This window comes from Nyctereutes procyonoides, unplaced genomic scaffold (genome assembly GCF_905146905.1).
Source record: "Nyctereutes procyonoides isolate TBG_1078 unplaced genomic scaffold, NYPRO_anot_genome, whole genome shotgun sequence".
In the NCBI taxonomy this organism is placed as follows: Eukaryota; Metazoa; Chordata; class Mammalia; order Carnivora; family Canidae; genus Nyctereutes; species Nyctereutes procyonoides.
Window position 1 is genome coordinate 20,580,703 of NW_026575036.1, and position 288,358 is coordinate 20,869,060.

Below are 288,358 nucleotides of genomic sequence, written 5' to 3' on the forward strand. Positions count from 1 at the left end.
AAAGGCCTCCGAGGGGGAGGGGCCCCGCGAGGAGCCGGGCTGAGGCCGGGGCGAGTGTCCCCAGGACAGGAGAGCCCCGTCCCGGAGGAGCAGGAGCTGCACCAACCTTCCCGGGCGGGGAAAGGGGCTCGCAGGGAGTTGGAGCAGGACCCAGGAGGGCGGGGATGCCCTCGGGCTCCCGGGGACACTAACAGACACCTGCGCCCCGGGAGAGTGCGCCGAGCTCCCTAAGGGCTGCAGCGCGCACGGCGGGGACCGACGGAGCAGCTCGGAGGGGCTCGGGCGGCGGCTCCGCGGAGGGGGCTGCGGGGCGGGAGCGCGAATCCCACAGCGCAGGCCCCGGAGCACAGGGCGCCGGGACACAGCCCAGGATCCGGCCTCCCCCGGGACAGGCAGAGGCCGGGAGGGCCCAGGACAGCGAGGACGCTCCTGCCCCGAGCTGAGCAGATCAGCGGCCCCGCCCCGGAGCCTCCAGGCCCTGCGGACAGAGAACCGAGAGCCCCGAGCCCCGTAGTTCCTGCGGAGGCTGAATCCAGGCTTCCAGAGTTGCCATAGCAACTGCAGCTGTTCCTCCTGGGGCCCAACGGGGTAAACAACCCCCGCTGAGCCCTGCAGCAGGCAGGGGCAGAGCAGCTCCCCCAAGTGCTAACACCTGAAAATCAGCACAACAGGCCCCTCCCCCAGAAGACCAGCTGGACGGACCAGTTCCAGGGGAAGTCAAGGGACTTAAAGTGTACAGATTCAGAAGATACTCCGCCGTGGTTTTTGTTTTTTTTTCTTTTTGATTTGTTTGCTTCCCCCATCCCCCCTTTTTCCCCTTTCTTTCTTTTTCTTTCTCTCTCTCTTCTTTTTTCTTTTTTTCTTTCTTTTTTCTTTTTCTCCCTTCTTTCCTTCTTTCTCTCCTCTCTTTTTCTCCTTTTCCCAATACAACTTGTTTTTGGCCACTCTGCACTGAGCAAAATGACTAGAAGGAAAACCTCACCTCAAAGAATCAGCAACAGCCCTCTCTCCCACAGAGTTACAAAATCTGGATTACAATTCAATGTCAGAAAGCCAATTCAGAAGCACTATTATACAGCTACTGGTGGCTCTAGAAAAAAGCATTAAGGACTCACAAGACTTCATGACTGCAGAATTTAGATCCAATCAGGCAGAAATTAAAGATCAATTGAATGAGATACAATCCAAACTAGAAGTCCTAACGACGAGGTGGAAGAACGAGTGAGTGACATAGAAGACAAGTTGATGGCAAAGAGGGAAACTGAGGAAAAAAGAGACAAACAATTAAAAGACCATGAATATAGATTAAGGGAAATAAACGACAGCCTGAGGAAGAAAAACCTATGTTTAATTGGGGTTCCCGAGGGTGCCGAAAGGGACAGAGGGCCAGAATATGTATTTGAACAAATCCTAGCTGAAAACTTTCCTAATCTGGGAAGGGAAACAGGCATTCAGCTCCAGGAAATGGAGAGATCCCCCCCTAAAATCAATAAAAACCGTTCAACACCTCGACATCTAATAGTTAAGTTTGCAAATTCCAAAGATAAAGAGAAGATCCTTAAAGCAGCAAGAGACAAGAAGTCCCTGACTTTCATGGGGAGGAATATTAGGGTAACAGCAGACCTCTCCACAGAGACGTGGCAGGCCAGAAAGGGCTGGCAGGATATATTCAGGGTCCTAAATGAGAAGAACATGCAACCAAGAATACTTTATCCAGCAAGGCTCTCATTCAAAATGGAAGGAGAGATAAAGAGCTTCCAAGACAGGCAGGAACTGAAAGAACATGTGACCTCCAAACCAGCTCTGCAAGAAATTTTAAGGGGACTCTTAAAACTCCCCTTTAAGAAGAAGTTCAGTGGAACAATCCACAAAAACAAGGACTGAATAGATATCATGATGACACTAAACTCATATCTGTCAATAGTAACTCTGAACGTGAACGGGCTTAATGACCCCATCAAAAGGCGCAGGGTTTCAGACTGGATAAAAAAGCAGGACCCATCTATTTGCTGTCTACAAGAGACTCATTTTAGACAGAAGGACACCTACAACCTGAAAATAAAAGGTTGGAGAACCATTTACCATTCAAATGGTCCTCAAAAGAAAGCAGGGGTAGCCATCCTTATATCAGATAAACTAAAATTTACCCCGAAGACTGTAGTGAGATATGAAGAGGGACACTATATCATACTTAAAGGATCTATCCAACAAGAGGACTTAACAATCCTCAATATATATGCCCCGAATGTGGGAGCTGCCAAATATATCAATTAATAACCAAAGTGAAGAAATACTTAGATGATAATACGCTTATACGTGGTGACTTCAATCTAGCTCTTTCTACCCTCGATAGGTCTTCTAAGCACAACATCTCCAAAGAAACGAGAGCTTTAAATGATACACTGGACCAGATGGATTTCACAGATATCTACAGAACTTTACATCCAAACTCAACTGAATACACATTCTTCTCAAGTGCACATGGAACTTTCTCCAGAACAGACCAAATACTGGGTCACAAATTGGGTCTGAACCGATAGCAAAAGATTGGGATTGTCCCCTGCATATTCTCAGACCATAATGCCTTGAAATTAGAACTAAATCACAACAAGAAGTTTGGAAGGACCTCAAACACGTGGAGGTTAAGGACCATCCTGCTAAAAGATGAAAGGGTCAACCAGGAAATTAAGGAAGAGTTAAAAAGATTCATGGAAACTAATGAGAATGAAGATACAACCGTTCAAAATCTTTGGGATGCAGCAAAAGCAGTCCTAAGGGGAAATACATCGCAATACAAGCATCCATTCAAAAACTGGAAAGAACTCAAATACAAAAGCTAACCTTACACATAAAGGAGCTAGAGAAAAAAACAGCAAATAGACCCTACAGACAGCAGAAGAAGAGAGTTAATAAAGATTCAAGCAGAACTCAACAAAATCGAGACCAGAAGAACTGTGGAACAGATTAACAAAACCAGGAGTTGGTTCTTTGAAAGAATTAATAAGACAGATAAACCATTAGCCAGCCTTATTAAAAAGGAGAGAGAAGACTCAAATTAATAAAATCATGAATGAGAAAGGAGAGATCACTACCAACACCAAGGAAATACAAACGATTTTAAAAACATATTATGAACAGTTATATGCCAATAAATTAGGCAATCTAGAAGAAATGGATGCATTCCTGGAAAGCCACAAACTACCAAAACTGGAACAGGAAGAAATAGAAAACCTGAATAGACCAATAACCAGGGAGGAAATTGAAGCAGTCATCAAAAACCTCCCAAGACACAAAAGTCCAGGGCCAGATGGCTTCCCAGGGGAATTCTATCAAACGTTTAAAGAAGAAATCTTACCTATTCTACTAAAGCTGTTTGGAAAGATAGAAAGAGATGGAGTACTTCCAAATTCGTTCTATGAGGCCCGCATCACCTTTATTCCAAAACCAGACAAAGACCCCACCAAAAAGGAGAATTACAGACCAATATCCCTGATGAACATGGATGCAAAAATTCTCAACAAGATACTAGCCAATAGGATCCAACAATACATTAAGAAAATTATTCACCATGACCAAGTAGGATTTATCCCCGGGACACAAGGCTGGTTCAACACTCGTAAAACAATCAATGTGATTCATCATATCAGCAAGAGAAAAACCAAGAACCATATGATCCTCTCATTAGATGCAGAGAAAGCATTTGACAAAATACAGCATCCATTCCTGATCAAAACTCTTCAGAGTGTAGAGATAGAGGGAACTTTCCTCGACATCTTAAAAGCCATCTACGAAAAGCCCACAGCAAATATCATTCTCAATGGGGAAGCACTGGGAGCCTTTCCCCTAAGATCAGGAACAAGACAGGGATGTCCACTCTCACCACTGCTATTCAACATAGTACTGGAAGTCCTAGCCTCAGCAATCAGACAACAAAAAGACATTAAAGGCATTCAAATTGGCAAAGAAGTCAAACTCTCCCTCTTCGCCGATGACATGATACTCTACATAGAAAACCCAAAAGCCTCCACCCCAAGATTGCTAGAACTCATACAGCAATTTGGTAGCGTGGCAGGATACAAAATCAATGCCCAGAAATCAGTGGCATTTCTATACACTAACAATGAGACTGAAGAAAGAGAAATTAAGGAGTCAATCCCATTTACAACTGCACCCAAAAGCATAAGATACCTAGGAATAAACCTAACCAAAGAGGTAAAGGATCTATACCCTAAAAACTATAGAACACTTCTGAAAGAAATTGAGGAAGACACAAAGAGATGGAAAAATATTCCATGCTCATGGATTGGCAGAATTAATATTGTGAAAATGTCAATGTTACCCAGGGCAATTTACATGTTTAATGCAATCCCTATCAAAATACCCTGGACTTTCTTCAGAGACTTAGAACAAATTATTTTAAGATTTGTGTGGAATCAGAAAAGACCCCGAATAGCCAGGGGAATTTTAAAAAAGAAAACCATATCTGGGGGCATCACAATGCCAGATTTCAGGTTGTACTACAAAGCTGTGGTCATCAAGACAGTGTGGTACTGGCACAAATACAGACACATAGATCAATGGAACAGACTTAGAACAAATTATTTTAAGATTTGTGTGGAATCAGAAAAGACCCCAAATAGCCAGGGGAATTTTAAAAAAGAAAACCATATCTGGGGGCATCACAATGCCAGATTTCAGGTTGTACTACAAAGCTGTGGTCATCAAGACAGTGTGGTACTGGCACAAATACAGACACATAGATCAATGGAACAGAATAGAGAACCCAGAACTGGACCCTGAACTTTATGGTCAACTAATATTCGATAAAGGAGGAAAGACTATCCTTTGGAAGAAAGACAGTCTCTTCAATAAATGGTGCTGGGAAAATTGGACATCCACATGCAGAAGAATGAAACTAGACCACTCTCTTGCACCATACACAAAGATAAACTCAAAATGGATGAAAGATCTAAATGTGAGACAAGATTCCATCAAAATCCTAGAGGAGAACACAGGCAATACCCTTTTTGAACTTGGCCACAGTAACTTCTTGCAAGATACATCCACGAAAGCAAAAGAAACAAAAGCAAAAATGAACTATTGGGACTTCATCAAGATAAGAAGCTTTTGCACAGCAAAGGATACAGTCAACAAAACTAAAAGACAACCTACAGAATGGGAGAAGATATTTGCAAATAACATATCAGATAAAGGGCTAGTTTCCAAGATCTATAAAGAACTTATTAAACTCAACACCAAAGAGACAAACAATCCAATCATGAAATGGGCAAAAGACATGAAGAGAAATCTCACAGAGGAAGACATAGACATGGCCAACATGCACATGAGAAAATGCTCTGCATCACTTGCCATCAGGGAAATACAAACCAAAACCACAATGAGATACCACCTCACACCAATGAGAATGGGGAAAATTAACAAGGCAGGAAACCACAAATGTTGGAGAGGATGCGGAGAAAAGGGAACCCTCTTGCACTGTTGGTGGGAATGTGAACTGGTGCAGCCACTCTGGAAAACTGTGTGGAGGTTCCTCAAAGAGTTAAAAATAGACCTGCCCTACGACCCAGCAATTGCACTGTTGGGGATTTACCCCAAAGATTCAGATGCAATGAAACGCCGGGACACCTGCACCCCGATGTTTCTAGCAGCCATGTCCACAATAGCCAAACTGTGGAAGGAGCCTCGGTGTCCATCGAAAGATGAATGGATAAAGAAGATGTGGTTTATGTATACAATGGAATATTACTCAGCCATTAGAAACGACAAATACCCACCATTTGCTTCAACGTGGATGGAACTGGAGGGTATTATGCTGAGTGAAGTAAGTCAATCGGAGAAGGACAAACATTATATGTTCTCATTCATTCGGGGAATATAAAAAATAGTGAAAGGGAATATAAGGGAAGGGAGAAGAAATGTGTGGGAAATATCAGAAAGGGACACAGAACATAAAGACTCCTAACTCTGGGAAACGAACTAGGGGTGGTGGAAGGGGAGGAGGGTGGGGGGGTGGGGGTGAATGGGTGACGAGCACTGGGGGCGGGTGCACTTGACTGGATGAGCACTGGGTGTTATTCTGTATGTTGGTAAATTGAACACCAATAAAAAATAAATTTATTAAAAAAAAAAGAAACACCTGTATTTGACTAGAACCCTTAGATAAAATAGAGTATAAAATCTGGTTTAAACAATGGAACATATTTAATACTTATTGTTAAGCTACCCTTCAGCAATTAGCCAGTTTACACTACTACAGGTATTGTCCTCTTCATCACCACTGTTTTTTTATAAGTAGGTAAAAAATGTTTTGCTAGTTGTGACAGATTCTTTAGTAATATTAAAGAATATTTCCATTTAGTTTTTATTTTCTACATATTGTTTATGTCACTAGCCCACTTTCTGTTGTTTTAAGGTATTCATAATAAACTTAACCTATATTTTGTTGTGAACTTACCCCCTATTTTTTCTTTCTTTTAAAATTTGATGAATTAATGAGTAGAACAAAAAGTAGAGTCCAGCATTCAATTGTTTAATCTGGTTTCCTCACTGAACTCACTGCCTTTGTAGTTTTCAAAGGGGAAATATTTTTATTGCTTTTAGTAATTAAAAAACATTCAAACAACATAGAAATATACAAAGTAGAAAATTAAAGGCTCTATAATCCCATTCCCATATAACCATCTGCAGAAGATATAGAAAATCATAAGTAGAAATATAATAAAGGAAAAAATGAGGCAATTCTTAACTCTACAAAAATGCAATCTCAGCACATTCATTGACTCAGAGGTAGGCAGTATTTACATGGTCATAAAAGAAAAACAATAAATATGGATTTAACCAAAAATTTTAACATAGCCATATTGAGAAGATGGAGGAGGGTAGGGGGTAGGAGAGTGAAAAATCTCCCACTTCCCCTTTATGAATTAAGTGGCAGAAATAGATGTTTTTCCTATAGCAATATATATGTACATATGAAAAGAAACAGCTAAAAACGTTACTAACTTCTGGTGACTGGAACTTGGTGCCAAAGTTGCACCAGACGAATGATCGATGTTTGGTTATAAGCCTTTGAAAGCTACTTTACTTTATATTTCATGGGTAATTATGATGTATCCAGGTTGCGATAAAGCTAAAAGAAATAAGATGGCAAAACACCCACATTTAAAAACAAAATTCTCTTGAAAATTTTATTAACATTTAACAACAATAAATCAGTTAGCATTTTTCAGTCTTCATGAAGTTTTTGTCCTAAAGATGAAATTTATTTCAAATGTCTTCATGTAAACCAATCAGACACGAATAAACTTTTATAATGAGCTTCTCAAACATATCTTTTTAATATCTTTTATCTTGGGATGACAACAGCAATGCTATCATAGTATTAAGATTTCTTTTTAATTCAAGTGAACTGGTTTTAAGATTAACGGTTACTAGCAAATCTTGATCTTTATTACTCTGCTCAGGCAAGATAGAAACATGATACTTTTAAATTATTTTCAATTTCCTATGAACCTACTTTATAGTAAAAAAATTATTTGGTACTAAGTGTTCTTTATGCTCAAATTCTAAAATTAGTCTTTAGTCCCAACTGAACTTCGAACTCTAAGGTTTAAAAAAAAAAATGTTTAATGATATTTACATATTAAATATAATTTTAATCACTCAGTTCTTCCTCATCACTGAAATATGTGCTTTTCTTTATCCTTGGGCGTCTTGAATCATCTGATGTTGAGGGACCCCCTGAACTGGGTTTCCATTTTTTTTGTTCTTCTTCAATTTTGGCTTGCTGTAATATGATTCAGAAAACAAACAAAACCAGGAATCTGTTTAATATTATTTACAGTGCGTTGATTCAAAACATGGCAAAAACACACCATAAATGCCAATACATCCCCCTCCAGCCCATACAGACAATTTTCTACTTCATCAGGACACTCCTCTTAATCCCTCACCACCACCCCCCCAAGTTGTGTCCCAGTTTCACTGTTACTCAACATTACTCTAGCTAGGCAACATCTACTAATTAACAGGTACAAGAAATGATGCCAACTTGCCATTTATGTTGGAAGTGGGAATGTTATATAAAATACGTTAGTTAAATAAAAGGAAAAGGAAGTTAATGTATGTATTTGTACTTTATCGACCAGAAACATTAACTTTATAGAAAATTAGGAGATTACATGGCCTTTTTCAAAAATCTTTCATATACTTGTATTAGGATCTTTAATGGCCAAAAATAGGATTTTGGCTTTGTTTTAAAGTGAAGTTTCAGTTAGAACATATCTTTTGATTCAATAAGATCTCTGTTTGGCTAAATTCACTTTAATCAAATATTTCTGTTCAATTCCATAATGAAATCAATTTAACATATTAAAAATGTTGTAGGGCTCTTAAACTTAGAAAGAGACAATGGGATTTTTCTATTACACTGCTCTAAAGACCTTAGAGAAACAGCCTGTCTCCTAAAGAGGTAAACAGGAGAGACCAAGATTAACATGAGATGATCAATAAAGTAATAAGCAAGAAATAGAAGACGACTAACCCAAAGCAACTATGGCATTATTAAAAGAACTGTTTAATACCTGGAAAGCTATTGCCTGACTAAGACTGTCAAGAGCAGGATCTTCCCCTTCATCTTCACTTTCTTCTACTTCTTCACTAAATTATTAAAAAAAAAAATCAGAATGTACTTGAGCAATAGGGAAAAGGCACAAACAATACAATAATCTATTTACTAAGAGTAGATATACATACATTTCTTCTTCTGGCTCAGGAATTTTCTTTTTTTTCTTTTTCTCTTTTTTCTTTGGAGGTTCTCGTTCTCCAAGCATATTTTTAGGACAGGCATAACTTAAGTGTCCACTTTCCTTTGGTTTCATGTTAAAAAAGGAAAGGAAAAAAGCTGTGTTTGTTGTGTTATTAACAGAGACTTGCCTGGTACCCTAAGGCTGAAGGTTTTAGAACTTAAAAAAAAGAATACTGTCACAGTGGGAATATACATGAAGAAAAAATTAACAAAACCTATTACTTTGATATTTAAAAGAAAGAGATTATGATATTATAACCCCCAATAAGCTACCTTAACAATAGGGAAAATTTCTGTAGTTTCACTAAGAACAAAAGTATTCTTCCTTCAAACATTTTATGTATTTTTATATATATATATTTTTTATTGAAGTTCGATTTGCCAACATATAGTGTAACACCCAGTGCCTTCAAACATTTTAAATCTCAAGATTCCAGTATAAAACAATTCTAAATTTAAATGGACCACCCATGTTAAACGTAAACATTTTAAGTTATTATTTGACAAGATAGGGACAAAACTTTCCTGTTAACTTTTAAGATGTTACTATTTATTTATTTTTAAAGATTTTATTTGTTTATTTATGAGAGACACAGGCAGAGGGAAAAAGCAGGCTCCATGCAGGGAGCCCAACACGGGACTTGATTTGGGGACTCCAGGATCAGAGGTGGCGCTAACCCGCTGAGCCACCCAGGCTGCCCTATGATGTTGCTTAACATCATTTTAAAAACAAATGGACTCTCTCCCTCTCAAATACATTTTTTTTTTTTTAAGAAAAAAAGGAAGGTGCTTGGGTGGCACAGTTGGTTAAGCAACTAACTCTTGGTTTTGGCTCAGGTTATATCTCAGGGTCGTAAGATCAAGCCCCATGTTGGGCTCCATGCTCAGCACAGAGTCTGCTTAAGACACACTCTCCCTTCCTTCCTACCCCCCTTTTCTCTCTCAAATAAATAGATCTTTTTTAAAAAAGTAAAATTTAGAGTCTTCCTCACTTTTCCTATTAATTTCATTTTCTTCCTTTCATATCTAGATTATACCTGCACTGTCCATTTATGGTAGCCACTAACTGTAATTCTCTTGTGACTACTGAGAAATTGTCTGAATTGATATGCACTGTAAGGGTGAAATACATCCTGGATTTTGAAGACAAGAAGAAAAAAAATGTAAAATACCTTAATTTTTGAAAATATTAATTACATGTTCAAATTATAATACTTTGGATATATACTGGGTTATGATAACAAAAGATATTATTAATTTTTGCCCATTTCTTTTTTTTTTAATTTGGCTACTAGACTAATTAGAATTATATTTATGGCTGGACTAGTCATAAATTATAATGAGCCATAACACGGTTCAGTTGTAAAAGATGAGACAATGAACTATAATCTGAACATTAGCTCATTAAATACATTGAAGAATAATATGTAAGAGTAAGGGTGTGGGGAGAGACTGAACTAGGATTAGACAATAGTAGAGAAAAATAATCACGCTTTTCAAGTATATTTTAGAAAGTATCAGACTGTGATACTGGGGACATGGTTGAACCTAAGAGATGTTAATGTTAATGAACTGCTAAGCGAATGCACTTACACAGCATTTTCCAAACTGCTTTTGGAATAATGTCAACATATTTCATATATAAAAATAGTTTTACAATGAAGTAACTTAAGGGAAAACCAGGCTAAATAAATGCAAACATATTTTGGGGATGGTAGGAATTTAAACATATAAAAATGTATAAAGTAAAACAAATTTATGGATCCATAAACTAAAACTGCAGATTAATAGATACATCCAAGATTTCTTAGATAATGTTATTTACTGTGAATATGAGGATACATACTAATCTATCTGACCATTACTACTCCTCCATTCCCCCCCTTTTTTAAAAAAATATTTTATTTATTCATGAGAGACAGAGAAGAGAGAGAGAGAGAGAGAGAGAGAGAGAGGCAGAGACACAGGCAGAGGGAGAAGCAGGCTCCATGCAGGGAGCCCGAAGCGGGACTCGACTGCGGGTCTCCAGGATCACGCCCTGGGCCAAAGGTGGTGCTAAACCGCTGAGCCACCCAGGGATCCCCTCCTTTATTTTTTTTTTTTAAAACAAAACTTAGAACTCTGGAACACAGTTTCTAAACTGTTATCTTAAGGAGTGTTAGAATCACAGGAATTGACAGAATGCACCATCCATCTACCCGTCTGTTTATATAGATCTTTTCAGGGAGTAAGAGGTAGAGGGTGGCAGTGAAGGAAATGACCCCATTTCTTTGTATCTTCTATTTGATTTTGTAGCCAGTAAAATGTCTCTTAGAATCCTCTCCCCAGCTCCCCTTAATACCTTTTGACCCTGTTTTTTAAGTACTTTATAGAGGCATGCTGGAAACTGACAAAAGCGAGTCTCAGACTGATGGTTCTTTTGATACCATAATGATTAAGGGCCTTGTGCAAAACTGTTCAGTGGCTATATATTTTTCCTAATCACCAAAAGTTTAAACTGGTAATGATAAAGTATAAGAACCAGGTTAAGAAAATTTGGGGATAGTTCAGTTACAAACATTAGTAGTATTAACAGAAAAAAAGATAGCTTTTAAAACACATTATCCTAAGCAGGATAGATCGATCATAGGATGTTTATGTTGAACTGTGATGCTTAAACATCGGCAGACTGTTACAGGCATGAGCAATATCCCATTAACCCGAAAATTTATGGGTCACTAAATCTTCCAAGATAATAATTAATTAGTCTAGTCCTTTTTAGGTTAATCGTTTTCAAAGATTTAGAAACTGGAGACAACACCACTCTATATTAGCTAACTCAGGTTATCTTTACATATTACATTTCAATGGCGTTTACTTAGAGGAGTTGAGAGTCCCAAAGTAAAGCAACTTTTATAATCTGGTTTTAGCCAGCCAGAAGTTTTAGAGAGCACAAATAAAACGCTGATGTGAAAAATTATTTAGTTTCCAAATAAACGATGGAAAATTACATTAAGTTTTAGGTATACTTACCCCACATTCATAACACTTAGATTTATCAAAGTAGTTTCGTCTTCGGATAAACTCAGCCGCTCTTCCATTGTCAATAGCAATGCTTGCTTTTATCACTCTACCAAATAACTAAACCAGAGAAAAATGTATAAATGCAGAAGGATGTATTTCATTGAAACAAAACTACAGTTAACTAGATTCCATTTCCTTAAACTTTCAATTTCATTTTATTTTAGATTACTTTAGCAATTGCCTAGTCAGGTAGGACAAATCACACCCTGTAGAATAGATTCTTATTCCTGAGGTTCTGTCAGTGTTTTGGGAACCAATATAGTTTTGATCTCTTTTAAGTTAAGTACTCTCAAAGTCTACTGATATCCACGACTTGATAATCCACTGCATCCCCACATTTTTGGCCTGGATAAGCACAAAGGCTTTTGGATTAAAAATCTTGTTGGGAATGAATATCTTACCTGTTTGTTGTTTATTGCCCTGGTACAGTTTAGTGCAGAGTCTTTATCCAAAAATAAAATAAATGCAACCCCTTTACTCTTCCTGGTATCTTTATCTTTCATTATAGTAACCCTTAAAGCATAAACAAATAGCCAGTTAAAAATGAGGCAGGAATAAATAAAACAGATGTTAATAAATACTTGGAAAATTCAAGTGTTCCCAAAAAAGGTTAGCAAAACATTTATAGAATAAGAGAAATAAGAGAAATCAATACAGTCGACAAATCAACTATTTCTTCAAAGTCATGGGATATCAAGAAGAATGGAAATGAGAAAATGTGATACTAATTTAACAAAAGTGAGCACAGCTATGATAGGAGTACGTGAAAAATCAAACATTAATCAGAGGTTGAAGGATGAAGTAAAGAGATTACAAAGACAACAAAATCTTGAAGAGTAAATATAATTCTTCTTTTCCACTAATGTCCTCACTCTGCAGAAAAAAAACAAAACTGAGGTATTCTTTTCTACACAAAAGGTAAAATGATTTACTTTTTTCTCTAGACTTTAGAATCTAAATATATTCTTAATATTCTCTTTGTAAAGTTTTAACTTAAATTCCAGTTAGTTAACATACAGTGTAGTATTAGTTTCAGGTGTACAATATAGTGATTCAGCAGTTTCATACAATACCTGGTGTTCATCACAGCAAGTGCACTCCTTAATCCTTATTGCCTATAAGAATCTCTAGTTCTGTGTTTCTTAGTCATATCATCCAAGGTACCTAAGTGATAGGGATGATGATAATAGCACAGAGACTATTCTTTCTCTTCACCCCTTATACATCCCTTCTCCTTGTGACGCTTGCTCATCATACGTCATTAAATGTAGTTTAAAAATCAGTGTCTGACAGGGCTCATCAGAGAAATGGTTGATTCCAAGGCTGGGATAGGGTAGGTACGTGATTAACTTGGAACATCTTTAAAAAATGTACTTTAAAAAAATGATGGCGTATGGCACAGGAGTACAGAAGCCAGCTTAAAGAAGTTCTCATTGGCCAAATCTAGGACAATTTGAGAACCAAAATAATTAAGTACAATAATGTATTAAAACCACAGAAAAAAGTAGGAATTTATAAGTCCTTATTATTAATAAATAAATGGGGTAAAGGGGTCGTTTTTGCTTACAAAAGAATGTCAAGGGAAGTGCTAGAGTTGGAAAATCACCATTTGCAAACAATCATAGTAAAACTGGATCAGGCAAGAAGATGATTTGTTGATGGACAAATACTACATCTAAAATGAAATCTTTGGGCGCCTGGGTGACTTAGTTGGTTAAGTGTCTGACTCTTGATTTTGGCTCAGGTCATGATCTCAGGGCTGTCAGATGACCCTGCACTGGGCTCTGCACTGGGTGTGGAGCCTGCTTAAGATTCTCTCTCTTCCTCTTCCCTGCTCCCTTCTCCCTCTGCTCTCACTCTAAAAATAAATAAGTAAATCTTTTAAATAAAATGAAAATTTTTTTGTATAAAATGAAATTCTTATGTGAAATAAGATATTTACATTGTCTTAAAAGTGTTTCTCACCATTTATTACTTTTAAAGGGGAAAAAGTATATAGCAGAGAAATTGGTCAACACGTTGACTGGTAATGAAGGAAACGTGGACACTGTATGAATCCAGACGTGAAACCCTCAGAATACAACATCACCAAATACAGTCACCAGCCAAGAGTACATAAAACCCCAATGTAATCATGAGGCAATATTAAGAAAACACAAAATGGGGGGGGGGGAAGGAGAGCTACATTCTTTATAAGGGTTCCAGATTAAAGGGGGCTAAAAAGATAGGATATTTAAAATCAATACCTAACTCTAGACTGTACTAGAGGGGAAAAATTCTATATGGGACATTATTAGGTCAGCTGACAAAACTGGAACATGAATGACTGATTCAATAAAAGTATTTTATCAATATAAATTTATGAATTTGATAACCCCACCGTGATTATGTAATACACAACCCTATTTTTAGGAAATACATACTAAAGTATTGCCTATTGAAGGGCAATGATGTTTGTAACTTACCCTCAAATAATTCACAAAAACAAACTGTGTGTGTGTGCACACACACACATACGTGTGTATACAAATACATATACACGTGTATACACACACACAAACACGCATGAGGAGAGGGCACATGATAAAGTAAATGGGGTAAAATGTTACCAACAGGTGAATCTGGGTAAAGGATATTTTGATGTTCTTTACCATTTCTGCAACTTTTTCTAAATTTGCAGTTATTTTCAAATAGTAAAAAAAAAAAAAAAAAAGACAACATTCAAGACAAAGCATAATAATTTTCTAGAACCTGAATTAACAGGAAAACAGACAAGAGGACACAAGTAAACAGATATTTTAACATATTTCACATTAAAATTTATCTTAATTGGAGTTAGGTATAGGTACTTAAATAATCACTGTAATTAAACTGGTAAAAAGATGCTACTATATTAAGAAAAGGGATAACTTTTCTCATTCAAAAAGGAAACATAAGTTGAAATAATTTATGGGAAAATGGGCAACATAGTTTAGTTTCTTAGAAGACTGAACCTGTTTATTCATTGGGCTTAGTTCCAAGAAGGAAGCACTTGACAAACTTGTTTAGAGTCAGCACAGTTGAGGATAAGAAGGAAAGTTTTCAACCAATTTTCAAAGAAATGTGAATCATTACTTTAACTTTTTGAATTTTCGTGATATTTGTGAAGGTCAGTAAAAGTCATTAATCATTTTATTTCTAAAGTACTATTTCAGAAGTGTTAGCTTTCTAAACTCATTCTCAATTAATGATGTCTCTTATCTTTTTTTCATTACCACAGCTTTTCTTGTCCACAATGGCACTGTTGTTCCAACAGTGTATTCTTACTTGTTCCCCTGATGTTAATGCTCTCATGCTACTGAGAGAGTCTCTACTTATGGAGTAAATAAAATCATGTCACTCTTCTGCTCAAAAATCTTTGGTTCTTCAGTTTGCCTATTCTTTGGTCTTGAACCAATATCCTTTAGGACTTGGGTCCCTCTTCCCTCATCTTTCAGTACTTCTCACTCTCAAACTCTGAGGTCTAGCAACAACAAACTACTCAATGTTCATGATGCATGGTCTGTACTTCTCCAAATTGGTGCCTCCATTCACATGGCCTCTATCTTCTTTCAAGTAGGCTCTATGGCCAATATGGGGCTCAAACTCATGACCCCGAGATCAAGAGTTGCATGCTCTACCAACTGAGCCATCCAGGTGCTCCCTCTATCTTCTTTCAATTCTTAATCTTTGCCCATCAAAACTTTACCCATTCTTCAGAGCTCAGAACATGTCAGTTTTCTAACATCTTCAACTGGAAATAATTTCTCTTCTTTTCTGCTAGTTTCTACTGAAATCTGTTTATGTATAAATAATACCTCATCTGACCCATTTTAATATAAATTCCTTTAAGGTTGCCTCTGTAATCTCTATTATGCCTGGCTCAGTATGTTAAAATAAAGAGACAGATACAGATGGGAAACTGGCTTTTCAAAAAAGTGAATCTATTTGTTTGTTTATGTAATCAGTCACTCCATTAGCCTCAAGCCCAGGCACTAAGCACTGATAATTAAAGTTTTTACCTTTTTTTTTTTTTTTTTTTTTTTACCTGCAGAAAAAAGCTTAGAGTGTAGAGATAAAGAGACCTATAAACCAATGACAATACACGACTTTGATAGAAACATCTTCTATGGTAACAGAAAACATAATTACACCAGAGATTTGTAAGTACAAATCTAGGATGACTCCCAAGTCTCTGGTAGGGGATGTACTCATTTAAAGACATAATCTGAAACAGACACTATTCTGGGAAACCTGAGTGTCATACAGAACACCCCTTTCTCATTCACACAACCCTTACATACAAAGTACATCATTAAGTATTACCCATTTTAAAGCCTACTGGTCATCTGACCATCTCTCCAATCTGTCCTGGGTCTACTTCTCTACCTATACCATCTTCTTAGTGTACATTTCGCCCCAGGCTATGATGATAGCTTTTTGACTGGTCTGCCAGCATCTACTCTTGTTTGCCTCTAATCTAATCTCTACATTGAAACCAGAAAAAGCTTCTAAAAATTCAAGTCATGTTCTTCCCTCATTTAAAATTCTATAGCAGTAAATTCCCGGTATTCTTAGGATGAAAATCAAATATCTTGTAACATGGCCAAACAGCAAGATTAGGAAACCGCTTCTGTTTCTAGACCCATTTTGTGCTTTCTTTCTCTTGTTTATTCATCTCTAGTTATACTTCTGTTTCTTGATTTCACTTTATTTTCTCTTGCCCCAGGGACTTTGCACAAGCTATCCCCTCTACCTAAAATGTTCTTCCCATTGTTTTTACCTACTTAACTCTTACTTAGCCTTTAGGTTTCAATTCAGAGGATACTGATTTAGGTAAGCCTATTCTGACTATCCAGACTAGATCATGTCTTCCCTGTTTAAAGGTGCTTACTGTTGGCCTGGGGGATCAAAAAAGATTGGGAGGCACCAACAAAATGGCGGCAGACCCTCCATCTTGTCACCCTCGCCTCGGGACTTTCCTGCCACTAGCAGAGGCCACCCAAGGACACATCATCATGGGAAAACAGGGCCTATGCAGGAAACAGAAACCGAACCTTACCTAGCCCCATACCATATACAGACATAAGCAGCTATCACCCTATACTGGTGCCACCCTATCCTTCCCTATAAAAACCTTCCTGTATTATCCCCACCGACGACCTCCCCAGTCTTACTCCCTTGGGGGCCTTGCAACCTGGCTCCGAGAGCACTTCCATTAAAAAGCTTGCCTCAACCCACCTTTGCCTTGGCCTATTTCATTTCACTATCAACCAGATCAAACCTGACACAATCTTGTCTTTCACTTTATAGCATTCTTGTGATTTATACTTATATGTTTGTATGGAAATTAATTCAGAGATTCTGACAGATGAGAAAAACCAAGAAAGGGTAATGGTATGATTATGGGAGCAGGCTCTGAAATCAAACTGTTGGATTTCAAATCTTGTCACCACTAACTGCAATATATTTAAGTTTATTGTGTGCTTTAGTTTTGCTATTTATAATATTAGGATAATAATAGTATTTTACCTTAAAAGGTAGTTGTGAGAAGTTAATGAAGTAATACATGTAAGATTAGAATGACACCTAGCATATTTATGTGCCTATTGTTACATATCATTATTAGTGCTTTGATGGGTAATAATGACTGTTCAAAATTCTGATGACCCAAAAATTTACCTAGAAGCATTTTTGGTGATTTTCTTACCATTTATCCAAAGCTAGAAAAAATCCTGACTGGCCAAGATAAATATGCTCTAAATTCTTAGGATTATAAATACAATTTCAAACTTATACCAGAATATATATTGGTTTTAAGATAGTTAGAAAGGCAATAATACCTTGCTTTTACTTCTTTGCCCCATAATATAGGTCCATGATTGATTTAAAATAGCAAATTAAATATAAGAAGTTCCTTTTATCCTTTCGTAACTCTCAGCCCCAAATGATACCATCCCTACCATTTCTGTATGTTTCCAGTCTTTCCAATGATCTCTAAATCTTCTATGAAAGCAGAGAATGTTTTCTATTTATCAGCACTTTGCATAAGCACTTTGCATGTTATATGCATCATAACATTTGTTTTTTTTTTTTTTTTTTTACATTCTCTTTACCTGACAAATGTAATCCACTTATGGTATACTTGATAACACACCTTCTAATAACCAAAGTATGTATCTAATCAGAACCTTTAATTTATGTTTTATATTGGATAGCAGTCGGTTTTAGTTCTTAGTAATATGGTAAGAATTTATTTAAATAAATTATGGTATATAAAGGCATATCATGAAATTAGATATGAGGATGTATCTTTCAAGTACATGGTGTTTATGGTATAATGTCAGTTTAAAAAAAAGACAAAATTGCATGTATAGAATTGAGTCTTTAAAAAAAATTGTCTATACATGTTTATATATTCAGAAAAATGACCGACAAAAACGTTAACAGTAGTATTTTTCTTTGTTATATCAAATATCTGTTTTATTGAAAAATAATAAAATCTTTGAAAGAATGGAAAAGTAAATTCAGATAAACTTTTAAATGAGGTTTCAAAACTTGATGTGAATACTTACTTTACAACTTTGCCATATTTGGAAAATATCTGAAACAAAAGATCACATAATAATTTACAATTTAATTTTAAATCCTAAGAAACATTAAATTTTCAGGTTGTATAAACTGACCACATTCTTTGTTAAAGCTTGTGAAAAATTTTAGCCTTTATTCCTTAAAGCAGGCCCTAGAAGATTATATATATTTTTAGTGACTAGAATATTCATATCTTTGCTATTGGAGTCATAGGTATCTGCCCCAATTTCTAAATTTCTAACAAAAGAATGTAAACAGAGGGAAAAAATCCCACTCCTTAAGTGTGGTAGATTGAAGGCATATACACTGTATAGTTGCTGTTCCTGTGGTATATCCGTGGCAATTATTAACCCCACCACGGCCCCAGAGAAACCACATGCTTCAAGTATCAGTATTGTGGAATGTCATTATTCCTAGCCAACTCCATCAAGTGATCACTGTTTCAGAAGACAGATCCTTAGACCACTTATAAAACAAAACATAAAAAAAGCTTCTGTAATAAAATCCATTCCCATCAGTCTCCCTTCTTCTGTCTACCCTTAATACATTGGTGGTTCTTTATAGCTGGCCCTATCTTCCCTTTTACTTCTAAATCTTCAACCTAAGTAATCTCATCTATTTCTGTTTCCAGCCACTACCTATATGCTAATTGTTTATGTCTTAGGAAGGTCATTCAGAAATATTAATATACATAATAAAAAATTGAGTTTTATGATTAGGTAGTGTAATGCTGGAATGTAGTATAACTCGACAGCAATGTTAGCAACACTGAATCTTGAACCCCAAGAGTCTTTTGCGTAACACCTTCTAATGGCTTCTCATTCAGATTCTTTACTATCTATCTTTGTAGGCCCCACAAGGCACCTGTGTGTAGGCCTGCCTCCCTCTGACTGCCCTTCCTCTTCTCTCCACTTGATTTACTCTGTGTCTGACATGCTTTTCCCCCAGACATCTACAGAGCTATCTCTTACTTCCTTTAGGTCTTTATTCAAAAGTTGCCTTCTCAATAAGGGCTTTAGACAGCTCATGTAAAATTTTACCTCCATTCCCAACCTGACACTTAATAACCTCCTTTATTTTTTTCTCCTTAGCATAGCATCTTAGCGTTAATATTCAAAAAAGCTGACTTTTTTATATTTCACATTGTTTTATCTTGCTATGTGATGAATGCCAAGATGGATTTTCATCTTTTTGTTCACTGATGTGTTCCTAGTACCTCTAAGAGTGCTCAGCGTATGCTAAGTGTTCAATAAATACAGACATCTCTATTTTGATACGAAGAAAGAAGCTAAAGTTCATTTTCTCTGGTTCTTCTGTGAGACTCAGGCTATCTCAATTAAGTAATTAATCAAATACTATGTGTCACCTATGCAGCATCTCTGAATTTGACATCTACCCAAAGAAGCAGAGAGAAGGGGGCACACTTGGAAGGAAGGATTCATGTCATTCCTTCCAGTTCCTTTCAACCACTCATCTGCAGGACAGGGACAGCAGGGAATTTTGTTCTCTGTAAGGTAAAAGGGTGAAAGATGTTGGATTGCCCCCCTCCCCCTTATCCCTATCCTGAATTGAAAACATTAAACGTTAAGTTTCTGCCATATGTATAAATTAAAATATTCTTTCAGAATTTGAGGGTTACTTAGTAAAGGGATTTGTTTGCTTTTATCAGCCCTTTCCTCGAAAACCCCTACCCTACCAGTTTAAAAAAAAAATCAAGCAAGCAGGAAAAATCAGCCCATCACAAGTTTTTCTTCGTATGACTTCATTATGCTAGCTGTGTCTTCTGTTTTTATAAAGAATTTGTTATTTTCTATGAAAGCACTGTAAACTCTTTTTGGATATTACAAAACTGTCTTTTTCTTTTTTAACTTATGTTTGCAATAGAGGTTTGTTGTTGTTGTTGTTTTTTTTAAAGATTTTATTTATTTATTCATGAGAAACAGAGAGAGAGAGGCAGAGATACAGGAGGAGGGAGAAGCAGGCTCCATGCAGGGAGCTGGACTGTGGGACTTGATCCCAGATCTCCAAGATCATTCCCTGGGCCGAAGGCGGCGCTAAACCGCTGAGCCACCCAGGCTACTCACAATGGAGGTTTTTGCTATCGATGGCTCAGTTAAGAATTTTGCCAGAGAACTGTTTGCTTAAGATACATCTGTACCTCAAATAGAGAATTCAGTAGACAACTGTACTAAAAGCTACTTACCCGGTATAAGTCATTGTTGGTCAGGGAAAAGGGCAAGTTGGATACATACACTGTGCTTTTACTTGGGGCCAATCCACCACTCATTTCTAAAAAGGAAAACAAACCCAGAAGCAATTTAAACGAGATATATTTCATTCCAAGCAAAACCAATGTAGACAATCCTTAACTTAAATATGCCAGATTTAATACACCAAAGTCCTCACATTTTAGGATTAAAAACAATTACTCCAGCCGGGTGAATTAAGAAATTTCTTTCCCCCAGATATCACTTTAAAAAAGAGCTTTCTGGTCCTTCTTTCAAGTTGTCCTTAACCATTACAGTGCTGGATGACGGTGTGAAGGCACAATTAGTTTTACTTATTTTATTTTTTATTTTTTAGAATTAGTTTTAAACAGATGAATAAAAAATTCTGAGGCCTTGCTTAACTTTCCCTCAGGCTGGGAGCAAAAAAGTCCTTTTGAAAACTTTTCATACCTTGCCTACCACATTAGGGAGAGCCTGCTAGCTCAGAAAGAACCTTAACCGCTCACTTTCACTCATGCTTTGGTTTGGGGTACTTTTGGGGTTGTTTTAATATTTTTTTCTTTGCAGTAGTGTTAAGAGAAAGTTCTAGCCTCACTTTTTTTTTTTAAGTGATGCAAAGTTCTTTCAAATCACCGATTTTGCATATTATTGGTAAATAACCAAGAGACATTCTACTACATGAATAGGATTCCTTCCATGCCTTGAAAGATACTGACCTGTGTGTGCCTTTTCGGTTCACAAACGTATAGTTTATAATTAATTTTTACAGCGTGTTTTTACAAGGCAGGTTATCCGTGAAGGTTCTAGCGTACTCGACAAGGTTCACATTTCCATTTAAAAAGCTTGTGTGTGTGTGTGGGAATCCCTGAGTGGCGCAGCGGTTTAGCGCCGCCTTCATTCAGCCCAGGGCGTGACCCTGGGGACCTGGGATCGAGTCCCGCGTCGGGCTCCCTGCGTGGAGCCTGCTTCTCCCTCTGCCTGTGTGTGTCTCTGCTTCTCTCTGTGTGTGTCTCTCACGAATAAAATCTTGAAAATAAATAAACAAACAAACAAACAAAAAAGCTTGTGTGGTGTGTATTTGAGGCGGGGGGTATGGGCCATCACGAATGGCAAGGTCTTGACTGAAAGACGTGCCGATCCGCGGAGTAACCGGGAAACAGCTTGGGATGTTTCACGGGAATTTTTCACAGAACTTGAGGACCTCAGCGCCTTAAAGGTCTCCCATTTGGGACTCTGCGTTAGCCCCGTGCGGGCGAGAACCGCGAGGGCGGGCAGCGTGACACGGCCCGGAACAGAAAGGGGGGCGGGGGCGGGGGCAGGGGCGGGGGGCAAACCGTTTTCGCGGCCTCTCAGGGGGTCTGAGAGGAAGGCCGCAGCTGAGGAGGCGTTTACCTTTAGGTGGGGCGGGCCCGGGAGACTAGAGCGCGAGCCCTCGACCTCAGCTGGGGCTCAACCCGGACTCTTCCTCGTCCCCCGCCGGGGCCTCGGCATCACGGGTCCTGGGAGGGGTCAGCCGCGGGGGGACTAGAAGGCAGCGACGGCAACGCCTCTTCCCGGCGGCTGCTCGACTCCGGCGGCGGAGGCGGGCCGAGGGCGGGCGCCTCTGCTGACGTCATCAGCGCGCGCCGGAAGTGCCCGCTCGGGAGCGAGGCGGCGAGCGGACGAGCGCACTCGCGGGGTCTCCCGGCGGCCCGGAGTCGGTGAGCGCGGTTTACCTTTCCTCCAGGTGCACGGGGCCGGCCGCGCGCGGGCTGCTGCGCCCGAGGGGAGCGGGCGGGCGGGCGGGCGGGGGGCGTTTTCCGTGGCGGGACCCGGGGTCTCCCTTTGCGTTCGAATCGTGCAGTCCTCCTGCTCTTGCGGCGCAGGCTGTAGGGACGCCGCGGAGTTTTGGAATAAAGGAAACTGTTGAGTCTGAGACGCGCGGGTTTGCTTCTCTGTGGCGCCTTTTGCAGAAGGAAGACCGAACTGGGGTTAACTTCAGAGGCCCCAGATCACTTAGGAAGTCAGTACATTGCAAGCATGGGTCCGATGTACCAAGTTCAGCAGTAGGCACTTGGAGCGCTACCAAAAAAAAAAAAAAAAGTGTGAAGCAGGTTTTTTCTTTTTCTTTCTTTCCCTTTTTTCTTTTATCGGGCGGATATCTCAGTCTAGTCGGGGGAGACCAGGTCACCTTGGATTCCCAGAAGGACCCCTCTTGACTTGGTGCGGACAGATGTCGGAGCAGCAGTTCGGCCCCTCTTCCCGTCCTGTAAACCTGTAATGGGCACACTCTGCTTTTTTTTTTTTTTTTCCCTCTTAAGAGGAGGTAAACGGGCCCAGTGATTCCCACAGAAAAATGAGAGACTCGTGCCGAGGTGGTTTATACGCGCGGGCCCACCAGCACAACCCACGGAGCAGGCCTCTCATCCGAGCCTGGGAGCCTGGGAGCCGGAGCCCCTCCCGCAGCCTGCACGAGCGCTGCAGGTGGAAGCCGACGTCTTCTAGAGAGAAGGAAGCGCAGCCAGGACGCGGCTGAGCTTTGAGAGGCCCGAGTGCCCCCACATGCACCGGGGAACCTAGAGGCCCGCCCCCAAAACTACCACGCTTCACCTCCTCGTTAATTTGGGGTTATTACCGCCCAAGATGTAAGCCCCTTTGGTCTTCTGTGCTAAACCCTCATCCCCCTGGCTGCTTCATAGTCCCTCTCCTTTGATTTAGGCTATCACCGCTTCTCCCTCCTTTTTTTTTTTTTTTTTTTAATTTAAAGATTTTATTTACTCATTCATCACACACACACACACACGGAGACGCAGGTTCCTTGCATGAAGCCCGATGTGGGATTCGATCCCCGGTCTCCAGGATCACGCCCTGAGCTGAAGGTGATGCTAAACCGCCGAGCCACCCAGGCGGCCCTCTCCCTCCTTTTCTTACACGTTTCACCCCTCAGCGCAACAGCTGAGTCTCTGAAGTCTCCAATCCCCTGCTTAACAAACTCTGACATAGGCTACCGCTGTAATGGAAATTCTTTCATCTCCTGACCATAACTAACACTTGGCTTTTGCCTCTTGCCCTTCCCCCTGACGCTTTTCTCGGACACCTGCACTTCAGGCTAAGCGATGGCTCTACCTGTATTGAACTGATTTCACTTCTTCAAGAATATTTTTCCTCTCCCAGGATCTTTGTGGTGGTTCTTTTCTCTCTTTCTGGCATTGGATTGCTCTGACCTTTCTTCTCCCTCTATGTGGATCATTCCCACCCCTATTAAGGGTCCCACTTTCCCTCTAACTTTCTGCGAGGGGCACTTTGTAAATTCCCCCAGAGTGAGTTAGGTAACCCTTGCTATGTATGTTCTGAGTGCCCTCTATTTTCCTCCTCTTAGCACTTACCACGCAGTATGCTAATTGATTGCTGGTCTTTGCCTTTTGCACTAAGCGAGGCTGGGTGGGGGGACTGGGCGCACAGGCTATGATTTGTCTTGTTTATTTTTGTAATTCCAGTGACCAGTAGGCAGTCAGGTATTTTTTTGGTTGCAACCGCTGCAGGTACAGTCTCCGACCAAGCTGGGCAGTTGACATCATCTGACCTTAAAATGTAGGAACCTTTGGAAGGTGGTCAGCTGCTGCTTAGCTTCTGCTGATTGTGGCTGTGTGAGAGTATGATTCCAGTCTTGCCGGAGCAGGTAGTTTTTTTTTTCAATAACAGTTGGAAATACTGTTTTGGAAAGTGCTATCTCGCAGTTTTTAAGTGTTGTCAGTAGAATAACATCTTATTACCCCAAACAAAACAAACAAAAATCTAAAGAACCCTGGGCCACGTGTCAGAGGTTTGGAATCTGTTTTAGTGTGGCAAGGCTTAGAATTGGGCTTTGTTGAGAATACTGGATTTTGAGCTTGGTCTTCATGGATGGTTTGAAGTTGGAAGAGCGAATAAAAAGAGGTCCTCTAGTTTTGGAGATGCATCAAACAACTTTAGAGTGGTGTGTGTTACTTTGTGGCACGGTGAGGAGGTCCACACGCATGATCTTTCTGGAGAGAATAGGAGTTTGGGTGAGAGGATAGAATAGGTTGTACAGAGGGCAGAGGAGTTTGGATTTGTTACAGTTCATTGGTGTGAAACAATTTGGATTCTTGATCAGGGAAACCTCAGATATGGATGATGTATTAGCAAAGTTAACTGAGTATCCTTTTTTTAAAGGTGGAATGGAGAGGAGAGCTGAGACTGGAAGGCTGAGCAGTTAAGATTGTGACCTTTATCCAGATGTGAAGTAAGGTTTCGATTTGTAAACATATATATAGGTGAATATCTGGTATTTTTGTCTACTTTTATGATTTCAGTTAATTGATCACTTCCATTGAACAATCAAGAATCCCCTAAGTATTTTTAATACAGTACAGTGGGGCTTATATTAGAGGTATTGTTAAAGCACTGAAAAGTCATTTATGAAACTAGTAGAGAATATAGTACTGTAAGTTAGTGATTATGAAGCAATCAGTTGTCTCCTTTCCCTTAAGCGTCTTTCTCCTTTAATCCATTTTGTATCTGCCAGGTAAATCTGGAGTGACCTTTTCCCCCCACACCTTATTTCTAGACTTAAAAGTCTGCAGTGAGCTTCTCCTCTAGTTGCTTGCCTTTTTGTTGTTGTTGTTAGCATTTAATGCCTTTAAATGTGTTCTATATTTGCCTGTTAAGTTTGTGAAGCAATGTGATATGATGGAAACGGCTTAGGATTTAAAGTCATGCAGAACCTGAATGGTTTCAGGCTTTGGCTCTGAGTTTTTCAGAGCCTCTGTGCTTTATCTGGAATAAGAGAGACAATATCTACCAAAGGGGAGGAAATGAAAACTTGTTGAATTCCTGTGCAGGCTAACTTTCCATTCCTCTGCAATGCAACTCTTCTGATCAGTTCCATCTTTCTCAGGCACATCTTCCATAATTCTTTTACCTTTCTTTGGATTCCACTATCATTCATCCACATTTAAATAATTTCTCAAGTCTCTATTTAAATTTTCTTGGCTTTCTTAACTACCATATCCTACATTTATCTCACTGAGCATGGAATGGTGATTAATTTTAATAGATATTTTGCTTTATTTTGACCATTTTAATTGGCATCAGTTTTTTCATAGATCTTCAGGAGTTCTAGACTTCATTTTTAATTTAGTTGTCTGGAATTTTAAACATATTCCAATAAAGAATACTATTATCTAGTTTCTAGGTTGAAGTCAGTCCTTAAAAGCTTCTTGCTTCAATTTAGGATGTCTGTAATATGTTTACCTTGCTTTAAGGTCAGTGGATCTCATACTGAGCACAAGGAGATGAGTTTAAGATTTATTTATTTATTTGAGTTTAAGATTTTTTTAAAAAATATTTTATTTATTCATGAGAGACACACACAGAGAGAGAGAGGCAGAGACACAGGCAGAGGGAGAAGCAGGCTCCATGCAGGGAGCCTGATGTGGGACTCGATCCCGGGACCCCAGGATCACACCCTGGGCCGAAGGCAGGCGCTAAACCGCTGAGCCACCCAGGCGTCCCAGTTTAAGATTTAAAAAAAAAAAAAAGATTTTGAGAAAGAGAGAATGAGAGAGCATGAGCAGGGGAAGGGACAGAGGGAAAAGCAGGCTGAACAGGGAACCCGCCTTGGGGCTCCATCCCAGGACCTGGGATCATGATTTGAGCTGAAGGCAGACACTTAACTGACTGAGCTACCCAGGTGCCCAAGTTTAAGATTTTTAAAAAAGCATTCCACCCCAGGCCAATTATACAGGGGCTTTAGAGAATGAGGCCCAAGCATTTGTATTTTTAAAGCTCTTCAGATGATTCTAAAGTGCAACCGAAACACTGCTTTAGGGGATAGAGCTAAAGGATTCTCATTGATAACCTTCTCAAAAATGAAGTGGCATTAATGTCATGAGAAATGTGGTAGGAGCCATAATCTTTTTTTTTTTTTTTAATTTTACTTTTTTTAAAGTAATCTCTGCATGCAATGTGGGGCTCAGACTCATAACCCTGAGATCAAGAATCCCATGCTCCACAGAGTGAGCCATCTAGGAGCCACAGGAGCTATAAGTTAGTAGTGCTTATTACAAGTTTTTTGAATACAGATTGGCCCAACTCTCCATAAGCTTTCATAAGCTGAATGGCATTAACGAAAGAGTCAATTAACACTCTGTAAAAGCAAAAATCTTTGGATTTCTTTTGGTTGGTGAAAACAGGTACTGAAATAGTTCTTTCATAAAAGTGAAGTAGCATAAGGTGAATTTTCAGGTAGTGAGGGGAGACCTATAATTAAAAGGTACAAATCAATATTTAGGTTCCCCAGAATGGCTCATGTGGTGGTCATATGAATAGGTCTATTTGGCCAATATTTAATAAGCACCTTTAACTTGTTAAGCAATGGGAGTAAGAGAGGTACACAGTCATTGCCTTTGTGGTGGTGTTTAGTTTGGGAGGAGTAGAAAAAAAGTAAATTGCATGTGATGTTATTTATATAGTACTATTGTAGCAGGGTGCTTTAAGAAACCCAGAGAAAGAACAACTTTGTTCTTTGTAGAGAATATAAGAAAAGCTGATATTTAAGTTGGATCCTGAAGGAAGAGTAGAGGGTGAAAGGCAGATAAGAAGATATAGTAGTCAGAGGAAAAGTATGCTACACTGTTGGGGAAATGGTGTGGGTGAAGCTGGAAAGGCAAAAGCAAGGTCATAAGCCTTTATAAGGTTAAGGATGAATCTTCATTCTTCAGTATTTGAGGAACCACTGAGATTTTTAAATCAGGTGTCTTATCAGAGTGAACATTCTGGCTACAATTTGTAGGGTGAGAAGCAGGGAGACCAGGTGTTTTACTACTGAGGAGTCCAATAGCTAGACGAGGAGCATCTGATATTTACATAGTGAGGTGATAGAAATAACTGGATTTAATAAATAGATAGGAAAAGTTTTGAGTCTTTGTATGATTCAGGCTTCTGATTTGGGCTGTTGGGTACCTGGTGGTGTCATTGACTAAAGTGGGGAAGACAGGAGATGAAACAGGCTTCTGAGAAATATGAAGAACTTTTGGCATGTTGAGTTGCAGATGTCTCTGAGCTGTCCTCTTGAACAGTCAGGATAGAAGTAGAGAGGTGGCAGTCATTTATCTAAAGGAACATATTACCAGCATTAATAAACTGACTCTATGAACTTTGAGCACGGAGTGTTCAAGTTGTGCAAATTGTCCTAGGTGCTTATTAATCAATGAAGAACATAGAGATCCCTGTTTTCATATAGTTCATATACTTAGTGCGGGACCAATAATACGCATCAAATACAAGTTTTATAGTATCTTAGATGATTAGTGCTATGAAAAGAATAGCGAAGTTTAGGGGGATCTTGTAGATAGGTTACATCAAGAAGGTAGTATTGAAGGACAAAGAAGTTAACCGTGCAGATTCCTGGAGAAAAGTATTCTAGGTGGGGAATTGCCAATGCAAATAAATGCCTAATGCTCATTCAGAGTATGACGTCATATGTGACTTTGCTATTCACTAACCTTGGTTCATTATCAGAATAGTTACTGATGAAAATAGTGAAAGGAATGGGTTTGGAGAGGAGGAAAAGCTATTTTATTCTGCTTTGTTGTTGTTTTTCTTTCTTTTTTTATTTTTATTTTTATTATTATTACTTTTTAATGTTTATTTATGATAGTAACACACAGAGAGAGAGGCAGAGACACAGGCAGAGGGAGAAGCAGGCTCCATGCACCGGGAGCCCGACGTGGGATTCGATCCGGGGTCTCCAGGATCGCGCCCTGGGCCAAAGGCAGGCGCCAAACCGCTGCGCCACCCAGGGATCCCTTCTTTCTTTTTTTTAAAGATGTTATGTATTTATTCATGAGAGACACACAGAGAGGCAAAGACACAGGCAGAAGGAGAAGCAGGCTCCATGCAGGAGCCTGCATGTGGGACTGATGCAGTCCTGATGTGGGACTTGATTCCTGGTCTCCAGGATCAGGCCCTGGGCTGAAAGCAGCGCTAAACCGCTGAGCCACCCGGGCTGCCCAGTTTTGTTGTTGTTTTTAAAAAGATTTTATTTTATTTGAGAGACAGCAGGTGAGCACAAGTGGGAGGAGGAGCAGAGGGAGAAGCAGACTTCCTGCCAAGCAGGGAGCCTGATGTGGGGCCTGATCCTAGGACCTGATCATGACTTGAGCTGAAGGCAGTTGCTTAACTGACTGAGCCACCCAGGCTCCCTGTTGTGTGTGTGTGTGTTTTATCCTGAGTGTATTTACTACTGGAAGCTGAAAAGAGAGCAGTGTGCAGTTAGTTATTCTTCAGTCTAAGCTGCTACTATAACCAGTTTGGGTAAGGTAAAAAAAATATATCTATTGCCTTGCCTGTGGATTCCAAATGTGAATGGTTTGACAGAAGGATATTGCCTGCGACTTTCTGTTTTCTCAATTTCTAGGCTACTCTCACTGAGAATACCAGCCCTCCCTATTCTCTTAGCCGGCAGCTAAGTCAACATAATAATGGTTGGCTCTCTGGAGTGCTCAAAGAAAGGCTTACTTCTTTATGGATTTAATATACCATGGTGGTATATTAAACATATTCTCTAATGAATATGGCATAAGAGAATGCAAGTTAATTTTATGATCTTCAACTAGTCATTAGCAAACTTCTAAATGAAGCCTACATTCTTTTTTTTTAAAAGATTTTATTTATTTATTCATGAGAAACAGAGGGAGAGAGAGAGGCAGAGACACAGGCAGAGGGAGAAGCAGGCTCCATGCAGGGAGCCTGACGTGGGACTCGATCCCGGGTCTCCAGGATCACACCATGGGCTGAAGGCGGCACTAAACCGCTGAGCCACCGGAGCTGCCCTGAAGCCTACATTCTGTATAGTGAATTCTGATTCTGTTCTCTCCCTAATTGTAGTGTAGAGGGCCCTTCCATTTTTCAGTTCTGTTCTTCAGTTTTCATATCGTTTTGGATCAGAACACTTTACTGGAGTACTACTGAGACTCCACTAATGAGAGATTAGTGATTACCTGGTAAGTAACACAATCACTTTAGTGAGAGAGCATCTTTGCTTAAGTTTTGCTGATTGGCGCTAGTTGTGGGATGGGTCAGTTTCTGAAGTCTGGATGTCATAACCAACATGTGCTGCTAATCAGAAGGTTGCTGAAAAGATTATCTTTTCCCATTTCTCTTGTCTTAATTCAAGATCCAGTTTAAGACTTACCTTCTTTATAGTCCAATATTCTTTCTTTTCGTTTGTATGTAATCCTCAAACTGTGTCTTCTGTTTTGTTTTACTAACAGTACAAGGTTGCATATGGAATATTCTATTTATACTCCTGTTTCCCTAAGTATATAGATTTCTTAAGGATGAAAGATGTTTAATAATTTGACATGGACCTTACTGGTACGGTTTGATATTTGAAAAAAAATTTTTTTGGTGGATGCTAATTATTTGCTCCACCAAGTTCTATTTAGTCTTATTAAAATGTCAATATCTTTTTGAGTTTTTTTGTTTTGTTTTGTTTTTTGGTTTTGTTTTTGTGGGCAGGGGGATGGGCTAAAGGGTGATAGGTATTAAGGAAGGCACTTGCTATGATGAGCACCAGGTGTCATATGTAGGTGATGAATCGCAAAATCCTACACATGAAACCAACATTACACTATATGTTAACTAACTGGAATTTAAATAAAAATTCGGATTAAAAAGAATAATCAAGAAAAAAGAAAGAGTGCCCTATCAGTGAGCAATACCACTATTATATATTTTTTAGTCTTAAATTGTGTTTACTATTTTTATATTCTTTATTCTGAAAATATGTAGTAATTTATTTTTTTAATTTTGTTTTTAAAGAGAGAGAGCACATATATGCATGGGCACAGAGTTAGGGGAGGATCAGAGGGAGAGGGAGAGAATCCAAGCAGGCTCTCTGGCAGGGAACCCAACTCTCCATCCTAGGACCTTGAGATCATGACTTGAGCTAAAATCAAAAGTTGGACACTCAACCGGCTGACTCACACAGGCACCCCTTAAGAGTAATTTAGTTAACAATAAAGCATTTTATTCTGATACTGCCGTTTTGTAAAAAGAATAGAGGTATGGTAAAAGTACATTAAAAACTAGATACCTGTAGATTGTGTAAAGATATTGATGGCCATAATGCCAGGATTGTAATTCCATCAGAGAAGAGAGAAAATAAGAGCAATCATAACTTTTTTTAAGATTTTATTTATTTATTCATTAGAGAGAGAGAGAGAGGTGTAGAGACACAGGCAGAGGAGAAGCAGACTCCACGTAGGGAGCCTGATGTGGGACTCGATCCAGGGACTCCAGGATCAAGCCCTGGGCTGAAGGCAGGCGCTAAACCGCTGAGCCACTCAGAGATCCCCAAATAAGAGCAATCATAAAATGTACCAGTCATGTGTAAAGTTTAAAACAAAATCTGTATTTTGTGTTTTCATGCCCCAGAGTTAACCACATATAGATGAGGGACAAAAGTCTGTATTTTAATTAAAATGTTCTGATAAGTTATACTTTTAAGTATTGTACATGTATTTTAGTAGCTAGATATTTCATTTTAAATGTGTACACATTTTCTAGAAATGTAAAGTTTTGCAGTGATCAACCTTATCTGACTCTGGTACACAGATCCTGTAACAGTATATACTCAGTGGTGGTATTTCTTAGTCATAGGGTGCTCATTTTTTTTCTTGATTCTTTTTTTAAAATTATTGTTATTATTTTTTTAGAACAGGAGAGGGGGTGAGGGGGGTGATGGCCAGAGGGGAAGGGAGACTGACTCTTAAGTAGGCTCCTTGCCCAGTGGGGAACCTGATGGTGTTGCTTATGACCTGAGCTGAAATCAAGAGTCAGATATTTAACGAACTGAGCTCCCCAGGCACCCCTTGATGATGATTCTTTTTTTAAAAATTTTATCCAAGTTTTAACTAAAACTTCAGGTTAGTTATACAGTATAAAGTTGGTTTCACACGTGGGATTTTGTGATGCATCACTTAGATACAGCACTTGGGGGTCATCACAGCAAGTGCCCTCCTCAGTACCCATTACCCATTTAGCTCATCCCCCTGCTCACAAAAAACTCCCAAACCCCAGTAAGATACTGATACTTTAGTTGACTCACCAGGAAGAGGTAACTTTAAAAAATGAAATTCTTTTTACAGGAGATTATAGTCTAATGTGTATATTTAATCATTGTATTACAGACACTTAAGCAATTAAACTATTGTCTTTTGTAAAAGAAACTAATTTTCTTTTCTTTTTTTTAAAGATTTTATTTATTTACTTGACACAGAGAAAGAGCACAGGCAGGGGGAGTGGCAGGCAGAGGGAGAGAGAGAGAGAACTAGGCTCCGTACTGCACAAGGAGCCTGATGTGGGGCTCCATTCCAGGACCTTGGGGTCATGGTGTAAGCTGAAGGCAGCCGCTTAATTGAGTGAGCCATCCAGGAGCCCTGCAAACTAATTTTCTTTTATAAAATTATTCACCAGGTGTACAGGAATTGAAATTTTATTATTTATTTATATATGAATGAGAGTGCACTCAGGAGCGTGTGCACATGCACATGTGAGTGAGCCGTGTGAGGTGCAGAGGAGGAGAGAGAATACCAACTGGGTTCCATGCCCAGTATGGAGCCCAATGTAGGGCATGGTCTCACGACCCCAGAATCAAGAGTCAGATGCTTAAACCAACTGAGTCACCCAGGTGCCCCTGTTTCACATTTTTATTTAAATTTCAGTTAGGTAACATACTGTAATACTGATTTCAGGAATAGAATTTAGTAATTCATCACTTACATAAAACACCAGTAATTTAAATTAGGATCTTTAAAATTTATCAACTTTTTAAGGTAAAGAGAAGTTATTTATTTACTAAACATTTTTACATTTAACTGATTTCTGTAGCTCCCACTAAGGTGAATACTCCCCTGGGGCATCATCAAATATGGAGTCAAACATGCAAAACTGTTATAGGACTAACTGTAGGAATTAAAATTGTAACAGTAATGCAATGTGTAGCTATTTCATGGATGCTTTTTGTTTTTAGTAGAAATTAAGTTCAGTATACAGATCGATACACTACAGAAGTGATAGTTACATTCAGCAAAATCAGTTGGCAGTTTGCCAGATAAATTCATGCTTTTTTATTTTTTAGTGTGTTAAAATATACATAAAATTTACCATTTTAACCATTAAGTATACAATTCAAGGTACCTTCACATTTATAGTACAACCATCACTACTATCCAACATTTTTCATCTTCCCGAACTGACCAATACACCCACTAAATAACTTTCCATCAGATAAATGTACATTTGTTTAGGTGTTTTTCTGTTTCCATTTGTTGAGGTATCTCCAGATTTTAGCTCTTTGATTCATTTGTTCATATTTAGCTCCTTCACAATTGAATTGATCTCTTGTTTCTTGATAATGTGTATTTTAGATGTCCTATTGAATTTTTATGTTTTTACTTTTTGCCTTGTTCTAGCCACTTTGTTTCCAATTGCTAGGTTTTCATCAAAGTTATATACTTTGACTTTCTTTGCGACTTTTTTTAAGCTTCTGTAAATCATAGGTTGATTAAAGTAGATCTATTTTCAGGTAATAACAGTAATATTCTGTTAGTTGTCTTGCACACTACCAGGCAGAAAAAGACAACTAGATCAGGAGCTTTATTTTCGCACTTGGCTAGTAAGCACAAAATCTCTGTGTAGCCATTAGGTGAGCTTAATCTTTCTAGGAGAGCCACTCCTATCCTTTGAATTTCATATAAAATGGCAGACAGAGAATCAATCTACTCAAGCCTATAGCTCTCTTTTTTTTTTAAGATTTTACTTATTTATTCATGAGAGACACAGAGAGAGGCAGAAACATAGGCAGAGGGAGAAGCAGGCACCCCTGAGGGGAGCTTGATGCAGGATTCCATCCCAGGATGCCAGGATGATGACCTGTCCCAAAGGCAGACATTCAACCACTGAGCCACCCAGGTGCTCTCTCTCTTTTTTTTTTTTTTTTAAAGATAATTTTCACAGTATAGATTCTTTACCTCTTTGATTAGGTCTGTTCCTAAGTATCTTAAGGTTTTTGTTGCAGTTGTAAGTGGGATCGATTTCTTAATTTCTCTTTCTTCTGCCTCATTGTTAGCGTGTAGAAATGCAACTGATTTCTGTGCATTGATTTTATGTCCTTTGACTTTGCTGAATTCTATATCAGGTCTAGCAATTTTTGGGGGGGAGTGTTTTGGGTTTTCTACATAGAGTATCATGTCATCTGTGAAGAGTGAAAGTTTGACTACTTGCCAATTTGGATGCCTTTTATTTCTTTTTGTTGTCCGATTGCTGAGGCTAGGACTCAGTACTAGTGTTGAACAGCAATGGTGAGAGTGAACATCCCTGTTGTGTTCTTGACCTTACGGAAAAGGTGGTCAGTTTTTCCCCATTGAGGAGGATATTCGCTGTGAGTGAGATATGTTTCTTCTATCCCTGCAGACTAGTTCATAGATTTGCAGTGTTCGTCATGCTTTGCACATTGCTTATTTTGTTATTGTCTTCATTTTACCTAAGCTTGCTCAGTGTACTTTCATTCTTTTGGGGAAAAGTTTTAATACCTTTTTTCCCTTAAGTTTGTTTATTTATTTATTTGAGAGAGCACGAGAGAATGAGCAAGATATCACAAGTGGTAGGAGGAGTAGCAGAGGGAGAGGGGGAAGCAGGCTTCCTGCTGAGCAGGGAGCCTGACGCAGGGCCTCAGTCCCAGGACTGCAGGATCGCCTACTTGAGCTGAGGGCAGACCCTTAACTGAGCTACTCAGGTGTCCCTTGAGGGAAAGTTTTTAAAAGTTCTCTGTTGTGGGAGATACAAGCTTTGAGTTCTAGAATGTAGTCACAGGAGGAAAAAGCATAGAGAATATAGTCAATGGTATTTTTGTAATAGCGATACAATGGTGACAGATGGTAGCTACGCTTGTGAGCATAGCATAATGTATAATTGTTGTACATTTGAAACTACTGTAATGTTGGTTATCAGTGATATTCAAAAAAATCGGAAAAAAAGTTCTCCATCAAATTTTTACCTAGTGAGTTTAGTATTCTTTGATGAGTTGATGATTCTCAGTTTGATTTTGGGATGACTTGAACATGGGACTGTTTATTGCCAATATAAACTGTAGGGATTTCCAGACTAAGGATGCTAGAATTTTTTTTAACATATGAGATATTTTAAAGCCAGTGTTCTTAATATTCTAGATAAAAATTACCTTACACACTAAATGTAATTCTTTTAGAGATAAGGTTAAGAAGAGACATGCCCTATGCCCTGCCTAGCTCTCAGCTTTTGGGCAAAGTTAGGATTAGAATTCTTTTTTTTTTTCTTTTTAAAGATTTTATTTATTTATTCATGAGAGACAGAGAGAGAGGCAGAGACACAGAGGGAGAAGCAGGCTCCATGCAGGGAGCCCGACGCAGGAATTGATCCCGGGACTCCAGGATCACGCCCCAGGCCAAAGGCAGCTGCTCAACCACTGAGCCACCCAAGGATCCCTAGAATTCTTTTAATATAACTCAGTTGTTGTTATGAAACTTGGGTGGCCTCTGGTGGTCAAAATAATATCTCCTGTTTTTAAAGATGTGTTTGAAGGGAGTTTGGCTTATTAATGGTGATTATTTTTTATTTTGAGAGTTTTATTTATGCAAATAATGAAGAGTTAATTATTTTTCTCCATTGATTGGTTTATACAGACAGAAATCCTTATGTCTGTACTTTTCCCCCCTCCTACAGGAGATTGTTGAAAACTTTAAATTTGATTCCTGAAAGGACTCAAGTAAGTAGTATAGTAGTTATTCTTACTTTTTTTTTTTTTGTGGGAAACTAGTAACTTTAATATTGTAGTATTATATCTAGTTAAACTATATATTATTTCCTTAGAACTCTTGTATTTTTTTAAATTAATTCCATCTTATTTTTACTTGTTTTCCTTTAGTTCATTAATTTATATTCATAACTATTGCTATCACTTGAGATGTTATTTTTCTTTTAATTAAAAATTTTTTTTTAAAGTATCACTTATTTACGTAATCTCTACACCCCACGTGGGACTTGAAATAGAAATCTTGAGATCAGGAGTCACATGTTCCTCCGACTGAGCCTGCCAGGTGCTCTGACACATTATACTTCGTGAATGATTTCCAGGATCTTTAAAAATAGTAACTTATTTTTATTATAGATGATAGAAAGTATAACACATAACGCAGTATAAATATTCACCTTCCTGTACCCAGCCACCCATTTCTTCCCAGTGTCAGGCACTGTTACATAATCTGTACATATGGATATGTATTCATACCCTATTTTTTTTATTTTCCCTAAGTGGCAGTGTATTCAACATATTAATCAACCTTTTTTTAAAAAAATATTTTATTTATTTATTCATGAGAGATAGAGGCAGAGACACAGGCAGAGGGAGAAGCAGCTCCATGTAGGGAGCCCGATGTGAGACTCAATCCCGGGACCCCAGGATCACACCCTGGGCTGAAGGCAGGCGTTAAACTGCTGAGCCACCCAGGGATCCCCCACCCCCCTTTTTTTTTAACCTAGCAGTGTATCTTGGCATTCCTTCTATATTATATATGGGTTACTTTTCTCTGAAATGGCTTGCATAATATTCCTTTATATATGAATATACAGCATTTTATTTAATCTCTACCCTCCTGACCAACATTCTAGGTTGCTTTCAGTCTTTGCTGTGTACCTGTGCAGAGTATACATAGAAATAGAATTTCCAGGTCAAAGCATATGTTCATTTAACATTTAATAGATTTTGCTCATTTTTTCCCAATCTGCACCAAATTAAAATTATACTCATTTCATTAATTATGAGAGTGTTGGCTTTTCTTACTCTAGTCGAAAGAGTTTGATTTTCTTTGCAGAGCTTTGGGTGCAAATTGGTATAACTCCATTATAGTTTTAGTTTTCATCTTCCTTATTTTGAAGAAAGTTGAGCATCTTTTCAAAAGATTAAGTCATTTTTTTTTTTGTGAACTCTCTTCATATCATTTGTACATTTTTCTTTTGGGTTCATTTTTTCCCCTGTGATTTGATTTCAGTTGGTTGCTATTATTTCTCTATTGTTTCTCAAGTAGGATAAAACTGACTTGTTTTTTAGACTGAAACCTTTGGTGGGTTCAGTAAAGGAGGAGAAATTTTGGTAATTTTTTTTTTCAAGTTTCCATCAATTCTTAAAAGACTGATTACTTTGAAATAACATTCTCCCTCTTTTTTAAGATTTTATTTATTTATCTGAGAGAGAGCATGCAGGGCAGGGGGTGGGAGCAGAGGAAGAGGGAATCCTGAGTTCATGGCCGAAGTTGAAGGCAGATGCTTAACTGACTGAGCCATTCAGGTGCTCCTGAAATAACATTCATGATGATGTGTGATTATGGACTTGGAATTCAGTTTGATTTATGTATAATGTTAAAAGCTAATTTGTAACTTAAATTAAGATTTTTCTAGGCATCTTTGAGTTCATTTTATTGGGTCTATTTGTATCAGAAAATATTGTAGATTTGTTTTTATAGAGAAAATTAAGATTGTTTATACTGTGGATAGTATCAAAAAATACTACCCTTATTTTTCAGCCTTTTTTGCTTAGCCTGAACCGTTAGAATTTTATGCTGCCAAAATAGAATGTCATTTCTTTTTTTCCCCCCTCTTATTGTTATTACCTCATAAAGGACCACCAAAAATCTTTTGACATGTATTTTTCTGAAATATTTTCCTACTCCACAAATCTACAGATTATGTGTCTGGACTTGTTGCCCAATTTTTTTGTATTACAAAGATCCTGACTTAGTACTTGTCCCATTTTTCACTTTTCGCTCATGATTATCCTTCTATATATCAGGATAGTTCATAGTTCTTGGGTTAGAACCTGCATCGTGTTCTCTTGGTTCTGCTTTGTTAACCATTTCTCATCTACTCTGGTGGTTAATGAGCTGCTGCCTACAAAAACAGCCTTCCTGTTTTTGTAAATAAAAATTTTTTGGAATATGACCACACCCCTACGTTTATTATGTATTGCTTATGGCTGCTTTCATTTTATAACAGTAGAATTGAGTGGTTGTGACAGAGACCTGTGACGTACCTGCAAGGCTGAAAATAAAAGTCTGGTCCTTTATAAAGTTTTCCAACCCCATATAAGTGACCTTTAGGGTATTTTCTGCACCCTGTGCTCATCATCTCTCTTACTTGTCTTGCTTACCTTCTTCTCCTTGTTCACACTTGTTTTCTTTTTTTTTTTTTTTAAGATTTTATTTATTCATGAGACACACACACACACACACGCAGAGAGGCAGAGACAGGCAGAGGGAGAAGCAGGCTCCACACAGGGAGCGAGCCTGATGTGGGACTCGATCCCGGGTCTCCAGGATCACGCCCTGGGCTGAAGCCAGGTGCTAAACCGCAGAGCCACCCGGGCTGTCCTCACACTTGTTTTCATCTGGACTCCGTAATGTACTGCATTAGTGCTTTACCCAGAACATGGCAGCTCTCAAAGTAGGAAGCCTCTCTCTGCATCCCAAACATGAAAAATGCTGACAGAACTTTTAATTTTGAATTTTATGAAAGTGCCTTTGCATTAAAATAAACTTATAGCATTAAAAGCAAAATTGAGAGTGATTTAATTCAGTTTGTTGATTGTGTTTTTATAGGATTGTTTATTTAAACTTTTAAGTTAAAACCATTTCATTGAACATATATAAGAGATAAGCTCTAGGAATGTAGCAAAACTAAAAATGTTATAAAAGTGTTATAGAAACCATCCACCGGGAAATAGGAATAGCATTGCTGATCACCGTTGCAAATTATTCATGAAAATGAATCTTTCTAATTTTTACTATGAGAAAAAAAATTTTTACTATGAGAATGAAGAAATATTTGTGGTCTTCTGGATCTTTTTACCGTGATGGGAACAAACTCTTTGAAGCTTTAAATAGTCTTTGAAACGGAATGTGGGGCTTTCTATTACATTTTTTTAAAAAAGAACATTTCAGAATTGTTTGGAAGAAGAATTGCCTTAATCATTCTTTTTTCCTTTTGGTCAGTAACATTTTTTTCTTAAGTATCTCTGGAAAATATTTGTGTTGAAATGTAACTATTTACTCTTGTAAAAATCTTCTCTATTGCTTCCTAATTACATAAAAAGCCATAACTTTTTGGTTCCTTTTTGTTTAGTGGCTTACAGAAGAGATGAAATGTGGTCTGAGGGACGATATGACTATGAAAGACTTCCAAGAGAACGAATACCTCCTCGAAGTCACCCCAGTGTAAGTTGCTACTGCTGTAGAATAATTGAAAATCTAGAATCTAAGTGAATTTGGTACACCAAAGCTAAGCCTCCTAATAAAATCTTTAAGTGCCAAAAACTTAACAGTCTGGGTTAACATATAGGCAGATTAAGCTTATCTTTTAAAAGTTAAAAGTTTGAAAATAAAGGGCAACATTTTATTTATGTAGATAATCTATATTTCACATTGTTTATTTAAATTTCTAAAATGGAGGATTTTTATACTGAATTGAATTTGTGAAGAAAATTTGAGTTTTTATAAAGATTGTTAATTAATGGAGTATTTGAGCACCTGCTCCTACTATTGGATGTCCCCTATTTTCTCAATTCCTAAAAATGTTTGCAAATTGGATATGTGAAATTATGAAGTAGGGGCAGGCAGGCAGCTTTTAGTATATTGCCCTACTGCTTATCTCTGTTGCTTTGAGAATTAGGAATTTTAATTAGGCCTTTTTTCAGGGAGCTTGCTATTTTTCTTATTAATGTATTCTCAGCACCATCTAGTGTGTGGCACATAGTAGGAGTTCAGTGTTTATTGGGTGACTATATACACTCTCTCCCCAAAATATTCTGCAGTGACCTAAGGAAGAGTTTGGGGAGGGTTAAGAAGCTGTCAATCTTAAACTTTTGCACAGGCCCTTTCTAAGTACCAGGGGATTTGGGTTGTGGTGATACTATGTGGATATATTATGGATTCATTATACACTATCAAAGGCACAAATATTGGTTTATACGTTTTTACTTCTAAGTAAGTCCCACAACACGCTTAGATGGGTGATACTACTTTCAGCATTATCATTTGGCCTGGGTTACAGCTTCGGCTGCAATTGATCTAAAATGATAAAAGATGAGCTTTTTGGTTTTTGGTTTGAAGGAGACAAAGGTACAACTGTTTTTGGTAGTCCTAACTTTGGGTTCATCCTGACACTAGCTGCCTCTACCATGCCACCTAAGTTGAGATCCCAACCCCAATAAGATCAAAGTTATGTACCTGAGGTGCACTCATGGGGAAGTGAGTGCTTTGTCTGCCCTGGTCCCCAAGATTGGCCTTCTGAGTCCCATCTCCGATAGAGGTTGCTGATGACCTTGCCAAGGCCACTGATGATTGTAAGTGTCTAAGGATGACAGTGTAACTGACCAGAACAGACAAGCCTAGTTGAAGTGGTATTTTCTGCCTCTGCCCTGATTGTCAGAGTGCTCAAGGAACCCCCACGAGACTGGAAGAAGCAGAAAAACATTAAGCACAGTGGGAATATCAGTTTTGATGAGATTGTCAACATTGCCCAACAAATGCGTTACTGGGCTTTAGCTAAGGCAACTAATGATTGGAAGGGTCTGATCTTTAGCGAGAGAATTCTGGTAATCTAGAATTACCAATGTTTAGCTAGAGATTCTCTGGAACTATTAAAGAGATCCTGGGGACTCTTAAATAATCTGTGGGCTGCAATGTTGATGACCACCATCCTCATGACATTAATAGTGCTGCAGTGGAATGTCCAGCTAGTTAAGAACTACTACAAAGGAAAATATTTCCATAAAGAATCGTTTGACGACAACAACAATAAAAACAGAATTAAAACTGGAACAAAGAGGCCTACCATTTTTCAGAATGGGTAAACTTAATTATTACTATATGTCATTTCATTCCAGATTTTATAGACTGTGTTTCTAATTAAATTTTCAATTAAATTCTTTTAATTTGATAAAATACTTTATAGTTTACTTAGGAAAACAAAGTGACATAGATGATGTGGGAGTAATGCAAAGATGGGAAAGGGATCACTTTAGGAAAAAAATTTTTAGAACCCCTACCTTTCCAAGGATATATCCCTTTAGGAATTTGTATTTCAAGGATACTTAAGAGAATTTTCTGTGTGGTTATGCCAACTGGGTATATAGTTGGATTTGTTTTAGTTTGTTTTCAATTTCCAGGAATTTCCTTTTTTTTTTTTTTAGATTTTATTTATTCATGAGAGACACGGAGAGAAAGAGGAAGAGAACCAGGCAGAGGGAGAAGCAGGCTCCATGCAGGGAGCCCGATGTGGGACTCGATCCTGGGTCTCCAGGATCACACCCTGAGCCTAAGGCAGACGCTCAACTGCTGAGCCACTCAGGCGTCCCAGCCTTTTTTTTTTTTTTTCTAATTTTTGTTTTTAATGTAACACATGACTCCAAATTATAAAATAAGATACATTTAGGGACTCCTGGGTGGTTTAGCAGCTCAGTGGTTGAGCGTCTGTCTGCCTTTGGCTCTAGAGTGTCATCCTGGAGTCCCAGGATTGAGTCCCACACCAGGCTCCCTATGGGGAGCCTGCTTCTCCCTCTGCCTATGTCTCTGCCTCTCTTTGTTTCATGAATAAACTAATAAAATCTTTTATTCTTTAAAAAAAAGGTACATTTAGGGAAGGGAAGACTTTTAAATGGTCACTTACTATAATTACATATTTAACTAGTTTCTGCTTACTGTGAGGGGTTTTATATTATAACCTTCTTAATCTTCAAAACAATTCTGAGTGTTGAATGGTATATTTATAGAACTCTGTAGAGTGTTGTAGAAGCCATAAAATGTAGACAGGAATTTATTTATTTAAAAGATTTTTAAAAATTTATTCATGTGAGGCAGAGATGTATGTAGGCAGAGGGAGAATCAGGCTCCCTTCGGGGAGCCTGATGCAGCTTTCAGACTCAGGACCCCAGGATCATGCCCTGAGCCGAAGGTAGATGCTCAACCACTAAGGCACCCAGGCATCCCTGTAGACAGGGATTTATATACAGAAACATAATTTCAGACAACAGTGGGAAATGTTCACAATCAAATCATGGAAAAAGTTAGATGTTATATCATATATTACACCATTCTGATTATGCATGCATGCTCTGTTGTATCATAGAAAACACTACAGTCAAGTTGGCTTCCAGAGATAAAACTGGAGGTCAAGGGATCTTCTAGGAGGCTGTCAGCTATTGCTAGGGAGGGATTCTAGTTAAGAAAGCTGGGGAGGGGTCAGTTTTAAGGTGGGAGTAATCAGTTTATCAGTGTCCTAAAGACAGAAGGGCCCTTCAGATCTCTAAGTTACCGTGTAAGAATGGGTTAGAGAAAGTTCCTCCTAATAAATAGCCTTTGTTTTTTCTGAAGGGATAGCAATCATCCCCTGAAAGGCAGGAGGTAGAGGGCAACTTGAGTCCCGTGTGTTGAATTTGGAGTAACCATTGTTGATATCTCCTCACCAGAAATGTTTAAAAAGACTGTTGCTAAGGGGCAGTGAGCTTGTGCACTGTAAAGATAGGGGTACCAGTCTACAGGAATGTGTGTTTCATTACCTAAGTAGCCCGGTTTAGGAGTGGAGAAGGCAAGGTGTTATGAGTGGTGGACTCAGGAAGATAAGGATATTGAAAGTTCTGACTCAGAGAATGACTGAGGTAATATATTATGTGTTACGGGCTAATTCAGAAAGGAAGTAAGGCTGTGAGAGGGACAGTGGATTGAAAGAAATGAGGGGTTGAGGGACAGGAAAGGCTTGGTGAGACTGAAGACCAGAGTGTGGCAGAAAGACAGGTATTTTGAAATGTAGTTTCCAAGAGAAGGACAGTCCTGGGTGATTAAAGTTCAGTGGATAGTGGTAGAGATAGAGAGTGGGCGAAGGTTATTGGACTTGAGGAAGGGAAAACTTGGAGGCTAGATTTTGGATCAGTGATTTAGATTAGAGGCTCTCATTCCTTGCTGTATAGTAAAGTCCTCCAGAGAGCTCTTATATACCAAAATCTGGGCCCCATCCAGGTAATTAAGTCATAATCCTTGCAGCTAGGATCTCAACATCAGTGTTGTAAAAGTTTGTCAGGTTAAAAAAAAAAAAGTTTGTCAGGTGACTCTTATGCAGATTTAAGAAATAGAGATCGTAGATGAATAATGAACTTGCTGATGATAACAGTTAATAGTTAAGTTAAAATGACAGGTGATGTAAGTTCTCAGTGGGTGATGATATTGTAATAAAATCTAAACAAACCCAATCATTTTTATTTTTATATCATTTCTGTGTTTGTAAATGTGAAACATGCTTCTTTATAAAATAATTTCATCAGGAAGCATATAGATACCTTTTGTACCACAAGTGCATTTAAAATCAGACTAGAAGTACTTAACTGTCTCTAAGTTCCCAAAGGTAAATCTGACTCTCCTAAATTCTCTGGCTACTTGGTTTCTCCGAGATGGGAAGGAGCCTAGATTGCATTTCTCCTTCTAAGAGCACAGAACCTGCCCAGACCTTGTACAGCTTCATTCTTCTCCTTTTTTAAAAAAAAAAATTTTTTTTTAATTCAATTAGATTGGTCCCTTCATCCCCCTAGTCAGCCTCTCCTAGTTGATAAATCCTTCTGTATTCCCATATCCCCTTCCTCAAGACTCTTATTGGTGAACTTGGCCTTATTTTGATTGAAAATTTAAAGCCTTCCCCTCCTCTCAATTATGCACCTTTGATGGCTCTTGGAAATTATTCCTTTGCCTTCTATGTTACACCTGCATTTTAGTTAAATAAAGCAAAGTATCTTAAACTTTTTGTTGCCATGGATCCCTGTTCAGAGTAGGGTTTTTTAAACTATAAAATATACAGAATTAAAGGAGACTACTTATATTTGAGTATAGTTATCAATATTAAAAACAAGTTTGTGGGGATCCCTGGGTGGCTCAGCGGTTCAGCGCCTGCCTTTGGCCCAGGGCGTGATCCTGGAGTCCCGGGATCGAGTCCCGCATCGGGCTCCCTGCATGGAGCCTGCTTCCCCCTCTGCCTGTGTCTCTGCCTCTCTCTTTCTCTCTTTCTCTCTTTCTCTCTCTCTCTCTATCATGAATAAATAAATAAAATCTTAAATAAAAAAATAAAAACAAATTTGCGATGTAATATGTACTTCTTGAGTAGGTCATTAAATATTATGAACTAATGATGGGATTTTCATTACTATATTTTCAAAGTAATGAGAATAAATCATGTTTCTACATACTGCACGGCTATAACATGATATGAAAATATCTATGATTTCTGTTAGTGATGAAGCCACAGATACTGCTGCTGTTATTCTGTTGTTTGTTGCTGCATTTGGGTGAAAAAAGTAACTTTTATTCACATCTGATTTTAAGGACCTACTGAATCCTTAAGCTAGAAAACTGATAAATGACACTAGAACTAGAAATATAAATCAATAAAGTTATAATTCTTGACTTTGGAGCCAATAAAAATATTATTTCTTTAAAGTTTAAAGAACTTAAAAAACAAATCATCTAATGTTATTTTAAAAAACATATTTGTATATCATATTGACTTGTATAGGATGCTCACAAGCAGCATTATTCATCACAGCTCCAAACTGGCAACAATCCAAATGTGTAACAATAAATTAATTATACAATTTACAAGCGATTAGAATGAATGGACCTGAATAGGCTATTGAACCTCATACTGAAAGAAGCCAAATACAAGATTATATCCTGTATTTCCTGTGTATTATATAAAGCTTCAGAATAGGCAAAACTCACCAGGAAAGTGGTTACTTTTAGAAGAGAGGAGTAGTGACTAGGAGAGAGCATAGGAAGGCTTTTGCTGAACTAGGGATATTCAGTTTTTTGATCTGGGTGGTAGTTACACAGTGTAATTACCTTGTGAAAAGTAATTTAGGGGTACATTTGTGATTTTTACATTTTTTTGTAAGTATGTCATACTTCAATAAAAACTTAAAAGGTTTTAAAAAGCAAATTATTTTTTTCTAAATATGAAAGTAGTTAATCCTTAAAAACTGGGCACTTACTATCATCAGTGCTGGGGATAGAGGAAGGTACTACTCTATTTTGTATATTTGGATTCTGTTCTCTAACAGAAGAGCAGTTTTACTGCATTTTTTTTTTCTTATTACTCCCATTTACTCACTACTTATAATAACATTTTATGAAAACTTTATCATGTATTTATCCATCTATCTGCCCTTAATCCATCCATTTTAATCCATCTAATTTTTTGGTGTATTTCAGAGTAAACCGGACAACAGTATGCTTTTCATTAACAATATGCTTTTCATAGGTATACATATCATAAAAGTGCATTGTTTTTTACAGCTTTTTTTCTAAATGTAAAAATTACATACATGATATGCAAATCTTAAGTGTTCATCTGCTGAGTTTTGATTTAGTAATGTTCCTTTGTGTAGAGCTGCCCTGGGAGGTGTTTTACCTTCTTGGCTGACAGAATTACAAAAACTTAACTTTTTTTTTGTTGTCATTATTTCCAGAGAGGAGTGATCAGTTCTTGGCTACATTTGTAACAGTATGTCCTGATTTTCTGGGGCAGTTCCAGTTTTAGATATTTGACCCATTATTCTCCAAAGCCATTGAAATGCAAAACACTAGTATTTGAAAATTCAGCGAGTGAATTAAATGAATAAATGCTATTACATAGAAATGCATGTCACAAACTGAGGAATCAGAGTAAGGGAACCTTAAGCTTCCGAAAGCAAAAGTCCACCAGCCTGTGTAGTAGAATTTTTTAGTTATGTGTAGTTTGGTACTTTTCTAATAAAAAGCATGTGATGCCAAAAGTAACATAATATTGATACAGCAAAGCAGAATGTGTGTTATGTATGTAGTGCTTACTGTGTGCCAAGTGCTGTCCCAGGTGCTGGGAATAGAGCAGTGAATTAAGACCAAGGTTTCTGTGCCCATGAAGCTTGCATTCATACTAAGATGATTGTTTTAGGGAGTAATGGCATTAACTATTGACATGTACTATCATACTCAGTTAATTTGCTGGTAGATTAGTGTGCTTTAGTTGTTTTTGACTTTTTATAAGGACAAAAAAAAGATATAAGAGACAAAATAGCAAAATGAACTCATGGACAGATCATCCAAATGGCAATTATTAACTCATGGTCCATCTTGTTTTGTCTATGCCTCCACTAGTTTCTTGTCTCCCAGGTTATTTTGAAGTAAATTCAAGATGCACTATTTCAAATGCAAATAAATATTTCAAAATATGTCTCTAAATGATAAAGATGCTTAGGAGGAGGCACTTATGTTAAAATTTTTCCTTTAAAATGCTTTTGCGTTAGAATTTGTGCCAAGTATGTCTTAATGACATTGAATAAGTGTATGGGTTAGTTATGTTAGTAATGAGACTAAACATTAGTGTGGAAAATTTGACATTTATATATCGAATGGAACAAAACTTGGTGCTTTTAATGAAATGAAAGTATTTTCTCATAAGAGGTAGTTCTACTAAATTGGAATTTATATCAAATTAAGAAATAATTGCTTATTTTGTGACAAAATGTGAACACCATTTCAGATTTAAAAATTACAAAACTAATTTGATACGTATCTTAACCTGATCAGATTTCCATTAGCACAAGTGAACTGTGAACAGTCTTTATTTCAGAAACGCAGAGAGCCTAATGGTAGGAATTGTTTCACCCCTGAGTTAGTGACCTATATGTGAAAGTGTAAATTTCATTGACTATAATTCTCAACAAAAGTATTTAAATTTACATGCGACTTCTTGCTTTCTATGTTCTGCCAGGATAGAGCAATGATTAACTAAAATAGGCTTAAATATATTTTTTAATGAGTTCTATATACTTTTTTACTTTGGTCTGACTGTTCATAACATTAATACTAATTTTAATTTTGCTAATCTGATAGATTTTATGCATTTTTTTAAGAAATTCTAGTAACAGCCATGGAAAATTGATACGTAGTATAAATATGAAACAGTTGTATTAAGTTGATATAGTCTGATCGTAATGAGATACTGTACATATTTTTTTCATAAGGAACAGAAGCAATGAAAATTTATTTCATTGAGGGAATTCAGATTTTATGTCCAAATTCAAGATTTGATATATCTGCATTTTAAATAATAGAAAAGTTTTGATTCTGTTGAGTTTATTTTTAAATTAATTGAAAATGACCTTGTTACCTGCAATCTTTAAAGATATTCTTTAGAAGTCTTAGTTTTTATTTCTGATTTGTACATAATGGTGCCATTGTTTCCCAAGATATTTCTAAAATGAAGACTCCAACCATATCTGTACCTGAAGCCCTGTATACTTCTGTTAGCTTATACAAAGAAAAATTACATGTTTATAGTTCAATATATATTTGTACAAGAATTTCAAACACTGATGGTGTTTCTAATCAGGTCTGGCATTGCTGGTAATATAAAATACTGTTTGAACTTTCTTTGTAGAAAAAATTTTTTTTTGAAAAAAATTGTAATCTTTGCCTCCCATCATGGATTTTATTGGAAATAAAATCCTTGAATGGTATACTTGGATCAGATAGGAACTTTCTGATAATATAGTCTTGCTTTGTCATAAACTCCTATTCTCTTCATTTCCTTAAATCTTTTCGTATAACTAGGGAGTTTTCTTTAAGAATAGACCCCTATAAAGGTGAGATAGTATAATATATTTAAACACTCTAAAAACATGTCAGTTTGATCTTCATTGCTAGATACAGAGTTGCCATTAGGAGTGTTTTCTGTTGCTGATTAACAACTTTGGGATGTTTTCATGTATTATTATTTGGAAAAAACACTGTTGAATCTGTGACTAAATGTGATTTGGGTATTTGAAAGTTTTGCCATACGCGTTTCATAATCCTCAAATTTTTAACAAAGGCAAGAGTTGTTTTGTAAAGTAATAAGCTCTCTATTCATAAAAATGTTTAGACATGCATACTTACCCCACTATCCCTCCAAATAAATATATACAAACAAACAAGGATATTATAGAATGGAATTTTATGGCTTCTTGGAATTGGAGAAATCAGTGATTCTAATTTTATGAATAACGAATTTTGATTTAGAAAATAATTATAAGGTTGCTTATTTTTGGCTTAATGTTGAAAATTTTTAGAAGCTCAATGTTTGCTTAGATTTAATTGAAATCTCTATTGAAGGACAGTTTTTACAAGACACAGCCAGTGGGTTCATTTATATTTTATGTAAACATATAAAATATGTGTACAATTTAATGTCTCACATACTAAAGAAGGAAACCACCTTGTATCTCCAGCTGAATAAATTAGGTAGATCCTTTTAGCTCTCAGACATAGCTATTGGTTTTATTTTTTCTCGACACATTAACAAATTTCCTATCCATTGGGAAATTTGAATAGGACACAGTAACTTAATAATTGGATAGTTTTAGTTATTAATGCTAAGAAGTAATTTAAGGAAATAGACACTTGGTGGAATTGTGTTGTACCTAGATATGAAAAAGGTAATCAAAATCGCGAACATTTTTGAGCACTTAGTGTGCCCTATACATTGTACTAAATGCTTTACAGTGTGTTTTTCATTTAGTCTTCACAACAACTCCTTGAGGTAGGTATTAGTATTAATCTATTGGACAGATAATGAAACTGAGACCTAAAGATGGTGTAATAATGCCCTGAATGTTGGGCTTTATTTTTTTAATTTGTCAGATCAGTTAACTTAAATTGATTATGTCTTATACTTTGATAGCTTTCTAATTTCATTCACATATACTTTATCTGATGTTGGTAGAAAGACATACCATTAATGCTCAAGCCCAGATTATTTACAAATAATGTATTCTGTGGCTCTTTAGTTCTTACTGTTTATAACCGTCTTTTCACTTATTTCACAGAAGCTACTAACCTAAAAGTTGTTCTTCTCCATCCATCTCCCTCCATCCAATCTCTCAACCCCTGCAAAAAACCATTTAATTTCTAAAACTTTAAAACATTAACAACATACTACTTTGAAAATTAGTTCAAATTTTATATAAGGTTTTATTTTGCTTCCAGACCTGTGAAGTCAAAGGCTTTCTTCTCTCCAGGGCTTCTGGAGAAATAGCAGAATGTTTCCTCTTGATGATTCTAGCTCAATATTACCTCCCTGTTTGCTGCTGTTTGTGTGTGAAGATTTTGTATTTCTTCTAAACAGTATTCTTCGAACACAGTAGACTAAAGATGGGTGCTATCTTAAATGGTTTTGTTTCTAAACTCCTTAGGCAATTAGGATTAGAGCTACTGTAACATTCTTTCCATAGTTTACTTTTTATTGAAACAGTAACATTGTATTTTTTCTTTTATTTATGATTCCTTTGTAGTATTGCTGCTTGTTTTAAACACCTGGCTTTCTTCATTGAACAATTTTGTTTCCTTTAATCCATGTGAAAACCTTACTGTTAGTTATATTCATGTTATTTCATTAATGCATTTTTGTTTGTTTATACATTTACTCTATTTGATTAAGGATAAGAACTCCTGTACTTTTTAAAAACCTTTCCAAAACCAAATAGAGAAATTAGTGATTTTTATATATTTCTTTTTGTCTGTTTTAGGATGGCTACCATAGAGTAGTTAATATTGTGCCAAAGAAACCACCACTGCTAGACAGACCTGGTGAAGGAAACTACAATAGATATTACAGTCATGTTGATTACCGAGAATATGACGAGGGCCGCAGTTTTTCTCATGATCGAAGAAGTGGTCCACCTCACAGAGGAGTATGTAAATTTCCCCCGTGTACTAATTGTTATTTATTATAAGTTAAAAATCATGTAATTTTTGAAATTTATGTGACTGGCCATGAAGGTAGTTGAATAAACACTTCCTGCTTGATGCTCTGTTGAATTGCCTGCTAGAGCTGTCAAATGGGAACTGGTAGTGGAAAATCTTGGGACAAAGTGGGTAAGCCACTCTGGGTAGCTCTATCTAAATGACACTAATTCCAACTAGCCTGTGTTTTTAACCCCTATATTGGCAAGGATTTGCAGAAGCAGATAAAGGTAATCTTTATTGCTTTGGTTCTCAGTAAGTGATGAACAGGTAGTTGCCATCTCTTATTGGATGTACCCACTTATAATTACTTTGATTATTTTCGTCATGATGAAATGCTGTGGGCGAGGTCGGTTTACAGTTGAACCTCAGTCTCATTTTTGTTATACTTATGAAAGTCTACCTAGTAACTCAAATTAGCTCTCAAAATACTGTCCTATATAATTAGCACATTTTAAATGTTAGCTTCTATTATTACCATTATTGTTGCTATTGTATTTTGTTTCTCTTAATCATCTTTAATAATCTAGAAGTATGTATTTAATGTTGCAATAATCTATCACTGAACTTGATTGCAACTATTCCTTGATGCCATTCCTTGGACTTAGCTTGTGTGTTTACATCACTCCTCTGCTAGACTGTTTTCCTATATTTTCTCTTTTCTCCCTCCCCTACTATATAATATTATAATTAATAGTAGATATTCAAACATTGTTTATATTAAAATTTGACCTCACATTGGCTGTTGGAATTACTTTCCATACTTTACCCTCAAAGAAACAGAGGTAAGGTGATTTACCCAAAGTTGGGTATGTATGGAAGTCCAGTTCTCTTACTACTGCATCATGGTGACCTTTGACAATTCTAAAGTAGTAATGAGACTATTCAGGATTTTCTTGTCATTTTGAAGTGTGGGATGCATAGTTTCCTTCTTCTAGAAATGATTTTTGTTTTGTTAAATTTTTAAATGTCATGCTGTTCCTTTAAAGAAGAGGGATTTAGTGTTGAAAAGTTAACATTATATATTATCTCTAACCTAGAAATACTAGATTTTGCCTTTGGAGCCATTATTCCAGGTAGTCTGATGAAGAAAAAATTTGGCCTTTGCGTAAAGTTGTTTTCCCTCTTAGAAAAATCAAATATGGCCTTTTAAAATAGGTAGGGAATTTTAGATTCATTAGACCAATTTGTATTTGAATCCCTATGAATATGATTTCTTTCCCTAAAACCTTGTAGCATAACAGTGCCTCAGCAATAGTTTTTTGTTACAAATTATGTTTATTCATACTTTATAGAACGTTTTCTCTTTATATGCTCCTCAAACAAAAATAAGTCCATTTGAGATCCTTAAGGCTCTTGTGATGTGAATTTATCTTGAGTTCAGTTATATAAAATAAACTACTTATTTAATCTCATATCTTATAGCTGTTGAGTTTTTTCTTTTGTTTATATTTACTGTTGAGAAGGAAAATGATGAATGCATTACTCTTATATGAGAGAGGATATGCTAAAGAGGAAGATGAAGGTAGCATTTATTTTATCTGAATTAATATTTCTGATTGTAAATAATTCACGTTATATTGTTATATACGTAATTTTCAAGTAATTGGGCATGAGTTACTATGTTTTTTTGAATGTAGCTTTTCAAATATATCTGTTTTAGAGGACAAAATATACTTTTTTGATTAATTTTAAACTTAGCACCACATCTTGCTCTAACATAGCTTATCAGTAGGTGATAGCTTATTGTATTATTTTTAATTATAGATTTTAATGAAAATCAAGATGAGAAAAGGAAACTTGAACAAGAAAAATGGGAAAGTAAATTCTTCATTGGGCTTGAATTTGAAAATTGGTGAGGGAACTTAACAGAAGGAAAATAAAATGAAAGGTCAAGAAATGTGTGCTTGATTAAATTGAACCTTTGTTCTTGTAATGGTCCTTAGCTGTTGTGATGTTGGCATATGTTTTTGGCAATAAGACTGTTAAGGGCCTACCAAAGAAATGCCTTAAGCATTTCATAAAGCTCCATCTACTAAATTACTTGTTGAAATGGATGACTTGCTCTATCTTTTTTTCCTTTTTTATGCTTATGAAGCTCAGAGTAATTCAGAAAGGTGTTTAGGTCCTCATATTATTTTGATCTTAGAGACTAGTTTTCAGTAGTATTGTTAGATATATCCTACTTGGCCAAAATAATGTAAGCAAATATCTAAATAGCTTTTTTTTATTTTGCAGGATGAATCTGGCTATAGGTGGACAAGAGATGATCATTCTGCAAGCCGACAGCCTGAGTACAGGTAAAAAGATGAACTTAGTATCATAACTACTTTGATACTTGATTCACTAAGATGTCTGGTATTGAAATCTAATCTCAAGGCTCATAGATGAAATATTTTTTATTAGGATTTATAATTTTGAGAGCAACAGTTTTGAGACTGTAATGTAATAGTACTAATAGAATTCTGTATCTATGGGTGTTTTGAAAACTGATAATGAAAAATAATGTTTGAATTATTGATATATTCTCATCAAATAAATTATTAAGTTATTCCTAATGTGTAATATGGATTATAAGGGTTCTGTTTAATTAGAAGATTAAGGCTTTTTTTGTCCCTCCAGAAGATTTGAGTCATTACAGAGTGTCTTTTATTAACACATTTTAGAATAACTTCAGTCATTGTTAGCCTTAGTTACTTACAGAGGCATCTGATAGAATAGTTAGGAAAAAAAGAGATGGATAGATATAATCAAGTTGTATTTTTACTTTTTTAGATTATTTGAGAGAAATGAGCAGAGGGGAGAGGCAGAAGGAGGAGGAGAAGCAGACTTCATGTTGAGCAGGGAGCTCAACGTGGGCTTGATCCCATCATGACCTGAGCTACCCAGTCACCTCTAAAGTTTGTATGATTTGTTTGTTTGTTTTTAATGACTTCACTACAAAGGAAGTAGTAGAAGTTATAAAAGGAGCTTTTTAAAGATGAGGACACCTGGGTGGCTCGGTCAGTTAAGCACTCAACGCTTTATTTTGGCTCAGGTCATGATCTCAATATCAATCTCAGGGTCATGAGATTGAGCCATGTGGAGATCAGCCTCCATGCTCAGCAGGGAGTCTGCTTGGGATTCATTTTCTCTCGTCCTCCCTCTTCTCTGGCCCTTCTCCCCTCAAAAAAATAAATCTTAAAAAAAATATATCTCTTATGAACTGTTAGAGAATAACCTATAGACAAGGGAAAGTAGTCAAATGCTACAACTCTCTAGGTGCCAGAAGTAGACAGTAGGATTCAGTGGATCAGAGCAAGGCAGTTTGTTACTCATAGCACCTCAGTCATCAGGGGCATCGATGTCCCTTATGTGATGGGCAGAGATGGTGGCTCTGCATACAGTGACATGCATTGCAGCTGAGGAACACAGGGTCAAGAGCTTGCTACTTTTTTGTAGGAAGCAGGAAGCAAGCAAGCCAGTATTTCACTCACTCAGAGTGAGCAGTCACATGTTATGCTGTGGTCACCTTGACCTATTTAATTGTCTGTATGACCAGCTACAGAAACTGTTCAGTGTCAGTGGATGGTAAGGTCTTGCAATTTAGAGTACACAGCAGGGATGTGCAGGGATGGACTCATGGTGGACTGCCTTTCCCAATAGAAGTAATAGAGAAAATAGATTCTGAAAAATACTTTAATTAAATTCAATTACTGTTAAACATAACACAGTAAGTTTTAGCCAGCTAGGAATGGAAGAGAATTTCCTTTATCTTATAAATGTGATTTGCTATACTGAATGGTAGAGTTAGAAGCATTAGCTTTAAAACCAGGATGGAGCAAAGATGCCACTTGTTATTGCTTCTATTCATCATGGTAAGGTCTCAGCCTCCACAGTAAGATAAGAAACATACAGTTGTAAGGGTTAGAGTGAAGGAAAACTATTTACAGATGTTAAATTATCTATGTAGAAGATCCAAGAGAGTCTATAGACTATCAGAACTGTAAGGAAATTAGCAAAGTTCAGTATAATCAACTGATAGCGTAAGTTAGAAAATGTAATTTAAAAATATTTTCTATAAAATAAAAACTGTAAGGAGTAATGAGAATATAACAAAACTGTGTGAAATCTATGTAGATGAAATTGCAAGTCATTTCTAAGGGACATTTAAAAAGACGTGAGTAAAAGGATATATGTGACATCCTTGACTGAGAAGAGACAGTATCATGAAGATATCAGTTCTCAAATTCAGGTGTTCATTCAGTTTGGTTCCAGTGTAAATTTTGGATTTTTCCCCATGGAAGTTGGTAAGCTGTTTCTAAAGTTACTATGAAGGAATAAAGGACCAAATGGCAAAAATAGCCTTGAAAAAGATGTGAAGACTCAATATACTATCAAAATTTATCAAGCTCTAGTAATGTAAACAGTCAAACAAGACAGAGAGTTTAGAAAGAAACCTAGATATATCCAGGAGTTGGGGATATAGCAACAGCGGCACTACAAATCAAATGGGGAAAAGAATGAACTTTTCAGTAACTAGTGTTGGGACAAATGGCCATCCATTAGGGGGAAAAAAAAATGAAATTGGAAGCCTAGCATATCAAAATGTCTGGTATAACAAAGACTAAATGTGTAAAGCAAAAGTGTAAGAAAAACTGTTGATTAGATTAGCTGATGGTTTGTATTTATTCCAAAGAAACAGTTCTCAAGTTGATTTAGTTGATTTTAGTTTTTAAAATAATAGTTTGTTTCTATCTTTATTCTCTCTTCCTTTTTTAGCACTTTATTATTTTCTTTATGTGTGTATATAATTTTACATAAATAAAATCATATGTGGGGCTCCTTGTTTCCTATAGTCATGTTGACACTGTGTGTTCTATATTTTTCTCTATATTCATAAACATTTCAAGTATTGTTAATGAGATCATATTCGTACTTTTCTGTACAAAGCATTGTCTAATAAATCTGAGTATATAATGTCACTATGAAACAGTACTTCAGTTTTTATGGCATGGATTGCCAAAAGTGGAATTTCTGGGTCACAGGATGTACATATTTTACATTTTAATAGATATTTTCAGGTTGTCTTCTAAAAGTCTGTAACACTTATGTTTGATTTTTTTTTTTTTTTATGATAGTCACAGAGAGAGAGAGAGAGAGAGAGGCAGAGACACAGGCAGAGGGAGAAGCAGGCTCCATGCACCGGGAGCCTGATGTGGGATTCGATCCTGGGTCTCCAGGATCGCGCCCTGGGCCAAAGGCAGGCGCCAAACCGCTGCGCCACCCAGGGATCCCTTATGTTTGAATTTTTGAAAAAAAATCTAACATTTTATTTTGGATATTTTTCTTTCCATCTTATTTATGAGTATAAGTAGAGTTTCGAAATTTCTTTTAAGAATTGCTATAACTGTATCCCATAGATTCTTATTTTTTAAATTTTTTTTAAGTAGACTTAACACTAAGTGTGGAACCCACCGTGGGGATTGAACTTACGACCCTGAGATCAAGACCTGAGCTGAGATCAAGAGTCAGACCAACTGAATCACCCAGGCGCCCCTGACAGATGGCAATTTTATACTGATTCAAACATAGTATATTCTAGTTACTCTGTAATCAGTGTTGCCTATACTTGTACTCTGTTGTTTGAAATTTTTTGGTATAGTGTTCATTATATATGGTATATTCATTTGATAAATATTTATTGGGTGGCTGGTATATGTCAGATATTCTTCTACCCTCTGGGGATAAAAAGATTGTGTTCTCATTAGCCTACTTTTTAGTATGAATTATAGATAGTAAACATATAAAACAACATTTTTATGAAGGCAAATGAAATGTTAGTGGCATAGAAAGGGCTTCTTTCACATATTCTGTAGCTTTACCTGATGTCTGGGTGTCCTCAGTGACGCTTCAAATATCAGGCTATCACAGGAGCTATTACTTTTACAGGCTAGCATCTTTCTGGCTGTCTGTAGGTTGTTCCCTATTAGGTGATATCATCGAAGACTTTGTGAATGGCTGTTTTAGGGAGAAAAAAGATCACTGCATTGTAAACGATGCAGAGAGTAGTTGTGTATATTGGTTAAGAGAATTAACGTTCTGAGTATTTAGGAAAACCATGCTAACTAGTGTTTTTGTTTTTGTTGGGTTGTACACAATAATTATTTGTGGAAAGAAAATGTTAGACTATTTAAAATATTCTATTTGATACAGTGTTTTAAATTTATAGAAAAGTTGTGAGAATAAATCAGAAACTGCTAAATTTTCACCAGAAATCAACCCCAGTAATGTCTCCCACAATGCCCCAGTAATGTGTTTTATAGCAAAAGATCTAAAGGTCATATTTTTGTAGACTTCTTTAATCCGGAACAGTTCTTCAGTCTTTTCCTTGATTTTGTTTTTGTTTTTGTGGCTCACTGTTTTGGGCAAGATGAACACAGAGCAGACATTTTGTAGACTGTTTCTCAAATTTAGGTTTGTCTAATGTTTATGGTTAGATTTCAGTTATACATTTTTGCCAGGACAGTCCCTGAAGTGATGCTATTTTCTTTTTATTGCATCCCATTAGATTACACATGTTGTTGATTTGTTCCCTTATCGATGGTGTTGACTTTTATCAGTTGATTAAGATGGAATCTGCAAAATTTCTTCACTATGAAGTTAGCTTCCTTCCCTGTCATTAGTGTGTGTGTGTGTGTGTGTGTGTGTGTGTGTGTTTAAGATTTTATTTATTCATTCATGAGTGACACAAAGAGGCAGAGACATAGGTAGAGGGAGAAGCAAGCTCCTCACAGGGAGCCTGATGCGGGACTTGATTCCCGGACTTGGCATCACGCCCTGAACCGAAGATAGACCACTTAACTACCCAGGCATCCCAACATTAGTGTTTTTTTGGGGAAATACTTTGGAACTATGCGAATATGCCATTCTTCATCTCATTTTCAACCACTAGTCTAGCATTCATTGGTGTTTCTTGCCTGAATTATCAATATAATTGTTTGTAATGGTAATTTTGTAATTAGACTGATCTTTTTGTTACCTGTTATCAGTTTGTGAGGAAGTGCTTTCTCTTCTCTCCACCACCCACTTTAAGAAAAAACACAGAACTTTGTTTTATATCCGCATAGACTCGTGGATTCCTATCTTATTCAGTATGTTATAATCTGTTACTAACATCATTACGATGTTCAAATTTGGTCCGTGAGAATCCCTTCAAGGTAGCTCCTGTGTTTTTTCAAAAAATATGTTGTTTTAGGGGCATATGTTTAACGTAAAATATGCCATTTTAACCATTTTTAGTACACAGTTCACTGGCATTAATTATATTTACAATGTCAGGTAAAGTGGTTACACCAAAAAACACTATTTTTAAAACTTTTTTCCATCATAATGAAAACTATACCTGTGAAGCAATAACTGCTCATGCCTCCTTATGCCTAGCCCAGGGCAGCCACCTTTCTACTCTGTGCCTTTAAAAATTTGCCTATTCAGGATCTCTGGGTGGCGCAGCGGTTTGGCGCCTGCCTTTGGCCCAGGACGCGATCCTGGAGACCCGGGATCGAATCCCACGTCGGGCTCCCGGTGCATGGAGCCTGCTTCTCCCTCTGCCTGTGTCTCTGCCCCCCCCCCCGTGACTATCATAAATAAAAAAATAAAAAAAAATTGCCTATTCTTGGTATTTCATATATGTGGAATCATACAATATTTGTCCTCTTGTGTTTGACTTTTTTCATTTAGCATGATGTTTCCAACATCATGGTATAATGTCAGAATGCCATTTTTATTGGTGAATAATATTCCATTTTATGTATTTACCCACATTTTGTTTATCCATTTGTCTTCTATTGGATATTTGGATTGTTTCTACCTTTTGGCTATTGTGAATAATGCTGCAGTGACCATTGACTCCTAAGTATCTATTTTGAGTCTCTGCTTTCAGTTCTGGGTACTTACCTAGGAGTAGAATTGCTGGGTCATATGGTAATTCTATGTTTAGCTTTTTGAGGAACCAGCAAACTACTTTCTGTAGTGGCTGTACCATTTTACATTCTCACAGTGTACAAGGTTCCCAGTTTCTTACATACTCACCACCACTTATTATATTACTTTTATTATTGTCTGTGTATATGCACATGGGGGCATTCTGTTAAGTGATTTTAAAAATTAAAACCTAGATCACAATTATTTCAGGTTCTAGTTATTTTGTAAATATAGTTATAGCAAGCTATGGCCTAAAATGTCCACAGGCACTATCTGTGTAATGAAATGATTGATTCATTTATTTCCTGTGTAGTTTTTAAACTACTACATGGTGGTGTGAGCATGAAAATGAATAAGAGCTTCCAGAAGGAGGTTTTGTTCTTTGTGGTCAGGAAAAAATACTTTGAAATAACGACAAGTAACAAAGCAGAATGGGATGGGTTGTACTTCCTAGGGTAGATTCTGACACTGAAGGAATTCAGAAGAATGATAATAAGTAAGATGATGAGGAAAAACTGAGGGGGGAGGGATCATTTGAGTTGAACTCTGAAGACTAGTTATCATTTCTGTCAGAAGAGATGGATAGAGCTAGAGGAAGACTAAGTGGCTGCGACATAGCAAGCAAGTACATAGTATGTACATGATGGGGACGTTTTGGCTGAAGCACAGATGCTAGTGGACATCTGGGTTGCTGGAATCTGGCAGACAGAGAGTGGGAATAAAATTGCATAGAAGTCAGGTTTGGAGATGAATTTGGGGGAATCCTTGGTATAAAAGTCATCTTTGAATTGGGCTTTGGGTGCTTGTGCCTGGCAGCGTTTTACAGGCAGGAGGGAATGGCACATTTCAGGAATAACATCAGCTGGCATAGAATACATAGAGAAAAGGTAAGATGCAGCCGGAGGGTTGGTGTGGCACAGCTTTTGTAGGTTTCCTCTTTAAAACCTAAGGTGAAGGGAGGGCAGGTGGAGAATTTGGGATGATGGTTGGATGAATAATGGAAGGGGGTCAATTTGCAGAGGGTCTTCCCTAGAAGCTCAGGCATCTTGGAAGCTCAGTGCTAAACTGCAGCTCAGTGAAATCTTGTTGAAGCTTATATTCCTTTAAGATTTTTTTTTAAATAGGAGTGTGAGCTAATTTTAGCTAAATCTAATATGTGTGTATGAAAATGAATGCTGCTTTTGAAATTTAGTGCATGCAGTGTCTGTTTTCATTTAAAATACTTCCTATATTCTTTTTGAAATGATTTTATGAATGGGATACCTAGATGGCTCAGTGGTTGAGTGTCTGCCTTTGGCTCAGGTTGTGATCCCAGCGCCCTGGGATTGAGTCCAGCACTGGGCTCCCTGCAGGGAGCCTGCTTCTCCCTCTGTCTGTGTCCCTGCCTCTCTGTGTCTCTCATGAATAAATAAATAAATCTTAAAAAATAAAATAAAATAAATGCTTTTATGAAGATTTTCAGTGGAGCCCTGTACATACTAACAATTCCAGCATTTCCTATGATCTTTTCCACCATTAATTTCTCTCATGTAAAGAACTTGCAAAACAACAGAAAAGATGTTCCGATGTCCCTCCTACATCTGTGGTCCCCTGGGCTCCCCTCACACCCTCACTGGCTTCAGGCTGGTCCTGGCTCCCCGCCCATGGGGAACAAGTACCCCTGTATTTCTAAAGCAACTATTTATTTTAGAAAAAAAAAAGAAATCAAAAACACTCTGTTCATCTTGGTTCTGTATCTCATGTGATAGGTATAAATCACATTGTATCATCTACTTGACTCTGGAGCATTTGTTCATTTGTGGCAATTAATTTACTGTACTTTGATAAATCATTAATACGGGGATGTTTTATAACATTTAGAGGTTTTTCTGGAGGCTTCGTGTGGACTTCTTTTCTTTTTGAGGTATAATTGATGACATATTGTCCTTACAGTTTTTATTGTTTTGTTGTTTCCTTTATGTAGATTCTTTTTTTTTTTTTTGAGGTATAATTGACATATGACATTATAGTATCCCTATCCTTTCTCTTGTTGTTATTATTGCCATCTTGGTAAGTGTAAATTTGTATCTCACTGTGGTTTTCATTTACATTTCCCTAACAAGTTAGTGATGAGCAACGTTTCATGTGCCTATTGGTCATTTGTATCTTCTTTGAAGAATTATCTACTCATTTTTTGACCCATTTTATTATTTATTTATTTTTAAAAAGATTTTATTTATTTATTCATGACAGAGAGAGAGAGAGAGGCAGACACTGGCAGAGGGAGAAGCAGGCTCCATGCAGGGAACCTGACGTGGGACTCGTTCCCACGTCTCCAGGATCACACCCCGGACCCAAGGAGGTGCTAAACCACTGAGCCACCGGGGCTGCCCTTGACCCATTTTAAAATTAGATTGTTTGCCTTTTTGCTGTTGAGGGTTTTTGTTGTTGTTGTTGAGTTTTAGAAGAGTTCTTTATATATTCTGGATATTAAATCCTTAACAGGTATATGGCTTGCATATATTCTGTTCTTTTGGTAATGTCCTTCAACATTCAAAATTCTAATTCTAATGAAGTCTTATATCTCTATTTTTTCTTTTGTTGCTAATGTTTTTAGTGTCATATCTAAGAATTGATTGCTAAATCAGTGTTGTTTTGTTATGACTTGTCCACATCATTCTTTGATCAGTTCCTTACCTGTGGATGTAGGATGTTCCAGGTTATTTTATGCTTTCTCTGCCCCAGGCCTAAAGTCTAAGTTATTTCTCTAAGGAGAATAGGTTCTCTTTAGTGGAAAGTCCAAGATCTGGACACTAGTGTGCGTGGATGTGTGTATACACATACACATACACACATGTACATTTTTTTTGCACATACTCTTTCTGTGGTTTTTTTTTTATACATTATTTACATATATTGAAGATCATGGGTTTGTGGCAGTATTCTTTCCTCTTTTCTATACCATATTTTACCCCTTTCCATCAGTGAAAAACCTGGCTCCCAGTTTTTGGAAGAAACCGTTCTCTGTGAGTCTCTTGCATTCCTACACATTTTGCCAAGATATGCCAAGAATGCAAGGCCTGATCACTTTTACCCATGCTATTTCTCAGAGTTGAATTTGTAGTGAACATTCTTGAAAGATAAGGTAGTTCTCCCTCTGTATCAAAGAGTAGACTTACTTATTGCTGTGTAAAAATAGTGGCTTCCCCATGTTTAAGTATTCCTTAGTTGTGAACCAAACTTACTATATGTGCAGCATCGATCTTGGCTTATATTACATCATTCCTGTGGGACTTGGAACCAGGCTTTCACAAATAAGCCAATGCTATGTTGCTTGCTGTGCTGAGAAAAATAAAATCCTTTTTGTCTCAGGAGTCTTGTGTCGTCTACCAATATCCATGAAGCAGTAATTTTCTAACTTATTAGCTTGTAAGTAGGATAAAATCTGATCCCAGACCTGAAACCAGTATCTCAGTAGTTCTGCTCACATTCTTTGTGTAGTTAGTCTTCTGACCCCTGGCTCTTCCTTCTTGCACTCTCCAGCACTTTACTTTTGGAGGTTGCCGTCACTGGCTGCTACTAGGCCACCTGGCTTCACACCATCTTCCACAGGTCCATTACTGGCTGTGGAACTTCCAGTTTATAATTTATCTAGTCTTTTTCACTTACTATTTTATGTGTTTCATACTATAGCACATTATATACTTTATAAATTATATATATATATGGTTCATACCAAATAAGCATGGAGTCATTGGAAGCAGCTGGATTAAATAACAGATAACAGGAAAAATGATGTATTGTTTTCTGTCATCCTCCCACACTCCCACCCTCACTCTAAAAGTTATCACTTTTTTCTTTAATAGAGCCATGTACCTGATAATTTATCCACATTTCAAGCATATCATCATCTATTCATCTTGGTTGTGTATATATAGTGATTTTTGTTATCTCTGTTCAAAACACACTTGAAGTAGATAAAGTTCAGAATATATTAGGATCCACTTCATTTCATATTCAAGAAACATGTCCTACTTTACCAAGGGTTGTTAATTTAGCCTGAATGAGGTGGTTCTTAACATCATTTCTCCCCACTCCCCCCCCCCCCGCCCCATAGTTATGAGGTCTTAGAATAAACTTTAGGATGGAACTGATATAAAGTATTAAATAGTATTTAGAAGTATAGAACACGAGTGTCACCACATGGCCAGCATATTTTATTTTAAATACTGAAGGGGTTGTTTTTTTTTTTCTGTATTTACATATGGAAAATTTTGATAAAGTAGTTTAGTATTTTTATACTTAATTTTTTTAAAGCAAAGGTTCATTTCTTAATTTTTCTTTTAAAGATTTTATTCATTTATTAACACACTAGAGAGAGCATGAGCAGGGGAAGGGGCAGTAGGAGAAGCAGACTTCCTCCCCAGCAGGGAGCTGGATGCAGGCCTCGATCCCAGGACCAAGGACCACGACTTGAGCCAAAGGCAGACGCTTAACCAATTGAGCCACCCAGGTGCCCCTAAAGCAAAGGTTTAATTTTAAATTTTATTAAAGTGATTTTATCTTCTTAGTTGATATACTATTTGACAAAAATACTACAAAAATCTTTGGCTTATTAGTGGTACAAATGTTTATTGAGTGTTTACTTTGTGTAGGCTACTGTGTTTATATCACTAGCTTAGAGTCCAGTAAGTAAATAGATGCATAAGGAGACAGCCTAATATGATACATGCTGAAGTTGCATAAAATGCTGTAGGAAGACAAGCATTTACCCTGTTCTGGTGTTTTATTGAAGATTTCCTGTAGGAGCAGATAACATGAACAAACATGGAGAACAAGTAAGAGTTAACCAGAAGAAGAATGGGGAACATGTTCCTGCAAAATGAGGAGCATGAGTAAAGCTGTATAAAGCATGATGTGTAGAGGTATTAATGGATACATATATGTGACCTAGGGAATTGTGAATTAAAGTATAACTAAGAAGTCTGAATAAATAGTTTTATTTATTTTTAATTTTTTAAAAATATTTTATTTATTCATGAGAGACAGAGAGAGAGAGGGAGAGAGAGAGAGAGGCAGAGACATAGGCAGAGGGAGAAGCAGGCTCCATGCAGGGAGCCTGATGCAGGACTCGACCCCAGGACCACGTCCCAGGCCGAAGGCAGGCACCAAACCACTGAGCCACCCAGGGAATCCCTGAATAGTTTTAAAAATACAGTTTTATTCTGTTGGCAGTGGGGAGCTCCTGAAAAATTTTTACCTGATAGACAGGCTGACCCAATAGGAATGTAGTTTCCTTTGTTTTCAGTGTAGAGGGTGATTTTTAATAAATAATAATAAATTTAATTATTTTTATTAAAATAATTAAATTTATTAAAATTAAATTTATTAAAATTAAATTTATTTTAATTTATTAAATTTATTAAAATTAAAATTATTAAAAATAATAAATAAAGATTTATTCATTTATTTTTAGAGGGAGAGTTGGTGAAGGGGTAAGAGAGGGAGAGAGAGAATCCCATGCAAATTTCCTCCCTGAGCACGGAGTGCAGTGCAACACAGGGCTTGATATCTCCTGACCTTGGCATCGTGAACTGAGCTTAAATCAAGAGTGGAATGCTTAGCTGACTGAGCTACCAAGTACCCCTGAAGCATGATTTTTTTTAAGGTGGCCCTGGAGTTAGAACAAGAAATCATAAATATGTGAGTTAGAGAAGGGAGGTTGAAATGGAGAAAAGGTGAAATTTGATAAATGCTTATGAAGCGAAAAATTAGCAAGATGTGGTTGTTGAATGTTGGAATAAAGATGAAGGAATTATCTGGGCTTTTGGCATTATCTGAGATTGGCATATAGGAGGAATTGTTTGAAGGGAAGAACTGCATTCAGAATTGATATTGTCCAAGGAGAGGATATAATTAGACAAGAGCAGTGAACTGAGGTCAGAACCGTTGGCCTTTATGGAAGTGATGGAAAATAAAACTTTTTAAACGATATTTGGGGTCAACAATGTCTGATGTAACTGAGTACTCCTGTAACATAAAGATTAAAATATCCTTTGGGTTTGGCTGTGTCAGGATGAATGAGATGTAAGGTAGTAGATTCAACCTAAGTGGATATATTTTTTAAAAATATGTAACTAAGATGGGAAACAGGGAATGCCATATGTTGAAAATATAGGAGACTTGCAGGTATCCATGAGGTGAAGATTGAGGACACTAGCTAAAGGAAGATCATCTAAAACTTTTTTTTTAAAGATGATCAGTGACTTGACCATATTTATAGGTTTTATAGGTTGAAGGGAAAAGAGTAATGTTGAAGGTACAAGGCAGAAAAGGGAAAACTGAACAAGTTAGATGAGGACCAGGATGAAGATCATTGTTTGAGGGGCTAACTTTTAACGGGGAAAAATCATATACCAAGAAAGAAAGGGTGAAATTAGGGATGGGACAGATGAAGACAGATGGGGAAAATGGATTTGGGCTGGCAGTTGAGGTAGTTCTTGCCTGAAAATTGCTATATTTTGGGGGAAGTGAGGTAACTCATTGAGAAGGAAAGTTTTGGTGCTAGGTTAGAGGACTTTGGGAGGATTATCTGGATATTAGAATAGCTGCTAAGGTGAATGGTAGATTGAGCTCACTAAATGATAAGTAAAAATATTACTGGAGGAATTGAAGGCACAGTGGAAATTAGAGACCGTGTATCCATAGTGGCTCCAATCTATAGGTTTGTTACAATCAACTGTACTAGTGAAGAAATCAAACGTTTTGGAATTAATTCAGATTTGGGGTTGGCTAAGCCAATGTATCAGAATTGCCAGGATGGGAAGTTGTTGGTATTTACAGTGCTTCAAATACTATAATTGAGGGTGGAAAGGCAGTGAGTGAGGCTGGGATGGGATTCGTGGCTTGCTAGAAAACACAGGAGGCTTACAGATATCTATGAGGTGGAATTACTGTAGGAGTGAAAAAACTAAAGGATAAGACATGATAAGAATGCAGTATTGGATTCCAAAGATGAGCACTCTGGGTAATAAGTGACAACGTTTAGGATTTAAGTGTGTGGCTAAGGTATTGTGAAGAGGTAGGAGGTAGTTCACGACTTGCTACACCATTGCACAGGTGATGCAAGTGAATTTTGAGTCACCCATGATGTGGGTAGGATGTGTTACAGTACAGAGTGTATCTATGAATTTAGGAAATTTGGGAAAGTTATCAGAAGGTTGGTAATATGGGTGATGTGGGGTTATGGTGGGATAGCTTAGACTTAAATCAATAGCTTATTGAGCTCTTTTTCCCTTTTCTTAGAAGATGGAGAATTTAGAACATAATCCTATGCATCTTATACTTCAAGAACTTGAGGCAGTTATCAGTGTGTGCTTAGTACTCAAGAGTTTTAGGGGAGGTATTTGTGTTCAAATACCAAGTTTCAATTAAAGAAGTTGGAAAGATTGGCTTATAAAGAGACTGAGGATATAAAAGCATTTACAAGATCAACTCAGATTACTGTATTGTATTGTTTATGTATACACTAATACAACATTAAGCATAAAGTACTTGTAACACTTATAGGAAAGCAGTTAACATACTCATTTATGTGTGGTAGTAATAATGCCCCTCTCTCTTAGTGGAAATAACTCATGTATCCTACAGTAGAATGTCAAATGCTGAAGGTTGGATTAGAGCAGCTGCTTCTTGGTGCAAAGCTAATGTTTGCTATTTGGGAATATAAACATACTATCGCCTGCTTCAAAAGAAATAAGAAATCCAGGATTTTAAAATGTTAAATCTGTTGAGTTTTTAGTGCTTACAAGTAAGTAAAATCAGAGTTTACAGTCTCTGGAGTAAGGCAGTAATCTGGGACTCTGAAATGAAGAGCATATAATAGCAACTTGTCTAATATGGTGGTTTCCAATCCCGACTGTACTGTGAATTAGTAGAGAGGTTTTTTAAAAAAACACTAGTTCCTAGTCCTCACATTTGGAGATCTGATTTAATTGGCCTGTGCATCAGTATTTTTTAAAAGCTCACCAGATGTTCTAATGTGAAGCTAAACTTGAGAACCACTGGTCTAATAGGTAGTATGGAGTGACAGCAGTCCCAAAACCATAGGTTCATGTTAACAATGACTTCTCGGTACCTCTTCTCATTTATGGTAATTTCATCTGTCTTTATCCTTGACAACAGTTACTTCCTTTGCTTGTGTTTTTAAAACTTGTGTTCATAAGAATCACTTAGAAACTCATTAAAAATGAAAATTTCTAGGCTTCTTCTCAAGAGATTCTGATTCAGAAAGTGGAGATGTGGAATCTGTATTTTCACAAGCCTCTTGGATGATTGTGATGCAGGAAGGCCTGGAGATTGAAGTTTGAAAAATACTGCCCTGTACCATCTGCTGCTGGTGACATATAAATCTGTATCTAAAGCCTTGGCTTCTTTCCTGAGCTCTGTATTTCTATATTCTACTGTCTGTTAGACACATCTTCATTTGGGAACCTCAGACTTTTCACTGAAATGAAATACATCAGTCTTGAGACGACTTCTACCTGTTGTCCACACATCTTAGATACAGGTGGACTACATTTCCTGATCTTCTTCCTGCTAGTTGTGACCATATGGCTAATTTATCTCCAATATAATGTGAATAGGAGTTCTACATGTATTCTTCTGCACACATTTACCTTTTCCCATCTTGCAGGATGGGCCCTGGAATGGGATAACAGCAGATATTTGACCTTGGAAGCCACATGTTGAACTAGAGTGGTCAAGCCTGGGTTCTAGGGTGATTGTGTGGAGTAGAATCTTTCACCCTGGAATGCCTACCCTAGACTGTTTTGTACAGATAAACTTCTTTTGTATAATGACTCAAGATGACATTTTTTTGGTATTTATGTTATAGCATTTTAGGCATATCTTAGCCTCTATAAGACTCGTCGCGCTTGTAGGTATTAGAGATAAAACTGAATAATACAGGTAAAATTACAGGTAATAATACAGGTAAGATATATTCTGACTAAAAGATCTTAGTCCATATCTCATGCCTAAAATGCTTTGGATATAAATATGTAGTTTTGTGAAAAGAGCTCTGGACTTGGGTCAACAAACTTTTCAACTCTGCTGCAAGATAATTGTTTGATTTTGGGTAGTATAGTGTAGCAAATCCATTACCTTAAGGCACGGTGCCCCTGATATTTCTGCATTTAAGAAAAAACACTTGAGGTCTGTGCTTAACTTCTCTTTAAGTTTGTACTATAAGTTATGAAGCCATTTTGTCAAAATGATTCTTGAAATCTTAATTCCTTTTTTAAAGTTCCTATTGACTAGAAATGAAGTAACTGATATTTTGTGTGGAATATTTGTGCATGTTGGATGTGGGAAGGAAAGAAAAATGAGGTCCTGAATAAGTAAAATGCCTTCATTCTCCTCCCACCCCCACTTTGTCCCACTCTGCTATCCTTCCTTCCTTCCTACTTTACTGAATTTTACTCTTAACCAGTAAATATTTTTGTGGAAACTGAAGAATCCATCACAATTTGTCTGGTTTGATTGGTGTGAGGGGCAGGAATTACCTGGGGGATGTGTATAAATAAAGGAGAATCAAGAGCTTCATGAATCTTTTGAAACCAGCATCCAAGGTAATTATAATATAGATGGTCCAAGGAACACATTTTGAGAAACGGTACTTTACAGGGCATTAATTCTTTCCATCTTTCATTTTTCTGGTGACTCTGCCTTCTGTACATGCCCAGCACTATGGCTGAAATATTTGAAATGTTTGTGATATAGTCGAAGACACTATCTTAACTCTCAAGTACCTTTGGTAATAAAAACATTAGTTAAATATGTGGGTTTTGTTTTTGCTTTTTTGAGTCTTCATGGGAAGTATTCTAGTTGTACTGTTGTATTTGTTCAAAGGCTCTTTTTGATTTGCCTTATAATTTATTGTATTGAATTCATTATATGTATTGATTTCTTTATTTTCAACCTAGCTAGAAACCCTGTATGTAGTTTTGAAGGTTTTTGATGTTAAGTTTTCTTTGTATGGTAAATAGGACTTCATCTTAATTACAGTGCAAAGTTTTTACCATGTGATTTATGGAATGACATTAAAAAACACACCCAAGTTTCCAGTATCCTGTTGCTCTATTCAGCATGCTTTAGGGCCATTGTTAAAACGAAAACCAAAATTCTTTAAAATCAAGATGATTACTTGCACAAAGAAAATTATACTAGATGATATCATTTGAATTTAATAATTAATTATAAGTGTTAGAACTAATACATGTTTAAAGAAAAATAGTATGACTAAACTTGTGATATTTCTATCATTCAGTTTTTCCCTTTTAATTTTTTTGAGTAAACTAATGATAATCTAGAGATTCATGTTTTGCATTTTAAGTACTCAATGATGATTTCGTAAATAGCTTTGTTCTAATTTGTACAGTTCTTCAGGAAACAATACTATATTTTAATGTCTAGCTTAAATTTATTTTGCCTCTGTAATTTTAAATACATAGATTTTCTTGTTAAAATAGATTTTACATTTGAAGTAATTTTAACGAATCTTAACTAATGGTCAAGAAAACAGAAACCTCCAAGTATGTCAGAGGGTTTGAGTCATTAGCAATCTAGGGTCACTTTAAAGAATTTAGGTCATACAAAACCAGGCTAGTTCATTTCCAGTTTACCCTGCTGTTATTGTGTAGCCCTTTGAGCTTTCAACCTTCTTCTTTGGTAAGATCTGGATTCTGTTTTTCTATCTTAATGCTGTGATACCATCAAAATTATTTCTCAGTTTTTCATCCTCTGAGATGCTGCTTCTGAAATTGGCAGGTATATTTAGAAAAGCAGCTCAATAAAGATGGATCTAGATCTCTGAGCTTCCTACTTGTCTTGCATATCGGTTTCATAGTTCTTTATTACATTTTTAGCTCTCTGATGACTCTCAGCAGTTTGCTTAAAGAAAGAAAAAAAAGCCCAGTTCTCCTGGATTTTCTCTTGCAGTTGTGATAAATGGAATCACGAAATTCCCAGGTTTTGGATGTAAAAGTAGTTTTTGAATGTGGTAGTGGTGTTTTGTTGCAGTAGCAAAAATTGAGGTGAATCTTGAATTAAAGATATCTTTGTCTTGAACTCTGTGAAATAGAAATATTTTTAAATGGTATGCCAAAGATTTTATTAGTAGAAAATGTCTATTAAATACGTAGTATAGAATTAAAACCATGAGTGAATGCACAGAAATACAAGCTGTTAAACTAAGGGCAACAGAACACTTAAAATTTTTCTATTTATAATTATTTTGTGTTTATTAATCATTTGATAGCATTTAGTTGCAATATGTAGCAGAAGGCACCGAGATTTAGGAAAAACAATGGCAGGAAGAAAATCTTTAACCTTTTATTTTATATAAAGGGCTATTTTTAAAAATTTTTTATTTATGAAAGCTTTTCTTTGAATCTGTTCACTGACTTCCTGCAGATTGGGTAAAGAGAATCATGATATTTGGAAATGACATTGAATGTTAAGAATTGCTGTGTTAGGGACGCCTGACTGGCTCAGTGGTTGAGGGGGTGTGATCCCAGGGTCCCAGGGATTGAGTCCCCCCATCGGGCTCCCTTCAGGGAGCCTGCTTCTCCCTCTGCCTATCTCTCTGCCTCTCTCTGCCTATCATGAATAAATAAATAAAATCTTAAAAAAAATTGCTGCATTAAGGTATAGCACTTTTCTGAATAAAGGAAAAGTAAATAGGAACAAAACTAAATGACAACAAAATAGAAGTTGCAGAGAGAATATCCTGAGGTGGAGCATCCTAATCACCTGACACTGATTTCTCATTGATCCTGGGAAGATGACCTGAGACCATGTTAGTAGATGACCGCTATGGTGATCAAAAGAAATCATTAAAGTGTATTAATGATTTTCAGACAATAGGTGGTCTTATGCTTTTCCTTAAAGTAAATATTAAAAATGAAAATTCTCTTCTTAAAAGTTCCGTTTACATTCTTTTTTTTAAATTTTTTTTTTAATTTATTTTATGATAGTCACAGAGAGAGAGAGAAAGAGGCAGAGACATAGGCAGAGGGAGAAGCAGGCTCCATGCACCGGGAGCCCGACGTGGGATCCAATCCGGGGTCTCCAGATCCTGGGCCAAAGGCAGGCGCCAAACCGCTGCGCCACCCAGGATCCCAAAAGTTCCGTTTACATTCTTAAAAATTCCTATCAGATCATGTTAAATCACAAGGAACTGTATTTTTATCACATTTTCATAAGCATATATACTTACTAGAACATATAATGTAAAATACACAGTTCCGGGTAGGTGTACTGCTCAGTGAATTACCATAACTAAACTATAATCTAGGTTGAGAAATAAAATATAACTTGCATTCAGAAGCTTCCTCTTGCCCCTACTCAAATTTCTTTTTCTTCTCCAAAGGTAATCATCAGTCTGACTTAAAGGAACCTTAATAGTAAATGGGAAAAATTACAGTTGTGACTTAAAATTTGTCAAACCATTAATCTTTCTTGTCAATTAGAAATGTCTAGGGAAATGAAGTGGTAAAACTAATACTCATTTAGTATACTGTAATTTAAAACCTTAGAAACATTGAGAGAGTTTTTATTTGTAAAAAAGTTATCAAGAGTAATCTGAACGGTGTTTGCCTTCCTGTTGTGTAACTTAAGATATGGAGCCAGCATCTTTTTTATGTCTTGATGAGTTATCATATTCCATTCTAAGTTTGAATCAGTTTCTAACATTTTATCCTTTGCATTTTCATTGTGAAATTTCTGAGAGTTCTTTATTTTTTAATTTAATTTTATTATTATTTTTAAAGATTTTATTTATTCATTAATGAGAGACAGAGAGAGAAGGGCAGAAATACAGGTAGAGGGAGAAGCAGGCTCCCTACAGAGAGCCTGATGTGGGACTCTATCCCAGGACCCCAGGACCCAAACCCAAAAGATGCTCAACCACTGAGCCACCCAGGTGCCCCTCTGAGAGTTCCTTTAATATGAAGTATTTTGTTAGCCTCACATCTTTGGGGCATCATCATTTGTGTGTGTATGTGTGTGTGTCACAACAACTTTTGTCATTTATGTAAGTAAGTTTGCCTTCACTAACTTCCTCTGGCTGCATATCTCATGTTTCTTGAAAGACAGCATTGTCAACATTGCCATGGTTAGCTATTTCTTCTATAACTCCATTTATATTTAGTTTTGACTTTCACTTCTACCATCTAACACTGTTTTGTTTCTTGGCTGAACTTAGTATTCATTGGCCAGTTCTCTTTCAGTTATCTGTTCTTGGTAAATGTCACATAGGTTTATCAGCGGAGACAAGAGGTAGCAATACTACATTTTTGTTGTCTGTATATGCACTGAACAACAGATATACAGTGACCAGTCCAAAAGACCTTGAAAAATGTAATGTGATTGATCACTACACTAACTCATGTAGTGATTTGTGGACTGAGAGCTGGCAGCTTTATACTCATTTATATTTCCATCATCAAGGTATATAAATTCCAGTTGTTTCATGTCCTTGTCAACACTTGGTATTGTCAGTGTATTTCTTTTCTTTTTAAAATTTGAGTTAATGGGTTAATATGTAAAGTACTTAACTTGTGTTGTAGGCATCATCCCTCTTAATCCATCATTCCCATTTTGCAAATGAAACAGGCACAGACAAGTTAAATAACTGTCACACCTTTCCTACAGTAAACAAATGATGGAGCCGGGATTTGAATTCTGGCAGACTTGCCTCAGACCCTATGTTCTTAAGTTTTGGACTATATATAAATTAAAAGGTTGAAAATAGAGTAGAAAATACTGTTTGCTTATGTAATTTGAATGTTTAGGAGGTTTGAAGAAATTTTAATACTTGATGTTACATGTTATAAAGAAACACATTAAAATGGGCAAGTAATTCCAAGAAAGCTGTAGAATGTTTCTATGTATTTCTCAAACTGATAGATTAAATTTATGACTGTATACGTGTGTATATGTGTGCCTCAGGATTTCTGAACTTTGGCTCTGTTGGCATTTTGGGCTGGATAGTTCTTCATTGTGGGGGACTGTCCTATATGTTACAGGATGTGTAGCAACATCCCTCATCTCTTACCCACTAGAATCTAATAGTACTCCCCAAGTTGGTGTGACAGGCAAAGATGTCATCTCTGGACATTGCCACATGTCCACTAGGGAGCAAAATCACCCTTCTTTGAGAACCAATACTATAATAAGGATTCTCATTAATAGACTCCTTTTTTATTCTTAGATATATTTTAAATATTTTTCATTTTTATAATTTGGAAAAGCCAGGTGTTTACATTTACAGTATCAAAATCTCAGAGCAGTAATGATAGCTATACTAATCATGTGAGTACAGTTAAGCATGAGTGAGCTGTTTCTGTTGGTTTGCTTGAAACCAAATGCAAACTACCCTAAACAGGTATTATGCCAAGAAAATGAAAGAAATCAAAATATTCTGTAGCATTTTGTGACGTTAGATTGAGAAAAAGCCAAATTTGTACAGACAATTAGAGAAGGAGACAAAAAGGAAACTTGTTAATGAAGATAAGAAAGGCGTTCTGACAGCAATGTATTCCAGCTCTATTTAGTATTTGCTCTCTGTGTGGACCTTGGAAGTTTAACTCTGTTTTGTGAATTAGAGTACTGTTTTCCATTTTTGGGACCATTGAATCTGTAGCAATTTCAAACCCAACCCAAATTGTTTGTTCATACGGAAGCTAATGTGTCTGTTTACCCTTATTTTCACTACTGGATGGTATCATTTTCCTATTTGGTTGAGAAAACTTAAAAGAACAGGTTATCTTAAGTACATATTTAGTGATGTGATACCTGGTTTGGTTTTGTTTTCCATCGATCTTCATATCCTTCACCATTTTTTATTGGTATGTTCATCTTATTCAGCAGTGTCGTTAGCATGTATTAAATTATGAAACATTAATATTTAAGACTTTGCCATTTGTATTAGAATTTTCTGCCTAATTGGAAATTTGCTTTAAATCCAATTATAATTTTTAACTTTAGAGCCCTTTTTAGCATGTAGTTTAAAACTTGGTATTTTGATACAAAACAGGCTTATAATTGTCTAGTATTTTTTTTCTCTTGAGGGGTTTTTCCCAATTGTCCCTTCCTTCCAAACATTTAGCTTTTTATTCAGCCCGAACTTATCATATTTATTATAAGAAGGGAATTGATTATACTTTTCCCTAAATTATCTCAGAGTTAGGTAAAATGTTTAAAACACGAGGATCTGGAATACGTGGATGGCTCAGCAATTGAGCATCTGCCTTGGGCTCAGGTGTGATCCCAGGGTCCATAATTGAGTCCCGCATCAGACTCCGTTTGAGGAACCTGCTTCTCCCTCTGCCTGTGTCTGTGCCTCTCGCTCGCTCTCTCATGAATAAATAAATAAAATCTTAAAATAAATAAATAAAATTCAAGGATCCATGTGTTTGGGAGAAGGTTAAAATGAAATCATGGACAACAAAATTACAAAAACCTAAATGATAGAATACCATTCATTGCCAAGTTGCTGTGTTCAAAGAAGTTAGGAAAATGAAAGGTCAAGAAGTTGAGTAAAATTAAGATGAAAAGGCCATATACATATATGCAGATAACTTTTGAATCCATATCTGTAGGGAATGCTCTTGGAAGTGCCACTGTAAAAAAAAAAAAAAAGAAGTGCCACTGTAAATAAATATGTTTAATTTTATTAAACTCAGTGTTTCCCAAGGTTATATATCCATAGAACCCCTCTTCGGATTTTATGGTGAAACGAAAAATACCGACATCTTGTGGATTAGTATTTTTTGGAACATACTTTGAGAATGGGCTTTTACTATGAAGTCAGGTCTCTGGTAAAAAACGAAGGTATAAATCAGCTAAAACATACTCCTTTATCTTTATGTAATGGCTTTCTAAAATTTAGCTTCTAAAATGCAAAATTTTAAGATATTGGCAAAGGATGGGGTGAAAAAAAAACTCCATCCATTTTTTTTGTATTCTGTGAGAAATATGAATCTGTAAGTAACCTATTTATTCTTCATTGAATTGTTTGAGAATTTTTGAGAGGTATGTAATTGTTTAGACCAGGGGTTGGCAAACTAGAGTTCTTGGGTCAAATCCAACCAGCTGTCTATTTTAGTAAGTTTTATTGGAACACAGCCAGGTACATTTGTTTACATACGGTCTATGGCTGCTGTTGTGCTATGGTGGAATGTTGAGGAGTTGTGATAGAGACCACATAGCTCACAGAATCTAAAGTATTATTTGACTCTTTACAGCAAATGTTTGTTGACCCCCAGGTTAGTGGGGGGGGGGTGGAGTCTTTCTGCCTTGTTTTCACTTTAAATGTGCTTCATCTCTGTGTACTCTGAACTTCCATACCTGAAGTTCTTGAAATTATCTGCATTTCATCTTCTGTAAAGAAAATTCCTTGGGAAGTTAAGTTGAAGTGTGTTCTAGAGGTTTTATTATCATGAGCAGGTTTTAAACTCTACTAATACACAGAATTCCATAGTTTTGCTTTTCTTTAGGATTAAACTGTCAAGCAGTTATGCTGTCATACTTAGCTATTTCTTGCTGCAAACCTTTATCAATTTGATGGAACTCATAGTAGAGTAATACAGTCAATAGAACTAGCTAACCATCTGTTGAGTGTTGTGTACCAGGCCCTGTTCTAAGCACTTTACGTATATGATCTCATTTACTCCTTGCAACAACTCTGTGAAGTAGGTAGTATTATCCCCACTGTATAGATGAGGAGATTAAAGCATAGGGAGGTTAAGTAATTTGCTTAAGGTCCTAAAGATAATACTTTAGAAGGGTCTTTCAGTGGTTAGGTGGCTAGTTCATGAGGACCTTAACATGCCCTAACCCCGTTTCTTTCCTCTAGTAGATTATACTTCTGTCAAGCCCTATACTCGGAGCTAGTATGTTAAACTTTGGTGCTCTATCATTCTGAACTCTAAGAAGGCCTTCTGGTTCATCATTATGTCCTACCCATCAACATATGATACTTTCACAAGGCAGTTAGTTTGATCACTATAAACATACATCAGATCTCTTCACAACCTTGTTCTTTGTGAGGTTCCATTTCTTTTACTGTATCTCTGCTCAGTCATCTTCTCAGAAATGTCCTCGCTGACCGTTTTATCTAAAATAGTCTCCTTCACATCCACCTTACTTTCTATTACTTGTCACTCAGAAGTATTTTATTTATAGGCTCCTTTCCCCCATTAGAATATAAGCCTGGTACAAGGACTTTATCTTTTCACTTCAAAATAGAGTAGGTATATTTTCTACAATTCTTGGCATCCCTTTTCCATAACTGGAACCTAACTGCCCTCCCAACACACTTGCCTCCTCATTCCTTGATTGATCAGATGAGTTCTGGGCATACTTCTTGCTACCTCTGACATGCCACTCTTCCATTGTCATCTTTGAATGTTCCCATTTATTCCATTCTGTCCTCATCTTTGTACTCTTAGATAAAATTCCCAAGGCCCCATTTTTTCTTCCTTGATGATTATAATTTCTGGTTCTCAGTCGTCTCTCTCCCTCTCCCTTCTGATTTGGTGATAGGTTTGTTTGTTTTTTTTTTAAGATTTTATTTATTTGAGAGAGTGCACAGGAGCACACAAGCAGGGAGAGGAGCAGAGGGAGAAGCAGACTCCCCACTGAGCAAGGAGCTGGAGCCCTTCCCTGGGATCATGGCCTGAGCCGAAGGCAGACACCCCCAACTGAACCACCCACGTGGCCCTTGATGATACTTTTTTCTTTTTTTTTTTTTAAGATTTTATTTATTTGTTCATGAGACACACACACACAGAGGCAGAGACACAGGCAGAGGGAGAAGCAGGCTCCATGCAAGGAGCCCCGTGCGGGACTAGATCCCAGGGCTCCAGATTCAGGCCCTGGGCCAAAGGCAGGCACTCAACCGCTGAGCCACCCAGGCGTCCCGATGATACTTTTTAATAGCAGTTCTTTCTTTTGCTTTTCAGCTCTTATCTTTAGGTATCCACAGGTATGGTCAGACCCTAGAGTCATCACTGGGACTGGTTGTGCCTTTATCGTGAGCTCTGAATTTCTGCTTTTGACGTAGGGATAAGGTGTCTATATATGTTAGTGAGGTTCTGTAATTCAGTCTTTCTCAAAGTCTTATATGCATCAGGATCACCTGGAGAGCCTTGTTAAATCCTGAATACTGGGTCATACCCTTAGTTGTGGTTTGATGCCCCTGAATTTGCATTTCTGTCATATTCATAGATAATGCTGAGGCAGGTCTAGGAACCTACATTTTGAGGAACACTGCTCTAATTAATAGTCCTCCCTCCCCCGTCAAGACCAATACCAAAAATTTCTACTCTGCTTCAAGCTTCATTCACATTCTTGCTTTCTTTACTTTCTATTAATGATTTCTAGCATTACTTTCCTCCAGTAAAGGCCTTCTAAAGAGATATTTCTCACATTTTCTCTTCTTGAAATGAGAGTTTTTCTCTTCATGTTTTCTCTTCTTTCCTTCAGTGCTGTTCTCTTTTACCTTGTTTTTTTTGTCTCATTTTCAGTTGATTTTGTTGATTTTTGGCTCTTTATCAGTTAACTTTGTGTCTTAGTTTAAAATCAGTTTCTCCTACAGTAAATTGGCTTTTTTTTCTACTCTCCAGATATGATTAGATAAATTATTTCCCTCAAAGTATTGTTCCAGTTCTCTCCCTTCTTTCCTCTGCCAAACTTTTTTGGAAGAAAACTAATGGCTCAACTGCTTTGGTAGATAATGTCATGATTTCTTATAATCTGTTTTGGTTTCCAGAGTTTTATTGGACAAGTCCATTTACTGGTCAAATGACTCCTAAGTCACTAAATGCAGATATCTCTTCCAGCCTATGTAGTATTTGATACTAACTCTACCCTTTCGAATCTCTCTTCCTTTGCTTTTTTATTTAGTCAGTGGTTTTTAGAGTTTTCACTGTTCTGGTTGCTTCTATTTTTGTTTACATCAATACCGTTTAAACCGTCTCTGCTTTTTCTTGAAGCTTGGAATACTTTCCTGACAATCTAAATCTGTGCTAATACGGGAGCCGGTAACCAAAGTCTCACTTGAAATATGGCCAGTTCAGACTGAGATAGATATTCTGTTAGTATATAATACACCACACCTTGGGACTTTCAAGATTTAAGATGAAAAAAGAGAATGTAAAATATCTCACTAAATTTTAAAATATTGCGTAGCCCCAGTGGCTCAGCGGTTTAGCGCCACTTTCAGCCCGGGGTGGGATCCTGGGGTCGCAGGATCCTGGGGTCCCGGGATCGAGTCCCACGTTGGGCTCCCTGCATGGAGCCTACTTCTGCCTCTGCCTGTGTCTCTGCCTCTCTCTCTCTGTCTCTCATGAATAAATAAATAAAAATAAAAATTAAAAAATTAAAAAAAATATTGATTATATGTTGATAATATTTCAGATACATTGGGTTAAATAAAAATATTGCTAAAATTAGTCTACCTGTTTCTCTTTTCATTTTTTAAAAATTTTTTTAGGGTTTTTATTACTTGAGAGAGAGCATGGGTGGTGAGGGGGAGGGGCAGAGGGAGATGGACAAGCAGACTTCCCACCAAGCAGGGAGCCCTAAATCAATCCAGGGCTTGATTCCAGGACTCTAGGATTGACCTGAGCTAAAGGCAGGCATTTAACCAGCTGAGCTACCCAGGTGCCCCCTTTCTCTTTTTAAATACAGCTGTTATCTTTGTGGTTTGATTATATTTCTGTTCAACAATTATCTAAATTTTATCTTTCTTTAAGGATCTTCCAGATCAGTTTTCCATCTAATATAAATTTTCCATCTAATACAAATTATAATACCAGCCTTGTGAAACATTTACTCCCCACCCATAATATACAAAGGTTCTTTAGAACCTCAGTAATTCCCCATAGTGCCTTTCATATATTGGGATATAGAAATATGAAAAATATATGTACATATACATGAACACAAATAAATGACGTGGCTAGTATTACCACTCTATCAAAGAGGATACTTAAAGTAGATGATGCCTTTGTGATGTTTTTGCTCAGTCTGATGGGAAATATGAGAGATTGATGTGAAGGCAAGGAGAGACCTTACTCTGCTCTGAGATATTAAAAATCTGACCTGTGTTTCCCCCAAATATATTCAGTCACTCCAGGCCACTCTAATGGTTCTGGACTATGCTGTTGTGATTTTACTGCCATCTTGTGTCAGGATTAGGAAACTGTAGTCCAGCATTTTGTCTAATCCCTCACCCTGCCTCCTGCTGGAGAAAGTAGGCAGTCTTTCCTCTGCATGTGGGCCTGCTGTTCTTCTTCATCCCCTAGATAAGTTATTAATAAGAGCTCATTTAATTTCAGTGTAGGAAATCTTTATTCTCCTTCTTGGAGTAGTCTTTCCTTGACTTCCCTGATAACTTACCAGTTTCCCTCATGTTTCTGTGGCTGTTCTGTTTCATTCTTCGCCCATTTCTCTTCCAATGTAATTTTTTAGTCCTAGAATTCTGAGCCCTACCCAAGGCTTTAAATACTGCTTATTTAGAGAACAATTTATAGTTACAGCCAGAAAATCTGCAATATTGTCACTGGTGTGTCTAGTTGCCTACTCACTGGATGTTACATGTGCATCTCAGACTTAACACATTCAAATCTAAACGTGGCTCTCCTACCCCACCCCAGTTTCTCAAATCTGTTTTTCTCATTTTGATAATCCATCATGCCAGAATTCTGGAAATCATCTTGGCATCCCATCTCTCATACTCGTTAGTCAGACATTTACCTTGTCCCATTGAGTCTACAAAGATGCATTCTAGTGCATATTAAAGTGCTCCTTTCCTCTAGCCTTATTTTTTTGTTGTTCTTTTTTGCTCTAGCCTTCCTTATTTAAGCTACTACCATCTCTTGTTTACATGAGTAAGCTCGTAGTCTCCTTCATACACTCTTGACTGCATTCACATGTTTCATGTTTATTTGCTTAGTATCAGCCTCTTCTAGCCTGAGAGTTCCATGATGGAGGTGTGACTGCATGCAAATGGTTTACCACTGGGTCCTCAGCACTTTGGTACAGTTCCTAAGACCCGTATAATTCATATATAGCCACTCAGCTCTCAGTGATGTTGATATGGCTTCTGTAGTTTTGCTGATTGAGCTTGAACACAGTAGAATTTCTTGGATGCTTTATTGTGGCATTAGTATTTTGTCTGTGTTCATTTATGGTAAATGAGTTTTAGCTGTTTTATACTTGGTCCGGAAAATTTGTAAGGACAGTATATATTTTGGGTATTAATCTGCTAATGACTACTTATATGTTAGGAACTGCTGATCAATATGCTGAAATTTTCTGAGCATTTGAAATTTCATGCCATTGGTTTGTCTCTTAGTGTTCTTCGTCTGAAATTCAGTGTTCCTTAATTTTAATATGGAAATACCCTTGCTGGGGATCCCTGGGTGGCGCAGCGGTTTAGCGCCTGCCTTTGGCCCAGGGCGTGATCCTGGAGACCCGGGGTCGAATCCCATGTCAGGCTCCCGGTGCATGGAGCCCGCTTCTCCCTCTGCCTGTGTCTCTGCTTCTCTCTCTCTCTCTCTCTCTCTCTCTCTCTCTCTCTCTCTCTCTCTCACTATCATAAATAAATAAAAAATTAAAAAAGGAAATACCCTTGCTAAATGTGCAGTTAAAGCCTGTTTGATGCCAAGTGTTCCTTTAAATGGAGGCTCAGGTCTTTATAGTTTCATTTAATAATTTTAGTTTGCTTTGATTTAAAGTTGGTTCTCCCTTATAAAAAGTAGAGGTAATTTATTAAAAGCTGATGTTTAGAGATAAGCAACAATCTGTACACTAAGGATGGAAACTGAAGATAACAGGGACTTAATAAGTATATACAAGGGTTTCTTAACCTGGTATTTGGTATTACTAACATTTTGGGTCAGATAGTTTTTTGTTGTGTGTGTGTATGGGACCTGTCCTAGGCATTGTAGGGTTTTAGTGGCATCCCTGGTCCCTACCCACCAGTGGCAACACTTCCTCTCCAGTTGTGACAACAGAAATGTCCGTAGACATTGCTGAATTGGAATGTAGGAAGCAAAATCACAGCAGTTGAATACTGGTAGTATATACTGTCCTTAGAAGTGAATAAAAGTCCATGAAATGTCTCACTTGGGAAATCTTTGGCATTCTGTAGATGTCTTTGAGAGTATGGCAATTGTGTAGAATATTTTTAATGGCAAACAGAAGACTATAGTCATGTTTTTCACATCATAACATTTCTGTGTTTGCTTAGAATATAGTAATTTTTGCTCTTCACCATGTGATTCTACCTCCAAACTGAAAAAATGTACGCATTCTAAATCATATATCACTGATAAAGTTTCATTTTGTGGACTAACACTAGAAGTTAGGTGTGATGGGGTACCTGGGTGGCTCAGTCAGTTAAGCATCTGACTCTTGGTTTCAGCTCAGCTCATGATCTCATGATTGTGAAATCAAGCCCTGAGTGGGCTCAGTGTAGAGTCTGCCTCAGATTGTCTCTCCCTTTCCCTTTGCTGCTATGCCCCCCACCCTTGCTCATACTGTTTCTCTCTCTAATAAATTTTTTTTTTAAAGTGAGGTGATGGTTAAAAAATAAAGAGGAGGGTACCAAGATTACAACATAAAGAGTATCTTAAAATCAGAGCTTTTGCCATTTGTATTGTGTATATAAGTGACAGGATATAATTCACTTTTTTTTTTTTTTTTCCTTCAAAGGGACATGAGAGATGGCTTTAGAAGAAAAAGTTTCTATTCTTCCCATTATGCGAGAGACCGGTCTCCTCATAAAAGAGACACTCCTTTTTTCAGAGAATCACCTGTAGGTCGAAAGGATTCTCCGCACAGCAGGTCTGGTTCCAGTGTCAGTAGTAGAAGCTACTCTCCAGAAAGAAGCAAAACATATTCTTTCCATCAATCTCAACATAGAAGTATGTATTTTTAAAATTTCTTTTACAACCTCCACTAATGAGAATGTACTGATTCAGATTGCTTTGTGCGTGTTGTAAGATATATTTTCTTAACCTTTTATTTTGAAAATTTTGGAAACTTATAGAGAAGTTGAAAGAATAGTATAATGAATAACACACATTTTTGGGAACCATTTCAAGTTATGGTTCACATTGACATCTCACTTCTAATTTGCCACAGAAAAGGTATGTTTGTAATCATGTTGGAAAGTTATATACTCTTAATCTTTTCTGCTAGTTCTTGTGCTAGTCCATCCTCTTTAGTCTTCTGTCACTAGAAGATATCTGTATTTATATATTTGATAGTATACTTTTTGTGAAAAATATCAGTGGTTTCCCCTAAATATAAGGTATATAGCCTTACAGATTGTATTTTTTTATTTTTTTATTTTATTTTATTTTTTTTTATGATAGACGTAGAGAGAGAGAAAGAGAGGCAGAGACACAGGCAGAGGGATAAGCAGGCTTCATGCTGGGAGCCCAACGCGGGACTTGATCCCGGGACTCCAGGATTGTGCCCCCGGCCAAAGGCAGGTGCCAAACCACTGAGCCACCCAGGGATCCCCCTTACAGATTTTAGAGCTAAAAAAACTACTTAGGTTAATTTTTTTAGTATGTGTTACAATAAATAAATGAGGCAGCTTAATTTTTAGATAATCTATTTTAGCTTTCTGCACTCCCCTACCTGCAGTTGAGCTCATTCATAAACATTTCCTCATGCCTTCTTAACTTCAATATAAGAATTAGTATGTCATAAATGAATTAACATCACATGAGCAAGTCAAGGTGAGAGAGATTCTTACTCTGGGAGTTAGAAGAATATGTCATGGAGGAAATTGACGACATTTGAGCTCATCTTTTATTTCAGATTTCTACAAGTAGAAGTATCTTCCTAGGTAGAGGGGATTATAAGCCATGATACAGACACCTGAAATTTAGCATATTTTTCTTAACTTTTTAGCTTCCTTCTATTAACTGTTTTTCCAAATAAGAGTATTAGTTTAACAGCATTTGCTTCCTGCATGTTGAGAGTGATGGAAGATCACTTCAAATCATTAGATTGTCTCCGTTATAGCTGTTGTTGGATTCCTGTATTAATGAACATTTATCAATTTTTTGCTGTTTTCAGTGCTAGGTAGAGTGGGGCTTCCAAAAAAACATATTTTTGGATACATGTGTATGAATGGTCATACAGGAGGTAAGAATGTCACTTGAAGTAGATTTAAAACAAACCGAATCACTTACATATGCCTAGTTACTTAAAATAAGCATATAGTTCCAGATAACTGAAAGTTTGATTGTGGAGTTCAACTCTGCAGTTTGGTATTTTTTCCTTTGCTTCACTTTCTTCTTTGTCCCGCTCTCCCCTTTGAAGAGAATATTGTCTGAGTTCTAATGCACACTCACATGTACAGACATAAATATTAGCAAGACACCTTCTAAGAAGATATATTTTTTTGGATGTGTATGACTTAAATCCAAACCTAATGATTTGATGAAGAGGAAGAAAGTATCTTTGGAAACTGATTATGAAGGCTTTTGAACAAAACATGAGTAAAATGGAAGCTAAAGATTGTTATTTGACAGCTTGTAGTGAACCTGTTATTTAAGATAGTTGTTAGTGAATTCATCTTATTCTCTTCATTTCTCCTCTGAAAGAGATTTTTAGGGAGACATTTTCTGTCGGCTTTCAGCCTGGTAGTTAGTGGTCAAAGCTTTAGTATCCTGAGACAAAAAGTTAGAGGAACCACTTGTGATGCTCCTCCTGTATTAAGAGTCTCCAAAATATTTTCCCCATCTTTTGAGGCCTAATACCTTTATATCTGGAGCGATGAAAAGATAACAAAGAAAGCTGGGAGACTAAAATATGGTGCAAATTGAGTGAAATAAAGAATAAAACTTTGGTAATGCCTTTATGTTTTGTTTTGTTTTTTAAGTCCTTCAGCTTTGAAAGTAAAATTCTTTAATTAAGAAAAAAGTTTGTTTTGGGAAAACGCTCTTTACAAGTTACTTAATTCCTTAACTCTTTGAGCAGAGCTATTAAAATGCTTTTCTATATTCCTTTCATGTAAATAATTTTCAGAATAGTTGAATTAAGATCATCTTGCAAAAAGTTAAAAGTCTTAATTTTAGACAGTAATTTGGAAAAGTAGTTGTTATGTTACACATTTGTGATACCAGTTCTTTTAATCTAAATGTCACTGATAATTATGGCACCTTGCTTTTTTCTTCAGAAAAGGACTGAGAAACCAAGTCCTTGAATTATCAGTCATTTAAACTGGGTTAATTAGCAACAATATGTTAATTTAGTTTTTTTAGTGTACATTGAAATTTTGTCAAAGATTTTAAATGTTTCTATAAATAACAGGTAAAAATAATTACTGTCCTTATGCCCTCATTTTGTTAAGTTTGACTTCTCATTTTTTACTTTTTGTTCACACTTTTCAGAATAATTTTAATTTAATAATCACTAGTGTTTTGGTCATGATAACCATTGAAAGACTGATTTCTTCATAATTCTTCTGTACATTTAATATATCTTTCATATGATTAATTATAAGCCACAGAATGATTTTTCTACTTTTTTTTAATCCCAACTACTTATTTTCCATTTTGTGCATAAACACACATATACATATGCATATACGTATTTTATTAAATTTCTTCTACTTAGCCTTTTGAGTTAATCCTGTGAGTCTTGTACTGCTTTAGACTAATTATCCTCTTAAAATGTTATTTTCATTCTGTGCTTTATAAGAATTTTCTGCTTATCACTTAATTGGACTAACCTGTTTATACTTGTCACTTATAATAGTCACTATAATATCATTTTTTTGCTCCTTTTTGTTCATATTTACATGCTAAGTCCTAGTTAACCTTATTGCCTTTCCTTTTGTTTATTAGGATACTGTTCTAATTAAAATTTTTGTGTATCTTGTATATTTCTACTTGAAGTTTATTTTTATTCCTATTTAACCAAATATCTCGCCATTTGTCAGCTCTCTCAGATATTTCTTTCTTTTTTTCTTCTCTTTCTCAGTTGAACCTCCCTGTTTTCCTATCTTATTCTTTTGTTTAGGATAATAGCACTAATAATGACACTAGGAATCACTAAGTTCAATCTCCCATAACGTGGGGTTCTCTGTTAAAATATTTCCTGTGATAAATTTACTATATTACAGTCCAGTCCTTCCATCTGTTATAGTTCATTTTTTAAAAAACAATCTTTTCCTGTAATATCTATGTAATACTAGTTACTTGTCTTAGAGCCATTAAAATGTTTCACCGTTTATATATTTGAAGAGTACATAATCTTGGGTTTTTTCCACCTGGGTTCAAATATATTTAATTCCTTCAATTATTCCCTTTATTTAACTTATTTTCAGAGTTTGCTTCCCTGATTTTCTTTCTATTCCTTTTAAATTGTCTTGCCAGAAGTAAACTTTTATCAACTGCATTGTATTGCTGGCCCTTATTGAGACTGTAGACAATTGAAACCTAAGCCATTTTCATATATTACTGTTAAACAAAATGCCCTTCAGCCTGTACTTTTTTTAGGTGCAATTGCTTGGGTGTAGTTTATATATATATTAAAAGAAACCTAAGAATGCTAAATTTCATCTAATTAACTTTGACTTGTTTTTCTCTTCTATAGAAGTCTTCAAATCTCATTTAGTGATCCTATATATTTTATAGCAGATAAAAATAGCTTTGTTTCATTGGCAAAGGAAATAGACTTTGCGTTTTGTAGTAGTCATTAATAATTATCTTGAGTAGCGCACAGCCAAATATAGAAGGCTCTAGAGATTTCTCCATTTATCTCCATTGTTTTCAACCAGTTGTGATCCCCCATCTTGTCTTCCTTTTCTCTTGAGGACTTCATGGAAGACTTTGGTGCTTTTTTGAAACTCTTAAGAAACATTTCCTCTATTAAACAGTGACACAAAGATTGCCTTGGATTGTTTTGTAAATCCACTGTGGCTCCTAGGAATGACTATTTAAATACATAGAAACTACCTCTGTTTATTTCTTTTAAATATTTGCCCATGGAGTAATGTCAAATTTGTCACTGGTGCTTATACATTAATTAGGCTATGTGACATTTGATAGAATTTTAAAAATATCATTATTACAGAAGATTTGCTAGTTTATTGTTTTTGTTGGTCTTGTATCTATTTTTCTATAGTTCTGAGTTTGGGTTTAGCATCCCTTTATTTTCTTGATATCAGCAGCCATTATTCTAAAGACTTATTTTCATTAGTGTTTCTTTTTTTTTCATTAGTGTTTAGTCCTTTTTGAAAGTATATCTTCTAAGATAACTAAAAATGTACAAGAATTAAAAGTATATTTTGAGAAGAGTGTATTTGGAAGATAGACTCCATTGTATTTCAGTGTAGTGGGAAAAGAGATGTCTTAAGACCTTTGTGAATATATTTGGAAGTCCACATGACTTTTTGGATTAGAGCTGAAATTCCAATAAATTTAGAGGTTTAATTCTACTTTTAAAAAGAAGGCTTCTTTGGTGCAGGTTTAGAATGGCAATGGTAATAGAAGTCAGATTGTGTATATTTTAGGCAGTAGAAAGGGAGGATAAACCCATTTTCCTGGTGACTGAATATCATAGTGTTTCTTGGTTGGAAAGTCACTGTATTTGTGTTCAGCATACTCATATGGTCTTTTATTCATCAGATATGTTTCACATAAGTGGTTTGCCAAGCAAGGTAGATCCAGTTTTTGCCCTCTGAGTCTATGATCTGGTTAGGGAGACAAACCAATGTTCATAGGAATAGATACAGTAGGTTGACATTTGAAGGGTGAGCAGAAGTTGGTGGAAGATGTAAATGGAGAAGGATTATTGGGATGAGCTGTATCCTATCCTGTAAGGAGATCCAGAACTATATCTTGGACTTTAATTGATCCAGTATAATGTGCTGTTGAATTTGATTCTGCAATATATTGTTCCTATTTGAGAATCTCTTGTTTACTCACAAGAGAACTTTGGCTATGAGTTTCCGAAGTGGATCCTAGGAGTACAGTTAGAGCTTTTCTAGTATCAGAATGATTGAAGTTCTAAAGCAATAATCAATTAATGATGTTTCCATATGTATAGGCATTTATAGCATCCCCGTTTAAGGGCTTATATGATCTGTCAGTGCCACACATTCAGAATATATACAGTTAGTATAATGTTTTATTTATATTTTTTAAAAGCAGCAAGCCCATGTGGTTTTTAGCCTGATATATTAAAAGCAGAGTTCTATTTGGAGGTTCACTCCCAAATATTCATAGTTAATACATCTTTACTTCAACTTGTTACATCTCTAACCTCCTGAAGATGATTGTTTTGAGGAAGCAGAGGTGGCACAAGCTTTCTCTACCCCTTTATCTGGTTTCTTTTTTCTGTTGTTTTTTTAGTGTCTATCCCACAAGAGCATTTCTCCTGTGTCCTTTCCGTCCTTATTGACTTATTGACCTTATTTCCTACCTTATTGTCTCTGGGAAATCATGTTCTTCCTAAAACCAAGAGCCCCAAAGTTGCATATCTTTATCCATGATCCAGAAAAATAAATCCTTTCCTTAGCATCTGTTAGCCACCACATCTTCATTTGTTTAGATTTTACTTTCTCTTTCAAAGCTTCAGTGTATCACAGGAGATGTGAATGTCTTACCTGTGCTGTGAAGTTTGTTTACTGATCAGATTTTCATTCAAAAATATTTTTCTTCCTGTATGTTAGGCACTGTACTAAAAATTGAAAGTTTGCAAGACACAGTCCCTAACTTACTCATCTCTAATGATGATTTTTAATATTTTTTTATTAGCATCCTTTGTTCTTACATGAGTTATCAATAATTAATAACATTTAATAGGCTTGGATTAATCTACTTCTTTTCATCATTACTTTAATCAGGAAAACAAGAATTTTCAGGAAGAAGGCATATTTCTGAAATCTTATTTTATTCAGAGTCATCAAATATTGTTGATATTCATATCAGCTCTTCTATTCAAAGAGTCACCAAATATTGTTAAATTCTTGCAGTACTTCTGAATGTTCATTGGAATATTAGTCGCTTTTCCTGCTTTGATTTCACCTCTATGGGAAGAATTTTTTTACTAATTTATGGAACTATTGTTCCTCTTCATCATCTTCCTCCCCATTTATTCTTTTACCCACTAGTACATTGACTTGGATTTCAATTTTTGTACTGCCACCTTCAGAATTTTCCTTTCCTGGTTTCTTTCTTTCATCCTGATTTGGAGTTCATTTTCTTTAGCACATTGCAGCAAAGATGTTGAGCCCTTTTGTCCTGCTCTCAAGCAGGGAGTTAGTAGTGTCAGCTTAGAAAGAATGCATGTGAAGTGAATTTGAAGTAATGGCTAAGTAGCTAAGGAATAGCATCCTGTCAGTTAAAAATATAAAGGTATGAGGAAAGAAGTGGATTTAAGAGACATTTGTATTCATAGTGTTGGCTGGAGCCATGTAAGAATAGCAAGTGAAGTTAAAAACGAGAAACACATTCACATTTAGGGAACAGTAATCAACAAGGAAGAAAGAGAAAGGTGTAGTTAGGAACATGTAGGAGGACAAAGAACTACAAAGTCATGAAAGCCCAATGGTAAAATGTTAAGCTTTATTAAATTTTTTTTAAGTAATCTATGCCCAAAGTGAGGCTTGACCTTGTGACCCCAAGATTAAGAGTTGTATGCTCTACAGACTAAGCCAGCCAGGTTCTCCTTTATTTTTAAATCATTAAAATGCTATAATAGAGGACAAGAAGAAAAACCTTTAGTTTTAATATAAACAGATCATTGGAAACTCTAAGATGAAGAGCTTAAGCACAGTAGGGTTATTTCCATTATTTCTTGTTAGAAAATGAAAACCCCCTAGAACTTAGTGGGCAAATATAAACAATTATGAATCTGCAATTTAACCTGGGTTCAGCAGGGTGGTTTTACTGGTCTGTTGGGATATTAATTAAATAGCCCAGACCTGTTTTTTAATAGATGGGAGAATCTGTAGTTAAATGTGGTAATTCCTGCAGTGTCCATGAAATTTGGTATTGAAATCAATAAACACAGCACCAGTGGTGTGTTGGTAAACTGCCTCTTTAGGGGAACAGCATGTGATTTGTGGCATGAGTGATTTGCCGTGGAGTGAATACTGCCATAATGACTGACCTCAGGTTACTGATGTGGAATCACTGAACTTGCAGTTTGGAAGAGATACGGACACGCTACTCTTGTCAATAGTTTGAGCCCTCCCCAGACTCCAGACACTCTTGGAAAATATCAGTGTTCTCCTCTCTCGATCTATAAAGAATGGGAGACAAGTTACAAAATAAACACGTAATAAAACAAGATCAAGTAGATGGGTGAAGAATTTTTTGTAAAAGAAACATGAAAATGAAAGTAGGAATAAATGCCAGTGTGAAAGCTCGGAACAGTTGCTGAGATCAATAAGGATTTGGCTAAGAAATGTTCAGTAATAGATAAAAATAAATCAGATGCTCAGGAGGAACAAAAATTTTCCTGATAACACAGAGACCAGTGACCAAGGGGACAAGGATATTGCATCTTGAATGGCATTCTTGCAGAAGTAGCATGGTAATATTTGCATATTTCTTGAAATACATTTCTTTCTAATTCAGGGAGCCAAAACAATTCTCAGGGGGAAAAATAAAGTAAAATTGGCCATTTGGGATCTAAAATAGAAGAATTTGAAGTGTTAAAGAGTTTTTATCTTATTAGAAAGATATCTATTAGTATATTTAGACTACTTAAGTTAATTACACCTGCATCACTAAGAGTTTGCAGGTAAGGAAGCTAACAAAATATTTACAAGATTCTAAATAAGAGACAGGGATTCTAGCAAGACCATAGCTGTGGATTTGTTATGAAGAAAATCCATGTGTGGGAGACTGTATAAAAAGAACTAGCAAGATTTAGTAATGGGCTACTTTTGTGAGCAAGTCAGAATGACTCCTTGCAGATAGCTACTGTAAGCCTAGGGAACGGATATGATATACTGTGAAAATTTTTCCAATATTCTTTGTGATTTCTAGTGGTGATTCACTGTTCTCTCTTGATTGTGTGTGTGTGTGTGTGTGTGTGTGTGTGTGTGTGTGTGTGATTCTTGAGCCAATCCTTTGCCTACTTCATGGAGATTAGAGTAGATGCTTAAAGTGATGAATAAGACCTGATCCTTATCTTCAACTTTTGGTGTCTTATCATATGATCCTTTTCTCATTTCTTTCTGCTCAAGCTATTCACGGTTAGCCTAATCTTAACATTTCATTGTTGTCAGACCCAATTAGCTTCTAATCTTAAAGACAGAAATTTTCTCATGTTCTGTTACTTCTCAGTGGCAGTTTCTCAGGCATCCCAATTTGAAGGCAGGGTAGAAAAGAGTTTAGGGTCACCAGCAAATGCTCAGAAGTTTCTGTTCTCATCACTCCTGCTTCTGGGTTCTTCTCTTGTCACTCCTGGGCACAGAGGTGCTGCTGTTAATTCCTCCTTGCCCACCTTTCCCTAGAGTCCATCCGTGCTGGTACCTCCTACAAACGGCAGAATGAAGGAAATCCAGAAAGAGGTGAGTTTTGAGCTAGCTTTTGATTTGGGATTGTGAAGGGGTGGGGGACTTGAATTGATAGAAGTTACAGAAATGGGAAAAGTGTATAACTGCTCCATTAGTCTTTAGTTGGAACCAGAGTTTAATTGTAGTAGATACAAGGAGTAGGATTTGGAGGATAAATGTGAGTTGGTTGTCTGGTCCGGAATAGCCACCTCAAAGGAGATTGAGATTCATAGAACAAACAAATCATTGACAGATAAGACCTGACAACAGTAGGATCAGGGATTTCTTTTTACCCTTTCTGTGCTCTTTATGCTGCCATCTGTAGCATCCTTTTTCTTTATCCTTTGCTTCTTGCCTATCCCTGCCCTTCATGCAACAGGTATATATGAATATATGTGGATATATGACATACCACCTGCTCTACCCTTCTTTGCTTCTGCGCACTGAGAAATCTGCTTAAATTAGCCCCTGGCAGCTGAAATCAGGAAAGATCCTAAGACTACACTTGATACTATATTTGACATACCTATAGTGCTGATGTGTTTGTAAGATTTTGCTAAGTAAGAGATTAACAGCTGCTTGTTCTGTCTAGGCGCTATGTGTCAGAATTGAGCCTATAATTATGCCTTTAATTAGCATAGTTTGCTGTGCTGATTGGTTGAGCTCCTCACCTTCTTTCAAGGAATTGCTTATCTGAATGGAATGGAGAAGTTACTGTGTCCTAAGGGTAGAAGAACAATTTATCTTTTCACCTAATTTCTGAGTACTTCTGCGTTTCTTAAAGGACTTGAACTAGGTAGACCCTGGGTATTTAGAAATAAGGTATGATACTTGCACCTCTAGGAGCTTTTGGTGCACTGGAGTAGACTGACGCTGTCACAGTATAATGTGGAATTTGCCATGTGTAATGGAAATACAGTAGGAGTGACTACATAACATAAACCGTGTTCCTAGTCATTTGGGATGTAGTGACGGTTGGTATCTTACTTTTGATTTTTAAGGGCTATAAGAAAAACTTTTAAACTTAGTGTGAAAGCCTTTTAATGTCACAAGTTGAAAGATTCTAGGGTTATGTCTTTTGTGAGACTGTTGGCGTTTCAGAGGTAGAATTCTGTGCCTAGACCAGGAGTTCTCAGCCTTGGTACTATTGACATTTGAGGTTGGATAATTCCTTGTGGGAGACTGCCCTGTGCATTTGTAGGGTGTTTTAGCAGCATTCCTAGCCTCTGCTTAGGATGTGCCAATGGCACTCTCCCACTTGGGGCAATGAAAAAATATCTTCACACATTGCCAGATGTCCCTGGAGAGGTGAGGGGAGGAAAGACTTTGCAGGCCTGCAGGACATTGGAAAGAGCTGTTATTCACTCTGCCCTATGTGCTCAGAAGCCTTGAGCCTCTAGGCTCCTACTTAGCAATCTTGACCAGATCAGGAAGAGCTTAAGAGGCTTTTTGACTGAAGCTGGCTTTGCCTCAGTTACAAGGTTGTTTTGTCTCTGCTTTTGCCCTTGACTGCTTTCTTGGCCATAACTCACTGGCTAGCTTGACCAGTTTGTGTAAATCCAAACTTGGTGCCACCTTCTCCTTTTCTCTGTGATTATAATTTTGTCAGCTATTTTTAAGCAATTAAGAGCAGAGGATTTATGTTATATTTGACACAGATAATTAAATGAAATGTTTTCCTATCAGTAACAGCTCACAGTTATTTTTATGATTATATTTAAAACAATTTTCTGTGTTGTTGAACTGACTAATGTTTAAATCTATTTTTCTGGCTTAAGTTTATATAAAAACAGTGATACACTAGAGCACTACGTTAATGTCTGTAGTGACTGAAGATAAAGGTTAGTGACTGTTTCACACAGATTTATTTTTAAACATTTAAGAAATATTTGGGTATTCATACCAGGCATTGGGTTAGCACTCTAAATTATAGTTTACTAGTTTTTATTTTTATTTTTTAAACTAAATATTTCCGGAATATCTGCTAGATTTTCTATATGCCCCTCACTTTGAGCTATCGTATCATTAGCTAGCTCTTTTTTGTGGCATTTATATAATAACTGCTTTTGAATTTTTATTGTGACATATTAAAAGTTAGATTTTAGGAACTTGGAGGAGGAAGCATTTATGATTTTAATCTTTTCCCGTTCTTGAGATCTTAGTGGTTCTGTGTTTGCTAACTGGCATGAATATGGCCTAGATTACCATATATGATGTCCATTGGTTCTAGGTTATTTGAAATTTTTTATGGTACCCTGCCTCTGAGAAAGAGAGAGAGGCAGATTTAGATATTAATGGATTTAATTTAATAATGTAATGAAGACTTCAGTACTAAAATTTAAGTATAAGACACCCCCTCCTCATTTATTTGATTACAAAATCATTCTAATTAAAAACAAATGAGATACAAAACTACATTTTATATTTTGTTGTATAGGTAAGGAGAGACCTGTTCAATCTTTGAAAACATCAAGAGACACTTCACCCTCAAGTTCTTCAGCAGTACCTTCATCAAAGGTTTGTTACATCTTTAAAATCAATTTAAAGAGGAATCATAAAGTAAATGAGATGGACTGTGTGGTACAGCTGCTGTTATTCTTTACTGTCAAACCTTGAGGATAATTTGCTACATTTAAAACTTAAGTCGTGTGGTGCCTGGGTGACTTAGTTGGTGAAGTGTCCAACTCTTTGTTTTGGCTCAGGTCATGATCTCTTGAGTTGTGGGATTGAGCCCCAAGTAGGGGGGCAGGGTCTGTGCTCAGTGGGAAGTCTACTTGAAGATTCGCTCCCTCTACCCCTCCCCCTACTCATGCTTGTGTTCTTTCTCTGTCTCTCTCAGATAAATAAATAAATCTTTGAAAAAAAAAAAACTGGGGGAAAAGTTGAAGATGGCAGAGGAATAAGACCCGAGTTTTGCCTGTTTCCAGGAATTGAGCTACATAGCTATTAGATTATTCTGAACACCTGTAAACTCAACTGGAGATCTAAGAAAAGAATAGCTTTTAGAAAAGCAACCACTTTCCCAGGTGCAAAGAAGTGAATCCGAGGCTATATATGGGAAGATAGACTGTGGAGGGAGGGAGCCTCCTTAAGCTGCCACCAGAAAGTGATATAGCAGCTAAGTGCAAAATCAGAACTTCTAGAAGTCTGTTCCAGTGCTGCCTGAAAGGCGCTCAGGTTGAAGCTGGGGTGTAATCCTAGTTGGAACAGTGTGGTCTCAGGATCCTCAGGGTCACAAGAAGATTGGGGTTGTCTAAGGACTCCCAGTCATTCAGGAAAGCCAGCTTGCAATCAGAGAGCCCAGGAGTGGGCTCTAAGTCTGGGATTGCCATAAACCTCAAACCAGGGCACAGTTGGTGCGACTCTTCTCTGAGCAGAGGCCCCACAGATGACAGAACCATTGAGACTCCCCTTCCTTCCCTGGGAAGAATGGTGGGGGAGCACACTGCAGGAATCTGCAGGGTTTGGGGAATTGAAACAGGGTTGCATGTCTGAGATGGAAATGCTCCCTCATAGGCTGGGTGAGCAGTGTGGACAGAAACCAGGGAGATAGGAGGGATTGACATTTTTCCCCTGAGGGTGCCTGGCCCCCTGGAATGGGTGGTGCTGTTCAGCCTGGGGCAAAGACACCTGATAATCAGGGCAACAGGTCCCTCCCCGAGAAGATCAACAAGAACATAGGCTAAGACCAAGTTTACTGATCACACAGAAGTGCAAAACTCCAGTGCTAAGGGAAAATAGCATACAGAATTCATGTTTTTTTCACCACAATTCTTTAGTCTTTCAATTTTAATTTTGTTTTTCTTTTTTCAACCAATTTTTTATTTTATCTATATACGTATATAGACAAAAACATATATACATATACATATATATGTTATATATGTGGTTCTTCACAATTTTGGAATGTAGTTTCTTCTCTAATTTTTTCTAACAGACCAAAATACACCCAGGCTCTAGTGTATGGCTCTGTTCTCTTCACCTGTTTATATTCCTTATTTTTTTTTGTCTTTTAATTTTCATTTTTACAGTTACATTCTATTCTTTCATTGTATTTAATTTTATTTTTGTATATACATAAATTTTTCTTTCTTTACAATTTTGGGATACAGTTTCTTCTAACAAACAGACCAAAATACATCCAGGATCTAGTATATTGCTCTGTTCTCTTCACCTGATTATATTCCCTCTGCCTCTTTATTTTTTTTATTTTTTATTTTTTATTTTTATTTTTTATGATAGTCACACAGAGAGAGAGAGAGAAAGAGAGAGAGGCAGAGACGTAGGCAGAGGGAGAAGCAGGCTCCATGCACCGGGAGCCCAACGTGGGATTCGATCCCGGGTCTCCAGGATCGCGCCCTGGGCCAAAGGCAGGCGCCAAACCACTGCGCCACCCAGGGATCCCCCCTCTGCCTCTTTAAAAAAAAATTTTTTTGTTTCAGTTCAGGTGTCTTCTGAACTGTTTACTATATATTTCTCTGGGGTGGATTTTGCCATTTTAGTGTATTATTCTCTCGTTTATGTATTCTTTTCTGAACAGAATGACAAGACAAAAAAAACTCCCCTCATAAAAAGAGAACATTAGGCAGTACTGACTTCTAGGTACCTAATCAGTATAGACATAAATAAGATATCAGAACTAAAGTTCAGAATAACAATTATAAGGATACTCCTGGGCTTGGAAAGAGCATAGAAGGCACTAGGGAATCTCTTTCTGAAGAAGCAAAAGAACTGAAGTTGAATTAAGTAGAAATCAAAAGGGTTATTAATGCTGCAATCAAAAATGGAGGCTCTAACTGCTAGGATAAAGGAGGCAAAAGAGAGACTTAGGGATATAGAAGACAAAATGTTGGAGAATAAGGAAGCTGAGAGAAAGAAAGATAAACAGCTACTGGATCACCAGGAGAGAATTTGAGAGATAAGTGATACTATACAGCAAAGCATAATTGAGATCCCAGAAGAAGATGAAAGGCAGGGCACAAAAGGTATATTAGAACAAATTATAGCTGAGAACTTCCTAATCTGGGGAAGGAACCAGGCATGCAATTCCAGGAGGCCCAGAAAACTCCGCCATCAAAATCAGTAAAAATAGGTCAACATTTTGACATATAATAGTGAAACTTGCAAATCTCAAAGAGAAAATCCTAAAAGCAGCTTGGAGCAAGAGGTCCATTACCTATAAGAGTAGAAACATTAGATTGGCAACAGACTTATCCACAGAGACCTAGAAGGCCAGAAAGGACTGACATAATATGTTCGGAGTGCTAAGTGAGAAAAACATGCAGCCGAGAATACTTTATCCAACAAGACTGTCATTAAAAATAGAAGCAGGGGATCCCTGGGTGGCGCAGCAGTTTAGCGCCTGCCTTTGGCACAGGGCGCGATCCTGGAGACCCGGGATCGAATCCCACGTCGGGCTCCCGGTGCATGGAGCCTGCTTCTCCCTCTGCCTGTGTCTCTGTCTCTGTCTCTCTCCCTCTCTCTCTCTCTCACTATCATAAATAAATTAAAAAAAAATTAAAAAAAAAATAGAAGCAATTATAAAAAGCTTCTGAAACAAACAGAAACTAAAAATAACAGACCAGAAAGGAAGAGAAGCAATATGTAGAAACAGTGACTTTACAGGTAATACAGTGGCACTAAATTCATATCTTTCAGTAGTTACTCTGAATGTAAATGCCCCAGTCAAAAGACACAGGGTATCACATTGGATTAAAAAGCAAGACCCATGAATATGCTATCTGCAAGAGACTCATTTTAGACCTAAAGACACCTCCAGTTCATAAATGAGGGGGTGGAAAACCATTTATCATGCTAATGAACATCAAAAGAAAATTGGGGTAATAATCCTTATATCAGACAAATTAGATTTTAAATCAAAGACTATAACGAGATGAAGAAGTACACTATGTCATACTTAGATCTTATTGTTGGATAGTCTCCTTAGCATTCTCAATATTTATTCCAACATGGAAGTGGCCAATTATATAAACACATTAATGACAAAATTGAAGAAACACATTGAAAATAATACAATAATAGTAGAGGACTTAACACCTCACTCACTGCAATGGAGAGATCGTCTAAGCAGATCAACAGGGAAACAAGGGCTTTGCATGATACACTGGACCAGATGGACTTCACAGATATATTCAGAGCATTCCATCCTAAAGCAGCAGAATACACATTCTTCTTGAGTGCACGTGGAACATTCTCTAGAATAGATCATATATAGGATCACAAATCAGGTCTCAACTGGTACCAAAAGAGTTAGGATCATTCCCTGCATATATTCAGACCACAATGCTTTGAAACTTGAACTCAATCACAAAAGGAAATTTGGAAAGAACTCAAATACACAGAGGCTAAAGAGCATCCTACTGAAGAATTAATGTGCCAACTAGGAAATTAAAGGAAAATTTTAAAAATTCATGGAAACAAACGAAAGTGAAAACACAACTGTTCAAAACCTTTGGGATACAGCAAAAGTGGTCCTAAAAGGGAAATATACTATAATAAACACCTACCTCAAGAAGCAAGATGTCTCAGGACGTCTGGTAGCTCAGTGGTTGAATGTCTGCCTTCAGCTTAGGGCATGATTCCGGAGTTCTGGGATTGAGTCCCACATCAGGTTCCCCACAGAGAGCCTGCTTCTCCCTCTGCCTGTGTCTCTGCCTCTCTCATGAATAAATAAAGTCTTAAAAAAAAAAAAAGAAGCAAGAAGCCTCAAATATATAACCTAACCTGACACCTAAAGGAGCTGGAAAAGGAACAGCCAATAACGTCTATGCCAGCAGAAGAAGGGAAATAATAAAGATTAGAGCAGAAGTAAACAATACAGAAACAAACAGTAGAGCAGATCAACGAAACTAAGAGCTGGTTCTTGGAAAGAATTGATGAAACTGATAAACCCCTAGCCAGACTTAACAGAAAAGGGAAAGGAGCCAAATAAAACCATAAATGAGAGGAGAAATCACATGCAATTATAAGGACGTATTATGAGTAACTATATGCTAACAAATTAGGCAATCTGGAAGAAATGGATGCATTCCTAGAGATGTATAAATTACCAAAACTGTAATAGGAAGTAATAGAAAACCTGAACAGACCTATAACCAGCAAGGAAATTGAAGCAGTTATCAAAAATCTCCCAATAAAGAAGAGTCCAGGGCCAGATGGCTTCCCAGGAGAATTCTACCAAACATTTAAAGAAGAATTAATACCTATTCTTCTGAAGCCATTTCAAAAAATAGGAAAAGAAGGAAAACTTCCAAACTTGTTCAAGATGCCAGCATTACTTTGATCCCCAAACCATACAAAGACTCCACCAAAAAGAAATAGAAGACAGTATCTCTTACGAACATGCATGGCAAAATTTTTACCAAGATACTAGCCAATAGAATCCAACAGTACATTAAAAGGATTCTTCACTATGGCCACGTGGGATTTATTTCTGGACTGCAAAAGTGGTTCAACATCTGCAAATCAATCAATGTGATACGATACATTAATAAAAGATAGGATATGAACCATATGATACTCTCAATGGATACAGAAAAAGCACCTGACAAGGTACATCATCCTTTCTTGATTAAAACTTCACAGTGTAGGGATAGAGGGAACATATCTCAATATCATAAAAGCCATATACAGAAAGCCCACAGTGAATATCATCCTCAATGGGGAAAATTACTGAGAGCTTACGTCTAAGGTCAGGAACACAGCGGGGATGTCCACTATCACCACTGGGCTGTTCAACATAGTATTAGAAGTCCTAGCCTTAGCAATTAGGTAACAAAAATAAAAGGCATCCAAATCAGCAAGGAAGAAGTCAGACATTCACTCTTCACCGATGACATGATACTCTTTGGGCAAAACCCAAACCACTGCACCCCAAAATTGCTGGAACTCATATAGGAATTCAGCAACAATGAGGCAAGATACAAAAATCAATGCACAGAAATCAGTTTGCATTCCTATACATTCACAATGAGACAGAAGAAAGAGAAATTAAAGAGTTGACCCCATTTATAATTGAGCCCCAAACCATAAGATACCTAGGAATAAATCTAACTAAAGAGGCAAATGATCTGTACTCAGAAAACTGTAGAACACTCATGAAAGAAATTGAGGAAGACACAAAGAAATGGAAAAAGCATCCCATGCTCCTCAGTTGAAGAACAAATATTGTTAAAATATCTATGCTACCTAGAGCAGTCTATACATTCAGTGTAATCCCTATCAAAATACCTTCAAATTTTTTCACAGAGCTGGAGAAAGATAATCCTAAAATTTGTATGGAACAAGAAAAGTCCCCAAATAGCCAAAGGAATGTTGAAAAAGAAAACCAAAGCTGGTGGCATCACAATCCCGGACTTCAAGCTCTATTACAAAGCTATAATCATCAAGGCAGTATGATACTGGCACAAACACAGACATATGGATCAGTGGAACAGAGTAGAACCCAGAAATGGACCCTCAACTCTGCAGTTGACTAATCTTTGACAAATCAGGAAAGAATATCCAATGGAAAAAAGACTGGACGGCCAAATACAGAAGAATGAAATTGGACCATTCTCTTATACCATACACAAAAATAAACTCAAAACGTTGATAGACCTAAATGTGAGACAAGAGTCCATCAAAATCTTAGAGGAGATCCCAGGCAGCAGCCTTTTTGACCTCAGCTGCAGTGACTTCTTGGTAGACATGTCTCCAAAGGCAAGGGAAACAAAGTCAAAAATGAACCATTGGGACTTCATGAAGATAAAAAGCTTTTGCACAGCAAAGGAAACAGTTGACAAAACCAAAGACAACTGACAGAATGGGAGGAGATATTTGCAAATGTCTTATCAGATAAATGGCTAGTATCCAAAAACTATAAAGAACTTATAAACTCAACACCCAAAGAAAAAATAATCCAATCAAGAAATGGGCATAAAACAGACATTTCTCCAAAGAAGGCATATAAATAGCCAAGAGACACATGAAAAAAATACTCAATATCACTCAGCATTAGGGAAATAAAAATCAAAACCACAATGAGATGCCACCTCACACCAGTCAGAATGGTGAAAATTAACAAGTCAGGAAACAGCAGATGTTGGGGTGGATGTGGAGGAAGGGGAACCCTTTTACTCTGTTGGTGGGAATGCAAACTGGTGCAGCCACTCTTGAAAACAGTAGGGAGGTTCCTCCGAAAGTTGAAAATAGAGCTACTCTGTGACCCAGCAGTTGAACTACTGGATATTTACCCCAAAGATAGAAATGTAGTGATCCAAGGGGCACATGCACCCCAATTTTATAGCAGCAATATCCACAATAGCCAAAATATGGAAATATGGAGAAAGCCCAGATGTCCATAGACAGATGAATGAATAAAGAAGATTTAGGGTGTGTGTGTGTGTCTGTGTGTACATACACATGCATGCATATATACATACAATGGAATATTACTCAGCCATCAAAAAGAATGAAATCTTGCCAATTGCAATGATGTAGATGGAACTAGAAGGTATTATGCTAAGCGAAATAAGTCAATCAGAGAAAAACAATTATGTGATCTCCCTTATGTGGAATTAAAGAAACAAAATAGAAGATCATAAAGGAAGAGGGAAAAATTAATTTTTATTTATTTATGATAGTCACAGAGAGAGAGAGAGGCAGAGACACAGGCAGAGGGAGAAGCAGGCTCCATGCACCAGGAGCACGACGTGGGATTCGATCCCGGGTCTCCAGGATCGCGCCCTGGGCCAAAGGCAGGCGCCAAACCGCTGCGCCACCCAGGGATCCCAAGAGGGAAAAATTAAAGACAAAAACAGAGAGCGGGGACAAACCATAAGAGACTCCTAATCATGGTAAACAAACTGAGAATTTCTGGAGGGAGGGGCAGTAGGGGAATGGGGTAACTGCATGATGAATGTAAAGGAGGACACATGATGTGGTGAGAACTGGATATTATATAGGACTGATGAATCACTAAATTCTACATCTGAAACTAATATATGTTAATTGAATTTAAAAAATAAAGATGGTAGTAAAAAAAACATACAATTAATCCTTGAATAACATAGGGGTTTGGTGTACTTACCTCCCATGCAGTCAAAAATTCATATGTAAATTTTGACTCCCCCTAACGTAAGTACTGAGTGGCTTAGTTAAGTGTCTGCCTTTCACTCAGGTCATGATCCTACTGTCCTTGGATCAGGTCCTGCATCAGGTCCCAGCTCAGTGGGGAAAATGCTTCTTCCTCTCCCACTGCTCCTCCCCCTGCTCCTGCTGTCTCTTACTCTCTCTCAAATAAATAAATAAGTACATAATCTTTTTAAAAACCATAAGAAAGAAAAATACATTTATAGTAATGAACTGTAAAAAATCCTCATGTAAGTGTACCCATACAGTTGAAACCTGTTATTTGAGGGTCAAGTAGACATACAGAAGGAAAAATAAAATAAAAAAACAAAACAAAAACTTGAATCTTAAGTAACCACAACTTGAAAGTAGCTACCAGAAAAATGAGCAGTTTGCTCATATAATTTTTTCCATAGGTCATGCTAAAATTGGTACTTAACTGCAGGCACTGCTCATCTTGACCATACCAAAGTGGGAATAATGAATATTCATATGGGACATATTTGATAGAGTGTGCTTTTATTTTGGGAGAGGTGGGTACTGTCATAGCGACTTAATATTTATTATGTAACTAGCTCATTCTAGTTACTATGTTAAGTATTTTTTTCTTACTCATTCAGAAATCCAATATGTAAGTATCTCCATTTTATAGAAAAGACTTAGAAGTTAAATAATTTTCTCATATTATTTCACTGGTAAATTCTTCCAAATATTTAAAAAGTACTAATCCAATGCTTCTTAAATTCTTCTAAAAAAAACAAAAACAAAAAACAAAACAGAAAAGGGAATACTTCCAGGCTCATTTTGAGGTCAACATTACCAGACACAAGCACTACAAGAAAAGAAAATTATATGGCAATACCTCTGATAAATATAGATGTGGAAATCTTCAATAAAATATTAGCAAACCAAATTCAACAGCACATTAAAAGGATCACACACCATAATCACTTGAGATTTATGCCAGGGATGCAAGGATTGTTCAGTACCCACAGATCAGTTGATATAATATATCGTATTCACAAAATGAAGGATAAAATCTATGATTTTCTCTATAGGTGCAAAAAAAAAGTATTTGATAGAATTTAATATCCATTCATGATAAAAAAAAAAAAACTCCGAACAAACTGGGTATAGAGGGAATATACCTCAGCATAAAAAAGGGCTGATATGACAAGCCCAGCACTAACATAATACTTAGTGATAAAAAGCTGAAAGCTTTTCTTGTAAAATCAAGAACAGACAACTGGTCCACTCTTGTCACTTTTAACCAACATTGTACTGGAAGTCCTAGCAAGAACAGTTAGGCAAGACAAATAAATGAAAAGCATCCAAATTGGGAAGGGAGAAGTAAGACTTTTTTTGCTGGTGACATTGTATTATATATAGAAAACCCTAAAGAGGGATCCCTGGGTGGCACAGCGGTTTGGCGCCTGCCTTTGGCCCAGGGCGCGATCCTGGGGACCCGGGATCGGATCCCATGTCGGGCTCCCGGTGCATGGAGCCTGCTTCTCCCTCTGCCTGTGTCTCTGCCTCTCTCTCTCTCTGTGTGACTATCATAAATAAATAAAAATTAAAAAAAAAAAAAAGAAAACCCTAAAGAGTCCACCAAAAAGCTGTTAGAACTAATACATAAATTCGATAGAGTTGTGGGATACAAAATCAATATGCAAAGGTCAGTTTTGTTTCTATACAGTAATTACTATCAAAAAGAGAAGTTAAGAAAACTGTTTGATTTACAGTAGCATCAAAAAGAAAATACTTGAAATAAATATAGCCAAGGAGACAAAACACCTTTACACTTAAAACATTAATGAAAAAGGCTGAAGAAGAAAGAAGACAAATAAATGGAAGGATTTTCTATGCTCATAGATTGGAAGAATTGTTAAATATCCATACTGCCCAAGGCAATCCACGGATTCAGTGCAATTCTTATCTCAAAAACCAATGACATTTTTCACAGAACTAGAACAAATAATCCTAAAATGGGTATAGAATCATAATAGACTCCAAATTGCCAAAGCAATCGTTTTTTTTTCCAAAGCAATCTTAAGAACAAAGCTGGAGGCATCATGCTTCCTGATTTCAAACTGTATAGTTATTAAAACAATATGGTATTAGCATAAAAACAGACACATAGATCAATGGAACAAAATAGAAATCTCAGAAATAAACCTATGCATATATGGCCAATTAATTTATAATACAGGAGCCAAGACTATACAGTGGGGAAAGGGCAATCTTTTCAATAAATAGCGTTGGGAAAACTGGGTAGCTACATACAACATAATGAAACTGGACCCCTATTTTATGCCATATATGAAAATCAGTTCCAAGTGGATTAAAGACTTAAGGTAAGAACTAAAACCATAGAATACCTAGAAGAAAACATAGGTGGTCAGTTCTCTGACATCAGTCTTGGCAATGAGTTTTGGATTCAGCAGCAAAAACAAAAAGAAGTGGAATCACTCAAACTAAAAAGCTTCTGCACAGCAAAGGAAGCCATCAACAAAACAAAAAAGCAACCCTAAGGAATGATAAAAAATATTTGTGAATCATATATCTGATAAGAGGTTAATATCTAAAATATATAAAGAACTTATGCAACTCGGTACCCAAAAAATCAGTCCAATTAAAAATTGAACAATAGAACCAAATAGACATTTTTTTCAAAGAAATACATATGACTAACAGGTATACAAAAAGATACTCAGCATCACTAATTATCTGGGAAATGGAAATCAAAACTACAGTGAGATATCATCTCCACGCCTGTTAGAATGGCTGTCATCAAAAAGATGAGATCAAGTGTTAGGGTGTGGAGGAGAGGAAACCCTGAAGCACTGTTGGTAGAAATGTAAGTTGGTGCAGCCACTATGGAAAACAGTATGGGGGTCCCTCAAGAAAATGAAAATAAGACTCATATGATCCAAAAATCCCACATTGGAGTATACATCCCAAGGTAATGAAAAGAAGATCTCAGGTGCTGTTCATTGCAAAATTATTCGCAGTTAAGACCTGAAAGCAATGTAAATGAATACAGAAGATATGGTGTATATACACAATGGAGTATATTCAGCTATAAGAAAGGACATCCTGGCATTTGTGACAAAATGGATGGACCTCGAGGACTTTATACTAATAAGCCAGAGAAAGACTAAGTAGTCTATACTTTCACTTAGATGTGGAATCTAAAAAAGCTGAATTCATGGAAGCAGACTATTAGTGATCAGTAGGAGCTAGGGGCTAGAGGTTGAGGGAAAAGAGATGTTAGTACAAATTATCATCTATATAATGAATAAAATCTGGGGATCTAATGTACAGGTAAGTGATTATAGTTAATAATACTGTATACTTATGGCAGCCTGGGTGGCTCAGTGGTTTAGCGCCGCCTTCAGCGCAGGGCGTGATCCTGGAGACCTGGGATCAAGTACCGCGTCGGGCTCCCTACAGGGAGCCTGCTTCTCCCTTGGGCTGTGTCTCTGCCTCTCTCTCTTTCTCTCTGTCGCTCATGAATAAATAATAAAATATTTTTAAAAAATACTGTATACTTAAAATGTGCTAAGAGATCTTAAGTGTTACTACCACAAAAAAGGGATGTGGTTGTAATTACTTTGTAATTAAAAAAGTATATATAATATAATATATATATATATATATATATATATATATATATCTCCATTTTATCAAAAAGTCTCAGAATTTTCTCAAGAACATAGTACTCTCACTGTATCATTCCTGCCTTCCAGCATCCCAAATATGTTGAACAGATGATCCATGATTCTAATTCTCAAAATTTGCTATTTCTATCTACTCTCAGCAGTTAGAGATTCTCTTCACCAACCCACATTGTCTTTCTATAACTTTGTTACTTGTATTCTCTTCCTTCATTTTTTTTTTTTTTCTATTTTTGGTATACTTGGCTTTTCAGCAAGAGTAAACATCGCCTGACAGTCTATGCTGGTTGGTATTCAGGGAGCAGCTGCTTCACTGCCTCAAAGGAAAAACAAAAGAAAAAGATGTCTTTGTGACAACTTGTGTCTTTAGAGCTTTCCCAGAAGTCTGAAGATTCTAGAATGCTGGTTTTGTATGAGAAGATTGATTAGAATTTGGTCCTGCCTTACCTTGTCAAGGGTGCTTTATCCACCTGAAAGAATGGCTTGTTTTTGTTGTCAGGTAAAAATGAAAGAAGAGTAAACAGTAGTTGCTGATCTAACTCACTATGAATGCTAAACTATGATATAGGAAATATTCATTTCTTCTATAATGTAAATTATGACATAGGACTTTGCACATGTTAAAATATATTTAGTGGGAAGCAACCATAGTGGATTTTAGCTATTTTTGACAGTAAAAGTAGATGTTTGCATTTTTGTCTTAAAACGGAATCAGACTTTCAGAGTTTTAGACCTATGATCCAAGAACATACATCCTCAGTTCTTTGCCCAGGGTTATATGGTAGCTGTCGGACACTTCTACGTAGATTTCCTGATTTGGTGGAGAGCTTTTTCTTTTAAACATTCTAGCTGCCCTCATGTAGGAATAATTTTTTAGAGTTTATTTCTTATTTTTTTTTTTAAGATTTTATTTATTTATTAATGAGAGACACAGAGAGAGAGTTGGGAGACACAGGAAGAGGGAGAAGCAGGCTCCCTGCAAGGAGCCTGATGTGGGACTCAATCCCAGGATCCTGGGATCACAACCTGAGCCAAAGGCAAACACTCAACCACTGAGCCACCCAGGTGTCCCTAGAAATCATTTTCAAATGAGAGTTTTTCAGGTATACAGATTTAATGAAAGACGAATGGAAGGATTCAGTTGTAGAAGATTTTGCTCCATCTTTACTAGAGAGAACTTACAATGTTTGTTTTATTTTTACTCTATAACTTTCTCTTCAAAACAGATACCAAAAAAGTGGGGCATAAATTTTTTCTTTTTGATATATTCATATGTATGTGTTTTTTTTCTTCTTAGTCTTTAATTTTTTTTAAAGAAAGATTGTACTTATTTATTTGACCACAGATAGTGAGGAAGGGCAGAAGCAGAGAGGGAGAGGGAGAAGCAGGCTCCCAGCTGAGAAGGGAGCCTGACATGGGGCTCGGTCCCAGGACCCTATGATCATGACCTGATCCAAAGGCAGTTGCTTAACCAACTGAGCCACCCAGGTGTGCCTGTTTGTTTGTTTAACTTTATTACTATGTAATAATAGAGGTATCACTTCTACCTTTTTAACATTATGTGTGAGTAGGGCTTTGGAGTGACGTATTTAGGTTTCTTCAGTGGCTGTGGAAACACTCTATGTACATACACCGTTATTATCCTTTAGTAAATATTATGGATGTCCAGCCAGAAGTTTGGTGAGTTGAATAAACTGTGGAAGGAGGTCAGGGGCCTTTGTCATAAGATCCAGCTTAGCATTTACTAGTGACTGGGCAAATCACTAGCTTTGGGCATTTAGTTTCTTGGTTTATAAATTGGGGTAATTAAGTCCGCCCTAACCACCTTCGTGGAATTCCATTTAATTAACATACATTTTGGGTGTGCATATAGAAGCACTTTATAAATTGTATTATGTTTTAGTGTAGATATTTTTTAAAGATCTATTTATTTTATTTTAGAAGGAGAGAGAATCCCAAGCAGATTCTGTGCTGAGCCCCACAGGGAATTCAATCTCATGACCCTGAGAGATAACCCTAGCTAAAACCTAGAGTCAGACACTCAACCGACTGTGCCATCCAGGTGCCCCTAATGTGGAGATTTTTAATGCCACTATCATCCAGAGGAAGTGTATTTGGAATTAATGATGTTACTTTAGAGAAGACATGGAGACAAAATTACAGGTGAAAGACCTAGTTGATGAAAATATATGCTACTATAATAGAATGGAATCAGAGCTACTGTATAGGCCCAAGGAAACACTTTTTCTAATTTTCAACTTAGATAATTTTTTTTTTGACAGAGGGAGAGAGACAAGGGAGGGGCAGAGTGTGGAGCCCAGTGTGGGACTCGATCTCCAAACCCTGAAATCATGACCTGAGCTGAAATCAACCATGTCAAGACATTTAACTGAGCCACCCAGCTGCCCCTTGGCTTAGAATTTATGCATCTTATTCTGTAACATAGGTCTGTAAACAGTATTACAGGAATCGTGTGTTCCAGAAAAAAATTTTAATTTTCTTCATTTTTATATTGACCTCATGAACTCTGAATGATCTTTTTCAAATGTTTTACTATAACTGATATTTATATGGTAAAGAAAGGAAAACTAAAGTACCAAGCACTGTGTTAGATACTTTCACGTAAATTTTATAAAACAGTGAATTATTATTAATACATATTAATACCTCTATTATTACCTATTAATACCTATTAATACCTCATTTTGTAAATAAGAAAACCACGGCTTCACAGTGTCATGAATTATGCATATAAAATCATCTACCTAGCAAGTGATGAAACTGGCATTCAAACCCAGGTCTGTCTATAACTTGAAATTCCATACATTGTTTAGTATTGATTTACTGGTTTTTTTTTTTTTTCTCTAAAGATTTTTTTTTAAAAGGTGTTGATTTTCTTTTTTTTTTTTTAATTTTTATTTATTTATGATAGTCACAGAGAGAGAAAGAGAGAGAGGCAGAGACACAGGCAGAGGGAGAAGCAGGCTCCATGCACCGGGAGCCCGATGTGGGATTCGATCCCGGGTCTCCAGGATCGCGCCCTGGGCCAAAGGCAGGTGCCAAACCGCTGCGCCACCCAGGGATCCCAAGATTTTATTTATTTATTCATGAGAGACAGACAGAGAGAGAGAGAGAGAGACAGACAGACACAGGCAGAGGGAGAAGCAGGCTCCATGCAGGGAGCATGACATGGGACTTAATCCCAGATCTCCAGGATCAGGCCCTGGGCTGAAGGCGGCACTAAACCGCTGAGCCACCTGGGCTGCCCCATTGTTTAGTATTGAATATCACTGAAGAAGAAAAGCAGTAACAGTATCAAAAAGATGAAATTTAAGTATATAAATTTTGTGTAGGGGCACCTGGGTGGCTCAGTGGTTGAGCATCTACCTTCAGCTCAGGTCATGATCCCCGGGGTCCTGGGATCAAGTCCCACATCAGGCTCCCTGCGAGGAGACTGCTTCTCCCTCTGCCTGTGTCTCTGCCTCTCTCTGTGTCTCCCATGAATAAATAAATAAAATTAAAAAAAATTTTTGTGTAAAGAATAGGATTTATATACATTATTACAAATCATGGAAATAACATATCTGACTTTTCTATTGCATTAGGAATTTACCTTGATGATATTTTGGCATTATTTATTTCATTGAATATAATTAAAGAAACAACATTGAATCAGTACGATGTCCTATATATTTCAAATGCTGTTAATATATTAGTTAATTGTCAGTGTCTTTGGTTCCTTAAGATGAATTTTTGAAGTTTTATATAAATGAAATTAGGAGTCAGATCTAATCTGTATGTCCAAAAGGAATTGCTACTTAAAGAAACTCTATGTTGAATATTTTTTAAAAAGCAAATAAAGAATGTACTTGTTATCTCTATGAAATTACATGATTTTAAGTTAAGGTAGGATACACTTTTTGATGTATTGGAAGTTTAAGTGCTTTTGAGAATTGTAATAGAACTATTCTTTTGTTTTTATTAGATGTTAGACAAACCCAGTAGGCTAACTGAAAAGGAACTTGCCGAGGCTGCAAGCAAGTGGGCCGCTGAAAAGCTAGAGAAAGCAGATGAGAGTAACTTACCTGACATTGAGTATGAGGTAAGGCATAATTTCCTCTTTATGTTTCACATGAAGAGTTTTGTCTCAATTTTAAGTTATGGGTGGGAAATACTTAGTTTGCTCTAGTACTTCAAAGTATATATGGAGAAAATAGCCTCATGGATTATTATCATTTACCATACAGAGTAATAGTATGAATATGAATGACTCAGGTTCAGTAATTGAACTATACCTGAATTTCTCCAGTAGTTTAGAAGTGAGAAAATAGGATAAATATGGAGTATAAGGAAAATGTATCACTTATCCTTCTTTTACAGGCTTTACTGTTAAAAGTATCTCTAGAAATCATGCTAAGCTGCTGGTCATAAACCAGTGAATTCAGAATAAAAATCTATTTACACCTTGGATCTTGGGCTGTATTTATATTGCATGTTATATTCTATGCAAGTTATATCATAAATTGCCCCAAAAATGAAATGATGCATGGTTATTACCTGTGACATTTGATGAGTCTTGAGTACCAAAAGATGAGAGAGCATTTTAGGGTCCATAGAATGAATTTTTGCACTAAACATTTGAAGATGAACTTTTGCACTATGAATTTTTGCACTAAACATTTGAAGATGAACTCAAACTTTTCTGTATAATCTAAAACATCTCTGGGCACCTGGGTAGCTCGGTGGTTGAGTGTCTGCCTTTGGCTCGGGTCATGATCCTGGGGTCCTGGATTCAAGTCCCACATCACCTGTCTTCAGGGAGCCTGCTTCTCCCTCTGCCTATGTTTCTGCTTCTCTGTGTTTTTCATGAATAAATAAATAAAATCTTTTTTTAAAAAAAGTCTAAAACATCTCTCACCAGGGAGATATAAATGCTTCATTGGCGAAATTAAGCTTTTAGATTCAGGAGATAGCTGTAAAAGAATTATTTTGGTATGATGTAAAAAAAAAATCTCTGTACCAAAAACAAAACAAAACAAAACTCTGTACCATGACGGATTTTGTAGATTTGAAGATTTATGGCTTTTCAATACATTTTAAGATACCTTTTATAGAAGACCTTTCGATAAAATGAATTAAGCATTATAATTTGATAAAAAACATATATACCTACATAAATCTTTACCTACATAAATCCTTTGCAAAATAACTAATGTTACACTGCTCATGGAAAGTATAAACCACTACAGACCCTATCAGTATGTACACTTAAAGCCTGTTTTAAAATGCTGATCTATCATTTAGATATCAATTGTTCTTAAATAGGTCAAAGTTTCCATGTTATTTTACCTATAATTTTAGGTATTTATATATATTCTTGAGTAAATATATCAACATCATCTAACTGTCTCTTTTGGGCACCTTTTCAGCACTATTTAAAAGCATGAACAATAAAGGGATTTATAGGGTTATTTTGTTTATTTTCTTAATAATTAGAATAGTAATTTTCATATTAATAATAGGTCTATATAGTTCAAAATCACTGTTTTGGAGAACTGATAATTTTTCTCAGAGTACATAAAAACTTCCAAAAATACCACTTTCTTGTTTGCTTAATACTCTTCAATTAGCAAGGCTTTTTTAAGATATATTCATCCTGCCCCCCCATCACTTTTTATACCTATTAAAAATTATATATATCTTCACTATCAGCCTTCCCCAGATTTTAAATATTTTTATTGTTTGAATAGATCTGGACTCTTAATAGTCAGTGTCATTGGGTCTAGAAAGACTTTCTTTTTAACCCCCTTATTTTTTCTCTTAAAATATGCACAGAATTTGGTGGATTTAGAATTAATAAGTAAATAATGCTAACAACCTTTAAGTAGGGTGATATGTCAGGCAGGATCTTTTGTTGGAGCAAAGGCAAGGTGAGTGAGGATAGGATTGAGATCTCTTTAATGTTGAGCAACAGTATCAGTTTCATAGCACTGTCTAAAATGTTTTTAAAGTAAGATTAATACTTTCTCATACTGTAAATAAAGCATTTGGGAAATTTTTATGATACCCTTATTCTTTTATTTAAAAACCTAATCCTACCACATTCTATTAACATTTTGCTCAGATAGTAACATTTGTTCTCAGGCGGTTACTAAGTAGTTACTCATTTCAGTGATCTATTTGAGCAATAACATTTTGACTGTGTTTCTGTAAACTCATATGTTGTTTGACAGAATAAGCTGGAAGGAAAAAGGACTTTGATGCTAGGAAAGAGATTGGCATAATACTGTGTGTGTATGTGTGTGTAACTGTAGTTGTGGAGTATTGAACTTATTAACAACTCTGAGATCAAGAGCTGCACGCTCTACCAACTGAGCCAGCAGGCATGCATCCCTTTATATTAATTATTTAAGTAATGGTCCATGTATTTCAGAAACATTGTGTAGATTCATTTTTATGACTAGAGGGAGATTAAATATTTAGTTTTCCTGTTTATCTTTTCCTGCTGTGACTATATTTTTAAGCAATTCAGTTGGGAGATGATGCAGTTTGCAGAAATTTCAGTGAAATTGAAGATGCATTTAGTGAGTGATACGCTTAAATATTCAGGAATGTTGTAATTCAATTTGCTGTTCACTTTTATACTTGTTACCTTTTGGGTTCTAATAGAGAATTTCTCAAAGTATTTGATAGAATAATAATTCTAGAGAGTCTTAATGATCTGAGGGGAAAAAATTCTATTAGCCTGTATGTGTTTGGGAAATGCTAGATTTAAAAGAAGTAGATTATTTTGATATTGCAGCACTTTTCAGAGATTGTAATATGTTAATACGCTCATCAGTGGTCTGTGAAGGAAGATAAATAATAAAATTTGCATAATTTACAGACTTGACTATGAAATTTTTCACAGTGCATATTTTAGGAGTAGTATTTTAAGTTACATATTTTCAGAAAATAGTACCATACTGGCTTTCTCATAGTTTATTTAAGTTCACTAAATACTCTGTATCTACTTGTGGCAAACACTGCATTAGAGACACCATTCTAGGCTGTCTGGGAGCTTGCAGTCAAGTTTTGTAGAGACATAATTTACCGTCCTCAAACAAATGGCCATTTAGCTTTTGGCTATCAGAATGAAAAGCAGATTATTTGGTGGCCGTACTTGTCCCAGTAGAACAGGTTGCTTCTTCTTATAGAAGAAAATTTTGACATTTTCTGAAGTGTGGAAATATGATTTATGTTGTTTCTACATATAAAGTGTCATTTTCTACCTCAATTATCTCTGCTTACTCTTTCTCCAGTGTAGAATACCTACCTTTCATGACCTTCTTTCTAATCCATATTCATTCAGTGAAATCAGTAGTGTTGGGGATAAGACTCAAGATCTTTTTTAATTCTGCTTTTTTCCCCTTCCTATTTGAAAATTTCATGCTACTTTGTCACTGGATGAACTTATTATTGCCCTCATTAAAAATACTGTTTTTACTTGTCTTGTTATACATTGAATGCATCTCAAGCACTTGTCTTGTTTTTCCTCTACAGTACCTTAAATGATATATATCTAATTAGTTGAACTAAATTTGTTAACAAGGCCTTTTAGTATATCAAGTTATTTTTCTCTTCTTGCTGTTTTCCAAAAACTCATATCTGCTCCGATGGTGCTTTCTGTCCTTGTCAATTTATATTTTTGTGGGTAGCCCTGGAATTATGATGAAGCCTGAAATTCCTATTTTCAGTGTGTTTTAAACTTGAACAGTTGTTTTTTTGTTTGTTTTCTGTTTTTTGTTTGATTGGTTTTTGCATTAATCATTTAAAATGGAATCTAGTGGCAGATTCTGATCTTGGCGTTTAGTCAGAACACTGGTAGTATAAGTAATCCAACTTCTTAACATCATTCAAACCTAATTGTTATTCATCTTGTGTTAGAAACTGATACTGGGGTTTCTATCTTAAATATGTTTAACATAAAACTTACCATATTAACCATTTTTAAGTTCAGTGGCATTAAATACACTAGAATTATTGTATAGCCATCCCCATCGTTCATCCTCATAACTCTTCACCTTGTAAAACTGAAACCTATACCCATTAAATGATAACTTCCCAAAGCAATTAATCAGTTTATCCTCCCAGCCCCTGGCAACTACCATTATGTTTTCTGTCATTAAAATTTTGACTACTCTAAGTACCTCATATAAATGGAATTGTACAGTAGATGTCTTCTGTGATTGGCTCTTTCATTTAGTATAATGTTCTTGAGGGTCATCCATGTTTTAGCATCTTACAGAATATCTTTCCTTATTAAAGCTGAATAATATTCCATTGTGTGTTTGTACCACATTTTGCTTATCCTTTTATTTGTCAACAGACACTTGGATTGCTTCTACATTTTAGCTATTGTGAACAATGCTGCTATGAACGTGGGTATCCAAATATCTTCAAGACCCTGCTTTCAATTCTTTTGAGTATGTATTCAGAAGTGGAATTTCTGAATCATACGGTAATTCTGTTTTCTATTTTTTGAAGGAACTTCCATATTGTCTTTCACAGTGACTGTACCATTTTATATTCCCACCAACAATGCATAAGGGTTCCAATTTCTCCACATCCTCACCATCACTTGTAGTTCTCTGGGTTTTTGCTAGTAGTTACCCTAATGGGTGCAAGGTGGTAGACATCTCAGTGTAGTTTTGATTTGCATTTCCCTAATTACTGGCGATGTTGAGTATTTTTTCTTCTGCTTAATGGCCATTCTCACATCTTCTTAGAAGAAATGTGTATTTAAGTCTATTGCTCATTTTTTGCTTCATTGTTTTTGAGTTTTAGAGATTCTCTATGTATTCTATATATTAATCCCTTATCAGATTTGTGATTTGCATATATATAATTCTTTAATTTTTGCAAAAAATGACATTGGAATTTTGGTAGGGATTGACTTAGAAATGTAGTTTACTTTGGGTAGTATTGACATTTTAACAGTATTAAGTCTTTCAATGAGTGAGCATGGGGTGTCTTTCCATTTATTTATGTTTTATTTCAGCAGTGTTTTTGTAGTTATAAGTTTTTCTCATAAATTTTGGTTAATTCCTAAGTTTTATTCTTTTTGATACTGTTGTAAATGGAATTCTTTTGTAATTTCCTTTTTAAATTATTGCGTTCATCTACAGAAATGCAATTAATTTTTGTGTGTTGAGTTTATATCTTGATACTTCACTGAATTCACTTACTGTGTGTGTGTGTGTGTGTAATCTTTAGGGTTTTCTACATATAAGGTCATGTCTGCAAACAGATAATTTACTTCTTTCAACTTGTATACCTTTCTTTTTCTTCTTCTCTTGTCCTCATCCCTCCTCTCCCCCCTTCCTAATTGCTCTGAAACTCCTGGTACTGTTTTTGCATAGAAGTAGTGAAAGCAGGTGTCCTTGCCTTGTTCCTTACTTAAAAAAAAATTTTTTTTAAAGATTTTATTTATTTATTCATGAGAGAGAGGCAGAGACACAGGCAGAGGGAGAAGCAGGCTCCCCACAAGGAGCCTGATGTGGGACTCGATCTTGGATGCCAGGATCACCCCTTAGCCACCCAGGTGTCCCAGCCTTGTTCCTAATCTTAAAGAAAAATCAGTTTTTCAGTTTTGAGTGTGACATTAGCTGTGGGTTTTTCATATATGGCTTTTATTATGTTGAGATTATTTATTTCTATCCCTAGTTTATAGTGTTTCTTCATGAAAAGGTGTTAAATTGTGTCAAGTGCTTTTTCTGTATGAATTGAGATGATCGTGTAGATTTTTTTCCCTTCATTCTGTGGATGTGGATTATTACATTGATCAGTTTACCTATGTTGAACTGTCCCTTGATATTTTAGGAATATACCCCACTTGGTCATAATGTGTAATCTTTTTAATTATATTGCTGAATTCTTTTTGCTGGTGTTTTGTTGAGATTTTTTTGCATCAATGTTCCTAAGGGATATTGGACTGTAGCTTTTGTTGTTGTAGTGTGTCTGGCTTTGGTATCAGGATTATTGGGATAATTACATTATTATCAGGATAATAACATCCCCATAGAATGAAATGGGGTGAAATGAAATGAAATGAAATGAATGAATTCATCCCCATGAATGAAATGAAATAGGAAATGTTTCTTCCTCTTCAGATTTTTAGAAGTTTTTTTATTTTTATTTTTATTTTATTTTTATTTTTTAAGATTTTATTTACTTAATGCATGAGAGACATAGGGAGAGGCAGGGACAGGCAGGGAGCCTGACGTGGGACTCAATCCCGGGTCTCCAGGATCACACCCTGGGCTGAAGGCAGCGCTAAACCGCTGAGCCACCCGGGCTGCCCTTTTTAGAAGTTTTAAAAGGCTTGGTATTAGTTCTTTAAGTGTTTGGTAGAACTTACTAGTGAAACTGTCAGGTCTATGTTTTTCTTTGTTGGGAGATTTTTGATTACTGATTCAATTTCCTTACAAGTTATAAGTCTATTTAGATTTTCTATTTCTTCTTGATTTGGTCTTGGTAGGTTTTGTGTTTCTCGGAATTTTTCCGTTTTATCTAGGTTATCCTGTTTCTCAGCATGCAGTTGTTTATAGTACTCTTAATAATCCTTTTTATTTCCATAGAATTAGTAGTAATGTTCCCACTTTCATTTCTGATTTTAGTAATTTGAGTCTTCTTTTTTTTCTTAGTCTGTCTAGCTAAGGGTTTGTCAATCTTGCTGATCTTTTTGAAGAATGCAATTTGATTTTTGATTTTTTCTTTTTTATTTCATTTATGTCTGCTCTAATCTGTATTTCTTTCCTTCTGCTAGTCTTGGGTTTAGTTTGTTCTGATTTTTCTAGTTTCTTAAGTTGTAAAGCTTGGTTGTTGATTTGAGTTTGTACTTGTTTTTTAATATAAGTGCTTACAGCCATTAATTTCCCTTAATTTATTTATTCATTCATTCATGAGAGACAGAAAGAGAGAGAGGCAGAGACACAGGCAGAGGGAGGAGAAGCAGGCTCCAGGAAGGGAGCCTGATGTGGGACTCGATCCTGGGACTCCAGGATCACGCCCTGGGCCGAAGGCAGGCAGTAAACTGCTGAGCCACCCAAGGATCCCCTAATTTCCCTTTTAGCACTGCTTTGCTGCTTCTCCTAAGTTTTTGTATATTGTGTTTTCATTTTCATTTGTCTCAAGTATTTTCTACTTTCCATGTGATTTCTTATTTGACCTGTTAGTTGTTTAAAAGTATGTTGTTTAATTCCGCAATTTTTGAATTTTCCAGTTTTACTTTTTAAATCTATTGACACTTAATATATGGCCTAACAGAGATGGTCTATTGGAAAATGTCTCGGGCACTTGAAGATGTATTCCGTTGTTATTGGATACAGTGTTCATTGTATGTCTGTTAGAATTACTTTGTATATTGTCTTGTTTAAGTCTTCTGTTTCCTTATTTAACTTTTATCTGATTTTTCTATCCATTATTGTGACAAGGATATTGAAGTCCCCAACTAGTACTGTGTAATTGTTATTTCTCCTTCCTATTCTGACAGTTTTTGCTTCATATATTTTGATGTTGTGTCATTAGATGTATTGAGATTTGTAATTGTTGTATGTCTTGCTGTATTGATCCTTTTATTAATATATAATACCCATGTCTCTTATAACCTTTTTCGATTTAAAGTCTGTTTTATCTGATACTAGTATAGCCACACCTACTTTTTAGTTATTATTTGCATGGAATATCTTTCCATCCTCTTACTTTCAACATGCTTGTGTCTTTGAGTCTGAAATAAGTCTCTTGTAGACATTATATAGTTGGATCATGTGTTTTATCCATTCTGCCAATCTCTGTCCTTTGATTAGAGGGCTTAATCCATTAACATTTAAGTAATTGCTGAGAAGGGACTTCTGTCATAGGTCTATTTGTTTTTTATGTGCCCTATATCTTTTTTTTGTCCCTCATTTCCTGCATTCTTATATTCTTTTGTTTAACTGATTTTCTAATTTTTGGTAGTGAAATGTTTAAATTCCTCTTTGATTTCCTTTTATACATATTCTACACCTATTACCTTTGTGCCTACCATGAGGTTACATTTACATTCTAAAGTTATAATACTAATTTATATTTATATCAGGTTAAGTTCAATAATACACAAAAACTCCACTCTTCTACAGCTCCATCTCCATCCCTTTTAGATTTTAATGTCACAAAATTACATCTTCATACATTTGTGTGTCCCAAAACATAAACTGACAATTCTTTTAAATGCAATAGTCTCTTAAATTATCTAGAAAACAAGATTATCTTTTTCAAGGTTGCTTTGGTTATGGTTTTTTGTGGTTCCATACAAATTTTATGATTGTCTGGTCCTGTGAAAAATGCTCTTGGTATTTTGATAGGGATTGCATTAAATCTGTAGATTGCTTTGAATAGTAGACATTTTAACAATATTTGTTCTTCAGTCCATTAGCATGGAATGTCTTCCCGTTTCTTTGTGTCCTCCTCAGTTTCTTCAGTGTTTTATGGTTTTCCAAGTATATGTCTTTCACCTGTTAGGTTAGGTTTATTCCTAAGTATCGTACTGTTTTTGTGCAATTGAAAATGGGATCCTTTTCTTAATTTCTCTTTCTACTGCTTCATATTGGTATGTGGGGATATAACAGATTTCTGTACATTGATTTTGCATCCTCTGACTTTACTGAATTCATTTATTAATTCTAGCAGTGTTTTGAAGTTTTTCAGGTTTTCTATATATAGTATTATGTCACTTGCAGATAGTTGGAATTTTTCTTCTCCCTTACCAATTTGGATGCCTTTTATTTCTTTTTGTCATCTGATTTCTGTGGCTAGGACTTTATGTTGAATAAAAGTGGTGAGAGTGGTCATCCTTATCTCATTCCTGACCTTAGAGGAAAAGCTCTGAGTAGTTTTCTTTTATTGTGATGTCTTTATCTGATTCTTGTATCAGGGAAATGCTGGCTTCATAGAATGAATTTGGAAATTTTCCTTCCTCTTGTAATTTTCTGGATTAGTTTGAGAAGAACTGGTAACTCTTCTTTAAATTTTTGGTAGAATTCACCTGTGAAGTCATCTGGTCCTGGACTTCTGTTTGTTGGAAGTTTTTTTTTGTTTACAGATCCTATTTCTTTGCTGGAAATTGGTCTGTTCAAATTTTTATTTCTTATTGTTTCAGTTATGGTAGGTATGGTAGGTAGTATGTTTCTTGGAATTTATCCATTTCTAGGTTGTCTAATTTGGTGGCTATACTTTTTTTCACAATATTCTCTTAATCTTTTGTATTTCTGTGTTGGTTGTTACTTCTTTTCTCTCATTTGTGATTTTAATTTATCTGGGTCCTTTTCTTGAGAAGTCTGGCTAGAGGTTTATCAGTTTCATTGATTTTTTAAAAAAATTTTTTTTCAAGGAAACAGCTCCTGGTTTCATTGTTCTATTGTTAAGTTTCTGGCAGAGGGAGAAGCAGGCTCCATGCAGAGAGCCCGACATGGGACTCAATCCCGGGACTCCAGGATCATGCCCTGGGCTGCAGGCGGCGTTAAACCGCTGCGCCACCGGGGCTGCCCCTATTGTTAAGTTTCTATATCGTTAATTTCTGCTTGAATATTATTTCTTTCCTTCTGCTGGTTTTAGGTTTTGTTTGTTGTTCTTTTTCTAGCTTCTTTAGGTGTAAGGTTAAGTTGTTTTTTGAGATTCCTCTTGGTTCATTAAGTAGGCCTGTATTGTTACTTTTCTCTTAGGACCACTTTTTCTGCATCCCAAAGCTTTTGAACCAATCAATGTGTTTTCATTTTCTTTTCTTCTTTCTCTTTCTCTTTCTCTTCCTTCCTTCCTTTTTCTTTTCTTTCTTTTCTTTCTTCTTTTTTAAAGATCTTATTTATTTTTTCATGAGAGACACACAGAGAGAGACAGAGACACAAACAGAGGGGAGAAGCAGGCTCCATGCAGGGAGCCCGATTCAGGACTCAATCCTGGTATCCCAGGAGTAGGCCCTGAGCCGAAGGCAGATGGTCAACCGCTGAGCCACCCAGGCACCTGTGTTTTCATTTTCATTTGTCTCTGTGTACTATTTTATTTCTAATTTTATTTCTAGCTTGACTCATTCATTGTTTAGTAGCATCGTATTTAACATTTATGTATTTTTGTTCTTTCCAGATTCTTTTCTTGTGGTTGACTTCGAGTTTTATAGTATTTTTTTTTAAATAGGTGCATTTATTTATTTATTTATTTATTTATTTATTTATTTAAATATTTTATTTATTCATGAGAGACACAGAGAGGCAGAGAGACAGGCAGAGGGAGAAGCAGGCTCCATGCAGGAGCCCGATGTGGGACTCGATCCCTGGTCTCCAGGATTAGGCCCTGGGCCGAAGGCAGGCGCCAAACCGCTGAGCCACCCAGGGATCCCGAGTTTTATAGTATAGTCAAAATAGATGCATGATATGACTTCATCTTTTTGAGTTTCTTGGGGCTTCTTTTGTGGCCTAGTACATGATCTATTCTGGAGAATGTTCCAAGTGCACTTGAAAAGAATGTGTATTCTGCTCTTTTAGGATGGAATGTCCTGGATATATCTGTTAAATCTATCTTGTCCGATGTGCAATTCAAAGCCATTGTTTCCTTGTTGATTTTCTCTTTAAATTATCTGCCTATTGATGTAGTGTAGGAAGGGTGTGAAAGTGTGAGAGAACAAGACCTCAGCAGGTAAAAGAAACCATAAGAACAGGAACACACATAAATGGCAACAGCTGTGTGTATATGGCAAAAGTCAGTTGTTCCTACAATCAGTCCGTGCTAAAAACAGTACATGCTGAAAACAGCAGTGATGTTGGATAAGATAGCCCGGCCTGCAGAGGTCAATTTTCCCATCCCCTGCAGCTCCCTAGTTAATGCTTCTCTGAGACCCGTGCCGATAGTCACAGTTCGGTGCTGTCCCTCTCGTGATTACTTTCTTGAGTTGTTTTTCCTTCCTTGCTTTTGCATACTTTACATTCTAAGGTAATTAAACTGAGAGTCAACCCTGACTCGGGGCTTCACCTTGGTGCCTGCACTTCTTGGTGGTACCTGGCGATGCAGCCCCTTTGGGCTTATCTTTGTTCCAAAGTATTGGACTCCCAGTAATCATTTCACCTGTCATCAGAATGCACTGTGGGGAAGTGGTGCCCCATGTGAGGAGACTGACCTTCCAAGCATGGTACAGGAAAGGGGTTCCTGAATTTCATTCCAGTAAGGAACATAGGAGCCTTGGAATAGCCTGGCATGCTTACATCAAGGTCATTTTAGGCTGTTAACCACAAGGCCTTTTTTGCTTTTCTTCTTGGCTTTTCTCTGCGTTTCCTTGTCTTTCATTTTCTTTTCCCTTTCCTTTCCTCAAGCCCAATATAGTTCCATTTCACTTTCCTCTACCAGCATGGGTGACTCTCTTTCTCTTGAGGAAAAAAACCACAAATTGCAGTTGCTTAGCCCCCTAAAGACAACAGGATGTAAAATCTCAACAAGAGATTTAAAGATCAACAAGAGACTAAATTACTGGTAATTATGAGACAACAATGTCCGTGGTACCCTAGAGAGGGGAGCGTGAATTTGGATGACTGGGAGAGGATTGGCCATTGGGGAAGCCAGGCTATATAGGTCCTGTGAGGGTTTGACATCTATGTAGAATAGCCTTGAGGCCCATCCAAGGCCAAGATAAGAATCCCTCTACTGAACCCAAGACATCAGCTTTGTTTTCTCCTTCTCTACCTCGTCCACCTCCTCCAGTGGCCCTACTCTTCCCACCACCTCCCTCTCTCACTCCTGAGTCCTCAACCTCCAGCCATAATGCCTTGTGCTTAAACAAAGACTCTGAGGTTTCACCCCCCTTTCCAGCTCCTCCACTCCCCCTCTCCGCCAGAGCCATCCACCATTAATTATGAACCTATCATGAAACGGTACTTTCAGGAGGGATAGCAAACCAAAGGTGAGATATTGCAAGCCTTCTCCATAATAAGGGGAGGAAATCAAGGCTCCAGACATGAGAGTCTACCCTTTGCAGTGTTTAAGGAATTTAGGAAGAGCATAGTTGATAATGGGATTCAGAACTCATTTACCAAGAGGATTATAAAAGCCATCCGGCATGGTTATGAGATGACCACCTGGCATTGGAAGACTTTAGTTAAGATAGTTTTAACCACAGACCAATATAGTGTTTGGTTACAAGAATTTAATAATGCAGCTACTGCTCTCTCTCTGGAAAATCTGGAAAATGCAGTTCCTAAAAGTTGAGTATAGTCACTGGGTCTGGCCCTTATGCTGACCCTTATGCCCAGCCCAGTTACAGAGGCAAGTTTTTAATCAGATGTCTCGGACAGCCTTGAGAGCATGGAAATAATATCCCTGAAGTCAGTATACCCACCAGGTCCTTTGCCACTATCAGGCAAAAACCCACAAAACCTTCCATTGACTTGATTCATAGGCTACAAAATGCTGTCATAAGGCAAGTTGATAACCTGAGGTTCTAGTGCTTCAATTGGCTCTAGAGAATGCCAGTAATGATTGCCAAAAGGGCCTTGTTGGAGGGAACAATCATAACATTGCCAAAATGATAAAGGTCTATGAAGACTTTGGGATGGAGACTTATACGGCGCAAGTCCTGGCTGCAGCTCTCCCACCTCAGAGATGCTACAATTGTGGCCAGGAAGGGCATTTGCAAAACGAATGTTTAAAAAAAAAAAAAAAATTAAGTGCCCCTAAACCCAAACAAAAAAATGTCCTAAATGTGAAAAAGGTTTTCATTGGGCCAATCAGTGTTGTTCAAAGTTTGACTCTGAGGGGAACATTTCAGGAAACTGGAAGCAGGATACCAGCTGCTGCGCCCCAATAAAATTCCAGGAGCCAACCCTGGAATTTGTATGCCACCTCATGGAAGCCACTTCAAACGAGGTTCCCCCCTCTGGGACACAAGTAGCCAAACTACAGGCAAATCCTAAGGCAGTACTGGTTTGGACTTCTTGTGGAGGACCCTCTTTTAGTTGAGACTAATCAAGTAAAAGTTGTTCTAGCACAATATGGGGCCCTCTCTCTAAAGAGAATACTGGTATCATATTGCGAAGTTCAGTTGTCACCCATCAGGGCATCCAAATCCTTCTGGGACTAATAAACTCTAATTGTACTGGTCAAATCAAAATCGGGTCACCAGTGCTAACCATCATTTCTTCATCACTGGAACATGATCGGCACAGCTGTTGTTGCTTCCTTTTTTAATGCCTACCCATAAAGAGAAAACAAGAGGCCTCAAGGGATTTGGGAGCACTGGGGCTTTCTGAGTGGCCAGACTCATGGGAGGCCTTTCCTAACTTTTAATGTAAAACAAAGATCAATTATAGGACTCCTAGACTCTGGAACTAATGTGATAGTTATTGTTTCCAAAGATTGATTTCCTTCGTGGAAGACTTGTTACTCTTTTATAACTGTTAGAGCTTTGGGTAGAGCCCAAACCCTCTGAAAAAATGAAAAACCAGTCAAATGTACTAGGCCAGAAGGTCAAGTCGTCATGGTTTTGCCTTATGTCTTAGACCTTCCCATAATCTTATGGGGGCAGGATTTAGTCAGTGGAATGTTTGTATTGGCACCCCTTCTTCAAATTTGTCCTAAGGGCCACCGTCATTCTCCCACCACTCTGACTACAAACTGGCCCACCAGTTTGGGTGGAACAATGGCCTTTAAAGGGGGAGAAATTAAAACAAGCAACACTCTCAGATCAAGAGTAGTTAGAAGTAGGCCACACAGAGCCCTCACCTAGTCCCTAGAACACATCCATTTGCTGTATCCCTTAACAGTCTGGAAAATGGAGGCTCCTGCACGATCTCTGCCAAATAAATGCCCATATAGTCCCTATGGGAGCACTACAACCAGGTCTTCCAAACCCAGGATTGATTCACAAAAGTCATCACCACCTCATAATTTAAAGAACTGCCTCTTCACTATCCTCTGCACCAAGTTGGTAGAAGAAAATTTGCTTTCTCTTCGTCTTGTATTAATTCAGGAGCCCCACTAAAAAGATACTAATGGAAGGTCCTTCCCCAAGGAATGGTCACCAGCCCCAGTGTTTGTCAGGACTTTGTAGTCCATGCTCTAATAGCACATCTGTGCTGAAGTTCTATATATCACTATATGGATGTTACTCTCTTGGCGCATCCAGACATCATCACGTTGGCTAAGATACACGCCTATTTGGCAAATCATACCAGCAGGGTAGGCTTACAAATCGCCCCTGAAAAAGTACAAAAAAGATGGAACTATGGAGATATTTAGGCTATATTATTATTCAAAGACACATCTGAGGACAGGGAGTCACTATTGCAATTAAGAAAACTATGATCCTCAGCAACCTTCAAAAATTGCTAGGGAATATTAATTGCCTTCGGCCTTCTATGGGCATTCCCACTTGTAGCCTGCAGCACCTCTTTACCTAAAAGAGAGACCCCAACCTCCTTTCTCCTCAAGTCCTTTCCCCACAAGAAGGAAAAATTTAAGCAAATAACTAAATGGCACAGTACTCCTCACTTAGAATGTGTCACCCTTGGTAGTCTGATACATTTAATAATCTTCTTTTTTTTTTAAGATTTTTATGTATTTATTCATGAGAGACACAGAAAGGGAGAGGCAGAGACACAGGCTAGGGAGAAGCAGGCTCCATGCAGGGAGCCCGATGTGGGACTCGATCCCGGATCTCCAGGATCACACCCTGGGCCAAAGGCAGGTGCTAAACCACTGAGCCACCCAGGGATTCCCTGCATTTAATAATCTTAAACACACCTACCAGTCCCACAGGCCTCCTCTGTCAACTCCCACATGTTGGGGGCCTAGAATGGATATTTCAAGCCCATCACCACTCCCCACCCCAAATTAAGTACTCAATTTAAGTAGTGGGTTTACCTAATTAAACAGGGCATGGATATCAAATACTGGGCAAGACCCAGTTGTAATTAATCCAGGATTCAATAAGACGATTTCCAGGTGGCTCTCTACCAATCTGAAATCTTTCAGATAGTGTTAGTTGATTATCATGGAAGCATTAATTATTAATTTTTTTCTTTGCCGCAAAACAAAGTCTTATAAGGCTTTCAGCTCCTTCCTCCTGCCCCCTTTACTGTCCTACCTGCCACTCCTATTCCTAATGCCTTAACAGTCTTTGTTGACTGAAAATTGGGTATGGACATAGCTCAAACAAAGTACTTGGAGACATTTTCTCCAAGTCAGGAAAATTGGGTATGGACATAGCTCAAACAAAGTACTTGGAGACATTTTCTCCAAGTCAGGAAAATTGGGTATGGACATAGCTCAAACAAAGTACTTGGAGACATTTTCTTACTGTACATCACAGCTCCACTCAGCAGACAGAACTCAGTGCTGTCATTGCAGCTCTTCAGTATTTGCTGACACTGCTTACGTACTCGGTACTGTTCAAGTCATTGAAACAGCCATTACCCATGACAGTAACGATGAGATGCTTTTTGATATGATTAGACATCTTCAACCCATCAGAACAGAGTTAGTCTGTATCATTCATATCAGATCTCATTCTGGCCTTCCAGGCCCTTTGGTGGACAGCAATGAAAGAGCTAACAAAGTAGTGATGTTTTCTACAACCATACAAGAAGCATTTGCTTTTCATCAATTTTTCTACCAAGGGGCCAGAGCTTTGGCCTTAACCTTTAAGATACCTTTACAGCAGCTCAAGAAATCATTAATACCTAACTGCTAGCGATACTCCCAAGATTGCTCCCCAAGGAGGAGTTAATCCGAGAGGATTAACAAAAAATGAGATCTGGCAAATGGATATCACCCATTATGAGCCCTTTGGGTGCCTTAAACACCTCCATGTCACCATTGATTCTTTCTCTGGCTTACTCCATGCCACAGCCCAATCAGGAGAAGCTGGTAAACATGTTAAAAAACATATCCTATCTATAGTCACCACAAATGGGCTTTCCTAAACAGATTAAAACTAACGGTGGTCCTGTTTATACCTCCAAGTCCTTGGGATCTTTTTCAAAAGATGGAATGTTGAGCATGTAACCAGCATGCATATAATCCAATTGGACAAGCCATTGTCAAACAGGCCAGCGGCCTTATAAAGGCACAGGTATGTAAACAAAAAAAGGAGGAATATGGAGAGAGGTACTTCCCCTCAGGAACAACCTTATAAAGTCCTATTTACTCTAAATTTTAAAAAATTGCATTGCATCAGGTCTTATGGCCATAGAACAATATTTTGTTCTAGCTCAGGAAAGGCCCAAGCCTCTAGTCCTCTATTGACATCCCCTATAAGGACTCCAGTGGCAGGGGCCAGTGGAATTATTAACATGGGGAAGAGAGTATGCTTTTGTGTTGTCTCCTTCAGGAACTCCTTGGATTCTGGCAAAAGCTATATAACCCTATGATGAGCTGACATCTGCAGGGATCAAACCCAGTTCTAAAACTTCAGCTACTTATAGTCCAGCCACCCCTGGAGATAATGATGAAGAAAAGGAGGATGGAAACCCTAAGCTCCATGATGCAGTCCTCTGGGCCAACACAGGTTGACTGAAAAAAACTCACCACAGAAGCAGAAAAAACTTTAGACATCATGGGAACACCTATGACCCCTGCAAATTTACTCTTTTCCATGTTTGCATACATAAACATTAACTCCAAAGCTCCTAAGGTATCTATCTGTGCTGTTCATGTTATGGGAATTCTTTGGCTCTTCCTTATCTCTATGGGAAATCACACCTATTGGACACATATCTTGAACCCCCCCACCTTTGACTTCCTTTCCTGGGAGGACCCTGAACCCCCCATTTTCACCAATGACACCATTTACACAAAGGATAATTGGCTTCCCCCACCTGGCCCACTTCAGGACTGTGGAAAATTCTACAGCATACTTGGATATCACAGTGGATGACATAGACTCATTCATGATTCGTTCGTTCTTATTGAAGAGAGTTACGTTTCTGTGCTATAGTGTATACTATAGCCAGTAATTACTGTATTCCTTTTCAACCGCAATGATATAAACCACATCTTCACAGGATCAGATAGTGTAAGGACAGTAAAATATCAAATATTCATCAGTACTGCTGGGATAGGGGATAAAATCAAATTGGGAAAAAATTACTCTAAACCCAACATTCCTGTATGTTCCCACCCTTGGGTACAAATTGTAAAAGGCCTCGATTTGAGCTGGGGCACCTGTAGATCCACAAACTTCGCTGGGTTGCCCATGATACTGCTGAACAGATCATGGTTTGCTCCTCTCACTCCTGCATACTTGCTGTGTTCCCTGAGCCTTCTATCTCTCAGACAAATTCCTCATCTTCTTATTACCCCCGGATGAAAAACCTTAATGCTAGCTACCAATTTCACATGGCTCACTCCCTTTATTACACATTTGAATATAACCCAACTAAACATCACTCTTATTTTTGTGCTCAAAGAGAGAGCTAAGGCATGGATCCCAGTCGACCTAATTAGGATTTGGGTTGGAGATTCTGTCTTAAGAACAGGAACATGCATATATTGGCAAAAGCCAGTTATTCCTGCCATCAGTCCTGAAAACAGCAATGATGGTGGATGGTGGATGCCTCACCCAGGCCTGCTGAGGTCAGTTTTCCCATCCCCTCTACCCCCTTAGTTAATGCTTCCGTAGGACCCATGCAGATAGTTACATAGGCAGTTTGCTGTCCCTCACGTGATTGCTTTCTTGAGTTGTTTTTCCTTCCTTCTGCATTCTTTACATTCCAGGGTAATAAAACTGGGAGTCACTTGGGGCCTCACCTCAGCACCTGCACTTCTTGGCAGTGGCTGGCAAAGCAGTCCCTTGGAGCCTTTCTTTGTTACTAAGTATTGGACTCAGTAATCATTTTGTCTGTCAGCAGAACATGTGATGTGTTATTACAGTCCTCTGTTACAGTGTTGTTATCGATTAGTTCCTTTAGGTTTGTTATTAACTGTTTTATGTATTTGGGTACTCTCATGTTGGGTGCATAAATATTTATAATTGTTATATCTTCTTGTTGGGTTGTCTCCTTTATAATTTATATGTCTTTTTTTGGTCTCTCTTTTATAGTCTTTGTTTTAAAGTCAATTTGGTCTGATATAAGTATTGCTGATCTGGCTTTCTTTTGACATCCATCTGCATGATAAATATTTCTCCATCCCCTCACTTTGAATCTACAAGTGTATTTAGGTCTAAAGTGAGTCTCTTGCAAGCAGCATATAGATGAGTCTTGTTTTCTTATCCATTCCGTCACCCTGTGTCTGTTGATTTATATTTGATTTACATTCAAAATAATTATTGACAGATAAGTATTGTCATTTTATTATGTATTTTGTGGTTGTTTCTGAAGATTTTCTCTGATCCTTTCTTGTCTTTCTCTCTCATGGTTTGCTGGTTTTCTTTAGCGATATATGTGGATTTTTTTCTCTTTATTCTTTGCATATTAGTACTTTTTGATTTTTTGGCATAATTAGATTTGAATATAACATCCTCTGCATATATTAGTCTATATTAAGTCAGTGGTTGTTTACGTTTGAACCCATTCTTTACTCCTCGTGTTTTAGATATAGGTTGCCATATTTTACATCCTTTTATTTTTGAGTTCCTTGACTGATACTTTACAAAAATACTCATTTTTATAGCTTTTGTGTTTCCTTCCTTCATACTGTCACTTCTGGTCTTCCTTACTGCTCAAAAAGGAAAGGAAACTCTTTATCTCTCCTTCAGTTCTGAATAATAACTTTGCTGGATAGAGTATTCTTGGCTGTGGATTTGTCTTGTACAGTATGCCACTTCCTTCTAGCTTGGAAAGTTTCTGCTGAAAAATCCTGATAGCCTTATGGGTTTCCCTTATATCTGTCTTCTTTTTTCTTGCTGCTTTAAAATTTTTTTTTATTCTTTTTACATTTTGCCATTTTTATTATAACATGTCTTGGTGTGGATCTGCTTTTATTGATTTTGTTGGGACTTGTCTGTGCCTCCTAAATCTAAATATTTGTTTTCTTCCCCACATTAAGGAAGTTTCCAGCTATGACCTTCAAGTAAATTTTCTGCCTCCTTTTCTCTCTTCTTCTTTTGGGATTCCTATAATGTGAACATTTTTACATTGGATGAGGTCACTACTGAGTTCTGAGTTCGCTAAGTCTATTCTTGCTTGGCATAGTCCTTCTTTGTCTCTTTTGTTCATCTTGCTTTCCATTACTCTGTCTTCAACCTCATTCATTCATTCATTCCTCTGCTTCTTTCAGCCTGTTATTAATTGCATCAGTCATGTTTCCTATCTTGCTTATTGCATTCTTCAACTCTGATTGTTTCCTTTTTATCTTTGTTTTAAGGGTCTTAGTGATTCTTTTCTCAAGTCCAGTGAGTATCCTTATGATCATTGCTTTAAATAGTCCATCAGGCAAGTTACTTCTACTGGTTTTGGTTAGATCTTTGGCCATGACCTTGTCCTGTTCTTTATTTGGGACAAATGAGGCTCTGCAAAACTCCTGGGTTGGGAGATGGGATATGGGAAGGGGTTTGGGCCAGTCTAATGGGTGCCTGCCATGCTTGAACTGAGACAAGGCTGACTAGGGTAGGCAGTTCCACCAGAGTGTGGGTGGGCTTTGGTGTAAGCAATTTAAATCGGGATTATTGGCACTGTACTGGTTCCCATGGGTGGCTCTGTGCTTATGCTGAGGGACCAGAGAAGGAAATGATGGCTTCATGTTCCTTTGTTCTGGGAGATCTCTGGGATATACTCTCAAGATGAGGGAATGACCTTCCCACTGTATGCCCCAGGCGCTCTTCAGATCACTGTTTTCACTTGGTATGTCTGAGGGTTGTTTGCCCTGCTTTCTCTCCCAAAGCAGCCCTGGTACCTCTGGGCTTTCCCTGAGCCAAGCCCTTTGACCCTTATAATTACAAGTCTGAGGCCCCACTAGTTGCAAGAACTCAGTGAAATTTGACCCCTCTTCCTTTCCAAGCCAATTGCTATCCAGGATTCATTTTCTCCAGGCACTCTTTCGTGTGTTAGTGTCTCTCACCCTTATCTACCACCACAGCCGTCACCATCCGTTTTTTTTCTTCCCAAGCCATGTTTCTGCACTTCCTACTTTCTTCAGTATGGCCTCTTCTCTACCTTTAGTTGTGGAGTTTATTCTTCAGGAGTCAGTCTTCAGGAGTATTTAGGATTTCTGGAGTATTTAGGATGACAGTTATCTAGTTGAATTTGTGGATTGAGGTGAGGCTGGGGTCCTCCTATGCTGCTGTCTTCCTCTCTCCATCACACTTTAAATTTTTTTAAGTTTTCATTCAGATTCCAGTTAGTTAACATACGGTGTAATATTAATTTCAGGTGTACAATATAGTAATTTAGTACTTACATATGACAACAAATGCTCTCTTTAATCTCCATCACCTGTTTAACTCATCCCTTTACCCACCTCCCTCTGGTAACAGTTTGTTCTCTATAGTTAAGAGTCTTTTTCTTGGGATCCCTGGGTGGCGCAGCGGTTTAGCGCCTGCCTTTGGCCCAGGGCGCGATCCTGGAGACCCGGGATCGAATCCCACGTCGGGCTCCCAGTGCATGGAGCCTGCTTCTCCTTCTGCCTGTGTCTCTGCCTCTCTCTCTCTCTCTGTGACTATCATAAATAAATAAAAATTTAAAAAAAAAAATAGAACATTTAAAAAAAAAAAGAGTCTTTTTCTTGGTTTCTCTTTTTTTTCCTTTTGCTTTTTTGTTTTGTTCCTTAAATTCCACATACGAGTGAAATCATATGACATTTGTCTTTCTCTGACTTATTTCACTTAGCATATAATACACTCCAGCCCCATCCACACCATTGCATATGGGAAGACATCGTTCTTTTTCATGGCTGAGTAATATTCCTCTGTGTGTGTGTGTGTGGTGTGTGTGTGTGTGTGTACACGTACACACCATATCTTCCTTATCCATTAATCAGTTGATGTACACTTGGGCTGTTTTCATAATTTGGCCATTGTAGATAATGTTATAAATGTCACACAGTAAATTTTTTTTTAAAGATTTTATTTGTTTATTTGAAAGAGGCAACACAAGGAGGGGGGAGGGGCCAGAAGGAGAGGGACAAGCAGACTCCCCGCTGAGCACAGAGCCTGACAAGGGGCCCAATTCCAGAACCCTAAGATCATGTCAGATGTTTAACCAACTGAGCCACCCAGGTGCCCCCACCGTAAATTTTTGAATAAACAAATGTAGTTAAATAATTCTTTCCCCCCTTTTTTTTTTTAAGTTTTTATCTTTTCCACAAAAGTGTGTTGGGAAAGTATAGTAATCGACTGTGAACTTTTTGTGGGATTATGTATTTAATGAATTGTTGCTGTAAAATAGAAGTGATTATTATTGGTTTGGGGAATTTTCTTCTCAGTGATTTCAATAAATTTTTATACTACAGAGCAAGATATTTTTAACTTCTGAAAGAGCCCTTTTCCATGTTCTTTTTTAATATGGTTATGTGTGCCCATACATCTCACTTCCAATTAGGCTTTTTCTCTTCAGTGTTTCTTAAGTAGATTGCTTAAGGAATTGCTAGGACAAAACCTTCTAACTAACTTAATATAGTGTAAAATATAATTTTGGAATGGATTAAGCTTAGAAGCTCTGTCTTGCCTAAAATTTAAAAAGTAGCAGTCATTTCCTCTTTAGTCCTCCTCACATATGCTCGTTATGCATGGTAAAATTGAACGTATTTTCTTAAAACTGGTTGCTTTTAGCACTTTCTCTTGATATGTGTCAATTAGTGCCTATACGCAGTCATCTTAAAGACTGTATATGTAATTAAAAATTCCTAATTTTTTTAAAGGCAGGATCCACAGCACCATTGTTTATTGACCAGCCAGAGGAACCTGAGTCAAATGTAACAGATGGCATAGAATTATTTGAAGACAGTCAACTAACTAGTCGCTCTAAAGCAATAGCATCAAAAACCAAAGAGATTGAACAGGTGAGAATTCAACCTTCTTTAAGTACATAATCTTTTGTTTCTGTCACTTTACACATTGTAGTTAGAACATTTATTGTATAAATATAGTTCATTTTATTGTTTTCACTCATGACTCTGAAATTAGAATGTAAAAAATTACAGAAATTGTTTGATTTGATTTCACAATAATACTGATTAGTTTGGTTCCCCATTCTTTACTTTTTATTTTTTAAATAAAACTTTTTTTAGAGAATATCAATATGCTTGGTAGTATGAAGCAATTGTTTTTTTTTGTTTGTTTGTTTGTTTTTTTAAGCAATTGTAAACTATTAAAATTAACATGGATGGGCTGAAAGAAATGTTAAATATACCAAAATGTTAACAGATGTTATTTTTAGAATATTGGGATTACAGATGTTTATGTTTTTCATTATACCTTTAAGAATTTTTCAAATATTGAAAAAAGTAAAGGATAAGTACATAGATTTAATTTTAATGATGTCATTCTGAAAAGTTAGGATCTTGCTTTTTTAATAGTTTAGATTGCTTAAGGAATATTTATAGGTCAGAACCTTCTAGATATATCTTACTATACTATGAAATATAATTTTTGAATGGAATAAACTTAGAGGCTTTGTCTTACCTATTGAGATTTAAAACCTTTTACTTTTAAAGCCTCTTCACATATGCCATTATGCATAGCAAAATTTAAAATGTTTTAACATGGAAATATTGCCTGTCTCGTAGTGTATTATCGCTCACGAGGATTAAATGAAGTAAATAATATTTGAAAGGGTCTTAAAACATATATAACATGCACTACAAGTGTTTTTTTTCCCCCAGTATAATTAACATACAGTGTTATATTAGTTGCACATATACAGGATAGCAATTCAACAATTCTCTAAATTACTTACTGTGTACAGGTGTTTTTGATGTTGTTACTCTCCAGGTACAGGTGTTTTTGATGTTGTTACTCTCCAGTGCTTTGAGTAAATGTTATATAGTCTTCTAAAACTTTTTTAAGAATAAAGTTAGATCTTTTCTCAGGGTGCTTTCCACTTTCACATCAATTAAAGCCTATTTGCCATGGTTGGATAGGAGATCATCTTCATCAAATCCTGATTGTGATTGTACAGTTCATATTGATGCCACCCCAATGGCAAAGGATAAGAATCTACATAGGAGATTTGTCATATAAGCCAGAAGAGTTTTAAACTGGAGATGATGAGCAATGTCAGGTGCCTAGAAGAATAGAAGGAGAAAAATCTTTCTCAACAGATTGAAAAAATCCTGTTTAAATTGGTAATATGAAGATGATTGGTTCCTTTTAGGATATTACTTAATTGAGAGCATTAATAAAAGGTTTCTGCCTCAGATGTATCCTCAACATGGATATGAATATATGAATATCATTACCCTATGTAGAATTACTACCCATTTGTCCTTTTATTTTTCTCTGTAGTTTTATTTATTTATTTATTTATTTATTTATTTATTTATTTATTTATTTATTTCCACTTGATACATGTTTTTATTTGCTTGTTTGTCTCCCCCTCATCATAATGGAAGCTTCATGAGAGCTATGTGTTGTTCATTACTTTATTTCCATTACCTAATATAGTGATTGGCATGTAGTAGACTCAAAGTATTTTCTGTAAATAGTGGATAGAGTCATAAACCTAGAAGTGACCTCTGAATAGCCCGAGTCACTGTCTTAACCTGACCACCTAACACAGTGCCTAAGCCCAGCACTTTGTAGTAAGTTCTTGATAAGTGTTTATTGAGTGAATGACTTAATATTTTTCTTTTCCACCTAAATAGCAGTTCTTTATAGGAAAGGCTCTCTTGAGAATATAACGGGTAGAAAAATGTGACTGAACTACAGGTTTGGGAATTTGGGGTTGTCATTTATATATATATTTATTATCTCCTTTTATTATGTGTGGTTGATTTATTTGATCTTGAAAAGATGAGCTACCAGTCAGATATATAGCCTAACAGTATACATAAAATTGTTATTTAGTATGGAATTAGTTTTTTGAAGTACTTTATAGCCATCCATACATGTTTGACCTAAAATATGACTAGATTTCTATTTTCGACTTCCAATTGTTCAAAAACACATGAAAAATCTGACACCTTATAAGGAATATTGAGATTATTATAGCAAAGACCGATGACTAAAAGAAAAATCTGGAAAGACATTACTATATTCTGTTATGACCAGAGAAATAAAAAGTTATTAGAAGAAAACTTAATAATGTTAAATAATCTTAAATGTTAAAAATAAATTATTGTATTTAATGTTACCATACTCTGTTTTTAAAAGAACACTTTGGTTTTCATATATTGGCAAGAAAATCAAACCAAAATCCCCCAAGATGTCAGAAAGCTAGCAAATAATCATATATAATTATTTTACAAATCTGTGTCTAAAAGTTATAGTGATTTTTGAAAATAAAAAAGCTTTAAGAGGATTTTCCCCTCATTTTCTCTATTTTAACTTTTGTACATTTTATTCTTAGAGGTTAAATGCCAAATGGATAGTAATAATGTAAAGGCTTGAAAAGCCAGATGGTAGTTACACAGCTGTCCAGTAATTATTCTTTATATTTTTCCACATGCTTAGAATATTTCATTATTTTAAAAAATGAATAATAACCCAAAAAAGCCCACATAGATGAGGCTAACAGTTTAATCTTAGAATAATATAGAAATGTAAGTATTGGTATAATTCCCAGGCTGCTTTTTTCTCTGTTACATCAAGTACAATATGTTCAGGTATCTTGTAAAGATAAATTACCACAGATAATTTTTTTTTAGGGTATCTATAAGTTAGGTTCTTCACCCTTTGAATCCCAAGGAAATCATTAATTCGTGGTAGTATTGCAATATAAAATAAATTTAATCTCTAGACCAAAATTTGGTTTAATTGAATATGTCCACAAAATGCCTACTTGATGTTTAAGGGCATGCATAGGGAGGTAGTTTTTATCCGAATCACTTCATTGAGAGAGCAAGTTCATCTTCTTTGCCACATTATTGCCATCTCATCCCTGGGCATATAAGAATTCTGACAGGGTTGGAAATGTAGATGCTTTTTGAAAAAGCTTCCCATGTTATAGTCAAATATAGCAGAGAACTACAGTCTAAAATACTTGAGCCGGAAGATAGCAGTTGCATTTCTGAATATTGTGTTACTAGAGATCATATGAATCATCCCACTTGTACTTGAATGTCCTTTAGTGGAGATAATTCATTCTATTGCCACAACACATTTAGCCTCCCCACTGACAAGATCTGGATTAGAGTCTTCTATCTTCTTTCTTCAATTGGAATTAGATAATCTGAGTATATCTGGGATGGAGTGGATATATACAATATGCGTATACATATACTGCCTAGATCGTACAGCTATGAATGTCAGGGTGGCTAAAATCCTCCTATAGACACAAGTAGCAGAGAAGCAGTTACCTAATGAAATAACTACTAAAGATAGTAACTGCTGTTTATTAGGGTTTTTTGCTATGTAAACTAATAGTTTTGAAGAAAGAACTTTCCATCTCTTCCCCCTCAAAGCACGGTACTTACTTTGTGATTCTCTGTCTACCTTTGTTATACATCTGTGGGGCTTATTAAAAGTAGAGCTTCTTGGATTTCTACCATAATTATTCTGGTAAATAGGTTATCAGAGCTTCCCAAATTTTAATATGCACAGAAATCATATGAGTATCTTGTTAAAGTACATTTTTTTGACTCTGTAGGTCTGGGATGGGGCTTGAAATCAGAATTTCTTTCTTCCTTTTTTTTTTTTTAAAAAAAAGATTTTATTTAATAATTCATGAGAGACACAGCGAGAGACACAGGCAGAGGGAGAAGCAGGCTACATGGAGGGAGCCTGATGTGGGACTGGATTCTAGACCTCCAGGATCACAACTGGGCCGAAGGCAGTGCTAAACCGCTGAGCCACCCAGGCTGCCCCTAGATCAGAATTTCTAACATGTTCCTTGGTGATGCTGATTATCCTAATCTGTGAACATATTTGGAGTAAGGAATTAGAAGGAGGTGATTATTTTTTCTTTAGTTCTTCTCTAGTTTTCTAATATGTTCTAAAAGCCTGAGAACTATTACCACCCTAGTTTTATGTAAACTAAGGAAGTTTTATGTATTTTTAATTGATGTATAATTAACATGCAATAAGGTCCATAGATCTTAAATATTCAGTTGGATGAATTTCGACAGTTATAAGACTGTAAGTAGCACCTATAACAAATATTTATTAAAGTCTTTTTCAGAACAGTTGATTATACTGACAGCAATAAAGATTTAGTCAGGAAGTAAAGTTATGATCATGTCTCAAAATCATATGATTTGATGTGGTTTACGTTAAATACCCTTCAGCCAAACCATTAAGGTTGTATTTTAAGCAGTAACAGACAAAGCATAAATTTCAAAGGACACAAGAGATTATGCAGTGAAAAAAAAGTTTCCTTTATAATTCTTAGCTGCCCAATTTCTTTTCCCAGCATATAGACTATATAACATACATATGTATGTGTATACACTGTTTATATACAGCATTTATGTATGTACATACTTTGTGTGTATCTATACACATACATCTGGATCATGATTGGTCCTCATGAGTAGAGATAAGAGTTGGTATATGTGTCTCCATATGTTTTCTTTAAATATAAGTAGTGGCTTACCATTTACCCTGTTCAGTATATCCATTTTGTATCAGTGTATATATTTAGCCACCTTGATAAAAAGAAAAAAAAGGTGTATATGTATTTTTAAAATATACAAATATTACATTTAAAATGAGCAGGTTGGGGGACATCTGGGTGGCTCAGGGGTTGAGCATCTGCCTTTGGCTCAGGGCGTGATTCCAGGATCTGAGATCGAGTCCCGCATTGGGCTCCTTGCAGGGAGCCTTCTTCTCCCTCTGCCTATGTCTCTGTCTCTCTCTCTCTGTCTCTGATGAATAAATAAATAAAATTAAAAAAAATAAAATGAGCAGTTTGGGAGGGGAGTTGGTATAGTTGTGGTTATCAGATGCCTGTGATTGTATCTTATGAAGTACTGTATCAGTTTTAATGACTGCATAAGAGATCACCAGAGTGCCTGGTGATCAGATTTCTGAATCCATGTATTCTGAAATCTGTGTGTTTTAAAACACCTCTTGTGATTCTCATGGCAAGCCCAGTTTAAGAATAACTGGAATATCTGAGATTACAGAGAGAATCTTCCATTTCTTGCTTACCAATCATTGTCAACCTTTCTCAAAAATTTTTATTAGTAGATAGAATTTATAGAATCTAAACCAATACATTTGAAGGGCTATGCCTGAAAATATTCTTTAAATGTATTATTCATGGTGTTTCTTAAATCATAGAAAATTATAATTTATAGGGGGGAAGAGTCCATTTCTTTTTATTTCTTATTTGATGGATAATAACTAGAAAAAAATTTAAAAAGTACCATGAAAGCAAATTCATTTTTAAAAACCTCTTTAATGGTCTCTTTCTCTGTGTCTCCCATGAAGAATTTAAAAAAAAAAAAAAAACTAAAAAAAAAACAACAACAAAACTTTTCAACTATTTCAGAATACTATCTATCCTAACTCTGTCCTGATGTTGTTTTATGAAAATGCTAATATTTCTACCTTTTAAGTAAGTCTCTTGAAAGAAGGGTAGGTTATATATTTACCTGATAATGTATAGTTAAACTGTAGATGGGAATCCTCTCCTTTCCTTGCTTCAGTTAGTTAAAAAAATATCAAGTTAATTCAGAAGTAATTTTGTTGCCTGTCTAGGTCCTTAGATTTATAGGTTAATAAGGTTTTACTGTAAGCCTAGATCAATCTACATAATTTTTCTTTTCCTTTACATTCTACATGTTAACCATTTTCTTGTGACCCTATGGGCTGCTCACTAGCTTTCTTTCCACTTTTTACTCAGAATAAGTAACTTAGACTGAATAGTCTTAGATCCCTTCTTAATCTAAATCATTTACAATTAGAAGCTAAATATTGCTGCTTCTGTACACACTGCTGTAGCTAATTTCAGATTAAGGTATAGAATTTTTAGGTGTTTTAGGTATTTTTGCATTTTAATAAGGACACAGATTCTTATATTAAAATTTTTTTAAACTTAGATATACTGCTGCTATGTATCAGTCAGTAATTAGTGTTTGTTGAGCTAATGAATTGTGTAGAAAATATTTTCTTCAGTAAATAAGATGTCACATTTAATCAGTGCTCAATCTGTGGCTCTTCTCTTTTTACAGTGTCTAGCTAGCTTCAGTCCACTATCAGTATAGCCTGATGATTCCCAGCACTCTCACTAGTTCTTGCTTCTTCTCTCTCAATGCATAATAGGATGTTTTTGTTTTACTTTTAAAATAAAATGGGTAGAAGATTAATCAAATGTCCCATCAACCATCTGAAATGTTAACTAGAGTTAGAGATATGGAAAAGAAACAGCTTTTAACACATGATGGACTAAAATGAAATTGTTTTCAGAGCAGTGGCAGCTCTATTGTATATGCAGGATCTAAGCATTTCATGCTAAACTTACATAATAGAAACATTCTTTGTTTTCTCTTTTTATCAGGGCAAGTAACAAACTTCTTAAAAGTGCAGCTCTCACCATTATCTTGTCTAGACATCAAGTCTGCCCTACTTTATTTAACAATCCATTATTACCAACCACGTGTTCAGACTTTACATATATAGATTTAGTAAAATGTACTTGTGTAAGATTTACTCCCCAAAATTTCTTATTCGCAAAACACATTAAAGATAAAACCTTTATTTTGGTCATATTTCAAGGTTTTTGAAAGATATAATTTGTCAAAATCTGGTCATACTCTTATTCCAGAAACTTTTTGCTGAAGAACAAGTATAAAGTTTCATTTTAAAGGAGTTTCATCCAAAAGTTATGTCATAAGGTAATTTGTATCATGTTTGAAATGCTAAAACCAATCATCTCAGTTTTGACATTTAAAAATAAGTTATTTTATACCTGAAATAAACCTGTAACTATGAAGATTATTGACTCTGTTGTGATATTATTTTCACATAAAATATAAAATTAGCCTGGTAAATACCATATTTAATATGTTATATGTTTTGTTAATATGTTTTGTTACTTATAAGATAAGTAACAAAAGAGATGAGGCCATCTTGGACCTTATCCCTGGGGATGTCGTCACTTAAAATGTATCCAGTTGTAAAGCATTTCCAATAGAGTTGTTCCCCATGACATAAGCCCTAGCACAAGCTTCATTCTCTCACCTTTCCTCCTTCTTCACTATCAACCAGTGCTAGTAGGTAAGGATTTTCTCTAGTAGTTCCAAATTATTGTTCCTTGCTGTTCAGTTCCCCTGCTGTAAGTTGACATGTCTGAGTATTCTCTTTACAGGACATTTGTACATAGTAAGGCATAGTAAACACTGGATGTTTCTACTTAGTGTTTTAACTTCTCAGAGCCCTTTTCCTCATTTGTTACATAGGGTTAGTTACACGCTGTCCCACAGAACCAACAAAGTCTGTATGTGAAAGTACCTTGTCTATCAAAAATCATTATACAATGTTTCCGGTAGTATTAAGAATTACTTTGCCTGTTTTGTTGCAGCTTTGGAGTACTGACTACTTTCAAATTATTTCTTAGGAATATTATATAGCAAATTTATAGAAGTTTAACTCTGAGAGACTGTTTTCTCATCATTGTTAGGATTTGGGTTGTTAAACCTTTTGCCCTCATACTTTTTCTTTTTTTCTTTTTCCCTCCATTCATTCAAAATGAAATATAAAAATAATTTTACTATGAAATGTTTGTTCCAGGGTAGGAGCACTTAATACTTTCTCTTTACATTTTCCATTTGGCTTGTTCTTTTATCTCACTGGTTCTACTCTATTTTTCTAGATATAAGAAGTACCACAAAAAGTTTAATGTTTCCTTCTCCTTAAATTCCCTGCTTCCCCTCCCCATTTCTGAAACATAAATTATTCCCATATTTTCCTTTCATTTGTCATTTTTAATATGTGATCCCTTCTGTGACATCTGCTGTCTTCTTTTAACTGTTGTTTAATTCAGGTATTGTATAATAAGCTTGTCTGTCTCATAAACTCATGTGCTGACATTAGCATGAGTCAGTTGATATTTTCAATTCATTTATACAAGATATTTTAAAAGTTACACGAAGGAAATCTTATGTTTCTATTTAAGGGTAACTTGAAATTAAACATTAGAAGTGAAATGACGATTTTTAGTAGCTGGCTCATTCAGAGACATTTACATTATCTGTTTTGTTGTTCCCCACCTGACTCTTCGTCTTGTTTTATTTTGTTTTTTAAAAAAATATTATAGGAAGTTGGGCAATTCTGTTTAGAATACTTCAGTTAGCTGGGATATTATTTGTAGGATTTTTTTTTGTCAGCCAAAAAAGCTGAATTTTAATATTTCTAATCCCTTAGTTATCTGGACTTCGGGGCACATGAGCTGTTCAACATCATTTCTGGTTAGCTGAAGATAACTATGCTAAATTCTGTTATGCTTCATATTGTGCCCTACTTTGTTTTTTAAGTCACTTTAGTGTGATGTATAACATATACAGAAAGAAGTTTTCAAAACATATGTGTTAACCTGAATGATTTCTTACAGTGCAGACTGGGGCACCTGGATGCCTTAGGTGGTTAAGTGTCTGCTTTCAGCTCAGGTCATGATCTCAGAGTTCTGGGATCGAGCCCCCAGTCAGGCTCCCTGCTCAACGGGGAGTCTGCTTCTCCTACTCCCTCGGTCCCTCTTTCTTCCTCTCCCTGTCCCCTTAAATAAATATATAAAATCTTTTTTTTTTTTTTCAGATTTTATTTATTTATTCATGAGAGACCCAGAGAGTGAGGCAGAGACACAGGCAGGGGGAGAAACAGGCTCCCTGTGGGAAGCCCGATATGGGACTCGATCCTAGGACTCCGGGATCACACCCTGAGCTGAAGGCAGATGCTCAACCACTGGGCCACCCAAGCATCCCAATATATAAAATCTTTTTTAAAAATACCTTTCAGATCAAGAAATAGAATGTTACCAGCACCCCAGGAGTCCCTTTATATCCTCTTGCAGTTACTACCCCCTTCTTTTTACCAAAGGGAGTAACCACTAAATTGATTTCTAACATTGTAGTGTAGTTTTGTCTGTTTTTAAACTTTATACAGACAGAATAATATGGTATATGTTAATTTGTGCCTAGTTTTTTTTTTTTGGTGCAACATTGTGTTTGTGAGATTCGTTGATAGTGTTATGTATAATAGAGCTCTTTATGCTTTTAATTTGCATTTCCCTGGTTACTAGTGATGCTGAGGACTTTTTCATTTGATTATTGGCACCTCTTTTAGGAAGTCCCTGTTGAGATTTTAGCCCATTTTCCTATAAAGTTGTTCTTTCTTTTTTTTTAAATTGATTTACAGAGTTCTTAGTATATTCTAGATATAAGCCCTTTGCTAGTTATTTGTGTTGCAGATATCTTTTCCCATATTGTGGCTTGTTTTTTTTTTTATTCTTTTGATATTTTGATATTTTTGGAGGAGTAAAAATTCTTACTTTTAATGTAGTCTAGACTTTTTTAGTCTTTTTCTTTATTACTGTTATTTCTCTCCTATTTAAGATAGCTTTTTTATTATCTTCTAGGAGATTTTTGTTTTGTCTTTCACATTGAGTCACAATCCTCTGAAAATTATTTTATGTATAGTGCATATTAAATATATCAGGGATCCAAGTTTCCCTTTTTTTTCCCCATATGGACTTTCATTTGACGTGGAACCATTTGTTGGAAAGACCATGTGTTCTTTACTGCTCTGCATTGACACCTGGGTAATAAATCAAGTGCCCGTATATGTGTAAATCTGTTTCTGGATCTGTTCTATGCCTGTAGTCTTCTGATCTTCGCAATAATACCATGCTGTCTTTGTTACCAAAGCTTTCTAGTAAGTCTTGATATCCACTAGAGCAAGTTGTCCTACCTTTGTTGTTCTTTTTCAAGAGTACCTGTACTTGGAGCTGTGAACTTCTGTAGAAATCTTAGAATCAGTTTCTCAAATTCTCAGATGCAACAAACAAATCCCGTTGGGATCCTGGCTCCAGATCTCTCAAGAGGTTGACATCAAACTGATAACAAGGGCTATAAGAGGGCTCTATAGTCTCTGAAGACGTGATTAGAATTGCAAGATTTGCTTTCAGGCTCAATGTAGCTGTTGGCACGAGTTTCTCTTCCTCTTTATGCAGACCTCTCAACAAGGCTTCTCATGACATGACCTCTCCAGAGCTAGAGTCCCAAGAGAGAGAAAGGCTTTTCTGACTTTTTTGATCTAATCTCCAAGTCACCTACCATCTGTGGCTTCCACCTTGGTCTGTTCATTAGAAGTAGTCACTAAGCCTAGCTAACAATCAATAGGAAGGTATTACACAAGCATGAAAATATCAGGAGATGGGAATCACTGCAGGCTGTCTTGGGAATGGGCTGCTAAATCTACCATGATCAGTGTTAACTAACATTACCAGTCTTAGTAGTCTTTTTCAAAGAACTGACTTTTGGTTTTATTCATTTCTTCCTTGTTTTGTGTTTTGTATTTTATACTTCATTGAATTCTACCTTTATTATTTTCTTTCCTTCTACTTTTTTTTGGGTCTAACTGCCCTTTTTGAAAAAACTCTTCGGGGCACCTGGGTGGCTGAATGGTTTAGCATCTGCCTTTGACTCAGGTTGTGATCCTGGGGTCCTGGGATCGAGTCCCACATTAGGCTCCCTGAGAGGACCCTGCTTCTCCCTCTGCTTGTGTCTCTGCTTCTCTCTCTGTGGCTCTATGAATAAATAAATAAAGTCTTTAAAAAAAGAAAAGAAAAAACTCTTGAGCTCTAGGTACTGATTGATTTGTAGCTTTTTGTTTAACCTATAAATTCCCTCCTACAGGGCTTTAGTTGCATCTTCCAGAAGTTGATGTTATTTTTATTGGCATTCAGTTTAGAATATTTTGGAGAGATTTCTTCTTAGAGTTTAGAATATTTTGAAATTTCCAAATACAGGAGATTTTGTATTTTTTTAAAAAATAAATTTCTAATTCAAAACTGCTATGGTAGAAAACATACTTTTTAGGATTTGAGTCCTAATAAATCTGTTGTGACTTATATTGTGGGCCAACACATAGTCGGTTTTTGTAAATATTTTATATACCTAAAAAGAAGATGTATTTTGTATTTGTTGAGGGCATTGTTTTATTATAATGACAACTAGGTAAAATTTATTATATTAAATCCTCCGTATCCTTGTTGGTTTTGTTTGCTTATCTCATCAATTTCTGGAAGAGTTGTGTTAAAACTCTCAAATGTGAGTTCATGTATCTCTTTTAAATGTTTTTATTCCTTTTATATATTGAGACTATGATGTAAAGTGCATATGAATTTACAATTATTTCGTATCTTTCTGAAGTAGTTTTCTTAATCTTTAACACTTCCTCATATTTATCTAAGTTTTTCCATGATATCTTTTTGTCACCTTGCTTTCAGCTATTCTATATTCTTGTATTTTTCTTGTAAGTAGCATATAGTTGAGTTTGTTTTTTCATCCATTTTGATAAAATATGTCTTTACTTGGCTCATCTGGTCCATTTATATTTAATGTAGTTATTGATATATCAGTATTTAATTATTCTTCCTATTCTGTAGTCCTTTCTCTTTTTTTTTCCTTCTTTGGGATTTTGAAAATTATCATTCATTTCAATACACCAACATTTTCCAGTTATACACTATTTAACACCATGCATTCCTGACTTACTGAAGTCTAATATACACTACTACTTTTAACTTCTTGATGATCAGTGTAGGCATTTCAGAGCACTTTAACTCCATTCAACTTCCTCTTGATTGATCTATTACCTATTGTCTATTACAGTGTGTTCTAATTCCATATATATTTTAAATCCCACAAGATACTAACAGTCTTCTTTGTAGTTTATATTCATTTAGGTTTATTTAAATATTTACCCTTTTTAAAATATTCATTGCTTCTATGTCTCCAACTTCCATAAAGGAAGCATCATTTTCTTCTACCCAGAACAGTGACTGAATAGATCTTAGTGTATCCCTGGTATGGAATTTTATATAGTCAGTAGAAGGGTTTATGGAGAATTGCCACAATGCTGCTGCATTAGTTTAGTAGTTAGAATAAGTACTGTAGGAACTTTGGAGTTAGAGGATTTGACTTGAATCCCATTTCTGCCGCTTAACTATCTATGTGTCTTTGGAAAAGTCACTTTAGTTTTCCTGAGCCTTGCTTTGCCCACTACTCTAAGGGGAATGGTGCTATTATCCCCTTCATAATAATGTTAGAAATAAATGGGAATGCATATTTAAGTTGGCTAGGACATTGTCAGGAGCCAAAATGGCTGCTGTTATTATTTTATACTGTCTTTCATGGTTGGTGAAAAGTATTTAAGTCTTCATGTGCTTATGAGGCTTTTGTGGGTTAGCCTGGAATCCCAACTTAGAAATATAAGGCCCAAACTCCAAACAAGTAACTTATAAGTTATACTGAAAAATATCTGTTCCTCTGATCATTCTTGTATTTTAAATTATAACATTTTTGAATGGGTTAAAGTTATAATTAATGTCATTAAACCAAGAAGGAAAAAATGAGTCTTCTTGTCAGTTTCATCTAGTGATTCTCATCAGAGTGAAAGGTAAAGAGCAAAGTAGATATTGAATAACTGAAATGAGTAGGATAGTGATACTATGATACTATATTATTTCCATTTACCTAGGATGGTAGTAATTATTTTGGGGCTACTAGGGCTTTATTTTGCACATGTATCTTTTAAAGGTATTTTGCTTGGGAAAAAGTTTTTAAAATATATAATAGCAATGTTATATTTGAAGTAAGGCTTTTGCCTCTTATTTTTTCTCACCCATGCAATCCCCATGTTAGATTGATAGGAAATGTTTTATGGTAACTTTGAAATACTCATTTATTCAGGTTACAAAGTTTTAAAAATTCTCTATCAGCAAATATCCTAGCATGCCTTTCCCCCATTAAGCTGCTTCTTTGTGTCAAAATTTTCTAGAACCTTTCCTGAACATATGCATTCTATTGTCTTCTGCTATATATAGACTAGGTACTTATTTCTATCTTTAGGATAGTTCTAACTTTGAAGATTATTTATTTTTACTAGTTTCATTGGCTTATTTAGGCCAATAGATACACATGCACACACACACATTCTTTTGAGGATTCTCAATTATAATTCCCTTTTCTTTTTTTTTTTTTTAAGATTTTATTTATTTATTTAATAGGGAGAGGACCAGAAAGAGAGGGAGAAGCAGGCTCCCTGCAGAGCAGGGAGCCAGATGCAGGGCTCGATCCCAGGACCCTGGGATCATGACTTGAGCTGAAGGCAGGCATTTAACTGACTGAGCCACCCAGGTGCCCCTCAATTATAATTGTTGCCCAGTTTTGATGGTTTTTTACTGCATTTGATCTTTAATTGTGGTTTACAATGTTTTACCCTGAAATTTTATTCTATTTATCAGCATCCTTCATTGACACTGTTTGAAGAAAGCCAGGAAGAAAAACCTTTTGTGCTTATCAACAACTGTTGTACTACGTGCATTTCTCTATCCTTTGTATTTATTGTCTAAAAGTTACAGATCAGATCTTAATAATATTTTATAATCTAGAGATTTTAAGTAGTACTTATTTATTCTACTTAAATATTTAAATTCATGTGGTTATCTCAATAGAGGCTATTTCTTACATAAAAACATTTTTCCATTCCATGTTACTAATGAAGTACATTCTTGATCATGATCATGAAAAGGATCAGGGCCTCATGTAAAGCAAAGGAATAAAAGATATTAAATTCACTTCCTAAGAAGTCTGGTGTTAAGGGAGGGTAGTTTGTTTGTAGCATGTTTAATTTTCAAGGTTTTGTTTTATTTATACTAAAAAATTATTTTTTTATTCACTGACTTCATCGATTGCACAGCCACTTGTTGTTTGCCCATGAAAGTTGCACAGCCAAAAGTTAATAACATCTTTTCCTCCTACTCATAACTAGCATATGTTCACCTACGATACTACTTATACCTTTTACAAACTGAAAGGAAAACCACCTAAATAATCATCTTTGTATCATTTGGAGTTCTTTGCCTATGGTAGGCTCAGTAAATGTTTAATAGTTGAATGAATGTAATGAAGTCCTCAAAGCACCCTGAGCTCATGTAGTTTGGCTCTGCTATTTTAGCTTGCAGATAAATACTAGAGTATATCTTCAAGAATCTTTTCCTTCAGGGGATTAGAAGTAAAGGAAGAAACAAAATTATCTTTATTCATTTGTTTGCAAAAGCAGAGTCCTTAAGATTGAGATGATTTCTCATATATTTACTGCACATGACTAAAGTCTATGTTGAGAAAATTGTACAAAATACTACTGATGTAAAAAATTGGATCTTTGTGACAACCCATGAAAGGGTAAGGGGAAGAAATTCTTTTTCTTTTTTCTTTTATTTTTTAAGGATTTTATTTACTTATTTGACACAGAGCATGAGAGAACATAGGCAGGGGAAACGGCAGAGGGAGAAGCAGGCTCCCTGCTGAGCAGAGAGCCCAACTTGGGGCTCAGTCCCAGGACCCTGTGATCATGACCTGAGCCAAAAGCAGATGCTTAACTGAGTCACCCAGGCCCTCCAAGATTATTTTTACTTTCAGAATGCAATTTTAGTATAATCTGTTTAGATATGGATTGTTTTAAAATTTATTCTTATTAAGATAATTTATGCTTCATGTATCTGACAATTTGGAATTTTCATTACAGTTAGAAAATTATGTTATTTTAAATTTTGAGTGTCTTCTTTTTTTATGTACTCCAGTTGGATGTAGGTAGATTTTTTTTTTTTTTTATCTTTCATTGCTCCTAAATTTTCTTCTTTTATATTTTTTTTCAAATCAAGAATTGTAGGTATTTTGTTCAGGACTCTGAATCTTCACTTGTATATAGTTTACTGAGTTTTTAATGTCAGTTATGTTTTCCATTTCTAGAAGCTTAATTTAGTTTTTCTTAAAAAGATTTTTAGAATTAGATTGTTTATTGCTCATGTTTTTATTCTTTCTTATTTCATTCTCATTTTATTTTCTGTAACCAATAATTTTAATACCTGAAGTCTGAGAGCTTTAATCCAGCTGCTGTTTCTGCTGACTCTTGCTCATGGTAGCATGTTCCCTTGTGTAATTTGTATTTTGGAGTTGTGAGTGTATATTTAGAACTTCAAATACACATGAAAGTAGACCTGTCTTTATGAGTATTCAGAGGAAAGTGCTTCTCATTGCCTTAAGAGGCTTGATCAAGGCAGAGAAGTTTCCCTTTTTCTTTTACTTATCGGTGATTTTTGTGTTTGTTTGTTTGTTTTCTAGTTCATCCTGTCACAAAGATCCTAGCTTTATGCAAAGGCCTGAGATTCAACTCTGTCTCCAGAGAGCCAAAGGTGGTGATGATGTCTCTTATTCCTGACAAGTTCTTGGTTCTTTAGGACAGCCATAGCCCATGATATTAGCTTAACACTCTGGTTTCTTGTTTCTTCTTCTTTTTTTGATTGCTGGCAATTACCCTTAGTTAACTTTTTTTTTTCTTAAGATTTTATTTATTTATTTGAGAGAGAGTGAGAGAGAATGTGAAGGAGAGAGAGAGAGCAGGAGCAGAGGAGGGGCAGAGAGAAAGAAGTGAACTTCTCATTGATAAGGGAGCCCCTGTGTGGGACTCAATCCCAGGACCCTAGGATCATGACCTGTGCTGAAGGCAGAACCCAGGTGCCCTATACTTAGTTACTTTAAGAGCTTAGCTGTGCTTTTAAAAGAACGTATTTCTAAGTTTTTTGAAGCAGAAGAGTTTTTTTTTTTTAAATGTGTTGTTTTTCCTGTCTTCATTTTACATGTTTAAAATGCTTGATTTGTTCCATCTTATACTAAAAATGGTAGAAATGTAACTGTTCTTTACTTACTGCTTTCTGTTAGGCTTATTTGCCTTGAAACTGAGATTTTTAAAGAATGAGTTTCAGTTAGGAGAACCAAAGAGGCTTCATTTTGGAAGTGACATTTGCTTGGATCCTTAAAATTCAGGTAGGCTCTCATAGGTAGAGATAGGAGGTTCAAAGATTTCTAGACAGAAGCAAATGACATGAGCATAAGATGGAAAATAGGGAACTATAAGAAATAATAATTACAAGTAGTTTAGTTTGAGTAAAACCGTGTCTTACGTGGGTGTTTTTTAATGAGGGAGACTGAAGATTAAAAAGAAAACAGATGGAGTAATTGATAAAGCAAGAGAGACTATCAATAGCACAGATGAACTTAGCCTTGAAAATTAGAGAAAACGTTTCTGTGACTAGGGCAAAGGAGAATAAAGTGGCAGCCATTTTTAAGATTGAGAGGAGATAAGTTTAGGAAAGGCAATATTGCTAAGAGTGAGGGGAAATGGGATAGGGTGGAGAGAGTCCTATCAGCACTTGGAGTTCCTGAATCAGGCATGGAAAGGACTTAGAATACCCCATATGGTGTGTGTTGATATGGAAGTCAACAAGAGAGGTTAAGGAGTGGATCAAATAACTGCAGTTTTGGACTTTTTCCAACAATTCATAGCATCCTTTGAGTAAGAGTGGAAAAGGCAAACCAGATTATTTATCCACAGTTGACCAAGTAAGAACACCTTAAATGTTGCTTTAAAAAAAAAAAAAAAGAAAAAAAATGAACAACTCCCTAGTCAGATGGTAAAAGTGATGTTAATTGAAAAAAATTAATGACACAGGCTTAGTCTCTTTTAATCTTTAATTCAGCTTTAAATGCCAAGAAGTATGACCAGTTCTGTGGCCCAGGTTTTTGAGCAGCTTACATATTGTGCAGGTCACAATTAAAGAGGCAAGTGATAAAAACATCTATAACTCAGAATAGCCATTGATCATGATGCATTTAAAAGGGGAGATAAAAAAGTACTCTAGTTTTTAATGTTTTTGAGATTTTTTTTTTAACTGAGGCAGGAAATGGCTAATATATTTTAGAATTTTCCAGCTAAAAGGAATGAACAATAGTATTTTTAAACAAAGGTGAGTTGCTGTGCTCCAGAATACTTTGAATCTCGATTTTCCTAGCCTAATGGAATGTTGCTGTCATTATTTCCTGACTTCTAAACCTGTTAAATATAATTGCTTCTCTGTTTGGAACACTCCATCAGCTTCTCATTATATTTAGACTAAAAATCCAAAGCCTTTACCTTGGCTTTAGAGATCTGCTACTTTTGTCTACTACCTCTCCCTCCAAATTTCTTTCACATTATCTTTGTGTTTTACTGTGCTGTAGTCATACTGTCTTCTGGATAGATCATACTTTCCTGTCTTCTTAGTGGCTTTGTTTATGCTATTACTTCTGCCTGGAATGCCCTCACTGGCCTCTTCTCATTCTTTAAGGCCCTGCTTAAATTTTAGCCTTTCATTCAAACATTTCTTTATTCTCCTGACCAGTTAGTTCCTCCATCACAGAACGTACTTTATTTTATATAATACCACAATTATACAATTATACATGTTTATGTATTTTCACACATTTTATTATATGTCTTTCCCACTAAGAAGAAAGCTTCCTAAAGATAGGGAGGGTATATTTTTATATTTACCATTTGTGCAGGGCTTGTACATGCTAGGTCCTCAAATATTTGTTGACTTACTGAGCTCTCAAATGTTTGAGTGAATGGTTTCTAAGTATTAAGTACTTGACATTTGTTGTGTCACCTAATTCTCACAACAGCCCTGAGACCTAAGTTACTGTTGTAATCTCCACATTACAAATAAGGCAAATGGGCTGGGGCAGCCCCGGTGGCTCAGCAGTTTAGTGCCTGCCTTCAGCCCAGGGCGGGATCCTGGAAACCCGGGATCGAGTCCCACAGCGGGCTCCCTACATGGAGCCTGTTTCTCCCTCTGCCTGTGTCTCTGCCTCCCTCCCTCCCTCCCTCCCTCCCTCCCTCTCTCTCTCTCTCTCTCTCTCATGAATAAATAAATAAAATCTTAAAAAAAAAATAAGGCAAATAAGGCTTACAGAATTATGTAATGTGCCCAGGGTCACTCAGCAACCCAAATCTGGGGGATCCATGAATATAAAATCCATGATCTCCATCATTACCATATTCTTCTCCCACCCCAGTAAGAATTTAAATCCTCCCATATATTATAGATTTTTAAAATATTTATTTGAGAGGAAGAGAGTGAGTGAGACCATAGGGAGAGAGAGAGAAGCAGACTCCCTGCTAAGCAGAGACACGCCCCCCCCCCCCATCATGACATGGGTCTCAATCCCAGGACCCTGAGATCATGACCTGAGATGAAGGCAGACACGTAAGTGACTGAGCCACTCAGGTGTCCCCTGTACATTATATTTTTAAAAAGTGAGACAAAATAAAACTAGACATCTAAAATGCTTATGAACCTACCTTCCTATAGTAGTTGCATAGCCTATGGGGATTTTTAAAGGAGTTGAAGGCTGATTTTTTAATGTGTGGTTTTGAAGATTAAATTGTATTTGAATTATATCTATGTTCAGCATATGAAATTACTTCTTTTGTAGAAAGAAAATGATAAGAAATTATACCTATGGTAATTTTTTACATTTTCTCCTTTATGTTTTGGCATAGCTATGGATATGAATGGCTCATTCCTCATGGTGATAATAAGTTGATTCTTACTGTGCAAAGGATTTGAGTTTGAAGTTTTTACTGTGTAATTATCCACATATGATGACTTGAAGGGTAAGAAAACATAGTTTAATCTGATTTCCATATGGATAGTTGAGAGTGTTCAGTATGTGAGAAGGGCATATCTTTTTTTTTTTTAATAGAAATATGGGATGTTATAGTCAGAATTTGACTTTTAAAGTTGTATTTTGGTTCTAATTTAAGCAGCTTCTTTTGTCTCTAAACCTGAAATAACTTAAGTGCCATTAAAAAAAATACAGAATGCAGCTGCTGCACAGTTGAGCTATATGGGATAAATACTGGCTTGAATCACTGGAGATGATTCAGTGTTTGAGGAAAAATTTTAGAGCTTTCCTGTCACACCTACACAAGGGAGACTTGCAGAACTGGAAATTTTTCTTTTGTTTTACATATAATATAATATGCTTACATTTTAATTACTGCTTTATCTTAGTAATAGGCAATCTCTTGGACTTCTTATATAGTGTGACCCTGAATAGTACCATTTCTGGACAGGTTTTGTTTTAGGTTTTGGGTTTGTTTTATGTATGTGCTTGTATGTGTATTTGTTTGATTTTGTTTTTTGTAAAGGACAATACATACATGTTTTTAGACATTTTGAAACTTGTCTCCATACAATAGTCTTTTTAAAAAATTTCTTTTCTCCTTTGGTGTTTCATTTTGATGGTAAAAACTATATGAGTGTACAGTGAACCTGTATTTCTATTTGAATTTTATTTTTTTCCTACAATATGATCATCAGATAGGAGGAGAATTTTAGACCGAATCTTAGATGATTTGGTTAGGTTGGTTCTCACAAAATAAAAGAATGTTGTCAATCCATGCAACAGGAATTAGGTATTGTAACCAAAATATGTATGATCTGTGTATTGGATTATGAATCAGTTTGCACAAACTACAGAAAAAACATTTTGCGAAACAGACTGTCAGCAAGATTCTTTGTATAATTTTATACAGAGAAGTCTTATTTGTCAAAACAATCCTGAGCCAAGACCTTTACATTTTAAATATTTTAAAAGTTGAGATGACTCTTTGTATATTTAGAAGTAATAAAATTATACTTTTCAAGGTACTCTTTTAAGCTTTTTACTATTCTAAATTGACTTTATTATGAAAACTTTCTTTCCTACTTTATTTCAGAATATTTATTATGTTTTACCTTCCTTGTAATGCTAACTCATTTAAAACTTTAATTATGATCTTTACTTCATCAAGGAACAATATTTATTGACAGCCCTTGTGAACAGATACATTTACCAATCTCAAATAATTCGTATAATATCAGTTGGAGGGATGGCCAAAATAATTAAAATTTGAGCCAAGGCCAGAATATAGAATTTTAAGCTTTTAAAAATCAGAGATAATTAGAGAACAATTTTGTTTCCAGCCTTATACTCCATGGGAGACCATAACAAAGGAAGCAAAATTAATTTTATTTGCCTTCAGTATGATGGAAGAGGTAGGAAGAACAGAGAGAAACATACATTTTATAAATATTTAAGAAAATCTGGAAAAACTTTGTGGAAGAAGTCTTAAACAAAATTTTGAAGAAATTAAGTTAGAAAATAACCAAGGGAATACAGATATGAGAGCAGGTGAGGGATCGCTGAGTGGCGCGGTTTGGCGCCTGCCTTTGGCCCAGGGCGCAATCCTGGAGACCCGGGATCGAATCCCATTTTGGGCTCCCGGTGCATGGAGCCTGCTTCTCCCTCTGCCTGTGTCTCTGCCTCTCTCTCTCTCTCTCTCTCTCTCTCTCTCTCTATCATAAATAAATTTAAAAAAAAAAGAGAGCAGGTGAAATGTTATGGGTAGATGGTGTTTTGGTGAGTGACAAGATTGGCTAAGATTTTACTGAAGAATTGTATTGGGTCAGATCTTGGGATAAGCAGCAGTAATTCTGAGAAGGGGTTTTCCATCTGTAGAATGATGGTGTCTGTGAGTAGGTACATATAGAACAAGAAGACTAGAAGCAAAAACAATTAGAATTTTTGCAGTGTTAGAACAGTATTGTATTGGCTAGGCCCATGCTAATATTGTGACCATAGAAATAGCAAAACCAAGAAATAAGGAGGTGCACAAGAGTCAGATTTCAGCACTATGGTACCTCTGACAACATGTTAAACAGTCCCTTTTAAAAGTAGAATAATTTAACAGTTAATTTTTATAAATGATTTAGTGTTTGCTCAGGAAATAAATAATAACCATAAATATTAATTTCTGGACTTTTAAATACCCTAAGATGAAGCTTAGTGCACTCTCACAGACTGAAGCCACATTTTATATTTATGCTTTTTATTGACACAGGACACTGAAAATATCTGTGAAGAGAGAAATGGTTCAGTGCACTTTTCCAGGATGTGTTTATATGAAAAATTTCTGTCTATGTTGTATCTACATGTGCACATGGTAATCTTGCACGAAGAAAGGTTAAAGGGGATACCACAGTCTGCTGGGTTTTTTGGCTCTTATAGTAAGGTGGTCAGCCTTTTGACCCTTATTTTATCTGAACCAATTTAATGTTCAGTGCTGCTAATCCAAACAAAGATTTCATTCCTGGTTTTCCTTGTTATTCTTACCTAAAATATACCAATCATTCTAGTCTTAGCCATTTTGCCAGCTCAAAAAAAAAAAATCCATTTCAAAGCATAGAATTCTAAAATAATAACTCATTTTTAAAAATAATTTTAATAAATATAGTACATATTAAAATACATATGGTAAGGTTTATTTAGACCTTCAGGATTCCAATAGAATTTCATAGTTACAGTACTATCTTTTTTTATCCCCAGAATTTCAAAAATAGAGTATTCAGCTGTATTCAGTAATGCCAGGTTACCCAAAATTATCTGTAAACATTTCCAAAAAATTTCATTTGAATAGATTCCTGCCTCAAATTGTTTACTGTAGCTAAATTCTATCTTGGAAAGGCTTATTGAAGACCTGATTTATATTTCCATTGATCATAATTTAATAGCACCATACTTAGTGATTAACACCCAGTGCTTTCTTGAGCATAGAATGCAGTAGCAGTGTAACTGTTGATGTAACAACATCATGGCCTAGCATGGTCTGCATTGCATTTCTGTGTACAATATTTTCATAAATATGACTCTAATTCCTGGAAGGAAGTTCAGTATTATTTGAAAAGTCAGTAGTAGTTCTTTTGTAATGTCAAGTGGACAGATCAAGATGAATTGTAAATCCTATACCAATTATACTCTATAAATTTTAGTATTAAAAGTATAGAATAGAAAATATCTGCAGATAGACCTTGAAAATATGTATTTTCTTTCATATGTAATGGGATTTATGAACTTTTCCCACTGTATATAATGCCTTCAGAGATAAAAGTGAAATAATGAATTATCTTTAATATTAATTAATTTTAACCTACTTGTAATATACCTGATACTGCAGTTCCTATTTTTGAAAATGAAAGCTGTACTATTTGTGTTAGTTATGAATAATTCCTTTCTTCCTTTCTGGAAAGAAAAAACACTTTAGGAGCATTTATAGTGGTTATTATATGTTATATAATTGAAAAGCCTTTTTTAGGAGAAATGTGATTAAGTAGACCAATAATACTCTAATAATATTCTGTTTCTTACACTTGCAAATGATGAGCTGAAAGCAAATACTTTTTTTTTTTTCAGTAGCAGTAACAATAGCTGTATTTTTAGTGGAAACTCCAAGGATTTTAGTTACTTAGTTCTTAAATGGAAAAGTATAGCCTAATTTAGCTACGTTGGATAAAGCCTTATGAAGTGCATTTGATAGATTTCCAATTACATTGAAAAGAAAATATATTTCTTCCGTCACCTTGACATTCCTACCAGTATTAAGCACTGTTGACAAGCTGATATACTGCAGTGCGGATGTCATTGTGCAGGTCTTGACTGCTCCCAGATTGCCACCCCAGCCCAGAAGGCCAGGTAACATCTCTTCCATATAGCAGGCTATTATGCTAGGTATCTGGAGAAAATTCCTTTTGATTATAAATTACAAAATCCACCGAAACTATCTTTAGCAAGTATAGGGAGAGTATTGAAAATTTACCAGAATTTTTCATAGGGCAAAGGCAGAAACCAGGTATAGAGTCTGGAATTGAAAGGCCATTGGGCAGTTTCTCTTCCTTTCTAATTTCCTTTCTTTTTCCACCATGCTTCCCTCTCTACTTCTACCAACATCCACTCTTGCTGTATTCCTTGCCATTGTCAACATCATAAACCTAATTCATAATCTAGTAAGTCCTGTGATTGCTGTTCATCTCTGACATCCCTTAAATTCTATCTTCTATAAGTGTGTTTTTTTCATTTGGCATATAATATAAATATAGCTGTCAGGGGCCTCTCAGGATGGGAGTGAGGATTGGAAGGAAGGGACAGCTAAGCAGAAACTACAGAAGCTGCCTGTGTGGAGTTACAAGTAATCTTGCCCTTTGTGTTTCCTACCACTTCACTTGCAGCTCTTGGTTTGGTGACCTCTTAACAACTCCCACTCCCATCACTTTCAGTGACAAACTTTTAAAGATCCCCCTAAAACTATTACATTAGCAAGAACTTCTTTATCTTGAGCTGAAAATTTGTAATACTATGATACTGTAACAAAAATGAAAGTTTTTCCAACATGTAGTATGTGTTAATGTCACAGAAAATAGAGGAAAGGAAAAAAGCACAACAGCACATATGTGCTGAGACACATGGAGAAATTTCATAGCAGTAAAAGTGATTTCCCCTAAAATCAGCTTTTCAGTATAGAATTTTAATGATGAAAGAAATGGAATGATAGAGCCAGTAGACCCGGTTCACTGAATCACTTGGGGAGAAACAAAAACAAAACAAGCTAAGAACTAGCCTTCCCTGCAGAATACATCGGACATGTCCCATCTCAACCATAAACTGCTCTTTCACCAACCATAGCTTAAGTACCTTACAGAACAGTAGTGCTTTCCTCAGCCTGAGGAAGAAAGCCATCTTACCTGTTTATTTCTTGTAAATTTATCTTGTGGCATCCCTAAAACCGTATGGGAAAATAGCCCAAGTTTCAGATTTTATTTTTTTATTTATTTATTTTTTATTTTTTTAAATTTTATTTACTTATGATAGTCATACAGAGAGAGAGAGAGGCAGAGACATAGGCAGAGGGAGAAGCAGGCTCCATGCACCGGGAGCCCGATGTGGGATTTGATCCCAGGTCTCGAGGATCGCGCCTTGGGCCAAAGGCAGGCGCCAAACCGCTGCGCCACCCAGGGATCCCTCAAGTTTCAGATTTTAGTTAGGAAACGATGAAGTATAGACATGAGGCACACACACACACAGACACACACAAATGAGATCTCATTGTCTCATAGTAGTGATCTACCTTCCGGGTTCCTCCAAGCCACTTTCTTTACACCATTCTTCAAAAACCAAGCAGATTAGTTTATCTTTGGTTTTATTTCAATTTTGGATTTAAATAATTCTGTTGGATTATAGCAGTAGTATGGTAAAGGGTAAATTAGAAACCTGTACTGTGAATATCGTACTTTTTACAGCTAATCCCTTTAATCTCTCTGCTTCAGTATTTTTTTAAAAAAGGGGATAGTTATTCCAGAGTACCTATGAGGATTCCTGGTACATAAAATAAGTAAAAAAGCTGTATGAAAATGTTGCCAGTGACTTAATGTTTCTGATATGTCAATAATTTCTAAATGCTCTCATGTTTAAACAGAAAACTTTAGAATTGTAACCCATAACCATTTCTAGTCATAGAGACCTTTGCCTAGGATTCCTTCCCATTCTAGAATTTTTCCTACATAGTGAGCCCTCCCTGAGGACTTGGTAACTGTTAATACTTTTAGGTTCTTTTTTTTTTTTTAAGATTTATTTATTTATTTGAGAGGAGGGGGGAGGGTATGCGTGTGCAGGGAGGAGAGGGAGAGAGTCCCAAGCAGACTCTGCGCAGAGCCAGACGCAGGAGATTTCATGACCCTGAGGTCATGACCTGAGTCGAAACCAAGTCAGATGCAGATGCTTTACTGACTACACCACCCAGGCACCCCAGTACTTTTAGGTTCTGAGCCATTTTTCCCATATCTTCACAAGGTTAAATCAACCTTAATATTGGATCCCCTCCAGTCTCCTCTGCCAGAGATAAACTGGGAGGAAGTAAAGGGGGTTTTGGAAGTAGCTTAGCTTAGTTGCTCCTACTGATCGATTTCTCCCATCAGAGTATAGCTGGACGGATAGAGGGTGCTCCTCTTAGCTCTCCTCTTAGAGCAAACTGATGTAAGATTTTTCACGTAGGGAACACATTGTTACTAATTATTTGCTTTCGTTTAGCCTTAATCAAATCTAAAACTTTACTTTTTTTATTGTCAAGACATTGTACTTTTCTGATTATTAATGTTAAATCATTTGTGGACTGGACTGCCTCATAAGCAATTAAAAAATCATCTATTTCTAAAAGGGTTTATTTGGAAGTAATCTTAATTAAAATACTTTTCATTAAAAATTAAATAGCTATTAAGTTATTTATAATAAAAATTTAAGAACTTAAAATAACTTAAAATAAGTTTTCTTTGGATAACTAAAACTTAGATTTGTTTTTTAGTTGTATGGTCATTAGTGTACATTGTATTAATTTCACCCACTATGATAATTTTTAAAACAAATAGCTATATGTAAAAAAATTAGTTTAATATGTACATAAGAAAGTTCACCTTTTAAAAATTGTGTTGATTTTTTAAGATTTCTAAAAAAATTTTATTCATTCATGAGAGACACAGAGAGAGAGGCAGAGAAACAGGCAGAGAGAGAAGCAGGCTCCCCACAGGGGGCCCAATGTGGGACTCGATCCCAGGACTCCAGGATCACGCTGTGGGCCGAAGGCAGGCACTCAATCGCTGAGCCACCAGGCGTTCCTGTTGTGTTTTTTTAATTATTCAAGGGAAATGCATTCATAGTGACAAATATCTTTCAAAAAATTGATTTGCCATTTTAACCTATAATCTATTTCATTGCAGTGAGTGTTTTAGACATTCGCTTGGGAAAATGTCTAAATTAAGCCGTCCTCTCTTTGTCTTTATTAAAAATGAATTTGTATTGTCCTCAGACATGAAAATATTAAAAGCTACATGAAAGATTTTATTTTGTGAAATATTTATTATTAACAATTTTCTCAGCAAATAGAATTTTTAGAATAGATTTTAAACCTATTTTATAATGTATTTAGTTGCCTTGTATCTTCATTATGACAATTTTTCTTTAGATTTAGCTTTTTTGTATTTGTTGAATGCTAGCAGTTGTTTTCTCAAGCCAATAAGTGACATTAAACACAAAATTACTTTTCCTGGCCTCTTGAATCAGATTTGAAGGGGATATTGCATAATGAACACATTAGTTTTCTTCTAATCCAGTCTTTAGTAGTTTATTGTCTGTCTGATTATTTTAAGTCCAAGGATGAGGTAAACCCTAAGTCCAACCTATTCATTTCTAGCTTCACATTTATTCAGGTGTATCTATCAGCCAATTATAGACTTTTCTAAAACTTCCCTATATTCCAAGATTATTATTTTTTAAAGCATACTATGTTGTTTTATTTCCAAGCTTCCAGGTTTCCTGGAATACCAACACTGTTTCAGTGCTTTTAATCCTCCTCCTCTCTGCTCATTATGATCTTTCCTTTGGGATTATTGTAATACTTTGTATTTCTCTATAGCATTTATTGCATTTTGCTTTATGGTTTTCATAACGTATTACTCATTTTATTAGAATCTAATTTATTTAAGCAGGGTGTGCTATATTATTGACTAAATCTAGGGCCTGCACATAGTAGGGGAGTTCTTTTGGCTGGCAGGCACAGATATCTGTCATTCAAATTCATATCTGAATTTACAGATTCATTAATATCTATAATTCTCCACTCACATTGAGAAGATGAAAAGCTCATCATCCAGGTCCAAGCAAAACAGATCCTTCATTTATAAGCTGAGATGATCAGAGCCATATACCTATCATTGAGCCTATTTTGCTTTAGATCTTTTTCCCCTCTTAACATTTTGTTATGAAAAGTTTTAAATATTAGGAATTAAATAGTACACACCCATACACTCATCAGCTCCATTCTATAATTAACATTTTATTTTCTTTGTCACTTATCCATTCCTGTATTCATCCAGTAATTCATCTTATTTTTTGATGAGTGACAAGTATGTTGGAAATCTTAGTATATAGTTCATTCCTAAATATTTCAGCATACATGCCTTTAAGTAGAGTTCAATATTTGTGGGTTTTTTTCTCTTTTTAAAGGAGTAAGATATTATATAAAGTCTCTCAGATCCCTGCTGGCTCCTTTGCTTCTTAGAGTTGTCATTCTTGTGTATGTTTTATTGATTTTAGAATATATGTGTATATTCCTAAACTAAGTAGACTATTGTTAAAACATACATATATGGCATCATGGTTTACATAGTTCCTTTGCAACTTTTTTCACTCATTATTAATTTGAGGTTTGTCTAGTTCCTATAGTTAATGTCTGTGAGATCTGTTGTTGGCATTAGTAAAAGATTGTGTAGACTCTGCAATTCATTTTTTTTTTAAATTTAGTGTATTATGATTAAAAGAATAAGCTGGAAGTGGTTAAAAAAACTAAGTATTAACTTTGGATCCTGTAAATTTATAAATTGATCTGTATTTATGGATGAGAATTTTATAAACATTGATTGCTAAGAGTTTGTAGCATTATTCCACTTCATCATTAATCTTGGAGTTACTTTTATGCAGCTGTAATAATTGTACCTACATATGAATGTAGGCGGTTGAAATCTAATCCATGTGTTCATAATGTATTTCTTAGCAACTACCAGTGTTCTTTTCAGTTGCTGTGCTTTTAAGAGCCAGTGGGGCTGCAACTTTGAGGAGGAAGTCTCAATGGTATCTTTTTCTATTAATATAGCACAAGCAGCAACATAGATTACAATAGTTTTGACACGTTCTGCATTACTATAGACCCAAATTAAAGGGTTTAAGTTTATCTCCAGTATTTAACATCAGTATGCTGTTACTTTTTTCCTGACCTCATCAACACATTAGACATTATGAATGTTTCCTCATATATTAAGCCTCAATTGGAGTTTCTTTTTTTAACTTACATCTTTATACACATTTCATCAAAACATTGTAGAACATTTTACAGATACTAATTATTATATTTCACAATGCTACTTTAAAAGTGGTAAGCTTTTATGTATACTTTAATGGTAGAATAATTGCAAATATATATTACTTAATTTACCAGGTCAACACTTACACTACATCTTTACCTTTTTTCGGACTTCTCTGTCCTCTGTATTAACACTGTTTAGTAGAGTTTTCTGTGTGGATGGAAATTTTTTATATTTGTACTGTCTAGGATGATAGCCATACTTGCAATTGAAATAGGGCTAGGAACTGAGAACCAAATTGTTCATTTTTAAAAATTTAAATAGTCAGATATGGTTAGTGGCTCCTGCTTTGGACAGCACAGCTCTATAATCTCCACCATGCCAAGAAACTTCTCTTGCAGCTAACCAGCCAGACCTCTAGTTTCCCAGTATAATCAGTAGGTTTTGTTTGTCAGCTTCTTTGATTTTTCTCTGATATTTAATTGACTATATTCTTTTACAAATGTTTTTCTTGGCATCTGTGCCTTCACGCTTTCCTTGTTTTTAGTCTTCCTATTGTTTCTTCTTTGGCTAATACTGGTGGTTTTAGGTATCTACTCTGGCTGTCTTTTGTTCTCAGAGCCGACTTTAGCCATCTATACAACATTTACTGAGTATCTACTTTCTGTCAGTGGGGTTAGGAAGAACTTATTCCTCATTGCCAGGAACTCCCATAGTTTCAGCTGGCATCAGTGCTAAATATGTTAAGATCTCACTTTACTCCCCTCTTCGTACTTCCTTCCCAGTCTTTCTCCGTCCCTCCTTCCTTCCTTTCCTGCTCTGTTTTTTTTTCTTCCAAAGTGCAGACTTAGTAATGCACTTCCTGTTGACAGGTACTAGATATTGAAATTATCTCCCATTCCCTCCCTTTTGAAATAAATAAAAATCAAACCCCCCACCCATCATTCTTCACATTATTACGTCTATATTGCTTCTTTTATTTTTTTTTTAAAGATTTTAATTATTTGAGATCAGAGAAAGAGAGCACCAACAGAGAGGAGAGGCAGAGGGAGAGGGAAAAGTAGGCTCCCTGCTTAGCATCGCCTTCAATTTGGGTCATGATACTGGGAGTGGTAAAAGGGGACATCCTTGTCTTGTTCCTTATCTTAGGAAGAAAACATTTACTGTTTCACCATGTAATGTTAGCTTTAGGGTTTTTGTAGATATTGTTCATTAAGTTGAAGAAGTTCCCCTTTATTCTTAGTTTGCAGACAGTTTTTGTCATGAATCAATTTGTCGTGGATTTTGTTAAAATGCTTTTTCTACATCTATTATTAAGATCCTATGATTTTTATTTTCTAGCTTATTGATGTGATGGATTGCATTTATTGATTTTCAGATGTTGAACACAGCTTGCATTCCTGGAATAAATCCCACTTGGTTGTGGTGCATAATTCTTTCTGTATGTTCTTGGATTTGCTAATATTGGTGTTGAAGGTTTTTCTTTTTTTTTCCCATCTATGTTCATGAAAGATACTGGTCTGTAATTTTCCTTTGTTGTAATATCATTGGTTTTGATAAGAGGATTTTGCTGGCCTCAAGTTGTAGAGAATTGGCATCATTTCTTCCCTTAGTGTTGAATAGAATTCACCATTCAAACCACCTGGGCCTAGTGCTTTCTGTTATGGAAGGTTATTAATTGTCGATTCGTATTTTTCCCTAGATGTAGGCCTATTCGAATGATCTATTTCTCCTTGTTTGTGTTTTGGTAGACTGTCTTTCGAGAAATTGGTCCATTTCATCTAAGTTATCAAATTAGTAGGGATATTCATGATAACCTGTCTAATGTCCATGAGATGAGTAGTAGTGGCCCCAGTTTCAACTTTGATATTAATAACTTTTTTCTCCTCTGTTTTTTTCTTGATTACGCTGGCTAGAGATTTATCAATTTGGTGTTTTCAAAGAATCAGCTTTTGGTTTCATTCATTTTCCATTTTACTATTTTCACTTTCACTAATTTCTGCCAGAGCAGAAATCAGAATTTTTATTTTTTCCTCTCTTTGGATTTAATTGCTCATCTTTTTCTAGTTTCCGAGCCTAGATTATTAATTTTATAGGTTTCATATTTTCTAACATGTATTTAATGCTATGAATTTCTAAGTACTGCTTTGCTGCATCACAAAATTTGATAAATTTTGATAAATGTTTTCATTCAAATCAAAATATAATTTCTCTTGAGACTTCTTTGATCCATGTGATTTTATGAAGTAGGTTGTTTAATCTCCAGTTCTAGGATTTTCTAGCCATTTTCTGTTGATTTCTAATTTAATTTTATTGTGATCTGAAAGCATACTTTGTATGATTTCTGTTCTCTTAAATTGGTTAAGGTGTGTTTTATGGTCCAGGATGTGATCTGTCCTGGTGAATGTATCATGTAAGCTTGAGAAGAATGTGTAAAGTACTAACTGGGTTTTACCAGGACCAAATCAAAGTATCTGTAGGGCTACATTTCTCTGGAGTCTCCAGGGGAGAATGTTTCCTTGCCTTTACAGTGTCTAGAGCTGCCTGCATTCCTTGGCTGGTAGCTCCTTCCTAAAAGTGCATCACTCAGTCTCTGTTTATGTGGTATCATTTTCTCTGTTTCTACTTCTCCTTCATTCCTTTTTGAAGGCCTCTAGTGATTACATTTTGCCCCTCTAGATAATCCAGGATAAATCTCCCTATCCAAAATGTGTAACATAATCATAGCTGCAAAATTCCTTATACCATGTCAGAGGACACATTTTTAGGTTCCAGGGACTAGGTATGGACATCTTGGGGGCAGGGATGTGAAGGGCATTATTCTAATTACCAGGGTAATAGAGCCAGGATTTAAACTTGGTAAGCCTGCTCTTGTAACCATTTCTCTGCTCTTTCTGGCTTCCCTACTACCATCTACATCTAAGTGTCTTCTTTCTAATGTCTTTTAATTGTCTTTGTTTACCTCTCCCACTAGGATGTGACCCTCCTGAAACAGAACATAGAGCATTTGAACAAAATAAGTTCAGATAAAGGAAATTATATGAAATGATGAGGTACCAATAATAGAGAAGATAACTCATTTGAATCTCCAGACTTTTAAGGCTATATGCACGTCTGACTTTTACAGTTAACCTCCAGTTACCTCCTAATATTAATATAAATTATGAATTAAATCTTAAATAAGTATATGCATATATATTTAAATTTACATATTCTGCTCTGGCTGCTGTATTAGATAGTACAGCTCTGTAATCTCTACCATTCCACCAATGGTAGAATTCAGCTCTTAGAGAACTTTAATGCAAATGCTAAAGATTAGGTTTATCTGAAATGAAAATTCTACTAACAACTTACGTTGCCTTAATTTTTGGTTTCTCGTTTTTTGGACACAGAGGTAAGGACTAAATGTTACATATTTTCGAGGAGTTTTATGTCATGAGCAATTTTAAATAGAACAAACTTGCTAGACACTCTTCTTCCAGTCACTGAAGAGCATAATTAATAGTAAGAAGCCTTGACAGTTTTAGTATATTCCTTTATTCCTAGAAATACTTGGTGAGAATTTAACTATTAGGACAGGTTACTCTGATAAGTACTGTGTGAAACCTCATTTGGGTAGTGTTTTCATTATCTTGGCAAATTTAACTATATTTCTATGCAGTTTGTGTAAACCCCACCCATACTTTAACCCGATTCCCATTTTGATGAGATTCAATCAGGGGAAAAAGCAACAACAAAAAAATCTTCCTGTGTGGCCTGTAGATATCAGATCTGAAGATTATTAATGCATTTCCAGCCAGGGACCATAAGCAAACAAGCTCTCCTACAGATAACTACACCCTTCCTGTTTGGGATTGAGTTTACTGTGGAACAGATTTCGGAAATAGGTTTCTGACAGTTGTGTTTTTTATTTATAAAATGTTGGAGGGTGAGGTTCTTCCTTTAACAATAAGCTAATTATTTCCTGTCTAATGCCCAACCACTACATTTTAAATAGTCTTTTAGAAAATTTACCCCTTAAAAAAAAAAAGAAAAGAAAATTTACCCCTTCATGGAGAATTACGTTGCTTTGGGTAGTTCTGGTTTTTCTTGTCTGCTAACATATGAAATTTGCCTGTTACAATGAATTAATCCAAAAAGAACTTACAATTAAAAAATAAAACACAATCTTTAAATGCTTGTATTATCTTGTCTCCAGAGTGATAGTACTTTACAGCTTAAATAAATGTATGAATACATTTTAATATGTTTTTACCTTTGATATGCAAATCTGTAGCACATTTATGTTCGGTAAATATGCTAAACGAAGAGTTACAGTTTAGGTAAAACAGATTTACATTAAAGAATTTGCAGGTTAATTCACAGTGTAACATTATCCTCATCTTCTACATCTGCTAAAAAAGAAGTCTATAAAATTTAGGCCACCCACAAAGTGGTCTGCTGAGGCCTGTGGTTGGTGTTAGAATGCTGTTATTATGTGGGCTGACTGGTTTGGTAAGGAATTTACCTCCACTAGGACTGAAACATCATGGTTCTGACTTTCCCCCATGGGGACTGCATTGGCTTGACTTGGGTACTATGTTTTTTAAACCAGTCAATGTGCTCTGGTGCCCTGACATCATGTAATATGTGAATGGTGTACTGTTTTCTAAGTTGGTTTGTTAGAATAGTAATATCAATTCTGGGTCATGGAAGAAAGCTTAGGATAAACTGGAATAAATGGTTGATTTAGAAAACAGTTGAGAATTAAGCTTAATGGTTATGAGTAAATCTCCTCACACACCAATGTGTGGGGGCATGGGTGAGATGGAGAAAGCAGCTAAGGCTTTACATATTTCAATTTCTGGGTTCATTGAAGAATTTACTCTGTTAATTTCCTTGGGGCTTGTGCAATGATTTTAAGAGCAAGGAAATGAATTTAGTACAACTTAGCAACCTAGTATTGCAAGTCAAAATTAACTATTCTTCTTGAAATAGCTATTGTTAAGGGATAAAAAAATATTGTCGATATTTAAAAAATAACAGTGGCAACTACAACAACTAGTAATGATCATTAGAGGAATACAAACTCATAAGCCAAGCAGTATCTCAGGTCACTCCTTTCTAAAGTTTTCCCAAATGAATAAATCCTTTTTCAGATAATAAACATGTTATATTGTTTTTGTTAAATTTAGAAAAAATTAAATTCATTTAACAGTTCTTTTAAATCAGATAATTTCTATTTCACTTCTCATGGATACTTAACTAATTTTTCTTTAAATACATGAACTACAGAGTATGAAAAATAGCATAGACATCTAAATTACATTTTGTGACTACAAATGACGGAAATGATATTTAGTGGGGAGAAAACCTAGCAGTTTTTGGATAGGGAATAATATCTGAATGCCTCTGATAAAGATTATATATACATATTGTATACATATTGAAGCAAAATAGTAAAATATGCACATTGAGGTAGAAAATATATACATGTATTCATATAGTCATGTGTATATGTATATATGCGTGTGTTTATATATATATGTGTATACATATATGTGGATGTGTGTGTGTATGACATTGTTTTGATCTTAACTCTGCCTTGGTGACTTTAACTGTGGTTAAATATTTATAACTTGAAAAGTTTTTTTCAAATAGATACTGAATTTGTCATCTGGTCATGATTCAAACAAAGAATCTAAAGTTAGGGGCTCAGAAACTTTTTTATTCCAAACAAGCAAATGAATAAATCCATGAATGTGCCTTACCTAGTGAGCCTTTGTTCTTGGTTCCTCTCCAGTCTGATGTCCTTTTAATTGACTGCCTAATGATAACAAATGCCAGGCCTAACTTCTGTAGTCAGTGATGTGGTATATCGATGTTTTTCTGCTCATTCATGTTGTCAGCATATCTCAGAAATAGAGGGTTATTTAAATAGTGTTTGACAGTAGTGACTCCTCAAGGGTGAAGGAGGTTCAATTGTATCATTGTATCTCCCTTTTAGACTTCAGCATCATCATTTTGCTAACTGAATCAGCTCAGTGTATGGGTAATTATTTTTATTCTTAGCTAACCACTGAGTATTTCACCTTTCTAGGTTTACCGACAGGACTGTGAAACTTTTGGGATGGTTGTGAAGATGCTGATTGAAAAAGATCCTTCATTAGAAAAGTCTATACAGTTTGCATTGAGACAAAACTTACATGAAATAGGTGAGCGGTGTGTTGAAGAACTCAAGCATTTCATTGCAGAGTATGATACCTCTAGTCAAGATTTTGGAGAGCCTTTTTAGAAAATTGCTCAGGCAACAAAAAACGTTACTAGGTTGTTTGTTTTTTCCTGGATTGTGTAAATCCTTAATATATGGAATTTTTGTGATGAAGAGAAATACTTTGATTGCCGACCACATTTCCAATGTTAAATATCTAAAATAGTTGAAGATATTTTAATTAGAATTTTAAAAATCTACATGTAGGGCCTCCTAATCCATACTTATCTTTCCCCCCCTAAAATGATGAAATAATTTTTCAAGCTTTGAAAAAGCAGTCCTGGAGAATAGCTTATGTTCTGTTGTCTTCTATAGTGTGCGATCATTTGTTTTGGTCACAAACAATTTGGTAATTTATAGGTTAGAGATCATTCCACTTAAAACATTTATATTTTGCATTTCATAGTCAGTGATACCATGTGAAAATGTTAGAATTCTGAGTTGTGATTTTATTAACTTGTTGCTTGCTTATTTTAGGCTTTGTAACTTTTAGTATGTTTAAATATCCAAATAAACTGAATACTTTAGTGTCTTATAGAATATTTGCTTTGAGACTCCCATTGTGATAAAATAGAGCACTTAAATCTCAGAAAGACCCCTTATAAAATCCTATTTTTCCAAGTAAATGTACTCAATGTCTTCTATTAAAATAATCCTAAAACTCCTGACCACTCTTCCAGATATAGGAGTCTTAAATAATATCATATATAAGACCAAGAGAAGGGGCAATTTGAAGTGAAAGATGAGAGCTTTTCAAATGAAAATTTCTTTAAAAACTTCTAATTGAAAGAGAAAAATTTAGAATATGATGGAATAATGCAGTTTTTTTTTTCCCAAGGCCTATATTTTCGATCTCAAGAAGGAAGGTCATTGATAACATATCCATAATCAAACCATTTACAGATTATGCATTTGTTAATCTCCGTTTGTAGTCTTAGCAAGATCTTTGTTCTGATGCCCTTTTTAACAAAGAGTGGAATAGGCAGTAAAGTCCAGCACAGTACCCCTCACCACGCAGTCTGTGGAAACAGTTATCCATGAGCAAGCCGTCCAAATCACGGGGTAGTTAAAGATCTGACTGGAGCCATTAGGATATTCTACTCATTTCCTGATCCCCTTCCAGCTGGCCAGTGGCATTTAGCCAAAATATGTATTTCTGTGGCATTAGGAAACCTTAAAAATCATGCTTGTTATTACTACCCAGTTTCATTATCCTCCCATCCTCTTTCCATTTCCATTCTTTTCTCACTTGAATTCTGGTGTTATCTTTAGTGGCCTATATTGATAATATGTAAAGAGCTACCCCAGAGGAGCTAAAAATTATATTACAAGTGGAAACAGCAGTATAAATAATTTTGGTGAATCCTATAATGGGTGCCTCAAAATATGTACTATGCTATTCCACAATGTAAAAACTGCTTGAACACAATTATTTTCTTAAGTTTCCTATATGAGACTGCCTTGAACTCTTATTTTTGCCATTTAGATATTGAACATAAGCTAAAACTAAACCCCATACCAGCATCTCTGGTAGTCTTCCATAATTATGAACAGTGATTTTATTTGTTACCCACTTTAGAAAGACTAAGAAAGTACTGATACTGTTTCTCCCGTACCCCTTTGTTTTTTCCTTAAAAATTCTGATTCTAGGATTCAATTCCTTTAGTCAAGATATCAAAGTTTAAAAATAAAAGTTGAGAAACTACCATCAAGGCAAAGGAGTTGTTCATTTTGCTGAAATTCATTAAACTAGAAATTCATTCAACTAGAGGTTTTACTTACGGACTCATTTAAATGTAGGTTCAACTGATAATTTCTTCTCTCCTTCCCCCAAATTACATTCAACACTTAAAGCTGTTTATAGCTTGCCATCAGCATTATTCTGGTAGGCTTGTCAGTGTTAAATCTGTTTGCTTTTTAAAGACCGATTTTAGGATAGTTGAATTCAGATGTGTACCAGACTGTGTATTTTGCAATATGTTCTTGATTAAAGAAATTTGTTTGTAAATTATCCATTGTTTTGGAGTATGCCCAATTGATAAGATAAATGTTTCATTGTCTTACCATAAAGCTTTGCCTATCAACAGGAGGAAAGCAGATATTGTGAAGCTTTTTGTGAATTTTAAAAGTGTAAAATAAAGCAACCAGGTTTAAATAATTGGATTGTCTTTTTTTCTCTTTAACAGGCTTAAAATATTTTCCTGAAATGTAGATTTTTATTATTCTCTACTGCAAGATTATTCAATGTTCAGTTCACCCACTCAGCATCAGGATGGAAGAACTGGGAAACCATTAACTTTGGTGACTTAAGGAGTCTTGATAACTAAGCAAGCAATTAACAAGATAAGATTGAGCGCACTGAGTGCCCAGTAATTGTGTAATTATGAATTTAAGTTTCAGAGAATACTAGGATTAAAATCCTACCTCTTTATAATAACCTCTGGAGGAACGACATCTTTATGACGTAGTTCCTAGCACGGTTTGGAATGTTGTAGGTACTTGTATCCGTTGGCACTTAAAAAAAAGTGACATTTGACCCCTAGGTCTTTGGAGGACTAGGACTTATTCAGGCAGAGAACGGGAAACAATAGAAGTCTAGGAAGAAGGAATGGTATAGAGAAAGATACAGGCCTGTGTGACCAAAGCTGGCTGGGAATGATGGGGACAAATGTAGGAAGATAGGTTGACAGCAGAATGAATGATTCTGAATGTTTATAGTTTTATCCTTTCTCTCCTACTTACTCAAGAATAATATTTAAAAATCGTACCTTTGAAAATACCTTTGTATTTATTCCTGCCAAATAGATTGATTTCTCACAGCCCCTCAGTTACTTACGAACTCTGAGCCGGTTTATAGACCTAGAACCTCCTGAAGAAAGAGAAAGCCAGGTACCCTTAAGAAAGGACTCCATCTGCACTGTCCAAATACACAGTGGTTTCAGTTTCATTTCAGAGTTTCCTGCAAGGGAACCTAAACTCCAAAGAAGGCTGTAACAGTTCTTTCACCACAACTTTGGAGACAGTGATCTTGTTATCCCTGAAGTGTTCCTACCGACAGTATGCAGTATTGAGGGCAGCCAGCCACCAGGTGACTTTTCAGCTGTAACACTGCTCAAATTGGCACCTGTGAGTAATGCCCACACTCTGCTGACCAGATCAAGGTTAGCGGGTTATGCACAGTACGTTTACCATCCCCTTCCTGCCTGTTCACTTGAGAGCACTGATGTTACTCAATTCAGTGAAGAAAAGAAAAAGTAGGGGAGGAGGAGGAGAAAGGAATGACTAATAACAAAGGCATTTAGCAGAATCTCTTCTCCCCCTTTCAATGGTAATAGAGTTGAAATTGAGTTATATGACTGATTAGAACTATATTTGCTGTGTTCCCCTTTGCAATTAGGTGTGACCAAGTGACTAAGTCCATTCCTATGGAGTTTGTGTGGAAAGTACTTCTACTTCTGGCCTGGGGTCTAAGGGCCAGATGGTAGATGTGCTCCTTTGTGATTTTTTTTTTTTTATCCATTCCGCCGAAGTAGTAGCCATAGCTACTCAGCCTTGCTTTGTTGCAGAGCCACAAGATGGAAGGAAGTTGGATCCCTGCATGACTGCATGGAGTATTAAACTGTTATGTAACAGATGAATAAATGTTCTCCTTGTTTAAGCCACATTATTGTTTTTTTGTTAGCAGCTCACCTTTTGTTCACATTAATGTAAGTGGTATTTGAGGGTTAGCTTCACTGAAGTTGGCACTCAGTAGGCTGTACTTACATTGTAATAATTGATCTTGGGATAATGGAGACTTTTTATATAAAAGGCTTTGCCAGTCCACTGGAGTTAATCCCAAGTAGTATTTAAAATATCACTTGGTAACAACATCAAAGTCTGATGCATATTTGTATAGCAGTAGAGACAGCTCGATAATACAGCACGTCGTTTTTTTGAGTTCTGTTCCCAAGGATTTATTTTTTTAAAGATTTTATTTATTCATGAGAGACAGAGAGAGAGGCAGAGACACAGGCAGAGGGAGAAGCAGGCTCCATGCAGGGAGCCTGACGTGGGACTCAATCCCGGGTCTCCAGGATCAGGCCCTGGGCTGAAGGCAGGCGCTAAACCACTGAGCCACCCAGGGATCCCCTGTTACCAAGGATTTCTAACCTTAGACCATTATCACTAAATTTGTATAAGGTTTTAAAGGTTTTTTCACTGTGTGTGTGAGAGTGAGTGAAAAGGCAGAGTTTTATTGAAATATGAACATTTGAGAACATAGAAGATAGAAAATAATCACAACATATACAGACACTTGCTTCAAGGGGATATCTGAGGTATGTATCCACTACTTCGGCTACCCATGTGCTAGCACATTTTTCCTGGTTGGAATACATATAAGATGGGGAGGGGACAGCTGCCCTGGCTGACTGGCCATACTACCTGCAGGTCTGCACTTTCAGGAAAGCTCCTCTTGGCCCAGGGCCCAGTTCTTGGGGGCACCTGCTGGTACCCCCATTCTTGGTAGGAAGGTGGAGACCCTACCATTGTCCTTGGGGACAGCAAGTGTCCACTGAGAGGATAAAGCTGAGCAAGCTACCTGGGTAAAGGGAGAGTATCCAATGACCAGAAAGTGTGCTATCCCTTCATCCTCCAAGTGGGAAGACACCCATCCTTTGTGATCAACCCTCTGAGGAAGACACACTGGCCAGATGTCTGCAACACCTTTAAGTAGACCCAGCACCAGCCAACTGGGTTCCTCTCTGGCACCGGATCCCAGGTACCCTTCTCTGCCCACATTGTGTTTGCCTGGTGGGGAAGGCAGGAAGGCTTCTGAGGCCAGAATAGGGTCAGCCCCCCAGTGGATGGGAAATTATGTGTGTGGTAAAGGGGTGTTGGAGGGGAGAGAAGATGCAGTCCAGCAGAGCTGTATCTTACCAGACCGAGGTATCTGTTTTATGCTCAAGTTTTTGACTTCCTCCCCTTTCCTTTTCGAGATAGGACTGACAGCGGCCCGAGGGTTCCCACCAGCATGCTCTCCCACTACCACCACAGCCTGACGACACCATGGTGGATGGTGGTCTTTGAACGCTGCGGGGCTTACTCATTTGAGAGGTGAGCCCTGTATGAGAATCACATTTTCTTTACCATATAGGAGCAGCCTGCTCCCCACCAATTTGACAAACCAATTTGAAGCATATGCACTGGTGAGTCCAAGAGGAGAGACAGAGTTTCGTCAGCATCTCCTCATCCCCGGAGACGGCTTGATCTCTGTAAGGCCAGTGGCCTCCATGGCCTGCCCTTGTCCAGAGGTAGGAATGTCGAATGAAGGGGAGACATCTTGCCCACACCTTGATAAGCTGGGGTTAGGGGTACAAAACTAGCCCTGCTCTGGCAGAAATTTCCTATTCTTTTAAACTTGTATTCTGCTACTTCTGTAGAGTAGAATCTTAGTAGACTATACTGGATGTAAGTTAAAATAGATTTCAGGTTTAATATATCAAATACTTCATAAGATTCTGAAAAACATGTAGTTATTTCACTACCTGAACAAGATTAGAACCACCTTTGTAGTGTTTCTTGATTCATGCTTTCACATATGATAAGCCAATGGAGATTTTATTCTCATTTTACAGTCAATGGCAGGAGAAGTTATAACTTGCCTACGGTCATAGAGCTGGAAGTGGGAGAGCCAGAGTTTTACCCAAATCTTCCAACTCTAAAGTCAGTGTTCCTAGAAGTGAAAAGCTTGGTGGTCATTCAGCACTTGATTAAAATTCTGACTCCCACACACGCTGTTTGATACATGTGCAGTTAATATGTAATGTAATGGGTAATATAAAAATAGCTTTACCAAAAGCCTTTGAGAAAATTCAAATCCTAGTTCAGATTTTTCCTGTTTTTTGTTTTATCCTCAGTTGCTACCACCTTCCATATTGGCTCCTATGACTTGTGTCTTGGAGCTCTTTTATAAAACACCTTTGAGATTCATGAGGGGTAGTTATGAGGAAGTAGCATATAGGGTTACAACCCTCATGGCAAGTGTAGCCTAGGACTTGGCTCTTTGGCTGCTGTATATCTGGGCCCATGGGGGAGTTTGAGAAGAGCCGTTTGAGTAGAATGAACTTGGTAATTCAACTCTCATTCTAGGAACCAAGATTAATTAAACATAGTTAACACCTTTTCAGCTTTGCTTACAACAAGTTTAGAGATTCAAGAATAAGATTGCTACCAGTAGCAGCCCTGTAAGATGTAGGGGAAAAAATCTTATCCTTCTGGTAATTGGAGAGAAATAACATGAGGGAGGCAAATATCTTGCCTTCAGCATACTGTATGTAGTCTCCCAACTGTCTGTTTGATAAAGACAAAAACAATTTGGAGCATATACACTGGTGGGAAAATATACAACCTCAGACTTTTTCCTCATGATTTGGTTTATCCCATGCCCACCGAGAGTCTCAAGCATTAATAGAAAAATTAATAGAAAAAAGCTCCAACCCTTTAAAGGTTCCCTACTCCCGTGAGTTCCCAGCTCCCTCTTTGAAGAGATCATCCTTTCAGGAATCATTTACCAACAAATACACTGATAAAGAGTTAAAAAAGGGAAAGACACTTTATGCTGAAAGACTTTTCTAACCTATAAATTCAGTTCAGTCTCTAAAGAATACTGAAGCTGGAAGGAAGCCTTTGAGATGGTCTAGCCACTCTCGTTTTACAGAAGAAGAAACTGGGTCAGAGCACTTAACCTGCTTGAGTTAATGAGAGAGGTGGGTCTCCTAACCCAGATCTCCTGAATCCTGGCATCCAGTGGGCTTGGCACCACTCTGCAAGATCAGCCTTGTGTTGATTTGTATTAGATGAGTAACCATCTTTTCCATTGTCGGTTGCTTGGTTCATTTCTCTAGAAACACTAAAACAAGTATTACCAACCTAAGAGAATTGGCTTCGTTTTCTTAAAGATTGGAATCAAATGTTTTCAGAGAACGGGCTGCAAATTACATCTAAAGTTGGCATAACAGCTCTTTGTACACACACAGCAATAAAGAGACGGGAGATTTCCTTTGCAAAAAGAAAAGCTGAGGCTAAAATTGACCCCGAAGATAGGAATACTTGACCAACTAGCTGGTTCTGTTCAAAAAGAATGAATCGGCTCTAGTCATAGCCAAGTCTACATATACGCAGTGTTTTTGTTCCCTATGTTTTTCCCAAAAACCACTGTTAAACTTGATCCCCCCATTCCCCGCCCAGAAGTTTGATTCTGTGACCTCAGCAAGATGTGAGCTCAGAGGTGCAAAGTTCAGCTGCTCCTGCTCATTTTTCCATAGCCTAGTTCACCTGGGAACCTTCCCAGTGTGTCAGCAGAAAGCCCATGTGACTGAACAGGAACACGGCTCCGGTTTTTGGATAACTCCAAAGAATGGCTAGCAAGTGGAACTAGGCAATAAACAATTTTCTCATTTGACTTATTAAAAGGATTTTTATCACTGTGTTAGCATTGACTTGATAATGAGGCTCTTAGATTATTTTTCTTATCTTAGTTTTTCTCCTTTGTGCATCAGAAAAGGTCACAAATATTTCTGTAAACACTAATTGTCATCAGCTCTAAGATACAGGGGAATCACCTTCAGGCACCTGAATATATAACTCATGCATTGGAGATCTGCTGACAGCAGGCTCCTTTTGTTCAGTGTTTCAGAAATGTCTGAATTAGTTGCTGGCATTTAAAAGCTAGAAGATTTGGCAAAAGTTGAAATTCCTGGTTTCTAAAAATGTGAAGGAGGTCTAAGCAACACTGGTTCTCCTCTGCAGGGCAGTAGGAGTCAAGTGCACATTAGAAAAGAGAAGCTCAAGAAACCAAAGTACACCCGTGCTGTGTTAGTAATCCCTGCGCTAACGTTCACTGGGCACTCCTGAAACTTATGTGCCCCGATACTTTCAGGACCCATCACCCAAGAACCAAGTTTGGCAGCAATGCGTGCCATACCTGGAAAGCTAGCTGACTTGGGTGCCTCTTCCAACTTTACTACTCTTTTAAAGGCCTGCGATTTGTATCTAAAGTAAGAGGGTTAGACAGCAAATGATACCTCCTTTTACTTCTGGTGCTTTTTATTTAACTCAGGAACTAGAAGGCAGAGCATAAAGTATAGCAAATGCACACACAAAGTGAATTCTTTTCTTTTAATGAGGGCTTGAAAGGAGTCCCCGTTGATGTTTTATCGGTGCCCCTTCATGGGCTGTCAGCAAAATGTTCTCCAGTTTGCTCTGAAGTGAGGAAAATGCAACAAGTAGGCATCTGCCTCACACATGTAGAGATCAGAGACATCGATTTAACATTGGATATTTACCTTGAGACCTGACCAGATACTCTGCACTCTTGTTAGCTAAATCTATGAACACCTTTTAGTGACTGTATGCTTAATTTTCTCGCCTAATTCTTCATAGAACTGCAAGGCCGTCGTTTCCCTTCCTTTGTGGCTAGTTGTCTCTGTCTTTGCTACTAACCAAGATTTAAAAGCTTTAATGGTTACATTATTACCGTGAATAAATATTTCTGCATTTCCATAAGCCTCTAGCAATCTACAGAACCCTTACATAAGGAAATGAAAAAACGAATAGGGTAACTGTTGCCAGAAGCAAAAGGAACTGATCTTTTGACAAGGACTTGAAAACTACCAGGACAGTGACTTCAGCTTCCACTTATGTGTCTCCGGCTGAGTTAGTTTACTCTTTATTATTCATCTTTCATAAGCAGCCTATCACCACAGTCTTTTCTAAAAGGATGCCCACTGTTTGCAGCACAGGTTTGGAAAAGGTCTTTCAGAAGCAAGAAATTTGCTAACGTGATGTGAGATTGTGATGGAAAAAGCACTCTCATACCTTGTTAGTGTAAATGTTAATCAGGCAGGTTACCTCTGGAGGAAAATTGGTGATATCCATCAAAATTTTAAATGCATAACTTCTGTCCCAGGAATTCTGCTGCTGCTTGGAATTTATGCGCTTATGTGCCAATGCAGGATAAGGTATCTACGGGGAAATTCAAGTCCATCACTAAGGGACTGGTTAGGTCCACTGTGGTGTATTATACCATCACTGAAAGAATGAGGTAGACCTATTTGTGCTCATGTGGAGTGTCCACGTATAAAGTTAAAAAAGCAGATCTAAGCATATATAGTTCACTACCACTTTTAAGAGAGATACGTATTATAAATATGCTCTGAACATCTAAGGGACACACTAGAGATGAATAATAGTGGTTACTTCTGGATATGGACCTGAGGGACTGAGGATGGAGAGTGGAAATGACACCCTCCACTGTCTTTTGAGTTGTTCTGGAGGTTGTGTGTTTTGACCAGGGGTGTGCATTTCCTTTTCACTGCTGATATATTTTTCAAAATGAACCAGACCAGGGAAATAGTGATACAGTTGTTGAGTAAGGGGCACTCTCACCAAGTGTACACTTCAGAAGGTGCTCTATCTAGCCCAGGTACAAAGACCTATCCCGGGGTGGGTGGAGGGGATGCTGGACCAGGGCTTTAACCACTGGATTCATGTCCCCATTCCCCAAGGCATAACAGCTTTTCCCCATTCCAGTAAATGAGGCACAGAGGCGAACTTGTCCCTAAGTCCAATTTCCCACCCATTAGTAAGGGCGTAGGGATATATATGCAGGAGACAAACCGTGGCCTGGCAATGGCCGAAGAATGGCAAAATCAATCATGCCTGAACAGAGGAGCGAAATATAGGTCTGCAAAGATCTGTGTTTGGAAAGGTGGTTGGTCATTTAGTGAGCATTTATTAAATACCTTCCCCTAAAGGTCCAAGATACCACTAGGACCTTAGGACCAAAATGTACGTGCAAGAATGGCACATAACAAAATCTCAGCCCATTCGTTCAAATCCAAGATAATTTTCCCTTGAAGAGAACCTCATAAGCTTGTAGTCAGTGGCAGAGCATCCTCGGAGAATTTTAAAAGAAAAACATAATCGCTGTTAAAGGGCAACAAATTAGCTGAAAGAGATGGGGTAAAAAGGAACAGCCTCTCTTCAGATAATAAATCTACAAAGTCCTCTGCCCTATAAAGCAGATCCTTGTAGTTCTGGTCTCTTCCCAGGAAATAATCACCACTCTGTTGAAAATGGGAAAGGCACCCCCTTCTATCCCCAAAGGGGGAAAAAAAAAACATTCACCCAAACAACTTCTACTTGTTTTTACCATATATTCCAGGGATATGTATGGGTTTGTTTGTTTTTACATTTATACAGTTTACATTGCTTGACCCATAAATAGCACTCGTAAGATTAATAGGGCCATAGTTTTTAAAGAGTATTTACATAGCCCCACCATGCATACAGAGCCTTTTTAATATTGAAAAAATCAAAAAATTTGAACTTTCCATCACTAGGCAATATAAATTTGACCATCTAAGCTTATAAACCCTGACTAAAATACAAGCAATCATTTCATCCATAAATGCTGTTTCTGGTTCCCCAACAAATCTAGCACTGCAGTGTAACAAACATCTTGCAATTCAGGGATATAAAAATATCAGCTTTAAAATCTGAACTGTACATATGTACATTAATATTTGCACCGTTAAATTAGGAATACACTTAAGTCTATGAAATACTACATTATAAATAGCAATGTCTTTTTCAATCTGTAGCTGGAGCTAATACAATGCAATGTTTACCTGGCTAATTGAAAGGGGACGAGGTGGTCTCGCACGATGGAACGCACAGTATTGGCTGGGTCAGTTGTGACTACGTGCATGCCGCACAAGACAGAGTGATCAGGACCTGGGCCAACCCGGTGTAGACAAACGACAAACACTATCGCTTTACAAAGGTGGTGGAAGTTCTCCGTTGTTGAAAATCAACACCCCCGTCCAATCACCTCATGACAGTTTCTTGAGGCTTCTCTTGACTGGAGACCAAAGCCGCTACATGGAACTGTAATGCGCACCTGACGGGCACAAGAGGTCACATCAACCTGGCACCATCCAAGGAGGGCAAACTGGAGAAATCACACCTTCCAAATGTTAATCTGACACTGTAAACAGCAGCAGGGGTCTCATTTACATGGGCAAAGCACTTTAACTAATTTTAGCAACTTTCCTATGGAAGAAAAAAGATATGATTCAAGATGGTTAATGGCAAAGTTTAAACAGGATGTCCACAGCTACTAGGTTAAGAAATAATACAGTTTTTGCCCTTGTGTCCCTTTTTCTTCTTGGATTTAGTTGTCCTCTGACCAAACTGAGGAGTGGGGAGTGCAGAAGTTGGACTCGAAAGGTCGTCTGTATAGTAGGCGTATCTCTGGGGCCGGGGTTGAGGAATTGGTTGTCCAAGGAAATATCCTTCTTCTTCTGAGTCGGAGGAAGAGGAGGTAGAGGAACACCAGGAATCATCATCCTCACCGTAGAGTCCCAGAAACCTGGGCATGCCCGGGTTCTGCAGTGCGTAATCAGAGGTGGCATGGGCATACTGTCCATACAGATCAGCATTCTGGATGTATGCTTGGATTTCCCGGGCACTTTTATTCTGTATAAATTTCTCGTAGTTATCAGGGGTGTAAAGCCGCAGTCTGTCCTTGGGAGAGTACTTTCTTTCTGTAACAAGATTCAGAGCATTGTCAGAGCGGGACTTCCTACTTCTCCTGCGGCGATGGTGATGAGACCTGGATCCCCTCTCTTCGAAATGGTAGACCCGTCTTCGAGTCCTCTCACTCATGGGAGGCTGCCGAATTTCGAGGTTGTCATAGTTTCCGTTGTCAATGACATCATCCGAAAACTTGACCTGCTGTGGTCTGGATTGAGACTTCGATCTTCTAAGCACTGGCAGATGGACTGGTTTTTCCTCAGGCATGATTTTTTCTGGACACAACTCTGAACTTAGACTCTTTAAGGACTCTGCACTCCTGTGCAGCATGGAAGAGTTCAAAGTCCCCATGTTGCTCATTTTCTCACAATCTTCTGCCTCCATCTCCTCAAAGTTTTGCAGGGAATATAATGAGGGTCTCGGCTTGCTTTCGCCATCCACTGAAGCCCCTAGAAGAAAAGCCAAGACGAGATGTGATCGTTTCACAATTACTGCAAACAAGCTACCGAAAGGAAGAACTTCAAAGAAAATTCTCCCAAATTTCAATATCTGATTAACACGCACTAGGTAAGAGCAACATGCATACACATTTAACTGAGAAGGTTTGACTTTTGTTAATGATACAAGAGGGCACAGCCTCTTACAAGCCCAGCTCCTTGGGATCCGAACATTAGTTATAGCACAGGTCATGAGCAGCAGAACTTTGAGCTCTTCATAAAAAAATCTCGTTAGTTTGTGTAGCGCACATGACACGTAGAAGCTTCTGCCTCTCAATACATTAAAGCCAGACTACTTCACTTGAACATCTCTCAAATCAATCCCTTCCTTTGCCTCCACATGGCCACCCCACCATTATGGTCCTTTAAACCCAGATTAGTGGCCAGCAAACCACAGCAAGGGCCACATCCAGCCGACGCCTATTTGTGGGTCAAGTCTCACTGGAACACAGCCACCCCATTCACATATACATCACCTATCGCTGCTTTCTGGTAGCTGCAGCAGGGACTGTGGTCCAAATGGTACCATCTAGCCCTTTAGAGAAGTTTGCCAACCCCAAACCTACATCATCCAGTCTTCTTCCCCCTTCAGCTACATGAACTATACCACTTTCAGATTAATCTCACTTTAATAAAGCTTTTCTCAAAATAGACACTACCACTGTTTTTTTTTTTTTTTTTTTTTTTTTTTTTAACAGGGCTCAGACAAGTTAAAATAAATGAACGAATTGAACATAGCCCAGCCAACAGTAGGTGACTAGGGCATGGTACAGACTATTGTCAGCTGGAGACTACATAACTTCCTACTTCCTACAGGGAGTCTGTTTCTCAGCCTGCTATTGTCAAGGAATGTTTAGGCCTGACACCTTATGTGTCTAGTCTTGATACTAAATGTTGAAGCACCTACCGCAGGGCCAACAAACAAGATATGCTCAATTTAGTCCCACTCACATTCCTCAACCCCCCACTTTATGTAGGCCTCATCTTTAACAAGTGCAACAGAAACCAGGAGGGTAGCTGTCTTCTCCCTCCTGGCACAGGGCAGCCACTAAAGCCTTTCCTGTATCACAGAAACATTACTTCTTTGAGAGGACTAAATATCATTAGTTTGACTATAAAACTAGCCATCGCCTTTGCTAGCCACGGGCCAGTAACATTTCTGTATCCAAAGACTTAACGCAAATGTGAGATTCACGAGGGGTGGGTCCTAGGCTCAGCCTTGCCTTTAAAAAAATGTATGTCAAGCATTTAGCCTCTTGGTAAACCAAGTTTCTTCGCTTGTAAAACACAATAAGTAATATCCCACTGCATACCGCTCAGGATCATTTTAAGGATAAAATGTAGATAACTGATAGGAATAGGCTTTGAAAGCAGTGAAATTATAATCTGCGTAAAAAAACTTTCAGCTATTTTTGAGCTATTACCACAGGGCAATTCAGGAAAATATAAAAGATGCTAGGAGCTTCTAAAGTATGCAGGCTGATTTTAGTATTTTGAAATTCAGACAGCATAATCCAAAGAGTACACGATCTTTCAGACCAGATGCAAAATCCATTATCCAAAGAAATCAATCTCCCCGCTCAAAATACGCATAATACCTACTCGAAAAGCTTATATTAAAATGTATATAGATGCACACATTTGTTAATGTTCGGCATTTAACATAAACTCCTTCTTCCTTCCCTTGGTCTGCAGTTTTAAATAACCGAGCCCCTACTGTTGAACCATAGTTTTTCGAATAAATTTTTTAGTGGCTCTTTTATCCAAATACTCCATAATCCCCAGATTACCTACCCGTGATATTAGATAAAGCCAAGGAATCCATAGAATCTCGAACACTTTGCTCTGGTTTCAAGTCTGACAAACACTCCAGGGAATCTTCATACCACTGTGTTTGATCATGATTATATCCTGAAGCCCCATGGTCCAGATCTAATTCCTGGAGCCTTCTACTGCTTGCAGGGCCTGGGTGGCTGCCATAAGCAGAATCACCCAGTCCATCTTGTGACTGTGCCCAATACATATCAGATTGGTATTTTTTACTTGCAAGGCTCTGGTTATTTTGCTTTAACTCAGTCTTATTTTTAACCATGTTATCAGATATCCAATGCTCACTGGCTCGAATATCTATCTCATTGGGCTGCTGCTGAAAGAGGCTTTTATCACCAAACTTGAGGAGGAGCTGTGTCATATAATCTTCATGCTCGGCCCATTCTTCAGGGTCTTCTGGGGTTTCGTGCTCCACTCTGCCTTTCCAAAATTCTTCATTGACAAAACTTGCCCCCTGCCTGGAGAGACTCAGATCATCCAACTTCCGAGAAAGGGTATCATCGGCATTGCCTGACAGGCCAGGAAACTTGTAGTTCAGAGCGGGGGACAAGAGAAGAGACTGTCTACACTGATCAGCTGACCGACTGCTTTTGCCCATCCGGACACTTCTTCTGGAGTCTCTGGATCGAGCTGACTGAAACGCAGAGTCAGAAGAATCAGAGGCATGGACGTCTTCACCAAGGCTGCATGTTTTTGAGCAATAAATCTGGCCTTGTTTGGGAAGGAAGGGACACCCCAACAAAGAAGCTTTACATTGGGCACAAGAAAAGCAGGCTTCTGTGGCATGCCAGTGCTGCCCATCGTAGGTCATCTGGGCGTGGTCAACACCTATTTTGAAAAGGACAGAAGAGGGAATTATAGTTCAATCTTGAAATAAAGGAAGAAGAAACAGTTTGTATATGGGAACTCTATGGGGTGATGGAAACGTTCTGTGTCTTGAAAGGGCTGTGGGTCACACAGGTACAGTTAATTCTCATTATTTGCAAATTCCATATTTTGAAATGTGCCTACTTCCTAAAATTTATTTGTAACCCCAAATCCTCACTTGCAGAGCTTCTAAGGAATTTGCAGGCATGTGCAAAAGGATGAAAAATTTGAGTCAGCTGATGTGCATGTTCTCAGTTGAGGTCAAAGTGATGCCTTGTCTTTTCTCTCAGCTCTTTAAACAATTGACATAGCCTTGGTCTGTTTTCGCTTTCTTCTGCTATTATGTTTTCTTCATATTATTGTGTCTTTTGTTAACGGTGTTTAAAATGGCCATCAAGCGTAGTGTTGGGGGGCTATATGGTGTTCCTAAGCCCAAGAAGGCTGGGATGTGCCTTGTAGAAAAACTGTGTGTGTTAGATAAGCTTCATTCAGGCATGACTACAGTGCTGTTGGCTAGGAGTTCAATATGAATGAATCAGTGTATATTAAGTATCCCATCTTTAAACTAAAACATACATGAAACGAGATCATGTATTAATCAGCTGATGATAATGTGACCAGAGGCTTGCGGGAACCCAACCCTATCCTTCTCCTAGTGTTCAGTACTCAATAATTCAGTCAACTTTATAGAACAGGACTATTGCAAATAATGAGAACTGACCATATATCCATCTGTCAAAACACAGCAAACACAAACATTTAAGATATGTACATTTCACTGTATATAAGTTACAGAAAAAAAAAAACAGACATTTGCAGACAGACTGTTGGGCATGTGACAGAGCGGACAGGCTGGCTGTGGACTCACCGATATGCTCCCCACAGGCTTCACAGTACTCTGCGTACAGAGACTCAAAACAGCCACAGCAGAATGGGCGGCCATCCTTCATAATGTACCTCTGTCCTCCTAGGACAGTTTCACACTCAAGGCAGCAGAAGTGTTTCATGTGCCAATGGCGACCCTCAGCCTCTGTGCACTCATCAGCAAAAATTATCTTTAAAAACAAACAGGATGAAAGAAAGTCTTAGTGAGCTATTCTAAAAGCCAAATAAGTAACTGCATATTTTCTGGACAACTGACAGCCATTGGCTCTTCAGAAAGCCACTTAGCTAACCTTGTTTCTGACAGCCTCAAGCTTACATCTAACTTGATTTACATACAAAATAAGAGCCGAAATTGAAAATGTCGAAAAAGGGATGCCTGGGTGGCTCAGCGGTTAAGCTTCTGCCTTTGGCTCAGGCCGTGATCCTGGGATCTGGGACCGAGTCCCACATTGGGTTCCTTGCAGGGAGCCTGCTTCTCCCTCTGCCTGCATCTCTGCCTCTCTCTCTGTGTGTCTCTCATGAATGAATAAATAAAATCTTCAAAAAAAAAATGTCGAAAAAGAGAAACTTAGTGTGTGCTTAAGTTAAAAAAAAACACCACCACAGATTTCTACATTCTACAATTCATTGGTCGTATTTTTGCTCCCCAATCACATTTTGTTGGCATAATCTGGCAAAGAATACATTCACATTGAAACAATTTAATGGTCTGTGTGTGTTTTAATAGAAAACTCATAAAAATGTCCACAGAATCAACAGAGTTATCCAAATGCTGCACTGTGTGAACAGCACTTCATTTGACCTGGTGGTCATCATCAGATTAAAGACTATTTTTTATAATCTTGGCTTCAAAAAAACCTTTTTTAAAAGATCTAAGAGAGAGCACAAGACAGCAAGCATATGGGGGAGGGAAGTAGAGGGAGAGGAAGAACGTCTTAAGCAGACTCTCCATGGAGCCCGACACAGGGCTCGATCTCATGACCCTGACCATCATGACCTGAGCTGAAACCCTAAAAAAAATATTCAAATGCACATTACTGAAAAAAAAACGTAAAAAAAATGTATACGGTCACTGACTAAAGGAAACCGAGGAGATATATAGAATAAATGCAGTGAGGTACCCTTGATTAGATCTTGGAACAGAAAAGAGACATTAGCAGAAAAAGTAGAAATCTAAATAAAGTCTGTAGTTGCACTAATCGTATCAGACCAGTGATGCACACACCAAGGTGATGTAAGATGTTAACAGTAGGGAAAGCCGAGGGAAGGGTCTAAAGAACTCTTGTCATCTCTCCAACCCTTCCATAAATCTAAAATTACTTCAAAATAAAAAGCTGAAAAAATAAAACAAAAATAAAAATAAAAAGCTGAACGAAATAAATTCCTTTCACACCACTATCCCTTCCCACAAGCCCTGGTAGTAACCACGGTCAACTCAGTGTAGGTCTTTCCCTACGATTTCTGAGTGTAAATAGATACGTATGGAGTCTTGACTTATTCTCCCTTTATTTAAGAAAAAGATGACCTACGTACTTTTCTTGCAATCTGTTTTTTTCCCTCTCACGATCTGCTAAGGACGCCCTACTTACCAATGCAACAAAGACACCTGCTGTCTTCTCTTTATTAAGCTACATATTATTCCATTATGTGAATGTATGGAGTTATCTTTAAACAGCAAAAGCAGGAGATATTTTCCTTAGACGTGAACAGTGGAATATTGGCTTACCAGAAGCTTATTTTTTCCAGTGTTAAGGGATAAACTTTTTTACCTCATCACATGCTGAACACCGCGGTTTGAGCAGTTCAGCATGGTGCCTGCCACAGTGAATTTTTCCATCCTGATAAAAATAGATGAGGTCGACCAGCAGCTCGTTACACGTGAAGCAGACAAAACAGGAAGGGTGCCAGCACACTCCAGGGCCCGCGCGAGAGGCAAACACTGCAATTTCACCTCCATTTATCTTCAACCCACACTAAAAACAAAAGGATTTGAAATTCGGATGATCCTTCTTTGATGACTGGATTCTCAGCCTTTCCCACTTTACACTAAATCCCATTTTGTCAAGCAAGCTTCTATTTTTGCCTGCCCCCTCCCGTTAGCGATTAAATAGCTCTTTAAGGCTGGATTATGGGTGATGCTCAACTGGAATGAACATGCCTCAGACACACTGCCACACTAGACGGTCTCTAAGAATGGTTCCTTCCAACTCGCATCGAGAGTCGTCTTCCTGAGCCAGCCTCCTATTGGATACATTTCCTACTCTGAGCCAGCAAGCAGCTGAATGTCTTCATTATGCCTCTGCAGTTTTGAACACCAGATGTACCCTGCGCCCCTCTCCCCGCCAAGATCTGGGAAAGGCAGGATTTCACCTGATGTTTACGTAAGGGCAGACTGACTGCCCCCCCCCCCACGCCCCATCACACCCCCACACACACACAGCAGTGTAGCCAGTTATAAACATGAATATCCATTTAGTAAAACGCTAGGCTGCCTTTCAGTGTTTGGAGGCGACTAGGCCTGTGCTCACTCCATCCACGTCCCTGCCCCGAGCTGCTCCTCCGGGGAAAGGGCTACCTGTTCGCACACAGCATGCATTACTGCTCTGGACAAGAGTTTGATCGTTCCTCTTCCAAGGGCTTCTTTCTTCCGTTGAGCACTGAACACTTGCAGTTCTTTTTTCTCCTCTTCGCTCAAAGACTGGCAATAGCGCACCTTCAGAGACAGGAAAACAAGCACCACACTGGAGCGCGCAGTCTCCCTCACCAATTCTTCACTTCCAAGGTTAGAGTTTCAGGAAAGAGCAAGTTTGACTGGCCTGCCCCCCTTAATCCCTACTTTAAAAATGGCACCCTAGGGGATCCCTGGGTGGCTCAGTGGTTTGGTGCCTGCCTTTGGCCCAGGGCATGATCCTGGAGACCCGGGATCGAGTCCTACATCGGGCTCCCTGCATGGAGCCTGCTTCTCCCTCTGCCTGTGTCTCTGCCTCTCTCTCTCTTTCTCTCTCTCTCTCTCTGTGTCTCTCATGAATAAATGAAAAAAAATCTTTTTAAAAAAATAAATAAAAAATAAATAAAAATGGCACCCTACCTTTAAAATGACTCCGAATCTTGCAGCCCCTCTGGCACAAGGGAAATGCAATTTGAAGGATTTTCTTTTTTTTTAATTCGGGAATGTTTAAACTTCTATCAGGGACACCTAAAAAACTGTAAGACATGAACCTTTCTACAAAAGGTTTAAACTTGTTCATTGCCACATTCGCTCTACATTTTACTGGCACTCGACTGCAGGCCTGAACTACCAGAAAGTATGAACTCTGGACGAAGGGGCAGGGAAATCTCAAGAATTTGGAGGCTCCTGGCAAGTGGTGGGTGGCTGCAAACACTATAAAAACCAACTCGTTGTTAAGTTTATTGCACGGACACCCTTTTCTCTCTTAAAGAATGGAAAGCTGTCTCCTCGAGCCAAATTTTAACTGAAAAAGGCAAAAGAGCCCTAACCAATGAGGAGGTAGGGTTTATGAGAGGCATCTCAATGTTTAGAGTGTGGGTGGTTTTGTTTTTTTTTTTTTTTTTTTTAATTAGCCTTCTTCCTGTGATCTTACCTCATTATCATGTGGTGGCAATTGGTACAAAAGCTGTTTAATTCGATGTTTCTCTCCGGGGCTGTTAACATAAGGAACCTTTTCCTCTGGTAAGCAAGCAAAATAGAGCTGGATCTGAGTAAGAGATGGAAAGAAGGACATCAGTGAACATCTTACCTTCTAGTCCATCTTACAAAGTTACCTTTCCCTCTAGGTACAGGGTTTGGCCTCTTGTAGCTAATGAGGACACCAGCTGAGCCAACTCAGCAGAACGGCAAACCTTCAGATAGGATAGCATCCAGCTGCTAAATTGCTCTTCAGGAATGTAATTTGTAGTGACAATTAGGAGCATCATAAATTACGCACCATAAAGTGTGCACATTTAATGCTACTATTCCTCAGCCAGTCTCCCTAGGGTCAGCCAAGAAAGAGCGCCGGGGGGAATGCTACAAATGACCACACAGGCTGCGTGACACTGGCCACAATCCAGCCACTACACAAGCACACTGAATTTGCTTTCTGAATTTTACACCTTACAAAGACAAAGGCTGTTTTGTTAAACTCTGTAAACTCTCCCTTATCAGGTTCTCTCAAGCATCAGCTTTCTCTGTTTCCATGGGTGTTATTTTCTAAATACCTGGAGTCCATCTCCCCGCCCCCAACCCAAGGAACCCGGAGGGGAGCTGTGCTTACTCCGAAAGGAGAACTCAATTTTTGTTTGGGGTTTCCTGCTGTTGTATTTAAAGGAACACCCCCTTAAAGAGGGCTGCAGAGTCCCAAGAAAGAATGAAAAAGTGATTCGAGGTTTGAAAAGGAGATCAGGGAAGTGGGGGCCTGTCTGCTTCTTATCTTAGTATCACACAAAACCTACCCAACTCAAAGCTGAGAGAAGGGGCTTTCTCTTAGGGCTTTGTCAAAATTCTGCTTTCCTAACCCTTGGACCCGCACGCCGCCCTCTCCCCCCAATGTATCAGCCACAGAAGCCTTTCCAGCTAGAAGTGCTTGCTGAGCACCAGCTACACGTGTGGCGGGTAGGCCCCGGGTGAACCAGGAGCCCCTACTCTCAGCGGGGTTCCCCACCACAACTCAGGAGCAACCGCACACCCAAATGGCACCTTTTATTTCAAACTATGGCTTTACCCTTATACTAGTATCTGTCACTAGCAATTTTTGCTAAGTTCATCATTACAAGGATATTGGGAAAATAAAAATACGCAGATACAATGTTCTCATCTTACTTAAAATAACAACACAATGCACAAAATTAGCTCCTTCGCCCAGCCACACTGTGGTGACAGGTTCTTTTATGTGTAAGGTTATCAAAGGTCAAATGTCTAAGCAGTAACACTTCAGATGGTCTCTTATAGCTCTGTATTTCCTCTTTTCCAAAGCAAAAGCGTCGCTGAGAACCCGCATGGAAACAGTCCTCTTTTATTACCTTTTTTGTTGTTACTGTTTTTTCAAAGGGTAAATTCCTCTCACCCTCCAAAGAGACCTGTCAGATGGATATCCACAGAACAAATGCATAAACAGACCCTGGATGTCATTCATGAGAGCACACATAGCATCACTGTAGGACTTCTGGATCCATGAGAACAAAAGGACTGAAAACGTTCATCGAGAAATGAAGTATGACCCCAAAAAAGCAAAAATGCTGATGATCCAAGAAGCGAGGACCGAGGGCAGCATGTCAGTGTGGCAGGAATGGTCTATGTGGTTTTTTCTTTCTTTCTTTTTTTTTTTTTTTTAAGCAAGTCTTAAAAAATCTTCAATCCCCTTGAAAAACAGAACACAGGGGATCCCTGGGTGGCGCAGCGGTTTGGCGCCTGCCTTTGGCCCAGGGCGCGATCCTGGAGACCCGGGATCGGGTCCCACGTTGGGCTCCCGGTGCGTGGAGCCTGCTTCTCCCTCTGCCTGTGTCTCTGCCTCTCGCTCTGTGTGTGACTATCATAAATAAATAAAAATTAAAAAAAAAAAGAAAAAAAGAAAAACAGAACACATAGGATGATTAGATTCTCACCTGCTCTGGTCTAAGGCCTGGGGGCACCCAGGCATACTCCTCCAACGCACAGCCAGAATCATCATCGGACGTGGAACTCCTCTGGCACCCAAAGGCGAGTTTGCTCATTTTGGGCTCCATCTCCAAAGGCATAATAATAAAGTGAAAAGGCCGGGTTTCTCAGTCACAGGACATCAAACAGTGGCTGCTGTGGACAATATAGGAAAAACAAAAACAAAAGAGGAATTAATACACGAAGGCACTATTCTTACCCTCCAAGAACTTTTATTGAATGTTGCTTACACACAGCTGGGGCCCAGAGAAAGTAACCGAATTACTGGTGTCACCACCCCCCCAACCCCCAGGCCCACTGAGACTTAAAATCTAGAGCTACACCATTGGGAAACCGCCCCCCTCAGGACTCAGCATTTCAGAAAATGCTACCCCAACTAGCTTAGCCTCAGTAGCCTTTAAAAAGTGCCTCCTAACATACTATTCATTAGGAAAGTTCTCAAGAAGACTGCTGTTGACCTTCTAACCTTCCCCCAAATGCCATCCTGTGACGTCCCAAGAGCTGAAGCAAGAAGTGTGAGGGGCTGCACCTCCTCCTGCCTTGCCCACCACAGCTCTGTGCCATGAATAATGGCTCCAGAGCCACCCCACCCCACCCCACCATGTTCCTCATGAGTTTTCCCAACAGGCAGAGTAGGTCCACTGGGCCAAACCACTTAGGCTTCCGGTTTCTAATCCAGCTCTGGGAGACAGTAAACTTGGCCTACTCACTGAGTGCAGGCGGCAGTTAAACCCTTACACAGCACATTCAGTCCAAAGCCTTCCCTATCGGTGGGCTAACGTCAGCCAGACAGTTCATTAAGGAGTTCCTCCAACAAAAAGCAATTGAACCCAAGCACGAGGCTAGAGTAAAAGGCAGCTGGGTGACTGTTAGTGCTGAATCGCAATAGTGGCAGGCACTCACTGAAAGGTCAACACGGTACCTACTAGGCGTGACATGTTCTGAGCCAGCTACTGGGCAAAGCAAATCCAGTTCTGGATGAAAACTCTTCCTCGCATGGAAGGTCTATAAGAAGTGTCAACGTGACAGTCCCCATCCTACAGCCCAGGGACCTGATCAGCCCTGGAGTTCCTTGTTAAGTTGCTTCTGATTCTTAAACATCATCCCTCATCCCAAAGCACCAAGAAAACTAAAATTCAAGACTTTCAGAACCAGATGCAGCTTTTTATACCTGCCCCTTTCTCTTTAATAACAAAAGAGAGAAAATATACCATGATTAGCTTGACCCCAATTTAAAGAAAACAAGGCTCCCGAAAGTTAAGTGACTTGCCCACGGTCGCAAAGCCCAAAGCCAGGGTGCGGTCACGCTACATGCCTGACTCAGACTTCCACAAGTTGTTCTGCCTTAAAAAATTCTCTCACTTGTGCTCGCTTCAGCAGCACATACACTAAAAAATTCTCTCACTTGTTATAAAACAAGTAGGAAAGACAGTGGAACCTAAACATGCTTCAGCCTGCGATGAAGTCTTACTCCAGCAACTAGGTCAACAAAACTCTAAATACTTCCAGTATCACAAAGTGTTACCTATCACAACCTGATTATTAAAACATACATTTTTTTTTATAAATCAAAGGACAAGAAAAAATTAAAATTGTAACAGTCAACAAATGGAAGGCCAAGCACCCAGTGCCTACAATCTGTACTAGAAGAAGGAGCGATGCCACACAGTAGGTATTATTCCAACTAATAGACTTAACTATCTTTCACCCAGAACAAAAAGTGATGCCCTCACTTCCTCCACCATCGTTGGGAGGTTACGACCTTTTAAACAAGGCAGGTCGTCATTTCACCCAGGTGCAATTCATTCCCATCTTGACTTAAGAAAGGCTCTCTAAACAGGCACATTCCTTAGTCCTCGGTAAAAAAAAAAAAAAAAAAAGGATGTGTTAATGAAAGTCAGAAAATTTCTTGGATCTAGTCTTTCCCTTTTGTTTTGGAAAAAGCAACTCCCACATGTCAAAGGAAGAGAACGAGAGGTTAAGAATTTAATTAGTAACTCAAAAACCCCCTCCAGAAGTGGGGGGGGGGGCTTCAAAGCGATTTTAACCCAAATCATGAAATATGTATATTTGGCCCTTGCCAAACCCAGCTGAGGGAGGAGACAGTACGGTGCTTTCTCTGCAGAAACGGAACACAAATATTAAATAGAACCTAAAAATTAAATGTCAGTGTACTATACAACACGAGAAAACACCACAAATTAAGACAAACCGTGGATTTCCCAAACTAGCACAAAGATGCAGACTACCAAAGACCTGATGACTTCTACAGCTGTTTTCCTTGATTAGCCTTTTGCAGAAGAAATGTACAGTGAATTACGGTCCTAATCATGGTGCATCAGCATCAGCACTAAATGACACTGTCCCCCTCCTCCCACTCATCTAGATCCGCTGGCCGTGCCTTGAGCCGACAACTCCCACGTGCTCATCCCAGCCTTCGCACGCTCTACACGGAGGACTGCTCTCCATCAACAATGTGAAGGGTCCCCACTGCAGGAACCTAAGTGACAAAGTCCTTTTATCCCAGGCAAGGCTTATGGTTTTATCTGCTGGCACTCTGACAGCTAACATTTCTCTGTGCCTCGCCTGGGACGATTAGGGTTATGACACTTAATCCCCCCATCAAGCACCCCCAAAAGGGTGTATCCCCACTCACAGAGGGGGAAACTGAGCCTCCGAACCACCTGCCACAGGACAACTGCCCAAAGGTTGGTCAGTTAACGAGCAGGGGCCTCGGAACTGGGCCTGTGAGCCTAGGCCCCTAACCTCCCACTGCCTCCGAGAGGTGGAATCTGACTGAGCCAGTTCCTTTTCTCTGGCCAGTCAGGCTACTGCACCACAGCCCCAACAAGTGACAAGTGACACACTGCAGGGAGACAGGCCACTCTGCCCAGAGCAGGTGCTGCAAGGAGAGCGCACAGTCAAAAAGGATTATAAAAATTCAACAGCCTCATGAACTGTTGATTCAGAGTTTTTCTCTGGACAAAGCCTCTTTTTTGCTTTTTAGCAGAAGATGAGAGATGCCTGGATGGCTCAGTGGTTGAGTGTCCGCCTTTGGCTCAGGGTGTGACTGCGGACTCCTGGGGATCGAGTCCTGCTTCTCCCTCTGCCTCTCTCTCACAAATAAATAAACTCTAAAAAAAAAAAAAAGATAACTTCAAATGACAAAACATCACATTCCTTAGCAAGGTCTCAGAGATGACAAAAAATAGACATTACAAAAATGAAAGTCCCATAGCATGACCTCCACTTACCAGGTGTGGTAAGAGACACCACATCACCACTAGCTACTTTTTCTTTACTTGATAACACACAAATTTGAATATGGATTTTTTTTCTTTTTAAAAAAATTACCTTGTTAGTAGACCCTTATATTCTTAAGTAGATCACTGTCTCATACTGCGTCATATGAAAGCAGTTGACTGCTGAGCATGGTTCTTGCATTTCTAAAACATTAAAGTCATAAAAATGATAAATACGATCTCACATAGATCTGTTCCTGTAGGCATTTACATCACTCCATGGGGTTTGACAAAGAAAGAGGGGAGCCCGGCCATGACTTATGCTCTGAGTCATGATGCAGGGTCTTTCTGATGACATGTAAATGCTATCATGTCTCATCTGCCAAAATACCACCTTTTAGACCAAACATGAAACCACGCATGATCGGATCTAATAGAAAAATTTCATGAATTTCATTTCCAAGTGTTGTCACTTTAGGTAGATCATGTGAAATGGGGACACAAATCAGGTCGACAAATGAGTTGCATTTTAATGGGAATAGAACTATTGTAAGCTGGGATTATGATAGTTTCTCAAGACTTTTTTTTTTTTTTTGGCAGAACCACACTTGGATGCACAAGCATGACCCTGTCCTGTGCCCTGTCCTTCATTAATTTTGTATTTATTTTTGTAGATTTTTATGTTGATGTAGTTTCAAACTTCAGAAGAGGTGAAAGAGAAAGGAACTCCTATCTAGCCTTTACCCAGATTCATCAGTTGTTTACATCTTGCTTCATCTGGTTTATCATCATCACCGTCATTATCACAAACTCTATACCCACTTTTGTGGGAACCATCTGGGAGTGTGTATTTTTTACATTCTCTTACCCAACCACAGCTAAATTAAACATGATATATTTTCTTAAATGTTTACTTTAAAAAAAAAAAAAAGAACAACTTTGGGCAAGACATCATGTTAGATGATGAATAAAAAGCCAAAATAGCTAGTATTCTGGGATTATTGTGAGGCAGGCCTATTGTCCTGATGTTGAAATGCTGTAATTAACTGAATGAACTTTATCATAAGTGAATGGCAAGTGTGCATTAACCAATCCTGTGCTAGGTTTCCCCTGTTGGGGGGAATATATCAGCACACACCTCTCCAAGGTCTCTCTATAATTCTGCAGGTAAGTCAGTCTCATCGTGCAGGAAAAAGGAAAACAGTTTTCAAGAATGGGTTTGTTCAGGTTTCAGAATCTGACTCTTAAGGAAGCAACACCTTCAGAGCTAAGAGCACTGCCAAAGGGGTCATGGAGGTCAGCACAGCGAACAGGTATGTGAATTAAACTAGAGCAGGCTAGGGGTTACTTGCAGATACCATTTTGAAGAGGAGACTAAAAGCCTATTAGAAGAATCAAGGAGAGAAGCGAATGACAGATGAAAAGAAAAGAGCATGGACGTGAGGGAGGGGGGGAAGCAGCCCGAGGTTGGGTAGAGAGACAGGATTTACCTTTTTCTTATAAAGACAACGATTGCCAGGCAGTGCTCCACGCAAGCCATGCAACAGAAGGTGGAAGGGTTTCATTTCCCTCCTTTCTCCCCTTTTCCTTCCAAATAGTTAAATAGCTACTTCTCACCATTTAAAAAAGAGTCAAAGACAAACAGCTCACAGATGTAGGACTTCTCAATCATCATATAATTGTCAGGAGAACATCTGACCCAAGGGATAGAGCAATACTTAGGCAAGAGGATTGGGGACTTCGGCATTCAGTAAACTCAGCCCGGAAGGCTTCGTACCTTTCACAAGTCCCCAAACATCACGAGGCCTTACTCTTGACTGCAACTATTTTCCTTCAAAAGGTGGTCTAAATATGCGAAACTTTTGAAAAAAGTAATTACATGAATATAAAGAAAGTTACCGTTGACACATGTCATTTGGCACCGTTATTTCCACCGTTAATTACTGAGATTTTCTTGAAGCTGACCAGCAACATCCAGAACAAGAACTATTGTTAATAACAAAACTGAAGGTTGGCATGTGAATTTTATCTTGAGCTCAGGAGGTTCTCCAGCCTCCTGAAGGGCAAACTATTAGCCTCCATTCCTAGGCTCCCTTAGAATCAGCTTCTAAATCTACCTACCTAAAATCTCCAATACCACGCATGCATCCACCCACAGACGCACAGCATGCATACAGAGCAGGACAGGGTATTTCCAGGTGTCTTCAGTAGAGGAACAATTGGGAGAACCCAATCTATGACTGGCTCTAACTTGGCCTTTGTCCCCCAAATCAGAGTACGGCCTCATTTATCCAACACAGTGATGTAAGGAGGGGTCCCTCACATGGAATTGACTCTCTGGATTCATTTACTCCATCCATTCACTCATCCCTATATTTAAAGGCCATTACTGAGTGGTTCTAGGAAATACCAAACAGAGGCAACTGATTTTATTCCATTAAAAGCTAGAACCTAAAAATATAAAAACGTGTACACCATGATAAGAGTGCTTCCAAATTCCATTATACAATTCCTTGCTTTCTTGACTGGTGGTGTGTGTGTCTACTATACGTGGTTTAGCCTTTCATTCTTAGCAGAAAATGAACAGTAGAAGGAACACTGGTGTCAGGAATCTAATCCAGCCACCCCACTGGGCGATAACCTGGGAACCCAGTTCCCCAACTAGAAAGTAAGTTTAGGGCTCTCTCACAGCGTAGAGCTGATGTCTAGAATCACGTGGCCCCGGACTCCTAGTTTTAAGATGGTTGACAAACCTTTTATAGTTTTTCCCTCCCTGCTGTCATGATAAAATTTTGAATTCCTGCTGTTTTAAGTCTCTTTTTAAGGAGTAGCCTTTTTTCTTTGCCCACAACAACCTCCAAACCTTTTTTTTTAATTTGTTGCTTTCAACCTTCCGTAAATTAGACAACTACAATTTGAAAAAAATTCGTCTAAAAGTATACAGAGTCATTCTGCTATGAACAAGGGCTTACACATTCCTTCTGTGAGCACAGTAATCACTGGCGAAATAAGATAACACAATATGTGAAGGTGTTATGCAAACTCAAGGGAGCTTTATTATTCTGCTGTGCTATTTTAGTCATTTGAGAATCATTTATTTTCTATTGTGCTATATGCTGCATCCAGGACAGCTAAGGATTACTATTTTGATTGACCTTGACATGTACATAAATGAGCCTTTATTATTTTTCCCCCAAAAGCTTAAAGTCAGCACAGTTATGTGAAGGTCCAGAGGCAGTGAAGAGTCAAGAGTTTCGCTGGAAGACAGAAGCAACAGTAGATGGCAATGGTAACACCAAATGACATTTTTTTTTATTTTTTTAATTTTTATTTATTTATTTATGATAGTCACAGAGAGAAAGAGGCAGAGACACAGGCAGAGGGAGAAGCAGGCTCCATGCATCGGGAGCCTGATGTGGGATTCGATCCCGGGTCTCCAGGATCGCGCCCTGGGCCAAAGGCAGGCGCCAAACCGCTGCGCCACCCAGGGATCCCACCAAATGACATTTTTAAGAATTAAGACGAATCAAGCAGAAGACTTCGTGCTTAAATCTCAAGGCAACAGGAAAAGAAAAAAGGCATGTGAGCAGAGTGCCACCATCAGTCTTAAAATTAATATACAGTGATGGTCAGGAAAGAGCACAGGAACCTGGGAGAGGCCTATTAGCCCACCGTCGGTCACTAAGAGAGCCTAAACACGGTGGCTTGGGGAGATAAAGTAAAAGGAACCCACAAGAAATGGGATCGAAGATAGGTGACTGCAAGACGATGTACTAAAATGGAAATACTGGGATGCCTGAGTGGCTCAGCAGTTGAGCATCTGCCTTTGGCTCAGGACGTGATCCTGGGATGTGGGATCAAGTCCCACATCAGGCTTCCTGCGAGGAGCCTGCTTCTCCCTCTGCCTGTGTCTCTGCCTCTCTTTCTCTCCGTGTCTCCCATGAATATATAAATAAAATCTTTAAAAAAAATAAAATAAAATGGAAATACTACATGGGCGGGTCAGAGGAGAGTGGGGATTTGAGGGGGTTGAGGAGAAGGAGTTCAATCAGAGACATACATGCAGAGGTTATAAAACTGCATCAGTTCTGGTATGGTTCCTATTATTAATCATTTTCTTGGACCCAGTCACCAAGTCAAATCAAAATCTGGCAAACAGAAAACAGGATAATTTTCAGCCTCTGCCATTGAATATGAAGTCTAAGGTCATACCCCTAATTACAACAAATACTTTTTCCCCAAATTCCACTCTAGTTCCTATGTGAAGATTACCACGGCACTGCAGGATCCCTAGGAGAAGGTATTTCTTGTGTGAACATGCCCAGGGAAGTTAGAAATCCTTTGATCACCAAAACCCAGAGCAGATACTGATTTGTGAAGTCACTTGGGCTAACATTCCCTAGGTGTCCCCTGCTGCTAAGTGTCATCCTACAGGCCACCAACTGCTTAACAGCTTCTTTGTTAAACTGCTTGTTAACAAGGCCTTGGCACACAGAAGATGCAGATCACACACTCCCATTCAGGAGCTACTCTCGGTCAGGCTAAATGTGCAGGTGAAGGAGGTTTAACAGCAAACTTACGGGGCCGTGCAAAAACCTGGAACACGGCCATTCTCCGCAACCCACGGGAGGTACAACCCTACGGATACGGGTATTCTCTGGTTCATGGAGATGGTTTCCAAAAGCCAGAGACCAGTAATCGCCGTGGGTATCAAAACTATGATAACCAAGGTTTGAGTTTCGCAGCAGAGCCCCTAAACTGTTATGGGTTAAAAGTTCTCACAGCCCCTCAGAGAGCGCTCAGGGCCTACCTCTGCTGAAGACAGAGGCTCAGGGCCCAACTCGATTTTATCTATATTGAGATGAACCGCGGAGGTAGCGGGGAACTAAGAGCATCCTGAAGGTACCCAAACACCTTGCTTGGCCAGACATCCCTTTACTAACATTTACCAGCAGTTAGTGGCATGAGGCATTTTCTCTATTTTGCAGGTAAACCTCCATCCAGCTGGTCCACTTTCCAACAGCTGAGTGGCCTGTCGGGTACCATCCAAGTGCCAAGGAGCTCTCGGTTTTTTTCCAGGAGGAAATGTGCGACTCGGGGGGGGGGGGGGGGGGCTTCCAAGCATTCCGATTTCATGCACAAAAACGTCCCACGACAGTGAGACAGAGCGCCTAACAAAAGGAGGAAACGTGATGACAAAGCACGGTCCTGTGCCAGGAGCGGCGCTTCTGGGGTCGGTGTTCTGGCTGCAAACCGGTCTACACGGACAAAACCCGAACCGCACCCTGGGCACCGCGCTAATGAACCCGTTATTTTCCATAACGGGGGGCGCAGATACTGTCGCACCCCGTGCTCCAGGCGGCCTCCCGCTGGTTTCTGAACGTCTGTGCTGCTGGCGCCCCGCGCCCCGCTCCGACTCCGGGGCACGCAGGGCCTCAGGTTTCACCCGTCACCTGCTGGCTCCCCAACAACACGGCTCTTTGTGAGGCTCGCGGCGCGCACTGCAGACACGTTTCCAGAGAAAACACTTCAAGAGACGCTTTGAGAAGTCCCGAGACTCGCGTTGTAAAAGCAAATTGCACGCCCGGCCTGCTCGCTCCCGGCCGGGCCGACGTGCGGTCCCCGGGCGTTCAACGAAGGGGGCGCGGGGCGGAAACGAGGTCACCCTCCTTGGGGGCGCGGCAGGTGCCGCGGGGTCGACCCGCGCCCGCAGCCGGGACCGCGACACCCGGGGGCAGCCCGGCCGCGAGGGGGCGCCCCGACCCCCGGCCCCCCCCAGCCCCACCCCGCGTCCGGGCGCCCCCAGGGGCCGAGCCCCACACCCCGCGGCTGGGGGCGACTCCTGGGCGCCGACGCGAGGCCCGCGGAGCATCACCCCGTCCCCAGGGGCGCCCGGACCCCGCACCCACCTGCAGCCAACGCCGCGCGGAGCAGCCCCCCCCCCCGTCCCCAGAGGCGTCCGGACTCCCCGTCCCCAGGGGCGCCCGGACCCCGCACCCACCTGCAGCCAACGCCGCGCGGAGCACCCAGCCCCGTCCCCAGGGGCGCCCGGACCCCTTCCCGTCCCCAGGGGGCGCGCAGACCCCCGCACCCACCTGCAGCCAACGCCGCGCGGAGCACCCAGTCCCGTCCCCAGGGACGCCCGGACCCCCCCGCCCCAGGGGGCACCCCGACCCCCGCACCCACCTGCAGCCGATCGCCGCGCGGAGCAGCCCCCCGTCCCCAGGGGCACCCAGACCCCCGCACCCACCTGCAGCCAACGCCGCGCGGAGCACCCAGCCCCGTCCCCAGGGGCGCCCGGACCCCGCACCCACCTGCAGCCGACGCCACGCGGAGCACCCAGCCCGTCCCCAGGGACGCCCGGACCCCGCGCCCAGGGGCACCCGACCCCGCACTCACCTGCAGCCAACGCCGCGCGGAGCAGCACCGGCCCCGCGGCCGGACAGCGCCGAGCAGCCCCGCAACCCTCGGCGTCCAGCTCGGGGCCAGCCCGCGGCTCCCCCCTGCGGCCGCGGGGCCTCCCCAAGGCAGGCAGGACCGGGTGCCCCGCGGGTCGCCGTCACCCACCCGCTTCCGGAGCCGACCCCGCGGGGCGGAGGGGCGGGGGCGGCGGGCGCAGGCCCCCCCGTGGGTCTCCGCCCCCGCCCCGCCCCCGGCAGCCCCCGCCCCCCCCGCCCCCTTTCGGCGCGACGCGGCGACCCTCACCGGCTGCAGCTCCCTAACCAGCCGCGGGGGGCCCCCCGCCTCGGGGCCACCGCACCCCCGCGCCCCGGCTCCGCGTTTCTCCGGAATCCTCCACCCCCGGGGAGGGAAGAAAAAAAAACAAGAAAACCACCAACAACAAACCCGCGTCCGCCCCTGCGCCCGGGGCCGGCGATCTTCAAAAGTAACCGGAGGCCGCGTTCAAAAAAGTGACCGTTTCGGGGCGGCCCGGGTGGCTCCGCGGCTTGGCGCCGCCTGCAGCCCGGGGCGCGACCCTGGGGACCCGGGATCGAGGCCCGCGTCGGGCTCCCCGCGTGCAGCCTGCGTCTCCCTCTGCCTCTCTCTCTCTCTCTCTCTCTGTCTCTCATTTAAAAAAATTAAATAAAATAAAAAAAGAGAAAAGTAGCCGTTTCGCCTCCTGCCGGCCCCCTCCGCCGCTGCGGGCGCAGCCCCAGCCCGCGGCCGCCTTCCAGGCCGGGTCCCCGCCGACCGCGGCCCCGCAGGTCCCCGGAGGGGTCGCCCGCCCGCCGGGCCGCCTCGCGCCGGCAGCCTGCAGCCTGCAGCCTTACCTCCGGCCCCGCTCCACCCAGGAGCCGCGAGGGCCGCGGCGGGGACCCCGGGACGCTTATGTACCCCGCCCCCCCCGCAGGTGCAGCTCGGCCACGAAACGCGCGGAGTTATGCGAGGCCACCTCCGAAAGAGACCCTCTCCACTGAGCCCCATAAACATGAGGTCAGCAGATGGCACGTTCAACCCAGTTCTCACTCCGAAGGGCTCGTTAACATATGAATCCCCCCCTTAGGGACTCTTCTTGCACTTCGCGGGGAGTCCGGCCACTTAGCGCAGGGGATTCATCTTTATCGGTAAATAACAGCGAAAGAGAAGGGGGCCGGGGTCATGGGATACGCTTAATGGACTACGTGAAGAAGAGATTTCTGTAAACGGGTTAGGGGAGTATCATTATCCAGACGCAAGAACGTGCCTGAGACTTACTCTAATCCTGTCTTAGAGCGAATTTCTAGGTGACGCCCAGAAAAAAGGGAAGTTTGGCGTTGGTTGTCTACAGAAAGGGCCAAAAAAAAAAAAAAAAAAAAAAAAAAGAGGCAAAACCAAGGCCTCACAGCAAGCCGAGAGAGGGGAGGGCTGGGGAGCCTCAGCACCTGAGGTGTGGATGCATCACTTCTGAACCAGGGTTCGATTTCTACAGTAGCCAAGGGAGGGGGGAGAAAAAGATGCCATATTTTAAGTATTTAGGACTTTGGTCAGTCTATGAGGTGCTATTATTACACAAACACAACTTGAAATGATCACCGGTTCCTTAGGGATCCTACCTTTTCTTTAAGGTAAAAAATAAAGAAAATCCTCCAACCATCAGGATTCCTTGGGAGTGATTTGCAATATGTTTCTACACATAGAACCGAACTGGTCCCTGTCACTGCGACTTAAAAATGCACAGACAGGTTGCCATAAAGGGAGCAGTCAGGTAATTAACTGTGGCCAGTCTCGGTTATCTCTGCCTTAAAGCACAGCAGCCGAAGAGAAGCTCCTTTTTTCCCTTTTTCTTTTTTTTTTTAAACCTATTGTTTTCCAGTGTTGGAGACAAAAATCTGTGGCTCTGCTGGTAGACTAATTTGGAAACACTGATCCAGACAACAGGATTTGTAATTCAAATGGACTCTCTGTTGGCCGACAGGGATTTCCAGTTTGGAAGACTGATCCTACCCAGTTCCAACGCTAGAGCCCCTTCCGGCCTCCCGATTGCGGGGGGACTCACGGGAGGGCGGGCGGGGGGTGGGGGGGGCTCGCAAGGGGACCTGCGAAATGAACCATGAGGGCCTAGGGCAGGTTTCCTTTTTCCTCTCTCACTCTGGGCTTCCTGGGGGGAGTCATCAGGCGACGGTACCTACAGGACAAAGGTGCACTTAGTGGCTTCAATCAAACCCCTAAACTACTGTATCATTATGATAAAGGGAGGATCAGTGGACCGGTGCTTTGAGCCAGGTGGATCCTTCTAGAAACAGCTTTTAAAGGAGAGCTACACATTAGCCAGGGCCACAGAAGCCTCCCAAACTACAAACCCTAGCGACACTTATCAGTATTAAATGTCAGCCATTGTGACTGTGCTTCCTCTAAGGCGGTTCCTTGTAAATACTTTTTTTTTTTTTTTTTTTTTTTTTTTACAATTTCAACAGGTACTGTCAGCTTTATGGCCTATTGTCGGTGTTTTTAGTGATGAAGCGCTTTGGAGAGAGTTAAAAGCTCCCCTCTAATGTTCAATCTAAATGCAACAGACTTCTCCTCTGGCCTGAAAGGCATTGCTATTGTCAAGGGTGAACTCGGGCAGGATGGGGAGCAAGGCCCCCCACTAGCATCCTTTTGTTTCAGCCCAGTGGAATATTCATTGCTTGCAGATCACACTTAGGGGAGGCTGAGAAAGGCAGCCCAGAAATTCACAGGCCTTGGTTTCCTCGCCCCATCCGGGTCTCTGCTCCACAGTAACCTCCGCAGAGGGGCCTCCCCAACCCTCCTGGTCCCCCAGGATCGCCTCTCCCCCTGGTTGGCGCTCCTTATCTTCATGGCTCTTAGCTTTGCTTGACATGATGTGTCTGTTCACGTTTTGCTGTTTTTCTCCTCCCACCCCTCCTCCTCCTCCAGGCAGGGACCTTGGGGATTCGCTGCTCTATTCTCAGCACTTGGAACCATCCCTGGCGCGCAGCAGACAAGCTCAATAAACATGAGCTACGTGAACAAGGGAGTTGTGGACAGTCTTCTCAGGCCCTCACACACCTTACTTGTACAAGTAAGTCTGTTTCTAACCTGAGACCTTACTGAGCCACAAGGTCCTAGTGGAAGGGACTATGATAGAAAGTCAGAAAACTGCCAAGGGCAAAGAAATAAAGAGGCAGCATTTTGTCAACCGCCTGCCAGCTCCACTGGATCTGGAAGAAAGAGATAAAATACAAAACAGAAAGCAAAGCTTGGTGCTATTTCTTGGTTCTCCTGCGATTTGTATATAGTGACCTTGAGGTCTTCTCCTTGCCTCTGTTTTTTTCATTTGTAGAACAGACCTGCTTTTTTAGTTTTAAGAGGGAGAGTTGCTCTTGGTCTCAGACATTTGGAAGAATTTGTAGCTAAATACCAGAAATCTGGGAAGAGTCCATTTAAATGATTGCATGTCTCAGAGGTTCTTACGAGAAAAAAAGAGATCCAGGGCGCTAATATTCGTCAGGTGACATCTCACTCAACAAATTCGAGGGTCAGCTGGCATATGTAACGTTAAGTAGGGTGACGGCTTTGGTCTTCAGTGACACTGAGGTCTAGGACAGCAGTTTGGCTGTTCTGACCCTATACAGACAGGTAGCCAAAGAATCTCAAGTAACACCTGTATGCAGGATGTGATTTCTAATTCAAATGGCTTTTAAAACACCCCCCCCACCCAAAAAAAAGAACCACAAAGTCATAGAAGCAGACAGTACAGTTGACAACCTGTGGGATCCCACATCTTGTCTAGATTTAAAAAAACAGATCCAGAGGAATAATCATCATAATTCATCATGCTTGTTACCAAATGTTAGCACTGAAAGTTTATGTTTTCTTTTTCTTGTTCATTTTCAGCATTTCTGTTGTGCCTCAGATTGGGCCAGCTACCCCGGTGGGTTACTGCACATTTGCAAATTCTGAGTCTGTAGCCCCCCCCAGGGGAGGACCCCACCCCCCACCCCCAGGCAGACACCAGCTCTTCCCTGCCTTACCAGGCATTCCGCTGTTTTATCATAGGTTAGGGTTTCTCTAGGCCTCCAATTACTTTCCTCGCCCTCTGATTATATTTAAAGCAATGTGATTAGAGAGCACGGGCTCTTTAACATTTTCTGCACCCAACTGCTCTCTAGGTTTCCTACTCCCATCCTCCCAGCTGTCTGCCCCCCCCCCACCTCTGGGAGCACAGTCACTGCTCCTGTCCCAGTCCCCAGGGGCGCTGGGCCTGCAGCCCCAGGAGGGCTCCAAGTCTCTTCTCTGCCCATCACTCACTGTGACATTGGGAGAGGTCACTTCTCTACCGTGTTGTCTTCATGTCTAAAAATTCTAGTGTTCAGGCGAGGTCAACGATTTAGAACTTCTGAGGAGGGAACACAATGCTTGTTTCAACTAAAATAAGAATCTCAGTATAGAAACGGACGAAGGAGGGGCGCCTGGGTGGCTCCGTGGTTGAGCAGCTGCCTTTGGCTCAGGGCTTGATCCTGGGGTCCTGGGATCATGTCCTGCGTCAGGCCTCCCTGTAGGGAGCCTGCTTCTCCCTCTCTGGGTCTCTCATGAATAGATAAAAATCTTAAAAAAAAAAAAAAGTAAAAAGCTAGAACGAAAAAAGAAACAGAGGAAGGGGAAGCTGCTCTGTTGGAGCTCTGGGTTGGTCTCTTCCCAAACCCCTCCCAGCAGTACCTTCCCCACCCTCACCCCCCTCTCATTCTTTCAGGTGGGCACTCAGGCTCCCTCACCTCAAACTAGATGCACCTGGAGACTCCATCAGTTCCAGTATTTTCTGAGTCTCTTAAAACTCAACAGCTGGTTAGGACACTCACAGATAGGTGTTTGCAGCTGTGTTGGGTTGATCCACAGCCCAAGCTGGGTGGGAAAATGGGGCGGGGGGCAAGGTCCTTCCTTTCACTCCTGCTCAGGATTCTAACTTCTGGTAAAAACGGGCCGCTGTCTTTGCCCACCCCACTTCCTCTCCCAACTTTTCTGGAATCCTCCTTCCCCACCCCAGGAAATGTTCATTGTTTTTCGTGGACAGATAATTAAACTAATATTCAAGCACAATGACCTTAAGCTCTTCACCTCTCTCTGCTTCTGTAGACGTGTGGTGTTTTTTGTTTGCTTGTTTTTTTTTAAGATTTTATTTATTCATGAGAGACACAGAGAGAGAGGTAGAGATAGAGGCAGAGGCAGAAGCAGGCACCACGCGGGGAGCCCGATGTGGGACTCGATCCCAAGACTCTAGGATCATGACCTGAGCCAAAGGCAGACGCTCAACCACTGAGCAGCCACCCAGGCATCCCGTGATGTATGGTTTAAATACAGACTTCACTACTGCAAAGCTACCAAAATATTAAGGAATGAAGAATAAATCTTGCAATAACTACCGAGAGATCTCTATGCATGAAGGATATCCAAGATATAGTAAGATTCAAACCCCAATATATAGTCTGATCACATTGTTATAACTAATAATATGTAGGCTACTATATACCTAGCAAAAGTATTTAGAAGAATATAAATACCAAACCATTAATGTGTTTTCTAGAGGAAGACAGACAATAAGAAACTATCACTCCTTAATTTATATCTGTAAAATAAATGTCTTTTCATAACTTCATGTTATTTATAACCTTTTTCTATTTATAGTGATCAGATAAAACTTTTACAATTTAAGAGACAATAGAGAAGATATACCACAATATTAATATAAGGAAGAACTCTCAGAAGCAGAAAGTGATGCTCGTGATTTAATTACTGATTGATACGGGAAAACACAAGAACACACAAGTCCTCTCCCTGTATCTTCCTCTCAGTCGCAAACTTTAATAGTGGATCTCCGCTGTATTTATTTAAAATACTTTGGGAAGGGAGTGTAGCAGCCCCACATTTGCAAGAAGTCAGATGTACTGGCTCAGGAGCCACTCCAGTTGATGCCTCCTACATCCATCCATCGATTCACTGATATGTTCCTCGGTTGACTTAAAAGAGATCTCTTGAAGGGCAGCCTTGTCAGACCTAAATCCTCCCCTTAAGTTAAGGATTTCATATTCTATTTATGTCTTGATTTATTTCAAAAAGGCACAGAAAAATGTACAAGGTGAGTGGGGAAAAGAATTTCTTTTCTCAAAATACACAACAAGCCACTTTGATAATACTACACTAGAGGGGTGGTTAAAATTATAATCCAGGAATAAGGGGAGCCTGGGTGGCCCAGGTGGGTAAGCATCTGCCTTCAGCTCAGGTCATGATCCTAGGGGTCCCCGCTCTCCTTGCTTGTGCTCTCTTGTTCTCTCTGTCAAGTAAAAAAAATCTTAAAAAAAAGAAAATCCAGGGCAGCCCTGATGGCTTAGCAGTTTAGCACCGCCTTCAGCCCATGGTGTGATCCTAGAGACCTGGGATCGAGTCCCACATCAGGCTTCCTGCATGGAGCCTGCTTCTCCCTCTGCCTGTGTCTCTGCCTCTCTCTGTGTGTCTTTCATAAATAAATAAAATCTTTAAAAATAATAATAATCCAGGAATAATAGGAAATGTTGATCAATTCTGGCTAGAAGGTGAAGATTAAGGAAGTGGGAAGGTAGGGCAAGCTTTTAGGTCTTTAAGGAATAGAAGCAGTTGATCATGGTAATTCTTAGAGTGGAGCTGGGGCAGGGAATAGGGCCCAGGTCAGACTGAGCCAATCAAAGCTTGAGAAGAGTGAGCAGCTCTTAGTAAACCCATGATAAATGCGACAGGAAGACAGGAAGATAGGAGGAAGGGCAGGAGACTGTGCCCAAAGGCAGGCAGGATCGCTAAGCTACTCTGAGGGCTATGGGAGCCACAGAAGTTCAAGCAGAGAAGGGTGACGTGATTGTATCTATGCCCTAATTAGAGGGAGGGCAGAGAGAGCAGCACAGAGGAACTAGGTGGGAAGGGCTTAGAAACTGTCCCAGTCGAGGGCAGAGAAGATAAGAGAGTGTGTCTGAGGGTGAAAAAACTGGACTTGTGGCGGCCCGGTGTGTATGCTGGGGCCAGGGTGGCAGACGGGGTGCAGACCTTCCTAAATGAATCAGCATTCCCATAGTTTCCTTGAAAGACAGCCAAAAGTTTAGCCCTGATGTGGGCTCTACCTTGAATCTGCAAATACCTTCCACTGCCCAAGGGAAATAAAGGGTTTACATTTTTCTTTTTAATCTCCACATCCAAAGTGGAACTTGAACTCATGACCCAGAGATCAAGAGTCCCAGCCTCTACCAATTGAGCCAGTCAGGCACCCAGGAGTTGCATTGCTTGCTTGCTTGCTTTCATTCATCCTTTCCTTTCTCTTCCTTCCTTCAGATTTATTTATTTGAGAAAGGGCGGGGGGCCAGGGGGTGCGCAGAGAGAGAGAAGCAGACTCCTCACTGAGCCCGATCCCACAACTCCAAGATCGTGACCTGAACCGAAATCAAGAGTTGGACGCTCAACGGACTGAGCCACCCAGGCGCCCCAGGATTTACATTTCTAGGCTCAACCTTTATCTTCCTGTTTAAAGTCACCTTTAAAACACAGTATTTGGGCAGCCCCGGTGGCTCAGCGGTTTAGCGCCCCCTTCAGCCCAGGGTGTGATCCTGGAGTCCCAGGATCGAGTCCCAGGTCAGGCTCCCTGCATGGAGCCTGCTTCTCCCTCTGCCTGTGACTCTGCCTCCCTCCCTCTCTCTGTGTGTCTCTCATGACTAAATAAAAATAAAATCTTTAAAAATAAAACACAGTATTTACATCCTCTAGTGTTAAAGAGCTTGGGGTCATCACTGGGAAAGACACAGGCCCAAGATTTTCAGGTGGGAAGCTAATCTATCTAGAACTCCCCAACTGCGACCACAGACGTCAAGATGGTATTGAAAATGCAGCTGCAATGTCAAGGGGGCCCCCTCTACAGCCTGGAAGTTCGTGTTTTACCCCAAACATCTAAGTACTAGGTATTTCTTTGTCTTAAACTTTAAAATTATGGAGTATTTGGGCAGCCCTTGTGGCTCAGCAGTTTGGCGCCTGCCTTCGGCCTAGGGTGTGATCCTGGAGACCCGGGATCGAGTCCCACGTCGGGCTCCCTGCATGGAGCCTGCTCCTCCCTCTGCCTGTGTCTCTGCCTCTCTCTGTCTCGGTGTCTCTCGTGAATAAATAAAAAAAAAAAAATCTTTAAAAAAATAAAATAAAATTATGGAGTATTCGCTGCTTTATTTCATGAACTACACACGCAAAGCTATTTTGCTCACCTGCGTACCTTCCTACGCTACTCAAACTCTCCACCACCTAAAACGGTTGATTCTCCACGAGGGAGAATGTGGACCCAACAAGAGGCAGGGCAGCTTTTAACACTGTTACTCTGTGCTATAACTAATCGAGGTGTTCTTAGAGAGGTGTCAGCAAAGAATTGTTTCGAGCAGCCAGAAGCCTCTTGCCAAGAAAGAAAAAGGTCAGCAAAGCTCTCCAGAACCTTTCTTTATCTTATCTGCGATCCCAAGGTCCTCTCTGCAACCGTGGGAATTTAAAAGAGGTGATCTTTGTAGTGGAGACTGGTTTGCAAGCCTTAATTAGATTGTGCCAGGGACAGGATCTGGAATTCAAATTGTTCTATTGGTCCTGAATCACGCAGTTCTAGATGAGTGACCGTCTTTTGAGACGAGTTACCTGCAATATTTCCTTTCTCCTTTATGCTTGCAGCTGTGGTCTCTTCAGCCTGGAGTTGCTGCTGAATCATAGAGGGGTGAAGGCCACGGAGCTCCCCTCTTTTGTTTAGGGATCGACACACAGGCCTGGAATATCGGGCACTTCGCCTGGCACGCATGGGATTCTCAGGAAATATTTGCTGAGTGTCTTGCTCACATTTGATTCTCCACAGAACCTGACACAGGCCTTGCACAGACTAAACTAAATACTCCTTTTTCTACCTCAACGACCAGTCCGTTGATTGTTTTTATTTTTTATTTAGATTTTTTTCTAAGTGTGCCAACTAATTTGAGGTTAAATTTTCCAGGTTTTTTTTTTTTTTTTAAGGATTTTATCTATTTCTTCATGAGAGACACACGCAGAGAGAGGCAGCGACACGGGCAGACGGAGAAGCAGGCTCCATGCAGGGAGCCCGATGTGGGACTCGATCCCGGGACCCCAGGATCACGCCCTGGGCCGAAGGCAGACGCTAAACCCCTGAGCTACCCAGGCGTCCCAGATTTTCCAGTTTTACTGTTTAAAGTAATCTCATGAAATTTATCGCTTAAGTCATTTATTCTCTCTGGCTTCTGAGATCTGATGGGGACTAACTGGTTAATTTGAAGTCTCTTTAGAAAGCTCCAATTTCTGGGGGATCCCTGGGTAGCTCAGCGGTTTGGCGCCTGCCTTTGGCCCAGGGCACAGTCCTGGAGTCCCGGGATTGAGTCCCGCATCGGGCTTCCTGCATGCAGCCTGCTTCTCCCTCTGCCTGTGTCTCTGCCTCTCTCTCTCTGTCTATCATGAATGAATGAATAAATAAATAAATCTTTTAAAAATAAAAAAGCTCCAATTTCCAACTCCTGTGCTCCACCCACCTCCAAAGCAACATCCTACCTCCTCCTCTAGCTCCTCCCAGTCTCACGATGGTCCCACCAGTACTCCAAGTGGCCAATACTCCAACCCATCATCCCAGAGCCTCCCTCAAGCGGCTGTCTATCCTCATCCGGTTACTTCTCAGGTCTGTGTGTGTCTCGTAAGCTTTCCTAGTGGCCTGTCTCCGTCGTGTCTGTGTGGCTGGGGCCTCCCTGCCCCGGGGTCACCACAGCAGTCTGACTCACCTCTTCACACCCTCTCACCTCCGCAGCTTCTCCTCCACTTGACCACCACCAATGCGACTGGGTTCATTCTGCTACTTCAAAATCCCTTCTTCATGGGTTCTTTGCAGTTCCAGCCCCTGTGGAATCTTCTAGCTCTCTCACCACCACCTGGCCTAACTCACCTTGGGCTCTGTCACTGGTGGTTTCCAAACATACTAAGCTGTTTCATGACCTCTGACTAATCCAGCTGGCTTAGTTGGCTCCGGCTAGCCACTCACTTTGATCTGCCCAACTCACTGGCTTCCCGATTGAATTTGAGGTGGGTTGTGGCCATGTGCCAGGGCGTCTACACTGTCCTTCCTCTCTGCCCCAGGACCCTCCATTAGTCCCAAGGCTCCCATCTTATTCAGGCTAATCCCCCCACCCAAATTACAGTTTATTTTCTTTCTCAATCAAAACTTTTATTCCCAGGCCCCTGGGTGGTTCAGCAGTTGAGCCTCTGTCTTTGGCTCAGGGTGTGATCCCAGGGTCCTGGGATCGAGTCCCACATTGGGCTCCCTACAGGGAGCCTGCTTCTCCCTCTGCCTGTGTCTGCCTCTCTCTCTCTCTGTCTCTCATGAATAAATAAATAAAATCCTTTTTTAAAAAAAAAAATTTATTCACTACAACGACATGACTCTCTTCTTATGTGCACACAGCCTTGAGATAACCCAGAGGCTTTCCTTTCCACCCAGAGGCTACACCAATAAGGACGGGCTACAGCCACTATTTCGGTCAGTATTAGTGTATGGAAGAGCTATATTTTTGAGGAATAGACCTCCTGGTGTTTCTAGCTCCTTCAAGAGCTTTCCCAGATGCTTCCATTCTCCTTCTGCCAAGCCTATGCCAAATAGTTCCGTGAAAACGGTCATGTGCCATTGCTGGATTAACAGAGACCACAACAAACATGGTGCCATCGCCCAAGTTGTCAGAATTTTGGGTCCATTAATCTCATCACTAGATTAGATGCTTCTTGAGAGCAGCATCTGCCCCCCCTTCCATTATGGCACAGGACACAGCATAACAAGGATGACTTGCTGGAGGCCATGTCGGTTAAGTACAGTTAACTTTGGCCAGGTGTGGAGACCAGGGCTGCAGGGGGTGGACCCCCCCCACCCCACTGTCAGTACCAGCCCCAGGAGTGACACGCTCTGTGGTTCCAGAAGCAAAAGCGCCTGATCCCACATCCATTCACCCTGCTTCAAACCCAACCCTTGAAGACACAACCAAATCATGAAGAGCCTGCTGTGGACCATACTGAAGAAACCTGTTTAAGACCCAGAAACAAATGTAAAGTGATAGGAGATCTACAACTTGGGAGTGTGCCGAGTAGTGAAATTGGAAGTGAGGTGAGTCAGAGACCAAACATAATCGCCAGGCTAAGGGTGGAAATGGCTGAAATAGAGAAAACCAGGACTTTCCAAGGAAAAGCTGGGTACGCTCTGTCTGAAGATAATCAGGGTGAAGAAGCTGTTTGTAAGGAATAGAAGTGAGGTCTGAATGGATCTGGAGGCTGCAAACGTCCATAGCCCCCTTGAGGGGAGGGGGATGCGGCCTTAGAGCCTTTCACCCAGGCCCTGCCATAGGGCCTGCCTTTCAATGAATATTCAGTATCGAATGAGGAGTCAGGTATGAGAATTGTGTGTCATTTGACAGACAGTGTGATGTTACTGCATTTTCTGTGGTGAAGAAAATAGTGGAAGATCACCATTAACACCACATGAACCTCCTTATTATTATTATAGCACCTATAACTTTAGGAGCACTTGGTTGCTGGGCACTGTGCTAAATCCTATGCAAATATCTTTTTTTTAAGATTTTATTTATTTACTCGTGAGAGACACACAGAGAGACACAGGCAGAGGGAGAAACGGGCTCCATGCAGGGAGGCCGACGTGGGACTTGATCCCAGGTCCCCAGGATCATGCCCTGGGCTGAAGGCGGCGCTAAACCGCTGAGCCACCTGGGCTGCCCTACAAATATCTTTAAAAAAAATCCTTGTGACAGCAGCAGGTGGATCCTATCTTCCTCATTTTACAGGTGAGAAAAGAAAGGCAACTTGCTCCACCTAAACCATCAGCAAGTTAGTGCAAGAGCCTGGAATCCAAATCTGGTCTGATATCAAAACCTAGAGTCTTAAACCACTATGTTATTTGTTTTCAAAGCACTGAGCTTCTTGGGGCGCCTGGGTGGCTTGGTGGGTTAAGCATCTGCCTTCGGCTCAGGTCATGATCCTAGGGTCTTCGGAAGGAGCCCTGGGTCAGGCTCCCTTGCTCAGTGGGGAGCCTGCTTCTCCCTCCTCATCCCCCCTCCTCCTGCATGTGCTCTCTCAACCTCTCTCCGTCTGTCTGAAATAAATAAAATCTTTTAAAAATTAAATAAAAATAGAGTTTCTTATAAATAGCAAAATAAAATGCTTTGCTTTCCCCAACTTATCCCTCAGCAACATCATCAGAAAGTGAGGAAAAATAATTCTAGAAGTTTCAAATCCCATGCTATTTGGGATCGAAATGAAGCAGTAATTGTCAGTCAAAGGGGCGCTCAATGAGCATATTAGCTATGCTGGTCTCAAGGACCAAAGCCTTACGTACCTCAAAGGAGTTGGAGCCCCAGCCCCCAACCCTGGAGGATCACCAGACAAATGAGTTCTCTGAAGCAGTTCATGGCACCATTTTAATTTCTACAGATACAAAATCATTTTATTGTTCAAATACAACAAAACGGGCCTGTTCCTGCAGATCATATATATAACAGTTGCTCTATTGCCTGTTAGTCATCACCCGTACCGGGGTGTACTAAGCTCTTACTCAAACGGGTTCATTCTTAGATGGGTTCAGTAGCCCAACCATCACCTCCTCAACATAATGGCAGATTATGCTCAACAAAGGGCAAACCATGAGAATGGTTCAGCTTCTAAGTCTGGGGGTAACGCATCCTACTGAATGCATCTGACGCAGCATCCTCAAGGCAAAGGCACAGAAGCAGTGTGGCCATTAATAAACTTGTCAGACAAAATTGATCACACTTCAATTCCCAGAACCATAAGACATTTATATATATATTTTTTTCATATATATATATATATATATATATTTTTTTTTTTTTTATTTTTTTTACCAAGGTCCTTCAGTTCAGGTGCAGCAAATGAAAAACGAAGACAAAAGAACTGCTACTCTGGCAGCATTTCTGGGTGATTCTAATTGCCAGTATGTCCCCCCAACAAAACTTTCTTGCAGATGGGCCCAAATAATAGAGGACTCATATTACATCACAGAGGTTTGGAAGGACAATCTGCTTCCTATGTTGACATAACTCAATGGGAGTTCCAATTTAAGGCTGCTGGCTGCATTGTTGCTCATGTAATGGACCAAATCGCATTTCCATTATTGAATTTTTAGCTTCTCTTCCAATAGATTCTTTTTATTATTATTATTATTATTATTATTATTATTATTATTATTCGAGAGAGAGCACAAGCAGTCGGAAAGGCAGAGGAAAAGAGAGAAGCCGACTCCCCACTGAGCAGGGAGCCTGACCTGGAACTTGATCCCAGGATCTGGAGGTCATGACCTGAGCCAAAGGCAGACACTTACCCATCTGAGCCGCCAGGCACCCCTCTTTCTATTGATTCAAACGAGATTCTAGGAATCTTTGAAATGCTTCTCTCTTCCCTCTGGCAAAGCACATTTTGGGGGGCGCAATTTAGTGAGAACTGAAAGTATCATCAGAAAATAGCTTTATGAAATAATCATGTTTTCGGGATCGGAAGAGTCAAAGGTTTTTTTTGAAAGAACGCAATGCTATGGTGAGACAACCTCTTCAAATGGGGCCACCACTCAAAAGATAAAAGAGGAAGGCAAATTCCTGTGCAGCCAACACTTATGACCTCTTTCTTGTCTTTCCAAGAACCTTTAAAATGACTTTCTCAAACGTGCAACTGTCTGATGCCTAAGACGACCTTTCGTGAAGTGCAGCTTTTTTTTTTTGCACATACATATTAAAATCTACAGTATCTAAAATCTAGTAAAATCTAAAATATTCATCACTGTTTCTTTTTTTTTAAATATTTTATTTATTCATGAGAGAGAGAGAGAGAGAGAGAGAGAGAGAGAGAGAGAGAGAGGCAGAGACACAGGCAGAGGGAGGAGCAGGCTCCATGCAGGGAGCCTGACGTGGGACTCGATCCTGGGGCTGTAGGATCACGCCCTGGGCTGAAGGCAGGCACTTAAACCCCTGAGCCACCCAGGCTGCCCTCATCACTGTTTCTCATGCTTGATTAAGAGAGTTCTTAGGGAGAATAAATATGATGATGGCACACATAAATATTTGGAATTTTTGAAAGCCTGTAATAAGAATATCTCGGCATTATGATGCTGATGCTGTGTAATAACGAATTTATTTTACAGTAGAATTATAAGGGGAAGAGAATTCCAGATGACCACCAGCGTGTCAGCTAGACTGCATATCTTTCTGGGCATTATAAGGATGCTATTCACTGTCATCATCAACACCGCCAGGAGACATCAGGAGAGGGTGGGCTGGGGCCTCTGCCAACGTTAGTCCTGGGAGCCTGCCAACCGGTATGGCCATCATGACCATCGCTGGGTAGATTCCTGGTGGCAGGTTTTGTTTTGAGTGGGGGAGGAACTGACAATTAATTAACAGAATGGCCTGGGAATGAGTGGACATGAGTGGACATTTACAGTTTCATAAGTTTTTTTCCCAGATGGTTTTACATCTCAGTTCTGAAAGGCAAAATATAGGGACTACTTCACCACGGGGCTTCAAAGGTACGATTTTTTTTTTTTTTTAAGTATTTGCTTCTCTGCTCCTTTCTATTTCCAACTATCAGGGACCCACATTGCTCACTGGAATGTATTTTTAGGGCAGATGGGGGAAAGAGGCCAAGTTTCAGATGTCTCTTTTCTCTATTTCTTTCCTTCACTGTAAGGTTTTCTTTATGGACCTTTCAGTCTTCCTTTTTCATAGCCTCCTAATGCAAAACAGGTTAAAAAGAGCAATGAATGTAACAAACCACATGTTGCTTTGCTTGCTTGCTTTCTTTTCTTTTCTTTTCTTTCTTTTTTTTTTTTTTTGGAGGAGAAAAAAATCCAGCTTACAAGAAGAGTATGCAACTTAGCAGTTAACTGAAATTAAAGATGTTTTAAAGATTTCTTAACCCTTGTCTTGGCCATCTTGTAATATTTTAAAATATAAACTGAAACATGATTATGATAAACTCTGAAGGAAACAGAAGATGTTAAGACTATGGGTGAGAGTTTACAAAATTATTTTTGACTTATGAGGCACTCTGAGTATTTTCACCTACGCCAAAGGTAAGAGACGCAATAAAAAATTAACTTTCAGGATTTCACTGTGAAATTGACACTAGTACAACATTCTAGACCCCAGATTAACAATCCATATCTGGGCTTCCACAGACTTGCATAAATTATTCAAAAATTTTATGGCTCAATTCAGCTGTCAAAGAGAAGAGCCTTTTGACAACACTTCACACCTGTTACTTATCTAGTAAAGTCCTGGGCTGAGTTACTCCCACCTGGGATGAGCATGTCCAGACTTCCCTCACATTCATTTTACACAGGGGACAGATTCTTTTGGAGTGCCCAGTAGTAAAAAAAAATTAAGACACACTAAAATCCCTGTTATTTTCCCCAAATAGATGATCACAACGCAGATCTTAACTAAAGTAACTGCTGAAAAAGAAGCATAAGCCTTACAATTCCATCGCAAGAGATGGTCTATTTACAGCTCTCCCATGCAACACATATACACACAACAACAACAAAAAAAAAATTAAGAGCCACTGACTTCATTATCTGTTCTGAGGAAAGGACTAGACAACGAAAAATAAATACAAAATAACAGAAATTATGCAAGCTAACTTTTCTTCTGGGTCTTATACTCATAGGAAATGTGAATGCCTAAAATCAGAATGCATCAGAATATTCCCAGCTGCTGGCTAATTCTCACTGTGGGCATCTCTGATTAAGCCCAGCACCTTCTTTATTTTTTTTTTAAGATTTTATTTATTTATTCATGACAGACACAGAAAAAGAGGCAGAGACATAGGCAGAGGGAGAAGCAGGCTTTCTGAGGGGAGCCCAATGGGGTACTTGATCCCAGGACCCCAGGATCACGCCCTGAGCCAAAGACAGATGCTCAACCACTGAGCCATCCAGGCATCCCCCAACACCTTCTTTATACCTTAACTCAACTCACTTAATAGAGAGAGGGATGAAGGCGAGGTCACGTTTGAGGTTCCTGCCACATCCACAAATCCCTCTCCATAGTCCTCCCATTGTCTCTTAGCTTATAATTCAAAAGCAGGGGTGGGTGGGTGGGGGGGTGGGGCGGTTCTGGTTATTTAATTATGTGAGAAAGGGAATTCTTGGGGAAAAGAGGTTTGAGAAAAATATCTAGTTTAAATTCCGAGTCCACAGCAAAGACCAGAAACAAAACCCCACTTCCTCAGACAAATCATACGTGGATTTGAGAAGTTCCAAATACTAATCCCACTGAAGTGGGATCTGCTGACGGTTTTCTAAAGAGGGAAATGAGATGCAAAGAAAAGTGGGGTCTTAGGAAAAGTCTACATCATACAAGATGAGGGCACTTAAAAAGCAGATTTCTGAAAACAGAGCCAGGATCGGCTCAGAGGCTTGTCTCCTGGACAGGAGTCCTGGGCACGGTGCCAGGAAAGCAAACCTCTTGTTCAGGGAAATTTGGTGGGCAGAGTGGGAAAGCTGCTCTGTTAGAATTCAAGTGTCTTTAAGGAGAAAGTCCTGATGAGGAACAAAAGGGTACCTGCCCCCAGAAAAGCACACTTAATGGGCAGAAAATATGGTCACCCTGGAACTGATTCCACAGATGGGTTACTTCTCCCTTTGGGGGGCATTGGAGCTGGGCAGGTACGTGAGGAAGCTATGCTAATACGACCCGGACTGTGTTGAAACTACTGAATAAGGTTTGTATTTGGTAGGATGCTAGGGCTGCAAGTGACAGAAACCAAACTAATGTAAGGAGGACCAGGGTGGGGAGTGATAGTCCACTGGAAGGGTACAGGAGTGTCTCAGAAAGCCACATGGTAGGAATGTGGCTCAAGCTCAGAAAACGGCTGCAGTGCAGAAATGGGAGTCCCTCCAATGTCCAAACAACATTTTCCCTCCGTTTCCTGTCTCTGCTTCTTTCTAGGGAACACTTCAGTCCTTGCAAAACAGGACTCTGTGGCTCCTCAGTCTATGAGGTTAAAAAATGGCCACATCCCAACTTTTGGGCTGAGAATCCAACGTGACTGCCAAGGATCCACCATGGACCATGGATCCATGGGGATAGATGGATTTGAATTTGGGTGTGTGTGTGTTTTAGGCTGCAGGCCAGTAATTCCCAGTGAAGGTGGAACCGTTTTGTCCTACACAGATACTCCAAAAATGTCTATTCCATGGGTTTTAAATTCTACTTGTAGAATGGGGCAGGAGGGCTTGCCATTACATATTACGGATGGGAATTAGGTTATCCATACCACTGGTGATCAAAGAGCAACTGATGCTGCGCTGGCTGGCAATCTCCTGGAAAGCCTTAAGATGTACACGTGCGGGACACCTGGGCGGCTAAGCGACTGACTCTTGATTTCGGCTCAGGTCATGACCTAAGATTGTGAGATCACGTCCATGTGGGGCTCTGCACTGGGCATGGAGCCTGCTTAAGATTCTCTCTACCCCTCCTTACCCCTGCTTGGGCTTTCAGTCTCTCTTAAAAAAAAAAAAAAAAAGATCTACAGATGCCTGGATTATATTCCTATAGATTTTGATTCCGTAAGTGTGAGTTAGGACCCAGAAATCTGCATTTCATACTGTCTCTCTGTAACTAGGTTTAGGAACCAGCGATCTGTAGGACACCACTTTGGTTAACTAGCTCTCCTAAGACAACGCTAAATTTGTGGAAGGAGAATGAGGAGCTATATTAAGTTTTCATTGAGTAGTCAATGGGAAATTCTACTTGGACACAACAAGGTCTTTGATCCTGCTCATGAAGCAGTCATGCTGATGAGTGAACCCTCAGATCTCTTTCATGAAAAGTTCTGAAAGGATAAATGCCATTTTGGGGATGTGACCCACTTCAGTTAACAAGCCTTTCTTAAATGAAACATAACTCCTCTTTTATTATATTAAGTGTATATATATATTAAACTGGTCTTTTGGTGTGGCTGTGCTGCTGGTTTTAATCCACAGAACCTTTGAAAAACCATGGTTTCTCATGAACAAAATTTTGTAGGTTTTTTTTGTTGTTGTTAAAAAAAAAAAAACCCATGAAATGAGAAATGTAAAGCCATTGCACATCTAATATTTAAACACATTATTTTGGGGACATGCAATGCTTAATTTTAATTATGCATGTTTTTTTGTAGTTTCAGCACATTTCCTATGCATAAACTGCACTTTCCTGAAGCTTTTGAGGCAAGTGCTATTCCCATTGATGTAAATTAATTACCGTCCCCCAGTTAACTGCTTTATTGCACGGGAGAATTTTCTGCAGCGAGCAGTAGATTACTGTAAGGAAAACTTCTGGAGGGACTAACATCCCTTCCCCATCACACCATCGATGAAGGTTGCACCGCACTGAGCAGGAAGCAGAACATGAATGATGTTGACAGATTTTTCGAAAGCCAGCACATCTGTGTTGATTTAATGCGGAGAAAGAGAAGATGACTACAGGCTAGTCATGTGATAGATGATATGTAAGCTTATCACCAGGCTGAATTGCAATATTGACAGTATTAATTTTTCCTCATTAGCCAGAGAACAAGGTAAAAACATATCTGAGGATACACAGTAGGATTAGATTACCAGTCCTGTTCCCGTGTGATTTTTATCAGGGTATGAAATGCAATTACGTCAATCTCATTGAATTAATCCATCAATTTGTCACTTGGGGGTTTTACAAAAGTTAACTGTATAAACAAATGAGAGTGCAAGTATATTTTGATGATGATTGAGAACACTTTTTACATTTTTAAAAAGGATCATCACATGGTAATAGTCCTTCTTTTGTACTGGTTATGGTGGAAAATGAAAAGTATGGAGAATGTGGCTCTGATGGAGGCAACAGGAAAAGGGGAAGGGGTGGAATGTTGGCCCTGGACTAAGTATTTTTATAAAGGATCCTCCATACTCATACTGCTTAAGGGCACTATGAAGTTTATTATATGGCAATAATCTTAGCACAACATATTTTCCTGTTAGAATATCCTGTACCATTACCTTGAACTTTTTTTGGCTTAAAACCGAAGTGTGTCTGAACATTATGTGTAATGTAATTCCCACAAATGAGCTACTGTTTGGAGGGGGGGGAAAAAGGCAAGTGGTAATAAATCTGTAAATCCCTACTACGGTTTTCAGGATAACCTTTATTGGTCTGGGCTCAACAGTTTAATACGTAGGTATATAACATCTACCAAATTAGAAATGTAAAATCCATCAACGGATCTCATTGATACAGAACTGTGGCATAAATAGCTTTATTCTTCAGAGCGTTGTGTACTTATTATTTAGGGAGCTATTATAAAATGGCTTTATTGTTTATTTGCTTGTTGTTTGTTTAAAGGAAAAACAATAGGGAGAGAAATATGCTCTAAGTTAAACAACTGGGAATTATCTCAGAGTTGCCTGGTTTGAAACACAGTTGGGCAGAAAAGTATCAAAAGCATTAAAAAAAAAAAAAGCATTGAAAAAAGGAAAAGGATTAATTCAGAGGGGGGAGTGGGTACACTTTCAGGGCCCCAGGGAGGCTGTGGTGCTCCACTCTGGAGTGTGGGATGGAGAGGAGGACACAGGGCTTGTCATTGTACTTCTGCTTCCGCCGACAATTGCCTGGAAGATCTTTACCCTCTGGGCCTCAGTTTCTCATCCTCAAAGTGGTAGATGATCTCTGAGGTCTTTTGACTGTGATATCCTGTAATTCTCTGATTTCTCCAGTTTAGAAAACCTAAGACTGGAGGTCAGCTGTGTACATAGGGGGCCATTTTAAACCAACAGGCTGTTTTAAAATTCATTGCTATACCCCAGAGGGGTGAAGTAAAAACAACTGCACTTATTCCCTTTGAAAGCAGCAGCCTGCTGGCAGTGAGCATTGCTCTTGCAGAGAAGACCACAGACAGGGATGTGCCTGGAAGTCTGAGCAGACACACCAACCCTTTTTGTCTCTTTTTGGTTTAGACAGTTTAAAACTTCAAATGAAAGTTCCCAGGCATGGACCCTAAATTCTCTAACTCATCTGCAAGTCCTTAGTCTGAAATGGAAAATTCTATTTTGGGAAACTGTCTAGAGATGCATTTAGGCTAACGTGAAGGAAAAGATGGAAAGCAAACTTGAACATAAAACATGGGAACTCTCACAGAACTGATGAAAAAGGAAAATGAAATTCTTTCTTTAAAGCACACACCAGAATAAAGTTCTAAGGGACTCAAAAAGCATGTTCCCACAGCACCTGTCACTTCCCTACTATATTCTGTTCACCGCTTAATTATTTGTGTGATGTCTGTGGTCTCTTTTGGGCTGGAAGACTTCGGAGCATGGCGAATATGGCTGCTTTGCTCAGTCCTATATCCAAGAATTAGGCTAACACCCTCCAGGGAGAGGAGGACAGATGTTTGTTGAGTGACTGAATGGCTGAATTATGAATACAAGTAATTTTAGGAGACTATCCAAGATGTGGAACACTCAGGATATTAGAATGTCAATTAAAAAATGACCACCACTTACCCCATTTTTTCTGCTTCCCATTCTACCAATGGCCTTTCCTAAGAAATAATTCATGCCTTTTGGTCTGAAAGATAATCAAAATCATTTTCCAGTTGGAAAGCATGACATTTTCTTTTTTTTTTTTTAAAAAAAAGATTTTATTTATTTATTCATGATAGAGAGGCAGAGACACAGGCAGAGGGAGAAGCAGGCTCCATGCAGGGAGCCTGACGTGGGACTCGATCCTGGCAGTCCAGGATCACGCCCTGGGCCAAAGGCAGGCGCTTAAACCGCTGAGCCACCCAGGCTGCCCCAGCACAACATTTTCTTGAAAAAATCTTTAATTGGCTTTCATCTGTATTTTATCCTTGGTATAATTAATTTTTTTAAATGGGTAAACAGGGCAGCCCCAGTGGCTCAGCGGTTTAGCGCCACCTTCAGCCCAGGGCCTGATCCTGGAGACCTGGGATTGAGTCCCATGTCAGGCTCCCTGCATGGAGCCTGCTTCTCCCTCTGCCTGTGTCTCTGCCTCTCTCTCTCTCTCTGTTTCTGTCATGAATAAATAAATAAAATATTTAAAGAATAAAATAAAATAAAATAAAATAAAATAAAATGGGTAAACAAATGAATTCCCTGAATCGATACTATTTTCCCCAAAATCTTTATTGAGATGGGCACTTGCAAGGTTTGCATTTTTGTAAGAAAAGGGTCTGTGTCCTACATCTCTGTGTTATTACACAAGAGCCTATAAAACCTTTATCTACACGTCTAGCAATGACACTAACCTGCTCCGTTAAGAGCTCTAATAAAAAGTTGTGTGATAAAAATGCCAAGGCCTGCTTATCTGAAAAGATCCTCCCTAGTTCAAAGGGTCAGTTTCACACCAGGGTCCCAAAGTCTTATCAGCTGGCTCTTCAGAGCCTTGCCATTGTAAAACAAAGGATTCCTCCGACTGGCATGACAATGGTTCAATCACCAGACACTTCAAAAGAAGCAGGCCCTGCACAGGGGATGCCCTGAGTTTGCCCCTCACTGTGCTGTTTACACACAGGGTCCAACAGCTCATCCCACAACAAAGGCCAGGCAGGATAGTCAAGGGCACTGGGCCTGCAGAGTAGTCAAGGACTCTCTGGCTTTACCAATAAAGTCAGGGGAAAGCTTCAATTTAAACACCATTGACTCCATACACTGTGTTCTCAAAAGACAGGGTCTCATTACTCTACTAGGGTGAGGAAGCTTGCTGGGGTTAGGTGGTGGGGGTGGGGTGGGAGGATGGGGGGATGCAGTTCCACTTCAGGGGTTGCATGCTTAGTCCATAATTAGAATGGGAGAGAGGGAGAGAGAAAGAGAGAGAGAGAGAGAGAGAGAGAGAGAGAGAGAGAGAGAGAGAAAGAGAAAGAGAACTATGTCCACAAATAACCCAGAATAACCTGCAGGTGGTCCACACGGATTTTGCGGATGGGGATAAAAATCAGATTACAAGACTATACTGGCTTGCAAGATGCAAAGGAAAAGCCTGCAGGTATGAGGTTAACGGAAAGAATTTATTGAATTCTCTATAAGGGTCTGGCCTTATTGGGGGAGGCTCTGACCTGTTGGCTTCGTTTGTCTCACTTCCCTGAAAATCAAAAACAAAAGCCTGTATTCCCAAATCAGGGTCCACGGGGGAAAGGGTATGGAAATCCAGTATCTGTGAAGATGATTTAAAAGCTGACCTTTGAGATTCCCCAGCCTTTTTGGGGAGATATGTAGTAGAGACATCTATAAATAGCAGTATATCAAAGAAACTCAGGCACCTCCATGCTGGAAATAGGACGCTAACTGGGGGAAAGGAGGCTACATGGGGATCTCTTCTGGATCAAAGGTTAAGTTGTAAGGTTTTCTTTATTTTTCAAAGCTAGTGCCTTGGCTTTGTACACTCTAGGATGCCAGGGGTGTTTCAAAAACAAGCAAACAACTTCCCATGATTATAGGGAATCCTTTGTACATTGCAAAGGGCCCGGTGGCCTTGCTAGGGACCAAAAAGACTGTGAGGTCTATGAAACTGGAATCTGTTTCTTCTTCATAGGATCACTCGACCCTCACCAAGGTTATGCTTTTCCAGCACCAGTGCCTTGGTTCTTTTTAGGTTCCTGTCTCTGCTTCACCCCTAATGAGGTGCTGAATGCCCAACAAGATGGTCCTACTATAAACCAAACAAAAGGTTCAAAGTTCCCAGAGAGATAGATGGGTCTCTCCTTGCCAAGAAGTAATGTCAACATTTCAGTGTACGTATTACACATCCACCCCATGTACAGTGCATCCCCCGCCCTCTCTCTGCTGCACGCTCCTCGGCTCTTCCTCTGGAGTCATTTATCTTCATAGCACCTCGCCCCATCTGACGGATTTTTATTTCACACCATCATTTCATTTGGCCCTGGCTCCTCGCACCGCCCTCTGCACCCCTAGGTATGTAAACTCCACAAACAAAAGGATTTATGTCCATTTTGCTCACTGATGTAGCTCCAGAACCTGGAACATGGTAGGTACTGGATCAGTATTTGTTACGTAAATGCCTATAAGAAGCTACACTGGGCACTGGTGTCAAGGAGGGTAAGAGCTGCTCTTTGCCCTGAAATGACTCACGATCTATTCCCTGTAGATTTTTCTGCATCTTCAATGGTTTCCTCATTTATTATGCCTCTCTCTCTCTCTCTCTCTCTCTCTCTCTCTCTCTCATCTTTACTGAGTCTCTTTAAAAAAATTATTACACAATAAAACACAGCTACAATCTCATTGTATATTAGGAAGCTATTCAATTTTTTGTATGCAGTAGCCCCCAGACTATAACCATTCCAAAATACATTTGTTGCTTTTCAAAATCCTTTGGGGCGTCATCGTTCCAATAAAATAGCTGAACAGTGGTATGGTATACAAATATATCCCCAAATCATGAAACATTAATGATCTAATAAAAGCAATTAGTTTCAGGTTGCAGCAGCTGAAACTACATCTTCTATTCTGGGATTTAAGAACCTTTTCTTTTCTGCATTTCATATTTTCCTCTGTGGATTCCAGGAAACTATTAGATCCCCACCAGATAGTTCTATCTCATGGCTCTTCAACAGAAGAAGAAACCTTCATCTTTTTTTTTTTTTTTTTTATAGCCCGGAATCTCCTGTCAGGGTTCCCATAAGAAATGGTTATCCATTATTCTGTATGTTGGTAAATTGAACACCAATAAAAAATTAATTTATAAAAAAAAAAAGATAATGGTTATCCAAATACAGCTTAATTGTTGCCACAAAGAATGCTTTCCCAAATGCATGCAGACCAACAGAAACACCTTGGAAATTCAAGGGCTGATGAGATAAAATGAAATCTGAACAATTTATCTGTTACGTACTACCAAAGGACTTATCAAATTGAAAGACCCCCATTTCTTTTTTTTTAGGACCCCCATTTCCAAAATAAAATGAGAACAAAGTTTCTTTGCCCATCCTGGCCGATTCCATTTTTGAAATTTAGTTTCATTGAAATTATGCAAGCACATAGTTTAAAATTCAAACAATTCTAAAAGACTTGTTTCGAAAAACATCAGTCCCCTGTTTCTCTCCTGCTTTGCTTCCCCAAAGCAACCACGTTCATCTCTTTGTATTCTTTTACTATCCATCTCCACTTACTCTGGGTAGCACAGAGATACTAGTATTTTGATTTCTTTTTATTTATTTTTATTTTTTTTTATAAATTAATTTTTATTGGTGTTCAATTTACCAACATACAGAATAACACCCAGTGCTCATCCCGTCAAGTGTCCCCCTCCGTGCCCGTCACCCATTCACCCCCACCCCCCGCCCTCCTCCCCTTCCACCACCCCTAGTTCATTTCCCAGAGTTAGAAGTCTTTATGTTCTGTGTCCCTTTCTGATATCTCCCACACATTTCTTCTCCCTTCCCTTATATTCCCCTTCACTATTATTCATATTCCCCAAATGAGTGAGAACATACACTGTTTGTCCTTCTCCGATTGACTTACTTTGATTTCTTTTTAGATTTCATTTACTTATAAATTTATTTAAGAGAGAGCACGCGCATGTGCACACATGACAGAGAGGAGAGGCAGATGGAGAGGAAGAGAGAGAACCCCAGGCAGGCTCCACACCCAGCCTGGAGCCTGATGCTGGGCTCCGTCTCTTGACCCTGAGATCATGACCTGAGCCAAAATCAAGAGTCAGACCCTTAACCGACTGAGCCACCCAGGCAACCCATTTCTTTCTTTCTTTTTAAAACACATTATCGAACTTCAATAAAAAAATTAAAAATAAAAATAAAACACATTATTTATTAACTTCTACCCTCACTCTATACCATGCCCCTTTCATGGGAGGTAAACTTGTTGAAACCTTGCACACCTGCGATTCCATTTTATCCACCCTTAACTTCAAATGATGGAAGTTGGTGGATTACTGAATTCTAAGCCTGAACTGATTTCTCCCGAGAATTCTGGAGGCACTGCTCTGCTATCTTCTAGCTTTTAGTGTTGTCATTCTGATTTTTCATCCTTTACATGAAACCTGTTTGCTTGTTCCTCCTTTGGGAGGAAACAGAAAACCTTTTACGTTCCCCACATTCTAAAATTACCTGCGTCGGGATCCCTGGGTGGCGCATTGGTTTGGCGCCTGCCTTTGGCCCAGGGCGCGATCCTGGAGACCCGGGATCAAATCCCACATCGGGCTCCCGGTGCATGGAGCCTGCTTCTCCCTCTGCCTGTGTCTCTGCATCTCTCTCTCTCTGTGTGTGACTATCATAAATTTAAAAAAAAAAATTAAAAATAAATAAATAAAATTACCTGCGTCAGCACCTCGGCCTGTGCCTCTTTTCAAACACTGCACTGGCTATTTGGTGGGCCTTTCAATCCAGAAATTCATGTCCTACAGTTCAGGAAAATTTATAGAATTATTCCTTTGGTGACATCCTTCCCTTCATTTTTTCCTCCTTTTTTAGATGCTGGATCCCCTGAACCAGACTTTCAACTTTCTCACCTTTTCTCTCCTGTTTTGCATTTCTTAGTGTTTTTTACTTTCTAGGAAATTTCCTACATTGTAGCTTCCAAGACTTCCGGTGAATGGTTTCCATTTCTTCTCTCTTATTTTTAATTTCTAACAGCACCTTCATTCACCCATGAAGGTTCCTTATTTGTAGCATTCGGTTCCTGCCTGCTGGGTACAATATGTTCTCCTTTCCCACATGATATTAAATTTATATTTAAGTATTTTTCACCCTACGTAGTATCTGTCCTACCTGTTCTCTCTCTCTCTGCTCATTTCATATTAGATATTTCTTCCAGTATCTCATGATCCTTCACTATCTGTTCATATTTCACTAAAAAGCTGATTGTAAGCTACCTGTATTTAGGAGGTTGGGGCCAAGGAAAGGGAGCTTTTTCATTCTGTCTTTACTCTAAACTAAGATATTATAGGTTGGGGTGTTTCATTGGGGAACCCCCAAAGTCAGTATCTTTAGTTTTTGGGTTTTTTTTTTAAGATTTTATTTATTTATTCATGAGAGACACAGACTGAGAGAGAGAGGCAGAGACACAGGCAGAGGGAGAAGCAGGCTCCATGCAGGGAGCCCATTGCGGGACTCAATCCCGGGCCTCCAGGATCACACCCTGGGAGGAAGGCAGGCACTAAACCGCTGAGCCACCCAGGGATCCCAGTATCTTTAGTTTTGTGTCATCTTTACCCACCGTTCAGCTAACCAGATTCCTGTCTACAGGGTAAAACCTCGATGGAAAACATGGAAGCCAAGTTGAGGCGTCTTATCTGATTCTTCTGGTTTTGGTTAGGTACCTCTCCCTCAACTGCCTCAGAGGCGAGACAGACTCTGTTCTACCCTCACCTAAGTATAGTTTCTTGAGCCTTTGGGGAGTTCTATGGTATAACTCAGACTGCTTCTCAACTTTCTCCACTTCTATATTAGGATCTGCCTCCTTGGGTCCCCCCTCCCCCGTGCCCTTTTTAAAAGATTTTTATTTATTTGAGAGAGTGAGAGAGAAAGAGAGAGAGAGTGCACACAAGCTGCGGGAGGGGCAGAGGGAGAGGGAGAAGCGGACTCCCAGTGAGCAGGGAGCCCAACACAGGGCTCGATCTCAGGACCCCGTGACCATGACTTAGGTCAAGGCAGATGTTTAACCGACTGAGCCACCCAGATGCCCCCGCCTTGGGTCTTCTAAGTCAGTTACTAATTATCCTGTTTTCAGCCTCCAAATTAGTTATTTTCTTCTTTCCCATTCTCCTTGGTTGTGTGGGTCATCTCTTTTTTAAAAAAGATAATTTATTTACTATTATTTTAGTGAAATTTTGAAAGAAGACAGAGCCAAATATGTGTACTCAATTTGCCATCTTTAACCAGGGGTCCTTATTTCATTTCTTCCATGGGCTGGTTTTTAAGGCCAACTACCAGCCTCAATGCATCCTCCTAACTCAAGGACACCTTGCAGTCCCTGAGGTCTGAGTCTGAAGGGAGAGGAGAGGAATTTTCAGTGGATAAAAGGCAAATGTATCCTTTGATACTTAACCAACTGGGCACTTGAGAAGAAGAGTGGGTTATTTTCTTTGGTAGTCTGAAAGACGGTTTTCCTCTACATAATAGATGCATTTCTTTCTGCCCACCAGATAGACATGAATTTCTGGAGTTAAATGCAGGAGTTGAGAAGTCTCAGGACGTCTCTTCTAGACTTGAGCTTGTAATTCTAAAAATAAGAGATTTAAAAACCCAGCCTGATACCATGCTTTCATTTCATTAGCATGAAAACTGGCTTTACTGTAAATATTGGTTAAATTAAAAGCATCAAACATTTTTGAGGATAGATATCTTGATAACACTATGATTGCTTGCCTGCTAACTAGAATGATTTTTTGGACCCTGGAGAATTTCTCATTTTTTTTTCAACTGAAGTGTCTCTCCCTAATAAGTACAAACAATAAGTATACAACATGCTGAAATCCATATGTTATGGATTTTTTAACGAAGCAAAGTTATTTAAGTTCTGACACTGACAACAGCTGCCGTCTTAATTTGAAAGTGTTAAAAATAGCTCAGTCATCCTTAATTTTCCTATATTTGTCCTTGCATCTGTCTTCCAATTTTAAAACTAAAATACTGTCAAGTTCACCAATATAAAAGTTATAAGATGAATTTTAATCCTATTTTTATTTAAAACTTAACTATACTTACTATTACCATCCAGTTAAATGATCTTGAAATTTATTTGGCAATCATCTTCTCACTGAGGCAGGAATAATACATCTTATACGTTTCAAAAAGCTAGCAATAATATCCCTGTAGGCTCTGATAAGCTAGAAGTTGCACTTATTCACAGGATAATCTTGGTTCATTTAACAGCAATGCTGCTCACCAGCTGTGCTAGCTCCCAGTACCTCTGTTTCCCGTTCTCTAAAATGGCAGCAATAATAGCACCTACATCATGATGTTGTTGCTGTGGGCAATAAGGTGATTAACACATACAAAGCACCATGCCTGCAGTGAACTGTGGCTTCATAATTGATCATTTCCTGCTTTATTTAGGAAAGTCAGATCCGAAATGTTGCAAGAAGGGTCACATCATTTCTCTCTTGTGGTACATGACCCTCGATTAGTAATCATTATCATCTATAATACTGAAAACTCTCTTCAACATGACAAATTCTTTTTTTTTTGTCGGGAGGGGGATGGGACAGAGGGAGAGGGAGAAAAAAATCCCAAACAGGCTCCATGCCCAGTGTAGAGCCTGACTTGGGGCTCGATCTCATGGCTCTGAGCCAAAATCAAGAGCTGGACACTTAACTGACTGAGCCCCCCAGGCCCCTCAAATGACAAGTTCCTAGCACCACTTTTCTCATAGCACTTTCCAGGGAACTAAACTGTTGCCTCCATTATGTGGTTAATAGGTATTTACTGAATTTTCAGAACTAGCTGTAGACTTTTATCAACTAGAAGAGATTCTTCAGACCTTTGTGGCTCAATGTCCTTGATCAACTCCATCCCCTCCTCTGATCTGGGTGAGCAAATATTGACCAATCGTGGTGAAGGTAACAAAACAGCATTCCTACACTTAGTAAAATGGCCTATTCTTTGACTAATCCCCAGCTGGACGAACATTTACACAAAACTAGTCTCCATAATTCTAAACCAGGGATATGGTAGGTGAGGAAGCACCTCCAGAAGGAGTAGCTAAGCTAAAAGGGATGGGGCGAAGTTGGAGACCTTAAAAACAAAGCTGAACTCTGAACCATGGCTGTGACTGTTTTAACCCAACATTTACTTTATTTAGCAATTCAAATTACATTAAAGGAAGACCCATGTGTTTAGCAACACAGGCATATGATTGAAAAAAGAGTTGAGAGGGACACCTGGGTGGCTGAGTGATTGAGTGTCTGCCTTCGGTTCAGGGAGTGATCCTCGGATCCAGGATCTAGTCCCGCATCCGGCTCCCTGTGGGGAGGCTGCTTCTCCCTCTACCTATGTCTCTGCCTCTCTTATTTATTAAATAAATAAATCTTTAAAAAAAAAAAAAGTTGAGAAATACTGATCTAAACCATAATTTATCAATCTTCCTTGTCCCTACCAGTAGCAGTAGTGCAGCATGGTGTATTTCTACCTGCAACACTGCCTGCCCCTACGGCTGCTGTGGTGCCCCTTCCTGCCACCGCTGCCTTATGTAGGTAACCATATGTCCCATTTCACCCCAGAAAAATCTTAGTTTGTGCCTCTTTTCTAGGCACAATTATTGACAGTACCTTCTTTCACCCTCTCAAGTGGCCAGGTCTGGATGATAAACTACAAGGTCACCCAAATCTATGGGTTACCAGATTTATGATGGATCTGCCGTCATTGAAGTAAGAAGGTTATATGGAATCTCCACAGGAACATGGATGGGTCTCCTACTACACATTGGGCACTGAGTCTCTCACCACTCTTCCAACATAATCTAAAATATGGCAAAGAAACAGAGCCTTGGCGGACAATGTCCATGAGAAAATTAACAGATAGTGGACTTTGCAGTAGGACATTTAGAATGCGGACTCTCCCATTTACCAACTTCATGATGTGGAACATGTCATTCCATTCTCTCTGAGCCTCTTTTTCCTCAACTATGCAATGGAACTGTAAAATTTCCTTCACCAAGTTGTGATGGGGATTGAATGAGATGATGCATGGAAAGTGCCTAGCACAGTGGGGAGATGATATGAATAAGGCCAATGGCAAAGGGCTCTTTATATTGTTTTAATTTAATTTAGGCCTCCCTTTAATTCATGTGCTGTCTACATTAATCTAACAATACATTTTCAATTTGAAAGATTTTTAACTTAAAGTTCTTTAATTTAGGCAGAACATCAAACTATTGATCAAATTTGGCTGGTTAATAATACAGTGAGGTATCTGAGGTATTGCAAACCTGAATGAGAGCTTCAAAGAAATTTCAGTATGTGCACAATCTGAATCAGATATAATATCATGATGTGTGCTGACATTTACTGGGAGAAGGATAAATGAGTTAAAGATATATCTTACAATCCATCTAGGCAATTTATATTACATTAGTATAAATATTAATTATATAATTGAAAGTCAAAAGAATGATGGCGAAAAACTTTAGTCTTATTTTGAGAAAAATTGAATTTCTTTACTAATTATATATTTAATGGACGAAGGAAAATACCTTTAAATTAGGATGTAATTCAATCTCAAAATGGTTGTAAACAGAATCTAGTTAAAAGAGGTAACAGGAGAAATTAACCAGCCAGGCAAAATTCAGAAGAAATGCTTTTCTTGAAATCTATCCCATTTCTTCTAGAACTGAGAATGTCTCCTATGAAGACCATATCTCTACAAACCAACAGTGAAGAGTAAGATAATTACCCTCAAAACAAGCTAATTTGGTTTTAGTCATATAAATATTGCAAGTGAAATCAGTGGTTTTTAGGATGGCCACTTTCTACTTCACTTATACAACTAGAATAATGTGGAATTATAAGACTATAGTCCATCTGTAATAGAATCAGAACAAAGTGGCACAAATTTGACTGATTTTTTTTTCTCCAATAATCTAGGCTGTATCTTAGCCTTGAAATTTGCAAATTAGGTACTGTCAATCTGGTTTCTAAATTATATCACAGCATGATCCACAAAATTACCATCTAGATGTGCCAACAGAAAGGCTATTTATCTGAAAACGTATCTTGTTTTAATAAATGTAACACACAGCCAAAAAAGATTCTAAAAACTTTAAAATAAAAGCTGTGTACATCTGAAGCTAAGATGGCCTGGGTCATGTTAATAGCACCGCATGTGGCATTTTGCCATGGGAAACCCACCACTGCCTCAAGTGAGTTTTATTATTTTGGTGGCTGGACAAAGTTTTAGTTTTTTTTCATTAGCACATAGAATCTTTCTTTAAAGCAAGAAATTGGCAAATTTATTTTTAAAGTGGATATGTTACATAAATTTGATCTTAAGGGATCTAACAATTTTCAGTGAACTCTCCTGAAGAAAGCAAGCTTTGTGCTCCTCTGTCCATTTTATCCGCAGCCACTTTAACAGAAAGGCTACCCAAGTCCCAGAGCAGTTCATAGGAGTTTAAAAAAAAAAACAAAAACTTCTTAGAATAAAAAAAAAAGTTGATTTATTCTGAAAGTCCCCTTCAAACTTAGAATAGCCATTTAAAGGTTACCCAAGATGCCCATTTTCTGAATTTTCTTCAAGTGCAGGGCAACTCTTAAATTTTGGACAAGATGGGGGGAACCAGGTCTTTTTTGTGCTACATCATAGCGAGGTCACCTGGTAAATATTCCAACGGACTATTTTTCATGCTACTGCATTTGTTCCCAGCCCCATTTGAATCATAAGTTGATATTAACCACGTCTCTTGAGTCTTCCAACAACCAAGAAAGAAAAGGAGGGACACTCTGATGGAGGCAGTGGATTTTCACACATGTCGTTCACATACTCAGTGTTTCAGATGGCTCAAGAAATGCCCAATTATAAATACAAGCCCTCAAGGTGTATTAAAGGGTAAAAATCTAGGGTCACATTATGTAGTACAGGTGGAAATACAGCTATAAACACCGAACAGGTGATTTGGATAAGCCTGTAACTTTTATCTATATGCAAACTTATCCAGCAAGACTCTCCCATCCCATACTTAAACAAAATTAAACCTTGTTAACCACAAAGTTCAGAATAAAGATCTTTGATGTCAAACATAGCATTCTGAAGCAAGTTTTTATTAACTAGGCATTTTGTAAATAACATTTATCTTCAAAGTACCAAACACAGTACCCATTCCCAGGCAAATAGTACGTGGTTAGGAACAACTGTGTTGAATTAATTTACGACCCTAAACATTCTTTCCTCTGAAATATATTTTAACACTTTAATTGAATCGACCATGGCTTCACTGAGCTAATCAAAGGCACTTCCTATCTTTAAGCTAATTTTATTTCCACTAAAATGACCTATGCAATACGTGTAATTTGAAACAGCAACTACATCTGAAATACAGAAGCTCTATAAAATGTTGTTTTGTATAGAGTATTTGATTATGAAAATCAAGGCTACTCTAGGGCACTGCATGTTATAGAGAAACAAAGGACTGGTAAGTGCAAGCACCTGAATTTTAGCTATGTAATCTTGAGGGTTTTTTCCCGTAATTTTTCTACTAATCCAATAGATTTAAAGTGTTCCTGAAATACCGAAAGATGAACTGAAGTTAAACCACTGAATAAAAATTGTCAGTGCTAACCACTATTACATTTTTAAAATATTTATATTAAAATTCTTCTGTATCAGTTGTGATCCTTTCTAGAATAGATGTTTGTTTGAAAGATAGTGAGACACAGTGGTTAAGGACATGGGTTCTGGACACTGGAACGGGAATAGTAATGTAGAGGGCAAAAGAGTGATGGAAATGTCCTTTAGGAATAAGGAGGACAAATCTGGGCATTTTCCTACCTGGAGAGTAGTGAGGAGGTTCCATGGAGCACAAGTGCAAAAATGGTGTATAGAGACGCATGCAGGAATGGGCTGGGACCACTCTGCTAGAGACTTGCCTATGAACTCTCCTAAGTAGTGACCCACTGGCATGTTCTGACAGGGCCAGGCCATGATCAGAATTGCCTCTTAGAATGATGACCACGGCCACAGTGTGGAAAATGGTTCAGGAGAGTCAGAAAGACCATGTAGGAGGCTGTGAACTAATGATGATGATGCTTTAAGCATGGCAAGGAGGATGACAGGATGATTGGAAGGGCAGTTCCCAGACAGAACCAATAGTCTATGGTGCTTGAGGTGACACAGGGGTGACAGTCAAAGATGATGTGTCCAATGTGAAACTGTGGACAAGCATCACCTCTACACATTCAGGAGACTAAAACAATTAAGAAAAGAGATGAAGGGCAGCCCCAGTGGCTCAGCGCTGTCTTCAGCCCAGGGGCTGATCCTGGAGACCTGGGATCGAGTCCCACGTCCGACTCCCTGCATGGAGCCTGCTTCTCCCTCTGCCTGTGTCTCTGCCTCTCTCTATGTCTCTCATGAATGAATAAAATAAAAATCTTAAAAAAAAAAAAAAAGAAAAAAGATAAAGTCATATGGAGCCACGGCGAAGTGTAGAATTTTCCTGGAAGAGAACTGCTTCCTCTGCCCTCTTTCCATGGTGGAAGTGGAGATGGAGCTCAAGATTCACTTAGCAGGAAACAGGAGGAAGCACTATCAGAAGCCCTGGATCAGACAAGGACAAGTATTCAGACTTCACTGGGATCCCTCGAAGACTTGGTTTGTGTCTGGCCTGGAGAGGGAACTTAATAAATGTTTGTTCGTTGACTTTGTTAAGCACAAAGCAAATGAAGTAGTGGACTGTGTCTCAAAATTAACTGAATCTTCTGAACCCACCTGTGCCTTGATTTCTTCGTTTATAAAATGGAGTTGAAAATATTAGAGGGGCGCCCGGTGGCTTAGTCGGTTAAGCATCTGCCTTCGGCTCCAGTCATGATCCCAGGGTCTTGGGATGGAGCCCCATGTCCAGCTCCCTGCTCAGTGGGGAGTCTGGTTGTTCCTATCCCTCTGCCCCTTTCCCCACTCATGCGCGTGCATGCAAGCACATGCTCTCTCAAGTAAATAAAATATTTTGAAAGAGAAAATGGTAGAAATTAAAAAAAGAAAATTTGTGAAATAAGTAAGACGTGATTAAGAAGTATTTATGTTGGGGGGATCCCTGGGTGGCTCAGTGGTTTAGTATCTGCCTTTGGCCCAGGGCGTGGTCCTGGAGTCCCAGGATCAAGTCCCATGTCAGGCGTCTGCATGGAGCCTGCTTCTCCCTCTACCTATGTCTCTGCCTCTCTCTTTCTCTCTCTGTGTGTGTGTCTCTCTCATGAATAAATTAATACAATCTTAAAAAAAAAAGTATGTTGGGAAAAAGGTAACTAATTCTGTATCTAATGATACATAATCTGTGAAATATTTTATATATACTCTGTACTATTTCATGTCTATCTAAACTTTTACTATCTTTTTTTGCCATAAAGCAATTAAAAAGAATAAAGTGCAAGTTTTCTCAAATTTATATGGGAAAGCTACATTTGTACATAAGTCTTAGCTGTGGCAAGGAAAAATACTTGTTTCAAGAGGGCTCCTAAATTTTGAGAAAAACAGCATTTGCAAGAAGTCTTCATACTTCAAAAGAAAAGAACGTAATACTGACAGCCTGGCTTTGTATCTGCCTTTAAATGTCATTTCATTATAAAACATAGTCTATGGTGCTTGAGGTCACACAGGGGTGACAGTCAAAGATGATGTGTCCAATGTGAAACTGTGGACAAGCATCACCTCTACACATTCAGATTAAAACAATTAAGAAAAGAGATGAAGGGTAGCCCCAGTAGCTCAGCGGTTTAGTGCCGCCTTCGGCCTGGGGTATGATCCTGGAGATCCAGGATCGAGTCCCGTGTCGGGCTCCCTGCATGGAACCTGCTTCTCCCTCTGCCTGTGTCTCTGCCTCTCTTTCTCTCTGTCTCATGAATAAATAAATAAAATCTTAAAAAATTTGTTTTTGATTTGCCAGAAATTTTTATATTCTATCAATAAGGTAGAATTTGATGTATTCAGATTATCTGTCATCTGTGGTTTCAGTTATCCACAGTCAGCTGGGTCCAGAAGCAGATGATCCTCCTTCTGACACACTGCCAGAGGGTCAACAGTCGCCTCATGCTGCATCACACTGCCCACATCCTACACCTCACTTCACCTCGTCATGTACACACTTTATCATCTCCTATCATCACAAGAAGGGTGAGGACAGGACAGTGAGATATTTTGAGAGAGACCACATTCACACTCTTATTATGCTATGTTGTTATCATTGGTCTGCTTTATTATTAGTTGTTGTTAATCTCGTACTGTGCCCAATTTATAAATTAAACTTTATCATAGGTATGTATAGAAAAAATAATATATACAGGGTTTCATACTCTCCACGGTTTCAGCCATCTATTAGGGTCTTGGAATGTATCCCCCATGGAGAAGGCTGGATTACTGTATAACAGCTAAACTCCATTTGTCCTTTTTTTTATATTTAGTTTTTTAAAAATTAAAAAAAATAAAAATAAATTTTTAAAAGATTTTGTTTATTTATTTATAGAAAGCAAGAGTAGGGAAAAGGGCAGAGGGAAAAGGAGAGAGACTCTCAAGCAGACTCCAGGCTAAGTGTGGAGCCTGATGTGGGTGGGGCTCAATCCCACGATTCTGAGATCGTGACCTGAGCCAAAATCAAGAGTTGGGCAGACCTACTTGGCAAAATCAAGCTTGGGTGGACCTAATGAGCCACCCAAGCACCCCAACAGCTAAACTCCATTTGATATCCTATAGTCCATGCTCAGAAAATATCCCTTGACACACCTATTAGAATGGCCCAAATCCAGAACACTGACAGCATGAAATGCTAGTAAGAATGTGGAGCAGGAGCTGTCATTCATTGCTGATGGGAATGAAAAATGGTACACTCTGGAAGACAGTTTGGTGGTTTCTTACAAAACTAAACATATTCTTACCATATGATCCAGCACTAGTGTTTCTTGGTATCTACCCAAAGGGATTAAAAATTTATGTCTACATAAAAACCTGCACATGGATATTTATAGCAGCTTTATTCATAACTGCCCAAACTTGGAAGCAACCAAGATGTCCTTCAGTAAATGAATGGATAAATTAATTGTAGTCCATCCAGGCAATGGAATATTATTCAGAGCTCAAAGAAAGGAGCTATGAAGCTATGAGAAGACATGGAGGAAACTAAAATGATTATTACTAAGTGAAAGGAGCCAATCTGGAAAGGCTACATACTCTATGATGCCAACTACACGACATTCCAGAAAAGGCAAAAGTACAGAGACAGCAAGTAAGATCAGTGATTGCCAGGGGCCTGTGGGGAGGGACAAATTGGCAGAGCACAGAGGATTTTGAGGACAGTGAAAAAATTCCATATGATACAAACGGATGGATACATGTCATTACACACTTGTCTAAACCCATAGAATGTACAACACCAAGAGTGAACCCTAATGTAAACTATGGACTTTGGGGCATGACAAAGTGTCACTGTAGGCTCATCAGCTGTAACAAATGTCCCCACCCTAGCAGGAGATGCTGGGGGGTGGTGGTGGTGCATATGCGTGTGTGGGGGCAGGAAGTATATGGGAAATGCTTGTACCTTTCCCTAAATTCTGCTGTGATCCTCAAACTGCTATGAAAAAAAAGTCCTTTTTTAAAAAAAAATCTATAGAATGTGTGAATGAAATCAAGAAATAATAATCACATACCTAATATGTATGTGTGAGCTATACGATAAGCGTGTGGATGGGCTGTGCTATTTAAGCTTTAAAAAAGACTGCACGGCTTCTTCATCATCATGGTTAGAAGACAGGTCTTGTAACATCTCAAATAAATCTCCACGAAGAAGCTGAGAGATGATTCTCTGCCCCTAGAGTCCCACTACGAAGAGAAGCCTATCTTGAAAATAGCCTCTCTTCCTCTGCTCCTTTTTTTTTTTTTTTGTAGTGGACGAATGTGTTAGATTTAGACTTTTTGCTCTGTGGCATTACACATGGAAACATTTACAAAATTACACTAAAATAAATGGCAGGTTTTTTTTTTTTAATTAGGAAAAATACCTAGTCCTTCAAAACTAGATATTTTTCTTTGATTTTATTTGTAATCAAAATACTTCTCTGGAAGCATTTTCTGTAGTCTTAATTACTCAATTAAACATGTTCCTATGGAACTTTTATGTCACTAGGGCACGATAATCCTGCAGATGGCAAAGGTTTAATACCGAATTAAACTAAGCTATTAATTATATACACAAGTTAAAAGAAATCTAAATGAACGACCTTTTAAATTTTTTTTTCATGCTTCTAATAGGCAAAATGGCAGCTGCGTGTCTGCTTACCCAGAGTCAAGCTAGAATAAGAGTAAGGATGAAGCTTTTGTACTTTGCTACTTGTTTACTTGAAATAAAATGTTATTCTTTTATTTAAAATGTCACCTTTGAATATCACATAAAGTGTGATTCTTACAGAAGCCAGGTCATCTCAGATCTGCTGCTACTATATTTGACTGAGATTGAAAACTATCCCATGCTACAACATACTGTACTCTCATGTACATTCACTGAGGGGCCGACCATGAAGAGTATAGATTGTGTTCAATGAAGACACATTTTAAAATTAATAAATGGAAAGAAAGACTTTCTCAATCAGATGGCAAAGTGGGAAAAGTTTACTGCAAATTAGAAATAAAAGAGCTCTGTAAACATTTTTTTGGAAGATTACCTATTCCAGAGGGAAGATAAAGCAACTAAATAATGATCCAAAATGTATAGATGGTAGGCTCTCAGACAACATTATCAAAAGCAATAGTTCTTTTTGTGTGCGTGTGGTTTTGAATACTCTTCTATTGAAAATTAGTCTTTTATTCTCACTCATAAGGAGAAAAATCCAGCTTGGAATATCTGCTTAGAAGTTGGGGAGGTTGATTCTTCAAATTCTTTAGACCCAAAGTTAGGAAAAAGGAAGAATGTGCCAAGTGGGATTACATTATGGATTTTTCTTTCTTCTTCTTCCACTGGTGGACAATGTAATTTATTAATTTTAAAGAAGATTTATTTATTTGAGAGTGAGAGAGAGCACAAGTAGGGGGGCAGAGGGAGAGGGAGAAGCAGGCTCCCCAAGGTACAGGGAGCCCAATGTGGTGCTCGATCCCAGGACCATGGGATCCTGACCTGAGTCAAAGCCAGGTGCTTAACCAACTGAGCCACCCAGGTGCCCCTGAAATTTATTATTTTAAATCAAACACTGACAGAGAACCAGAAACACTTCTTTTTATACTTTAGAATGCCATGAATCATTCCCCCTAAATTATATTCAAGTCACTATTTAGTTCAATAAATCCTCAACAAGGCTAAATTATTGAGTCAAACATAAGCTCTGTTTCTTGAACTGTCATTTTCTTCAATACCCAGGGGATGAGGAAGAGGGTTCAGCAACTCCTGAAGTTTTCTGACATTTTCCTTGAGAATCCCTGAGACACCTGAGAAAAATGCAAAATGCAAAAATCCTAAGGAAGGAGGGAAGGTTTTACAGAGGCTCTACTGGCCATGTGATGCAAAAACTTCAGTATATTTTATCCAATATTACAAGAAAAGTACAACTTTGTTCATCAAATATATGCCCTATTGCTAAATATCCTAAGGTTTTGTTTTTAATATGCAATGAAAAATAGTGTTAAATAGTGTTAGGTTATGCCTTTATGCAAATAATAGATCAAATATGTTGGGCCTCAGATAAATGGTCTTTTAAGCTCATCGCCATTGCATCATAGTATGATAGAGACAAATCTGAAAGGTTTCAGACTCTGTACCTTGTCTACAACCAACAACCTCAAGTCTATGTGTTTTTTTTTAAGATTTTTATTTATTTATTCATGAGACAGAGAGAGAGAGAGAGAGAGAGAGAGAGAGAGAGAGAGAGGCAGAGATACAGGCAGAGGGAGAAACAGGCTCCATGCAGGGAGCCCGACGTGGGACCCGATCCAGGGTCTCCAGGATGAGGCCCTGGGCTGAAGGCAGCGCTAAACCGCTGAGCCACCTGGGCTGCCCCAAGTCTATGTGTTTTAATTTAGGAGGGAGTATAATGCTGAATTCCAGCCCTTATACTTAGCAATTCACATATAACAGGTAAATTTAGAGCAGACTTTTCAAAAACTTAATCATAGCTAAGTTAAATTAATTTGAATATAGTTGTTATAGGTGTTTTTGATTCAGTGTAACATAAGCAATTGCTAATGACCAGAAATCATATCTTTCTCTATAAGGAAAATGAGAACTAAATAATGAGAAGCAAAAAGATTACTTATTTCTTCATTTATTTGTAACATTATCTCTCATCTAAAAATTTCTGCTCTCCCAGTAATTCTACTTCTAGCAGTAAATCCTAAGGTAATAATCAGAAATGTGTAAAAGGATTTGTATAGCGGGTGTTCAGAAAGTAATTTTAATACTGAAAAATAAGAGGTAACCTGAAATTCAACATAATGGAACTGAATTGGTTCAATAATTATATTCATGAAATATAAATTTATGCAGCTAAAAATGACACCACAGAACCTGTGCTATCCAACAGAAATAGCATGTGAATATTTGTAACTTAAAATTTTCCAGTAGACACATTAAAAAAGTAAAAAAAAAAGTGAGATTAACTTATTAAAATATTTTTATCTAACTCAATATTGCAACGTGTAATCAATATAAAAGTTAATAGTTTTAGGGGCACCTGGGTGGCTCAGTGGTTGCGCATCTGCCTCTGGCTTAGGTTGTAATCCCAGGCTCTGTTTCTCCCTCTGCCTTGTGTCTGTGCCTCTCTCTGTGTGTCTCTCATGAATAAATAAATAAAATCTTTAAAAAAATAATTTTAATAAATTAAGATATCCTCCTTTCTGTACTGCCTTTGGAATCTGGTGTGGTTGTACACTTCTAGCACATCTTAATTCTAACTAGCCACCATTCTACTGCTTAACAGCCCAAGTTTCTAGTGGTTTTAGTATTGAACAGTGCAGCTACAATGTTTAGACCTAGAAAGTCATTAATAATATATTAACATTTGAAAACATCATATGACATATGTACAGCACGATTTGAATTGTATGCCTGAAAAATTCATGAACAGGAGAAAAAAAGCATAAAGGAGTATATACACCAAAATGTTCACAGTGTTTTCTGGGAAGCAGGATTATGGTTGTTCTCTTATTTTCTTTTCTGTATTTTTAAAATGTTTGACTGTATTCTTTCAAAGCTAATAAATCGCTCTGTTGATACCCTTCCATCAGCATTGATTAGACCAAGTTTATGACTTTAGACATTCCACTCTAAGAATGCGATCCCTGAAAAGTGAATTTGTTCTGTTATTTCAGACTAGTGAATACAAATTTCACTGTCCAAAGAGAATAATTTGCCACTATGAACAAGACTTATATTTTCAGCACAGGCCCTAACATTTGCCCCGTAAGTGTGGTGTGTGTAATTATAGCATAAGAACTGTGAGTAAATTATTTTGTTGCCTGTTAAATAACCGTTTGTTAAGTCTAGACAACAATTATAAATAGCCATTATTTATAAAGTTTCCATTCAAAGTACTTGGGGGATTGTATAAAAAATAGGCAATGTGACCTACACCTCCTTATATTCCTAAATTGTACTAAAAAGGAGAAAATACCTAAAATTGGCAAAGACGGTACATAACAGACAACATCCACTTTGAAAGGGGGCTAAGGGATGGCCTGGGTGGCTCAGTGGTTGGGTGCCTGCCTTTGGCTCAGGGTGTGAGCCCGGGTCCTGGGATCGAGTCCCGCATCAGGGAGTCTGCTTCTCCCCCTACCTGTGTCTCTGCCTCTCTCTCTCTGGGTCTCTCATGAATAAATAAATAAAATCTTAAAACGAAAAACAGTTTAAAAAAAGAGGACACACCCGCCTGTGAGACCTGACTGAGGGGAGGCGGTAGGCCGGAAGAAACACCTTCCTGGCCCAGGGTGGCGGGTGGGGGGGGGGCGGTGGTGCGAATTCAGGAAGTCGGGTGTTGGCCGGCCCTGTGAGGGAGGAATGCTGGAGCCACTCAGCCTGTGGGGTGCCCGCAGAGGGGCCAGCAACCCTGGCCTGGCCCTGGTTTTTATTAACAACAGTAGCAACAGAGAAGGTGTAGTAAGCATTTTCGAGAAGCCAGAGCCAGGCTGAAAGCTTCAGACATAATAATGGATCAGCTCCTCAAGTAGCCCTTTGAGGTAACTATTACTAAGTACCTGAGAGGTTAGTAACTTGTCTGGGGGGTGACAGGACCTATAAAGGGCAGGGCTGGGAGCCACTGACACTCGTCAGAGCTCTTACCGGCTTTGCTGGACTGCCTCTCCTTCAAAATTTTACACCCTGACGTCTGCTGCCACCGGAGCTGTGGGGAAAGGAGCAGTGTTTTGAAAGAGGATGCTGGAAAAACAAAACAAAAACAAAGAAACTGAGGTTTATAGTCCCAGGAGGATAAACCTACCTCATGGATGGGAAAGACCAAATTCACTGACTCTAAACCACAGAACAAGGCCAAAGAAATGTGTACAGCACACTGTGGTAGACATCTGTGGGTTTTGTCTTCCTGACATCCACTTTCCTTTTTCCTACTAAAAAAAGGTTTTCTGTGGGAACAGATGCCCCCACCCCACTCTCACTCTGTGGTGGTTTTAATGGGGCAAAGCCTCCTGTTGGCTTTAGAACAGAGCACATGACCCTTCAAAGCCAGGCAACCGGAACATTCCACCCCCGTAGCCAGTAGCTGGTGTGACTGATGGCATATGAGCTCAGTCTGGGACTTTCCTGAACTACGGAGAAAGACAGACAGGTACAGCTGCTGGTATGCACACCTGCCTCCATGTTGGACAACGCTGCCTGAGCACGAATCCAGCACACGAGGAAAATGGGCCTCGAGATGAAGAGACGGAGTCTTTACGGATCCCTGAGCACAGGGATTCCAACACGCCAGCAGCAAGATTTACTCCTAAACTCTTCAGCTGAATGAACCCACCAATTCTTTCTCAACTCTCTATGGATTTTCTGTCATGGATCAGAGGCAGAGCAGACTGGATAGAAACTGGGGTCAAAGGCAGGCCAGTGTTAGGAAACATGGCAGATAGGTGGTCAGGAACATCCTAAATTCTATGGCCTTTGGAAAAACTGTCTGAGCACTCCAGTGGTTGGAGTGAAACTGTTCCTCCTCCTCCTCCTCCTCCTGGGAGGGAGGCAGCTGACAATGTGGGAAGTGCAGGTGCAGACCACCAGCCATCAACATCCCCTTACCGGCTGCTCAAGGTGTGCCACCTGGAGGGATAACAAACATGGCCCCGTTCCGCCACCCTCCCCCTCCGCCCCCAGGGAGCTCATCAGCTACTTAGAGGGCAAAGGCAGGAGGCACAGGTTAGCATGCCTGCATCATAATTTACCTACACACTGAACCCAGTGCAGTAAAATCAGCACTAGATTAAAAAGAAATCTCTTGGTTCTCTGGTCTAGACATAAGTATCTTCCACTGAACTGCGTAACGCAAGACCTGGCTGCGCAGAGGTCAAAAGATAAGGAGGTCTGAAAGACGAACACTCAGCCCGAGGAGCTGTACCAGGAGCAGCAAGACTCAGAACTGGCACCGAGGGAATCGAAGTGCACGCTGGCCTACTGCCAGAAAGGAAGTTGCTAAAGAAAGAAATCAAAGCAGGAAACTGAGGACAGAATGGGAGGGGGGGACACCACAAAAGAGGGCCGGCATTAACAATGCCTCTAGCTGCTACAAAATCACCTCAGCTCTGGGAACTTTCTTGGCCTCTACCAGTCTGGGCTCCCTGTGGCTAATGTCTCCTCCTGACCAGTGACTGTATTTCCCCCAGGTTGATTCTACATCAAGCAATCTCCTTACTGAGGCTGGACATTGACCATCCTCCCAAGCTCAGGCTCTGGGGCCTAGGAATGAAAGCAAGAGCTCTGGGGTTCTGGATTCCCTCCATTCCTGTGGGGTCCAGTCCTCAGCAATGGGAGTTCTTTGCGCCCTCTCTCCCAAATCTCCAAAAGCATGTGCAGAAGGCCCTGGCTCCTGAGTTCCTGAACTCTGTACACCTGGCCGAGGCGCCACTATCTCCTGGGGGCCATCTGATGCGCCGGTTGCCTCAACTGCCCCTGAGCTCGTCATTGTCTCCTACCTCTTCCTGTTTTTTGCCCAAATCATGGAAAACTTAATCCATTTTTTAGTGGGGATGGGGGTACTCTAAGTATATATATGATTAGCAATGCTCTTTAATCAACTGGTAAAATTATAAGTATTCACCTATGGAGTTGTTTTGGTTCTTCTCAGTTCTTTTTCTTTTTTCTTTCTTTTTTTTTTTAAGATTTTATTTTAAAGTACTCTCTATGTCCAATGCAGAGCTCAAACTCACAATCCCAAAATCAAGAGTTGTGTGCTCCAACGACAGAGCCAGCCAGGCACCCCTCTTGTCAGTTATATTCACAAAATCTCAACACAAAGATCTTATTTAGGATGCTGTTAAATTAAAACACCTCACTCGGGGCACCTGGGTAGCTCAGTGGTTGAGCGTCTGCCTCTGGCTCAGGGCGTGATCCCAGGCTCCTGGGATGGAGTCTCACATCAGGCTCCCCACGGGCAGCCTGCTTCTCCCTCTGCCTATGTCTCTGCCTCTCTCTATGTGTCTCTGATAAATTAATAAATACAATCTTAAAAAACAAATAAAAGTAAATAAAGCACTTCACTCAATACAAATATGCCTACTGAATTATTTCAGTTTTGCTCTAGCTGGGGCCTGAGGGGGTACTATTCTTGAACAAATTTACCAAGGAACAAAAAAGAAAACAGAATAAAACAAAAACCCAGTGATACAGACCAAATCTAATGGACTTGAATAACAGCTCTGTTTGGTTATTCCAGTATTCATTTAAGCATCATATTCATTCATGCAGCAAGTATTTAGTGAGTGTCTACAATGTACCAGACAGTGATCTAGGCCTTAGGATACAGCGGGAACAAGACATTTTCTGAATATTTCATACGGGCTGATTATCAAACCATGCTCTCCTCCTTGGGGAGCCACTAGTTAGTAAATCCATCTTTCACTCCTTCCTGCCTTGATGACTTGGCCCACAATGTATTCTAAAAATGGCATGTCAAGACTTGGTTGTTCAAAGAAACGTTCTTTCCACAGAAACAGTCTGTGACAGTCATTACTAAAATAAAAACTGATATAATCTAATCCAACCCATCATCTACAGATGAAAAGGTGGTCCATATAGATAGTGTGTGTTGAAACACTCTGATACCTTTTGATTCTTAATCCAATGCTCTTCTCCTGCACTGTCCAATATGGTAGCCACTAGCCCCTCGTAGCTACTTAAATTTAGATTTGGAATTAAAAACTCAGTGCATCAGCTGCACTACCTACATTTCAAATGCTCAGATGCCACAAAAGCTAGTGGCTATCACAATGGAAAGAAAAAAAAAGTTATTTTCATCACTGTACAAATCTCTGTTGGACAGTGCTGTGGGGTCTAAACCCCTCTGCTTGCATTATTCTAGCTCAGGGTTCCTCCAACTTTAATATGCAGAGTATTCACCTGGGGATCTTGCTAACATGCGGATTCTGATAGAGTAGTTCAGGGGTGGGGCCTGAGATTCTATAGTCCTAATAAGCTCCAAGCAGGAGAACTTCTTCTGGCTTGAAGACCACACTTGAAGTGTGGAGTATTAAGGTGCCAGCTCCGTACTGCAGTTAATACTGGTTTAGTGCCCTGATACTTTAATGGTTAAATAATTTTTTTTTTGTCTTCCCAATTATGTTTTAGACTCCTTAGGAGAGAGCACTACTCCTTCTTCTTCACATCTCTCATCAGAGATGCAGGGGTGCATGGGTAGTCAGTTTTCCTGTCTATAGGTACATCACATTTGGTAAATTGCTTTAGTGTTACATACAAATACACTTTTTCTTCTTAAAAGACATTAGGTCCTGAATCTAGCCATTTGAATGCCTTCAATTCCTTAAAAGGAAGACACTGGTAGCTATACAATGTCAACTTCAAGAAAGCACATGGGAATTAATCCTTTTTAATGGCCTTAAAATGAATCGTAAATTTTACTAGAGCCTATACACTTGAGATAATTTGAGAAATAGCTGAGAAAAATCTATGATGTATATTTGATAGCTGAAGGGATGCTAAATAATCTATAATTACAAGCAACTGAATAACCAAACTTTATCATAAAATTAGAAAATGATTAAAATACTTAAAAAACAATGCAATCAGTAATTTTAAATGTGTCATTATATTACGGAGACCCCACATCCTACCCTGAAAATAGTGAGCAACCCTTATTAATGGGACAGCTGACAGTGGTTGTGGTATGAGCAGTCACCTCTATAAATTCTTTTCATAGCTTTCTATCAGCTATTTCCATTTTTCTAGAAATTTCAAGAATCACTATTTTTAATCAGTTATTAATAAGAAGTTCATAGTTAAGTTTAAAAGATCATTTTCGTATTGAAAAGTCACGTCCTGATGCATTAAGTTTTTAAGGAAATAAGAACCCTTTGTGCCTTCCTAAATGTATTCCTTACAAAGCAGCAAGAAAAAGAGTTTTATTAATGCACAAGACTGAAAGAAATGTCAAGTATGCTAGAGTTCTGGTTTTGATTTTGGCCTTCAGAGAAAGTTAAAGAAGCAGTGGAGCAGAGCTCTTTAATTACAATCCAATGTCCTGGAGAAGAATATTTGATATCTCTTCCAGTTGGTGTTCTAGCTGATATGAGAAGAAAATCAACTATGACGAATACAACATGAAATCATTCCACCTAGTCAAGTTAATCAGGATTATCCTGTGTGTATATCACGAACCTCCCTGGTTGTGTTCAAGAGCTTGTTTGACAAATTATGAGATGTAAATGTTTTAAGAGTTACATCAGTACTTTTTTTTTGTTACATAGCCTAAGCCAGTACAAGTTTGTGCTAAGATTCCTCAAACTCCCACTTCACTTTAGGAGGGTAACTAAATGACAGCATTTTTTTCAGCCAGGAGGAGAATAAGCAACTCCGACAGGAAGATGGCAGGATGATGGTGGAGAGCTTGGGTCTGGAGTTGCTGCCTGCATGCCAATAATTCTCCACTCAGTCACCTGGTCAGGCAGACCTGAGGAACATTAGCTCTCTAAGACTCAGTTTCTTCATCTATAAAATGGGAATGAGACTAAGGTTGCTGGGAGCACTCAATACAACACTGACCGTACGACACTTACCACAAGAAGCAAATGCTTAGCTAATAAGCTTCAAATGAACATTAATTAGTTATATTAGATCTGAGAGGGATTTATCATAACTTAGTAGCCGTGAAATATCTTCCTTCACCTCTATAGTGCCCCTTTAAGACCCTTTACTTTATGTTTGTATTTAGAAAACTTCCTTTAAGATACACAAAATACCTGTTTAAGAAATGAAAGAGGTGTTTGGGGATTTTTTAGAAACAATGTATTATCTGCTTGCCCAGAATCGTTCTATAGCCCCCATTCAGAGATAAAACAGTTCAAAGTCTCTTAACAAATGGAGTGTAGAGGGAACATATCTCAACATAATAAAGGCCATACATGGCAAATACACAGATACTCAAAGGTGAAAAATTAAAAAGCTTTTACTCAAAAATCGGGAACAAGAAAAGGATGCCCACTCTCATCACTTTTATCCAACAGTTTCGGAAGTCCTACCCACAGCAATCAGACAAGAAAGAGAAATAAAAGCCATCCAAATTGATAAGAGCAAAGAAATGGAAAGATAGTCCATGCTCATAGACAGGAAGAATTAATACTGTCAAAATATCCCAAGCAATCTATAGATCTAATGTAATCCCTATCAAAATACCAATAGTATTTTTCGCAGAACTAGAAAGAATAATCCTAAAATTTGTATGGAACCACAACAGCCAAAGGAATCTTGAGAAAAAGAACAAAACTGGAGGTATCACAATCCTGGATTTCAAGATATATGGCAAAGCTACAGTAATCAAAACAGTATGGTACTGGCACAAAAACAGACACATAGGTTAATGGAACAGGATAGCGAACCCAGAAATAAACCCATGCTCAGATGGTCAGTTGATCTATGACAAAGGAGGCAAGAATATACTACAGGAGAAAAGACAGTCACTTCAATGAATGGTGGTGGGGAAGCCGGCCAGCTACATGCAAACGAAAGAAACTGGACCATTTTCTTACACTATACACAAAACTAACTCAAAATGGATTAAAAACCTAAATGTAAGACCTGAAACCATAAAACTCCCAAAAGAAAATGTAGGTGGTGATCTCTTAGACGTAGGCTTTAGTAAAAATTTTTCTGGATATATCTCCTCAGGCAAAGAAAACCAACAAAATGCAAAGGCATCCTACTGAATGGAAGAAGATATCTGCAAATGATATATTTAATAGGAGGTTAACACCCAAAATATATAAGGAATTTATACAATTCAGCACCAAAATAACAACTAGTCTGATATTAAAATGGGTGGAGGGCTTGAAAAGACCTGTTTCCAAAGAAAAAATACAAATGGCTAACAGACACATGAAAAGGTGTTCAACATCATTAATCATCAGAGAAATGCAATCCAAAACCAAAATGAGATATCACCCTATGCTTGTCAGAAGGGCTGGAATCAAAAAGATAAGAAGTAACAAGTACTGGCAAGGATATGGAGAAAAGGAAACCATGTGTAAATTGGTGAAACCACTACAGCAACAGTAAGAAAGTTCTTCAAAAAATGAAAAGTGAAAATACCATATGATCCAGTAATTCCACTCCTGAATATTTACCCGAAGACGATGAAAACTTTAATTTTGAAAACACATGCACCCTATGTTTATTGCAGCATTATTTACAAAAGTCAAGATATGGAAGCAACCCAAGGGTCCATCAATAGATGAATGGATAAAGAAGATGTATATATATATATATATATATATATATATACACAATAGACTATTACTCAGCCATAAATGAAATATTATCATTTGTGATAATATGGATGGACCTAGAGGGTATATGCTGTGTGAAAAAAGTCAAAGACATATACCATACGTTTCACTTATAAGTGGTATCTAAACTAAAACAAAACAAAACAGAAACACTCTCATAAATACAGAGAACAAACTGATGGTCCTCAGAGGGGAGGGAGTGGGAGGATGAGTAAAATAGGTGAAGAGGACTAAGAGGTACAAACTTGTAAAATAAGCAAAAAAAAAAAAATTCGAAGATTCAGTACAATTTCAAGAAATATATTAATATCCCGATACAGCCAATAACATAAGATGCACTCTTCTAGAAGATAACAAAAGTCATGGAGTTGGTGAAGTAAGGTCTGGACAACCCGGGACAAAGTAGAAGTTGGCAGCTAAATGTATAATTTATATGGTACAGAGGAAATTTTTTTATTCATTCAGGTCAAAAGAGGATTGTGTTTGTCTTTCATTATCTAGTTTGGTTGTTGCCTACACAAGAATTGTGCTAACTCCTCTCTCTTCTTACTGAGGGTAGAACTGACTAAGGTAGAGCAAGAAGGATTTTCTTCACTGGGGAGAAGGGACATGGTCTCAGCAACAGTCACAAAGGCTGGTCAAATTCCTGTCATCAGCCAAAGAGCCTGTGTGTCAGCAGTCAGGCGAGAAGGGATCAGATGCGCACACTTCCCATATGAGGTTGACCTTTCTCTGGAGGGAGAGCAATGGACCTGTTCATGTTTAAGATGTTTAACAGCACTAGTCAGTAATGGAGAATCCATATCCTTCTCCAGTCATAGGGTGTAGGGAGTCTGGAATCAGGAAGAGAAAGGCTTGAAACTTCCCATCCACAGAGCGCGTTCTCATCTGGTCACCCCAGAACTCAGCTGGACACATCTTCAGGAGGTTGGTGCAGTTACTTCACACTACCAAGAAGATGAAGCTCTGAGGGGAAGACAGCGTATTCAGGAAATATCAGCCACCTAGTAAGTGGCAGATCTTGAAGCTACGCCCCTATGGGCAGAGTGTGAGGAAGGTTCTAGAGAGGGAAGCACCAAGAACCTGGCTGTGACGCTGCTAGATTTCACCAAGGTATGGTTCCTGGGGCCCTTGTTTTCATTTTTCTATACTGTCCAAGCAAGTCAGCTTACAAAACTAGGGTTTTCAAAGCCTCTGTTCTAAATGTTAAAATTTGTTTTAAAAATGGTTTAATAGCAGCGTTTTCCCATCCAAGCCAGAATCCATTAAAGGCTGTATATTCAAAATAAATAAATAAATAAATAAATAAATAAATAAATAAATAAATAAATAAATAATAAATAAAGGCTGTATATTCTAGGTGGTCATTTTTCGGTCTAGAATAGTGCCTCTATTTTTTTTTTTTTCAAATGACGATGACTTTTAGAACAGTCAGAACAGTTGCCTTGTAGAAGGGCCCGTGTTCTGGATTTGATGGTTTCCTTAGATTGTCTTTCTTCATGTTCTGCTAGCCCCTCTACTTCCTGTTGGCTGGACCAGGTTACACAGTCTTGGAAAGATTTCACTGCTTCACACCAAAGAACATATCCCGCTATCACTGAATTCAGGAGAAATCACTTGGTTAAATTGGTGAGTACCAGATTTCTCCATTACAAGTTTTTTTCTTCTTTGCTAACGGTTAGTAGATGTAATTTTTTTGGTATCCTGTTGATATCCTATGTTCCTCCACAATCTTTTCTATTTTTGTAGCTAATTCTTATGCAGTGTTTGTAGTCTGTTGTGTTTCACCAACTGCAATCCTTCTGCAACATTCATTATTTGGGTTGGGAATCCGGTGAGGCCAAATCTCCCCACTCTCATTCCCCAATGTTACATTCATGGGCTGAACTCCAGGTAAAGACAGAGTTACTCTACTAAGTAAGATGGTGGGCCCTTGGCAGGATGGGAGATTGCAGAAGGCCTAAGGAGTAGATGTGATCTCTCCTCAGAACTCTAAGAACAAGGCTAACCATCTGGTAAAATGAGTTATGCATTAACATTTTTTTTAATTTTAAAAAAGTAATATATATGCAATTGTTTTTAAGAGTAAAATGGTGGTAAAAGGCTTACAACAGAAACCGTAGTGGTTTGGTCAACAGAGTCAACCACTTTTTAAAAGAATTTTATTTATTTATTCATGAGACAGAGAGAGAGAGAGAGAGAGAGAGAGAGAGAGAGAGAGGCAGAGACATAGGCAGAGAAGCAGGCTCCACGCAGGGAGCCTGACGTGGGACTCGATCCAGGTCTCCAGGATCATGCCCTGGGCCCAAGGCAGGCACCAAACCACTGAGCCACCCAGGGATCCCTGAGTCAACCACTTTTAATCTTTGTAGTTATTCCTTCTGATACTTATCTCCATACTTAAATTTTAAATAATTCAAAATTTTTACTCATTATCTCAGACTTCCTGTTACAGAAGATGAGGATGAGCTGCTTTTCTTGTATCTTGCTTTGGAGGAGAAATAGGTAGAAATTCCTAGGGCTACTACACTGAATTCTGACAGCAACCAGCACAGTTAGGAAGCCTTAAAAACACTAGTCAAATGTCACTGGATGGATGACACAGATACCCAAATGCACAAAGCCAGGATTCATTCCGCTGTTTCTCATAGCAAGTGTGCACCAAGCAGAAAGGAGGAGAAATACATCATCTCTCAAAGTCACATATGTTAAAATGGTTATTTGTATCTTGTTTCGCTATGTTCTTTAAACATTAAAGTTCAATAGATTGAAAGATTTTTTAAAGGACTGTCATGAAACTAATTTGAATGACTTGGTAAAAAAAAAATATCTACAGCCAGATAATATTTTTCAAGTAAATTCTTAATCAGCAGTAGAGAAAAGAAGAATTTAAGTGTAAGAAAGTAGTCTTTTCTAAACATTGATGAGCAAAGGGGCCTGAAAATATATGGGAGATCTTCCCGGAGTCCTGTAGGCTAGGAATTCAGCCTTTCGCCTTGTAGAATTTCAAAGTTTGATACCAAGCCAAAAAAAAAAGTATAAATTATGAAAACTCTGAAAAGACTCCCACCTCATTAATATGTCTCAAAATACATTGCTTAAGGGTAAAGTTAATTAAATCACAGTGTACATAACTTTGAAATGGCCTGGTAATCAATCACAGACAAAACTATGTTACACAGAGACAAAATGGGGAGTAGGGGACATTAATACAAGTTAAATAAAAACAGATTGATACCACGGAAGGAACTTTTCACCTGACTTGCTGCGGACTCTCTGTACCATCCAGCTTTCGGAAATATTCGAGGCAAGTTGATGAAAGAACTACATATTCTTCTTCACTTGGGACCCTTTCAAGTAGTGAATCTCCCACTTGGTGCTCAAGAATTTCTAAAGCCAACTTCAGTGAGCATCGAGTTTTCTAGCAAGGCAATAAAAGTCCTAAATTTCCTGGCTAAAGTATGTAGTTTTATGAATTTTCCAAGAACTCTTTTCTTTCTTTGGTTGTTGTCTGTCTTTGGGCCCTTCACTTTCACTGCATTTCAGCTCTTTTGCAAGAAGGGGAAAGAAAGAAATTCAAACTAGCCATTTTAGTTTCTTGTTAACAGCCTGATAAAATAAAACCTACATTTTTCGTTTTGTTCCTTATAATTAGCTGCCGGTTCCAAGTAGTCATGCAGTCTCACTACTGAAAGCAATCTAGAGCAGGTTCCTTTGTGTCGCTGGAATAATTTGTATCCCTGTAATAGTATTTCCTGGATATACCTAGCTTTCATTGCACAGAATCCTAGAATGGGAAGGTTCTTAGAGATGAGCTACTTCAAACCCACACCCAAGGCATCTTCCCAGCAAGTGCTATTAAGAGGAAATGATGTGGGGATCCCTGGGTGGCGCAGCGGTTTGGCACCTGCCTTTGGCCCAGGGCGCGATCCTGGAGACCCAGGATCGGGTCCCACGTCGGGCTCCCAGTGCATGGAGCCTGCTTCTCCCTCTGCCTGTGTCTCTGCCTCTCTCTCTCTCTGTCTGTGTGACTATCATAAATCAATAAAAATTAAAAAAAAAAAAAGAGGAAATGATGTGCGGTTGACAAAGCAAGGGCTTGGGAGCCAGAAAGACTTAATCATCTATAAACAAGGCTAGCAACAGGTTTCCAGAAGGTCCTTGGGCAGATAATATAATGCAATAGATGCACAAGAGCCTGTAGCACATTGCAACAGATAAAACCCCGGGGTTTGGAGTTGGAGCTGAACCCAGCTGGGCACATGTCCCAGCTCTACCTCTTTACGGCTGTGTGTCTCTGGGCAGGTTGCTTACCCTCTCTAAGGCCCACGTTCCCCATCTGTAGAATGGAGGAAATAATACACCTAACCCACCATGTTATTTTTAAAGACTGGATTGGATAGTTGTCAGAATAACTGCATAAGGCAGTGTTGGTTAAGTGACACAAAAGGGGTGTACTGCGGTCCAAGGAGCAAGGGCACCCTCACTTGCAGGGTGAGTGGTCAAAGCGGGAGGGGGTGGGGTTTGAGCTGGCCCCCAAAGGCTGGTATTTGCAGAGGAGGCGAGGAAGACGCAGGTCATTATGTTAGAATGTGTTGTCCTGTCCAATCTCCATCTCCAGTTTACACTAATGATAAGGCCGCAAACCTGCATCTAAGAAGGTTCTGGGATTTGGCGTAAGAAGAAGGGAGAGAATTGTGAGGCTTCTGGCTTTCTAGGTAAGGGTCACCTCTCCCCAGGGAAAGCTAGACTAGAGATACCATAAACCAACAGCTGGCACCCACCCCGGTGGCCCTCGTTTCCCCGTGTTCCCAGGCAGGTGTGGTGGCACCACGTGTGCTGCTCAAGCCTGGTCACGGGTGAGAGCAGACGCCGCACAAGCTAGAGCAGCATCCACACCAAAGGGGTTTCTGCAAATGCAAAAACACAACGCTTTAAAAGCCCAAGGTTGGGCAGCCCGGGTGGCTCCTGGAGACCCGGGATCAAGTCCATCGGGCTCCCTGCATGGAGCCTGCTTCTTCCTCTGCCTGTGTCTCTGCCTCTCTCTCTCTCTCTGTGTGTGTGTGTGTGTTTCTCATGAATAAATAAATAAAATATAAAATAAAATAAAAGCCCAAGGTTAAAACATCCATCGCTGTCAAGCCCGTCTTGCTATATGTCCAGAGCCACAGGTGGAGCTCTCCAGTTAGGGCCCTACTGTGTGTAGAAGCCACGGGTCTCCTCTACGCTCTGGGACCATGTACCACCCTCACCCTCCACCCCTGCCCCTGCTACTGACCATCCACTCTTGATGCCTCAAAGGCACCCTCTGCTGTCTCCTCCCACGGTCCCTTTCTCATAGAGCGCACATGCCCCCTCCAACAGTTGTCCAAACCAGAAACCTAAGAGTCACCACAGACTCCTTCCTCTGTCTTCCCTAGGTTTGGTCATAGACTGTTCACTCATCTCCCCAGTGTGGTCTCACCTCCTCTATCATCTCTCTGGACTGCTGCCTCAAAGAGTATCACCCACGGATAAAATCTTAACTCTTCTTAGCAAGACATAAAGGGCATCATTATCCGGCCTTAGCCGACCAGTCGGACCTGAGCTTCCAACACTCTTCCCTTAAAATGTGCGTTCTGGCAACATCTAATTACCTGAGAGGTCTCTGAGCCTACCCAGCCTCGGAGCCTCCCTGACACACTCTTCCCTCACCACCATGCCTCCAACTGGGAGAACTTCTACTCATCCTTCTAGCCTTGGCTGGAGCACTATTTCTGCTCTGATGCTTTCCTGACACCTGCCCACGTACTGAGGTGATGCCTGTCTGGGTATCTCATGGACCTTCCTTGGTTTACCTACTTTGTAAGGCTTTGAAATCAGGAACACAATCCTTTCTCCTCCCAGCCCTGGCCCGTCACAACACAGCAGCCCACCCAAGCCAAAATTCACTGAGTGGATGACTGAACTTTAAAATGAAGAGAGGAATCAATATTATTTCATTAAAATCAAGTTTGAAGAAATCCTCTGCAAACGTTAGTTTACTTAATGGAAGGGTGGGGGAGAGAGTGGGCTTGCATGGGGATATTCTCCACAAGTTTATCTTCTCTTGGAAACTGCCAATGAAATAATCTCATCCAACTGCCATCCAATAGGGCAAAGAATCAAAGTAGCATTTGTTTAAAAGAGTTAACCTCTGTGGTACTACCTGAATTTAGGGAGTTTTTGAACTCTTTTCAGCTGGCACTCAAATTTATCTAGAACATTTTCAACCCCTTCTCCACTACCAAGACAACAAAAATAGATGAAAAACCCTACAAAAATTTAGAACCAGCCAGGCAACAGGGATTTAGCTCTAATCCAGCTTTGAAGACTATCAGAATGACTTTCAAAAGCCTCTATATAAAGTGGGAGATATTATAAAAATTGTCAGAAGGGCTCCTCTTCTCTGCATCCTTTTAAAAAATAGGATGACACACAGGTTCATGCCTGAAGTCGTAGGACTGAACTCTAAAATCTTCGAGTTTTGACTATTTAGTTAATTGCAATCATTTACTTTCCTTGGGAATTAATAGAAACCATCTGCTTAATGATAAAGCTGAGCTCTGCAATTATTTGAGGAAAAATGTGCCACAGTCAGCATAAAAGAGGCTTATTGAGGAAGCCTGCTAGACATATGTATTTTTTTTTATAATTAAAGCCAATCGCATTCATTAATTTAGAAACGCTGTTGTGATCAGCTGCCCCTATTTCTTATTTATCAGCACCACCCTTGTTAATATGCACCTATGCAACCTTCAATTTTGAACATACAGAGAGGTTAAATAACTATAATTGTACAGATGGTTGTGATCACACATCAGAATGTTGAGGCGATCATGAGAAAAAAATAAAGATGGGGAAATAAACGTCTACCGTCAACCACACATCCGCCTTCTGGGTCTCATACCTGTGTGTAGCAGGATGATTTTCCTTTTCTAGCAAACAGGAAGACGGCTGGGAGTGCTCCAAACAGGATTCCTTTGAACTGGCCATCTCTCAAAGCTCCTGGTAATTCTAACTGCAGCTCTGCTAGCAGCTGGGAAGAGCCCCCAGAAAAACAGGCAGCTTTTGTTACACAGCAGCCTAGGGGACAAGAAGAACCAACATCTCCCCTCGGTGGCTGTAAATATTGATCCCCCTGGGAGGAATGAGGGCGCCACCTCTGTGTGGTGGCAAATAAACAGAGGAGGAGGAGAGCAGAGGAAAGAGAAACACAACAGGGCCAATGGCCCCAGTGGCTTTCTTCTCTCTGTGTGTGGCCCGAGGGCGGAGATGTTTATTTGAACATCCTCCCTTTGGAAAAGAAGCCAGTTGACTGCTTTGGGATGGATCCAATGCAGTTAATTTCACAGGCCGAGTCCATACCACTTTTAACCAACATAGTGAAGGATTTTGAATTTTTATTTTTTTAAAGATCTTATTTATTAAAAAAATAAATAAAAAAATAAAGATCTTATTTATTTATTCATGAGACACAGAGAGAGAGGCAGAGACACCGAGGGAGAAGCAGGCTCCTTGCAGGGAGCCCGACGCAGGACTCGATCCCATGACCCCGGGGTCACGCCCTGAGTCAAAGACAGGTGCTCAACTGCTGAGCCACCCAGGCGTCCCGGATTTTGAATTCTTAAAGCTAGTTGGTAAGAAGCTGCTGATCCACACCACCCCAACCCCCAAAACTCCCACTCCGGTTCCGTAATATTTTAGCTAGACATTCTGATGGTCCTTAACCCACTGAATGGCCATGCGAGTTAAAAAAGATGGATTTTGTCAAGTATGACGGATACCGACTGAAATCTCCCTTAGCCCCGCAAATGTGAGTTAGGGTACGGCCAGCCTCAGTGCAAGCACTAGCAGGAGAGTCACAGAAGTCATCAAGGTTCCCGAGGGACCACCAGCCCCAGGGGCATCAGTGCCAGGAAGGAGGCAGCCTTTCTCCTCTTTGGAAAAGGGGTGGAGGACGTTAGGAGAGCTGGGCCCAGGCAGCTGCTAGCAGTGGCAGCCAGCAGCAGCTCCATCAGGATGTCTGTAAAGACCCCGTTCTAGGGACGCCTGCGTGGCTCAGCGGTGGAGCATCTGCCTTTGGCTCAGGTCGTGATCCCAAGGTCCTGGGATCGAGTCCCACATCGGGCTCCCCGCAGGGAGCCTGTTTCTCCTTCTGCCTGTGTCTCTGCCTCTCTCTCTCTCTCTGTGTCTCAGGAATAAATGAATAAAACCTTAAAAAAAAAAAAAAAGACCCTGTTCTAAAGCCGAGTAAACACAACAATTTTATGGCAAACAGGCAAGTGAGGTCTTAGAATATGAATATTTGTATGCCAGCCTCAGTTTCTTTTTTTTTCCTCTTTTTTCTTTCTCTAAACAAATATGTCCATTGTAATAAGTTACTGCAAGGTATCTGGGCTCTAGAATCAGAGGGGTTGGGGTGTCTGCCCAGCTCTGTCATCGCCGGCCTGTTAGTTAACCTCTCCCAGGTCCAGTTCCATCATCTATAAAATACAGGCGATATCAGGCAACCTGGACGTGACGGGCGTTAAATGTGCCATGGCCCAGATGTGAGAAGAATGGCTTGGATAGCTGGACTACCTGGGTTCAAGCCTGGTTCTGCCACTTACCCTGAGTGATGAGGGTGACCCAAGTCACTGAACCTTTGCCTCAGTTTCCCTCCTTGAAAAATGGGGATAATACAAGTCCCCCGTTCCCCATCAAGTTGCGGTAAGCATTAAGTAAGCTGATGTTATAAAGGCTCTGAGAACTGGATCCATTTTGCTTATTATTGTGAACATTAAAAGAGATGATGCTCATAAGCCTTGCATGTATTGAGCGCTCATTACATAGCACCCATCATGCTTACTGTAAAGAAACTAGAAAATACCAATGAGAAAAAAAGTAAAATAATCATCTTTCAATGGAAACTTGTAGAAGTAAGTGGAACACTATAAAAAATGACCAAAATTGTACTTAAAGAAAGGTGCTATTTCCAAGAAAACAATAGAAACATATTTCCCTAATTATCTTTTTAAAAGGAACCTTGGGGATCCCTGGGTGGCTCAGCGGTTTAGCACCTGCCTTTGGCCCAGGGTGTGATCCTGGAGACCCAGGATCAAATCCCGCATCAGGTTCCCTGCAGGGAGCCTGCTTCTCCCTCTGCCTGTGTCTCTGCCTCTCTTTCTCTCTCTGTGTCTCTCATGAATAAATAAATAAAATCTTTAAAAAAATAAAAAAGAACGTGGAAGACAACGCAGATGTGTTCCAAAGGTGAAAGGTGACCTTTTTATTTCCCTTTAGACTCGTTAACAGTGCAGAAGTTACACCATGGAGGAGTGACCAGGCTCTATGACAGTACAAGCATCCCATGAGGCCAGCCAGACTCGTATAAAAAAGAGGAAAATTCTGGGATGTATGGGTGGCTCAGTTAGATGTCTGACTCTTGATTTCGGCTCAGGTCATGATCTCAGGGTCATCAGATCAAGCCCTGTCAAGCACAGAGCCCAGTCGGGGCCCGGTCTGCTTCTCCACCTCTCTCTCTCTCTCTCTCCCTCTCCCCCTTCCCCTACTCATGTTCCCCTCTCTCTTTCAAATAAATAAATAAATCTTTAAAAAAATAAGATGAAATTTCAAGTTTAAACAAGGCATTCAGCCAAAACGAAGAGAATAAAGGGAATTAATTGTTAATGCCAACAATTCCAAGTTCACAGTGGAGGTTTTAAAACATAGACTTTCCCCCCCTAAAACCTAGAAGCAAGTTCCCTTCAGCAACTCTTTTCCTAAGGCACTTGGCAATAATGGGTATTAATATGAAAATTCCTCTAGTGTGATGAAAACAGAATGGGATCTAGAACTTTTTTTTTTCTTTTTAAACTCGGACTACCGGGACCCCTGAGTGGCTCAGCGGTTGAGCATCTGCCTTTGGCTCAGGACATGATCCTGGAGTCCCAGGATTGAGTCCCACATCAGAATCCTTATATGGAGCCTGTTTCTTCCTCTGCCTATGCCTCTGCCTTCTGTCTGTGTCTCTCATGAATAAATAAATAAAATCTTTTAATAAAAATAAATAAAAAAAATAAACTCGGAGTACCTTACTAGTAGTGCAATTCAGACACTTAGACTGAATGGTCTATTTAAAAGTACCACTTTTGGTGGATGGTTTTTAAAAAATCTCCAAATTCCGGTAGAATGCACAAATTCCAGCAGAATATGGAGGAAAATAGAATAAACTTAGCCCAAATACTTTTGGGGGTGGGGGATTTAAATAGTATTATTGTGTTTAAATATGTAAAAACCAAAAATCTTCATGTGGGAGTATAAAATTGGTTTAGCAATGTTTCTTTCCTTTGCTTTCCTTATTCCTACCTCTAAATTTAATATCTTTCACAACATATATCTACCTGAGTGCTACATTTACATAACTAATTTTTTAAATAAGGAGGCACAAAAATAATGATCTCCAATGTTTCGTCAAGTTTCAAATGATAGGAGAGCCCAGGGTTGAAATTTTTCTCATCGTGTTTTTTTTATGGTTTAACACATAATTATGAAATAAAACGAATGGATATCTGTGACTTATAAAACATTCCAAATATTTTAGCAATAAGAAATGAAGTTTACTTATTAAAGAATAGCTTTTTAAAGCATTCTAGAATCCTAGAATGATTTATTTTATTCAATTTATTACATGCATCGTCTTCAAATCCTACCTGCTTACTCATAATTAGCAATGACCTTACCCCTATTCCCAGTGCATTTAAGCCTTCCATTATTCTAAGGGGCCCAGGAAGTAAAAAGAATTACACCTTTCAGTATTTAATCACCAAATTTGATTTCCTTTTCAAAGAGCCTGAAAGTAAGTCTGAGATATTATCTATCTCTTAATTCCACTTTGCAAGTAAGCAAACATTTACCACCCCACTCAGTTCATGAATACAATCAATATCCTTTTCTGTGATTCAGACATAAAATCCTATTGATTATGTTTAAGTGGTCACTTACAAGGGTGCCCTGGGCAATTGCTTCTTGAAGTCCCTAAATGAAGTTCTCTGGCCTTGGCACAGGCAAAAAGCCAATGACTTCATCTCCACGGAATCCCAGCTTAAAAGGTTTCAATGGCTTCTGGGGGGCAGATGAAGAGGACCCTAGCTTAAAAGGTTTCAATGGCTTCCGGGGGGGCAGATGAAGAAGTCCCCAAATGGGAAATGGGGGTCCTCTGAACTTTCCAGCTTCATCCCCCAACATGCTTGTCTTTGCTCTTCCTAATAACCACCACTACCATAGACACAACGACAGTGATAACTAAAACTTCTACAAGGCCCGAGCGTTATACAGTAAGTAAGGAATTTAATCCTTACAACCATTTTAAGGGAGTGACTATAATTACTTCCACTTGATGGAAGAGGTCAAGTCAACTGCCTGAGATCATCCAGCTAGCAAGTGTAATAGCCAGGATTCAAACACACAGTCTGGCTCCAGGTCTATGCTCTTGCATCAGGGCTAGACCCTTCCGAGATAGGGTCTGGCACAAAATAGCACCTCAGTCGATCTTATTAAACGACTGGATAAATAAGTTCTCTAATTAGTCAAGAAATCTATACAGTTAAACTTGACTTCTTAATTTTCTACTGTATATAACCACATTATGGGCTTCAAAGAAAGATTCAAAATGATGATACAGAAATTTGTTTAACAATTTTTTTTTAACAAATATTTCTAAGCAACTACAATGTGCCAGGGAGCCAGGCTAGAAGGTAATACTGCCCTGACTTCAAAGAGCTTACACTCCCAACACAGGCCATTAATTTCTAGGCCTAGGGACCAGAAGCCTTGCCCTAGCTGCATTGAGTTAAGCCTTTAAGATAATGATTGAATCCTTTTTATTTTTTTAAGATGTTATTTATTTATTTGAGATAGAGCGAGAGTGAGAGCAAGAGAGAGAAATCACAAACGAGTTAGGGGTAGGATGGGAGGGGGGAGGGACAAAGGGAGAGGGAGGAGCAGGCTCTCCAGCCACCAGAGAGCTCAATGCAGGGCTCCATCCCAGGGCGCGATCCTGAGACCTGAGACCCTGAGATCATGACCTGAGCCAAAGGCAGAGGCTTAACTGACTGAGCCACCCAGGTGCCCTGGTTGACTGCTTTTTAAATAAAATCAGTTTATTCCAGACATATGCATTCTACTTTAACCTTTTGTGGACTGGGCTGGGAACAGTGTCTGGAATGAGGAACAACCCAGTAAGTGGACGGATAGATAAAAGAAGGGACAGATGAAGGAGGCAAGCAAACTGGACCTGGTCACACTGTTTAGGAAAAATGCATTTCAAATTCTAAATAACTTTCAAGCTCAAGTAATTCAAACTAGAGCAGGGGATGAGCTCTAGTTTGCAACTCTCCCCCGAGATGCTTCCCTCAAAATTGGGGGACAAGTCAATAATCAAAATAGCAAATACAACTCCAGATTTTATAGCACCTGTTCACACACAATACTCTCTTCCTTTCTGAAATGCTCTATTTTTTAAAATTTATTTATTTATTTATTTATTTATTTATTTATTTATTTATTTATGATAGTCACAGAGAGAGAGAGAGAGAGAGGCAGAGACACAGGCAGAGGGAGAAGCAGGCTCCATGCACCAGGAGCCCGACGTGGGATTCGATCCCGGGTCTCCAAGGATCGCGCCCTGGGCCAAAGGCAGGCGCTAAACCACTGCGCCACCCAGGGATCCCTGAAATGCTCTATTTTTAAAGAGGTTCATGTTTGTTTAAAAGTTGCCTTAGGCATTGGAAGGACTGGATCTATCCTTATGTATGTCACGCACAATTCGTAGAACACTTGAGTTATTACAATCCTGAGGTTTCTGTAGGAGGCATCGTGTTTTTACAAAATTGGCAAATCCAAATTCTAGGTTTTATGACTGTTTTATGTAACCATGCAAAGTTTTTCTATGTATAAAAAAAGGTTCCTCAAATACTCACTAAGCTACTCATTCCAAAATCATCACGGTTTTTTTTTCAATCAAAAAGTGAACAGCTTTGACATTTTAAAATAAGAAACTGTCGCTTTCAGAATTTGATTAGACTACTCTAATAGCAGGCTGAAGTCATTAAAATTGGCTGTTAGAGAGACAGTTCACATGCTTAGTAATTGGCATATTGTACTGATGACAGCCTCCCAGTCAGGTTTTCATAAAGACTGGATAAAGGCATGTCACACACAAGCCACTCAGTAGAAATGTGCTTCAATATTGTTTAATCCTAAAAACTCCACATTTCCATAATAAAGTAATCCTATTTTTGCACAAATAAAATGTAATATTTATGCCTTAGATTAGTATATGCACATTCTTATGGAAGAAGTGTAGGAAATACGCTGTGAAATATTAATACCACCTTAATTCAAAAGTAACACACAAAAGAGCATTTCATTAGTCTTCTCTTGGTCCATTATTACTTAAGGGTGAAAAAAAGGGAGGGAACAACCCATAATTTGTTAATAGTTTAGTAGAGAAATGCCAGGTTAATTAAAACAAAAAAGGTACAATGTTTCCTAAGATTTACTGCCATTTTATTGAAGGGAAAACTTTCTTTAAAATTCCAGATGTGAAACTGCCTTAGGACAATTCCGATGCTGTTGTGGAAAATGCAGTGAAGGTCTCCAACAGGACGCTGCTTGTCTGGGCCCCCCGAGTCTCCACCCGGGGCCAGCAGATGCCAGCCAGGAGTGGGCGCTGGATCACAAGCTTGCAGGGACCAGCACCCCCTTTGCCTTTGGGTCACTAAAGCTACAAAGACACCCTCTGTTTTAGAAGTCGTCTTACAGAAAGGAATAAAGTGCTATTTCTTGGGCTTTCTGACCTTATCTTCTTTTAAAGAACTTCGTTTTCTCATGCAAGAGCCAGAGCTGATATACACGGTTGATACGGTATAAACTCCAGCCAAGGGAAGCTGTGCGGAGGAGTCAGGAGACTGCTGGAAGTGCAAGTATATGAATTAGTTACTTTTCTTAGTGAAAGAGCTAGCAAGCAGGCAGGAAATTTTTTTATTTTTATTTTTTTAAATCTGACATTCAACCAGGTTTTCTAAATTGCATGATTGGCTGTATACACTTCTCATTTGTAAGCAATCCTAGCTTCTGGGCTACCATAGAAGAGGGTCAAGTTCTATAGAAAATTAAGAAGTTGGGAACAGTAAGGAGTTTGAAAAAGGAGCATCGCTCCCCGCCCAGGCAACAATGAATGGACAATGAGTTCAGGCCTCCGCGAGGTGTGAGACAAGCACGGAAACTCCTACAAAGAAATCATTTTTTCTTCCTTGTCATTGGATCATATCTCATTTCAAACTGTTATCTAGTGGCTTCTAGAAAGCCACGTTAACCTATATAATCTATTTGAGCTGCAAGAGATCTTTTTTCTTTTTTAAGATTTTTTTTTAAGTAATCTCTATACCCAAGGTGGGGCTCGAACTCACACCCCGAGATCAAGAGCCACACACTGGCTGCCGGCTGAGCCAGCCAGGCCCCTGCTGTCTGAGATCTTATACTCAGAAAAGTTATTTTGATATCAAGATGCTTAAACATACCCTCTTAATTAAAATGTACCAAAATAAAACCTACCTACGACTTTTCACGTGAATGGAAGCATCCTGGGCTCTCTTTCCTTAGCTACAGGCAACCCCCCTGCCCTTGGTTCTGGTACCGATCCTACCTGATTGGACTGATGGACTGGCCGTAATGAGTCTTTATCATGTACCCACAGAGGGGGCAGCAGCTCCATTCCAGGGGTGAAATTTGGGGCCCGTGCTCAAGGCCTTTATGCAATCCACAAAAGGCAGGCAAGTAAAACAATTTTATCCCTGTTCCCTGAACAGTACTTCACAAAATTAATGTGCAAACCGATCATTCTATACACACTGGAAAAGGAATGAATAGGAATAAATTCCTCAAAATCAAGGTGGAGAATTAAATTTTTGGATGCCACAGATAATATGGGAAGTCTTTTGACATTTATATATTCCTAATCTTCAAACTCAGTATTCCAACTTATTTTAACCATTTTTATTGTCCAGGACTATTTAAGTTGTAGATAAAACATCAGAGTGCGAAAGAAAGAATATGCGATCCAATTTTCCATGGAAGGCAGGCATTTCTTATTTCTATATTTTATTCTGGACAAGGCAGCTATTTAGTTACATTCGTACTTTGCCATGGCTGAAGCCAGGTTCCCCAGCCCCGGCCAGGCAGCTTATATAAGGCCACCACCGTTCACAAGGAAGCTTAGGTTACAGTGAATGTGCATGTGATTCTGGAAAATATACCCCCTAACCTGGGCAGGTCAAAAGCACCATCTTCATGTTAAAAAAAAAAAAAAAAAACCACATGTGCTATTGGCTGTCCTGATAACCAATAATAATACTGCTAACTTGAATTAATAATATAAAACCTATTAATAGAATCCTATCCCCCAAAAGAACAAAAATGTCTTACAGGATCTGTGATGCCTGCAATGCTATAAATCTCTGAAGACAGGTTATATCCTTCCCACTTCCCTGAGGCATTTGTCACATTGCCAGACAAGATTAGAACTAGATAAGCCTCAGAAACTTTTTTGAAGATATTAGAAAGATCATGTTAGGGAAGTGGCTTAAGGGTTACACTTTATCAAACCAACATCCTTCAAATGCCTACCACTGATAATAAACTGTCATCTTGCTAGAGCAAAGTGGTGGACACTGAGCCAACAATGGGACTATATATTTAGTAATAACCTTTATTCTGTTTTCCTTTTGTGTTTGTGAGGGAAAGACCCATTTAAAAAAATTATAACACAATAGAAAAGTCTTAGGCAGACAAAGGCATTTTTCATTAACAAGGTCCTTTCTCACCACTCCCGGTCACTTCTCTGACCTTCTTTCTTCTACTGGACTTTCCCATCATCCCCACCCGAGTTTTTCCGGAGTTGTATTTTTTCCTCCTCCATTCAACTTACAGATTTTGTAACACTCAGTCATAGAATAGCTTCCTGATGGCATCTACCTTCTGGGAATGTGTTCTCAAAAGTATTATCTTCTGTAGAAAGTTAACTCTACTCTGTCCAAGAATTAATGAGCTCATTTGGTTTAGGTTTACAAGTCATATTTTTAGAAGCCCCCCAGTAGTTTTCAATGACAGGCTAACACCCATTTTATAAATTCTCCCTAGAGGCTTTATCATGACGTAGGATGAAATTTATCTTATTTTCCATTTCAGAGGTTTGTTTTTAATGATAAGGACTCACTGTGTACAGCAACTATGAAAAGTCGTCCCTAAGAATGGCCAAGATATATGGCTAATTCAAAATCATTCTGGGAATTTGTCACCGTCACCGAACTACTCTCTGTGGCTGCTGCAAGGCAAAAAGGTGAAAATGTAATGTCTCACTCATTTTCAAATCAACCAAAGGCAAAGCTATCTCATTTGTTGTATTGGGAAATTCAAATATATGCTGTCATGGTAGTATTACAAAGGGAAAGGTTAGAGAGGGGATGGAAACCTCACTAGAGATTATGTGAAAGACAGCAGAATTTGAGAAGGTTAAAAAAACAACAACCAGGGGATCCCTGGGTGGCGCAGCGGTTTAGTGCCTGCCTTTGGCCTAGTGTGCGATTCTGGAGACCCGGGATCGAATCCCACGTCGGGCTCCCGGTGCATGGAGCCTGCTTCTCCCTCTGCCTGTGTCTCTGCCTCTCTCTCTCTCTCTCTCTCTGTGAGACTATCATAAAAAAAAAAAAAAAAAAAAAAAAACAAAAAACCAACAACCAAACACCTATTTTTAACTTTATTTTTAAATATTTCATTTTTTAAAGTAATGTGTATACCCCATGTGGGGCTCGAACTCACAACCCCAAGATCAAGAGCCGCATGCTCTACCGACTGAGCCAGCGAGGTGCCCCAGGGATGTAAAATATACTGATAACCTTTTTTACAAGGCGGATCAAAATTATATTATTTACATATTAACACTAAGGAAAGTTAAGAGAAGTTGCTAATGTACTTGAAATCGGCTTGATACAGCACTAATGGCAGTGAGCTGTGAAATAAAGAACCTCTGGAAGAGATCTTAAAAATCGATAAGAAAAAATGAGAAATGAATAAATGAATGAATACATGTAAGAAAAACAAAAGATGTAAGGGTTCAATAACAAAGAGACAAAAAGCAAAGCAAGGCAAAAGACCTGCAGGCAGATACACAGAGATAAAATCAAAATATCAACTGTATAATGAGGAGAAGAGATGTGAACATCCTCCTAAGTGGCTTCAATACCCTAAGTTGCAGAAGGAAAAGAGGAAAAAAAAAAAAAAGCCTCACAGAAAGGTGGAAGAAACTTTACTGCCAAGATGGTTGGAGATTATTGCTCAGAAATACTGGATCACCAACAAAGACATAGCTCGCATCCAAATTTTAGTAGATTTAATTAAAAATTTTAAATTGCGATCAGGACAATTTCATGGTTCTGGAAGATAGAGCTAAGTTACTGCCACAAATAGAAACTTGCCTGTGGCAAGCCAAGTTAAAGCAGGATGAGTAAGAATACTAACTGCTTCCTTCTCACACTACAGAAATATTGGAGCTTTTAAAAGTGCAGTAATTTCTTTTTTTTTTTTGGTATTTCTTTATGAAACTTAATTACAGACCCCCCCCAAATCAATTGTTTGATAAATCGAATATAGACAGGAAGTCACATAATTTATCGTGCAAACCAGGACACTTTTAGAATGCAATTAATAATTATGTTGGGACAATGGGCGTAAACCAGAATGTAATCTAAATATAGAGTAATATCTTAAGTGAAATAACATCAAGGAAATTGGACTCATTGCGTCAACTCTCTCCCACTATGAAAAATGTCCTTTTCCAAAGCACCATTGAAATAAATCTTTCTTGAGGTCATACTTTAAACCTAGGAATACCAATAGTTCCCCAACTTCACTGCAGTATTCAGAGAAATATCCTTGGAAGGGTTCTTGGAAGAGGATTTAAATTTTGGGGGTGGGGTGGTCAATTTCAGAAACATTGGGAGTCCAAAGTCCTACTGGAATGTGTAAAAAAGCAAAAGGTTGTATTTACTGTAATGTATCCAGATGTAGAGCTCAATGTCACCTGTAATAAAGCACAATAATTTGATTATTGCAAAGGGGATTAACTTAAATTTAATTTGCATTTATTTAGATGCATTTTATTTGGGGCAAGAACACCAGCTCCAGCAAATGAAAGTGAACAAAGAATCCAAAATGGAGTTAACATAGGTATCCATATGTTTAAAAATATTCACAAGCATCTGCCTCAGTACAGTCAAGGGCAAATACAAAGGTTAATATCTTAATTGGGGTTCCCAGATTCACTGAAATGGGAATTGCCAGTGGCTATCACCAGATTTCTGGGATCAGCAGCTCCAGCTGTGGGGAGAGAACATTCGGCCAGCACTCCAGGACTATGCATGATGTCTGAGGGATGGCCATCAACAATGCAAGTTTTAAAATGGGTTCCTCCAGGGCACATGGGTGGCTCAGTGGGTTAAGCATCTGCCTTCAGCTCAAATCATGATCCAGGGGTCCTGAGATCAGGGTTCCTGCTCATCGGGGAGCCTGCTTCTCCATCTGCCCCTCCTTGCTGCGCTCTCTTTCTCTTTCTCTCTCAAACAAATAAACAAAAATCTTTAAGAAAAATAAAATGGGTTCTTCCAAACTTATCAGGCAGGCAAGTTGAAGAGAGGGGAGAGCAGTGGGTGGAAGGAAAAGTTTGGGGTCACCTTGAGAACCAAGACACTTCAGGAATTGTCACTTCTATCTAGAAGGGGGTATGTTTTGGGGAACAGAGCAAGGACATGGGAAGTAACTGTCCCACCTCAACCCTCTGCCATCCCAAAGTGCTGCTTTTCCAAAGGTCATAAAGACAATGGTGAAGGGAGACTACAGAAAGCAGCATGGAATATACGATGGGCATGGGATGATGGCATCCCAGGGGCAGAGAGGAGGTAAACCAAAAGGGAGCCTTTGTTAGGGGTTCGCTGCCCCCAGCAACCAAAGCAGCAAATCCTCTGGGCCCGGCCAATCCTGTGGTTTTATCCATTTGTTGTGTGCATCTGTTTGCATCTGCTTCTTCTGCTAAGTGCTTTTCACCCATGGCCAGTTTCTCTAGCTGTTTTCTTCTTTTTACACCAGGGCTGACTTCAGGATCCCAGAGGCTGTTTAGGGGAGGGTGCTGGAGGAAGACTGAGCTATGGGAACTCATGGATGAGCTATAACTAAGCTCTGGGTAGCTTTTTTCCTCAAGTCTCGGGCTCTGAAGGCTGATTCTATGACTGTGTTCACCAAAAATGGGCCAGAATAAGGGACAGGGCATCGGGGGAAGGGAAGCAAAAATGTAGCTCTACTCTGGAAAGAGACAATTAAAGCAAGACATGGGGACACTCTAACCCAGCCCCCCTTACTGGATGGTTGAAGGCAAGGGAGAGAGCAGGGCGAGAGAGCAGAGGAGATGCGGGAGAGGACGTGAGAGCACCAGGCCACAGGTTCTGCAGGGAGCACAGTTTGAACAAAGCATAGCATAATCAGATTTTCATTTTAGATAGGTCACTCTGCAGTGTGAAGGGGGCCAAGACTGGAGGCCAGAAGCCTGAATGGTGGATTAGTAGACTACGACAAAACACAGAGCATTTGAGACAAGAGGATGGCTGGTCCCAGAAATGTCCAGGAGGCAAATCAGATGGGTCTTGTAGCTGAATGAATGTGAAAGAAACAAGCAGTCTGGGTAACTTCCAGGTTTCCAGTTTGATTGACTAGGTGGTTTTTAGGCTATTAACCTAGAAGGATAGACCCAGAGGGTAGAGAGGATTTGAGGGTGGACAGTGGCCAACAGAGAGCCGGAAGGGGAGGTGGCCCTACAACAGTAGGCTTCTCAGCCCGAGTACTCTAAGTGTTGATCTCAAGCAAACTGGGACTGAGTGTACAGACCTGTGTAGGATGACCTGGATCCTAGTCTGGTGCTAATGTGTATGAACTGTGGGTGAGTCTCTCAACCATTTGGAATTTGCTTCTTCGTGAAATTAGATAGCTAACCCATAGCTTGTTACCAAGGCTAAGCTGAGAATGTGTGTAGAGGCAGTCCTCAACTCTGAAGTTTTACGTAGGCTTAAGAACTTCCCTCTCTGCTCCTGTCTCTTCATTCATCAAACATTTTGTATTGTTTTCAGCCAGACACCAACAGATAGAGAAGCAGGCAGGGAGGGATCCCTGGGTGGCTCAGCACTTTAGCACTACCTGCAGCCCAGGGCGTGATCCTGGAGTCCCAGGATCAAGTCCCACATGGGGCTCCCTGCATGGAGCCTGCTTCTCCCTCTGCCTATGTCTCTGCCTCTCTCTCTCTCTCTCTCTCTCTCTCTCTCTCATAAATAGATAAAATCTTTTTTTTTTTTATAAATAAAATCTTAAAAAAAAAAAAAAAGAAGGCAGCAGACAGGGTCTCTCCCTGGGGTTGTTATAGCCATTAGCATCTGGTGTCCCAAACTTGGCTTTCACTTGAAAAACATTTATTCACTCATTAAGTAAAAAAAAGTTTTAGCCCTATGACATGCTTCATTTTAAAAGCAGACACACTGGGGGATCCCTGGGTGGCGCAGAGGTTTAGCGCCTGCCTTCAGCCCAGGGCGCGATCCTGGAGACCCGGGATCGGGTCCCACGTCGGGCTCCCAGTGCATGGAGCCTGCTTCTCCCTCTGCCTGTGTCTCTGTCTCTCTCTCTCTCTGTCTCTCATGAATAAATAAAATAAAATATTTTTTTAAATTAAAAAAAATAAAAGCAGACACACGAGTGATACACAATTGTTTTCTTTAAGGACTTCAAATTTCAGGATGCAGAACATAAAATATAAAGAGATGAGTTATGTGTTCAGCACTGTAATGGAGAAGTGAGGCTGAACAGACTGGATGGACTCACGCGCCTTCTCTGCCAAAGGGTTAGCTAATCTCCATCCTAGTCCAGTTCTGTATGTAAGGGGCAAAGAGATTATTATTACCGTTTAAAATATTACTTTTTATTTTTATTTATTTATTTATTTATTTATTTATTTATTTATTTATTTGTTTATTTATTTAGATTTTATTTATTTATTCTTGAGAGAGACAGAGACACAGGCAGAGGGAGAAGCAGGCCCCATGTATGGAGCCCGACGTGGGACTCGATCCCGGGTCCCCAGGATCATGCCCCGGGCTGAAGGCAGCGCCAAACTGCTGAGCCACCGTGCTGCTCAAAATATTACTTTTTAAAAATGGTATGTTATTTAAATTCATTTTATTAACATAGAGTGTATTATTAGTTTCGGAGGTACAGTTCAGTGATTTATCAGTTGCCCCTAACACCCAGTGCTCATTATTTGCAATGGAACTAACTGGTCTCATGGGGGATCAACATACCTTAACAAACTGCTTGGTAGATTTAGACCTTGCTAACACTCTTCTCTAAAGCCTTTTACATTTAGTATATACAGATCATCAGTCCAAATGATGTACTGCACGCTAAAAATGTTCCTGAGGGACGCAATCAACTGACGGACAAATATGTATTGAATACGTATATTCTGTGCCAGGAATTCTATTAAGGGCAGGATACAGTCTTTCACAATCTCCAATATCCCCCCAAAGTCTACACTGACCCCTTCCCAATGAAACTACACTTCTTGAGCTTTCATTATAAAAGTTATTAGGGAACAAATAAGATCTTTTAAGAAAGGGGGGATGCCTGGGTGGCGCAGCAGTTGAGTGTCTGCCTTTGGTTTAAGGTCATGATCCTGGGGTCCTGGGATCGAGTCCCGCATCGGGCTCCCCACAGGGAGCCTGCTTTTCCCTCTGCCTCTCTCTGTGTGTCTCTCATGAATAAATAAATAAAATCTTAAAAAAAATAGACACGCACTAATGAGGAATAGCACAGAGAGAAATTCATTATAACCTCTGCAAACTTTCATCTTTTCCATCCTTACAACCCATTATTTACAACTTATGATAATATGTGATTTATACATCTTTGCTGTGTAATAAATGTTCACTGTGGATGGAATCTGGTCTAGTAAACAACCACCTAGAGATGAAACTAAAGAAAAATAAATTAAACATACAAATCATCCTCGAGATCTGCATATAATTTGCTACTACATATAGTATCATGTTCACTATATGGCACATGAGGGACGTTTTTTGCATTGTTCTAAATGACAAAAATCCTACAGGCAAATACTATGGTATAACATGGAAAAGCACCCAAAGTAGGGTGGCAAATATACTTGATGGAAAAAATGAAGTGACAACTAAGCATCCTCAAGAAGTTCATCTTAGATCAGGAAGGCAATTTTGCTCTATTGTGTGCATTTTCACAACTGTGTTGTACTCCAGAAAAAAAAAAAATAGAGTTTTCGGCAGAAAAATAGTAAGCAGAAGGAAAAAAAAAATCTATCAACTTCTTCTTCCAGAGACCAACCAGACATACAAACACTAACACAGATGAATATTCACTTTTCTCCCCCAAAGACTGAGCACACCCTACTCTACAATTTTATCATTTGCCTCTTCCTCTTAAAAATACCCTGAGTAGGGATCCCTGGGTGGCTCGGTGGTTTAGCGCCTGCCTTCGGCTCGGGGCCTGATCCTGGAGTCCCAGGATTGAGTCCCACATCAGGCTCCCTGCATGGAGCCTGCTTCTTCCTCTGCCTGTGTCTCTGCCCCTCTCTCTGTGTGTCTCTCATGAATAAATAAATAAAATCTTTAAAAAAAAATACCCTGAGTATCTGTTCACACAACTTTACCTTTCTACCTTCATTTTTAACAGCTGCATAATTTTCTACCCTCTGAACATGTGATCATTCCCCCCTAGCCTTTAATGTCTAAAAAAGCTTTTCTGGCCATGTTTTAAAATGTGAGGTTGAAACAGGCATTAAGATAACTCAGTAAATCAGTTCAGCAAAGAGCCTTTAATATACCATTTCTAATTTCAAAAACAAAATTCTGTAATGTGTCACGAAACTCCATAATGCCCTTAGATTTGCAAGTTTTATTTTATTTATTTATTTTTTTAAAGATTTTATTTATTTATTCATTAGAGACACAGAGAGAGAGGCAGAGACACAGGCAGAGGGAGAAGCAGGTTCCATGCAGGGAGCCTGACGTGGGGGACTTGATCCCGGGACTCCAGGATCATGCCCTGAGCCAAAGGCAGATGCTCGACCGCTGAGCCACCCAGGCGTCCCAAGATTTGCTAGTTTTATAAAGCAGAGTTCAAATCTAAGTTCCTTTGAGGGTGAAATAACTGCTTTCAGGGAATGCATTGGTTTGAAGAGAGGAAAGGTCATTTCAAGTTTAAGACTGCCATCTAGTGCCTCCTTCCTTCCTGTTGGATGCGGGAGCCTTTCAGTTTAAGGATACTCTACAGTTAACTTTTGGGAACTGGTTAAATTGGGTTTTCAACAGCGGTGATCTTTTTCAGCCTCCAGGTCATTCTGGGGTACCAGCTGTGCCGATGAAGGAAATGGACTGCACTGTGCAGCCGTCTTCGAGAAGAAGTGAGGCACAGACTGGAAATTAAAAAGCAGTCATTTATCATGCTTTTGCCGCCTGTGCAATTAAACTTGACCCCCCCCCCCAACAAGACAGATTAACCCTTTGTACTGATGTAATCCCTGGAACAGATGGATGGATAATGGGGACATAGCAGTCCGCCAAGGTTCATCACGTTTAAGATGAGCAGTGTGGCACTGGACATGCGGCTCTGGCTGGCACGGCTGATGTGTCATCAGCTGAGCGGCACAGATTCCGAAATCAGAGTCCCGCAGAGCCACCTGCCAGGTACACTAGCTACTCCCGGGGTGACCCAAGGCGTTCCTCTGTGAATCGATGTAAAATCAATGTCCCAGCGAGATGTTAGGTGGCACCGAGCTAATGGACAAGGAAATTAACCAGGGAGGCACAGCAAAGGAGGCTTCAGCCCTAGGAGCTCATTAGCCTTGGAACAGGTCCAAGGCACCTGGGTGGTTATGTCCACCTACCTGAATTACCACGCAAGTTTCAATTGGATTCAGTCCCCTTCCATGAGTCATAAATTATTTAACTTTTACTATGCACTGTTAAACAATTGTCATGTTCCACGCATAGGTGGCTGCCTTCCAAATGGGGTATGAAATGACTTTGTGATAAAATTCACAGGAGTCCTAACGTATGAAAGAAGCTGGATTACTTTTAGATAAAATTCCATCTGGCAGCTCAACTGATCAAGATATTTATTCGATTTCAACCAGTCACCGACTTCTGATTAGGTAATTCTGAATGGCACCTGATTCCTCTCTTCTAGAAGACATCTAGTTGATGCATAAGAAAAGTGAAAATTAAAAAAAAAAAAAAGAAAAGTGAAAACTTAAGAAAGGGATTTTATGTTTATCCAAATGTGTATCTTAAATAAAAAATTCCATGTTCAGTAAGGTCTTGAAAATTATTATTGAAACCTTAATATATAGATAGATCAAAATAAAGAAAAATAATTAACTTAATTTTAAACTATCTTGTATGTTGGGAGATTATTTTCACAAGCATTTACACACTAATATCAATAATAGCTTAGTTTAATTTAATATGCAATAGTTGGTGTGAATTTAAACTTGACCCCCAAGGTTGTTTTAGCAAACACAAAATCTTTTCACTTCCTAGCCTTTATCATGCAAATCCTGTCACACAGCCTCTTAAATTCCACCTTTATCTGGCCCTGAGGAAATGTAGAGAAAAACGGTAGCCTATTTGACCACGATAAGGGGTAAATAAAATGAACTGCTTCATTTTTGCAGGCGTTAATATAAAAGAAAAAATACGAATATTTGGGGCTTTTCCATATTATAGATTCAGTGTAAGTCTGAAAGTAAAAAAAAAAATGAATAAAATAAGAAAGGCCAGGAAAAGAGATGTTATGAAGTGGTATTCTGAGAAAAAAACAAAACAAAAAAACACAGGCCATTTCCTCCTCCAAGAGAATTCAAAAAGAAACTAACAGAAAAAAGAAAATGCCCCTGTAACTTATGATATATAGTTACTTAAAAACAAATCCCCTGCCTATGGGACAGTGAGCCATGCAGCACAAATCCAGGCTGTGTCTGAGACTGGTAGGGAGAAGCAGGTGAACTTCCTAGGCCCAGGCCTTATGTTAGGAAACAAGCAGGGATTCCTTTTTTTTTTTTTTTTTTTTTAAGATTTTATTTATTTATTCATGAGAAATACAGAGAGAAAGAGGCAGAGACAGAGAGAAGCAGGCTCCTTGCAGGGAGTCAATCCCAAGACCCAGATCACACCTGGAGCCAAAGGCAGACGCTCAACCACTGAGCCACCCAGGTGTCCCACAAGCAGGGATTCTGATGGCTTTTCTGATCCAGATCCCAGATTTCTGATCTCAGATCCAGATCCTTATTCTTGTGTATGGTACAAGAATAAGAACACCTAGGGATGCCTGGGTGGCTCAGTGACTGAGCACCTGCCTTTGGCTCAGGTGGTGATCCCAGGGTCCTGGGATCAAGTCCCACATCGGGCTCCCTGTAGGGAGCCTGCTTCTCCTTCTGCCCGTGTCTCTGCCTCTCTCTGTGTGTCTCTCATGAATAGATAAATAAAAATCTTTAAAAAAAATTTTTAAAAAAGAATATGAACACCTCACAGTCACTTGGGTAACCTGGGCCTTCGGGCTCTGATGGTGACACAGAGCTTCATGAGAGTCACACTCACCCTCATTGAGCATCAGAGGGAGCATTTGATAATTGAGGGTGAAAGTCTTTTCTCCCTATTTCAGCTATACCTGTAAGAGTGTGGTCCCCAGGCCGGCTCAGTTACATAATAAAGGATGTAGAGCATGGGGTCATATCTTCAGATTCCTCAACCCCTTTTTCCTTCCTTCCACCACCCCCTTTCTTGTGATTTTTAGGAATTATGTCTATTACCATGTTTTTTCAGTAAATATTGATTGAATTAATGGATGAGAGATAAATTCTAAGTGTAAACAATCTGGGGAGATTTTATGTCACAATTAACTTTCAAAATAGGTAAACATTTGCAACTTAAAATATCGGGGCATCTGGGTTGTGCAGTCAGCTGAGTGTTGTCTGACTCTTGCTTGTCTGACTCTCAGGTCGTGATCTCAGAGTTGTGGAATCGAGCCCAGAGTTGGGCTCGCCTCTCAATGTGGAGTGTGCTTGAGTTTCCCTCTCCCTCTGCTCCTCCCCACCACATGCTTGCATGCATGCTCTCGCTCTTAATTAAGTAAATAAATCTTGAAAAAAATTATCCATAAACCAGATGATCGTTATCTATACTTTGGAACGTTTAGACACAGAAACACTGTTTATGGGCTTTTTTTTTCCTTTGAGAAATGTTAAACTATATCACTAACACTTGTTTTTCTTATTTTTAAAAGGCACACGGCATAAATTTTAGAAAAATTCAAAGTGGGACAAAGTAAAAAATTACACCCATTCCTAATCTAACCACTACTAACATTTTGCAAATACAAAACACATACATAGAGTCAAGAGGACACCCATGTTTTGCATCAAATCCAAAACATCCAAGTTCCACAGACCTAGGAGAGGGGCATCCAGGGAGTCTTTGGCCATTAGAGGATTGTTACACCCTAAAGAAAGTTAATGGTTTCTGATCACTAATCAGACTGTACCCAGTTACACTGAGAAATATAACAGTTGAAAAAATAAGAAAATTCTGTGGGGTGGTCAGCTTGAGAAATAAAAGCAATATCCAAGGACTGCTTAAATGTTACTATTTAAGAGTAATTTGCTATTTGAGCAAAATGACTGAATTACTTTCATGGGTACTTTCATCAAGCCAGGACCACCAAAACATCCACACCGGTCAAAAGACAAGGATAAGCCCATTCGAGATACTTCTCCCCTGGGTTGTTTTAGAATCACACTCCTACCCATTTTTCTCTTTATGGATTCTATCTGGCCCACCTGAGATTTTTTTTTTAAGATTTTATTTATTTATTCATGAGAGAGAGAGAGAGAGAGGCAGAGACACAGGCAGAGGGAGAAGCAGGCTCCATGCAGGGAGCCCGACGTGGGACTCGATCCTGGGTCTCCAGAATCATGCCCTGGGCTGAAGGCAGGCACTAAACCGCTGAGCCACCCGGGCTGCCCCAGAGATTCTGATTACATCATTAGCTCTCTGTACTTGCAGGAGTCAAATTCTTGACTTCTACAAATTGGTGACTTAACCAACATTGCATCAAGATTGTGATTATTTTATCCTAAAAAATAAGAAAAGCAAAGCAAAAGCAATGATCTTTACGGTTATCATGTGTAGCAGGAGAGGCACGACCACAGAGATTCTCTAAGATAGCCTTCATTTGGGGAGCCTGGGTGGCTAAGCCTGTTAAGTGACTGACTCTTGATTTTGACTCAGGTCATGATCTCAGGGTCCTGAGATGGAGCCCCACCAACAGCTTGCTGGATGTGGAGCCTGCTTAAAATTCTCTCTCTCTCCCTCCGTCCCTCTGTACCACTCCCTCCTGGCTCAAGCTTGTGCTCTCTCTAAAAAATTTAAGACAGCCTTCATTTTATTCTATTTATTTATTTTTAAGTAGGTTCCACACCCAGTGTGAAGCCCAACATGGGGCTTGACTCTGAGATCAAGACCTGAGCTGAGATTAAGAGTCAGATGCTTAACGGACTGAGTCGCCCAGGTGCCCCTAAGATAGCCTTCAAGGTGATACTATCCTCTAAATTTCGGCTGAGAAGGAAAACATATTATTAATTCTCTCTTAGCATTGGTATAGATTTTTTTCAAACTGTGTCCAGGAACTGGGTCCCCTCCACCTGGCTGGGGAGGAGACAGGGGCACTGGGAGTATGGAGCTGTGAGTTGCCAGGTAAAATACACGATGCCCAGTTAAATCTGCATTTCAGATAAACCACCAATAATTGCTTTAGGGACATGCAATACTTGGGACACACTTATACTAAAAATTATTAATTATTTATCTGAAATTCAAATTAACTGGGCATCTTAAGTGTTTTCTTATTTTGATAAAATCTGGCGGTCCTATCACGAGTCCTTTTCCTACCTCCCAACAAGAGCAATCCTACTTTACATGCTGGAGTTCCAGATAATCTTGTGCTTGAGAAAAGGGTTCACCTATCAAAAAAAAAGTTTGAAAACCATTTTGCTAGAGGAATCCAGGCAACACTCTGAACTCCACTGTCTGTGGATTTCCCATCAATAAAGCAGAGTGCGTCTGGTTGTTGTGAAAATTAATTAAAGCTTGTAAAGCCCTCTGAAATTGGCATGTTCAGCTGCATATGCTACAAAATATTTATCACATGCCAGACTGCCTGAAAACATCCTGATTAACAATAAGATGGCAAAACTCTAAAAGATGTAAAATCACAATTTTAATATCACCATATTGAAGACGCGCATATTGAAAAGCAGTGGAACCTTCTAATCTAGGATGCGAGTTTATCTTTGAAAAACAAACATACACGATTTGCTTTTAAAATTACAGTGTATTGTTATGGATTTTTTTTTTCAGCTGAATCACAGTTTTTAAAACAGGAGTTCAAGAGAACAATCAGGAAATGAAGAAAATAGTTCACCTCCTATGAGTCTATTGTCTGCTATTTCTGCTTGGTAAGGTTTTTTTAAGCTTGAAAAAAGTTCTTATGAAAACAAAACAGAGATACCAACACAATAAAACACATCTGGAGGCCACTTGGTGACATTCAGGGTTCTTTTCTTTCCCCCCAACCATTAGCTTTCACGGAAAGCTCTTACAGTTACTGAAAGCAAATGTCATAAGAGTATAACACTCATTATATAATGTTGTCTAAACACTTGAGGCTGAAGTTGAAGCCTGGCAGTGAAAATGAAGAGTAAATAAATTTAGACTGTGGCAACGTAACAATGACACGGCACAGTGTAACTACCTGGTAGCCTGGGCAGGTAAATGCACCATTTAAGGAGGAGAATCGAGAGCTTTCATTCAAAGAAGCTCAAAGTCAACCACAGGGAAGAAAGACAGGATCACAATTCAAGTTGTCAAAATTCCTATCTTACTTCTGCTGGAGGTTTGATAAAGATGGAAATGAGTGCATGACCAGGAGCAATCATTAATGTGAGGGCCACATAAAAAGCCTAGCAATTCTCTGAGTACCCTGGTTGTCTCACCTTTCCTGCCTTTGCCCCCCACATTTCCTCCTGCCCAGAATGAGTCATTCTCCAATTGGGATGGCACAGCCCACTCCTGCGCGGTCATTAACATCCAGCTCGGTCACCTCCCCTTCTCCGAGGCCTTCCTTAATAATCTGCTTCTTCTTCTGCTTTTGCCTCTGTGCTGCTGTGACATTTCACTCTTCCTGCCTCTACCATATTTCCCAAGGAGGTGCTTCGACGTCTTCCTTCCCTACACAGCCATGAGCTCTGTAAGACAAGAGCCACTCCTATCTAAGGTCTGTATTTCCACAGCCCAACACGGGGCCCAGCTTGACCACAGGGCTCAACGGAGGTGTGCTGAAATGAAAATGATGCCTCTAGATTGAAATAAAGATGGGAAAGTTTGCCATTAAACGGTTAATGCGTATTTGTAAATGCCATGTGCCTTGACTTGCTGAGAAATGAAAAAAAGGCACAGAAAATGCAAAAGAGCTACCATCACTTAAAAGCAAATAAATGGTCAGCAGAAGAGGCAGAAGATGAAAGGTTCTGTGTATCCCCTTCAGGAGCCAGAACAATAGAAACCCCTGTGAACTATTCCCAAAACACCTCTGCAAAAGTGTGCCAACTGTGACCTGGAGGGCCAGCCTCCCAACCAAGGACATCTGCGACTTTATTCCTGGCCCGCCCTCTAACAGTCTGCTGAGAAGGCCCACAAAGGTGTCATTAGGCAATGGAATGCCTTCCTGCAGCTCTTTCACACACTCATTACCAGTTGATAGCGTTTGATCTGGGAGTCATGGCTGAAGTGACCCAGATTCAAACTGGTGATTATTAATGTCACATTTATATAGATAGTCCTTCCTATTAGAACAGCACTTCATAGTCACTTATGAACCTGCCAGGAGATGTGCCACGGCTCATTGCTATGTTCATCTGAACAATTCATAAACTCCATCTTCTTAGATATAATACAGATGGTACACTGCTTCCCAGTGGGCCATTTGTAACTTCAGGCTCAGCCTAATTAGAATGTGAATGAGATCCAAGGCCCTAAGAATTTGCTTAAAAGTTACCAAGTTAATTAATCACAGCGCTATAAAAATGGAACACCCAGGCCAGTAGGTGAGGTGACATATGCCAACATGTAGAGTTTAAGAGTAATACAGAAAGGGTTTCACCACTTGCTGCATATTTTCACCAGGTTTTATTTGGGGAGTGGGGGGAGGGAATAGTATTACTGTTTCAGAAAAGAGTAGGAATGCAACTAAAATGGGTATTAGGCTATTTTTAATAAGCCCTCTCTAAACCTCCCTAAATTAATTCCAATTTGGTCAGTGGACACACACATGTTAAAAGAGTTATAATCATAATGTGATTACATAAGCAAGTGAACATACTGCTTGTAGTTCTACTTTATAAGTTTTCCACATTTCCCATGCATCAACACAGTGCTCACATTTCTAATTCCTGGTATGAATATAAGTATGCCATTGTTGTAACTATATTAGATTAATAATTTGCCCTTAACATTACTATATTTTTTAAGTTCCTCATATTAAACTGTAATATAACCTAGTAAACCAGACTTTTGGTAAGGGGAAGTATATATTCTTAGGTCTTTAAAATATGGCTATTGTTGAATTTTGAACTGGCCACACTGAATCATGAATAAGGAAACCATTTTTTAAAGTGTCACCTGGCTAATATGAATACTTTTGAGTTGACTGTTAACTAACTCTAACCAGGGACTTAGGTAGGGATAATTAAGGATTTTTAAAAAATCAGCTCCAATTTATTATCAATCCTCCTTGAGGTTACAGCCTCCAAGTCCAGTATTTTAGAACTAGGAAATTTTGAGCCTAAAAGTCATCAGGACCCTTTTATGATTGAGGGAACCAAGGCAGAGAGTTGATAAGAAGTCCAGGTAATTAAGTGACTTATCCAAAATCACATGCAAGTTAGTAGTAGGAGAGGCTATAATTATCTAAAAACACTTAATATAGAAGGAACACATGGGCGACCGGGTGGCTCAGCTGGCTAAGGGACTGACTCTTAATTCGGGCTCAGGTTGTGATCTCAGGGTTGTGAGATCAAGCCCCCTCATTGGGCTTCACGCTGAGTGTGGATCCCTCTGCCCCTCCCGCTGCCATCCACACATGCTCACGTACTCTCTTTCCCTAAAAAAAATTTAAAAAGAATGAATATGAAAACAGCTATATCGACAAAACAATGAAACATTGTCAAACAATTCTGTATAAGTCACAAGTGCTTGCTTATTTTCCCTCTTTTCTTTTTTTCTGAAAAATTCAACTACAAATGTCCATTCATACAGGAACCGCCAAGCAAACTCCTTAGGAAGGTGTATCTTGTCCTAACAGGCAGCTTCTTCAACGGTTCTGGGAAAACTTGGTGAAGCCTCCAAAGATGCAGCAAAGGCAAACAAGATGAATTTGCAAGTGCTTTGTGTATGTTGGAGGTATTAGTCTTTTTATTAGTAAAGACGCCCCCACCCCTCAGTTAAAACATGTAATTTCTGGACAAATAAGTGGGTTTAGCTCATTAATTGGAGGGTTGACCCACTGCCCATTTAGCCCTGGAACCTAAGACATTAAAATAATCATTTTAAGCAACCAGGTTTCCTAGTAAGCCAGTTGAAATCACTTAGAGGATTAGCTTTTCACCTCTGGAATTTAAGTCAGAGGATTTCTTGAGTGAAAGGTGGCCCATTATCCTTGTTTTAACATACAAGGCAACACCACAAGTCTGTCTGAAGATATGGCCTCTATTTTTGGTAAAGATTATCAAGTAGCATGGATAGATTATGAAGAGGGACGTCACATAACATCCCTGCTTCAAATATTCAATCTTCCATTAATATGGAATCTGCCTGCTATTTGGTTACATTTCACTGATCACTTTGTGGGAGAAGGGGAGGGGAGGAGGGGGCATTCGATCTGTCTGTCTTTTTCCTCACACTCTTATCATGTTCCCCTGGCTTTATTCAGATAAAGAAGGAAACAGCTTGGAAACTTTACTTTAACTGCAAAAAGAAAACAAAACAAAAAATCCACACAGACTCAAACAACACACAGAAGAATCTTTGTTCTGAAAATTTTCACTCAGACAAAAACCGAATACTGGGTTCCATTTGTCTTTATTTTTTATTTTTTTAAAGATTTTATTTATTTATTTATTCATGAGACACACACACACACAAAGAGGCAGAGACACAGGCAGAGGGAGAAGCAGGCTCCATGCAGGGAGCCTGACGTGGGACTCGATCCTGGGTTTCCAGGATCACTCCCTGGGCCGAGGGCAGGCGCTCAACCGCTGAGCCACCCAGGCGTCCCTTGTCTTTATTTTATATATAAGATTAAAACAGTCCACAAAAAACCAAACAAACAAAAAAAACCCCATCAAAACACGATCCACCCATGCCTATCCTGTAAAACAAGGGTGGCCATTCCCTAACTTTATTATAAAAATGAGAATATAAGCATATAGCTCTCTAATTTGCTCAGCCATACATACTATCAGATTGGAGAGGGAGGGCCCTAATTGGAGCACAGCGAGCTCCTTATACTTTTGCAGTCATTCATTCTGCAGGAATTTATTAAGCACCTTCTGTGTGCCTCTAAGACTGATGGTAAAGCAGTAGCCAGCGTAGATTTGTTCATGGAACAGACGGCTATAATAAGTAAGTTTGTCTGATAGTGCTAAGTGCTACGGAGAAAAGGGAAGCAGGATGAGGGGTCTCAGGAGTGCTGGGTGATGGCTGGGACAGGCAAGGGTGCTGCTATTTTATATAGGGTGATTAGGGAAGGCTTCCCTGATACCAGATGCCTGTTGAGCAGAGACCTGAAGGATAGGGTGAGCTGTGATCCCACCTGGAAAAACCTGCACTTGTCCTTTTATATTAGCTTGTCAAGTCTAGTCAAACAAGATTAGCTGTGAAGCGTCAGGAAAGTGAAAACTACAAATAATAAAGCTTTATACAATACTTTGACCCAGCTCTCAATTTATCTCCAATGATCCTTAAACCCTGTTTAGCTACAGCTTAATCTTTTTCCTAAAATGCCTCACGGTATCTCTTCACATAATAACTAAGAGAAAGAGTTTTCCAGTTAAATTGTGCAAACACCCCAAGTAGATAATGCAGGTAGAAATTTCCACTCTGAGGTCCTGATTATTTGATTTGGCAATGGGCATACAGTAGAAAAAAGTGAGCTGAGGTTAGCTGATTTTGCCACTGGTCATGCCTGTACAGCAGAAGTTCAAAAACAAATTGGACAGTTATCCAGGTTTTATTATTTTTATTTTTATTTTTATTTTAGTTATCCAGGTTTTAGAATGGTGAGTTTTTAAAGTCCTCCCTTTTAACTAAAAATAAAACCCCACCCATAAAGAATGGCAACATGTAACAATAAAAAAATCAACTAAGCTAGGTAAGTATAAATTTCTGATTTTGTTTATACTATATAGACGTAGCCATAGATACTGACTGATTTAAATTTTTTAAATTTACTTTATGCTCTACGGATTAATTTTTAAAAATTAAAAATTCCTATGATAGGAAATACTCCAACTTTTCAAAGACCAAAGAAGAAAAGCAAAGAAACAAAATGGACAATAAATTCCTTTAATCAACTTCTATAAAACTATGCAACTAAGAATTTTTCAATGCTTCGTAATAAAACTTTCAGATGCATCAGTTATTTGATTCTTATCATATTTTATTGAGAGTCTCTAATTTATCTTACTTAGAATGAAATATATATATACATTTTGGTCATAAACCTCTGTATAGTATGTATCTGGACACTTTTAAAGCACTTCAAATGTTATGAAGTATCTGATATGGAATCATGTCTATAAAAGGATCAAAATAACTGTTGGCCACAAAAAAAAATAATAGTTATAATTAGCTAGCTTACTTCACTGAAAAAAAAAAAGGAATTGGCATTTTTGTTGTTGGAAAGGACAAAAGGCTTAATCAGGCACAGCCTTTATTAGGAAATTTGTATTGATAAAAATCTTTCTAAAATGCTTAGCCTTTGTAATTAAAAATATTTTAAAAATAAGACTTAAAATTGTAATGCAGTTGTAAATCTGTTAGATAAGCTCTGAAATCTTTATGGTGATAATGGCCGGGTTAGATTTCTTAAACTAACACACACTAAGATGATCACAGAAAACTGGACAGTCATTCATTCATTCATTCAATACACATAAGTGCCAAAAGGGAAGGACACACAGGAAAAACTACGTTTTTTGTAAGATAAACTGTTTTTTTAACAGAATGTTAATTATACTTTCAAATAATATACTCTTTTTCTCCCAACCTCCAGTACCTTTTTCACTAGTACCTCTGTATTAATTTTTATTTATTCATTTTCCCCTTGTTGTTTATTATTAAATTGTTCTTTGAATCTGGTATAGCTGACACACAACGTTACATTAGTTTCAGGTGTACAACTTAGTCACTCAAATTCTATATTTGTTGTGCTGTGCTCACCACAAGTATAGCTGCCATCTGTCACCATACAAGGCTATTATCATACCACTGGCTGTATTTTTCCTATGCTGTGCCTTTTATTTCTGTCACTTATTCATTCCAAAATTGGAAGTCTGTGCTCCCCCTTACCCATTTCTCCCCCTTACCCATTTTTGTAATCATTAGTTTGTTCTATTTATTGCTCTGATTCTGCTTTTTGTTTTTTTTTAATTCCACATAGGAATAAAATCATATGGTATTTGTCTTTCTCAGTCTAATTTATTTTGCTTAGCATAATACCCTCTAGGTCTAAACATGTTGTCAGAAATGGCATGATCTTGTCCTTTTTCATGGCTCAGTACTATTCCATTATTTATATTATACATTATATACACACACCACATCTTCCTGATCCATTATGGCTGAGTAATATTCATACATGTATATATATATGTGTGTATATATATAAATACATTATGCACACACACACATCACATATAAGTAAGCTTATCCATTCATAGATCAATGGACACTTAGGTTGCTTCCATATCTTGCCTATCGTAAATAATGCTGCAATAAACATAGAAGTACACACATACATCTTTCTGAATTTTTGTTTTAATTTTCTTTGGGTAAATAAATACCCTGTAGTGGAATTACTAGATTACATGATATTTTTATTTTTTTAGGACCCTCCTGCTGTTTTGCACAGCGGCTGTACCAACTTACCACCAACAGTGCACAAAAGTTCCTTCTTCTCTACATTCTCACCAAGACTTGTTATTTCCATACTTCTGAATTTAAAGCAGTGAAATCAGTTGTTAATCTGGACCCAGAAAAACCAATCAATCACTGTGGAGTATCCCAAATGTCTGGAAACATAAGGAGAATAATGTATTATGTTGTTTCCCGGATGAACAATTATATCCATTGTTTCAAATTTGGAAAGGTATCTGAAAGCTGACAAAAAACATATTGAGTATGTTATTTGAAAATATAATACTAGGGATGCCTGGGTGGCTCAGTGGTTGAGTGTCTGTCTTCGGCTCAGGGAGTGAGCCTGGGGTTCCAGGATCAAGTCCCACAACGGGCTCTCTGTGAGAAGCCTGCTTCTCCGTCTGCCTGTGTCTCTGCCTCTCTCTCTGTCTCTCATGAATAAATAAATAAACTCTTAATAAAATATATAACACTACAATTTCAAGAAGTCTCCTGACTTCTTGGGCTCTCTGTATTTGTCAAGAATCTACCGTGTGCCAGGCACTGTACTGGGCACTGGGTTCACAATGGTGAATAAACATGGCCCTCCTTCACATTAATTACCATCTACCCAAAAGAGCAGAACACAGCTATTCCTGGAAGTGGGTTAGAATGACATCTATAAATTTTTCACAGCAACATTAGGAATAAACATAGAGGTAATGGAAGGAAGGGGAAAGATGGAAGGAGAAAGGAAGAAGGAAGGAAAGTAGTTCAGCCTCCTAGGATTAGAAACATAACATTTTAGAACTAGAAGGCAGTCTTAGAGATCATCTAATTTGGTGGCTCTTAACCACAACTGTGCATCGAACTACCTGTGAAGCTTTCTCAAGCTAAATGTGCAAGACCCCACCTAAAACCTACTGCCTTAAAATCTCTGTGTATTTGTCTTCTGAAAAGGCTCCATAAGTGTTTAGGATTCAAACCTTTGGTTAATATATACTGATCTAACCTAATTCCCTCATTTACATATGTGGAATTTGAGGCTCAGAGAATTTGAGGTGAAGAGGCTGACCCAAAATCACACAGCTCTATTACAGTCCAATTTTTCTGATTTTTCAGGAAAAGACTGTAGAATAAACTTTTTCTGCAGTATTATGCCACTGTCCATTCTGGAAGCTCTGCTTGAGAAGAAACAGGATAAACTGACCAGTACTTGCTAAAAGTTACTGAACCAAAGTAAAAAGCCAGTGTCTATGGACAACACATACATATAAACAACAAAAGACCCATCATACACCATAGTAACCTTGGTTGCTTCCTCCTTAAACAGCCAAGTCAAGCTAGTTTAAAACACTCTCAAATAAATATCATTATTCCCATCAGTTCCTCACTTCAGCACTGCAATGAATCATAATTGTGGTCTTCATGGGCAAGGAGGTGAAGAAGAGAGTGACTTTTCTGGTTTATTCCTTAAAATTCAGAAAGTCAAAAAGAAACACAAACAAACCCAACCATCCCTAATACCTCACTATGAAGAAAGCCTGGTCTGCTTTGAACACGTTTGGCAGTACTTAAGGACATGTTTTTGGCTATTAGCCTGGCAAGCTGTTTAAGCTTATAGAAGGCCCACAAAGGGAACTTATATGATTAAGTTAGTTAAGCACAAACATCTTCTCTGTATATTTTATTCCCTCCCTTCACATTCACAAAAACATAAAAGGCTAAACATTTTAGAACTAGGTGAGGGAAAGCAAGTTATTTATCACTTCAGCTTCTTTCTCAAGGCTTGTGTAAATAAGAACTAAGGAACTCAATGAAATTATTCAGATGATCCTTGCAATGAACAAAGCTAAGCGTCAGAAAGCAGTTCAAAATTCCTCTGAAGCATATGTATTTTCTTACAAGAAACATCTGTGATTCTCTAATGTACTTCAGACCTAACTTTATCTCTTTCTAAAAATTATGTAACATGCATACACTTCCAGCACCAAACATACTTATTAATTACATAGTCACAGAGGAATTTAAAACGCCGTCTTTTTTTTTTTTTTTGACACACACTATAACAAGTATCTCAACACTGGAGCACTAAGCAGTCTTCTCACATAAAATCTAACAGTTCCCTAGATTGTTTGGATGTGATGTTTTAAAACAAAACAAAATGCCACACTATCTAGCTCTTTTTCACATCCTAACTAAAGAGCTTAGATTATTCAAGCATGTAAATAACATAGTTGGAAATATCAATTACGGTTAACAAGTCATGAGTGTCTTCAGAAGATTACCATATTATTTGCTTATCAGTGAGATAAAAGGGAAAAAAAGAAGTGCAAATGCTTTTGGTGAAACTGTAACATGGTTTAAAGCAGTTTGCTATTTTTAGCCTGAAAGAGGGGTGTGTACACATTTGTACTGTGAGTGTGTGCGCGTGTGTATGTGCGTGTGTGCGTGTGTGTGTGTGTGTGTGTGTGCTTGCGCATCCAGAAGACAGCATTTTAACTAGGGCAGAGGAGCTGGCCAATATAGAAAAGGGTTTTAATAGCCTTTCTATTTCAACCGTAGTTACTGTGGGTTTTGTCACTATAGCAATGGGGCTGGGTGGGGTGCATATCTGGCAGGCTGGGGTGCTCAGCTGGTAGAGTAACATCAACCTCATTTTACCTCAAGCTGAGCAAATTTCTCTAAGAAGGTTTCCTTAACTGAAAGACGGTTTTCAAGGATAAAGGAGAAGTCTGAGCATCAGTTGGTGGGCACTTCTTCCCAGTATACTGCTATCCCAAGGCCCGCCTCATACCCCCTACACCGGATCAAAGTCCTTCACCCATTAATGGTAGCACCTTGGATTTAGCCAGTAACCTAACCTCCAGGATCTCAATGATCCCTAGCAGCCTGGGCTAATTTCAGCTGTCTCTACAGGGGCTACATGAAACATGGCATTTACAAATTTGGATTATACAGCACTATTTATTACACTATGGAAGATTTCCAAAAATGCCAGAAGAGATGTTGGCATTTATGCAAGTCAACTACTGTTCAACCCAAAGAAGCACTATATTCTATAGGATGTTTTTTGCCTAGTACTGAAAGAGCCTATGTGAAAACACCTTAATTAGGACCATCTTAGCACCTCAGTCATTGGATACCCTCTAGCTCTAGGTGTTATGTTTCAAATGGGCCAACAAACCATCCTGGAAACAGAACCCCCTACCCCCCAGTCCTGTAACCAATCCCTTCGCTCCAAATCCTGAGAGTGTATATTTTCTTATTTTCAGATTTAATAAGTCAAGTATATCTGGTAGCTATTAAAAGATTTAAACCACTACCGTTTTAAAAGGTTTCAGTGTTCAGAAATTTCAAGCCCACAGAGGGGACGGAGCTGGAGGGTTTGGGTTGCTGCAGAATGGTGGAATTATTAGCTGGTCTCCCCTACCCCCCTTTAGAGAATATTCTTATTGATCGCTCTCTACTCTTCTAATGTGTTTTTAACACATGATCATGGGCTCACAAAGTAAAATAGAAGGATCTGAAGAAAAGACGGTGTATCACACAGTCTCCAGTGACCGAAAAAGATAATGATAATGATAGATTGCTAAAGAAGGGGGGGGGGACTTGAAAACGTTAGCTGCTTACAATATGGGATCAGATAACCTTTTCCCCTCTTACTCTTTGGGGAAATCCAAAGTACTGTACAATGTTTCTTTAAAATTTCCTTTAACGAACAGCTCAGTTATGTTTGCTCAAAGCAAAGGGCCATCCTAGAAAACCAAGGTCAATACTGTATCACGTTAAGTGGGGCTACTTTATATCAGACTTTTTTTTTAAGGCAACAAAAATGGGGTGGGGGGAAGAGGTGGTTATAAAAAACTTCACAGGAAACCAAATAGCCTTTATTTAAATTAAAAGCAATCACAGCCTGATTCTTGGAACATGCTTCGAAATGCTTTTTGGCATGCAGCTGCTACATGCCGCCAATATTGTGTGTAATTGGAAACATTTCAAACAGAATTGTTACCAAAGTCAAAGACCATAATTGCTAGCGGTGGGATCTGTGTCTCAGATAAAAGAAGGGCAGCTGAGTGAGAGCGCACTGCACCGAGGAGTCTACTTATGGGTCTGCATCGGACTGCAATATTTCCACTGTATTATTGACAAATCTTTGCTTCCAGGGACCCAATGAGAAAAGAAGTAAACAGAGAAGCATACACAGACCAAAAGCTGGTGGATGCTATAAATCAGCAACTGGGACAAAACTCTTAGGAGTATATGACTTCAGGACTGGAACAACTGAAATAACACAGCCTTGACTTTTTTTTTTTTTTCCCCCTGAAAGTGCAATCCGCTAGATAGGAAAGGCACCTCCTCCAAGAGTTTACCCCCAAATCAACCAGGGAGAAAAATGCAACTGCAATTTCGCTGGTCACTAGGATCACTTAGGACCCAACTTATGGACTGGGGTGGTGGTGGTGGTGGTGGGGAGCGTTAAGTAAAGGTAAATGACAGCTGCTTGCTAGTTTACAGCTTTAAGTTTTCCAATGTTTACTCTGGCATCTGCTTTGCTGACATTTTTATTTGTATTTTAAATTTAAAATCTCTCTTTACAGGGAAATGAAGCTGGAAAGGCCTAATCAGTTCAGGCTGGGCAATCATTCTTGCTCTTGGAGAGGTCCCTCCAAAAGTGACCAAGATGCATTGAGGGTTTAGCCTAAACAAGCGAACGAAACGGAGACACAAGAGGCATTATTACATTTGCTCTGAGACGTCTGATCCCCCCCCCAACTTAGTAACTGGAAGTAGAGCCCCTGCACCACTGGCGCGGGACTGGTTCTTGGAAAAATTGTGTCATTCTGGCACACGGGAAAGGGATCCCATTAGCCTGTCGTACCTCCGCGCCAGAAGTGTCATGACATCAGCCTGCTGCACCTTGTAAAGCATGTCTCTTCCCACCATCCCTCCTTCAGGAGCGAGGGAATGAGGGGAGCCCAGGCTCAGATGGACCCCCCAAGCCATTTCAGGTCAGATGTCTTCCACCGCTGCAAATGTCCCATCCCAACCCATGTGCAGTTACCCTCCTTGGTTTCCGTTGGGCACAGCCGTAAAGGGGCATCCTGACCATTGCTGGGGGGGGGGCGCTGCAGGGGTACACCTGTGTGCATCCGAGATGGGGAAGTGTGTGGGGGGGTGCTGCTGCGGCTCCCGATGCCACCTCCGTCCCTGGCACCTCTCCTGGAGCGCTGGCTCCATAGGCCGCCTGAGGTTTCGAGGAACTGCAACAATACACGACTTGGCACCCAGAGGACTGTACTTTCTTCTCCCAACGTGCCTGCTCTCACACCAGCCTTCCAAAGATACTAGCACGCGGTACGGAAATGCTTTTATTCTGTGACCAGAAGAAAAAGCAGTCATGGTCCCCCTAGAACACCAACCAACCAGCCACCCAAGAAATGCAATCCCCTCTCATCCCTAACTCCTCTCTATTATGGAATGATTGCACGTGGATTTAAGCGAACCGAATATTCTCACACTCAGAGGAGTTAAACAACTGGTATTGTTTTTACATAAAACGAGGAGAAAAGAGAGCAAGTTTTCTAAGAGGAGGGAGTCCCTCCTGGGCAAGTGGCATCTTTCACATTTCTATGCACAGACGAGAATCACTTTGACTTTTTAAATTACTTCCCTTTTTTTCCAAAGGAAAAATTTACTTTTATGAACTGCTTTAACCAGGAAAGTAACTGCAATTAACTAGAACACTGATAATGACAATGTTTTCTGAAAATCATTTCTCGTAATATTGGAAAACACACACACACACACACACACACTATAGGTAGAGGCCATTAAAAGAATTACTTAATTACCGGCAAATACTTTTTAAGGATTTTTTAGCCCATTTCTTGAGTACTATGAACAGTTGCTCCTAATATTCAACTTCTGTGTTTTGCTTTCAAGAAATTATAAAAGTTTTTGGAAAAATTCTCTTGCAATACCACTTTTTAAAACAGCTTACTTTGGAAAGTCCTTCACTAGAGAAACCTCAACTTTTAACCTTTTTTCTTTTCTTTTGTGTCTTCTCATTATTATCAAAGGAGAAGATATTAGTAACAAGCAGACTTTTATCCACATCTGACTCTAAACTTAATAGTTTAGCTATTAACCCTCTAAGGGTTTTTTTTTCCTTCCCAGATGATAGTAGATTTTATTTGCATGACCAAAGCTGTCTCACTGCAGAGACAAATGGTGGTTCCATGGAACTTGATTATAAAAACATGATAAACTTTTAAATTTTCATTGGCATTGCTAGCAGAACTGATTGAATCTGTCATTTTAGTAAAACATATCACTTTTCTTTTGAGAAAACCTGTAAACCAACAGGGCCACTCAGTGATAAATCAACAGTAAGTACCAAATTAAAGATGGAAAGAAAAAAAAAAGATGGAAAGATTAATTTACCAAACCTATTTGCTCACATCAACATGGCTACCCTGTGTACCATCCAGTTTTTTCCCCTTTCTTCTTCCTTCCTTCCCTCTCCCTCTCCTCCCCACTCCCTTCCTTCTTTCCTTCCACCCCTCCTTCCTTCTAGGTCTATTCACAAGAATGAGTCACTATCATTAGCCATGACTTATTAAAACAGATTTTTGAGTTCATCAGCAAGTGTGCTAACTCCTGACTGTGGGTAACGTCCATTTATTTCCAGAATCTTTAGTTTTAATGTGTGGAGCACATGCATTGTTAACCTTTAAATCCTTTGTATAAACATTTCTGGTAGGGCTTGTAAAATATCTCCTTCTGTGTTTCCTGACTCGCCAGTTGATGGCATTTAGAAACCCTCTGGTACCAGCAGGTGCTGTATTTTGCTTTCTTCAGGCTCCAGCTGGGCTACAATGACAGATTCCTGTCCCAGGCCAAACCCCACCACCTAGGCTAGGACCACATTGGAGGCAAACTGAACCGGGCCCCACCAGACAGCAAGATAAATGGCTGCTGTTTAAGTTTAAAATCCCTTGGTGGGAGTAAATATTGTTCCAGGGAAAAAGGCTTGACAAATATTGCGTCATCCTTCCAGAGCTGTCTTGATTAAAGCAGAATCTTTGGATTAAGTTGGTGCTCAATTCCAAATGTATCTATCTTGCTGTCGTGGGATTCTCTCCCGCCTTCCCCCCTTCCTAGAGTCTGAAAACACATATTGTTGAGGATGGTCAAACAAGACTGCCGCCTCCCCAGGGGCTGGAAGTCCACTCCTGATAATAGAAGGCGGCTGAACAGTGACACTTCACTGAGCAGAATGGAGACAGCAAAGGCTTAGTGGGAAAAGGCCAGTTGTCACCTAAGTGACAGGCAACAGCTGAGCTCACACATCTGGAGCCAGACCAGGGCAAACACTCAGCAACCCTTGCCCGTCTACACCTTGGGCCTGTCTGAAAGGATAGATAGAAGTTCCTTTTCCTCCGAAAGTACCTTAAAAAAAACAATCTGCTGGTGTGAACCCCCTCAATTATGTAACGCCGGCTGCACACACAGCCTTCGGAAGTATGGATTAAAACGAAGAGGTACCCAGAACTGTAAGGCACGCTCAGCTACAATTTCATTAAGTATCCACTGGTCCTTCATAAAATCCATCGGGAAGTCGCATACACACGCCTGCTTTTTATAGCACAAATGCATCTGAACCCCTCCGGAGAGGCAACAGCTTTACATGCTTTTTTTTTTTTTTTTTTTTCCTCCTTTAGGCAGGTTCCCAGGCTGTGCTCTTCACCTTGTTCATGGCCGCAGCCCGGCCTCCCTTTCTCTGATTAAAATCAGCCACCAAATACGTTTGGGTTGTGATCCTGAATCCTCCTTAGGCAAGCTGGACCTCAGCGCGGTGCCAGCCCGTCTCCCTCCCCCCACCCCCCACCCCTGCCCCCCATCTCCTTCTTCAGCCTCCCGAAGACAATCGGTGGACAATTTTCCCCAAAGTCCCCCGAATAATACGGCCCTGCGGATCCTCAGAGGCGATGCCGTTTGGCTTTTCTTAGAGGGCAATGAAAATTTAACAGCTTTCTGCTGCATCCCTGAGCCCCGGGTCCTGCTAATTATGAACATGCCCAGCTTCTCCAACTTTTTCTGCCTGAAGGGACGAAGATGCTCCCATTCTCTTCCACATACGTGCTGCATTCAGAAAAACACCTTTGTCGGGGCGGGGGGTGGTGGTGGTGGTGGTGGTGGGGAGCTGCTGCAGCACCCCTGCCAAAAAAAGCAATGGGCCCTTTGCGCAGAGCGCTTGGGGAGAGCATCAGCACCCTCCCTCCGGACGCCAGTAGGTGACAGGCGATCCTAAGCGGCCGACACATGCCAGCGCACCGTCGCCTCCCTGCGCCCCCCTCCCCATCGCCCCGACTCCGGGGCCGCTGAACGGGGTTCCACGCAGGAGAGAATCAGGGGAGAGTTGGTAGTGATGCAGCACACAGGGGCCATGCGGGCGGCCGATCTGCAGCCCTCTTGGTGCTGCAGCCCAGGATCCGCTTTCCCCGTCTACGCAGCCCCCCAAAACCCGGCTGCGCCCTTCCTCCCCGTCCTCTGCTCCGCAGACCCCGTCTGGGTGTCACAGCCCCCCCCCACCTGCAGGGGCACCCCGGGCGCCGGCCCTCCCCTGCGGCGCTCGCCCCCCCTCCGCGCCGCAGCCCCCCTGCAGAGCCGGCCCGAGCCCGGCTGCCACTCACCGCGCGCGACGGGGACCGAGGCGGCTGGACGGCGCTCCGCACGGCGGCGGGGCTGCGGGCTGCGGGGTCAGCGGCGGCCGGGGGCGGGCGGCGAGCGCCGCAGGGGCAGCCCGCGGGGCGCCCCTCGCGGAGGTGGGCTCGCTCCGGCGCGCGCTGTCGGGCGGCGGCGGCCGCGGGAGGCGGCGCGCACAGCGGGCTGCAGGCGGAGTGCGCTCCGGCTCCCCGCGCCCCGCGCCCCGCGCCCGCGCCGCCGCGCACCCCGCCCTCGGCCGCGGCCGCCCGGCGGCAGCCAAAACGCGGAGCGCGGAGCCGCCGCGGGATCCGGGACGGGATCCGGGACGGGATCCGGGACGGAATCCGGGACGCTCTCCGGGACGCTCTCCCGGACGCTCTCCGGGACGCTCTCCGCGCGCGCGCACCCGGGCGGGGGCCCGGATCGGCGAGGTCGCGGCCGGGCTGGGGCGCTGCGGGGGCGCTGCGGGGGCGCGGGATCTGCGGCACGGAGCTCGCCCCGGCGCCGCGCGGGTCCCCGAGTGCGGCTCGCTCGGCCCCGCCGCCCCGCCCCCGATGTTATGCTCCCTCCCCCTTTTTGAAAGCAGCGATCCCGGTGGATGGAAAGGCAGGAAAGGTGAAGGGTGGTGATAGGGGTGATGATGGGGGTGATGGGGGTGATGGGGGAGGAAAGACAAACCCAATTTCCTCCGATCAAACGGTTGGGGGATTGCCTCTTTGGGCGTCTTTGCCCTCGGTGTGTGTGTGCGTGTGTGCGTGTGTGTGTGTGTGTGTGTGTGTGCGTGTGTGTGTGCAGGGGGAGGGGGGAGTTAATGAAACTCTTAGATTCCTTCCGGCGCGCCTCGCCTCGTTAGGGACCCACCTGGACTCGATCCTATCTCGGGTCCTATCCTATCCTATCTACAGGCCTGGCTGCCTGCTCCCGGGAGCGAGAGGGAGCTGAAGGTTCAGGGTCCAGTGCCTTCCCTTCCCTTCCTTTCCCTTCCCTTCCCTTCCCTTCCCTTCCCTTCCCTTCCCTTCCCTTCCCTTCCCTTCCCTTCCCTTCCCTTCCCCTCCCCTCCCCGACCGCCCTCGCGGCCCCCAGGGTGGGGGGTGCGTGCAAGGACCTCAGCCCACGCCGGTGTCCGGAGCCCGACCCAAGCTAGCAGGGCTCACCTTTTTTTTTTTTTTAAATCTTAAGTATTTTATTTATTTATTTTTTATATACAAATTTATTTTTTATCGGTGTTCAATTTGCCAACATACAGAATAACACCCAGTGCTCATCCCGTCAAGTGTCCCCCTCAGTGCCCGTCACCCATTCACCCCCACCCCCCGCCCTCCTCCCCTTCCACCCCCCCCCAGTTCGTTTCCCAGAGTTGGAGACTACTTAAAGTCGTGTTCATGGGTATGAATTTGGTCGCGATGATCTTTTTTCCCCCCCCCCATCGGCCAGCGAACCCTCTCCAGGTTTTCTCTCTGCCCGATTCCCAGGGCCGGGCTCTCCGGCACGTTCTCCCAGGATGGACTGGGGAGTTAGTTCTCCCCGAGACATTTGTGTTGCCTTAGAACCCCTCACCGTGTCCAGTTCCAGATCAGTGGAGTTCGATTTCTTTGTGTGGGGGTACGATTTCCTCCGAGGTTGCAGAGGGCAGGCCCGGCGGCAGCTGCTAACCCCAAAGGGACAGGTGTCTCTGCAAAGCTGGAGCTCTGTCGGTGTGTCCAGCGCTTTCAGCAACCCTCTAGGATACTGTATCATCCCCCCATGTGTCCACCGATTTCAACAACCCTCTAGGATACTGTATCATCCCCCCAGGAAGATGAGGATGTGTGTGTGTGTGTGTGTGTGTGTGTGTGTGTGTGTGTGGTGTGTGGGGGGGTGTTGTAAGGACCATTTTTATTCCTTTAAGACAAATCAGAATTTCCAATCTCAGAATTTTTCAGAGCACCGAGTCTCCTCGATTTTCGCCGGAAGTAAAAGCAAGGGAGCACTCAGCAAAACACAGGGTGGACGACAGAGAGGATGTAAGGAAATAACATCTCAAGGCAAAGCGAAGAGGAAACAGAACAAATCTAGAGAAATGTTTCGCCTTGGCCCGGTGCTGCGTGATCCCAAGTCTGACTCACATCCCCGGCGCTAACAGAAACTCTCTCCCTTCTAGACACACAGGCTGAGTTTCTCATTCTCTGAGCACAAGATCACTCAGGAAACAAGGCTGTTGCTTCTGAAATAACTCCCCTGGCTGGTGGTGTTTGTAACCCAGGGCAATCTGAGCGGAAGCAACCTAGGCTGTCTTGCTCCTCGGCATTTTATTGGAGTTGGCCTTTTAAGTTGTGTCTGTTTATCTTGCCGTGGTTACAAATGTTTCTGTTAAGCTGTGAACCTTTCGTCCCATCTAACCTCCAGAACTGCCCAA

The 288,358-nt window shown here is 39.1% G+C and overlaps 3 protein-coding genes and 1 pseudogene across 19 annotated transcripts; 2 read left to right on the top strand and 2 right to left on the bottom strand.

Annotated features, from left to right (window-relative positions):
* Positions 1 to 7,181: 7,181 nt before the first annotated feature.
* On the bottom strand, positions 7,182 to 22,258 carry ZCRB1 (zinc finger CCHC-type and RNA binding motif containing 1). 2 transcript variants are annotated; one of them, XM_055318946.1, is made up of 8 exons: positions 22,120 to 22,258; positions 20,703 to 20,788; positions 18,484 to 18,512; positions 12,292 to 12,403; positions 11,840 to 11,947; positions 8,776 to 8,888; positions 8,604 to 8,679; positions 7,182 to 7,807 (listed from the first exon to the last, which is right to left on the bottom strand). In XM_055318946.1, exons 2-8 carry the CDS (start codon positions 20,784 to 20,786, stop codon positions 7,676 to 7,678), a joined length of 654 nt encoding a protein of 217 aa, XP_055174921.1. In that variant the 5' UTR covers positions 20,787 to 20,788; positions 22,120 to 22,258; the 3' UTR covers positions 7,182 to 7,675. The 2 variants fall into 2 exon arrangements, with proteins under 2 accessions (XP_055174921.1, XP_055174922.1); XM_055318947.1 differs by lacking the exons at positions 18,484 to 18,512; positions 20,703 to 20,788; positions 22,120 to 22,258 and adding an exon at positions 12,964 to 14,592.
* Positions 22,259 to 22,334: 76 nt separating this feature from the next.
* On the top strand, positions 22,335 to 165,301 carry PPHLN1 (periphilin 1). 12 transcript variants are annotated; one of them, XM_055318934.1, is made up of 12 exons: positions 22,366 to 22,427; positions 24,901 to 25,001; positions 35,494 to 35,536; positions 38,944 to 39,035; positions 49,403 to 49,567; positions 51,858 to 51,919; positions 80,349 to 80,560; positions 89,131 to 89,187; positions 91,610 to 91,689; positions 106,966 to 107,082; positions 128,829 to 128,969; positions 162,972 to 165,301. In XM_055318934.1, coding segments are annotated over exons 3-12 (1,122 nt in total). In that variant the 5' UTR covers positions 22,366 to 22,427; positions 24,901 to 25,001; positions 35,494 to 35,535; the 3' UTR covers positions 163,167 to 165,301. The 12 variants fall into 12 exon arrangements, with proteins under 12 accessions (XP_055174920.1, XP_055174911.1, XP_055174918.1 ...); XM_055318933.1 differs by having other exon boundaries at positions 24,901 to 24,970; XM_055318936.1 differs by lacking the exon at positions 24,901 to 25,001 and having other exon boundaries at positions 22,354 to 22,427.
* On the top strand, positions 39,995 to 40,563 carry LOC129505691 (60S ribosomal protein L12-like; annotated as a pseudogene).
* Positions 165,302 to 173,321: 8,020 nt separating the features above from the next.
* PRICKLE1 (prickle planar cell polarity protein 1) lies at positions 173,322 to 286,142 on the bottom strand. 5 transcript variants are annotated; one of them, XM_055318718.1, is made up of 9 exons: positions 285,951 to 286,142; positions 219,537 to 219,618; positions 184,403 to 184,589; positions 182,404 to 182,517; positions 181,377 to 181,514; positions 180,571 to 180,774; positions 178,785 to 178,971; positions 177,014 to 177,877; positions 173,322 to 175,171 (listed from the first exon to the last, which is right to left on the bottom strand). In XM_055318718.1, exons 3-9 carry the CDS (start codon positions 184,532 to 184,534, stop codon positions 174,312 to 174,314), a joined length of 2,499 nt encoding a protein of 832 aa, XP_055174693.1. In that variant the 5' UTR covers positions 184,535 to 184,589; positions 219,537 to 219,618; positions 285,951 to 286,142; the 3' UTR covers positions 173,322 to 174,311. The 5 variants fall into 5 exon arrangements, with proteins under 5 accessions (XP_055174693.1, XP_055174694.1, XP_055174692.1 ...); XM_055318719.1 differs by lacking the exon at positions 219,537 to 219,618 and having other exon boundaries at positions 184,403 to 184,586; XM_055318717.1 differs by lacking the exon at positions 219,537 to 219,618 and having other exon boundaries at positions 285,951 to 286,141.
* Positions 286,143 to 288,358: the final 2,216 nt, after the last annotated feature.

Coding starts and splice junctions, on each gene's coding strand:
- ZCRB1 (XM_055318946.1), bottom strand. CDS start 20,786: ATGAGTGGTGGATTGGCCCCAAGTAAAAGCACAGTGTATGTATCCAAC. Junction 12,404..18,483: donor AAATATGGCAAAGTTGTAAA/GTAAGTATTCAC, acceptor TTATGCTTTAAG/GGTTACTATAATGAAAGATA. Junction 11,948..12,291: donor GGGCAATAAACAACAAACAG/GTAAGATATTCA, acceptor TCTCTGGTTTAG/TTATTTGGTAGAGTGATAAA.
- PPHLN1 (XM_055318936.1), top strand. Junction 80,561..89,130: donor CCATCAATCTCAACATAGAA/GTATGTATTTTT, acceptor ACCTTTCCCTAG/AGTCCATCCGTGCTGGTACC. Junction 128,970..162,971: donor AAACCAAAGAGATTGAACAG/GTGAGAATTCAA, acceptor TCACCTTTCTAG/GTTTACCGACAGGACTGTGA.
- PRICKLE1 (XM_055318719.1), bottom strand. CDS start 184,534: ATGCCTTTGGAGATGGAGCCCAAAATGAGCAAACTCGCCTTTGGGTGC. Junction 181,515..182,403: donor TGCCACCACATGATAATGAG/GTAAGATCACAG, acceptor CTGTCTCTGAAG/GTGCGCTATTGCCAGTCTTT. Junction 180,775..181,376: donor TGCATGCTGTGTGCGAACAG/GTAGCCCTTTCC, acceptor TTTTGTTTTTAG/TGTGGGTTGAAGATAAATGG.